Below are 288,358 nucleotides of genomic sequence, written 5' to 3' on the forward strand. Positions count from 1 at the left end.
CACCATCCAACGCCGGTCAACTGCTGTTTGTGTAAGAGAAATCGGTTGGAAACTTTTCTCATGTCAGCACGTTGTAGGTGTCGCCACCGGCGCCAACCTTGTGTGAATGCTCTGAAAAGCTCATCATTTGCGTATGACAGCATCTTCTTCCTGTCGGTTAAATTTCGCGTCGGTAGCACGTCATCTTTGTGGTGTAGCAATTTTAATAGCCAGTAGTGTAGTAATTAGCTGGGATACGGACTACGTCTCGACAGGTGGTGTATAACGCCCTTGATCGAAAGCAAATATGTCATTTCTGTTCTTTCTTTTGTGCTAGGAAAGGGCGTGGTAGGTTCTCCTCCCTGTTTCTTCAGTGTCCCGGATTTCCTGCCATTCCTTGTCAATGCACGCTTTTATTTCTTTATTCAATACGGCTCTTATACCCAGTATCTCCTTTACCTCAGCATATTCGCGCTGTCAGAGACAATATTGATACCGGTGCCAGCTGTCATACCGGCGGCCACCGGGGGAATCGTTCTCGGCGTCAGATGAGGTGTGTGACGTCAGCAACTACTTATACGTGAGTACCAACACAGCAAGGTTGGTTGGTTGTTTTGGGGGAAGAGACCAAACAGCGAGGTCATCGGTCTCATCGGATTAGGGAAGGATGGGGAAGGAAGTCGGCCGTGCCCTTTGAAAGGAACCATCCCAGCATTGGCCTGGAGCGATTTAGGGAAATCACGGAAAACCTAGATCAGGATGGCCGGACGCGGGATTGAACCGTCGTCCTCCCGAATCAACACAGCAAGGAATAGCTACCTCATCCACACATTATGAAACATGGATGAGGCAAAAAGCGACACATAGAGTGCAGCAAAGCCCTCCATAATAACGTCTGAGCACTCAAAAACAAGTAATGTATAGTCGAGTGAATTTGAAGGCTTAATATAACATATCGGAGAGGAATTCAGTGTAACAGCAAAGGTTACTGGCGGAAAAATACTAGAGTTGAAATACAAAGTCAATCATTGGGCAATATCATACACAAAACTGACTGGGCGTAAAGAACAATTAGGAAAAAAATGCCAGGCTTAGAGAGAAAACGAAAACAAGACGCTCCCTTCGTTCGCAGTGTAGCAGCCACTGCTCCATTCGTTTAGATGGTCGCCACGAAATCAAAGATTGAGACGGCACAAGCCAAGCGAGGTCGCACACTATTCATCAGATCCAAGGACAAGAAAGACGCAAAGGAAATACAGACTTGTGTGACAGAGCTAATTAAATCGAAGAAAGAAAAGATAGGAACCAAGAAAATGAAAACAGCAAACGATGTAGACATAACTCAAAAAGAACCAGAAGAGGAAATCAGGAAGCTGAAACAAAATTCGGGAATGCGACCGTCGTAATGAAGACCGAAGATTATGAGCAAAAGATCCGAGACCTATTAGATCCGACGACGTACCGAAAACTAAGCGCAGATCCGACGCAGCGTATCACACGGAATACGAATCGATTAATCAAGGCGTCTTCTCTGCCGGCGGACATACAGAGAAACCTGCGCAACACAGAAGCCCTACCACCTCGGCTGTATGGATTGCCCAAGATCCATAAGAACAACGTTCCACTGAGACCGATCGTTAGCGCTCCTGGCTCACCGACATATAAACTGGCAAAACACTTGGCCTCTCTGCTCCAGCCACATGTGGGGAAGACCGACACATACATTAAGGACTCAGGACATTTCATTGAGAAGCTGAAGAAACTGAAAGTTGCACCAAACGACATCCTGGTCAGCTTTGATGTTGTTTCGTTATTTACGAAAGTGCCACTCAGTGACGCTCTGGGGCACATCGGCTCCATTTTCCCGCAAGACATCAGAAAGCTCTTCCATGCATGTCTCACCACGAGCTATTTCACGTGGAATGGCGATTTCTACGAACAGCTGGAAGGCGTCGCCATGGGTAGTCCTCTCAGTCCATGGAACAATTCGAAGCACAGGCACTGGACTCGGCGACTTGCAAACCTAAGGTGTGGTACAGGTACGTCGATGATACTTTCGTGGTGTGGAGCCATGGTGAAGAACAGCTCGGTGACTTCCTAAGACACTTGAACAGCCACCATGCCAACATAACATTTACCATGGAAGTAGAAAAGGACAAGAAACTGCCATTTCTAGATGTGCTGGTCACAAGGATACACAGCGTGTATCGAAAACAGACACACACGGACCGATACCTGCACAGACTGTCAAACCACCACCCGAGCCAGAAAAGAGGCATGATTAGTACGCTCGTAACGAGAGCAGGACGAATATGTGAGCTGCAACACCTCAAACGAGAAATGCAACACCTGGAAACTGTCCTGAGGAGCAATGGGTACTCCACAAATTATATTAGAAGTGTAACAGAGCCAAACACTCGGCGAAGTAAGGAACCAGAAAAAGAAATGTCGGGTACGGCCTTTCTGCCATACATTCCCAGAGTGACGGACAGAATTGGCCGTATATTGCGCAAACATGGCGTAAAGACGATTTTCAAATCGACAAGGAAGATCAACGAGTGTCTTAGATCGGCGAAGGAGAAAAGAGACCCACTTGCAATGTCGGGAATATACCGTATATCATGCACATACGGAAAAGTTTGTGTCGGAATGACTGGACGATCTATTAACACCAGGATCAAAGAGCATAAGCGAGATTGCAGGTTGGGGCAGGTGGAGAAATCGGCCGTGGCAGAGCACGCATTGAATGAGACCGACCACGTAATAAAATTCGCCGACACGGAAGTTCTGGCTGTAGAGAAGCACTATCACACGCGCTTGCTCAGAGAAGCTGTAGAAATACAAAAACACGCGAACAGTTTGAACAAGAAAGAGGAAAGCCTTAAGGTAAACGTATCCTGGCTTCCCGTACTGCAGCGAACGACCGTCGCAGGCAGCAAGAGGAGGACCGCACCGGAAATAACCGCCGAGAAGCCCTCGGACGTTGGCGCGCCAGGTACATATAGTCTGCGGCCGCGAGCTCGGCTCCATTTTACCACCGGCAATGGAGGGTGAAGCTTTGACAATGCCAGCCACTCGTGCTGGCGAAACGTCAGAAAAAATCATTAGATGAACGTCGGCAGAAGAACCCGAGACTGAAGCCAATAGGCAGTTTGTCAAATTATGTATTGGAGGTAAAGCCGGAAGTCAGGGCACAGCTGGTTACACAGAAAAGTATATACTCGATTTCGATCAACCATTGTGAAGGACTACGTTGTAGTCACCAAATGGCGTAAGTGCCACGACTGTGGGCACATTGCAGATTACAGTAAGGAAAACAAATCTATATGTTCCCACTGTGGAGAGTGTGACCGTCTAAAGAAGAACTGTAAATATACCAAACGAGCTTCTGCGTACATTCTATTTGCGAAAAGGAAGAAATCATGCAGCCGTCGAGGGGAAGACTGTGCGACGTACCATCTGTTCTTGGAGCGGAAAATTGAGAGGACCGAATATGGATTCCGATCCACTGTGATATCCGCTGGCTAGTAACACAGGAATCCACAGAGTAAATACAAACGCAGCAAATATCACGTCGACAGTCAAAGATGATTAAAATTGTTATAAAATTACATGTCATAGTTGTAAGAAACGGAAACCTCAGTCGAACAAAAAGCGAGATATGAAAGAGCTAAAATATTCTGGTTCAACCTGAAGGGCAGAACTAGAAGAGACACGCCACAAACCGAAAACCTGATTGACCACATACACCAGGGCGATAATGAGATGGACAATAAAATGATCAATAGTAAGAATAATGGAGAGGAGTGCAGTTACTGGAAGTGATTAAAAAGAAAGGAAAACAGGGAAAGGATAGCGTGCCCACCTCCAAACAAGAAAGATTCAAAGAAGGACATAATTTTAAATTCAGAAAAAGTTGAAAGTGCAACAAGTGCTAGGTATGACGGTGAAACAGGTCTCTTGGGAATTTCTTATTTTCATTGCTGGAATTTGTACATACTTTGGATGTCTCAAACGCTAAGCGACAATTTTAAATCGCTTATATTTCGCGCGCAGTCTTTGGTCAGAGTAGCTCTGTCGCTGGAGAAAGTGTTTGCTTTGTCATCGCTGCTTGGCAGCGAGGAGCGCGGGAGTTCTGTGGTTTGGGCAGTAGTGGGACAGACGCCAGCAGAGGACTCGTGGCAATGTAGACGTAAAGTTAAGTGCATCTGCGTTTAAGTAAAATGATTTGTGTTTGGACAGTGGTGGAATAGAGGAGAAGGATTTGATTGGTCATTTAGAATGAAAAGAGTATGAAGAAGAATGAAGTTAATACATTTTTTTATTGGCACTACAGTCGCAAGTAATTTTAATCACTGTTGAATGAGACATCCATATCAGGGACGTTTAGATTTCTCATTAAAGATTGAGTATTTCTCACTGTATGGTATTTTTCATGTTTATCAATGATTTGTCTAACATTTGTAAGATTTTGGTATCAATGTTGCCCTTTTTCAACATTAATAAGTGTTGTAAAATGAATCTCGTACAAGTAATAATATATAAGATAATTTAAGAACATCTTCAACTTTTGTAGTCCTGTCTTCCTCAGTTGCGTGTAATATTACGGTATATTGATAATTTTTACTTATGGACCGTCTGACAGCAACTGCTGTCCATGAGTAAAAATTATCAGTATACCGTAAAATTTAAGAACAGTTTGTTAAATAAATATTTCACCTAAGAGCGTTGTCCACATCCTCAATCCAAGTCAGTTTTATTTAAAATGTGTCTCACTCAATGATGGGTATAAAATAGTCTCCTTATTGTATGGAGCACTGCACTAAGCTCTGAGCAACTGTAGTTAGAAATATGCAATTGACGCACAGAGAGCAGCAAGCACCACATTGCCAAGCAAGTACATTACAAGGTAAGATACGTTCATTTCAATCAGTTATCAATGCACAGGGTCCTTTCATGAACAGCATTATTAGGCGGATCATTAACGCACAGGGACCACTTTGTTTAATTAAAGAGATTAATAGTAAAGTTCAGGATTTAATCAGTTTGCACATTTTTTAGAAAGATTATAAAACAGGGCCAAATTCATGTTGTACTCTCGCAAACAGATATATTTGTTTTCTCTCGCAGTTGGAAATGCACGAAATCACTCAAAACTAAACAACAGCAAAGTTACAACCTAGCAACCAAGCCACTACGGGGTCAAAAGAAAAGCAATCCAACATCAGCAATATGCAATAGGTTGCACTAACGGAGCGTGATAGCATGTAACAGCTAACAGAGGAGAACTCTAAAGCAAAACAATCCAAAGCAATTCTTTAAGGCAAACCATCAACAGCATGCAACACACTGCACTAACGGTTGCACTAACGGAGTTTGATAGCATGCAACAGCTAAATAGAGGAAGATTATGAAAAGAGACATGTCATAGAACGTACAGACGATAACGGTAATCAAGGAAAGGATACAAACAGTGATGAACATAGCATGAAAAATGGAAGACGTTTACGGCCGGACCTATGACCTGTTCACGAAACGTGTGAAAATGGAAATGCACGAAGTCACTCAAAACTAAACAACAGCAAAGTTGCAACCTGACAACCAAGCCAGTACGAGTTCAAAAGCAAAGAAATCCAACATTAACAGTATGCAAAACTTTGCACTAACGGAGCGTGATAGCATGCAACAGCTAACAGAGGAGAACTCTAAAGCAAAGCTATCCAAAGCAATTCTTTAAGGCAAATCATCAACAGTATGCAACACGCTGCACTAGCGGTTGCACTAACTGAGTTTGATAGCATGAAACAGCTAATAGAGGAAGATTGTTATGACTGCCATAGGGAAATTTTACATAACTAATCAATATTTTCAATACAGTCAGGACATACAACCACACGTAAGAAACATAAAAACAGCAGCAATACGACGCGACAGACACATTTTCGTCATTGACGCAAACGTGAAATCAATACAGTAAAGAAGAACTTGACCTTCATGACATGAATAGACCACTCAACCCACCCACTTTCCAAAATAGCGCAGGTGCGGCAGCAAATATATATATCACCATCGCAAACTCGAAAGTCATTAATCACATTGTCAAATGGAAGGTCTGTGATGTACTTGCAACAAGTGACTATAATCTTATTTACTTCATTATTACAAACGCAGATAATGACTTAGGCACTGACATCAGGTCCAAGGGACAATACAAAACACGCAGAGAGTATTGGAAACTTTTAGAGGTAGAGTTCAAGATACAACCACTGCAAGGAAGCGGATTTGATGTTGACGCCAAAGCAGACGAATTGGTGTGAGCGCTGCAGATGGCGCAAGACAAGGCGATCCCAACATTTGTTCAAAACGGCTTAAAATTCCCTGGACGTCCTTAAGACGTGAAGCAAGACAGGCGAGTAGATATTACCAAAGACCTTTATGGGGAACAGAACGACAAAGAAGGCTGATTTTCTATCGAACAGTGAAAAAGAACTACTTCACCAAACAAGAGTAGAATAATGGGAGAAGTACATAAAAGACCAAATGGTAACAGATGTTCTGTGTTTTCCAAACAGGCTTGCAACAAACGAGATCCGATCACCCACTGTATTATCAACCCTGAGGTCCGCCTAGATAGCTGAGTTGTCAGCGCGACGGATTGCCGTCCTACGGGCCCGGGTTCGATTCCTGGCTGCGTCAGGGATTTTCTCCGCTCAGGGACTGGGTGTTGTGTTGTGTTCATCATAATTTCATCGCCATCCGGTGCGCAGGTCGCCCACTGTGGCGTCGAATGTAATACGACCTGCACCAAGGTGGCCGGACCTGCCCCTAAGGGGCCTCCCGGCCAATGACACCAAATGCTCATTTACATAAACCCTGAGAAGATCCGACGGCACCATGACGACAGACTGGGAAACATCAGTGCAGCATCTAGTCGTAACTTGTTGCCGGACGATACAACGATGGAAGATACAGAGTTCCATCAGCATCTTCGCTCTGAATTACTAGTGCAGCATGTGAATAACAGTGTTGTGATTCCATTTGCCCAGGAGCAAGTGAGGCTGGCAATAACGAAGTTAAAGAAGAAGAAAGCACCAGGGCCTGATAGAGTACTGGCAGAAGGGTTGCATCAGCTAGTGGACCAAAGTGTGCCATATAAAACAGTGTTATTAACCGAAGGTCTTTTCCATAATATGGAAAATCTCGAATGCCTTTACTCTAAAAAAAAAAAAAAGAAAAAAAAGGGGGGAAAGACTAAGACACATGAGAACCGAAATCTTACAGGCCGACGTGCTAGGTAAATGCTCTAGCCAAAGTACTGGAGAAGCTTCTGTGCCGCCGCCTGAGGGACGACAGACAGTAAGTAGGCATGAGTCCCTGCAGTACGGCTTCAGAAAAGGGAAATCCGCCAGGGATGCCATAAATGACGCAATGAATATTGTGAACACCTCAGGCCACTAGTATGTTCTAGGCATAACGATTGATATTCCTGATAACTTGTGGTCGCTGCCCTGTTTAAAAAACTGAAACAGATGGACTGTCCAAGGCTTCTCTATAACTGTACAGACAGACAGGTGTAATTGGAACGTCCTGGAAAGAAAATTGTGGAAGACATCATCGAAGGCTGCCACAGGGATTTTTTTGTGGTCCAGATTTGTGGGATGTTGGCCATTACTGAACCAGCTTCAGAGTATAACAGACACTAGAGGCTGTATCGCCTACGCAGACGATCTGCTGATTATAGTATCTGCTAACACAAGGGCTAAATTAGAGGAAAAGAGTAGGGTAGTTCTTGAAAGACTAAGCAACTAGTGCGTAGAAAACAAACTAACGATAGCAGCGCACAAAATGTTCTGTATGTTACTAAAAGGAACATTATAGAGAACGAGAAATCCTACAATCAGAATAAATGATCAACCTGCGAAAATAAAAATAAAAAGTATACAGGTACCTTGGAATTAACATTGATGAAAAGCTAAATTCCCGCGCACATGTAGAAATTGTCTGCCATAAAGGCATTAAAATCCTAAATAAAATAGCAACGATTGACCAAAGCAGTTTTCAGCTGCACTAAGTGCAGTGAGACCGTACCACAACGCAGTCTTACTCGCTATTGTGGGCTAATGCTCGAGTGTTTGGGCTCATAGAGCCAGAAAGGGAAATCCGCCAGGGATGCCATAAATGACGCAATGAATATTGTGAACACCTCAGGCGACTAGTATGTTATAGGCATAATGGTTGATATTCCTGATAATTTGTGGTCGCTACCCTGTTTAAAAACTGAGAGAGATAGACTGTCCAAGGCGTCTCTATAACTGTCTATGAAATTGGTGTACAGACAGACAGGTGTAAATGGAAAGTCCTGGAAAGAAAACTGCGAAAGACATCACCGAAGACTGTCACTGGTATCTGTTTGTGGTCCAGATTTCTGTACCACAGAGGATTGTATTTCTGCGCCTGGCAGACGTGTATAGAACAATACGGACGGAGGCGTTGCTAGGGATATTAGGCTTGCTACCTCTAGACTTATAGACTTGGCAGCAAGAAAGAGGTGCACAATATTGGCTCAGAAAGCTTGGTTGGGTTCGCGGTCGGGAAGCAACGTGAAATAAAAGTCCAAAGTGTGATGGTGCCACGCAGTGATGTCATTTCCATGTTGTATTAGCATCCACCGGAACGCTGGTTTTGCACAATCCATCCACGATACCAACGTCGAAGGACATCGTGGAAGACGTGTTCCGCAGTCGGCGGCGATAATCTGACGGCATTCATCTTCCACATGCCACTTTCATCTTCCACAAACCACGGTTGCGCCATCCACGTTGTTGCTGGAGGTTGACTGTATGCAGGCAGTATGATCTGAGAAGGCAACAGACCACCGTTCGGCGTTCAACACTCCCTGCGCAGGATTATGTAAGACGTAGATGCGATCAAGACGACTGATCGAATGACTATAAGCTATGTGTGTCCGAGGTGGTCACCTTGTACCTTCTCCCAAGTATCGATGAGATGCAGGTCTCACACCTGTATGCGAAGTTCATGACAGGTCGAAAAGTGTAGGACCTGATCATCGGGAATTGGGAATCTGTGGTATGTTCCTATGGGACCAAACTGCTGAGGTCATCGGTTCATAGGCTTACACACTGATTAATCTAACTTAAACTAACTTACGCTAAGGACAACACACATGCCCGAGAAAAGACTCGAATCTCCGACGGGGGGAGCCGCGCGAACAGTGACAGGGCGCGTCAAACCGAGAGGCTATCCCGCGTGGCTGGTTTTTGGAGTGGAGTACACAAAATCGCCGCCGAAGATATATTGATCGTAGCGATCAGGAAAGAGGAGGGTGGTATCCTCCGAGTAGAACTATGATCTCTCACGGCGTTTGTCGATTCCCAGTGGAGAACACACGTTAATAATACGTGTACCCAGCGCCGTGATCACCAGCCGTCTGGCGGAGGGAAGGTCAGCCACCACATCTTCAGCGGCAATACCGTCACGTACTAGTATCGCCGTACTGCTGTCAAACTGATCACCATGCGTCATATACGTCGCATAACCATAGAAGTCGGGGAGGGACGCGAGACGCACTTCTTGCAAAGAAAGTTCGGTTACTGCTGCTACAATGCCACGTTATCGAGATTTAAGTGAGTTTCACCATGGTGTTATAACCGGCGCACGACCGATGGAACACAGCAACTCCGAGGTAGCAATGAATTGGGTATTCTCCCGTACGGCCATTTTGGAGTACATAAAATCGCCGCCGAAGATATATTGATCGCAGCGATCAGGAAAGAGGAGGGCGGTATCCTCCGAGTAGAACTATGATCTCTCGCAGCGTTTGTCGATTCCTAATGGAGAACACACGTTAATAATCTGTGTACCCAGCGCCGTGATCACCAGCCGTCTGGCGGAGGGAAGGTCAGGCACCACATCTTCAGCGGCAATACCGCCACGTACTAGTATCGCCGTACTGCTGTCAAACTGATCACCATGCGTCATATACGTCGCATAACCATAGAAGTCGGGGAGGGACGCGAGACGCACTTCTTGCAAAGAAAGTTCGGTTACTGCTGCTACAATGCCACGTTATCGAGATTTAAGTGAGTTTCACCATGGTGTTATAACCGGCGCACGACCGATGGAACACAGCAACTCCGAGGTAGCAATGAATTGGGTATTCTCCCGTACGGCCATTTTGGAGTACATAAAATCGCCGCCGAAGATATATTGATCGCAGCGATCAGGAAAGAGGAGGGCGGTATCCTCCGAGTAGAACTATGATCTCTCGCAGCGTTTGTCGATTCCTAATGGAGAACACACGTTAATAATCTGTGTACCCAGCGCCGTGATCACCAGCCGTCTGGCGGAGGGAAGGTCAGCCACCACATCTTCAGCGGCAATACCGTCACGTACTAGTATCGCCGTACTGCTGTCAAACTGATCACCATGCGTCATATACGTCGCATAACCATAGAAGTCGGGGAGGGACGCGAGACGCACTTCTTGCAAAGAAAGTTCGGTTACTGCTGCTACAATGCCACGTTATCGAGATTTAAGTGAGTTTCACCATGGTGTTATAACCGGCGCACGACCGATGGAACACAGCAACTCCGAGGTAGCAATGAATTGGGTATTCTCCCGTACGGCCATTTTGGAGTACATAAAATCGCCGCCGAAGATATATTGATCGCAGCGATCAGGAAAGAGGAGGGCGGTATCCTCCGAGTAGAACTATGATCTCTCGCAGCGTTTGTCGATTCCTAATGGAGAACACACGTTAATAATCTGTGTACCCAGCGCCGTGATCACCAGCCGTCTGGCGGAGGGAAGGTCAGGCACCACATCTTCAGCGGCAATACCGCCACGTACTAGTATCGCCGTACTGCTGTCAAACTGATCACCATGCGTCATATACGTCGCATAACCATAGAAGTCGGGGAGGGACGCGAGACGCACTTCTTGCAAAGAAAGTTCGGTTACTGCTGCTACAATGCCACGTTATCGAGATTTAAGTGAGTTTCACCATGGTGTTATAACCGGCGCACGACCGATGGGACACAGCATCTCCGAGGTAGCAATGAATTGGGTATTCTCCCGTACGGCCATTTCACGAGTCTACGTGAATATCATGAATTTGATAAAACATCAAACCTCCGAAATCGCTGCGGCCCGAAAAGGATCCTGCAGGAACGGGACGAACGATGACTGAAGAGAATCGTTCAACATTATAGAAGTGCAAACTTCACCAAATTGCTTCAAATTTCAATGCTGGACTATCCACAAGTGTCAGCGTGCGAACCATTCAAAGAAACATAATCGATATTGGTTTTCGTAATCGAAGACCCACTCGTGTACCTTTGATGACTGCACAACACAAAGCTTTACGACTCACCTGGACCCGTCAGCACCAACATTACAGTGTTGACGACTTAAACGGGTTGCCTGGTCGGAAGAGTCTCGTTTAAAATTGTATCGAGCGGATGGATGTGTACTGGTATGGAGACAATCTCAAGATTCCAAGGACCCTGCATGTTAACAGCGGACTGTTCAAGCTGGTGGAGGCCCTGTAATGGTGTGGGGCGTGAGCAGTTGGAGTGATATGGGACTCATGACACGTCTAGATACGACTCTGACACGTATGTAAGCATCCTATCTGACCACCTGCATCCATTCATGTCCATTGTGCATTCTGGTGGATTTGGGCAATACGAGCAGGACAATCGACACCCCACGCGTTCAGAATTGCAACAGAGTGGCTCCAGGAATACTCTTCTGAGTTAAACACTTCCGCTAGCCACAAAACTCCCCATAAATGATCATTAGTGATCATATCTGGGATGCTTCGCAAGTGCTATTCGGAAGAGATCTCCATCCACTCGTACTTTTACGGATTTATGGACAGCACTGAAGGATTCATGGTGTCAATTACCTCCAGCATTACATTAGCCGCGCCCATGCCACGTCGTGTTGCGGCAGTTCTGCATGCTCGCGGGGCCCTACACGATATTCGGTAGGTGTACCTGTTTCTTTGGCTCTTCGGTGAATATCTCACAGCAGATGGATTTTCACTGTCGTTCCAATCGTATTGAGGTTTTGGCGATAGGTTAAGCCTGCTTCGAACAGTGGGTGCCAAGTTATTCATTAGGAGGGAAGTGGCTATTGTGTTTCAATGTGTAAGTCACCAATGGCCACCCCCAAAACCTCGGCCGGAATCGTTCCTAAAGTGTCGTCGCCACCGGTGCGGACCCCGTCGGTCTATCTTGTGTGGCATCATCGTCCTCACCCCATGCCGTTGAATGCAGAGCAAAATCATCTCACATCGTCTCCTCAGAGCATGGGATGGGTGCCTGCACTTTGGCATGTGGAGGGCAGGGCCTGACTTGCGTATCGGTGTCTGGTCGCTGAGCTGAGGGTACGGACTAAACTCCCTCAGTCCCATTCTGTGTTCCTATGCTCCGCAGCCGGCAGCAGTTGCCTCTGAGGAAGCATCGTTTTGGCAGATGTAGTCCTCGTCCTCCGGCAGTTGGGTGTCCACGTGTTCTGATGCTGCTCTGCAACTCCACTTACGACGATTTGGTGATCGTTGCTTTCTCGTGTGTCGTTCTGTGTCAGACGATGGCAGCCTCATGAAGCTCCGGCACTAAGGCCGCAGTTGGCACGATCAACAAGTCTATCACAATTTTATCGTCATGAAGATCGTCATCTGTCCACGAAGACACCGCTGTCGGAGTGGAAACCGCGACACGTAGAACGGACTTCCACCTTCCCGCCTCATTGGAGGAAGCTGCGGTGGATCATTAGGGAGCGTCGGATGCCGTGATGAAGCAGCAGCAGTCGTGATGGCGGCAACGTAAGGCAGGGGATGTAGTGTCGGCTGCGATGTCGGCTGCGACGGTGGCGCCATGTCCGCAGACGATAGTTCCAGGATCCGGCGTTGGACGCATGCGGATCGGAGATGCCCCTCCTTCCTGCATCCAGAACAGGTCCTCGGTTGTCCGTCGTAAACGACGATGGCACGGCAGCCACCGATATAGAGATATGAGGGGACGTGTTCAGTTCTGACATGGCGGACTCCGTTCAGGATAGGATACGTTCAGAATACGTCCGTCTTTTCGTTACACGGCCATATACCCTGCCGTAGGGTGAAGAGACGGTTCGAATTCTTCTGCTGAGACTTCAGGTGGAATTTCAAATACTCTGATCACCCGGAGTCCCAAGCCAGTGTGACTAACGTCTACAGTAGCCAGATTGCCATATGTGTGGCAGAAGCGGAGGCCCTCTTTTGTTTCCTGAAGGATACCTTCACATGTGACAGCGTTGATGATCTTTACATAGACTATACTGCTGACAAAGGATAAATGTATGTCAGTGATGTCGGCCGGAGGGATTTTCACCTCGTCTCGAAAAAATCGTTCCACTTAGAGTGATTTTGCAAGATCGTTTTGGAGCGTAAATTTCAGCGTCGATTTTCTGTATCGTTTCGCTATGCTGATATACAGGGTGGTCCATTGATAGTGACCGGGCCAAATATCTCACGAAATAAGCATCAAACGAAAAAACTACAAAGAACGAAACACATCTAGTTTGAAGGGGGAAACCAGATGGCGCTATGGTTTGCCCGCTAGATGGCGCTGCCATAGGTCAATCGGATATCAACTCCGTTTTTTAAGTAGGAACCCCCATTTTTTATTACCTATTCGTGTAATATATAAAGAAGTATGAATGTTTTAGTTGGACCACTTCTTTCGCTTTGTGGTAGATGACGCTTAATAGTCACAAACGTATAAGTGCGTGGTATCAAGCAACATTCCGCCAGTGCGGACGGTATTTGCTTCGTAATACATCACCCGTGTTAAAACGGACCGTTTGCCAATTACGGAAGAGGTCGATCTCATGTTGATGTATGGCTATATTGATCAAAATGCCCAACGGGCGTGTGCTATGTATGCTGCTCGGTATCCTGGTCGATTATTCAAGTGTCCGGAGCGTTTGCCGGAAAGTTACGTTATTTACGGAAACAGGAAGTGTTCAGTCACATGTGAAACGTCAACCACAATCTGCAACAAATAAGTATGCCCATGTAGGTGTTTTAGCTGCTGTCGCGGCTAATCCACACAGCAGTAGTAGACAAATTATGTGAGAATCGGGAATCTAAAAAACGTCGGTGTTGAGAATGCTATATCAACATCGATTGCACCCATACCATATTTCTATGCACCAGGAATTGCATGGCGAGGACATTGAACGTCGCGTACAGCTCTGCCCCTTGGCACAAGAGAAATTACGAGACGATGACAGATTTTTTGCACGCGTTCTATTTAGCGTCATTCACCAACAGCAGTAACGTAAACTGCCATAATATGCACTATTGGGCATCCACGATGGCTGCGACAAGTGGAACATCAGCGACCTTGGCGGGTTAATGTATGGTGCGGCATTATGGGAGGAAGGATAATTGGCCCCCATTTTATCGATGGCAATCTAAATGGTGCAATGTATGCTGATTTCCTACGTAATGTTCTACCGATGTTACTACAAGATGTTTCACTGCATGACAGAATGGCGATGCACTTCCAACATGATGGATGTCCGGCACATAGCTCGCGTGCGGTTGAAGCGGTATTGAATAGCATATTTCATGACAGGTGGATTGGTCGTCGAAACACCATACCATGTCCCGTACGTTCACCGGATCATACGTACCCAGATTTCATTCTGTGGGGAAAGTTGAAGGATATTTGCTATCGTGATCCTCCGACAACGTCTGACAACATGCGTCAGTGCATTGTCAATGCATGTGAGAACATTACGGAAGGCGAACTACTCGCTGTTGAGAGGAAAGTCGTTATACGTATTGCCAAATGCATTGAGGTTGACGGACATCATTTTGAGCTTTATTGCATTAATGTGGTATTTACAGGTAAGCACGCTGTAACAGCATGCGTTATCAGAAATGACAAGTTCACAAAGGTACATGTATCACATTGGAACAACCGAAATAAAATGTTCAAACGTACCTACGTTCTGTATTTTAACTTAAAAAACCTGCCTGTTACCAACTGTTCGTCTAAAATTGCGACCCATATGTTTCTATTACAGCGCCATCTATCACAAAAAGAAAAAAGTGGTCCAACTAAAATATTCATATTTCTTTACGTACTACACAAATATGTAATAAAAATGGGGGTTCCTATTTAAAAAAAACGCAGTTGATATCCGTTTGACCTTTGGCAGCGCCATCTAGCGGGCCAACCGTAGCGGCTTATGGTTTCCCCCTTCAAGCTAGACTAGTTTCTTCCTTTGTATCTTTTTCGTTTGACGCTTATTTCGTGAGATATTTGGCCCGGTCACGATCAGTGGATTACCCTGTATATGCTTAAGCAGGCATGCACGAAACGGCCATGTGAGCAAACCGACACGAGTACCCAATCCGCGGCGAGGACACAAACAGCAAGTCCGCACTGCTGACCTGCTAATGGCAAACTACCACTTGGGCTATCAGGGCGCGAATCATGGCCAGAGTCAAACTTCCACAAGTTGTCGTCCATCTGTGGCGACCTGCACACGCACGTTACGCACATTCCCGTCCAGAAGAATTATATTTATTGAGAGTTGAGGGCCTGGTATCGGAGAATAAATACGCAATGGCAGCGCCTTTATTATTAAAAAGCAAGATGCAAATTTCGTAAGCACATGCATGGATGTCCGAAGGTTCAAATTCAAATGGCTCTGAGTACTATGGGACTTAACATCTGAGGTCATCAGTCCACTAGAACTTAGAACTACTTAAACCTAACTAACCCAAGGACGTCACACACATCCATGCCCGAGGCAGGATTCGAACCTGCGACCGTAGCGGTCGCGATTCCAGACTGAAGCGCCTAGAACGGCTCGATCACACCGGCTGGCGGTGTCCGAAGGACCAGGCACTGCAGTGGCTACTGCTGTCAATAAATACAGGATATGTATTGGCAATTGTGAATATTAACCACCATCAGCTGTTCATGGGAAAGACTACAATGAAAATTTGTGCCGGACCGGGGCATGAACCCGTATTAACCAACCTTACCCGATCAGTCGCCTTAACCGCTTTGGTATGCACGCACATCCGAAGAAACATTGCAGCGTACTTCATAATAGCAGAGGACTGCTATTTCGTATTTATTCACCCGTACCAAGTCCTTGACTCTCAATGGATGTGTTGTTCCCGGAAGGGAATACACGTAATGTACGAGTGCATGTTGTGACACATGGACGACGACATATGGAAGTGTGGGTCTCCCTCTGATTCGTACTCGGGTAACCGAATTGTTGATGCGACCGCTGGTGTAAAACGGGAAATCCGGTTTCGAGTGCCGACTGACTCAAATTTTCATTGTCCTCATTCTAATACATAGCCAATGGTCGGTCATATTCACAATAGCGAGTATATTTCCTGTAGTATCTTTGAGCGAAAGTGTCATCATCTCTTCGTCTAACTGCGTAATTCTTTCAGTTACCGTCTGTATTATACAGTAGCAGTTGTTCCTATATTTCACCGAGCTGTGTTAAGTGGCTGTGATGTGTCGCATGAAAGGTACTTTCGTCCTTACGTTTAGCACATCAGTGTAGTTATGTCACCGAATTTGTTTCAATGGGATCTGCTATTCTGGCAGCATAAAAACATAGCACTATTTAAGAAATTAATTTATGCTTGTATACCGAATATTAATGAAGTTGCGAGAAGGCGTTACTGTTTGTCTCATGGGCCCACGCACTGTCTTTCCGTGTGGAAACAAGTTACAGATATTTTTGTCGGGTCAAAAGTGATTTGACGTGAGGAGGTTAGACACCCTAGAAAGTATATGAAATGAATAACCTGACCTCGAATGGCGCGGTATGCATGTTTCAAGTGATAACAGGCAAGTGGCAGTACGAGATCGCACCGCATTGTCTCATACTCTACATCGATACTGTGGCTCGGCGTTGAATCCAAATCACTGTCGGGAATGACATGTTATTGTATAGCAGTTTCAGTAAATTTGGAATTATTATTTTTTGACAGTGAGAGTATTATATTTACAGTAGAGGCGTGCCATTAATGGTAACTGGTATTGTTCTGCTTTCTGCTGAATTATCTTAGCGATGTCTATATGTATTTTGAGACGTTCTGTTGATTCAAGAATATCGCTTCTACGAACATCGCTTCTACGAATATCGCTATTTTCATTATTATTACAAGGCTCTGTTGTGCTATTTTGTGTGGAGACTGACTCTTCCTAATACATGCGTCCACTTCATAACCGGCTATGAGACGTTCCATCGAAAGAAAACTCTAACGTGTGTGGGCGAATGGAGTTTATTTCTTTAGACTGAAACTTTCCTCTATGGGGTCACAGAACTGTGAACCAGGTTCAGCAACCGGCTGCCAGTAGTTATTCATTCACGTTGTGTATTTGTACTCTTAGGTTGTAGCGCACCACTTACCACTCTGGCTACGGAGCCATCACCTATATCTCTCTCTGAATCAGTTGTCTGATTTCAAACGTTCAGGGAATCTAAATCTGCGTCGGAGGTTCTAGCCAAATTAATGTTGTTGAAATGCGTTCATATTGTCGCAGAAGAAGCTGAAAAAAAAAAAGTTCAAATATGTGTGAAATCTTACGGGACTTAACTGCTAAGGTCATCAGTCCCAAGGCTTACACACTACTTAACCTAAATTATCCTAAGGACAAACACACACACCCATGCCCGAAGGAGGACTCGAACCTCCGCCGGGACCAGCCGCACAGTCCATGCCTGCAGCGCCTGAGACCGCTCGGCTAATCCCGCGCGGCGAAGAAGCTGAGTAGCGCCGAGCTGTGGTCGTGATAATACTAAACTGTTATGTTAAGGGTCGTGAGTTCAAACCTCACCTGGACTGTACAACTTTAATTTCTATATTCGGTTCGAGTACATTCTAGAAGTATCCACAAATGTCAAAAATCATTGTACTGGTATGTTCTGTGGCTGTATATATATTCTGTACGTGTTCTGGCTGGAGGCTGCTCGCTCCGCGCTCTTGTATGTGCAAGAGCTGAATAAACCTTCGTTAAGTGAAGTTAATGTTCGTCATTCAGCTAATTACACCTTCGTCTACGTGACATTATTCTGGTGGAGGCGCTGGGTATTGGAACTTGTGATAGTGCACATTATCGACGACACAGTAGCTCCCATCAGGCGACGACAGACTTTTACGTGGAGAGAAACCAGAGTTCGAGCCATATCCAACAGATCGCAATCTATCGGAGACAGAAGAATAAGAGGACGTTACGATGACAGCGACTGTGTGCCACCACCTGAGACATCCTTCCGGGTTCTCTGGTGACGATGGCCAAGATCCAAACAAGTGGCTGAAGGTATATGAGCGTATAGACAAATTTAACAAATGGGATGACACCGTGTGTTCGGCTAACGTATTTTTATACTTGGAGGGCACTGCCAAGCAATGGTATGAGAACAACGAGGAGAAGTATTCATGGCGGAACTGCGCAAGTATTTCGTCGACACATAACGACAGAAGTACAAGGCTGAAGATAAATTAAAGTGCTGGGCACAGCGTCTAGTAGAAACTACAGCATCCTACACTCAAGACGTCTTGGAGCTGTGTAAAATAGTGGATCCTAGAATGAAGGAGGAAGACAAGGTTGCACATCTCATGAAGGGTGTTGCTGACAACATGTACCAAGCCCTACTCCTGAAGGAGGTTTCGACAGCAGACGACTTCATAAAATGGTGCCAGAATATCGAGACAATGTATCAAAAACTAATTACACGCAAGAAGTTTGAACGGCTTCCAAACGTCGCATCGATGTCTGTGATGGAGTAAGCAACTGATATCACAAGTGTTCTCGTCAGATAGTGAGAGAGAAAGTTCAGAAGGCACTTGGATTGCACGGCGAGCAAAAAACCGAGACGCTTCAAGAGGTCATAAGGGAGGAAGTGGAACAGACATTGAACCTTTCGTTCTTCACTTCACTTTAAAACGGTGAAAAAGTCGAGACCCAGGCGGAGTTACGATCCAACAATGCCGCATGAGGAACCTGTTTGAGCACCAAGGAAGACTGACATATGGAGGGCCCGGGATAACCAACCACTGCGGACTACCGGGACATGTGGTGCGCTATTGTCGAGAAGGGCGGCGGATATTTGATGACGCCCGCGCCAGAACACAGCAGACCGATCTTAGCCGACGCCAACTCCGAGACGACGAAGATGGAAAAGAACATGTGGGCGCAGGACGACGTAGATCACCATCGCCGCAAGCTAGCCGCTGTAGAGGGGGCTCCCCAACACGCCGATCAAGCTCTCCATCGCCGTTTAGAAGCTCCAGCCGATCACCTAGCCGCCGCAACCTGGAAAACTGGAGGGTGTGACCTGCCTTGGAGGTGAGGCCGCCGAAGATAAAAATCCTCCGCCGTCGATCACTAAAAAAATGATAGGAAACTACGTCGATATCCTCATGGATGGCCGACCAGCCCAATCTCTTGTGGACTCTGGAGCATCATATTCAGTCATTTCGGAGAAGTACCGTCGCTAGTTGCGGCAAACCGTATTCGTCGACAGCAAAACTTCTCTGCTGAGGGTGGCTAATGGGAAAAATGTAAAACCTATGGAAGGTGTACCATTCGTGTGGGTATAAGTGGCCATACACAGCCCTTAGAATTCATCGTCTTACAAGATTGTAGTCATGACGTCGGTCTCGGATGAGACTTTTTGAAAGCTTCTTAGGCAATTATAGATTGTGGTCGCTCAAAGATTATGCTAGACGAGATGAGATACTGTGGACAGGAAGATACGCATCCGAGTGTAGGGAGACTATGTCTGCTGGATGAAGTGATCATTCCTGCGGTTGGCGCTAGAAAGGTAACTGCCATGTGTCATGCCATGCATCAACCCATGGATCTTGTAGTGGAATGTAAGAGAAGCATACCACTGGTGAATAGCTTGATCATCCCAGCCTTTGTCGTCTCGTTTAAGAACAGATTCGGTGAATTGTGGGTAGTTAACTGTCGCCGAGAACCGCAGATCCTTCCAGGAGACATGTGCATCGCAAAAGCCGTTAATTGCAGAGCAGCTGAGCGTCATGGAAACCTCCCATGCCGAGTCTGCGGGCGAAATCAGCGCTACCACTGCGAGACAAGATCTTCTAGCTCGATTATCACCAAATCTCACTAAGGAACAACAGAAGAAGCTATTTGCCATTATTCAAGAGTTTTCTGGATGCTTCAATTCACAGGTGAAGAGCAAATTAGACAAATCGACAGTGAAGCACCGGATTACCACTGGAGACCATCAACCAATAAGCTAGAGATCATACTGTGTGTCAGCAACGGAACGTCGAATAATTCACGACGAGGTAGAGAAAATGATGAGGAATGACATCATTCAGCCTTCGCAGAGCTCATGGTCGTCACCAGTGGTCCTCGTCAGGAAGAAGGATGGCAGTTGACGCTTTCGTGTTGATTACAGGAATCTTAATGAGATAACTAAAAATGACGTTTACCCTCTTCCACGAATTGACGATACACTAGATTGTCTGAAGGGGGATAAGTTTTTCTCAACCGTGGACATGTATTCGGGATATTGGCAAATCGAAGTAGATGAGGCTGGTCGTGAGAAAACTACATTCATCACCCCTGAGGGCCTGTATGAGTTTAAGGTAATGCCGTTTGGTTTGTGTAGTGCACCAGCAACTTTTGAACGGATGATGGATAATCTTCTACGTCACCTGAAGAGGACGATGTGTCTTTGTTATTTAGATGACATTATAGGGTTCTCAGAGACATTTGATGAACATATAAAAAGACTGAGGGCCGTTCTTCAGTGTCTCCAACAAGGCGGACTGAAACTTAATTCAAGAAAGTGTCTCTTAGGAGCACAATAAATTTAAATACTTGAACACCTTGTGTCAAACGAAGGTGTGCGACCAGACCCAGAAAAAGTGAGAGCTATAACGGAATTTCCTATTCCTAAAATTATTAGAGATGTGAGAAGCTTCCTCGGATTATGTTCTTACTACCATCGTTTTATCAAAGACTTTTGTATCAAAGCCAGGCCACTCCAAGAGTTGTTAAAAGCTGATGCTAAATTTAGCTGGGGTGATGCTCAACAAGATTCGTTTGATATGCTGCCAAAGTTCTGACGACTGGCCCTGTACTTGGACTGTATGACGAAAGAGCACCTACATAACTACACAAAGAGTACCAGAGGAGAAAGGCAGTTCCTTAGAAACCACCAGACCGACTCATACCAATTCCACCAGCCAAAACGCCTTTCCAGCGTGTTGGGATTGACCTGCTGGGACGATTTCCAACGTCTGTTAGTGGCAATAGACGAATTATTGTTTGCACTGATTATCTGACACGCTATGCCATTACAAAAGCCGTGAAACCAGCCGTAGCATTCGAGTTAGTCAAACTCATCGTGGAAGACATTGTATTAAAACACGGTGCCCCAAGGTCGTTAATTACGGATCCAAGGAAAGTTTTTCAATCGAGTCTTCGCCGACATGCTATCAATGTTCGTCAGTGTTGATCAGACCACATAGGATGAGTTGCTACCTTTCGTGACGTTTGCCTACAACACCGCCAAACAAGACACCACAGGATTTAAGCCATTTTTCCTGGTGCATGGGCGTGGGGCGATTACGACGGTGGACACTGTGTTTCCGTTACATCTTGATGACGTGGATGACGACTACATCGGCCACGTGTTAACCAGAGCTGAGAAAGCTCGGCAGTTAGCTCAACTCCGCACGTTGCAGGCTCAAGAAAACGATCGCCTAAGGTACGACGCAAGCCACTGTCCTGTTGTCTACCAGCCTGGTGACCTCGTCTGGATCTTCACTCCTGTTCGGAAGGCTGGTCTCTATGAGAAGCTCAGGTGCTACTTTGGACCTTAGAAGGTTGTAAGACACTTGTCTGATGTCACGTATGAAGTTGAAGATTTCGACCCCGCACAAGGTGACGAAAGATCAGATACGATCCACGTCCTTCGAATGAAGCCCTACAAGGATCCTGCAACCCGTGGTAAATTCGAAGCTCCAGCGACAGGCAACAAACGGAAAGATGACGAAGAGCGTAGCGGCAAAAGAAGTTCTAAGAAGATTCGGAGTATGCAGGACCGATGACTCGTCCCCGGACTGGGACGACGCAACACCGAGACGCTGCTCCCTTAAGGAGGGAGCAATGTCGCAGAAGAAGCTGAGTATCGCTGTGGTGCGATGGTGATGATACGAAACTGTTATGTGGAGGGTCGTGAGTTCAAAACTCACCTGGACTGTACAATTCCAATTTCTGTATTGGGTTCGAGTGCATTCTAGAAGTATCCACAAATGTCAAGATTCATTGTACTGGAATGTTCTGTGGCTGTATATATACTGTATTTCTTCTGGCCGGAGGCAGTTCGCTCCGCGCTCTTGTATGTGCAAGTACTGAATAAACCTTCGTTAAGTGAAGTTAGTGTTCGTCATTCAGCTAATTACACCTGCTTCTACGTGACAATATGAAATCAGATCGTGATATATGCATGTGTGGTTCTGATTCACTCGACCTTGAATATATAATTGTAAACTCATTTTCATTAAGTCAAAAATAATTTTTTGAATTTAAATTCATTGAGCTTTGTTGGATGGAGGTTGTGAGGTGAGGGGTACAGGCGTAGGTGGAAAGATTATCTTTTCCAAACGTGTTGTTGAGTGTATTTGTTAATGTTGTTAATGTTGTGTTTCTGCTTTTCATGCCCAAGAAGAAAAACGAAGGGGAGGGGGTAGTATTGCTGAAAAATACCCGTGGGCTCACCAAACTTAATAAATTAACCCCACAAACTATTTATTTAGTAGATAGGCAAAAAACTCGATAAGGCGGGGGACCTGTGGCCCTGGATAGGACAGTGTTTGATCAGCAGAGGAACCCTTGAGAAACTTCTAACTTCTACGTCTACATACATACTCCACAGGCCACCGCACCGTGCATGGCTGAGATTACCTTGTACCACTGCTTTCCATTCCTTTCCCTTTCCCACTCGCAAATGGAGCCACGTGAAGACGTCTTCCCTCAAGGGATTCATATTTTAGTTCACGAAGCATCTCCGTAATACAAATCTAGCAGCACATCTCGCAGTTGCTTCGATGTCTTCCTTTAATTCAAACTGGCAGAGATCCCTGACACCCAGGTAGTCAACAACGAGTCACACTAGTGTTCTACACCCAGTCACCTTTATAGATGAGCAACACTTTCCAAAAATTTTCCCCGTAAACCGAAGTTGATCATCGACCTTCCCTGCAACCGTTCCTGGTATTCTCGTTCCATTTCATATCGGTTTTCGACGTTGTACATGCAAAGAAAGCTGCCATTCGTCACATCATCCAGAAATTTTGTCTATGTCGTCTCGTATCCTCCTACAGCCACTCTACGACGGCACTTTCCCATACATCACATCCTCATCAACAAACAGATTCAGACTGTTCACCCAATCTGTCAGATCATTTGTGTGTATATATAACAACAGCCGTCCTATCATACTTGCCTGGGCTACATCTGATGAACACTCACCGTAGTGGTCAAAATCCTGTGATCTGTAATTTAACAAGTCTTCGTGGCACTCACATATCTAGGAACATAACCCGTGTGCTAGGACAATCGTTAGCAGTCTGTAGTGGATCACTCTTGGCTGCCGTTATTGTTTTTGTTGTTGTTGTTGTTGTGCTCCTCAGTCTGAAGACTGGTTTGATACATTTGTCCATGCCATATCCTGCGCAAGCCTCTTCATCTCTGACTAACTACCGCAACCAACATCCATTTGAACCTGTTTACTTTACCCGTCTCTTCGTCTCCTCCTCAATTTTTACGCCCATAGTTCCCTCCAACACTAAACTAAAGATTCCTTAACGTCTCATCTATTCTATCAACCAGTTCCTTCTTTTAGTCAAATTTCTTTTCTCCCCAATTCGATTCAGTACCTCCTCATTAGTTACGTGGTCGACCCATCTAAAGTTCAGCATTCTCCTGTAGCACCATATTTCAAAAGCTTCTGTTCTCTTATTGTCTGACTGTTTAACGTCTATGTTTCGTTTCTGTATAAGTCACGCTCCAGAAAATGCCTTCAGAAAAAAAGCTTTCTAACGTTTTCATTTATCCAGAACGAAATTTTCACTCTGCAGCGGAGTGTGCGCTGATGTGAAACTTCCTGGCAGATTAAAACTGTGTGCCGGACGGAGACTCGAACTCGGGACCTTTGCCTTTATCGCGCAACTGCTCTACCAGCTGAACTACCCTAGCACGACTCATGGTGACTCCTCGCAGCGGACCAGGTACTGGCCGAATTAAAGCTCTGAGGTCATGGAGTGAGCCGCGCTTGGGTAGTTCAGTTGGTTCAGCACTTGCCCACGAAAGGCAAAGATCCCGAGTTCGAGGCACGGTCCGGCACACAGTTTTAATTTGCCAGGAAGTTTATCACTTTAATTTATAATAGATGTTCGTAAATTTCTCTTCCTCAGAAACGCTTTTCTTGCCATCGCCAGTTTACATTTTATATCCTCTCTATTTCGGGCGTAATCATTTATTTAGTTGCCCAGACAACAAAACTCATCTACTACTTTAAATGCCTCGTTTCCTAGCATAATTTCCTCAGGATCATCTGATTTAATTCGACTACATTCTGTTATCCTCTTTTGCTTTTGTTGATGTTCATCTCATATCCTCCATTCAAAACACGGTTCATTCCATTTAATTACGCTTCCAAGTATTATGCTGTCTCTGACAGAATTACGCTGTCACCAGCAAACCTCAAAGTTTTTTTTTATTTCTTCTTCCTGAACATTAATTCCCTCCACAAATTTATCTTTGGCTTTCTCCGTTGCTTGCTCATTGTATAGATTGAACAATATAGAGGATGGCCTACAACCCTGCCTCATTCAATTCTCAACCACTACTTCAATTTCATGCTCTTTGACTGTTGTAAGTGCCGTCTGGTTTCTGTACAAGTTATATATAATCTTTTACTCCATATATTTTACCCTCGCTACCTATATAATTGCAAAGAGTGGGTTCCAGTCAACATTCTCAAAAGCTATCTATAAGACTTTTTTGAGTCGGCAGTGTTCTAACTGGTTTGGTGCTGTCCTCCACGAATTCCTCTGCTGTGCCAAGTTCTTCATCTCACAGTAGCACTTGCAACTTACGTCCTCAATTATTTGCTGGATGTAGTCCAATCTCTGTCTTCCTCTACAGTTTTTGCCCTCTGCAGTTCCCTCTAGTACCAAGGAAGTCATTCCCTAACGCCTTCACTGTTGTCCTATCATCCTGTCCCTTTTTCTTGTCAGTGTTTTCCACATTTGCTTTCCTCTCCGATTCTGCACAGAACCTCCTCATTCCTTATCTTATCAGTCCACCTAATTTTCGACATTAGTCTGTAGCATCACATCTCAAATGTTTCGATTCTGTACTGTTGCGGTTTTCACACAGTCCATGTTTCACTACCATACAATGCTGTGGTCCAAACGTACATTCTCAAATATTTCCTCCTCAAATTAAGGCCTATGTTTGATACTAGCACACTTCTCTTGGCCAGGAGCACCCTTTTCGCCAGTGCTAGTCTGCTTTTGATGCACTCCTAAGTCCGTCCGTCCTTGGTTATTTTAATGCCTAGGTAGTAGAATTCCTTAACTTCATCTACTTCATTACCATCAGTCTCAATGTTAAGTTTCTCGCTGTTCTCATTTCTGCTACTTCTCATTTCTTTCGTCTTCCTTCGATTTACTCTCAGTCCATATTCTGTACTCATTAGACTGTCCATTCCATTCAACAGATCATGTATTTCTTCTTCACTTTCACTCAGGATAGCAGCGTCATCAGCGAATCGTACCGTTGTTATCCTTTCACCTTCAATTTTAATTACACTCCTGAACCTATGTTTTATTTCTATCATTACTTCTAAGCTGTACAGATTGAAAACTGGAGGCGAAAGATTACATCCCTGTCTCACATCCTGTTTCATCCGAGCACTTCGTTCTTGGTGCTCCACTCCTATTATTCCCTCTTGACTCTTGTACATATTGTACATTTCCCGTCTCTTCCTACAGCTATCTCCTATTTTTCTCCGAATTTCGAACATCTTGCACCAGTTTACACTGTCGAACGCTTTTTCCACATAGATAAATCCTATGAAAGTGTCTTGCTTTTTTTAGCCTTGCTTCCATTATCAACCGCAACGTCAGAATTACCTCTCTGGTGCTTTTACCTTTTCTAAAGACAAACAGATTCTCATCTAACACATCCTCAATTTTCTTTTCCATTCTGATTATTATTCTTGGTAGCAATTGGATGCATAAACGTTAAGCTGACTGTGGGATAATTCTCGAGTTTGTCAGCTCTTGCAATCTTCGGAATTGAGTGGATAATATTTTTCAGAAAGTCAGATGGTATGTTGCCAGACTCATACATTCTACGCACCAGTGTGAATGGTGGTTTTTTTGCCACTTCCCCTAGCGATTCTGGAAATTCTGGCGGGATATTATCGATCCCTTCTCTATTATTTGATGATATGTCCTCGAAAGCTCTCTCAAATTCTAAATTCTGATTCTAATACTGGATCTCCTATCTCTTCTAAATCGACACCTTTTTTTTTTGTATCACATCAGACATATCTTCCCACTCACTGAGGCCTTCAATGTACTCTTTCCATTCATCCGCTCTCTCCTGTGCATTTAACAATGGAATTCCCATTCCATCTCTCTATTTTTTAATTTCACCGAAGTTTGTTTTGACTTTCCTATATGCTGAGGCAGTCCTTCCCACAATCATTTTTTTTCTATTTCTTCACATTACATTTTGTCTTAGCTTCTCTGCACTTCCTATTTATTTCATTTCTAACCGACTTTTATTTCTGCATTCCTGAATGTCTCTGATCATTTTTACACCTCCTTCTTACTTTGAACAACTGAAGCATCTCTTCTGTTACCCATGGTTCTTTCTATGTACCTACATTCTACTTTCCAAGTTCTGTGACTGCACTTTTCAGAGATGTCCATTCCTCTTCAACTGTACCGCCTACTGAGCTATTCCGTATTACTGTACCTATAGAGCCATAGAGAACTTCAAGCGTATCTCGTCAGTCCTTATTACTTCCGTCTCCCACTTATTTGCGTATTGATTCTTCCTGACTAACCTCTTAAGCTTCAGCCTGCTCTTCATCACTATAACATTGTTATCTGAGTCTACATCTGCTCCTGGGTACGCCTTACAATCTAGTATCTGATTTCGGAATCCCTGTCTTACCATGATATAACTTGACTGAAATCTTCTCGTATCACCCGGCCCTATCGAAGTATATCTCATCCTCTCGTGATTCTTGAACAGAGTATTCGCTATTAATAGCTGAAATTTATTACAGAATTCAATTAGTCTTTCTCCTCTCTCGTTCCTTGTGCTAAGTTCATATTCTCCTGTAACCTTTTCTTTTCTTCCTTCCCCTACAATATTCCATTCCCTCATGACTATTACTTTTTCGTATCCCTTTAAGTACAGTATTAGTCTTTCAGATCTTCATATATTTTCCCTACCTCTTCATCTTCAGCTTGCGATGTCGGCATGTATACCTGAACTATCGTTGGCGGTGTCGTTTTGCTGTCGATTCTGATAAGAACAACCCTATCACTGAAATTTTCACAGTAACACACTCTCTGCCCTACCTTCCTATTCCCGTTATACCATTTTCTGTTGTTGTTGATATTACCCTACACTCATCTGACCATAAATCCGTGTCTTCTATCCATTTCACTCACTGACCCCTACTTTATCTAGGTTGAGCCTTTACATTTTCCTTTTCAGATTTTCTAGTTTCCCTAACACGTTCAAGCTTCTGAAATTCCATGCCCCGAGTCATAGAGTGTTATTCTTTCGTTGGTTATTCAATCTTTTTCTCGTGGTGACCTCTCCCTTTGGCAGTCCCCTCCAGAGATCCTAGTTGGGGACTGTTGCGGAATCTTTTGCCAATGAGAGATCATCATGCCACTTTTTCTATTACAGGCCACATGTCTTGTGGATACACGTCATATGTCTTTAATGTAGTGGTTTCCATTGCCTTCTGCGTCCTCATGCCGTTGATCATTGTTGATTCTTCCCGCCTTTAGGTGCAGTTTCCCATCCCATGAACAAGAGAGTGCCCTGAACCTCAGTCCAGCCTTCCGCCCTCTTTGACAAAGCCGTTGGCAGAATGAGGGTGACTTCTTACGCCGGAAGTCTTCGGCCGCCAATGCTGATTATTAATCAAAATGTAAGCGGTGGTGGGTTTCGAACCCGGGATCGAGGACTAGTCAGAGACACTGCCCCTAGACCACGGGTGCTACTCTAAGACTACAAAAGCTATAAACGTAGGTTTGTCTTTCTTTAACCTATACCCTAATATAAATTGTATGGTCAGTGTTGCCTCGAATGTTTTAATATTCCTGCGGGACCCAGGAGGTCGGCTTCTACCAGTTTTCCATTCTTCTGTAAATATTCTGTAAATATTTTCCAACCATGACTTAAATAAACTGATAGCTCGGTATATCCAGACCCGTCAGCATCTGCTTATTTTGGAGTTGGAATTCATACATTCATATTGAACTCTGAGGGTATTTCCCTCTGTCTCATACATCTTACATACCAGGTGTAGTAGTCTCGTCATGGCTGGCCCTTACAAGGGTATCAGCAGTTTTGAGGGAATGTCGTTTACTCCACGGACCTTGCTTCGGCTTAGATCGCTCAGTGCTCTCTCAAATTTTTCGCGCAGTATCATATGTCGCATCTCATCTTCTTGGCCTTCGTAATTTTTCTATAATCTTGCCTTGATTTCCCTTGTGTAGCCCAGCTACATTTTTATTCCACCAATTTCACTTTCCCTTCTTTCCTTAGTACTACTTTTCTAAATGAGCTCTTGATATTCATATAGCCGCATTTATTTCACCCAAAGGCCTCGTTATTTTTCTGTAGGCCATACCTACCTTCCTCTAGTTACACATGGTTCTACAGCCTTACAGTTGTGCTTATGCCATTTTGTACTTACTGTCAATCTAACTGTATTTCTTTGCGCCTGGTTAATTTGCTGTATTTCTATATTTCCTTCTTTTATCAATTAAATTCAATACCTCCTGTGATATCCATAGATTTCTACTAGGCCTAGTCTTTTTATCTGTTTGATCCTCTGCTGCCTTCACTATGTCATCTCTAAAAGCTACTAATCCGTCTTCTACTATAACCCTTTCCCCTGTTTCAGTCAATTGTTGCTTAAAGCTCCCTTCGAAACTCTGAACAACCTCTCGTTTTCTTTTAACATTCCAGGTTCCTTCAGTCTAATTTCCTGCCTTTGTGGAAACTCTTGGAAACTCTTCAGTTTTAATCTACAGTTCATAAGCAATTAATTTTGGTCGGATTCCACATGTGCCCCGGTAACTGTTTTAGAGATAAAATCGGGTTCAGAAAGCTCTTTATTACCGTTATACAACACATAATGAGTCTGAAACCTTCCAGTATGTCCCGCAGTCTTCCATGTATACTCTTTCCTTTCATGATTCTTAAACCTAAGTGTTAGCAGCGATTAAATTATGCCCTGTGCAAAATTCTACCAGGTGGCTTTCCCTTTCGTTCCTTTCCTCCATTCCATATGCTCACACTCGATATATTCCTAACCGTATTCCTGTAGTCCGACCCAATTAAATATTCCTTTTCCCTAACTATCTGCGTAATTTCTCATATCTCATCAAACGCTTCATCTGACACATAAACTTGTACTACTGTGGTGGATTTTGGATTTGTGTCTATCTTGTGTGTGATAATGCGCTCACTAAGCTGCTCATGGTAGCTTATCCGCATTCCTCTTTTCTAATTTATTATTAGACCTGCTCTTGCATTACCTCTGTTCAATCTTGAGTTTATAACAATGTACTCTGCTGACCAGAAGTCTTGCTCATCCAGCCACCAAGCTTCACTAATACTCACTACAGCTTACGTCAACCTTGTGGTGGTTAATCCACCCTAATCAGCCAATTGCTGTTGAGCGGGAGGGCCGGGCCACATAAGCAACATTCACAGTTAACAACACAATTTTATTAACTTTTCTTTGGCCAAATAAAATTTTATCTTTAAAATTCAAAATCCTTACAAGCACGGGCAACCGCCCTATTCAAACAACAACATTAATCTGTAACCAAGCATTAAGTGACTTGTAAGTTAATTAAATTCTATAGACAGTAAAGTTCCCAAAAGGAGACTACAATAATGAGATAAAGTTTAACCAATAATGGATTTCACAATTTTTTAACACAAAATAAAATACAAACAGATACGCCCCTTCGTGACACATTTTCAAAACAGGTGACGTCACATAGGCACGGGCTAATTCAAGTAGTAGAAGGGGGGAGGGGGCACTGGACCCAGACCAGAGGCGGCTACACCCAAAACCCACAGCAAGCGGGCGGGCTGGACAGGGTGCCGCACACAGTACTCTATAACACACTGGAAAGAAAGGTCTTAGAGCCCGTGCTACTATGCAATTTCAGGGAAGGATGGGGGGGGGGGGGGGGGGGGGACGGCAAACATTAATTCCTCAAACATAAAATAACTACGATGTATAAACTGATAGCCTATTTCACGAACATTAAAATAAAATAGTCAAGGGTTAATCAATAACTGATGCCCTTGACGTAACCTTAAAGGACGAGGGCGAAGAGCATAATACCAAGTCAGCTTAGAAATTTAAACTTCACTAGTAGGTTAACATATGCTCACTGAAACTGGAGAGCTTATTTAAATTACCCCTTAACAGGATACTGATAAACTTAAACAGTCAAGTAAGGATACCATTTCACTGTTTACGAGTGAACAAGTAATGCAATTAGGTAACACAGAACGTACAGATTCAATATTAAGCCTGAGCTTCGAACCAACTGTACCAACGTCCACACAGCTCACTGTAGCTCACTGTACCAGGAAAAATATTACAGTTTCACCATACTGGCTCGGACTGTATCAGATCACCAAAACCCAGATAGACCTTCAACCAAACACAGTAACACGTGTTTACTTAAACAGCACTAAATAGAGGGGACCTTTTGGTTGGCAAAACAACAGTTTCCGGTCATGGTGCCGATACTTGGAAAGCAAGGATCAGTATAATATGCGCACCAAAAACATGACAAGCAATTCTCACCAAATGTTTTATGAAATCCTTTACAGATCCAAATCAGGGCCGCACGACTCGATTCGGGTAATGTGGCCGAGTCCAGTTCCCACACCAGAAGCCAGGTTCGGTCCTGCAAACGTGTCCAACACACCACAACCTCTTCGTCGTGCCCCGGCCTGCTCAACCACGCTCGCCTCCGATTCTCCCGCACCGCGCGGCTCTCCGGCCGTCCTGCCCCTCTCTAGCGCTACACGCCCGTCGCGGCCAAAAGCCACCTCAAACGGCCAAGCCCAAAGATCACACCATGCCGACCCGATCGATCAATCGATACGAGCCGGCACGGCTCAGATCTGTCCATTTTCCTTTTTTTCCCTTCGTTGTACAGGGTGCCAGTTTTGTTTTTCCTGAATACGCCGTCCTTCTGAGTTGTCTCCACCCCAAGGTCCAAATGACGGACTACTTTACCCCCGAATATTGTACTCAAGAGGATGCGACCATCATTTAACCTCGGGGAAAGTTACAGCTGTACCGAGCGGAGAAGCTCATTGGTTAGCTCGCTGGACCCACAATCCGGAGGATCACGTCTGAAAGCGCATTCTGGCTACCCTGATTTAGATTCTCCGAGATTTCCCTAATTCGCTAATCGCTAATGGTGAATGCCGAAATCGTTCCTTCGAAAGGGCACGGCTGATTTCCTTCTCCATCCATTCCTAATCCGAACTTGTGCTCTGCCTTTAGTACCTCGTTACCGAGGGGACGTTAAATGCTAATCTCCTCCTCGTTCTCCTCCTCCTCCTCCTCCTCCTCCTCCTCCTCCCCCTCTAGTAACGGCTGTAGTTCATCCTTGCTTTCGGCCGTTCATAGCATCACCACAGGAAGGCTGTGTTGGCTGATGTTACAAGGCCATATCAGTCAATCATCCAGACTGATGCCTTTGCAACTATCGGAAAGGCTGCTGCCCCTCTTCTGGAACCACACGTTTGACCTACAGTAAAGCTATCTGTTTCGTTGAGGTACACGAGGCAACACCAACGGCGATATCTGCGGTTCATGGCTGTGGTTAATGGCTACCGTTAGCGAAGAGTAAAGACGTGTTTCCGGTGGAGCTCGAGTTTCAATGAGTTCTGTCTAACGATTTGTACTACTGATAGTTAAGTGAAGAGAAGGCGCTCTCTTAGTAATCCCAGAGCGTATAACACTAGCTTAGAGGTATTTCTTGTCACTATCGCTAGTTTTAGAAGATCACAAGACAATTTCTTTTTCAGCCTTCCGTACGGTTTGGACTGGGACCTGAAAACTACATTACTATTAAGTGCTACTGGCCATGAATAACTTATTATTTCCTTGCAGATCAGCACATTCTTATTCTCAGTATACATGAGTAAATATGCAACATAATAATGTGTCCTTCACTTTGCATAAACTTCCTCACCTACTTCGTTGTACACATGGTGGTTAGAAACAGTCAGAAAACTTGTAAAGGCATAACAAGGTAGATTAAGCTGATATGTAAGTATTAAGAAAAAAATTCGATATTTTAACCCATCCCCGAGTTAATTAGAATAGAAGTTAGGCAATCAGACAGTTGCGCGCTCAAGTTCAAGTGGTCTGCCGGATACAATTAGTGTCAGTTGCTCTCATGGATAGATGATAGCGCACGAGGCTGCCCAGCCTTTCGCTCGGGTTCGGTGCTTAATGCTGTCCCATGTCCTATTTTTGTATCGCTCTCTTCTACGGTTTTAGTGACCAAACTAAGAACAAGTCCGGTGACACCGTCTCTAGTTGGCCGCCTGAATTTGCGCGTGCAGTTGCTTCAATGGCTAACTTCAATATTGATTAGCTGGGGCGCGGTGAAACGTATCAAGTTTTCTCTTAACAATTATTTCTCAGGACAATCTAACGTGCAACACCGTTGCAAGCTTTTCAGACTGTTTCTGACCACCTTGTATGCAGGCCTATCTCTGACACTCCGTGTCGCTGTCTACATTGCATATTCTTTCTTTTTCCAATTACCACTACAGTTCTTTTCAATATTACAGTACATAGACTTATATTAACTGAAGCTTCACTCTAAGCCTTCTTTCGGTTTCTTGTAGAACCCACAATCTCTTGCAAAGTTGTACAAATAATGATAACAATTTCGTGTTGCTCAATGGCGTCATGCAGGTCTTCAAATTGGACGCCAGTGAGGTGAGCTGCGCATCCCTAACCCATCCCTGTTATCCAGACGGTGGAAGGGAACCTACAGGTTAAAGTGCTATCTAAAACACATGTTTCTGGCGAGTCTCCACACCATTGAGAAGTGAATGCTATGTTAAAAAGCTGAGAAATCCATGGTCTGACCAATATTCGATCCCGCGACCTGTCGGTATCCAGGCTCGAGTTTTATTGCTAAACTACCAGGCAAAAATAATTTGAACAAACGCTTGTCTCACAAGTGTAAAGATCGTTTCAGTTTCCATTTGTGTTGGCATCGAAGAGAAATTGTTAACTCAAGGCCCAGTCTCAGCATTGAATTACACAATTTGACAATGTATGAATCGTTAGAAACAGCGACTACTTTCGGCATTGTAACTTTTCTGAGCCATTAAACATTGTCATTACAACAAAGTACTTTAGAATTATTCATTGCAACTTCTGTACTAGCACTTAGGCTGAACCAAAACGTAAACGGTTTCCGTGACATTCAACTAAATGCTTGAAATATCCTGTAATAAATATCCTCTCTCCCGAATAAGATGTATGCTGCAGCTTTTAATCGTAATGAGCGATTCAATCTGTACCAAGAAACTAATTGGACGTTGATACAGATAAAAGACGACGAGTTGTTCACATAGAAAGGATGCAGGATCTGTTTAAAGTTAGGACTCGGGTCATCATTTTGCAAGTTACAGTAAAACAGAGCACAACTGTTGGCACCGTGTACTACTACCCGACCACGACATTACTGCACTTGGCCTCCTGTGGCCGTTGTCGGAAACATGCTGTGACATTACAGTAAACAAGAACAGTGGTGACGAAGGAAAACGCATCACACTGAGAATTCCTTCAGGACAGTTGCGCATATACTAACTATCAAATGACTCAGCGCGTCATCTGAAACACCACAATAAAAACACACGATAAGCCGATCGAAGATCCCACACTCGGGGGTGATGCACTAATACTGTGGCCGACTAAGATGACCTAACAAGTAAAACCATCAATAATACAATTTACAGCTGACAAGCGGAAGAGTTGTGCCGAACAGTATCCCTTCCAAAACATTCCATCCACAAACTTAGAGAAAATTCCGTTGATTTTATAAACAAGAATGCAGCAACAATCCTCGCTGTTACTATCATCTTTGAGATATGTGAAGGTAGAAGTCTGGTATCTATGGAGATACTTTTTATTTCTTCTAGACGCAGTCAAGGAATAATTTTGTCATTGTACCATTTGTAATTGTAGCTTTTGGTCACATTTTCAGAAAACACAAATCTTGTTGTTGTTGTTGTTGTGGTATCCAGTTCTGAGACTGGTTCGATGCAGCTCTCCATGCTACTATATCCTGTGCAAGCTTCTTCATCTCCCAGTAACTACTGCAACCTACATCATTCTGAATCTGCTTAGTGTATTCATCTCTTGGTCTCCCTCTACGATTTTTACCCTCCAGGATGCCCTCCAGTACTAAATTGGTGATCCCTTGAGGCCTCAGAACGTGTCCTACCAACCTATCCCTTCTTCTAGTCAACTTGTGCCACAAATTTCTCTTCTCCCCAATCCTATTCAATACCTCCTCATTAGTTATGTGATATACCTACCTAATCTTCAGGATTCTTCTGTAGCACCACATTTCAAAAGTTTCTATTCTCTTCATGTCCAAACTGTTTATCGTCCATGTTTCACTTCCATACATGGCTACACTCCATACAAATACTTTCACAAACGACTTCCTGACACTTAAATCTATACTCGATGTTAACAAATTTCTCTTCGTCAGAAACGCTTTCCTTGCCATTGCCAGTCTACATTTTATATCCTCTCTACTTCGACCATCATCAGTTATTTTGCTCCCCAAATAGCAAAACTCCTCTACTACTTTAAGTGTCTGATCTCCTAATCTAATTCCCTCAGCATCACCTGACTTAATTCGACTACATTCCATTATCCTCGTTTTGCTTTTGTTGATTTTCATCTTATATCCTCCTTTCAAGACACTATCCATTCCGTTCAACTGCTCTTCCAAGTCCTTTGCTGTCTCTGACAGAATTACAATGTCATCGGCGAACCTCAAAGTTTTTATTTCTTCTCCATGGATTTTAATACCTACTCCGAATTTTTCTTTTGAATCCTTCACTGCTTGCTCAATATACAGATTGAACGACATCGGGGAGAGGCTACAACCCTGTCTTACTCCCTTCCCAACCACTGCTTCCCTTTCGTGTCCCTCGACTCTTATAACTGCCATCTGGTTTCTGTACAAATTGTAAATAGCCTTTCGATCCCTGTATTTTACCCCTGACACCTTCAGAATTTGAAAGAGAGTATTCCAGTCAACATTGTCAAAATCTTTCTCTAAATCTGCAAATGCTAGAAACGTAGGTTTCCTTTCCTTAATCCGGCTTCTAAGATAAGTCGTAGTGTCAGTATTGCCTCACGTGTTCCAATACTTCTACGGAATCCAAACTGATCGTCCCCGAGGTCGGCTTCTACTAGTTTTTCCATTCGTCTGTAAAGAATTCGCGTTACTATTTTGCAGCCGTGACTTATTAAACTGATAGTTCCGTAATTTTCGCACCTGTCAACACCTGCTTTCTTTGGGATTGGAATTATTATATTCTTCTTGAAGTCTGAGGGTACTTCGCCTGTCTCATATACCTTGCTCACCAGATGGTAGAGTTTTGTCAGGACTGGCTCTCCCAAGGGTGTCAGTAGTTCTAATGGAATGTTGTCTACTCCCGGGGCCTTGTTCCGACTCAGGTCTTTCAGTGCTCTGTCAAACTCTTCACGCAGTATCATATCTCCCATTTCATCTTCATCTACATCCTCTTCCATTTCCATAATATTGTCCTCAAGTACATCGCCCTTGTATAGACCCTCTATATACTCCTTCCACATTTCTGCTTTCCCTTCTTTGCTTAGAACTGGGTTTCCATCTGAGCTCTTGATATTCATACGTGTGGTTCTCGTTTCTCCAAAGGTCTCTTTAATTTTCCTGTAGGCAGTATCTATCTTACCCCTGGAGAGACAAGCCTCTACATCCTTATATTTGTCCTCTAGCCATCCCTGCTTAGCCATTTTGCACTTCCTGTCGATCTCTTTTTTGAGAAATTTTTATTCCTTTTTGCCTGCTTCATTTACTGCATTTTTATATTTTCTCCTTTCATCAATTAAGTTCAATATGTCTTCTGTTACCCAAAGATTTCTAGCAGCCCTCGTCTTGTTATCTACATTATCCTCTGCTGCCTTCACTACTTCATCCCTCAAAGCTACCCATTCTTCTTCTACAGTATTTCTTTCCCCGATTCCTGTCAATTGTTCCCTTATGCTCTCCTTGAAATTCTGTACAACCTCTGGTTCTTTCAGTTTATCCAGGTCCCATCTTAAATTTCCACCCTTTTGCAGTTTCTTCAGTTTTAATCTGCAGTCATAACCAATAGATTGTGGTCAGAGTCCACATCTGCCCCTGGAAATATCTTACAATTTAAAATCTGGTTCCAAAATCTCTGTATTACAAGTATATAATCTATCTGAAACCTGTCAGTATCTCCAGGCTTCTTCCATGTGTACGACCAAGTGCTAGCTATGATTAAGTTGTGCTCTGTGCAAAATTCTACCAGGCGGCTTCGTCTTCCATTTCTTCCCCCCAATCCATATTCACCTACTACGTTTCCTTCTCTCCCTTTTCCCACTACCGAATTCCAGTCACCCATGACTATTAAATTTTCGTCTTCCTTCACTATCTGAATAATTTCTTTTATTTCATCACACATTTCTTCAATACGTAATGCATTGAGAAAATTGTGTACTCGATGTACGTTGTCGTGAAAATGTTTGCACGTATGGAGAGAAGCTTCTCAGGTCTTACACACGGTACTGAGAGTTGATGAGAAATAACACTTCCTACGAAATCTAACAGGATGTAGAAATTATAACTGTCTGTTTGTAGTAAACAATCATTTATAGAAAACACAAACACAACACAACACAACATGGTAAATCTTGTCAGGTTAAAGAAGTACCTCATCTCAATCTTATTTGCTATTATTAGATGCCATTACAGGAAAAATCTTCTAGGGGGTTATTATTCACGTCCCGACAGCGAAAAGCTAGTTGAAAACATTCTCAGAAGAAGGTTCCCGCGACAGTGCTAAACTGGGATGGAAACCCAAAGATGACACTTTAACACACTCTCTGTAACAGCGGTCACCATGTGCATGTCCCACCCTAAACTGCTAGTTTCTACAAAGGTGACTACCAACGCAGTCTCACTAAAATCAACATATTTTTAAAGTGACAGTTCATCCAGTTTAACTCGTTTGAAGAGTTTGAATGTGAAGTACACATGTCTCATTAATTATCACAAAGACGCAAGATCCAAACAACAGATTCAAATGATCAGTTTTGACATAAAGCCAAAGAGAAGTAAATGATCACTTAGACGTAAAGTCAAAACTAACAGAGTTAAGGATTACTGAGATGCAATGTCTAAGCTTACATAATTAAATGATCACGTAGATGCAAAGCCGGAAACAACACTTGGCCAGTCGATGGCTTTCTGATGACTGTGGCTTGGCCATTCGCTGAACGTGGAGGTAAAAATCTGAAGTGGAGCTGTAACCGGTACACTCTCCACAACCAGAACTGCAGGCTACAAACAGTATTGACTCCTTAAAACTGCCTGTTGTGGGGCTGTTCTCTCTCGGCTCGATCATGATGGGTGTCCAAGTCGAGATGGCGTGGAACGGCTTCAAATGGTTCAAATGGCTCTGAGCACTATGCGACTTAACTTCTGAGGTCATCAGTCGCCTAGAACTTAGAACTAATTAAACCTAACTAACCTAAGGACATCACACACATTCATGCCCGAGGCAGGATTCGAACCTGCGTAGCGCCTAGAACCGCACGGCCACTTCGGCCGGCCGTGGAACGTCGTCCGTCGATCAGGCCAACGCCAATATGTAACTATTAAAAAAAAACTCCTCGGGTGGTTTGGCTATTTTCGGATACTGTATCTCGAAAATGATATCCCTGTCTCGATGGAGCAGCAAGCAGGAGTGTGTGTGCCGCCCTTGTTTGTAATGAAAGCAATTGTGTTCGTTGCCTGTCGATTTCTTCACTTATAAACGTAGCGAGTGCACCACTCGATAACGCGATGCCTCCATTGATCTGAAATAACCAAACGTCCCTTGCGTGTTCCCGACAGACCCTTCAGTTTACGCGAACTTGCTGGCTATAGTTCTTATGGCCGATTTGTGAATTGTTACTCAAACGTTGACAAATATTGTGTTGAATTATCATTCCATCACCCAATCCGAGGCCACGTTATGAATTTTGCGTTTTAAGTTGTTAATCATTATTCCGTCGTTAGGACGTCACTACGTCGTGTATTCAACAACTGCATGACGTAACTCCAGAGATAACATACCCTTGAGCAATGTTCAAAATGCGTCGTTAGTTTGATGTAAAGTTATTGCTATTCACGTTTAAATTATCGCTAATTCACTTGGTACTTTTATGTTATCCGAAGACTCAATCAGTTTTACAAATATACTTTAAATGTCCATTAAATGATGTAGGCGACAGGGAGAATTAAAGTTGAATTAAGGTTTATTGTCTTTCGTAATTATTGTTTGTCCCTACGCTAAGCACACACACCGATATGGCATTCAGGGAATTATGTCCGTTAACATCAGTAATCCTGACTCTGACGATAACTTCTGACAGTACGGCGAAACTGTAATCTCTTCGTGATTGCGTTTAGTTGTACCCTACTCAAGTCTAATAATCGAGTTTATGTCGGCGATCAGTCTCTTTCTGTGTCCTTTGATGTTCGTGACTATTAAGTACCACGAAGGCTAAGTCCCATCACAGATCGGTAATCACACGATTTACTTTTCTGTCACATACATCAAAATCCCTTTATTTGTCCAGACGGTAAAGAAGATCCTACTTTAATCCGACTTTTTACTGACTCTTCCAGTGTATATCGTAAAACTTTAACTTCAGATCGGTTTTAAAACAGTCTAGTAGCGCTTAACATGCCTAATGCTGTTGCAGAATACAAGAGAGATGTGAAGTTAATATCTCCATTGCCGAGTTACATTGTAGTCACAGCGAACTTACAGCTCGATGCGGCTGCAGCTCTCTTCTAGGATAAATTTTATCTTTGGTCGATTTGTGGTCTGGGCTATAACCTTCGTAAATAATACTTTTTGAATTCTTTCTTTAAAGTTTCTGTTTTGTATTACATGGTATTCTTTCATTCAGTCCTTTATTTGTGATAATCATTAGTATTTATATATCATCTCTGTTAATGAAACTGACAAGAGTGTAAATTGTGTTGTCATCAGCTGCCGTCACTGTCAGGATGACTAATTTTGCTTTTTCTTTTACAACAAAAAGGGTGGTCATTATGGGTTATATATTTTTGGTGTTACACTGTGCAGAAGTTTATACATCCCTCTCACTTCCTGCACACGTGATCAGTGTAGGGAGGTAGAGCAGTGACTTTGCCACTGCCTGTGGCGACGTTGGTGCTACCAGTCCGTGGACGCTCCCACAGGCCAGACTATAAACATGTTATTTTGATGCTGGGAGCAGGCAACCCAGCCGACCTGCCTGTCTTGCGGAAGAGCATATGCCCCAGGATTCAACAACAACAGTGTCCTGAAGTAATTATAACTTAGAAAGAAACAGCTGATGAAAGTTAAATAATAACTGTAAATGATGACTATGATTTCTCAAAAGACCAGTGTTGATCTACTCTGTCCAGGCGTATCAACTGTCAAACACCTTAATATCCACCTTTTGCAGCACGAGACATGCAGGACAAGAGTCAGCAAGGCTCTGAAAGGTAGTGAAATGGGTTTGGGGCAATGCCGACTCTAGTGACATGACCAGCTGCGCTAGGTTTCTAGGTTGAAGATCCATGGTGTGAACAGCTCGATCTATGTGGTCCTACATATTCCCTATTGGGTTTAAATCCTGGGAGCTTGGAGACCGGGGTAGTATGGTGAACCCATCCTGATGCTCTTCGAACCATGCAAGTATACTTTGAGCTGTGTGATGTGTTGCATTGTTTTCTTAGTAGATGCCATCGTGCCGAAGAAAAACAAGCTGCATTTAGGGTTGAACATGACCCCCAAAGATAAAAGCTTAGGTGAGTTGATCCAGTGTGCCTTCCAGAATGACAGCGTCAGCCAGGGAATCCCACCGAAACATTCTCCAGATCAGCAATTGCCATAATGCTCCCTTCTTTGACCTGTAATTTTCCGATGATTGTTGCAAGGCCGAGTACGCCAACAGCCATTTGTCTAATGGAGCATAAAACATGATTCATCTGAAGGGGCACCTGACCCACTCAATGGACGTCCAGTTGCGTTACTGGCGTCCAGATACCAGCCTTCGTCACCGACGGGCAATATTCAGCATGGGTGCATGAACCTGGTACATGCTGCAGAGGCCATTGGTACTTCCTTCGTTCATGTAGGTGGTCAGTTGCTCAGTTCTCACACGAATATTCGGCCGTACTTATCTGCGCTGCCGGCATTCTTCCCTGTCATCTATGGCTCGTGGAGCACCACTGTTGACTCGGCACCAGTATTTTACCATGCACGGTATAACTTACCCTCAGCAGCACGCGAACAATTTACAGATTTAGATGTTGCAGAAATGCCTCCACCCTTGTCCTGAAAGCCAATGATCATGCCCTTTTGGACGTCAAATAAATCGCATCATATCTGCATTAGGACAACGAATGCACTGAATGCTCTGTTTTCCGTGTGTGTCCGTCCTCCTCCCCCTCCCACGCTGACACACTTTATATAGTCTCCACTGCTAGTGCTGCTATCTGCAATCTGTGAGTGACTATCATGTATGTGTTCACGGGAGCTAGACATGATACACAGATAACGAAAAGCAATGTGTTAGACTCTTTCGGTCTAAGACGCTGCAGTCATGGACTGTGCGGCTGGTCCCGGCGGAGGTTCAAGTCCTCCCTCGGGCATGGATGTGAGTGTGTTTGTCCTTAGGATAATTTAGGTTAAGCAGTGTGTAAGCTTAGGGACTGGTGACTTTAGCAGTTAAGTCCAATAAGATTTCACACACATTGGAACATTTTTTTGTTACACTCTTCATTCGTGTCTGCAATTTCCTTGTGAAGCTTAAAATGTAATATCTATTTTCCGGCCTTGAGTCCCAGGGCAACACGCTAGTTTGACATGTTAGGACGGTTCGCTCTGCTTCCCACATATGAAAAAAGAAACACAAGGAATGAGAAGATTTCTAGGGGAAGCAGTACAAAAGGATTGTTAATAACACAAAGCACTAATATAGCTGACTTAACAGAGGACTACGAATGCGAGACTAATGTGAGAAGTACTCTACCTGCCTCAGAGCCGTCATTGAGGTGAATGATATCAGGTATTTCTTTTATCTGTAAATGTTTCGTAATAAAGAAAGCCAAATGTCAGCTTGACCTGCAAAACACTTTTGCCTACAAAGCCTTTTAAACTAATTGTGTTGTTTTTTGTGTGTCTGACTTGATAAACAGGAAGATTTTGACATCATAATCTTTTTTTTTAAAGTTTATGAGAGATTGCAGGGCACTCTCACTTCTGATTCGGTGTTATGATGTTTATTGCAATTTTGACTTCATACATCATGATGATGGTGGGCAGTAGTTAATGCTGTTGCTTGCGTGCTCCAGGGAAGGAATAACAGTAAGCTTTACCTGCATTCAAAGGAATAGGGCGCCGATTTAAATGACTGCAGTAAAAGTGGACGGTAACGGTGGGCCGAGGGAAGCGCGTTTTTTCTGTGAAGCCTGGGAGAAAACATTTCCAGACAGTCGAGTTTCGCGGTCTAACTGTGCAGGCACGTTGGTTGGCGCCTCCGCCTCCAGTCTTCTTTCATCTTCCTTCCTCAATGTCCAGGTCTCCGCACCATGTAGTGCAACGCTCCAGATGCATTTGTCAAGTCTTTTCCTCAGATCTTTGTTTAGTGGTCCAGAAAGTAATATATGTTTCCTCTTGTATCCTTCTTTTGCCATTGCAATTTTTTTCCTAATTTCTGTTGAGCAGTACATATCATCCATTATTACACTTCCAAAGTAATTGAAGTTATTCACTTCCTCTATTTCCTTTCCCCCTATTTTCATATGTCATTTTTTCCCCTTTCCTCCAATTACCATGTTTTTCGTTTCCTTCTTGTTAATCTTCATTCCATATTCTTCTAATTTTGTGTTTAGATCATCTAACTTTTGTTCCATCTCTCCTGCACTGTCTGCCGTCACAACCATGTCGTCTGCAAATCTTATACAATCCACTCTCCGACCCCCACCTCTGCTGTGAGAAGAACACCGTAATTGCCTGCTGCACGTTCTCGTCCAACAGGAGTCGTCTACCCTTCAAGGTCATTTTTAAAGGACCGAAGGCGTGATAATCGCATGGGGAAAGGTCATAACTATAGGACGGGTGCTCGAGTGTCTCTCACTTTAGTTGGCATTCTGTGTTGCGATATTTTCGATATGGGGACGTGCGTTATTACGAAGCAGCAGCGTTGAACTTGGCGCACAATATCACAGCGTTAGTCTCCGACACACATGCTGTCCCCAACCCACTGTTCATTCTCTGACGGATGTCCTCCGGTGTTTCTCTTCGGCATCCAAGAAAAAAATAACAACTCGTTGATCCTGTTTGGACGCATTTGGTGATAATGTCACCATGTTATGTTATGTTATGTTATGTTAACCGGGGATCTAGAAACGACGGAGAGGCTCCGTCCCCGCCGCAGCCGCAGTGGTCCACAACCCCACGGCGACTACCGCAGTCCACTTCACCCCTCCGCCGCCCCACACCGAACCCAGGGTTATTGTGCGGTTCGGCCCCCGGTGGACCCCCCAGGGAACGTCTCACACCAGACGAGTGTAACCCCTATGTTTGCGTGGTAGAGTAATGGTGGTGTAGCGTACGTGGAGAACTTGTTTGCGCAGCATTCGCCGACATAGTGTAGCTGGGGCGGAATAAGGGGAACCAGCCCGCATTCGCTGAGGCAGATGGAAAACCGCCTAAAAACCATCCACAGACTGGCGGGCTCACCGGTCCTCGACACAAATCCGCCGGGCGGATTCGTGCCGGGGACCAGGCGCTCCTTCCCGCCCGGAAAGCCCTGCGTTACACCGAACGACTAACAGGGCGGGCAACGTCACCATAGTTCACGTTTCCGCATTTTCTGCACGCACGTATGAAAGACGTGAAAGTCACACTGATCCCACGCCTACATGTCGGTGCTTATATACACGCATCAAAACAGCGATCCCACGCCTACATGTCGGTGCTTATATACAAGCATCGAAGCAGCAACTCCTTCAGACTATAACTTTTTGATCGTACCTTGTACACTGCCGAAAAAAAATTAGCACACTGCTTTAGAGATTTCCAGTTCACTCAAGATCTATTGTTTCAACAGTGCATATGGAGTATATGAAATGTTTACGTTTACAGGTCAATATCACAAGCTATTTTTTGGGTACCAGGTATCGGCCTATGCTGCAACACCCATATTATTAAGTGGTGTAGCACTCATGGGTGGTAATGCAGGCGCTGACTATGGCATCCAGTCGATCGTACACATGGCGAATACTGTTCTGAGATACGTCACGCCGCGCCTACTCGACCTGTTCACGTAGTTCTGTAAGAGTTGTTGGATGACGAATCGCACGAGTCACTACTGGTCCCATCGAATCCCACACGTACTCGATTGGAGATAAGTCCAGAGATTGTGCTGCCCAGGGAAGTTGCTGCACGCTTTGCAGAGCACGATGAGTTTCACGGGCAGTGTGTGAGCCAGCATTATCCTATTGGAACAATACATCACCTTACTGTTGCGAGATCGACAAAACAACGGGTCTAACAACATGCTGCACGTAGCGAGCGCTGGTCAGCATCCCCTCCAGAAATACTAAATGTGAACTAGAGTTGTAGTTTACCACACTCCATACCATGAGTACTGGGGTGGGACCACTGCGTGTTGGACGAATGCTCTCTATGAGACAGCACTCAACAGATTTACGCTGTACGTTCAAACAGTCATCACTTGCGTGCAGTCAGAATTTACTTTCATCGCTGAAGACCACAGCGCGCCATTCCATCTTCCAAGCGATCCTCTGACGGAATCAGTCGTGTCGTGCACCTTGATGCTGTGGCGTGAGTGGAAGACAGCCTAGAAGTGTGCATTCCCGTAGTCCAGTTGCTAATATCCGGTTCTCAACAGTTCGTGTCGCCACGTCTGGGCTCACAAGCCTTCTTATCTGTGCTGTGGTAGCTGTATGATCTGCCACTGCTGTCCTTACAATACGACGATCCTTACGGGCGTCTGCGCTGCGTGGGCGACCAGAAACTCGTCTCCGGGTGTGAGAATGTTCACGTGACCACTGATACCAGTATCGTTGCACGGCTGACGCAGCACATCCAGGCTGCGTGGCAATTCTCCGAAAGGACCATCCCGTCATTCAGAAGGCCACAATTTGACGCCTTTCAAACTTGCGTCTGCGTGACACGGGTGACTGCTTGCTTTACACGTTTGCATCACACTGAGCCTTATGGCTGTGAGTATTCCCTATTAACCGGTAGTCACAAATGGTGCCCTGGAAGCTACGCCGAAAGTTATGTGGCGGCGGACGACGTTGAAACCACTATCGGTACATCCACTATACACCAGGTGGAATATGTCGTCATTGGATCAAAATCAGCGTCGTCTTTCCGGGTTTAGTAATTCCATTTTCCCGGAATTGTAGCTAAATTCAATATTTGTTCATATAAATAACACTAAAAACGAAATAAAAGATTGGATTAGTTCAGGAAGGGTGTAATGACCAATAGTTGGCCATTTCGATGTTAATTGGTGACTGCCACCGATTAAGCAATTGTCGACATGGACGTTTGTCGCTAAGTAACCACTCTTTCGACAGAATTACGAGGGTAATCTCAAAAGTAAGGTCTCCTATTTTTTATAAGTACATAGACCTGTTTATTTCTACAATGGTTTACATCAGATTACAGCTTGAACATTTAGCTATTTTTAGACGCAATCACCATTTCTGTCGATGCATTTTTGTAGAAGCTGTGGCAGTTTTTGTATGCCCATGTCATACCAGCTCGCCGCCATGCTGTTCAGAAAGCTATGAACCTCTTCTTTCACCTCGTCATCGGTGCTGAATCTCTGGGACCACAATTAACAATGACAAGTACTCTGAGTCTCTGAAAAAACTCAAACGGGCAATTCAGAACCGGAGAACAGGAATGTTGAGCAAGAGCGTACACATTCTCCATGACAAGGCTCGCCCATACATCGCTCGGCAAACAGCTGCTCTCCTGCAACAGTTTCAGTGGAACGTAATCACCCACCCACCCTATAGTCTTGACTTGGCGCCCAGTTCCCTAGGTTAAAAGAACATTTGGCCGGAAAGCTATTCAGCTCCGACGACGAGGTGAAAGAAGCGGTTCATAACTTTCTGAACAGCATGGCGGCGAGCTGGTATGACATGGGCATACAAAAACTGCCACTGAGTCTACAAAAATGCATCGACAGGAAAGGTGATTACGTCAAAAAATAGCTAAATGTTCAAACTGTAAACTGATGTAAACCATTGTAGAAATAAACAGTTCTATGTACTTATAAAACAAAATAAAAGACCTTACTTTTGGGATTACCCTCATATATTAGAAACACTTAACTTACTACGCAAATTTGTAATAATTACGTGAAGTGAGAACCTACCTTAGCTAAGAGGGTTTCAAAACTACGGACAACATACTACGAGATGATACGATACTCTGGCCCCTTCCGATGACTGTTTAACTGAAGAAGTTTCAAGTGACACCTTTATGTATCTGACATGGACAACACTGCACGGACCCACAAATTAAAAGGGCCGTTATATCCGCACTTGCCGCTACGCTTAACGCCAGTATGACTTTGAGTGCACGCCCCCTACATTATGTTGCAATTTTAATGGCCAGCTGAGTATTTTCAAAAGACTTACCTCTTAACGAAATGAGGTTGAGAAGTACATGTGTCTCGACAGTTACATCTGGAAGGGACAAGTAAGCTTGTTTCAGGGTAGATTGATTTTGACGTGATAGATTTTTCAAAACTGAGTGGACGTGCTGTGTAGCGGCATCGTCGAGGCAGCTCCTGTGGCGTTTGTGCGCCCCCTCAGCGGGAGCCTCTGCTTTATTTACTGCGCAGGCTGGCTTTTAAGGTGACACTTTTGTTGCCAGGGAGGAGGGAAGGGCTTCCACTGTGGGCAGCAACACGAGCGCGCTGGGGGCGTGGCCCTTAGCTCCAGCGTGGCACTAGCGGCGCTGCCTAGGAGCCTTTGTTTGTCCTCGCACGTGTCAGCTGCACGCCCGCACCGCAAAACACCCCGCGCGGCCTGCAGCCTCCCTGATTACACCACAGTCGAGCAGCTGCTTGGTGAGACTTGCAATTGTCTCCGTTCAAGCGGTTATCAAGTTAATTGAAACAACTGATCCACCATGTTGAATACGGCGTTGCATCATATTTAGCGTATCGCGCAGCTGTGGCTCATCGTGGAAAAGATTAGTACAGCTCGCGATCATTTTCGACAGTAAATGCGCACCGCAGTGCCGCCCGATCAACGATGGGCCAAATACTACGAATAGGGGTAAAATTCGTGTATTTTCAAATTTTTGTAACATGGTGGTGGCAGGGAGGTATGAGCGTTGGGATCACTTTTTCACGTTTTGCTTGAATACATTGAAAACCGTGGCCTCTAGGGAGAATGTTTCCCCGTACAAAATTGAACTACGTCAAGTTTCCTTCAAGAAAGATAATTTTAGTTTCTTCTCTTGGATTAACTGTTCCTGCGCTGCGAGGTATGGAAAAATCCCAGACTATTAATAATAGTGTCTTAATAATATAAAATTAATTTTTTATTGTAGAATGAAATGGCTTAGGAACAAATGTTAAATGTATGTACCACGTCCGAGTACAGCAGAGCCGTATCAGGAGAAAAACTGTGGCCGGCCACTGTGGCCGAGCGGTTCTAGGCGCTTCAGTCAGGAACCACGTGACTGCTACGGTCGCAGATTCGAATCCTGCCTCGGGAATGGATGTGTGTGATGTCCTTAGGCTGGTAAGGTTTAAGTAGATCTAAGTCTAGGGGACTGATGACCTCAGATGTTAAGTCCCATAGTGCTCAGAGCCATTTGAACCATTTTGAAAACTTTGTTCGGGGTGGAGGAGGAGGGCGTGGGCTTGGAGCGTAGAAGCACATTTCTGTACAGTAGAGTTAAAATTTTATTTACTAATGATTACTTATGTTGCAATTGTTAACTGAGCTATTACATAATAAAGCTCAACAGCTGGAGCCGTCAGGTGTCTACAACGCTGAAGATATCGTCCCGAGTGTAACACGCTGTCAATATGTATTCGACAGTGGTCATTTAATTGTCTCCGCTATCACTGCCTAGAATACTTTTGATAGCATGAGGGGTATCAAATGCATTACTCCAGCCTCAGCTATCCCTGCCTCAGCTCTCCCAACATGTGAGGAGACCCAGAGGCCTAAATTGTCTCTCTCTGCGACAGAAGTAGGTCAGCTAGGAGTTGTGGAACTTCAGATGTATCAATGTAGGTCAAGCAACGCCTATTTGTTTGCTTTAGACGCTGCCCGCCTTGCGGGAGTGTTGTACATAGGAAGCAGAGATTGGCGTTTACATTTGCTCCCAGCCAAGTTTTATTTGTCGTAAAGGTTCTATCCGGTATCACCTTCGGTGCATTAGATTACGTAGGAAGGTACTCAATAAACACAATATTAACGCACGATTCTAATTGTTGTAGAAATACAGAACGGGATATGTTTGTCTGCAATATGTGTGAGATGCTAGTGATACATTTTCCAGTCGAGCATTGTTTCTTGTATCTGTTCCGACTTCTTTAAGAGAACATTTACTCTCTGCATTAACGTAGCTGGTGTAAAATATATCTGTCTGAATGACTGAAACTATTTGAAAACTTGGTCAAATGAAGTCTTAAAAGAATTTAAATCTTAAGGGCAATAAGTGAACCATGTCTACAGTATCAACAGTCATTTGGAACTTATGAAGCAAAAAATATCCCGAAAACGTGAACACTTTGCACCTTTTAATTTATGGCTCCAGCGGAAAAAAATCACCATTCCTTTCTCGGACATGTTATGACTTGCAAGATCAATCAACGTCCACATGAGAGCACGATGTCTTGAAGTTACATAAATAATTGAAAAACTGCTGACCCAAAACTTCCGTTTCAAGAAGTGCTATCGAACGAAGTATCAATAAACATCTACTATTAATTATAAAGATTAATTTTATTGTTCAAAATATTCCTAAAAAAAGGAAGTTCATAGAAATGTGGAACCGAAACGCAATAGTTGCAGAAATTTTCAGATAACAAACAACATTTCGAAAGTACTAGTCTTTATTTTAAATCTGTACTCTGTTTTTTAAATATAGTTTCACGCATAATAATGTGCAGCGTAATGTGCAATGTACAACGAAAATATAAGTAGCGATGTAACTGCAAAGTAGACTTTCACCTTAGCGCCCTGCAACGATGTCAGCATTGTTCAGCTCTGAGCCGTGCATTGGACAAGCCGAAATCAATACAATCACACGACAGCCATTTCACGGCGTGTGACCTGAATCTTTGCCACGAAGCGCTGGTACCCTTGTTGACAACTATTCACATGTGTGAATGTCAAATACTAGTACAACTTTGCGAGAAATCTTCAGTATATATGAGTTTATGAACGTAAAAAGAAACTTCACGTCTATTGGTTTGCCCAATTTGTGAACAAATTACGAGGCTTACGTATTCATTTCCACACCAACTTTGCTTAAAGATTACGATTTCAAAGGATTTACTACCTGAAAATTCTGGTAACTGCTGACAACTAAGCAATAACCGTACAAAGAGAACACACAGTTTTTATTTTTTTATTTCTTTACTGGCAAAGAAATCAGCAGATATCAGTTATAAAAGTTCACTTATTATTTGTGAACTGATTTCATTGTCTTTATTTATTTACTAAATTCTTCATGTCCTGGTAGTGAATAAGTTATAAATGATCTCAGAATGCATTAGCATTTTTAATATTTTTTTAACTGTCGGAGAACATCTTAGTAAAAAAATTTCGTGTGTTGTGTGCAACCAGATTCACAAGACTTCAATGCAATAAATTAATTTCAAAATGCACCCGAATGGAAGGGAAAACTCCTAGGCACATATAGTTGACCAATAACACGTTAATACCATGAACGTATGAGTGTCCTGCGCATTAAGTGCTATGATTATTAAAAGAGACGAATGTTTTTATAGCACATTTACAGGCGTGAAAGAAGGTATATGGTCATAAGATACCACTTGCCGAAAGCTTCTTTTCCTGGCGGGTGATGGTTTTTTTTATTTTACTGAGTGATTTTGAAACCCAAAGGGGGACATCTCAGGGAGACCAATAATTGTGGCTTACAAGATTTCCTTACTTCACGCACTGCTAAATTGGGAACATAGTTTCGGTTTTGTATGACAACGCTCACAAGAAAACGGAAAGGGGGGGGGGGGCAACGTTTGCCCACTCCTGGAATCTGGGGGTATACACACTTCTTATTTATTACTAAATTCTCAAGCACTTCTCAAAATTATTCTCTGTGATGCTACTCATACTAAACTTACAATGAAGAGCCTAATATCGTGTAGGAACCCTCCGAGTACGCAGCAGTCCCGCAACAGGACGTGGCATGGACTCGCCCAATGTCTGAAGTAGTGCTGCAGGCAACTGACGCCATGAATCCTGCAGGGCTGTTCATAAATCCGCAAGAGTATGAGGGGGTGGAGATCTCTTCTGAACACCACGTTGCAAGGCATACCAGACATGCTCAATGATTTTCATGTCTGGGGAGTTTAGTATCCAGTGGAAGTGGTCAAACTCAGAAGAGTTTTCCGGGAGCCACTCTGTAGCAATTTTGAACGTGTGGGGTTTCGCATTGTCCTGTTGGAATTGCCTACGTTTGTAGGAAAGCACAATGGTCAAGAACCAAGCAGGTGATCAGACTGGTTGCTTACGTTTGTGTCACCTGTCAGAATCGTATCTAGACGTATCAGGGATCCCACATCACTCCACCTCTACACGACCCACACCATTACAGAGCGTCCACCAGCTTGAACAGTCCCCTGCTGACATGCAGGGTTCATGGATTTATGAGGTTGTCTCCATACCAGTACACATCCACCCGCTCGATACAATTTGAAACGAGACTCGTCCGACCAGGCATGTTTGCACTCAGCAACAGTCCAATGTCGGTGTTGACGGGCCCAGACGAGGCGTAAAGCTATGTGTCACGCAGTCATCAAGGGTACACGAGTGGGCCTTCGGCTCCGAAAGCACATATCAATGATGTTTCGTTGAATGGTTCGCATGCTGACACTTGTTAATGGCCCAGCACTGAAATCTGCAGCAGTTTGCGGAACGATTGCACTTCCGTCACGCTGAGCGATTCTCTTCAGTTCTCATTAGTCTCGTTCTTGAAGGATCTTTTTCCGGCCGCAGCGATGTTGGAGATTTGATGTTTTACCGGATTCCTGATATTCACGGTACCCTCTTGAAATGGTCGTACAGGAAATTCCCCATTTCGTCGCTACCTCGTAGATGCTGTGTCCCATCGGTCGTGTGCCGACTATAACACCAAGTTGAAACGCACTGAAATCTTAATAACCTGCCATTGTAACAGCAGTAGCCGGCCGGAGTGGCCGAGCGGTTAAAGGCGCTACAGTCTGGAACCGCACGACCGCTACGGTCGCAGGTTCGAATCCTGCATCGGGCATGGATGTGTGTGATGTCCTTAGGTTAGTTAGGTTTAAGTAGCTCTAAGTTCTAGGGAACTTATGACCACAGCAGTTGAGTCCCATAGTGCTCAGAGCCATTTGAACCATTTTAACAGCAGTAACCGATCTAATAACTACGCCAGACACTTGTTGTCTTATATAGGCGTTGCCGACCGCAGTGCCGTACTCTGCCTCTTTACATATCTCCGTATTTGAACACGTATGCATGTACCAGTTTCTTTAGGGTTTCAGTATAGTATTGCCAAGTGCAACGGGAAATACTTTGACTTTAGCAAACACCAAATAACAAGGGTATATTTCAATATCAAGCTGTTCATGGCAAATCATAACATTTACTTAGTAGCCTACTCCGGCAGATTCGATGCTATTTTGCAGGATTTGTGGATGCGTACCTTAACAGAGTATCGCCGAAATGGAGTCTCCAACCTTTCCTCGTACAGCCCTTTTTCAGTTGCAAGAAGACTGATCGAACAGCGACCGTAATTTAAAAATTTCTGCTGCCTGCCTGCCCGACATCCATCCCCAATTTTCCAAAAGCGCACAACTTCTTCCCTAACTTCATAATAGTAGTTAACTATTTGTCAGTAGACAATGAAAATCCTCTCAAGCTTCCTGAAACTACATTCAGTTTCATACGGCAGAGAGATTCTAGTATACGCTTAAAAACACGGCTGTATTATATAGTAGGTGTGTCCAACTATATCTATGGACAAAAATGCACCAATCAAAAAGACGAAGTAACATTTTTTGCGGTAGAAGAGACGAAAATCGGTAAGATGTTGTCTCCAGACGTTTGGATCTTCTCAAACTGTTATAGGGTGCAACATATTGCAATATGCAGAAAGGAGGAGGAGGAGGAGATTAGTGTTTAACGTCCCGTCGACTACGAGGTCATTAGAGACGGAGCGCAAGCTCGGGTGAGGGAAGGATGGGGAAGGAAATCGGCCGTGCCCTTTTCAAAGGAACCATCCCGGCATTTGCCTGAAGCGATTTAGGGAAATCACGGAAAACCTAAATCAGGATGGCCGGAGACGGGATTGAACCGTCGTCCTCCCGAATGCGAGTCCAGTGTGCTAACCACTGCGCCACCTCGCTCGGTAAGATGCAGAAAGAGTATCAGTCCAATCGGTAGGGTTGCACAGTAGTTTCTGGAACTGGGGAGGGTTGTCTTTGTTCATTTCTACGCTTTTAAGAGAGAGTTTTACCGGCCAGTCTGAGTGCTGTTTCTGAGGGTCCTCTTTTACACATCGCTCCTGAATTACACTTCATGCGAAACAAACCAAAAACATAGCTTTCAAAACACGTTTCGTCCAACTTTTATTATGTTAATCAACATTAAAAAGTGTAGAGAAGGTATGAAATAATAAAGAAAGTAATTAATTAACCAGTCATCATCATCATTTAAGACTGATTATACCTTTCAGCGTTCAGTCTGGAGTCCCCCTTATAAAATTGCTCCATGATCCCCTATTCAGTGCTAACATTGGTGCCTCTTCTGATGTTAAGCCTATTACTTCAAAATCATTCTTAATCGAATCCGGGTGTTTTCTCCTTGGTCTACCCCGACTCCTCCTGCCCTCTGCTGCTGAACCCATGAGTCTCTTGGGTAACCTTGCTTCTCCCATGCGTGTAACATGACCCCACCATCTAAGCCTATTAGCCCTGACTGCTACATCTATAGAGTTCATCCCAGTTTTTCTTTGATTTCCTCATTGTGGACACCCTCCTGCCATTGTTCCCATCTACTAGTACCTGCAATCATAGTAGCTACTTTCATATCCATAACCTCAACCTTATTGATAAGGTAACCTGAATCCACCCAGCTTTCGTTCCCATACAACAAAGTTGGTCGAAAGATTGAACGGTGCACAGATAACTTAGTCTTGGTACTGACTTCCTTCTTGCAGAAGAGAGTAGATCGTAGCTGAGCGCTCACTGCATTAGCTTTGCTACACCTCGCTTCCAGTTCTTTCACTAAGTTGCCATCCTGTGAGAATATGCATCCTAAGTACTTGAAGCCGTCCACCTGTTTTAACTTTGTTCCTCCTATTTGGCACTCAATCCGTTTATATTTCTTTCCCACTGACATTACTTTCGTTTTGGAGATGCTAATCTTCTTACCATAGTCCTTACATTTCTGATCTAGCTCTGAAATATTACTTTGCAACCTTTCAATCGAATCTCCCATCACAACTAAGTCATCTGCATATGCGAAACCGCTAATTTTGTGTTCACATATCTTATCTCACCCAGCCAGTCTATTGTTTTCAACATATGATCCATAAATAATATGAACAACAGTGGAGACAGGTTGCAGCCTTGTCTTACCCCTGAAACTACTCTGAACCATGAACTCAATTTACCATCAACTCTAACTGCTGCCTGACTATCTACGTAAAGACCTTTAACTGCTTGCAAAAGTTTGCCTCCTGTTCCATAATCTCGTAGCACAGACAATAACTTCCTCCTAGGAACCCGGTCATATGACTTTTCTAGATCTATAAAGCATAGATACAATTCCCTGTTCCACTCGTAACACTTCTCCATTATTTGCCGTAAGCTAAAGATCTGGTCCTGACAACCTCTAAGAGGCCTAAACCCACACTGATTTTCATCCAATTTGTCCTCAACTAATACTCGCACTTTCCTTTCAACAATACCTGAGAAGATTTTACCCACAACGCTGATTAAAGAGATACCTCTGTAGTTGTTACAATCTTTTCTGTTTCCATGTTTAAAGATTGGTGTGATTACTGCTTTGGTCCAGTCTTCTTGCACTTAAGGCGGCATTGTGCCATTTGTATTTAATTCCGATGCAATTTTTGTGTTCCAACGTCTATATGAAGGTCCAAGGGATACAGTAAACCTGAAGTGAAGCATCGGAATCTAAAACTGGTCTCACAGGAAAGGTTCCAAACATAGACAGTAAGTAGAGTCAGTCTTCTTGTACTTAAGTCGGCATTGTGCCTTTTTTATTTAATTCCGATGCAATTTCTGTGTTTCATCGTCAATAAGAAGGTCCAAGAGATACAGTAAACTTGAAGTGAAGCATCGGAATCTAAAACTGGTTTCACAGGAATGGTTCAAAGCATAGACAGTAAGTAGAGCCAGTTTTCTTGTATATAAGTCGGCATTATGCCTTTTGTATTTAATTCCGATGCAATTTCTGTGTTTCATCGTCAATAAGAATGTCCAAGGGGTACAGTAAACCTGTCGTGAAGCATCGCATTTTAAAACTGGTCTCACAGGAAAGTTTCAAAACATAGACAGTAAGAAGAGTCAGTCATCTTGTACTTAAGTCGGCATTGTGCCCTTTGTATTTAATTCCGATGCAATTTCTCTGTTTTATCGTCAATAAGAAGGTCCAAGAGATACAGTAAACTTGAAGTGAAGCATCGGAATCTAAAACTGGTTTCACAGGAATGGTTCAAAGCATAGACAGTAAGTAGAGTCAGTTTTCTTGTATATAAGTCGGCATTATGCCTTTTGTATTTAATTCCGATGCAATTTCTGTGTTTCATCGTCAATAAGAATGTCCAAGGGGTACAGTAAACCTGTCGTGAAGCATCGCATTTTAAAACTGGTCTCACAGGAAAGTTTCAAAACATAGACAGTAAGAAGAGTCAGTCTTCTTGTACTTAAGTCGGCATTGTGCCCTTTGTGTTTAATTCCGATGCAATTTCTCTGTTTTATCGTCAATAAGAAGGTTTGTTGCCCTGCAATCGATTGATCATTTTCTCCACTTCCTCAAATGTGATCCTATTTCCATCATCATTCCTATCCCATTGTACATCGAAATCTGAGACATTACTGATCGTATTTTCACCTACATTGAGCAACTCTTCAAAATATTCTCTCCATCTGCCCAGGGCATCAACAGGATTCACCAGCAGTTTTCCTGACCTGTCCAAAATACTTGTCATTTCCTTCTTACCTCCCTTTCGAAGACTGCTAATTACACTCCAGAATGGTTTTCCAGCAGCTTGACCCAAAGTCTCCAACCTGTTTCCAAAGTCTTCCCAAGATTTCTTCTTGGATGCTGCAATTATCTGTTTGGCTTTGTTTCTATCTTCAACATAACTTTCTCTGTCTACCTAAGTTCTAGTATGTAGCCATTTTTGATACGCCTTCTTTTTCCTTTTACAGGCTGCCTTGACTGTGTCATTCCACCAAGCTGTTTGCTTCATCCTACCTTTACACACTACTGTTCCAAGACATTCTTTAGCCACTTCTAGTACTGTGTCCCTGTACCTTGTCCATTCCTTTTCCAATGACTGTAATTGGCTACATTCAACTAACTGGTACATTTCTGAGATCGCTGTTATGTACTTGTGCCTGATTTCCTTATCCTGAAGTTTCTCCACTCTTATCCTCCTACATATGGACCAGACCTCCTGCCGTTTCGGCCTCACAATACCAATTTCACTGCAGATTAAATAGTGATCAGTGTCATCAAAGAATCCCCTGAATACACGTGTGTCCCTCACAGCCTTCCTGAATTCCTGATCTGTTATTATATAGTCAATGACAGATCTGATTCCCCGGCCTTCCCAAGTACACCGGTGAATGTTCTTATGTTTAAAAAAGGAGTTTGTGATTACTAAGCCCATACTGGCACAGAAACCCAAGAGTTGTTTCCCGTTCCTGTTGGCCTCCATATCCTCTCCAAAATTACCCATAACCTTTCCATACCCTTCTGATCGATTTCCAATCCTGGCATTAAAATCACCCATGAGCAGAACACTGTCCTTGTCCTGTACTCTAACAACTACATCACTGAGTGCGTCATAAAAACTATCCATTTTATCTTGATCTGTCCCTTCACAATGCGAATACACTGACACAATCCTAATTTTCTTGCTAGACACTGTCAGATCTGTCCACATCATTCGTTCGTTTACATACCTTGTTGCAACTACGCTGGGTTCCATTTCTTTCCTGATGTAAAGCCCTACACCACATTGTGCTATTCCTGCTTTGACTCCTGACAGGTAGACCTTGTATTCTCCCACTTCCTCTTCTTTCTCACCCCTTACCCGAATGTCACTAACAGCTAAAACGTCCAACCCCATCTTACTTGCAGCCTCTGCCAGCTCTACCTTCTTCCCAGAGTAGCCGCCATTGATATTAATAGCTCCCCATCTCGTTGCCATTCGTTTGCCGAGTCGTATCTTAGGAGTCCCTGGTTTGTCAATTAGAGGTGGGACTCCGTCACCTCCAAAAGTCCGAGGCATTTTGCTCTGATTGTTGCCAACATCATATTTAAAGTACCAGGGAAGCAGGTTGCTAGCCTTACTTGCCCCGGGTCCCATTGAGTTTTACCCCTAACGGTTGAGGGACTAACCGGTGGATTTGGTAGTCTTTGCCGTCTGAGCACAAAGGTGACCACGACTCAGAATATGTCTGAGATGCCCAGCCTTATTCCAAAGTAACTGGTATCCCGACTGTCAGGACCACTTACTTGGCCACTCATACGTTGCCCGTGGTTCATAAACTAGGACATGACAACAGGAACCCACACCATGAACCACCAATCGCGTAAGAAAAAATGTTTTACAGCATCATAGATGAATAAGTGGCTTTTAAAGTTTGCTTCCTAGTTCCCCGCTTTGAGGGGTATTTTTTGGCTATTTTTATATTCAGTTGTATTTTTTCAGTGAATCTCTTCTATTTCAGATTTGTTATTTATAGTATCAAAACAACTTTATTAGCTTATCAATAAATAAAGTTTTTGTTCAAAAAATTGTAATTTTATTCCGTTGTGTAGCAAACGGAAGGAGCGTCGTTATAGAACATGGAGAACGAGTGACGTGCGTGTTTAAGTGGTTCTGGTAACTGGCGTCAGAATCCGCGCACCAGGGAATCTACAGATCGACAAGAGATATGACAGGAATTGACAGAGAAAAGACTGAGGACACTGTTTCGGCACAGTATTGTGAACTGTCGCATTCATCTTCGCTGCGCAACAGCTCTGAAATCGGCGCCTCATGTACAAATGGGCATAAATCCCTGTGAAGAGTGTATCAACCAAAAAATCCATAGTATTCCAAATCAAATAATCAAATAATGGCAGCTAATGCAACAGTATCTCCCGTTTGTCTCAGCAGTGTTACATCTGCAGTTCACTAGAGTCGCCCCTCCCCCTCCCCCCCCCCCTTCCCACGCCCTGCCCCACCCATGCGGATGCGTATGTACGTGAAAGATAAACTCTCAAAGCTGTGTTTGATCTTGGTACCGGCAAGTTAGTTTGGGAAAACCACCAACAAGGCTACCATATACCATAGTTACCGAAAATAGCAGCAAGCCAGGGAGTGAAAGCATTTATTATGTTTCACTTTGCCCATTGGCAATGGGAAGTGAGTTTGCCTCGAGATTTCACTGGCAAGTTTCACGAAAAACAACCAGTTTACAACAGCACGGTGAAATAACAAGAAATTCGAGGAGGGTGATTGCTTGTGCGATGTTGCAATTGTGGCTCGTGCCGCATCTTGAAAATGATAGCAGGGATTTCACCTTTCAAAAACGCGTTGCTCCTCCACATTATCCCAATGAGACGTCGCCATACCGCTCCGATTCCGTTTTGCGGCCTCTAACCTGCCGTCACTCGAATGGCCACCACCCACTACAGATTTCGCCTGTGATTTTTTCTTGTCTTCTTACATCAAGGATAGCGACAATATTCCACCACTACCACATAACCTCAAAGTCTTCAGAAGCCACATCGCAGCACCTGCTCTTACCATCAAACCTCATACACTGGATTGGGTGTGGGCAGAACTGCATTATCTGCTAACTGTGTGCCATGCGACGAACGGAGTACAGTAGGGGAACAAGAGGGGGGGGGGGGGGGTGTCAGGTCACTCTGCATTGTTGCCAAATTTATTCAATATGGCGGATATGACGTCATCCAAGACGGCGGCGTGTAGACTTGGCAACAGCTCATGAAGTCTTCCAAGATGGCGGATTTTGGCGGGAAAATAGGCCAATTGTGCTGCATCCACTAACCTAACCTCAAGCAAAAATGGCGGCAATTTTGAATTTTGGCGAGAAATAGCCCAATTGTGCGATGTCCACTAAACTAAGCCTCCAGAAGAAAAATGGCGGGAAGCTTGAATTCCAACAGGATAATGCATGCAAAAACCGTACTTATCTTTATTATTATTTATTATCATTTATTATTATTTATTATTATTGACCTGCCTCCACTAGGAAATTCCCTCCAAATTCAAATTACAACACAACAATGGCTGCAAAACCTTACTTTTGTTTATTATCATTATTCATTATTATTCATTATCATTTATTAACATCATTCATTGTCATTTATTATCATTCATTATCATTTATTATCATTCATTATCATTTATTATTATTATTATTATTATTATTATTATTATTTATTATTATTGCACCAAACTCAAATTCCAATACAATAATGTCTCGAAAACTGTACTTCTATTTATTATTATCATTTTTTATTTGTTCAAGATGGCCGATTTTCTCGGCGAGAAAGCCATTTTCCTTACATCCATAACAAAAATCTATCACAAGCTCAAATCCAAACACCATAATTGATCACACGTACGAACTTTCTCTGTCACTTGTCTTTTCTCACTGGTAGCCTATCATAATCGCGTCAAATAATAAACTGCACTTATAGCAACGTAAGTCACGTCCTTTGATTTTGCAGGGGGGAAAGGACTGAAGACTTTATTTCAAGCAGTATGGTCATCACTTTTTCTCCAACACAGTCAGCACACACATCTTTGATATCGCAGTGCAGTCGCCACTACGTCCTCGCTCCAACTGTATTAGTTCAAATCCTCGCCACCCCCGGGCCAGCGCGTGGAGACATTGCCGACGCCTGTCACATGAGGCGGCCGGCCACTCGCGCTGGACTGGCGGTACGCTGGGGGCGAGCCTAGCGATCCCTCCCTCGTCGTAAACATGTTTTCGCTGGACACGCTGGAACTTGTTGAGTTTGATGTCACAGCAGACCCTTGTCCGCTCACCACGTGTATTCGTCGCCTCCGCACGTTTCCCGCCAAAATTGTTTGCCTCGGAGCTGAATCACACAGCGGTCGACCGTTCCCTGCCACACTTTTGGCGCAAAAGCTGTTTTCCTGGGCACGTTCAAACCTGTCGATGCTGACAGCTCACCGTCCACCACGTGTCCTTGTGCAAGCGAGAACGCAGTGCTACACTTTTGGCGGCAAAGTCTGCTCGACAGTGGAATCTGCCATGACTATATAACAGCAAGTTTGGTCCGCACTAGAACGCTCGCTAATTGACTCTCTCTCGTGCGAGCATAATAACTGTTCAATCGCTGCGCCGTAATATTATCCATCACAGCTGACATCGTGAAAAATTTTACAGTAAGTCCAACACTGGCCAATCATGTGACAGCTTGTTTTCTTAATTTCAGCATCACAGCTAAACCATACATCCTCTACTTTGCAAGTATCATTGCGAACATTCATAGATGACTCCTCAGCACGTCCATTCACACTTAATTCTCGAACACATAAAGACGATCAAATTATACCAGACAACGCCATACATATTTCTAAGACCTCCCGCATAGTACTAGGTCAATCTCTCTTCGTATTGCTTTCACAGAGCTATCTAGTCCTCTTACGTTAAAAGATCATCCTCACCTCGGCGTTGACCAAGCAGATGCCAGACTGAGATTCATTGGAAGAATCCTAAGGAAATGCAACCCGAAAACAAAGGAAGTAGGTTACAGTGCGCTTGTTCGCCCAATACTGCTCAGCAGTGTGGGATCCGTACTAGGTAGGGTTGATAGAAGAGATGGAGAAGATCCAACGGAGAGCAGCGCGCTTCGTTACAGGGTCATTTAGTAATCGCGAAAGCGTTAAGGAGATGATAGATAAACTCCAGTGGAAGACTCTGCAGGAGAGACGCTCAGTAGCTCGGTACGGGCTTTTGTGGAAGTTTCGAGAACATATCTTCACCGAGGAGTCAAGCAGTATATGCTCTCTCCTACGTATATCTCGCGAAGAGACCATGAGGATAAAATCAGAGAGATTAGAGCCCACACAGAGGCATACCGACAATCCTTCTTTCCACGAACAGTACGAGACTGGAATAGGAGGGAGAACCGATAGAGGTACTCAAAGTACCCTCCGCCACACACAGTCAGGTGGCTTGCGGAGTATGGATATAGATCTAGATGTAGACCAACCTACCCCGCAACATCGCTAACCAATTATTCCTCAACCGAGCAGACGAATACAGCTACACTCCACCTCTCTTGACTGAATAGAGCTTTCCTAGTCCTAACCCCTCCAAGTGCACCACATTTCTCGAAATGTAACCAAGTCTTGAAGCTCAGCACACCATATCGATCTATAGTAACAGATCTCAAAGATCCTAACAATAACCCATTCATTTCATAACTCACCTCACAGAAAATCTTCATTAAACGAACTACAGCGATACAGCAAGCACCAATACAGGCAACTAAATAAAAACTATTGTAGGCTCTAATAGCCAGGTGGTTAGTAAAGGAAAGATTCTGTTGCAGAGCAAACAATGTATTTAACACATTTTCCTTAATCATGTGACATCCAGTTCAAAAATTATATAATCGTCAAGAATATTACATCTCCATGACGGACACAAGTCCAGACCGTCCGCTCGCGCTAACACTTCAGGTCTCCTCCTTCACTGCTAACTATAAACTTTTAACCTCTATCCTTGCTGACTATTAACTTCCAACTGTCATCACTACTGGCTGTTCATTTCCAACTTCTATCACTGCTGATTCACTGAACTTCCAACTGCGAGTCCGACCAGCCACAGAGTCTCTTACAGAGGGCGCACAGCGCTGTCAGAGTTATTAATGCAGTCTATAGCGCTGCCAACATACAAACATATAAACGGGCTACTTACAGTATGACCGTGCTTCTGTTGAGGTCCTGACTTCCACATTGTGATATCAGACGCCAACAGAACTCTTAGTTGGCTTGCACAGGTAGCTTCCAGGGAACCCAAAGAGGGAAATAGCACCAGAGCTATCATGCGAAACCACGCAAAATTCCATGCAGGGAACCAGCCTAGCAGTGAATGGGTCCTGCTTGGGAGCCGTCGCACGAGCCAGCAAGTAAGCTCACAGCGAATCTTACTGCGCCTGAGAAAGGCTTTCGTGTATGCCCCGAGTACATGCTTGTATAGAATTGCTCATCGTGTGATTGTCCGTGACTACTCATCTGATGTGAAGGGAAGAACTGATTGATAGTAAGTTTTTGTATGTCCATCCTTTTGGCAGGAGGTCTCTCGGACGACGGCCGTTTACTATTCTGACAAAATAAAACACCTACAGTCGTCCTTATGATTTTATTTTATGTTGTAGTAACCAGTTTCAACGCTTCAGTGCGTCATCTTCAGGCTTGTTGATGCGGTACGGGTTGATATCATATCTATATAAATCACATCAGTTGCCAGCATTACTGAATACCTAGATAGAGTTCCAACACAGTGTCCGCGGCTAACCGACCGCTTTCTATAAAGTTCCTCAGCTAAGTAACGTAACTTGACATGGTATCAGGGTACTTTAGCTTTTTATGTTTGACAGTGCCTTACTCTGCCATGTATTCGTTTATTTTATGCTTCTGAAGAAGGCTAGATTACTCTAGATGAAACCTGGGTAAAAACCAGTAACTTCTCGCACCTGAGGCGGATCTTTGACGTATTAATGTATCACAGTTGCTGACAGGGCTGCAACATGTTAAAAATTCTTATTATGTGTCAGCACTCCAAGTTGACAGTTGATGTTTGCAGTGCTGACACATTAACTTCGCATCCAGTAATGCTGACGACTGATGTGATACACATAGGGATCATATCAACCCGTACCGCATCAACAAACCTGAAGATGACGCATTGAACCTTTGAAACTGGTAGCAACAAAATAAAATAAGAACGGCTGTAGGTGTTTTATTTTGTGAGGATTGCTAGTAAGTCTCCATGCGAGTTCGATTCTCTCTCTCATTATCAGCTGCACCACCTATCCGCAAGATACACAGAGTGTTTTGAAAATTCACGCTACAAACTTCTAGGGCCTGTAGAGGGGAGAAAGTAAATAATATTTTGAGTTGGAACCCATGTCGGAAACGTACCGTTTCCATGCTACAACCATTTGAAAACATGTTGGTAATGCGACCACTTTTACAAGTAACTGACTAGGTGTGACCCTGTACATCACTTGTTTTACAATTTTACTCATTATACAGCCAAATAAATTGCTCGTGTACTCATCGACGAGTTCTCTTCAACATCACATAGTGCGGCCTCTTCCAACTCTAACGTGCAGTGTCTCGTTAGAGCACCACAGTCACGTCTACTGACGCTGAAGGTGCCCTTTATCGAAGCCGTTGCATAATTGTGGCGGAAAGATTATGCGACGCAGTCGGACATTGTGGATAACGATCTTCATAAATGCGACAAGCAGCTCTTCTATTACTGTGAGCTTCACCATTCAGAAGGGATTGTCGTTGTATTCTGCCAATGTGTACTCAACCACGTTGCTCTAACACTCACAGACAGGCTCGAACCAGGTCAAATAGATAGGACCGACGTCAGATGACATCAGCAGATCCAACATAACCATCCCCAACCATGACTGACGTGTTGCTTACCTACCCAGCAAACATGTTTTCAAACGGCTGTACATTTCCAGAAGTGGGTTCTTATTCAAAATGTTATGTACTCACTCCCCTTTACAAGTCCTAGAAATTTGTAATGCGAGTTACCGAACATCCTGAACTTAGCGGGTAGAAACGTAGTGGTTGACTCAGTGAAGAGGAACTGAAATAATCTTGATCGTGCTGAGCCCATAGCTGACACCAACGTTAAAGGTTAATAAAAACAACATCAGCTGTATTATTACACATTTAATTGTTATGACCGGTTTCGTTCTTTGAATATCTTCGGGGTGCCGAGCTGAGTTTATGTCATGACTTTAAGAACACTAGGCAATCTGAACGTGTTCAAAGAACGAAACCGGTCATAACACATTAAATTTAGAATAATGCAGATGAGGCGGTTTTTATTGAGCATTAAAACGTAAATAAACCTGGAATCTACTACATGCTTCAGCTGCAATCTTATCAAAATGTTTGAAATCGATTTAAAAATTTCACAAACACACACAAGAATAAAAGGCATAAAATAATTATTTAAACAAAAAAAACTTTGTAAGCCCCACAATGATTCCCAACCCCATACAGGTAGTTCTGAAAATTAGTGCTTGTGAATTATTGATAGTTAAGACAATGCTTGTGACATTTGAAACAAAAGACTAGGAAGCACTGTAAGGAATGTAGAAAGTAGGTGTCAATGAGAAGAATCACACAACAGATAGTATATTGTTTCCAGTGAAATAAAGTGATTTAGATGAACAATTCATCCATCAATTATCTACGCCATGCTCCTCACACTCTTCGTTTTAAATTTTACAACTATTGTAATAGTCATTAAAAATTCAAAGCACAGGGTTTCAAGATTATCTGTATGTGGATAGAAACCTGTATGTGGCTAGAAGAAATTATTTTATACCTTTTACTCTACTTTAAAAACGTCTTATATTAAAAAATTGTTTTATTTAAATAATTATGTAGTCTTCCTTCTTTAGGAAATAGTGGCTAGTAGTCACCTCTGCGTGTACGCCCCGATAGCTGAGCGATCAGCGTGGCGGATTGCCGTCCTACGGGCCCGTGTTCGATTCTCGGCTGGGTCGGGGATTTTCTCCGCTCAGAGACTGGGTGTTGTGTTGTCTTCACCATCATTTCATCCCCATCCGACGCGCAGGTAGCCCAATGTGGCGCTTAATGTAATAAGACCTGCACCAAGGCGGCCGGACGTGCCCTGTAAGGGGCGTGCCGGCCAGTGATGCCAAACGTTCGTTTCCATCTCTGTGTCTTTTGTTCAACAACCACTGTTCTGCGCCTCTGCTGCATCTGCGTTGGTCTTCCAGGTGCTCTATGTCCCACTCCCTCTCCTCCTGGGGTTATGATACGCTGCTCCTACATTCTTTCCATGCAGAAGATTTTCACAAAGTGATGAGAAGTGGGAAACCATTCAGTTCATCTATTTTCATTTATTTGTGATCAGTTACATAACTGGAGGGTAGCTGAATTAGTTTAGATGGAGTAATGAGATTAAAGTGCTTGTGTGTGCAGATTTCATTTCCTTATTTGAATACTGTTTAATCTAATATGGTGCTGGCTATGTCCATTACTTTTGTATGTGAGCTATGGAAATGAGGAGCACTGCGGATATGAATCGGGTAACATTTGGAAAGGCTCGATGAAGTGTGCCCCAATAAGCCGAGGGAACGTGGCCTTTCACAGGAGTGCGGGCAGGGGACTGGCAGCTGTAGCTGCCCTTGCGTTATCTTGGGTAAACTCTTCCTAACGCCAGCCTGTTGTGTGGTTTATTGCCCTTATCCACTGCACACAGCCGAGCTGAAAGCATCGTTCCAGGAGACAGGATTCTGCCAGCATGAGGAAGGCTCTCTGATCATGTTAAGAAAAATGCTTCAGAGATAAATATATTCTGGATATCCAGAAAAGATGCCAAAAGAACGCTGATGTATTACAGGTTCAGCCGGCACGGTAGCTCAGCGTGTTCGGTCAGAGAGCTGGTTGGCCTCTGTAATAAAAAAAACTGAGTGAAAGGATCAACAACGAACCTAAACGGATGTCATGTGACGTCCGCAACGACCAAACACAACGATCAACAACGAACAAAATGCAACAAAAAAAAAAAAAGTGGTCAGCGCGACGGACTGTCAATCCTATGGGCCCCAGTTCGATTCCCTGCTGGGATCGGAGATTTTCTACGCTCAAGGACTCGGTGTTGTGTTGTCCTAATCATCATTATTTCATCCTCATCGACGCGCAAGTCGCCGAAGTGGCGTCAAATCAAAATAATTGCACCAGGCGAGCGGTCTACCCGACGGGAGGCCCTCGTCACACGCCATTTTTGTTATTATTACAGGTTCATAAGATACCGCAAAGTTGGCAGCTAACCTCGGACACAGTTTTTTAGCTTCTTCCAGAAACTGTAATGCGAAGATATCTGTTGGTTGAGAGGGCAGCAACTGGTGAGATAGAAGTGACGTCAGCAGGTCGTAACACGTTGTGGGAAGTCTTTTAGGAAAGACGGGACGAAACTGAGATAATTGTTTTTCTGATGTTTCGCCTCTTGTTGGTAGGATATTTCTTTGTAAAGAAATTATTACGCCATTGGCAGATCGATGTAACTTTAGAGAGGATTATTGGTTGAGTTTTTCCTGGTGGGAAGAAGGGACCAGTCACTTCCTAACTGACTTGGACAGAAGGGCTTCGTCTCTGGGCTTGGTGCTGAACACATTGGTAATCCGCATGCTGCACTCCCAACCGGAGGGTCAGAGCTATCCTAACATCACGGCAGTAACACATGGTGTCACCACTCTGCACAAATTACATTGAAGATTATGGTGAGCATTGCTGCCAGCGCTGGCATGTTAGGACAATCAAGAGTTTGAAGTTCAGTTTCATGGTAGGTTTCGCTGTCTCATGTTCATCAGTGCATCGTCAGATTTATGGGCATCTAAGGTTCTTTGTTCAGATAATCAGTTACTATAATCATTATATAGTCAGGTTGAGACAAGTTTCACAAAGTCAGATTCGAGATTATTAAGTAATCGCAGCGCCACTGAATAAATTTGCCAACCAATAGTTACAGTTTTCTGATTCTCATGGTTAATTCAGTGATTATAACTTTAGCAATGTCATGATTGTTTTGGATGCTTTACGATTCTAATCCATTTTGTAATAAACCTGTGTCTATTTTTACATTCGATGTATTTCAGTGTCAAAATGCAAATTCCCCACCTTAAGATCCACTGTTAGGGCCACAGTATTTCGAACTGTTAATCAATTCTTTGCGTACATTAATTCCAGCACTGGATTCAAGGCTTCGTCTACATCATGATTAATTGTGATTCAGTTAAATTCTCTTACGTATACACGGGATTTTGCAATGGTTAATAAAAAAGCCTTCTTTCAACACTCATCAAACGTTTGTAAAACGTAATCCTTGTTTTGCATTTTGAATTTACGCTAAGGGAAAGGAAGAATAAAAACACGAATGCTAGAAAGTGACAGATGCTGTAAATGAAAATAATTATGCGCTTAACGTCAAGGAACCTTCCCTTAATCTTAAGTAATTGTGTCCGTGACTTGAACATGGTCGCTTACTGAAAAAATAAATACACGTTACATATTAACACTATGCCATTTCTTTATACCAGTTCCCAGACACTTTTTACTTTTCCGTTACAAATACGCACAGTTTGCCTTTCATCACTCTATTATTTTTAATGAAATTTGCGTTACTTCATTACACCCCTAAAAAATAAAGAAACGCATGACGGGTTGCAAGATCCACCTATAACTTTCGTCACAGCCGTACGATACATTAAATTTCGTTTCATAAACATGTAATTCGGTTAAAATTAGGGGGCGTTTCGCGACGTGATTAGGCGCATTCAGGGAAACGCGGGCCTGCAAACAGAGAGGGTAGTTGCGGAAAGCAGGAGCACGGCAGAAAATTAACGCGAGTAAAATAATTAACTTAGGGTTATGCTGATTTACGGGCGCCAACACACACTGCAAGAAATTGCGCTTATAAATGCATGTGCTTCTGTGTGGTACTGTGGAACACGTACTGCAGAATATCTCACGTTACGCTACAAACGCGAGGAAAGTAAATGAAATATCACGGTAATTGCGCGACAACGGAGAAAAGAGCAAAGTACCCCGGCTTCCGTGCGTGTATAGAATTTTTTATCACAACTAACAACCACACAGGATATTGTTGGGCGCCATTTACGTCATTCAGAGTATTATCTATCCATCATCTGGAAACAACGTGTACAATATTATTACTCCAAAAGCGAGAATAATATTACAATATACGTAACACCCGTGTGAGTCTTTGGTCGTCGGCAAATACTTTTGTTTTCAATGCCGACGGCAAAAATATCTCTAGCAATAATTTTTTGTTACACAATGCTTAAAATATAGGTCAAGTGTTAACTTTCTCTGCGGAATACTATTGTTTATAGAACTTATTAAAGTAGTCGCGTATGGGCAACAGGGCAAACCGGAATCATGTACATCCATATCTTCGTTACAGGTGGTTATTGCTTTCAGAAATTCATACAAAATTTGTGTAACTTAACAAAATATACTCAGAAGCGTACAAAAGAGCTAACAGGATCGGTATATCAGAACAAGGATAATGGTGTATTTTACAAGAAGAGTGAACAAGCTTCTTTTCAGTGCTGACCAAAAGCAAAAGCAAATTTCTCAGCAACATTTGACCCAACGATTTGGAGCGACTGTTTGTTACAGTGAATAAGTCGCACGTACACTTCATGCCTGAAACGCAACAGTAATCAAAACAGGAGGTGGAAACCTTAGAATCTGGCAAAAAAGGCGAAATTAATCTGTTTTAAAGACTGTAGTGAGTTTTTTTAGGATACAAACGTCTCTTTTCTGAATAGTTCCCTTTGAAACGTCCCCTTAGAGAAATTATACAAGACTGTGCTTAAACTGACATACAATATTTTTAGCGCAACGCAATCTGACTTTTAATAACCCTACAAAAGAATGGCCCTGACTAACATTAACCTATGCGTTTCACAAATCGCTTATCTCACAAAAATCTTGGTTACTCGAACTACTGCAATACAGCCGGCGCCACTACTGCCAGCTAAATAAAAGATTCAAACTATGGAAGGCACTAACTACTGATAGGGATAGTTAGCAAATGAAAGATTTTAATAGAGAACAAACACTGTATTTGTCTTAATAGTCATATTATATATAGCAGTTCATGACAGTCTTACATATTTCAAAACTCCGCCATCTCTCTCCCCACATCCATCACTGCCGGCGGCTCACCTCCAACTGCGCAACGCTACGCGCTGTTCACAGCCAGCTGCCTAACACTACAATGGCGAGTATTACAACAATGCAAAGCAGCCACAGACTGCACACAGCACAGCCAGTGATTTTCATACAGAGGTGGCGTTACCAATAAAAAAACCTAAACAGCCTACTTACATAGCCCCCATGCTCCCCACAAAAAATTTTACAAAATGGTTTGGGCAGTGGCCAATACAGATTTGAAAAAATTTTTCATAATTACAATAACAAAGAAATCAAATGCACACACTTATTGATACAATGTTGGTCAAAAGCTCAAATTTTCTCACAGTCCATAAAGACAGTCCTGATCGTTCATCACGGTAAAATAGTAGTGTTTTTCTCAAAGTCTGAGCAGTAGAAGAAAATGCACATGGAAGTAGTGGATTTCCATGCAATCTTGAAGAAGTTGTGTTGTCCTTCCAACGGAAAGACAGTGCTGACTCTTGACATGCAGACAGGTAATGGGCCACAACAGAGCAAACCCACAGCAGAGTCAGTCGAAATTTTGAAGAGTATTGGTAGGTAGGTCGTCACAGAGCAGACCCACTGTAGTCCTGGTAGAGATTACGGTATTGGTGGGCCACCAGAGGTGCAGACCCACTGCAGTCCTTGTAGAAATAATGGTATTGGTGGGCCATCAAAGATGCAGACCCACTGTAGTCCTTGTAGAGATGGCCAGCAGCCATCTGTTGTGACTGTGCAGGTGCACAATCACCATTGAAGATAATATAGCAAGTCCATAACCACCGCTTGTGCACTCACAAAGTTTTTTTTTTTTTTCTAATTGTCCTTAGAACCAGCAATGCTGTTAACCAGTCCCTTGCTGAATTATTAACACACGTGCAAACACTAACAGTCCCCACTTCTCACATATTGTCCATATACTATGACCAACAGAAACGTGTGCAGTGAAATGGAACTTACAAGTTACTTAATTTGATGAACTGGTGTCAATTACAATTTTATAACATAAGAATACAATTACAAAGGTACAAAATACATCATTAAAGAACATAATAGTACAGATAACATTTGTAGTAATATGGGCTTTACAAAAGAATCGAAATAAAATATACATCAGTGTTACAGGAATTATGACATAAGTACAGTACGTACATAAAAGATCAGAATAACTTTGAAATATCAACTTCACACATGAGCATTAAAACAAAACAGAAGAAATAATGTCTAAACATCTTTACAAAGAAAATAACATATTATTAGACAAATTCTACAACATAACTCTTATTAGCTAAACACATAAAGACAGGAAAAACCGCAAATATACAAGAGTACACAAACACATAGGGGGATAACACAATGGAAAGGACAGGGTTTGTTTTACTGCAGTATTTTGCATGGAGATCTCCCTTGGTTCATCATTATTCCCAAAAGTCTTATCTATACCTGCTTTCTGTACTTTTTTTCGTATAACTTCTCAATGCATTTCTTCCAATTCATTGCAACTCATTCTCTTATATAGTCTACCCCCTCTTAAGCTAACTTAAATCTACTGAGCTCTGATGCTAAACTAAGGGACGAGGCAATGCAGCAGCACAAAACAATTAACGCAAACAGCAATGAAAAAAATGCAGATTTGCGAAGCAAGCATCATTATAGAAAATAGCAAAGCAATTGCAATATTACAACTAATATAAGGCAATGTGCAGCAAACAATAAAAATAAATCGTTAGTAAAACTGGCTTAACAGAATAATACAAAGTCAATTTTAGTAACACTATGCCTGGCAAACAGCAGATATCTAAACATGACATAGCTCAAGCAGAAAAAATAGTACACTAAAGATAACAATGCAGATAAGGGAAATGTATAATCACATCTTAATATCTATGGAATTAAAGTGGTGCACCACAAGAAGTTATTCTACCAAAAAAGTTACCAAGTACTTGAAAAGAAAATTATGAATGCAGTTCCTGTGAAGGTAAATGTCTTTTTGTGCTCCCTCATTTTTTTGAAAAAATTATTATTTACTCGACAGAAAATATTTATATTAGTACATCTATAAAATTTTATTTTAACCAATGCTGCAGTGCAGCGAGAAACTAGATATTAAAGAAAATGAGTAAATATGTATAAAGGAAGGCATGAAACATCATTCATTAGCCATATGGCATTTCATAAGGTAGTAAAAAAATTCTCTCAATTCTCGAGAAAGACGCTTGTCATAATCAGGTGTGCAGATGTAAGTATCTTTCCAAGTAATGAGCGTGTCGTATTTGCGGTGCTTTCTACAAAGGAATGTCGATAGCGAGGATAATGGCCTCCCCTTTTTTTTTTTCTTCCTGTGCTCTGAAAGGCACACGCTAATGGCTTTTTTTTTTTTTTCAGGCTACTGTCGCCCAGCTGGGTGCCCACGACGCATTACGTGCAGGTGGCCACTTAACTTTCTTACCGAAATATTTACGACAGCAGTTTTCGCTACAGTGACAGTCTCATATAAAAATTTCACAGGTCGAAAATTTGCGTTACAAATGTGTAGAAACAAAATCCTGTAAATATAACAGCGTCCAAAAAATTTTCGACAGCATTGTGATACATTCACGCATATACACACATTTCATAACTGTTAAAGTACGATTCTTGGTTTCCAACAACCTTTTCCACAAATCAGAGTCCCTAATCACTACTCATTATTCCTTACCTTATTCGTCGACACTTCTTCAGTATTTCATCATAAGAAATACGTAGCATAATCAAACTCCTCATATACGGTATGATCATCTTATTGATCATAAACATACCTCAACAGCATAATACACATCGTCGTCGTAATAATAACATCATAACACCTCAGTCAACTCTCAAAATCGTTGTAGCTTCCTCCAACAATTTCAAAACCTAAAAAAAATTCTCTGGCACTTCAATAGTGTCATCTACCTCAAACGTACTTTAAAAATCATGATCCCATACCAAATATCTCAAAGCTCTCATAGTATCACAATGATTACGAAAAAATATGAACATTTCACAAAGTACAGACAAAATACAGTTTCATAAGTGTGAAGTTATCCAACTGTGTAATTGCGTAAACATCTGTCACTGACGTAGTAAAAAGAATGTTTGTTTCTCTGTCAAATAATCAGATAGCTGTGTAATTCTGTGTTAGAGAAATATGGTACCGATGTGTAAAGTTGTATAAGCAAATACCATGTTAGCTAGGGCTCCTTGTGCTTGCCAAACACATGGTACACAAAGTAAGCGTCTACCCCCCTGAGGATTAATGTAATTATACCCTCAGGTGTTACAGATTACAGCAATGGAATGAAATATATCATGGAAAACTTTCTTTGTAATTCAAAAATCTTGAAAAATAAATGGCTTAAGTAGAAAATCTCTCAAATGCGTGTCCTGTAGCGCTAAATGTGCGTCTTGCTGTAAGATAATTCTGTGGAAGTGTCGTAGTTATCGTCCTCTGTAAGCAAAGTTCTGCTGAAGTCAATATACTTACCTCATCATAAACGAAAGTAAATGCTTTGCGTATGGATATCGTAGTTATTACGTACCTTACCGTGATCAAGAAAGTACTATAATGTAACGTATTGTTGTGCTAAGAAAAAGGCTGTCTCATTGTAGCTATACCACAAAAGTTACTACTAAAACATGTTTTACTTTCCAGAATAATACAGAAAAACTGTGCAGAAATAAAACAGAAACACTGCAAAAGCAACATTGTATATTGTCACTCATTAGTAGCATCGTGATAAAATCGTGTAGCTGTCACATAAACTAACCACTGTGTCATCTGTTATCTCACAGAAAGTACTTTAAATCCAGAATATATTTTCAAGTAAACCAAAATGTTGCATTAAAATCTCATTAGCAGTACTGGTAAATGTTCTAATTATGTGAGCCTTATAGTCGTTCCATAATCGTGCAACTAACAAGCAAGAATGTACAAATAACAACACTGTGTCGTCTGTTCACTATAACAATGCATTCGTAATTTCTGTTTAAATAAGTTCTCTTGGTTCTTGACCAAATATTTAACTTCAAACATTGTTGCATGTTAACAGATTCTAAGTCGGACAAAGCATACTAGTAATGTAAAGTGAAAAATTTTATAGTAAAGACTAAGTTAAAAAGCAGATTATCTTTCAATAAACGGTTTTACATGTGAAGTGTGGTGAAATCCTTTACTCTTCATAGTACTCAGAGTTTGAACTTGAATGCAATTGTGATTTGGTATACGTCGGTAAAAAATACTGGAATTTTTTTACTCAAAATTAGCATCTATGTTATTTTTCGCTGAGCCAGCCGGCGCACGCGGCTACCTGCGGTGCGAGTCATTGTCTGTTCCTTTGTTGGTGTGCGCCGTTATTGGGATTAGAAGACACGGGTGGTGTCTATTTTGGTCACGACTTGCGTTGTAAGAATAGACCTGTCGTGTCCAGTTATTGTTTCTGTCGTCACGGAATTGTGACGGATGTGACCTGTAGTGATTGTTTTCCTGTTTTCGCATCCCGCGACTGTCTGTGTCAATTTCTAATTCTTGTAAGAGTCCCTGAAAAGCTTCAATGTCGTCTTTGCAACGTCCTGCTAAAATAATATGTCGTAAATGTTCAGGTAATTTGATTAAGCAAATGCGGATGAGTTCTGAGGGGCTGTATGGGTCTGAAAGATACTGATTCTTATGCAACATGTCTTCAAAATATTTCACAAGACTGGAAAATTCAGATTGTTCAAAGTGTTACATCATCATGATGCTATGTTTTACTCGGTCTTGTGTACCTTGAGACCAATATGCTGAGAGGAAGGCATGGTAAAACTCTCCTTCACTGTGGCAATCGTGAATGACCGATCGCATTCTTACAGCTGGTTCATTCTCTAAGTAGCCACACATAAATTCTAATCTGTGCTCTAATGACCAGTTGGGAGGAAAACAATGAGAGAATTGATGGAGCCACGCTTGTGGATGAATGTCGTTGCCAGAATTCTTAAATGTTTTGAATTTACGTGTAGTAATGAACAGCTTATAGTCAAAGTCATCATGTCGGCGAGTCGCACATCGCTCATTGTTACTTCGCTTCGGCGGTTCCATCTCAAAATCCAATGCGCCTTGCCAATTTCTTTCATAATTTCCGAAATGTGCTGTGTTATTATTTTGTGGCTGTTCCGTATTTGTATGTCCCTCTTCCCATATTGGGGCGCGAGTGTCCTCTGAAATACGTAATTCTTGTATTACCTGTGTCAGCTGATCTTGTACTTCCCGGATTTCTCTTTGGTGTTGCATATTAATTTGATTCTGATTTTGTTTGAATTTCCTAATTTGTTTGCACTCTTCTGTGTCATTCAGATTATCATCTACCTTCGTAGATAAATTAGTGACCTGATCCGAAAGTTCGGCGACTTTCTCCGATAGTGTACTTATTTCCTCAGTGTGTTTTTCTGAACCAAGTTTCAGAGTGTCCATTCGTGTTGAAATCGTATCTACTGTGTCCTTTAAGTTTTCTTGAGTTTTTGCAAGTTGCGTAACCGAATCGGTAGATGCAACTGAGTCAGTTTTAGCTTGCAAGGTCTCATGATTTTCATGAACAATAGTTTGCAGTTCTTTTATGGCTGCTTCGTGATTCTGTAATGCATTTTCATGCCGCGAAAAAATAGGTTCAAAATGCTCACAAATTTGAGTTTTTACGTCATTACAGACTTTTTGACATTTCGATTCAATGTTATGTAACTCAGTAGTTAAATCTTCACGTGTTTGTTCAAGAGTTTGTTCCAATGAGTCTAACTTTTGAAGCTGTTGCTGTGTTTGTCTCTGATATTGTTCCATCGTGTCTAACTTTTGAAGATTTTGTTCCATTGTGTCTAACTGTTGCTGTGTTTGTCTCTGATTTTGTTTCATTTGCTGCATTAATTGCAATAATAATGTGTTAGTATCTGGAATCGGTTCCTCTATGCTTTTCGGCACTGCATTTGCACCGGCAACATTTACATTTTGAGAAGCGGAAAATGTGTCTTGACTCATTTGAGAAAACGGTGAGGACGCAAAACCTGAATCTACAGTATTTGCAAAATTGTTTCCTGTCATTTCGGATTCCTGAGGCGAGCTGTTGCCGAGCGATCGATCGATAATGCTTCCCTGTTCACTACCTGTTTCACTGTCTACGCCATTGTTTGCAGCCCGCTCCATTTCCCTATGCACAGTTACCAAATTACTACTTTGAACGTCTGTTAATTCATTACACAGTGGTGCTGGCAAGCTACGCTCATCGTCACTATTATTTCTCAGTTTACTTTGGAGCCTAGTGTTACGTTTTTCACACGCCATTATTGTCACAATATTTCACACGATAACACAGAAAAGCACAATTTGAAGAGCAAAAATAAGAGAACACATTAACATAGCACTGAAAATAATATGTAGTTAATTGCAAGCGCAGCTGCGAAATACTTGGTGCAAATCTACATGCATGCCACAACTATTTTACTGTACAACAATGGAAGACTGCAACTACAAAGGAGATTCGCTCTACAATTACGCGCTAGCAATAAACAAAAGCTACACTAATTACACAAACTACAAGAGAAAAATCAGAAGATTCCAGTGAGGTATCCTCGGCTAAGGGTCGACATATGAAACGTCCCCTTAGAGAAATTATACAAGACTGTGCTTAAACTGACATACAATATTTTTAGCGCAACGCAATCTGACTTTCAATAACCCTACAAAAGAATGGGCCTGACTAACATTAACCTATGCGTTTCACAAATCGCTTACCTCACAAAAATCTTGGTTAGTCGAACTACTGCAATACAGCTGGCACCACTACTGCCAGCTAAATAAAAGATTCAAACTATGGAAGGCACTAACTACTGATAGGGATAGTTAGTAAATGAAAGATTTTAATAGAGAACAAACACTGTATTTACCTTAATAGTCGTATTATATATAGCAGTTCATGACAGTCTTACAAATTTCAAAACTCCGCCATCTCTCTCCCCACATCCATCACTGCCGGCGGCTCACCTCCAACTGCGCACCGCTACGCGCTGTTCACAGCCAGCTGCCTAACACTACAATGGCGAGTATTACAACAATGCAAAGCAGCCACAGACTGCACACAGCACAGCCAGTGATTTTCATACAGAGGTGGCGTTACCAATAAAAAACCTAAACAGCCTACTTACACCTTGATATGGATAGAACCACAAAAGAATCGAATACAGAGCAAGAGATTCATTTCATTCATTCATAATTCACCCCATTAATTCATTTAAACGTCGTGTTCTACATAGTGTCCCGGGAGGAATGGTCAGTATTCACCGGTATGAAAGGAATCATCATTCGAGGCAAAAACATTATTAAACACGGATGCTACAATGTATCAGGTTAAGAGCTATGAGCACTCCTTCATCTCCGCTTCTGTGAAACAAATCACTTCCAATGTCAGCACTTTGCTTTCCATATTTGGTGAGGGGGTACCATGCACCAAAACCGGAAATGCATACCTTCAGAGCTATGAACATTTGCCCGTCTTCGATACTGATAAACCCATCTCTTCTACCGAACAAGTGCTCATAGCTCGTAAGGCAAGCATTTTAGAGCCCGTGTTTACTACACTTTTTTGCTTCGGATAATCGTTCCTGTCAAATTCCTGGGTATTGACAGTATTCTTGGGACCCTCTGCATATTCTTATCATGAACTAGATTCTTCAAAGCTTTACATGGAGTCAAGCTATACACCGACATAGGCAAACCACCGGTATACAAATAATGACTCATGTAAGAAGAGTGTCAGAACCCTCCATTGCACTGAAAACAATACAGCCAACTTAAGGGGAGTTGGAACGCCCTATCCGGACAATGTTAAATTTAGTGACTTGGCTTCCCCGCCGGCCAGTGTGGCCGAGCGGTTCTAGGCGTTTCAGTCTGGAACCGCGCGACCGCTACGGTCGCAGGTTCCAATCCTGCCTCGGGCATGGATGTGTGTGACGTCCTTAGGTTAGTTAGGTTTAAGTAGTTCTAAGTTCTAGGGGACTGATGACCTCAGATGGTAAGTCCCATAGTCCTCAGAGCCATTTGAGCTTCCCTGTATTTCAGGAACCACTGTAGCCATTGACATGAAACTTTTACAGGTCATTAATCTGTATGTTCTGAGTCTACTGAACAACAATAATTGCATTTAAGGCACTGCTTTCGGAAATACAATTTTTTAACTACACAGTTAAAATTTTGTGTGCTTTTCTGTATGTTATCGTAAATAATTTTAATTATACATAACATCACGTCTTATTTTAGTTCAGTAGACTCAGGATATGTATGTTATCACTCCTGGAAAATTTGAATACTCTACTCAAAGTAGTTTCTGATATTTAGGGCAAAATGCAACAGAAAATGTAAATTTTCAGGAACGGCTTCTAAAGTTTCAACAGTCTGTAACTCACTTAATATATGCATCATACCGTATATCACCCTCTTCATCTTTTTCCAAGTTTTATCTTCTTTTCTTCTTTCTGGACTCCTTAGTAGCCAACTGTGCTACATAATCTGCTTTATCAATGCGAACTTTGTCCATCCGTTCAAGTTCTCCATTGCAGTTTGCTCCAGGATTAATTCCCATATGCTGTAGCACTTTCACCCCACCGATGTTGTCATCGTTAAAAGCAATAGCAGCTTCACTGACCCCCCCCCCCCCCCCCCCGCTTTAGTGTCTTCATTCCAACAAAAACATTTTTTGGTAAGCGAGTCCATACAAGATTATTAAAAGACTCACTGGGATTTTGAGTCTGACCACGCAGAAACTTCTTCAGTAACTCAGGATTTGTCAGGTCTCTGTAAATAGGTTTTCTGATTCCATGACTTCTGCTGGGATGGAATATTTATGGCTGTATGAGCCGTTTGAGTACTGGGCATTGCGGTAATTGCACCATGAATCAGGTCCAGGAGGGCAAAGGTGATGTACTGGGTTTTCATCAGTTGACAGTCTGTGGAAGAGGGTAGCCCATACTGTCTGCTTCATTTTCAACAAACCCTTAGTATTATTTCTAATGGACATCCCATAACACTGCTGTAGTTCATCAATCATTTAGTCTGTCAGCCTGCCTCTTTTGGTTTTGCCATCAGAAAGTTTCTTGTCTCTCAAACTTTATTTCAACATCCTCAACGCCCATCCTCTTCTGGACATGACCTTCACAACACAGCAATCCACAGCCTTCTGTATAAAAAAATCACAGATGTTATTAGATCTTGAAGTAATGCACGTAAAAATTTTAACATTTTCAACTATTGTAGATTATATTTAAGAGAATAAAATAAAATACTTCCCATGTGAGTTTACAAGTGATAAGCATATATCATTTTATTCGGAAAATTGCAAATTTTATAACAAGAAAAAAATCGAAAAATGTGAAAAAATTTTCCGTTCTAATTCCCCTTAACGCTATTCTTTACACTGTGTAAGCACTCAGGTATCGACAGTAACAATCTGAGAGCGAAACATGGGAGCACGATTCTAAGCATTGTTGTGAGACGAGGTCTGTCTGCTAGAGTGGAAGTAGTTGTGTCGGTCGAGAGCTCAGAGACAAAAGACGTGTCACGCTGCCCTCAGGTCGGTAATGGCAGATCCTACCACACTCAAGGCCTGATTACATTTATATAGTCAGGAGAGGTTTAGATGGCTTAGCTGCGCTTGAAGATTCAAGGTAAAATTCGCAAGCATAACGCAAAAGCAATCCCAGAGTTAGGCTCGTGATTGTTAGTCCGAGTTTGAAATAATCCTATGTTTTGCTTGTCAGTTAAAGAACCCTCCTTATTTTACAAATAATAATAATTCTTCTCCACGTCTAATATATAAATAAATGCTGTGGTTATTAAATGTCAATGCAACTTTGAAATTGAAATACTTTGTTAATCTGGCACTCAGCCATTACTGATACCTTTGACACTGTAATTGTCATTGTCTATTATTGGTTATGGGTTACGATCTTTCTGAAGTTTTTAAGTAGACTTAATCTATGAAATCCCTTATCACTAATTATTTAGTATTTAACGGGACCAAAACAAACTCCTTTTTATTAAATTCATTCTTAGTAACAATACGGTTTTACTGCTGCTGATGCATGCTGCTGCAAATTGCTGTAAACCACATGGAAAAAGGCAGTCATCTAAAGAGGGGAGTGCAAAACTTAGATCCAAAACAGAGACACTGACACACCACAACATGTCATGTATTCTAGTCCAGTAAATTCCGTTGCACAGGCCTGATGCTGTATCACTTATAAATTCTTATTCAAATATGCAGTCAGATAGCTTAGGTATTCATTGTTGCAGGTTCATTTGTTCCTGTAGTTTTTCATATTCAAGTACGCGGTCAAATACCTTATTCAAATGTTAGTTTTAAGTTTTTCATGTAACGATCTGTCGAGGGCTTATATGACAGTAAAACTGGCACTCATACAACACCCACACAGTATTATGCAGGATAGATGCCGTTTACTAATAGCTCAGGTTGCTTATCGAGTCTATTTTCACAGAAGAACATAGGCTATATTGGCTGTAGTTACGTTACATATCTGTTGCAGTTACATTACATATTGGTTGCAAATAAGTTACACCTGTATTAATCTACTCTCGCTGGTAAATGTGGGAATTAATTTATACATGTATATTTATATCAGATGAAAGTAGGTTACTTTGAGAGGACCTTATCTCTTCCTCTGATACAACGCAGCTGCTGTTTTTATCTAGTGTTTCATTCTAAGCATTTATGTAACTGTACTGATTTCAGTGGTCATTATCAGACATTTAATATAAATGTCATTTTTGAGCGTAATTTACGTGCCTAATTTAATTTTGATGTATTATTGAAGAAGTTCCTCACACGATAATCTTTTTACTTTGTATTTAAATACCAGCGATTTCTAAAATCCTGACTGATATCTACCGCCAACTAACAGACTTTTGGCTCAGAATTAAAATTGCACTCTAATTCAAGATTGTACGCGTAGTCGACGCGGAAATTAGTTTTACTTTCAGTACAGCATTGTGTATGTGACTTTCGCATGGAGAAACGCCTTCTTTCTAACTTCATTCTATTGTTAATACAAAAGACAATCAAAGAGTTAGAGGATGATGAAAATTAAGTGCAACCGTAAGAAATTAGATGGTTCTCTACTGAATCAGTAGGTAAGGAGAACGTGGAAACAACTAACGTGAGGAAGGAACGGGATAGGCATAAATTAAGAAGCCAGGAAATAATTTCTACTTTATCACTTGGAGTCCTAAAGGGCAAAAATACCAGCGAAGCTTCTACAAGATGTTCGGTTATCAACATTACATTTCTTGATCGTAGCTAAGCTGCCGCAATAGATCTACCATAGGACAGTATTGAGTAAAAAGATATTATGTGCGATAGCAATTTCGTCTGGAGGTCAACACAATGAGAGCCATATCTAACACAGCCAGGACTGAGCTCTTTTATTTAATTAACCATGTCAGTTAGTCCATCTACTGGTGTATGAATTTCACACATGCAATTTCATGTATTATTGATCCCACTTCTGATACCTGTAAGCTCCAAACCCACGATAATTTATTTACACAAGTTAAGAAAAAGAGTCTAATATTGAACACTGCGCGATACCATAAAGTGAGAGTCTAAAATATCAACCCTGTGCATAATATTGCCCTCACCTGTTCTGAAGACAATATACAGGGTGAGTCACCTAACATTACCGCTGGATGTATTTCGTAAACCACATCAAATACTGACGAATCGATTCGACAGACCGAACGTGAGGAGAGGGGCTGTGTAATTGGTTAATACAGACCATAAAAAAATGCACGGAAGTATGTTTTTTAACACAAACCTACGTTTTTTTTAAATGGAACCCCTTTAGTTTTGAAACTTCCTGGCAGATTAAAACTGTGTGCCCGACCGAGACTCGAACTCGGGACCTTTGCCTTTCGCGGGCAAGTGCTCTACCAACTGAGCTACCCAAGCACGACTCACGACCAGTACTCACAGCTTTACTTCTGCCAGTACCTCGTCTCCTACCTTCCAAACTTTACAGGAGCTCTCCTGCGAAACTTGCAGAACTAGCACTCCTGAAAGAAAGGATATAGCGGAGACATGGCTTAGCCACAGCCTGGGGGATGTTTCCAGAATGAGATTTTCACTCTGCAGCGGAGTGTGCGCTGATATGAAACTTCCTGGCAGATTAAAACTGTGTGCCCGACCGAGACTCGAACTCGGGACCTTTGCCTTTCGCGGGCAAGTGCTCTACCACCACATCTGAACATATAAACAAATACGTAATCAGTGCCGTTTGTTGCATTGTAAAATGTTAATTACATCCGGAGATATTGTAACCTAAAGTTGACGCTTGAGTACCACTCCTCTGCTTTTCGATCGTGTGTATCGGAGAGCACCGAATTACGTAGGGATCCAAAGGGAACGGTGATGGACCTTAGGTACAGAAGAGACTGGAACAGCACATTACATCCACATGCTAACACCTTTTTATTGGTCTTTTTCACTCACGCACATGTACATTACCATGAGGGGTGAGGTACACGTACACACGTGGTCTCCGTTTTCAATTACGGAGTGGAATAGAGTGTGTCCCGACATGTCAGGCCAATAGATGTTCAATGTGGTGGCCATCATTTGCTGCACACAATTGCAATCTCTGGCGTAATGAATGTCGTACACGCCGCAGTACATCTGGTGTAATGTCGCCACAGGCTGCCACAATACGTTGTTTCATATCCTCTGGGGTTGTAGGCACATCACGGTACACATTCTCCTTTAACGTACCCCACAGAAAGAAGTCCAGAGGTGTAAGATCAGGAGAACGGGCTGGCCAATTTATGCGTCCTCCACGTCCTATGAAACGCCCGTCGAACATCCTGTCAAGGGTCAGCCTAATGTTAATTGCGGAATGTGCAGGTGCACCATCATGCTGGTAGCACATACGTCGACGTGTTTCCAGTGGGACATTTTCGAGCAACGTTGGCAGATCATTCTGTAGAAACGCGACGTTCGTTGCAGCTGTTTGGGCCCCTGCAATGAAGGGAGGACCAATGAGGTGGTCGCCAATGATTCCGCACCATACATTTACAGTCCACGGCCGCTGTCGCTCTACCTGTCTGAGCCAGCGAGGATTGTCCACGGAGATGCATGATATTCACTGCCCCGTGGTTTGTGAAACCCGCTTCATCGGTAAACAGGTAGAACTGCAACGCATTCTCTTTTAATGCCCATTGACAGAATTGCACTCGATGATTATAGTCATCACCATGTAAATGCTGATGTAGCGACACATGAAACGGGCGAAAGTGGTGACGATGCAGTATGCGCATGACACTACTTTGACTCAGTCCACCGGCTCTCGCAATGTCCCGTGTACTCATGTGTGGGTTCATGGCAACAGCAGCTAACACACCAACTGCACCCGCTTCTCCTGTGACGGGCCTGTTACGGACCCGTTTGCGTGCTACGACCATACCTGTTGCATACAGTTGGCGGTAGATGTTTTGCAATGTGCGGCACGTTGGATGCTCTCTGTCCGGGTACCGTTCTGCATACACCCTGCAGGCTTCAGCTGCATTTCGTCGACACTCGCCATAGATGAGTATCATCTCCGCCATTTCAGAGTTCGAATACACCATGGCCACAGTTCCTACAACACTACACTATCACAGACGTCTGGTAACACGGTGTACTACAGTTGGTCTGCGTTCGGAGAGGAATGCAGAATAACAATAGCAGCAAGCGCTAAATGCGGACACTGCGACAGCTGGACCAAACCACAACAGTGCACTACAGCCACACTCGTAAACACGGACGTCATCGTAAACATGTCCCTGCAGATGCTGCTCGCCGACCGTGGCCCGTGTTTGTTACAACACGCAACTGAACGCCGGAGGTTTCAAGCGTCAACTTTAGGTTACAATATCTCCGGACGTAATTAACATTTTACAATGCAACAAACGGCACTGATTACGCATTTGTTTATATGTTCAGATGTGCTAACAAAACTAACGGGGTTCCATTTAAAAAAACGTAGTTTGAGTCAAAAATCATACTTCCTTACTTTTTTTTTTTTTTTGTATTAACCAATTACACTAGCCCCTCTCCTCACGTTCGGTCTGTGGAATCGGTTCGTCAGTATTTGATGTGGTTTACAAAATATATCCAGCGGTAACGTTAGGTGACTCACCCCGTATACTGTGCCTCAGATACCACGCCGTGAACTTCGAACTTTGCGAAGCCATTTTTTATCAGTGAGCTACCAGATAGTGAAACATCTCATAGTTTTCATTTTTCGCTCTATCATCATTGTTTCGACCTCCATTCCAGCAGGGGAACGACTAGGTAAGTGTGAACAAATCATCTTTCTGGTTGTATCATTAGAAAGTGCATTGCATGGGAAATCTAGTAATATAATATTTTGCAAAAAAGACAGTTTTTAATCTCAGTTTTAGGAGGAATGTTCTAACTTGGCTGTGTCCCCACCAACATGTGATCAACATCGGCTGTAGGTGATACTGGGAACATTCATAGCCGGCCGGGGTGGCCGAGCGGTTCTAGGCGCTATAGTCTGGAACCACGCGACCGCTACGGTCGCAGGTTCGAATCCTGCCTCGGGCATGGATGTGTGTGATGTCCTTAGGTTAAGTTAGGTTTGAGTAGTTCTAAGTTCTAGGGGACTGATGACCTCAGCAGCTAAGTCCCATAGTGCTCAGAGCCATTTGAAGCATTTTTTTGAACATTCATATTGGTGGCCATGTGCTGCCTCACCCTTCAGTTTCCATTGTTTTATTTCGATGTGTTCAAAGTAATACATCGTCCTTGACTTCTTTTAATAGGTAAGCCTTCTAAAATGTTAAATGATACGAAGAAAAGGCAGACGTCGTTGACAGCAAGTCTTCAGGTTGCATATAGTGCTTTACAGAAAAGACAAAAGGTAACACAAAACGGTTAAGTTTGGAGTACCAAAGTCAACTGTTTGTAACTACATCAAAAAACGCACAGAAGCGGGAAAAAATGAAGTAACTGCAACAGAAAAGCAAGAAGCTCGAGAGAAAAGCAATGCTGACAGTAAATTTACACAATAGTCTTGTTAATTACTCATTAATACGGAAAAACTTAGCCTTACTTCACGAACAGTTGTTGCACAGCAAAATAGAGATAAACGGGGGCATAAAATTTTGCCGAGACTGATTGTGGCGAGTGGCGAACCTGACTGGAGGACACGACTGTCGGGTACACAACTATGGCATAATCAATGTCATCACTCGGAAGAGCCAAAGTATAAAGAAACACCGAGCTCATTGCTTTAGACTGCCCAAGAGAAAACCTCAGGAACACCTGATTCAGCTGACTGATGACTCAAAGGAAAAGCTGTGGACATATTGTATGCCACCTGCGTGTTTCATCAAGAAAAAACTCTCACGAGTTAAATCATCTGTGTTCTCTCTCTGGTGTCTCTGGTTTATCTCGGAAGTTTTGCAGCAACATCTGCAGGGTACAGGTTAAATTTAGCTACAACAGTGACAGCGCGTTGCTTGTTACTCCGTTTTTTGTGTTTTGCTTATAGTTTACTGTGGTGAATTCTCGGCTGCAATCGTCCTTCTGTGAAGGTTGTCCTTGGAAATATGTAAGTTAATATTTTTAGTATGTGAATATTTTAACGATAACATTTTTCTTTGTGTGTTGTAGTCACAGTTCATCTCCCCACTTTCTTTGATTATTCAATTTAGGATCCCTGCAAGTTGGAACGAATTTGGTTCCCTTATGCGGTCAAGACTGAAACCGGACATCATAATTAACTTCCCCACGGAGTGGGCACAACATGGAGACACTTCCATCTCTCTATTTAACTTGAGTGACTCACTACCAAGCATAAACCTATCAAATAGTTACAATCAGCCCTCGCAGATTATTGTCCGTTAAGGTTAGAGGTTTTTGTAGTTGTATTAGTACCGTTATATATTATTACCATTATATAAATATATTTTCAGCCCATTAGCGTGAGTTTGGTCCTAACTTCAAGCTTAAGATAGCTAAGATAATAGAGATATAGGATTATGTCATTTTTATGAAGTAGAATAACAAGGTAAACGTTTCTGAAAGAAAAATACATCCTTAAATATAAGATCGGAGAGAAAATGTGTCTTCCTAACACCAAGATGTAATAGACGCGATTGTTTCCAGACGCAATTGGCTACATCTACCTATATACTCCTCACCAATTTTAGCTATTCTCTGTTCTAACCCATTCGCTTACTGAGTATGCTCTGTACCCACCCTAATGTGTCTTTTATTTTTCTCGCGATCCCTATGCGAAATATACGGTGATAGCAACAGAACAGTCACATGATCTTAGTCGAAATTCGGTTATCAACGTTTGCCAGTCGGTGTTCCTAAGTGCATTACGTGTTGTCACCTCTAGTCATATGACAGCACGTCTAGCATTGTCGAAAATGATCGTGTTGTGGTCCAGATGTTATGGCGTTTGATGCTGTATGGGCGTACTGATCACCAAATATCTCAACATTGTACACTCATCGGTCATCGTTATTGTAACACTGCACTCCCTCTCCACGTGCGTCTTTTCAGGGTTACATTCGGCCCCTATTTCATTTTTATGGATGACAACGCGCGACCGCGTTTAACTGCTCAGGTGGATGAGCTCTTTGAACAAGAGGATAACGAGCGGTTCTAGGCGCTTCAGTCCGGAACCGCGCTGCTACTACGGGCGCAGCTTCGAATACTGCCTCGGGCATGGATGTGTGTGATGTCCTTAGATTAGTTAGGTTAAGTAGTTCTAAGTCTAGGGGTCCCATAGTAAAGAGCCATTTGAACCATTTGAACAAGAGGATATTCGGCGAATGAAATGGCCTGACCGTTCCCCCAACTTAGGCTTAAATCCTATCGAGAACTTGTAAGATACGTTAGGAAGACATAGGCAGCTACGCGGGTAGCAGGGGCTCTGTGGCGTGAACCGGGCCGGTTTTTAGGTTAGAGGGTCTCGGGGAAACACCTAAAGGGCCTCAGTCTCGAAGGATGCAGGCAGAACACTTGAAGAAGGTTGATCTAGGAAGCATCAGCATAACAGTTGTAAACTGTCGTAGCTGTACCGGGAAAGTACCAGAGCTCCAAGCGCTAACAGAAAGCGCTGATGCTCAAATCATTATAAGCACTGATAGCCGACTAAGGCCGGAGATAAGTTCAGCTGAAATTTTTGCGAAGGGCCGAACAGGTGGTGGTGGCGTGTTTGTTGTAGTTGGAAGTAGTTTATCTTGTAGCGAAATTGGAGTAGATAGTTCCTGTGAGTTGGTATGAGCAGAGGTCATTCTTGGCAACCAGAATAAAATAATTATTAGCTGTTTTTACCGATTTCCCAACTCAGATGACACACTTGCTGAAAGGTTCAAAGAAAAGTTGAAACTAATTTCAAACATGTACCTGACTCATGAAATTATACGTTGGCGAAAATTCATGTTCAGATCAGGAGGTATGCATAAAACATCATTCAAAATTGTGCTAAACGCATTCTCTGAAAATTATTTCGAGCAATTAGTTCATTAGCCCACTCGAATAGTAAACAGTTGTTCAAACACATTTGACCTCTTAGCAACAAGCAATCCTGAGCTAATAACGAGCATCAAAACGGATGCAGGGATTAGTGAACACAGGGTTGTCGTAGCGAGACTGAACTTCCAGATACTCCAGCAGTAAAATAAAAATAAACCTATTCAAAAACGCAGATAAAAATTCGCTTGACGCGTTACTGAGAGACAATCTCCACTCCTTCCAAATTAACAATGTAAGTGTAGACCATGTGTGTCTTGAATTCAGTGAAATAGCGTCGACATCAATAACTGAGAGATTTACACCAAATAAATAAGGAAACAACGTAACTGATCCCCGTTGGTGCACAAAACAGTTCAGAACACTGTTGTAGGAACAACAAAAACGCGTACCAAATTCAAATGAACGCAAAATCCCCAGGCCTGGCGATCTTTTACAGAAGTTCAAAACTTAGCGCTGACTTCAAGGCGAGATGCTTATAATAGTTTCCATAACAAAACTTTGTCTCGAAACCTGGCGGAAAATCTAAAGAGATTCTGTTTGTATGTAAAGTATGCTAGCGGCAAGACACAATCAATGCCTTCTCTGCACGATAGCGATGGAAATACTATCGATGACAGTGCCGCTAAAGCAGAGTTACTAAACACAGCGTTCCGAAATACCTTCAACAAAGAAGACGAAGTAAATATTCCAGAATTCGAATCAAAAACAGGTGGCAAGATGAGTAACTTAGAAGCCGATATCCTCGGAGTAATGAAGTAACTTAAATCACTTAACAAAATCAAGTCCTCCGGTCCAGACACTATACCAGTTAGGTTCCTTTCAGAGAATGCAACAGCTCCATACTTAAGAATCATATACAACCGCTCGCTCAACGAAAGATCCTTACCCAAAGACTCGAAAGCTGAACAGGTCACACCAATATTCAAGAAAGGCAATGAGAGTAATCCACTAAATTACGCGCCCATATCATTAAAGTTGATATGCAAGATTTTGGAAAATATATTGTATTCAAACATCATGAATTACCGAGAACAGAACGGTCTATTGACACACAGTCAACACGGATTTAGGAAACATCGTTCTTGTGAAACACTTGTGAAGTATTGAGTGCTACGGACAAGGGATTTCAAGTTTATTCCGTATTTCTAGTCTTCAAGAACGCTTTTGACACTGTACCTCACAATCGGCTTGTAATCAAATAGCGTACTTATGTAATATCGTCTCAGTTATGCGGCTAGATTCGTGATTTCCTGTCAGAGAGGTCACAGTTCGTAGTAACTGACGGAAAGTCATCGAGTAAAACAGAAGTGATATCTGGCGTTCCCCTAGGTAGTGTTACAGGCCCTCTGCTGTTCCTTATCGATATAAACGCTTTATAATACAATCTGAGCAGCCGTTTTAGGTTGTTTGCAGATGATACTGTCGTTTATAGTCTAGTAAACTCATCAGAAGATCAAAATAAATTGCAAAACGGCTTAAAACAGATAGCTGTACGGTGCGAAAATTAGCAGTTGACTCTAAATAAACAACTTATGTGCGTCCGGTAAATGTGGAAATGTAGACTGTGGCGACGTTTTTAGTAAATTTGTCTGCAAGGGACCAATGTCCTGTTATTTTTTCTTGGCTGCCGAAGGACATACACTGGTAGACATTCATTGGAGAATGAAGAACGTGTGTGGGGCAGCATGTCTGTCAAAACCACAGTTTTGCAAAGGTGAGCCAGGTTCCATGCGATTTGACGGAAGATGACGATCGATCTGGGAGGCCAGTCTCATCCATCAACCGGAAGACACACGACCACCCACCCTAGAGTCCTGATCCCTCCCCTCGCGAATATCACGCCTTCAGTCACTTAATACGTCGGACGAGGATGTGAGCAGGCAGTTAAGGACTACTTCACGCAGCAGGACAAGGTGTTTAACCAAACCGGTATCTTCAACCTGGTGGTATGATTGCCTCAATGCTCATGGCGATTTTGCCTGACTGGCGTACCGATTCTGAACTTGCGGTATTTGAACCGAAACTTTTTGATCACCTCTTATATTGTCTTTGAATAAAAGTGTAATTTCTGTTCTTATCGCTGTGTATTTCCATCAGTTAATTTCCACACTATACTGCATCAGTTCTTTTTACGTACGAGCCAGTTTCATCGAGCTACGTTGCTTCAAGCAACTTGCTTGGCAGTGAAACGTAGTGAGAAAGTTTCTTTCGTCCATACGTTTTGCACACCAATGTATTTACGAAGGTAACTCCAAAATAAATGCACACTATTTTTGTAAAAATGCAGTTTTCATTCTGCATTTGTGAAATTTTTACAGTGTGTAGATACATCATTCCCGCTTGTTTTCAAACTTAGTTCATCCTGTTCCCGTGAGTGGCGCCGCCACAGCATGTCTTCAAGATGGCTGCTACACTTGACGTTCGTCATAGAATTCCTGTGCTGTGAAAACGAGACAGTGGGAAACATCCACAAGAGGTTGAAAAAGGTGTATGGAGATGCTGCTGTCGATCGCTGTACAGTTAGTCGGTGGGCAAGTAGGTTACGTGATGAAAGCGGACTCGGCAATATTGAGGATTGTCCTCGCAGTGGCAGGCCTCGTACTGCACACAATCCTGACAAAGTGCAGAGAGTTAACGAATTGGTGACTGCTGACAGACGCATCACAGTGAACGAATTGTCACGCTGCGTTGGGATGGGCGAAGGAAGTGTTTGCAGAATACTGAAAGTGTTGGCGTTAAAAAAGGTTTGTGCCAGGGGGGTTCCCAGGATGTTGACAGTGGCTCACAAAGAAACAAGAAATACGGTATGCAGCGAACTTTTGGAACAGTACGAGAATGGTGGAGATGAATTTCTTGGAAGAATTGTGGCAAGTGATGAAACATGGATCCATAATTTTTCACCAGAGACGAAGAGGCAATCAATGGTGAGACATCATGCAAATTCACCCAAGAAAAGAAAATTCAAAACCATACCTTCTGGTGGAAAAGCTATGGCTACAGTGTTTTTCGATTCCGAAGGGTTTTGCTTGTGGACATAATGCCAAGTGGAACCACCATAAATTCTGATGCATATGACGACACCGAAGAAACTTCAAGCTCGACTGAGTCGTGTTCAACCATATCGGCAAATGAAGGATGTTTTGCTGTTGCACGACAATGCACGGCCACATGTCAGTCAAAAATGCATGGAAGCGATCACAAAACTCGGATGGACAACACTGAAACACCCGCCTTACAGTCCTGACCTGGCTCCATGTGACCATCATCTCTTTGGGAAACTGAAAGACTCTCTTCGTGGAACAAGGTTTGAAGATGATGACTCCCTTGTGCACGCTGCCAAACAGTGGCTCCAACAGGTTGGTCCAGAATTTTACAGTGCGGGTATACAGGCGCTGGTTCCAAGATGGCGCAAGGCAGTTGAGAGGGATGGAAATCATGTGGAGAAATGAAAATATTGTTCCTAAAGGATGTATCTACACACTGTAAAACTTTCAAACATGTAGAATAAAAGATGGAGTTTTAAAAAAATAGTGTGCATTTCTTTTGGAGTGACCCTCGTATACGATGTGACACGCTCAACATGTTCGTCACTATGCTCATAATCGTACATTGTTGAGTACGCATTATGTTGCATCTATCCCCACTGAAAAAGAACTGTTATTTGTTACGTCATTCGGAAATTTTTTCCCCGGTCTTTCTATACTGGGTGATACAGCTGCCCGTAGCAATGTCGCTTTATGCAACCCGCAATGTTCATCTGGCATTCAAAAACTACACACGAGATTTACATATTGTCTCTCTCGGTATGCGCGAACTAGTAATACTATAGATAAAATGAATATGACGTATTTTATAGGAAATTTAATGTAGTTACATTTTGTGAACGGAAATAAGCTGTCGATAGAGGCCGTAGCTCTCGAGTTATTCAAGAAAAACGTTCAAAAATAACCTTAAAACCCATCCCCACTACCACTATCAGCCCCCAACGGTCACGATTTCTAGTATTTTGATCGTGGCACTCCCTCCTGTCATTGTACAAAAATATGACACTGCACGAATTCTTTCCCGCATTCGGAGTAGGAATTAAAATCCATGGAGAAGAAATAAAAACTTTGAGGTTCGCCGATGACATTGTAATTCTGTCAGAGACAGCAAAGGACTTCGAAGAGCAACTGAAAGCAATGGACAGTGTCTTGAAAGGAGGATATAAGATGAACATCAACAAAAGCAAAACGAGGATAATGGAATGTAGTCGAATAAAATCGAGTGATGCTGCGGGAATTAGACTAGGAAATGAGACGCTTAAAATAGTAAATGAGTCTTGCTATTTGGGGAGCAAAATAACTGATGATGGTCGAAGTAGAGAGGATATAAAATGTAGACTGGCAATGGCAAGGAAAGCGTTTCTGAAGAATAGAAATTTGTTAACATCGAGTATAGATTTAAGTGTCAGGAAGTCGTTTCTGAAAGTATTTGTATGGAGTGTAGTCATGTATGGAAGTGAAACATGGACGATAAATAGTTTGTACAAGAAGAGAATAGAAGCTTTCTAAATGTGGTGCTACAGAAGAATGCTGAAGATTAGATGGGTAGATCACATAACTAATGAGGAGGTATTGAACAGAATTGGAGAGAAGAGAAATTTGTGACACAACTTGACTAGAAGAAGGGTTCGATGGTAGGGCATATTCTGAGGCATCAAGGAATCACCAATTTAGTATTGGAGGGCAGCGTGGAGGGTAAAAATTTTAGAGGGAGACCAAGAGATGAATACAGATTTGCACAAGGACGCAGGATGTCCGTGATGGCCCACTGTGTCGTAAGAGTTCCCTCAATCACTATCAGTTGGGACCTGACCTCACACCCAATGGCTTCCCAAACCACGACGACTGGAGGCACACCGCTGCACCTCCTCAAAACATAAGAAGGATGAGACCTGTGCCCAAGTCGCCAGTCCATGGTTCTCAGTCATGGCACCATGCCAAATGCTGCCCTCTCTGTCGTGGTGCTAATGGCAACCTACGTGTGGGACAGTAACTCCCTGCTCCAGCTGCTGATAGTCTCCAGCGAATGGTGTGGGGTGACACGGAATGTTAGACGGAGTCCAGTACTTATTCTCGGATGGCAGGAGCAGAAACGAAGGTGTTATGATGTCCTTGATGCACATTATGGCGATCTTCCCTTGTGGTCGTCAGATATGGTTGACTGGCGTTGAGTATGCCTGCCCTCATGTTCCCAAGCAGTTCAACAGCGGGCCACTATCATATCTGAATGCCCTGCAAATGTAAATATTGTGCTATTCGACCAGCTGGCCAAAGTGAGGCTCCTTCCAAGCTCCGCCCTGTGCCAGTAATGCTGTTCCACACGAGTACATAGTGACCACTCAACACACGATGCCGTTCAAGCCCCTTATATACCCTCTCAGGCCTGGTAGCAATACTACACACGAGAAACGTCAGGTCACCACGGTGGCCATTAGACCTGCCACAGATAATTACAACTATTAATCATTTGCATGCCGACTGACGGTGTGCCACTGACATGTAACTGTTCCGGCGTAACCTCAAGCGCCGGCACGCTGGTCAAGATCATCAGAGCAGAGACGGCTGTGAGACGGCGTCAGCCAATAGTACACTGAGTAGCCCCTCGCAGAGGACGACACCCAGACAGCAGCAGCCTCTAGGTGAAGAGAACATAAGCGCCGCTCCGCCTAGCCCCAGCCGAGTTGAAGACGAGCCGTTCTACGAATGCTACAGCAGTGACGTAGGAACTATATTGCTTCGCTTGTATTACGAATTGTATACATTGAAGAGAATTCTTATTTGTCTGTCGCCCGTTGCTTGCGGCACTTCTGTATTTCACAAAGTTAAGTATTGTAATCATTTCCTTTTGTAATAAACTTTATTAATACGATTTGCTTGAATTGTTGTGTAGCGATCCGAGACAGCTGGTTTGCTAGGCACTATATCAGACAAGTCGGCAGCACACAACATTGGCGATGAGGAGATCAACGGATTCCATAGTGACAACACAGAGCATAGCTGCCAGAAATTATCTTGTGTGTTTCGCTGGCGCCTTAATTCTACTTTGTCTTTTCCTTCCAGGGGTGTATTTACTTGCTTTAACAGTCTGTTATAGTGTTTTCAGGTGCGTGTTGCAGCAATTTCTTTGCTTTGTACCTACTTTTCTTGCTTGCCTTGTCTGTTTATTGCCTTTCTATCTTCCGATATGAACAACCCACCTATTCCACCCTTGCACAGGCGCCACAGCTACAAGCGATAGATGCAACGCAGCTAACACAGATGTTTTAGTTTCAGACGTAAAAGATTGCATGTCTACTCATTATGGTACAACAACTCCTGGCGAATCAAACAAATGCAGTACAGCAGCCACCTACAGCAGCTCCGAATGCTATACTGCCTTATCGCCAGTTTCATGAACAAGAAGAGGAATGGCTCGAACGGTTGCAACAGTTTGAAGCCCACTTAATTCCTCACAATGTACCAGGTACTGTGAAAAACCATTACTTTTCCTCAACAGTAGGAAGTGCAGTGTTCAGACTCATTCAGAAGTTATTTCCTACCACTACTCCGAATGAAATTTCGTATGATCAAGTTGTAGATTCGCTTACTAACTACTATGACCAACAAGTGGATGTGGTAGCAGCTAGGTACCAATTCTTTAATTCCAAGAAATAGTCAGAACAAACTTATCGCGAGTGGGTAACAGATTTGCAGGGTTCGGCGAGGAAATGCGAATTTATATGTGCTTGTGGTGCTTTATATTAAGATGTAATGTTGCATGGTGCGATCCTGTATGATGTAACTGATGTCAAACTTAGAGAACAGATTTTGGAACTGTCCGATCCATCAATTCAACATGTCATGCAAATACTAGGTCAGTACGATTCAGGTGCCTTGTCGGCTGATGAATCTGAGCAGCCAGCAATTTGTCGGGTTGAGTCCCCTGCTCGCAACCTCCCCATTAGGCAGCGGTAGCTTGCATGCACCACACCACATAAACAAGTCTCCACACTTCGTAAACAGCTCTCTAAACAGGCAAACAGAAGTAAGTCACGCCCTCGGTGCTATTCACGGCACAAATTCCAAGACTGCCCGTGGAGACAAGCACAGTGTTACGCTTGTGGCAAGGAAGGACATGTACAATCCATATGTTTGCAGTGGAACAACCATAAGAATTCTGCCCACTTACAAAACTCCAGCCACAAGGCCCATGTCATAAATGCAGTGTACTCAAAGCCTGCTGCAGGCATTAGCCAAAATAGCAAGTGAACACTTTCTTCAGTGCTACGCCAGTCCAACAAACCTTTTGTCCATTTACTTCTTTGTGGAAAAGCGTGAAATTTCAGTTGGACACGGGTGCTTCTGTTACACTGCTGAATCGTAACACATATGAACTGTTAGGCTCCCCAAGGCTGCCTAAAACTAGCACGCACCTGACGGCTTATATTAGACAAGACATTCCTGTTCTAGGAAAATGTACTTTGCCTGCCATATACTGCTCGCATACATGAACGATAGCTTTCACTGTGCTACAATCACGTGATTGTGAGAATATATTTGGCCTTGATTCTTTTGATTTGTTTGGCTTTAACATTCAGGACAATGTGTTGTCAGTGTCTGCATCCAAAAGACAGTGTAGCTAACTTGCTAAAGGAATTCCCAGAACTCTTTCCTGAAGGTTTAGGCAAGACTAACAATTTTTTTGCACATATTACTCTGAAAGACAATGCACAGCCGAAATTTTGCCGGGACAGACCTGCTCCCATTTCATTATGGGACAAAGTCATTGCTGAACTTAAAGAATTGCAAGACAGCGGAGCTATTGCGTCCATACAAGGTAGTCAGTGGGCAAGTCCACGGGTTTTGCTGCCAAACTCTTCAGGTCGCATTCGTCTCTATATTGACTTTAAGTCTACAGTCAACCCAATTGATACTTATCCATTGCCACGCCCACATCTTATGGACAGATTAGTTGCTAGTCGCTACTTTTCAAAAATTGATTTGCGCGATGCATTTCTTCAAATACCACTAGATGAAGAATCTCAAAAAGTGTGTGTGGTTAACATTCAGTTAGGGTTGTTTAAATATTTGCGTTTTCCTCTTGGCAGTGCTTCCGCACCCGATATTTCCCAACGGTATTTCGAACAGCTGACTGCTGAAGTACCAAACTGTTCTAACTATGAGAAGGATATTGTCGTAGCAGGTCATACACCTGAAGAACACATCGCAAATTTGTGGGCTCTGTTTCGTGTGTTATCTGACGTGTGACTAAAGTATAAACTGGACAAATGTGACTTTTTTGAACCTGAGTTGCAGTATCTTGGTCATGTCATCAACATCAAGGTGTACATCCTCTTCAGTCGCATTTGTTAGCCATACGAGACCTGCGAGTTCCTCGCACTGTCACAGAACTACTGTCAGTTTTAAGGAAAATGACCTATTAAATTCGGTTCACACCGAATGCTGCACAAATCGCAGCTCCATTGCACCGCTTGCGTCGCAAGAATGTCCCTTTTGTTTGGACAGATGAGTGCCAAGTTGCTTTTCAAAAACTTACAGATGCACTGCTCAGTGATCGATGCTTAGTTCACTTTGATCGTTACAAACCAGTTATGTTGCAAGTTGACACTTCCTCATACGGAATCAGTGCAGTGCTTTCGCACAGAATTGGTGATAAAGACAGGCCTATTGCTTTCGCATCAAAAGTGTTGTCTAAAGATCAGTGTAACTATTCACAACTAGAGAAAGACGCATTGGTTATTGCACTCCGACGAAGCCGGTTTCTGTACGAACTGCCCAAAAATTGTAAAGATGGGCTTTGTTGTTGTCTCAATACCAGTACAAGATTGTGTATCGTCGACGGCTAAACATGGTAATGCGGACAAACTTTTTAACGTCTTCCAATTGGTCCACCGGCCGGAGTGGCCGAGCGGTTCTAGGCGCTACAGTCTGGAACCGCGCGACCGCTACGGTCGCAGGTTCGAATCCTGCCTCGGGCATGGATGTGTGTGGTGTCCTTAGGTTAGTGAGGTTTAAGTAGTTCTAAGTTCTAGGGGACTGATGACTTCAGAATTTAAGTCCCATAGTGCTCAGAGCCATTTGAACTTTTGAACCAATTGGTCCTGATGCGGAATTTTGACGTTACTGCTGCATGTTGTTCTCACATGCTCACGATTCTGAATTGCTTCAATCCTTTCCTGTGAACTATAGGAAAATGGCACAGGCCACGGATGCTTATTCACATTTGAACATTTTGCTAAAACACATTCGCACATCTTGACCTCGCTCTTAGCATAGCATAAAGAATTCTTCAAAATGTGTGTGTAATCTTATGGGACTTAACTGCTAAGGTCATCAGTCACTAAGCTTACACACTACTTAACCGAAATGATCCTAAGGACAAACACACACACCCATGCCCGAGGGAGGACTCGAACCTCCGCCGGGACCAGCCGATAAAGAATTCTGTAGTGCGCCGATACTTTGCACATCGGCATAGCCTCGCTATACAGAAAGCTGTGATTTTCGTTCAGAATGACAGTGGACAGTCACATGTGTTGATCCCCAAAGCTTTGCAAAAAGAAGTTGTAATGGTACTGGAATTACGTAACCATTACGGCACCTCATCTGAACCTCTCGATACCAGCAATAGTTTACTGTGTTTCTGTTAACTACTTAACATATTTCTGAGACAACATTCAGATTTGATTTCAGTTTTGATACATCGATATATTTATATTGCAATGATATTATTCTTATGTCTATTCTTCCTTTTGGGCACTGTGATCTTTGACGTACTTGTAACTCTGATTTTTGGGCGCGTAAGCGATTGTTACTTAGTTGTTAACTTGTTAGAGAGTCGGACGTTGAGAAAGTCAAGTGTTGGACGTCATGTTGGAAAGACGAGTATTGTCGTCAGCTTGTAAAATGTGAACTTTAACAGTGACTGTGAGAGAGATGTTTTCAAGTATGTTTTGTATTGTGAAGTGATGTTTTGTGTGATACGTGATATTGCAATAAAAGCAGTTAAAAGGAAGTGTAACTTAAATTCGGAGTGCTGATTATTTTTTTTTTTACATCACCATTGTGCTAACTTTGAAAGGTTTAATCTCCAAGAATGGTTTGGGAAGCGCATCTACAAAACTTTTGAATATAGCAGAATAAAACCCTGGCCTCTTTGCATCCGAGCTTGGAATCATAACCACCTAGATTTTCAACGATTGAGCCATGATTTTACGACGAGACCAGCGTGGGAAACACAAAAAGATGAGTGCCTAGTTTTTTCATTATTACATTAAATGACTATTAACTGTGCTCTAATGACACCTGCCACATAATATGACTGTTGCTGCCCGAAAATGCAGTATTTAGCAGCGTGAGCAACACCACAATCGTTATTAAATGCTGACCTTTGTTGTGGTAGGGTTGTTAGAAAGTGTTGCAGTTACTTCACGAAGGACACTGGGGTATTGTTCGTACGAAACTGTACTTAGCAGAGTATGGACACCCAAATAGAACAGATGCCGCCACAGTGTCACGCATATGTGGAAAATAAGTCCACTCCGCTTGACCTAAGTCGCAATCACCATAGCAACGTGTGCGTATAGACTTATCGGAACATTTCTGGAACACGCGTTGGTTGATTGTGGTTGACTCGTATAGTAAGTTTCCTTTTGCTGTGGTAATGAACTCGACAATGTCACGTAGCACAAGTCGGGTGTTGTCGTCTGTGTTTTGTCAGGAACGTTTCCCTTACGTCATATTGGCCGACAACGGCTCTCAGTTAACGTCAAATGAATTTGAAACATTCTGTGAAGGAAATGGCATTCAGTATCTAGCTAGTGCACCATTCCATTCACAGTCAAATGGCGAAGCGGAACGTTTCATCAGAACCTTCATGCAACAGATGGCCAAACGTCGCTTCGCGCTGACCAGGGATCAAGCATTGCAACTATTTGTCGCCTTCTACCATTCGCGTGCACGAGATGGACCATCGCCTGCGGAGTTGTTCCAAGGCTGCCGCCATCGGACACTGCTCCAACTGCTCCACCCTCCTCAGCATACGGAGCTGGAGGAAGGCCGCAAGTATCGCTTCCCGCCTCATGATATCGCGTTTTTCAGGGTTTTTAGCAGGAGGTGAGATCGTTCGTCGTCTTGGCGCATGCATGTATCTCATTTCAGGCACAGACGGATTGCAGCGTCGACATCACAATCAGCTTCGCCACGGTCCTGTGCACGGTGATCCTTCTCTGTCTCTTCTCCAAGATTCACAGATCCCGAGGACACAGCGACCACAGCAGCCGCCAGCGGGTATCATCACGAAACTGCAGGACGACTCCATGGAGACAGAGTATTCGTCTCCTCCGCCTCCTCTCGTCCTACCTATGGACCTGGACCCACCCACGCCGCAGCAGCCGACATCTCGTTATGGGCGTCAGGAGGTGACTCGTACCCTTCTGGTCTTTCTCCGGGGGACGTTTCCCCCAGAGCGAAGGCCAGATGGCGGGGTACGACCGGAAGCCTGACGTCCCCTGCAGCCACAGCTTCCGGTCCAGCGCAGCATTCACACTCCTGCGTTCCCCGCCGTTGTTGAGGTCCCATTACGACGACGGTCCGTCGCTTTGGGAAAGGGGGGGAGAGGGGGAGGGGGGCGGAGGGGGGAGGAGGGCCGGTTCGTCGGGGAAGAATATCAAAGCACAGGGGGCTGTGAGACGGCGTCAGCCTATAGTACGCTGACCGACCCCTATCTAGGATGACACCGAGACAGCAGCGGCCTCCAGGCGAAGATCACATAATCACCACTCCGCCTGGCCACAGCCGTGTTGAAGACGAGCCGTTCTACGAATGCCGCAGCGGTGACTTTGGAACTATATTGTTTCGCTTGTATTACGAATGGTATATATGGAAGAGACTTCTTATTTGTCTGTCGCCCATTGCTCGCGACACTTCTCTATTTCACAGAGTTAAGTATTGTAATCATTTCCCTTTGTAATAAACTTTATCAATACGATTTGCTTGAATTGTTGCCTAGCGATCCGAGAAAGCAGGTTTCCTAGGCACCGTATCAGGCGAGTGGGCAGGACACACAGGGACCATGTCTATTGGTCGCTTCCCTTTGTACGTGAACACATACTTAGGTTCATAAGATAATTCTTTGAGTACTGCAGACACATATCATCAAACAGAAAGAGGATTACAGCAACTATTTACGTTGATCACACATAAGCAAAAGTCACATTCTGCGTAACCCTAACGTTATTAGCTATTGTAATAATGATTACGCCGTCATTCTGGCCACAGAAGGGCCAATCTAGACAGACTGAAACAGAACCGTCCTCTCCCAAAGGGGTCGTGTGGACGCCGAATGGAAGGGTGGGGGTCAGTACACCGCTCACTGGGTCGTTCCGGCTTCGCAGAGCTGCTCGGTCATGCAGCTCCTCAGCTGGCATCACGAGACTGAGTGCACCCCGTTGCAGTCCTACCACCAAGGAAATGATCTCTGGCAGTACATGGAATCGGGCCCGGGTCCTCCATAGCCAAGCTGAGCACTTTTTTTTTCACCTACAAATGCGTACATTATTTGGTGCTGATAGCATGCAAATTAATTGGTTTTACTAAGAAATTTGTCAGTGAAGAAGACGTTTACCGTCGAGAAATTCTTCAGACTCGTCTTAAACCAAATTTTGTTAGTAGCTTAACTTTTTAAGGCTTTTGGTAAGTTACTGAAAATTGTGTGTTCTCGAATAATGGACACTTCCTTGGATCTTTCTGTTAGCTTAGAAAAAAAAGAGTTAGAGTATTTATGGTCCATTTCATTAAGGAATAAAAACACTGGGAAGCAACAGTTACTGTCCCCTGCTCCTTCTCAAACCTCTGGAAGGTATTTTGACTTAACATCAAAAATAATTTTTAATATGCGCGTTTGGATTCAGAAAGGTTGTTTGACAAGTTACTCCAAAAAATGATCCCTTATGACACAGTTGATTTAAAGTATGCAAAGCATGCTACATTTTCCAGTTTTCTATCATTTCATAGTACAATGACTACATTGAAAATAGAGATTTGTTTATGTCCTTAAGCAGCTCTCTTTTACTCCTTTCAATTGAATTTGTCATCAACTTGTACATTACTGGCCATTAAAATTGCTACACCACGAAGATATGTGCCACAGACGCGAAATTTAACCGACAGGAAGAAGATGCTGTGATATGCAAATGATTAGCTTTTCAGAGCATTCACACAAGGTTGGCGCCGGTGGCGAGACCTACAACGTGCTGACATGAGGAAAGTTTACAACCGATATCTCATACACAAACAGCAGTTGACCGGCGTTGCCTGGTGAAACGTTGTTGTGATGCCTCGTTTAAGGAGGAGAAATGCGTACCACCACGTTTCCGACTTTGATAAAGGTCGGATTGTAGCCGATTGCGGTTTATCGTATCGCGACATTGCTGCTCGCGTTGGTCGAGATTCAATGACTGTTAGCAGAATATGGAATCGGTAGCTTCAGGAGGGTAATACGGAACGCCGTGCTGGATCCCAACGGTCTCGTATCACTAGCAGTCGAGATGACAGGCATCTTATCCGCATGGCTGTAACGGATCGTGCAGCCACATCTCGATCCCTGAGTCAACATATGGGGACGTTTGCAAGACAACAATCATCTGCACGAACAGTTCGACGAAGTTTGCAGCAGCATGGACTATCAGCTCGGAGACCATGGCTGCGGTTACCCTTGACGCTGCATCACAGACAGGAGCGCCTGCGATGGTGTGCTCAACGACGAACATGGGTGCACGAATGGTAAAACGTCATTTTTTCGTATGAATCCAGGTTCTGTTTACAGCATCATGATGGTCGCATCCGTGTTTGGCGACATCGCGGTGAACGCACATTGGAAGCGTCTTTTCGTCATCGCCATACTGGCGTGTCACGCGGCGTGATGGTATGGAGTGCCATTGGTTACACGTCTCGGTCACCTCTTGTTCGCAATGACGGCACTTTTAACAGTGGACGTTACATTTCATATTTGTTACGACCCGTGGCTCTACCCTTCATTCGATCCACGCGAAACCCTACATTTCAGCAGGATAATGCACGACCGCATGTTGCAGGTCCCATGCGGGCCTTTCTGGATACAGAAAATGTTCGACTGCTGCCCTGGCCAGCACATTCTCCAGATCTCTCACCAATTGAAAACGTCTGGTCAATGGTGGCCGAGCAACTGGCTCGTCACAATGGGCCAGTCACTACTCTTGATGAACTGTGGTATCGTGTTGAAGCTGCATGGGCAGCTGTACCTGTACACGCCATCTCTGTTTGACTCAATGCCCAGGCGTATCAAGGCCGTCAATACGGCCAGAGGTGGTTGTTCTTGGTACTGATTTCTCAGGATCTATGCACCCAAATTGCGTGAAAATGTAATCACATGTCAGTTGCAGAATAATATATTTGTCCAATGAATACCCGTTTATCATCTGCATTTCTTTTGGTGTAGCAATTTTAATGGCCAGTAGTGTATTTTAGACATATACCAGAAATAAACCTCTTGCAAGTCTTGACCTTTGTATAACGTTTCTTTTCCAATTTTTGTAATGAGTTAACCTGGCACAATTCATTAATGTTCGCGAAGATTTCATGAATCACTCTTTTCCAAACTATACTTAAGTTCCTACAAACAAAAATTACGTTGCGTCTGACGATGTTGCTAATGAAAAGTCTTTAGTATACAAAGAAAAAGTAAGCGCTCATAGATGTAAATTTAATGTTCCCAGTTGGAGTGACAGCTTAATATAGTACCCTTACCTATTGACACTCTCCGTTTCTTGTCACAGAGATACGATTTCAACATTATTGTATTATATCGTGTCTCTCCATAGTGTTCTAATTGCGGTACTTAAAAGAACATTGTGATTTACACCTTCAAACGCCTCTGACAGCTCACAGAATATACCACTAGGCTCGATGTATTGTAAACATGGGCGTATTTAAATGATAAGGAAGCGGATAACCACTCTATGAAATAGCATCACACCTGTCTCTGAAGACTGATACTTAAAAGGCGGAAATAAGCACAGAAAGTGATGGAGAGTGTTTTCTTAGTGACAAGGACATCCTCATCCTGTTATCCATTAAGTGAAATATACTATACATCTGGGAAAGTAAGAACAAACGACCCAAGAATCCGAAAGCGATCCACACTGACCATGACTGCACTCCGCCACACAGTATCTTAGACACGAATCTCGTGATCAGAAAATCATACCTCTGACTTGACCCATTTCGGCACGACGCATGAGGACAATGACTTAGTGACACAGAAGAGGTGAAAATGACAGTAAATAATTGGATATTACAGTACACATCCAACTTTTATCGAAGAAGGTACAAGTGTAATACTCGGTGATAACGAAAGAAAATCACTTATAGCACTGTGCTGCATAACAGAGTTGTAATCGTAAAAAATCACATCACTTGCATGTTTAGTTGGAACGATTTTCACCAGATGATAAAGAAGTTATTACTTACTACCTTTGTATTACGTCCGAAACATGCCTTACACATTGTTGAGTCAGCTGAACAGTGAGTCTGCTACTGCTATCTGACGCTGCAGAGCCGAAGAGGGGGATGGAATAGAGAGCGCTGACCAACGCTGCCCTACAACAGTGATACAACGGCCGCACCAGCGATAAATTGTGCCGGGAGTAGCCCTCGTCGGCTGTCAGGGGGCGTGTGTCGCAGGAGATGTTAGCAAGGTCCCGAGTGCTGCTGCAACACGAGCCAGAGTGAATGAAACTGCTGCAGTCGGCTGACCCGGTCCCTCAGTGAGGCCTCCCGTCTGGAGCTGTTTAGCGACACAAAACCATCAGTTCCTTTATTAACATTGCCACAGATTGCTTTTTAATTTTTGTTATAACTCCCACTTCTCCATTTTCTAATTCACACCAATTACTTATTTCAGATGTTTCAAACGCCACAAAGTAAGATTTACTGGACTCTCCATCACAAAAACACTGACTCGTGCCCGCATCTCGTGGTCGTGCGGTAGCGTTCTCGCTTCCCACGCCCGGGTTCCCGGGTTCGATTCCCGGCGGGGTCAGGGATTTTCTCTACCTCGTGATGGCTGGGTGTTGTGTGCTGTCCTTAGGTTAGTTAGGTTTAAGTAGTTCTAAGTTCTAGGGGACTTATGACCACAGCAGTTGAGTCCCATAGTGCTCAGAGCCATTTGAACCACTGACTCGTGTTGAAACAATTTTTATGGTGATGCACTTCAATGCAACAACAGCAGTTACACAGGAAAAGACGACAGGTGAGGCAAATGCAAGGAATGGACACATGTGTGACAACCAATGTTTATTGTAAGATTTGTATTGTCCATATAGAGCTTAAAGGATAGAAATTATTGTTGTCAGTTCTAACAGTACACGACGTTTACGGCTACAAAATATTTTGAAAAGAAAAGGTCCAGACTAGCTGCAATAAGTTTAAGATTCTTTACGACAGCTGTTTCGGCTTTATTGCCATTCTCAAGTAACTTGCGAATCTAACCCTGGTGAGACTAAAAAACTCCTCCCTAACAGGCCACGAAGGCTCAACGGTACCGACCGGCCGCCGTGTCATCCTCAGCCCACAGACATCACCGGATGCGGATATGGAGGGCATGTGGTGAGCACATTGCTCTCCCGGCCGTATGTCAGTTTCAGGGACCGGGGCCGCTACTTCTCAATCAAGCAGCTCCTCAGTTTGCCTAACACGGGCAGAGCGCACCCCGCTGGCCAACAGCGCTCGGCAGACCGGATGGTCACCCTTCCAAGTGCTAGCCCAGCCCGACAGCGTTTAACTTTGGTAATCTGACGGGAACAGGTGTTACCACTGCGGCAAGGCCGTTGGCTGGTGAGACTATCTACATACTCGGATGTGGTGGTTCTCCATGTGAATAATTATGCATTACAGTTACACATTCATACTTATGTCTAGTTTGATTTCACGTCCATATTGCATCTATAGTAAATAGTGATTGTCTAATTCGTAGTTATTACGTGACATGTAGTAATTGTAACCTTAAAGAATACGTTTTGATACTTTTCTGGTAGTTCGTTTATTTTAAAGTACGACTTGACATTTATTTGACAGCTTCACGGGCACGTTTATAAAGTGTAGTTAGCTAAGCAAAGATCATGTATTTCACAATATCGTTTCCGAGTAATTCTCAGTCGTCTTTATAAATAGTCCCACACATATTTCTGTCTAATTACATGGCCGTTGCTCTTCACAACCGTCTTCAGTAGGAGTACATTGTAAGGGACATCTCAATATTATTTATTTATCTATACATGCAAATCTAAGTGGGAACATCTAAACAGGAACCATTACGGATACTCTTCACAACTGGCGTTGCAGAGTTCACAGTATACGAGTGACACGTAGTAATAACAATAATACGAGGGTCACTCCAAAAGAAATGCACACTATTTTTTAAGTCCATCTTTTATTCTACATGTTTGAAAGTTTTACAGTGTGTAGATACATCCTTTAGGAACAATATTTTCATTTCTTCACATAATTTCCCTCTCAACTGCCTTGCGCCATCTTGGAACCAGGGCCTGTATACCTGCACTGTAAAATTCTGGACCAACCTGTTGGAGCCACTGTTTGGCAGCGTGCACAAGGGAGTCATCATCTTCAAACCTTGTTCCACGAAGAGAGTCTTTCAGTTTCCCAAAGAGATGATGGTCACATGGAGCCAGGTCAGGACTGTAAGGCGGGTGTTTCAGTGTTGTCCATCCGAGTTTTATGATCGCTTCCATGCATTTTTGACTGACATGTGGCCGTGCATTGTCGTGCAACAGCAAAACATCCTGCTTTTGCCGATGTGGTCGAACACGACTCAGTCGAGCTTGAAGTTTCCTCGGTGTCGTCACATATGCATCAGAATTTATGGTGGTTCCACTTGGCATTATGTCCACAAGCAAAAGTCCTTCGGAATCGAAAAACACTGTAGCCATAACTTTTCCACCAGAAGGTATGGTTTTGAATTTTCTTTTCTTGGGTGAATTTGTATGATGCCTCACCATTGATTGCCTCTTCGTCTCTGGTGAAAAATGATGGATCCATGTTTCATCACTTGTCACAATTCTTCCAAGAAATTCATCTCCACCATTCTCGTACTGTTCCAAAAGTTCGCTACAAACCGTTTTTCTTGTTTCTTTGTGAGCCACTGTCAATATCCTGGCAACCCACCTGGCACAAACCTTTTTTAACGCCAACACTTTCAGTATTCTGCAAACACTTCTTTCCGCTATCCCAACGTAGCGTGACAATTTGTTCACTGTGATGCGTCTGTCAGCGGTCACCAGTTCGTTAACTCTCTGCACATTGCCTGGAGTTGTGCAGTACGAGGCCGGCCGCTGCGAGGACAATCCTCAATATCGCCGTGCCCGCTTTCATCACGTAACCTACTTGCCCACCGACTAACTGTACTGCGATCGACAGCAGCATCTCCATACACCTTTTTCAACCTCTTGTGGATGTTTCCGAATGTCTCGTTTTCACAGCACAGGAATTCTATGACAGCACTTGACGAACGTCAAGTGTAGCCGCCATCTTGAAGACATGCTGTTACGGCGCCACTCACAGGAACAGGTTGAACTATGTTTGAAAACAAGCGGGAAGAATGTATCTACACACTGTAAGACTTTCACACATGCAGAATGAAAACTGAATTTTTACAAAAATAGTGTGCATTTCTTTTGGGGTGACCGTCATAATGAAGGTAGTATTATTTACAGCAATCAACATAAACATTTTAACAATTCTGAGCTTATTAACATTATGTGAAGTACATGTTTCACAATGTAAGTTGTCTATCAAATCGAAGTAGTGAGATGGTAACGGAAAGGCGTGGTAGACATGCTGAAAGAACCATATCTAGAGGAGCAGCTAACTGGAACGAGGAAAATTCTGACTCTGATTGGGTGTGTAAGAGGACCAAACAGCTAATGTCATCAGTCTCCTGTTCACTCTCCAGAACAGAAGCAGTTTATCCATTCTGTTTGTGTGTGGCGCAAATTACGTGTACAAGTGTGAGAAAGTGTGCCTAGAGTTTGCGTAGCGCGTATCTGAGGCGTAATATAGGAACCGGCCCGGTATACATCTATCGGGATGTGGGAAACCGCATAAAAACCACATCCACGTTGGTCGGCACACCGACGTCGGCCCAAGATCCCGAGAGAAAAGTCAACAGGCAATACGTCAACCAATTACCATGAAGTCCTTAACAGTTTCTACTGAAGAACTGGTTTCAAGACCATGACACGACATAACCACCCAGTAGACTTTACCTTAAGTAACGAAGAACACAGCAAACTTACATGTATACTAGTTCGATGTTGTAACCTAGGCCAATAGGAACTTGGGAGAGCTTTTGTCTTCAAATGAATGCCAAGGTTTTGGACCAGTTGCAGGCTACTGGTTATTTTGGTCCACAGACGTAAGGCTTGCATGCAGAAGCAAATGGAGAAAGAGTTAGAATTTTGTATAGTTACAGCTAAGACGCTGGACGTTTCTTTCTCAAAGCCGTCTCACAGCCACAATAAAATATTTTGATAAACACGAGGTACAAACAAATTCGTAATACAAAGCTAAAAAAGTTACTCATATCACTGTGAACCGCAGTTCAAAACAAGGCACCAGTCACTAAATAATTTCAAGTCAACAGTTTCTATAAAAGCTGCAGAATCAAAGTTCAATCCTGTCTAGTCCAAGAGAGATGTCGAACTGTAATCCACGCAGACGAGACGAGAGTGACCAGAAGGGTTTTCGTCTTTTTCCTTTCTCTTTTTATTCCCAATCAAGAACACAATGCTGTGGAATCAGTGTACGTTTTGAACGAAACCAAAAGCAGTGTAGAAGACTTTAAATCAACCAGTAAGAAACAGAGATGATCGACTGACAAACTTGCAGCTCTCCATGTCACCTGGCAACGAGCTAAGGTCGTGTTACCATAAGTCGCCCTGTGGTACGTTGTTATTGCTACCCCTCTCGGTTTGTAGAGCGTAAAGGCGACGTTGCTGCCACCCTGGACAGGCCTTGTAATATTATTGGGCTTTCCGTCGTATGAAAGCTGTGAGCACCCTTGGAAAGCCAGCCCGGTTAGCCAAGCGGTCTAACGCACGGCTTTCCGGAGTGGGAAGGCGCGCCTGGTCCCCGGCACGAATCCGCCTGGCGGATTTGTGTCGAGGTCCGGTGAGCCGCCCAGTCTGTGGATGGTTTTTAGGCGGTTTTCCATCTGCCTCGGCAAATGCGGGCTGGTTCCCCTTATTCCGCCTCAGCTACACTATTCGGCGATTGCTGCGCAAACAAGTTCTCCACGTACGCGTACACCACCGTTACTCTACCACGCAAACATAGGGGTTACACTCGTCTGGTGTGAGACGTTCCCTGGGGGGTCCACCAGGGGCCGAACCGTACAATAACCATGGATTCGGTGTGGGGCGGCGGAGGGGTGAAGTAGACTGCGGTAGTCGTCGTGGGGTTGTGGACCACTGCGATTGCGGCGGGGACGAAGCCTCTCCGTTGTTTCTAGGTCCCCCGTTAACATAACATAACCCTTGGAAAGCCATTCACCTAGCTGTGTATTAAATGCTCAACTTATGAGATGAGACATATTCTTTGAAAGATATTTGTTTTATATAATTTACGTAACTGTAAAGATGGGCATCTAGCGCGAACGCTAATACATCGATTGGGCAGTCAAAGAAACATTTTAACATAAGCTGAACTGAGCACTCCGCTTCGATCTAAATAAAAAATATGATGGTAAAAACCTTTGTAGATCTTCAGATTTTATCGTACTTCTTCTTATAACATGAAAGCGTAAAGAAGGTCGTCTTTAAGCCATAAAAGTAAGCGGTCTTACCTGGGTGCAGACAACAGTAATTAATTAATAAAATTCAAGTAATTTATGTTCGATACTGTAAATCGGCAAGTTATGTTGTGAAGGTGTTGAACGGTGCAAGAATTGTCTAGAAAAATGGTTCGAATGGATCTGAACACTATGGGACTTAATTTCTGAGGTCATCAGTCCCCTAGAACTTAGAACTACTTAAACCTAACTAACCTAAGGCCATCACACACATCCATGCCCGAGGCAGGATTCGAACTAGCGACCGTAGCGGTCGCGGTTCCAGACTGTAGCGCCTAGAACCACTCGGCCACTCCGGCCGGCAATTGTCTAGAAGGAAGGAGAAAAGTAGTGAGTGTAATTTGTGATAAACACATGAACCAAGAAGCAAGCACAGGACAGGCCAAAATCTGATCGCAGCAACACAATCAGAAAATTATTTATGTAAGTTATACTGTTTATAAATAAGCCCTAACTGCTTGTGAGAATTATTTGGATACATTTAAAGTTTACCAGATTTCTTATTGTGGTTTTTTTCCCTCCATGTCATATAATTTTTATAAATGTCAAACAGCCTTTACTACAGCTGAGAATACTGCAGCATCCCGGTCGTAGACAGAAGGTCGCTCCTTATTTTCTAGACAACTCATAGCCGCCCCAATTATTAATGATTTCATTTGCAAATGCAATTATTTTTATTGTTCATTGTAAAGGTCCCTTAGGTAATTACGATATTCGTACTAATTACTTAAAGGAATCCGGGTTGTTCTTTTCCAAATAATAGAAGCCTTTGCTTAACCCTTTCTGCGTCTGCGATTCCAATTGGCGTCATTAAGTATTCCTGGCTTTTTTTAGCTTCCCAATGCTTCAATGATACCGTTTGGCATCGCTTCACGTAGTTCCAAGTTTGGCCAACAGGTCACAGTGGCGTTTGCTTTCCTGACTCGCCGTTTGTTTGAAGTGCAGAACAGAGAAGTGTGGTGAGTTGTGCTACTGCATTTGTGAGTGAACAATAACTAAAAAAAAAGTGGTTCAAATGGCTCTGAGCACTATGCGACCTAACTTCTGAGGTCATCAGGCGCCTAGAACTTAGAACTAATTAAACATAACTAACGTAAGGACATCACACACATCCATGCCCGAGGCAGGATTCGAACCTGCGACCGTAGCGATCGCTCGGTTCCAGACTGTAGCGCCTAGAACCGCACGGCCACTCCGGCCGGCGAACAATAACTGTTGTGTTTAGTTTTATTCTGTGTATACTGAAATTCTTGGTTATGGAACCAACTTTACGTAGTCCCTCAAGGGCAAGGGAAGGTAAGTTTACAATACACTTATGTATGCATATTTTTGGGTAATTATTATGTAATTTCTAATGATGTCATTTGGAATCATTATTTTATTTATTAACGAACAGCTTCAAAAAACTTTTGCAATGGATATGCCATATGTGCAACATATACAGTAAATATTCATCACAAAAATATTTTCCCCAATTTTTTTTCTAAATGTGGCGCACAAAGGGTTAATCAAAAAGTAGCCTGGCTCTGACAACGATCAGGAGCCGACCAGAAGACGGACGTCTTCGACCTCTTTCGTGTTTCCTGTGGCAAAGCTGTGCCAAACTGGGAACACGACATTCTAGTATGAAACACAATACATATATGATCATCAGATTAAAATTGGAAAAATTAAAATACATTTAATTTAATTTTTTTTTCTTTTATCATATTAGTGCCTGCAGTTCACTTTGAGGGGTAATAAAACTTCATTAACCCTTATATTATTACTTATTCCATCACAAACATTTTCACAACAAACCGTGGGTACTGCCCATAACTACATATGTTCCTGGTCGGTGTGATGGGGCGTGGAGTGGCTACTACAGCAGTAGACGCAGCTGCCAGAGCGCTCCGTGTGGTGCTGCTAGATGAAACAGAGCCGCCAGGGCGAGCTGAGCGTAGCTCTGTTCCGTACCCCAGAGCCAGGCCAGGCCGGGCTGTGTTCCCGTTTAGACGTCGAGGCGCCCCGTCCTGCCGCTTTTATTAACGGCCTCCCTCACACACACACACACACACACACACACACACACACACAAACACTACTGCTCTGCTGTAAAATTTATCACAGTGTCCAGTTGCAGTAACATCGGCCGCGTCGCTGGTAGGGTGGGTTTTTCATTTAGCACAGCTTACAGCCCGCACTAACCCTTCCTAACACGGAATGCATTGCTGCTTGCTTACAGCAACGGAGGCATACTGTTCGTTTGCACCTGTTGTTACTGAACTGTCCCACAAGAGCACGCTGTAGGACGTCCATTCTATCCAAATACACGTTGCCGTTAAAGTTCTGCTACCATTACAAAAAAATCGTAAATCAGGGAGTATTAGAGTGAGGTTCAAAAAATGGCTCTGAGCACTATGGGACTTAACATCTGAGGTCATCACTCCCCTAGAATGGCTCTGAACACTATGGGACCGGCCGGTGTGGCCGAGCGGTTCTAGGCTCTACAGTCCGGAACCGCACGACCTCTACGGTCGCAGGTTCGAATCCTGCCTCGGGCATGGATGTGTGTGATGTCCTTAGGTTAGTTAGGTTTAAGTAGTTCTAAGTTCTAGGGGACTGATGACCTCAGAAGTTAAGTCCCATAGTGCTCCGAGCCACTATGGGACTTAATTGCTGAGGTCATCAGTCCACTAGAACTTAGAACTACTTAAACCTAACTAACCTAAGGACATCACATACATCCATGCCCGAGGCAGGATTCGAACCTGCGACCGTAGCAGTCGCCTGGTTCCGGACTGAAGCCCCTAGAACCGCTCGGCCACCGTGGCCGGCTATTAGAGAGAGGAAAGTGTGACCTGTTCTAAAACTTTTAGCAACTCTCAAAGGTTTTTTTATCCTTCGTTATTTGTTGCAGATTTGACATGGAGTACACAAAAATAGCGACAGATCATGAGAAGACTCAGTGTGACATTTGGAATGCAGAATCTGAATTTGTGACGACGGTAATGTGGAATAATCGACACCGGAGTGGAAAGGCACCACCGACAAAACCAAGCATATTAGGGTGGTTCAAAAATTGAAAGAGACAGGCAATGTCAAAGGCCTTCTTCGAAGAGCAGTCCCCTTCTGCCTCAAGCAAGTGTTGACGGAATGCAAGCTACTTTTCAACATCAATTCGTCTTGCGTAACGCGGATTGCAGGAAGCAAGAAAGTGCTTCACACGCCTTCTTCCGAACAAAGTGCAAATTGTCCAAGCATTGCAGCCAAACCGTAGTCCCCTGTTGTATGCATTCGCCTGTTCCATGCTGGCCTCCTCAATTGCTGCCCTGGATTCCGAGTTTGTGGATGTATGAATCGCCACAATATTAGCTCCTAAAATTCAAACAACACAGTGAAGCCATCTTTGACAGCTCGATGCTTAATGTTTGGTGTGGCCTGATGCATGATGGGTTGATGTGCCCACTTCTTTCGTTGAGAAAACCATAACGGGAAATGTTTACCTAGATATGCTCGAACATTTCCTGCCACCACAGATCGAGGAGATGCAGCTATCCATCGTCTTCCAGCACGGTGGTGCACCACTACAGAGGTGTTTGAACGTGTGCTGAATTGACAAATTTTCTCAGAGGCGGTAGGTGGTGATGGTCGTATTGCAAGGCCTCCATGTTCTCCCTCTTTCACGCCAACAGATTTCTGTTTGTGTTATGGTATGTCAAGGATCGTATGAACATAACACGAGTCAATGACATTGTTATCCTTCGTTCACGAATCAGTGAATAATTCAGAACTGTTGATGCTGCTCTGTTGACCTGTACATTGTTACTCAAACACTGCCTTGATCTTCTATGAACGATCAGTGGGGCACGCATTGAAATTCTGGCATAACAGAAAATTTTAGGGTTTCTGAACGTTTTACAACAAATCACGTTGGTCATGATTTTCAGCTTATGATTTTTTTAATGATAGTGGAGTTTTATGAACAATCGGTTCCTTTGCTCATATTCTCGACCCGTGGTCCAGCAGTAGCGTCTTTGACTAGTAATGTAAACGTCCTCGGTCGTGGATTCGATCACCGCCACTCCTTAAATTTTGAATAAAAACCAACAGCTATGACGGTCGGAGAATTCTGGCATAAGAAGTCACACTCATTCTGCCAAAGGCGTTGTGAAAGGGGGGGAGAAGAGCGGAAGAGGTTCTGGGCACTCTCTTGCTCTTGGGATGGGAAACTGTCCCTAAAACCGGAAGAACCAGCAATAATCAACGGCATGAGGATGCATAAGGCTACGGAAGCTAGTGCAGTGAAGACATATAATGTGTATTCATAGGACATGTTGCCTCTAATTGAAAAGAAGTGTCATCATGATCTCTCCATTAGCAAAAGATTCCTGGTTGGTCCCCCATTCGGTTCTCTGGGAAAGGTCTGCCAAGGGAGAGGTGATCGTAAGGAAAAAATCCAATAAAAAATTCAAATGGCTCTGAGCACTATGGGACTCAACTGCTGTGGTCATCAGTCCCCTAGAACTTAGAACTACTTAAACCTAACTAACCTAAGGACAACACACACACCCATGCCCGAGGCAGGATTCGAACCTGCGACCGTAGCAGCAGCGCGGCTCCGGACTGGAGCGCCTAGAACCGCACGGCCACCGCGGCCGGCAAAATCCAATAAACAACGAAAGGATAACATTCTGCGAGTCGGGACGTCGAATGTCAGAAGTTCGAACGTGGTAGGGAATCTAGAAAATCTGAAAAGGAAAATGCTAAGGTTCAATCTAGAGATAGCGGGGGGTCACTGAACTGAAATGAAAAGAAAACAAAGATTTCTGGCGAGAAGAGTATAGGGTCATATTAACTACAGCAGAAATTGATATAACGGGGGTAGGATTCGTTATGAATAGGAAGGTAGGACAGAGAATGAGTTACTACGAACAGTTCAGTGACAGGGTTGTTCAAACCAGAATCGACATCAAATCGACAACCATAGTTCAGGTACACATGCACATGTCGTAAGCAGAAAATGAAAATGTAGAGAAAGTATATGAGGATATTACATAAAAGGAGATGAAAATCGAATAGTCGTGGGGGTTGTAGGGTTTCGTGAGAATATGGGTTGGGTAGTAGGAATGAGAAAGGAGAAACACTAATTGAGTTTTGCAATAAATTTCAGCTTTCGCAGCGAATATTCTGCACAAGAATCACAAGAGGATGAGGCATACATGGAAAACGCCAGCCAATAAATTCCATAAGGCAAGATTCAGAAATCAGATATTGTAAGGAGTACACAGAGGCAGAGATAGACTCAGATGACAGTTTAATGGTGATCAAAACTAGGCTGAGAAGAAAGTGGGATATCGAAGTACTAGGGAATAAAGAGGCTCTATTGAAATTGTCTCAGCCGACAGATGCTGGGATAATGAACAGCTCAGTGGGTACTTCAGCCGGGGTAGCCGCGCGATCTCGGGCGGCTTGTCTCGATCCACACGGCTCCCCCTTCGGAAGTTCGATTCCTCCCTCTGGCATGGGTGTGTGTGTTGTACTTATTGTAAGTTAGCTTAAGTTAGATTAAGTTGTGTGTAAGCTTAGGGACAGATGACCTCAGCAGTTTGGTCCCGTAAGACCTTACCACAAATTTCCTAATTTCCTAGGTACTTCATTTGAAGAGAAGTCAGCATCTCTAAAGCGGCCAATCACAGAAACTGGAATGAAAAACACAGATTCAAGGAAGATAACTGCGAAGAAATTATTGGTAACAGAATACTCTAGTCAATTGACGAAAGAAGGAAGTACAAAAATGTTCAAAAAAAATTCAAGAATACAGAAATAGGAGTTACTTAGAAATGAAATAAATAGGAAGTGCTGGGAAGTGGGTGCATGAAAAATGAGAAGAAATCGAAAAGAAATGATTGTCGGAAGGACTGACCCAGCATATAGAAATTAAAAGCAAGGGCCATAACATCGAGAGTGCAATGGAAATTCCACTGTTAAATACTGAGGAGAGAGCGGATATGTGGAAAGAGTACATTGAAGGCCTGTATGATGGTGAGAACTTGCCTGATGACGGAACAGAATAAGAAGGCAAAAGATAGAATATCTAGTGCATAACAATCAGAATTTAAAAGCATAAAGAAGAAAGATCCAATAAGGCAGAAGGAGTAGATAACATTCCATCGGAATTTTTAAAATCAATGTGGGAAGTGGCAGCAAAATTACTATTCAGGTTGGTGTGCAGAACGTATGAGATTGGCGATATACCATCAGACTTTCGGAGAAACATCGTCCACCCAATTCCGAAGTCTGCAAGAGCCGACAAGTGAGGTTATTATTGCACAATCAGCTTAACAGCTCATGCAACCAAATTTTTGACAAGGATAATATGGAGGAAAATAAAAAAGGAAATTGAGGGTGTGTCAGATGGTTTTAGGAAAGGTTTTGACGTTGCGGGTGATAATGGAAATCAAACTGAAGAAAAATCACGAGACATTCTAAGATTTGTTGACCTGGAAAAAGCGTTCGGAAATGTAAAATGGTGTACGAAGTTCGAAAGTCTGAGAAAATTGGGTAGGGAAAGGTGGGTAATGTATATGTACAAGAACCAAAAGGGAACAAGAAGAGTGAAAGACCAAGAACGAAGTTCTCGGATGGAGACGGGTGTAAGACAGAGATGTAGTCTTTCGCAGCTACTGTTCAATATATACATCGAAGAAGCCACGATGGAAATAAAAGAAAGGTTCAAGAGCGGGGTTAACATTCAAGGTGAAAGGATATCAGTGATAAGATTCGCTGATGACCATGCTGTGCTGAGTGAAAGAGATGTATTACAGAAACTATTGAAAGGAATGAATAGTCTAACGAGTACAGAATACGGACTGAAAATAAAGTGTAGGAAAACGACAGTAAGACATTTAACATCTGAATTGGTAATCACTAAGTAGATGAAGATAATGAATTCTGCTATCTAGGAAGGAAAATAATCCTTGACGGACGGATCAAAGAGGTCATAAAAGGCAGACAGTCACTGATAAAAAGGATATTACTGGCCAAGAGAAATCAACTAGTATCTAACATAGGCCTTAATTTGAAGAAGAAATTTCTGAGAGTGTACGTTTGGAGCATAGCATTGTATGGTAGTTATTTGTCGATTGTGGGTAAACCGGAACGGAAGGGAATAGAAACATTTAAGATAGGTGCTACAGAAGAATGTTGAAAATTAGGTAGACTGAGGAGGTTCCTCGCAGAATCGGCGAGGGAAGGAATATATGGAGAACACTGACGAGAAGAAGGACAGGATGATAGGACATCAGTTAAGACATCAGGCAACAACCTTCATGGTACTATAGAGGGGTGCAGAGGGTAAGTAGAGGAAGGCAGAGACGAGAAAGAGCCATCAAAATCGAGGACGTAAGTCGCAAGTGCTACTCTGAGATGAAAAGGTCGGCCAGTACAGAATTTCGTGACGAGCCGCGTCAAACCAGTCAGAAGACTGATGACTTTAAAAAGCCCTGCTGCATATCAAGCAACCTACATGGAGGATGTCGCCTAGAATGACAAATAATGGTCGAAATATATAGTCATCATTTTTTAAATGCGTCTAGTGACAGGATGGCTATCTTTGCTTTACTTGAATGCTTGTGATGGCTTAACTTCACCTTCCAGTCTTTTACCTGCTCCTCTGGGAGCAGTGACAAAAGCGAAAGCTTTTCCAAAGACAATGAAATTTGTATATGCCTGTTCAGAAACATTTGAAACTGTACAGTTGGTTTTTTTTTTCTGTATGATTTAATATTAGGAGGAGATCCTATGATCCTATAAATGTAAATAAATAAATCTATTTCCAGCACTTGCTTGACCGTTGGTATGCTAGTTTTCGAGGTTATGAAAAATATTATTATCGTGTTGCAGAGAATAAAATGTCCTGTTCTATCACACGTCTCATAGATTGTCAAGTACAATATTTTCGCTTGTAAAAATTATAACAAACAACTGCATAAAATATTTATGTGTTTTTAAAATACTTGTTGGAGTCAGTGGTTAATAAATACATAAGGACTTCAAGCAGAATGAAAGCGACATGAGGCGTGCTACTGTTATCGTCAGAAAGCTTAAGAGGGGGTGGCTTCTAACTTCTGACGCATAAAGTCCCGCAGGTGACACTAGCATTTGTAAGTGTCCAGCAGAGTAACAAGTGAACCACCTCCCTTAACACACCACTCTACACATCGAGACTTGAAGCTTATGAAAATTCTAACGACAACTGCCTGCTCCAAATTCTTACTGTTCAAAAGTGACATAGAAATATAGAGTTGCAAGGCAGTGAGAAGCTTGTTTCAACATCAAATCTGCAGGGACTGAAGGGGAAAAAAGTTACATTTCGTCATAGTTTCACCATAGGATTAAGACGAAGGAGCGAACGTAAATACCTTTACTGGTAATTAAGAGATTTATACAGCCGATCAGAGGGAACTTCATACGCAAATTGCGCCTAATCTGGTATAACCTTACATCATCAACGTAAATTCGGGGAAGGGAAGTTTGCAGATAAAAAGAAAGTGCAGGTAGAAATCTTAACTCTGCAGTCGTTTCGATTTCGGTTGGCAGTAACTGCTAGGCCCATCCGCCGCCTCCTCTCGAACCGGGATACAAGCCCGCATTTACATTCTGCGTTACGATCCTATCTGGAGAATCGCTTTCCGATTACACGGGCGTGGCGCCTAACGAAGACCATTCTGAACACAAGAAGCGACAGCCGCCGCACTCACTGCGTGGGCAGGATCGCACTGCTGTTTCTGCTGCTGCTGCTGCTGCCGCGGCCGGGGTAAGAAAAAGCAGCCCACTACGGGCCGGGAAATTGGCGCCGCGGCCCGCCGTGACGATCCGATCAGGAAGTTAAATTGGCGACGCGTTCGGGGAATGCCTGCAGTAACTTCCAGCAGCCCCCGGGGTGTTGTCCCCATCATAAAACACGCCGCGCAACGCGATACTTCTTCACGCATACACTCTGCAGGAACCGCCGGTAGGGTTCTTCATTAACTTCTTCGTTCTCATTCCCTGCGGCGGTTAAGCACCTAGAGTTTTAAGAGTAAATTGTAGGAGTTGCCACCTTCTGCGAAATGAAGGTTGAAATGAAGGTAATAGTTCTGCTAGGTAGAAAAAAAGTCCGCGCAGGAGAAACGTCGCCTTAGAACAATTATACATGACTGTGCTTAAACTGACACACAATATTTTTTAGCGCAACCCAATCTGATTTTCAATAATCCCTACAAAAGAATGGCCCTGACTAACATTAACCTATACCTTTCACAAATCACTTACCTCACAAAAATCTTCGTTACTCGCGTCTGTAGCACGTCGTCTTCGTAGTGCAGCAATTTTAATGGCCAGTAGTGTAGTTATTGTGAAACTTATGTGGAAGTAAGATACTGCGCAAAATTCTAAAAAGTTTGCAATGAAAAATAGGCGTACCTATGATTTTGCGTTTGATGCGTATTACATAATATGTTGCTGCATATGAAATTTAGCTAACATACTGCATTTTTCTTAGAGGTCACTACCTGTAACCAGTCTTGAAAAAAGTGATCTGACGTAGCAAATTCATTTGCGGTCGAGTCGCACCAGCGATAAATCTAGGCTGAAACATTCACAACATTCCTCATATTTCATAAACGGTTTGAGATTTCGAAATGATGTTTTTGGAAAATGATAGCATGCAAAGAGGAGATTGTTTTGCCGTATGGTTACTATGCAAAACTCCATTGCCTACCGTGTTATTCCAAAAACTACAGAATTTTACGATGAAATAATGTATTTTTAAGGGCCATCGATATCTGGTGAAATGAGAAATGCTATGGGCTTTGTAATAACATAATTAAAGAAATTACACGTTTATTTTGTACTGGGAATGTTCTTTGTCATAAGATACTGATCTTACTTTTTCTCAATTCCTCACTTAATAAACTATCAAGACCCATTTCAGAATTCTCTCGCTGTTGCGACCGCACATCATGTTAGTGAGGTGAGACTGTAAACTCTGCTGTGTTTTGACAAAAGAAGAGAATTTTAACACTGCAACAAGACAAATGTGTAGGTTCTACTCAAAATTCGCCACTCGTGACACATCTCTGAATGTTACAAATGGTTGAGAAGCCAGGCGAAAACAAATCGCTGCATTTATAGCGAAATTCTTTCTAGATACGTACTAACCAAAGCAGAGGAATAGACCTTCTCGAATGGTCATCATCCAAATCTGGGTGTGGAAGGCCCCGCTTAATATATACAAATACGTGAGTGTAGGCTCAGTTTATAACGGTACTTCCATTCCAGCGCTCGGCATTTTCCCTACAGCGCTTACCCACAGCCCCTACCACTAAGGTTCTCCTCAGTTGTCCCCTACCGTCTGGGCAGCTACCGACCAAGGGATTCCGCAAGAGGTGGTTTTTAGGGTTCCGCACCTCAGCAGGTAAAAACGGTACCATTACGGGACCACGACGTTCTCTGCCTGTCTGTCTGTTTGTGTGACAGACCAAATGTTAAGACTTCTTTTTCTCAGAAATGGGTAGAGGTATCAAGCTGAAATTTACATCACATACTGAGGCCTATAGTACCTTGGCACTATAACCAACTTAAACTTTAAAGTCAACGCAGTCAAAAGATAGAGCCATATGCGCGTTAAATGTCTAGATACATGCAAACTTACTCATCAGAGCCCCTCCCGGTTGGCAGTGTGGTCTAACGTACGGCTTTCCGGGCGGGAAGGAGCACCTGGTCCCCGGCACGATCCGCCCGGCCGACTTGTGTCGAGGCCCGGTGAGCCGGCCAGTCTGTGGATGGTTTTTAGGCGGTTTTCCATCTGCCACGGCGAATGCGGGCTGGTTCCCCTTACTCCGCCACAGCTACGCTATGTCGGCGATTGCTGCGCAAACAAGTTCTCCACGTACGCGTACACCACCATTACTCTACCAAGCAAACAAAGGGGTTACACTCGGCTGGTGTGAAACGTTCCTTGGGGGGATCCACCGGGGGCCGAACCGCACAGTAACCCTGGGTTCGGTGTGGGGCGGCGGAGGGGTGAAATGGACTGCGGTAATCGTCGTGCGGTTGTGGACCACTGCGGCTGCGGCGGGGACAGAACTTACAGATGAACTACAGCTGTAAACGTCAGGCATCGTGGTGTAGTGGCCAACGGTACGGTAGCTCAACGTGTTCGGTCAGAGGGCTGGGTGATTTCTGTAATACAAAAATGTGATTGAAGTATTCAACGATGAACCTGAAAGGGTGTCATGTGACGTCCACCCAGACCAAATGCCGAGAACAATGATGAAAAAAGTGATAAAGCGCGTGAGTGGAACTCAAGAGATTGTGTGACCGAATCTTATGGAAAAAAGTAAAACAGTTTCTATTGACACACGACGGTATTTAATGCTTAGTTGAATAACTCATATCGGCCAAGAATGTGTCTGTCAGGGTCTTGATAGTGAATCAGCCTTCGTTGTAGTTAAGGTGCGTTGCACAGAACAGGATCGTATCTGTAATAGTATTACATTCTCATAGTATTTAGTCAGTTCAGCGAAGATTCACTTCTCAATCATGTGAGGAGTCGCCGAAAACAATATGTGAGTAGTAGGAAGATGGGGTTCTCAGCGCAATTTTGATATGGAATTGATACTCAAATTAATTAAATTGATCAATTAATTACCCTCCTGACCATGCCCACCCCCCAACCCTATATGACGTCATATGTTTTCCTCAGTGTGCGTGTGGGTTTCAGCCCCCTCCCTCCTCCCCACCCTTTCACCTCCCCCACCTACCCTATTGGCTGGAATTTAGAATTTTAACGGGAATTTCGAATTTTGGTGGGAATTACTTTCTCCCAGAGCTGTGATGACGTGCTACCCACCCCTCCACCCTGGAATTGACAGGAAATTAAAAATGGTGGTGCCCTTTCTGAGACTTGAATCCTGATCCTCCTGAACGGAAAGAACAAGTGCACCCCCAGCACTTAGAGATAGTACTGAAGCAGGAGATGAAACTTGAGTTAAGGTACATAATTTGTTTTGTCAGGGAAATGCAAGTAAAGATCAGTCCTAATTATGTAATGAATCACATAGATCATTCCTAATTACACAACTACATGCATAGGGCTACACAAGGATTGCCTAAAATCGCAATACAGCTCAAACATAAACGTGCCATACAACTGGTAATATCCTGCTGGGAAAAAATTTCACAATACCACTCAAACTGGTGACAGTTGTACTCAAACTATATCCTTCACCTACATGCTGGCGGGAAAAAGGCTGTTTTTTTTTTTTTTTTTTTTTTTTTTTTTTTTTTTTTTTTTTTTTTTTTTTTGCAGGAAATATGTTCAACTGACGAATTGCTGGTGTTGGACACAGAGAAGTTCAATAAATGTGTTATGTATTACCTGTAAATATACAGCTGAGGACTGTATCCATCGCTGTTTGACGTCAGAGTTCGCTACAGTTGCCTGCTCAACAATCACCCTGCGTCCCAAGTAATCGAGGCCAATACATGCTACCACAACTGACGGGAAATGTGTCACTGTTCTTATTACACATCGAAATTGTCGTGAAAAAAAAAAGAAAAACCAGCACTCGTAGTGAACAAGTCATAATGCAACACATGTTCTGGGGAAAGTCGTCACCCTAAAAGATTGCAAAGGGTGCAGTAGCTGAATGTGCGTTTTCCTTAATGTACTATAACAAATTGCAGAAAACAAGAGGCTCCTCTTACCTCCCCTCATCCTTCCCTTCCCCCCTCCCCCATCTACAGGAGAACAAAGGCTTTTTCAAATGGTCAACTGGTACCGCCAAGCGCCAACAGCCACCCCTTCGCAGTCGCTAGCCGCACCCAGCTGTCCACCATACCCCCATGGAAGCTAACCGCCTTGTGGGGTTGGTCCTTCGCAGCAAAAAAGCATATACAATCAACTAAACAATAGGAGATAAATGGACGGCCGCAACTTGTTCGTCTAAATTATAGTGACACTGCCTAGTCCCCACACGCCACTCCCTCCTCAAGGAGCACAGCTGCATCAGCGACCTCATGCAGTCTATATGTGCTCCCCAACGCGTCCAATAGGCCTGTCACTATTATCTAACGTCAACGCAACTCTTTCTTGCCATCCGTTAAACGCTATTCTCGGAAAGACTGAACTCTGTAACAACAACGAAATTCCCGAGAACGGTCCAGATCGCTTTTTCAAGTGGCCAACTTCTCCGCCGAGCGCTTCACGGTTTTTCTGCGGCCCACTGCCTCCCCTCTGCGGTCGCTGGCCTCACCAGGCCTTACGCCATCCTCCGTGGTCACTTGCGGTACTCGGTCTGCCTAGACGTGGCGGCCTTTCGCCAACACAAAAGGGAAATTTAGCTGCACCGCCCGCCCCTGGTTGGAGCGTGGTTGTGTCGAGCGACCACCCACAGCAAACTGGCCCCCAACGCTCCCAGCAGCCCGCCGTTCTGCGATGGATTACAACTGTAATTAACATCAATGCATCTCTTATAATCGAGCATCTATTAAAAAAGGTGAATATAATCTCGACGATAATAAATGTCCTCTTTCACGAAAATAGCCGCAGTTGGTTTTCTTTCAATTTTATGAGCAAAATCAGTATACTTTTTATGTTCGACAGCAGGATGCAATTCACATCTAATTATTTTGCGACGTCTAACGAAGTGCACCGCCACAATTGATCAGCAGAGACATGTCCACCCTGCATAAAATCAGGTAAAAGACTTCGACTATTTTGCCGTGAAAATTACTGTTCACTGCAGAATGTCCTGCAGTATTTGAGCTGTATTGCGATTTTAGGTAGTCCTTGCACACTACTATGCACATAGTTGTGTAATTAGTGCCAATCTGTATTATTAATTACATTATTAGAACCGATCTTTACTTGCATTTCCCGGCCAATATAAATAATGTACACTAACCTAACCTTCCTCTCCTGCATCTGAACAGTTACCATGTGCTGGGGGGTGCACTTGGGATTTCCATCCAGGAAGACCATGGTTTGAGTCACGGAAAGGGCACCACCATTTTTAGTTTCCCGCCAATTCCAAGCGCCTCTGGTGGTAGAATTGTGTTAGGGTGGTATACTTGGGCTTTTCATCCAGGAAGACCAGGGTTCGAGTCCTGGAAAGGGCAATGCTATTTTTAATTACCCGCCAATTGTCAGTAGGGAGGTGGGGTGGCACGCCAGCACAGACCTGGGACAAAGAAATTCCCTCCAAATTTCGAAATTCCCACCAACAGGGTAGGTGGGGGGGGGGGGGGGGGGGGGAATTGGGAGGGGTGGGGTGCCTGTTGACCCACTTGCGGGATGATGAAAACACATGATGTAATCCAGGGGTGGATATTGTGTGTGGTTGGGTGGGGTGATTAATTGATCAATTTAATTTATTTTCATAGCAATTTGGTTTCAAAATTGCGCTGATACACCTAACTCCCTACTACTTATGTGGTTCGGATTCCATGACGAACTTTGGATCCCCTTTTCTTAGTTTGATAATTAAGGTACATTAGGACACGCAAATCTTCAAAGTGGCATCCAATAAAAAAACTTGTACAAGGCCAATGGGCCATCCCAAATTATTATTATTATTTATATACATAATTAGGTTAGTATGGAACCCTCAGACTGCGAGTCCTACTCACATTTTTATGGATTTTTCTTTAAGAAACCACACTATCTCCGTCCATGTTTGATCCACCACTAAATATGCTTTGAAGACTCATGCTTTTATCTCAGATACACATGTTTCGGCAATGTAACAACATCATAAGTGGGTTATCCTTCATTTTACTGAAGGTGGTGTCTCTTTGGAGTATTAATCTCTTGTTAAGTTTGATTTCACTGGCAAATGCTGAGTTGTCAACTTGCACGATTGACTAGAAGCTAGAAGGCGGGATTGCAAACCACCTCTGGAAGTTCTGCAATCAATAGAGGGTATTGATACTGTAAAATCAATTCCCAGATTAGGTAAATACATCGTAATGTTTATTTCCTCATAATCTCCAAATGGTTTCATGCAGCTTAACAGTATTACATAAAACATAAAATATGGTTGACTTTTTAAGTGTACTTTAGGAAAACGTACCTCTACCGTGGTCCAGGGGTAGCGACTTTAAACAGTAATATAACGCCCTGGGTTCCGGGTTTAAACGTCGAAACTGTTTAAATTATAAATAAAAATCATCAGCAACAGCGGACGAAGACATCCTGCAGAAGAAGTTACTGTCGTTCTGCCAACCGTCCTTTCAAAGGGAGCGGAGGAAGGAACACTCTTCTAGCCTTGGGGTGGGCACTTCTCGAAAAGGTGGAAGAATTAGCAAGGATTTCTGGTCAGATGAGTATAGGGTAATATCAACAACAGCAGAAAATGGTATAACCGGAGTAGGATCCATTATGAGTAGGAAGGTAGGGCAGAGAGCAAGTTACTGAGAACAATTCAGTGATGGAGTCGATCTCATCACAATAGATAGTAAAGCAACACCGATAACTAAAGTTGAGGTTAACATGCCGAGGTCGCAAGAAGACGAACAGACAAAGAACATGAGAATGTTGAAAGGATAATTCAGTATGTAAAGGAAAATGAAAATCTAATAGCCATTCGAGATTGGTGTGTGTCTGGGGGGAGGAATTGGGGGGGGGGGGGGGGGAGGGGGCGGAAAGAGTCGAATAAAGATTACAGGAGAATATGGGCTTGGTAGCAGAAGGGACAGAGGAGGAAGACTAATTGAGTTCTACAATAAATTTCAACTAGTAATAGTGAATACTGTGTTCAAGAAGCACAAGAGGAAGAGGTATACTTGGAAAACGACAGGAGATACGGGAAGATTCCAGTTGGATTACGCTAAAGATTCCGAAATCTGATATTAGTTTGTAAGGCTGACCCAAGAGTAGATATAGATTCACATCACAAATAAGTGGCGATCAATAGTAGGCTGCAAATTAAGAGACTTGTCAGAGAGAATCAGTGCCCAAAGTAGTGAGGTACGGAAGTATTAAGGAATAAAGAGATATACTTGAAGTTCTCTGAGGCTATACATATTGCGATACTGAATAATTCAATTTAAGAGGAATGGACATGTCTAAAAAGTGCAATCACAGATGCTGAAATGAAAAGCATAGGTAGAAGGAAGGCAACTGCGAAGAAACCACAGGTAACAAAAGAAATATTTCAGCTCACCGGCAAAGAAGGAAGCACAAAGATATCCAGGGAAATTCAGGTATACAGAAATACAAGTCGCAGAGGAATGAAATAATTAGCAAGTGCAGGGCAGCTAAGGCTAAACAGTTGCATGAAAAGTGAAGAAATCCAAAAAGAAATGATTGTCGGAAGGACTGAATGAACATATGGAAAAGTCAAAACAAACTTTGGTTAAGTTAAAGGCAAGGGCGGTAGCTCTAAGAGTGCAATGGGAATTCCACTGCCAAATGCAGAGGAGAGATAGGTGGAAAGAGTACATTGAGAGCCTCTATGAGGGGAAGATTTGTCTGATGTTACAGAAGAAGAAACGGGAAGGAAGAGCAAGGGGGATTCAGTATTACAATCAGAATTTGAAACAGCTTTTTATGACATTAAATCAAATAAGACAGAAGGGATTCATAACATTCCATCGGAATTCCTAAAAGCATTAGGAGAAGTGGTAACAAAAGGACTACTTAGGTTGGTGTGTAAAATGTATGAATCTGGCGATATACCGTCAGACTTTCGGAAAAACACCATCCACACAATTCCGAAGGTAGCAAGAGCAAACAAGTGCGAGAATTATCGCACAGCCAGCTTAACAACTCATGCATCCAAGTTGGTTAGTTGATTGGTTTAGGGGAGGGGACCAAACAGCGAGGTCAGCGGTCCCATCGGATTAGGATCTAACATACCTCCACTTCTTCTACTGGCTGTTGATGGCGGAGACTTGCCGTGAGTATGCACAACTGATAATTTGCGCAATGGATGCTTTAGCGCTATTGAAGTCGCCCTGACACTTATACGTCCCCCTGTACGAGTACGTTATTCACTTTAATTATGTAAATTGTCAGTGATAACCTACCCGTTTCCTAATCTTATCCTGTAGATAGGATGGAGTGTCAAGATAAGCCGACAAAATTCAGTCTTCCTTTTAATGAATAAGTTATAAAATGTACACAAGAGACAAGATTAATTGCTACAGAAAAATACTATCTATTAAAGTATAAATGCCGTGAATTTAACACATTTGGATCAAATGGTTCAAATGGCTCTGAGCACTATGGGTCTTAACATGTGAGGTAATCAGTCCCCTAGAACTTAGAACTACTTAAACCTAACTAACCTAAAGACATCACGCACATCCATGCCCGAGGCAGGATTCGAACCATGCGACCATAGCGGTCGCGCGGTTAGTCATCTTTAAAACAATTTAAAGAAACTAAATAATGATTACAAATCTCAGGTTCTCCCTGTGTTAACATTGGTCCTTAAACCGTCTGGCTCTGCCCTATAGTGTACTCGCGATCTGTGATCAGGCGCGGAGCAACTGATACCCCATGTTGTACTAAATAACAAGAAGGAACTACTACCTCAATGAGTACTATGAAACTTCAGGGCAGAACAGAGTGGAACTCGCTATTCACCAATGTAAATTCACTTTCCTACACGCTGGTGAATAAGCAAGATCACCGTAATGACCAGAAGCTATAATCGCAGAACTTCTCGCCTCAGCGGGATAACAGCTAAATTGTATTTCACCAAAATTCCAGCCGAAGACGTCCGTCGACTGCCGTGGTCCTCTCCTGCTCCACGACCCCGCAACAACTCCCTTTTTACTTCTATCTTCTTTTCGCTGCTCAAAAGTCTTTTCTCTCCCTTAAATTTGGTTGGCGAATCATCTTTCAGGAAGGCGCTCGTTTCTGAACGCCGCACAGTCGCATTTAAATCCAGATCGAAGTTTCTGGAAGTCCTTTCTATGTCCGTGGGAAAGTACGAGAATACCTGCTGCCATTTGTTTTTAGCTGACCAGGCCGTTTTCTCACGCCTGCATGCCGGCCACGTGTTCCCGTTTTGCAGGTGGTCAAGCTCACGGGAGGGTCCCGGGATTAGCGCTGGAGGTGACTGTGCCGTCCTACTGTCCGAAGGAATGTGTGAGCTTCCTGTGTCCTTCCATCCTACCAGGAGTTTCACAGCGCTGCTTATTCCCCAGTCACCCAACATGCAGACATTGTACAATAAATTAAGTGTGCTGGATGCCACCTTATAAGGGAAGGATGGGGAAGGAAATTGGCCTTGACCTTTCAAAGGAACCATCCCAGCATTTGCCTGAAGAGAGTTAGGGAAATCATGGAAAACCTAAATCAGGATGGCCGGACGTGATTTTGAACCGTCGTCCTCCAAGTTGTCGACACGAATAGTATACAGAAGAAACAAAAAGAAACTTTAAGATCGGTAAGACGACGATCATTTTGGCTTTAGGAAAGGTAAAGGCAGCAAGAGGGGCAGTTCTAACGTTGCGGTAGATAATGGAAGCCAGACTAAAAATAATATAGAGTCACGATCATAGGAGTCGTCGACATTGACAAAGCATTCGACAGTGTAAAATGGGGCAACATGTTGGAAATAATGAGAAAAATACTAGCCGGCCGATGTGGCCGAGCGGTTCTAGGCACTTCTGAACCGCGCGACCGCTACGGTCGCAGGTTCGAATCCTGCCTCGGGCATAGATCTATGTGATGTCAGGTTAGTTAGGTTTATGTAGTTCTACGTTCTAGGGGACTGATGACCTCACATGTTAAGTCCCATAGTGCTCAGAGCCATTTGAACTATTTGAACTAAAAAAAATAGGGATAAACTACAGGGAAAGTCGGGTAAAAATGGTTCAAATGGCTCTGAGCACTATGGGACTTAACTTCTGAGGTCATCAGTCCCCTAGACCTTAGAACTAATTAAACCTAACCAACCTAAGGACATCACACACACCCATGCCCGAGGTAGGATTCGAACCTGCGACCGTAGCGGTCGCGCGGTTCCAGACTATAGCGCCTAGAATCGCTCGTCCACCCCGGCCGGCAAAGTCGGGTAACATACAATGGAAACACAACTGGAAGACGAAGAGCGAAGTGCTCGGATTAAAAAGGATGTATGACACGGATGTAGTCGTTCGCCTCAACTGTTCAATCTGCTCGTATACATCGAAGAAGCAAGGAATGAAATAAAAGAAAGTTTCAAGAGTTGAGATTAAAATTCGTGGTGGAAGGATATCAATGATAAGATTCGATGATGAAATTGTTGTTATCAGTGAAAGTGAAGAATTACAGAATGTATACAATGGAATAAACAGTCTAATGAGTACAGAATATGGATTATATAATAAGGAGAAGTAGCAGAAATAGAAGAACAAGAAACTTGACATCTGGATAGGGGATCACGAAGTGTACGAAGCTTAGGAATTTTGTTACCTTGAAAGCATATTAATCCGTGATGGACGGAGTGAGGAGTACAAAAAAGCAGACTACCACAGGTAAATATATCATTCCCGGCAATGAGAAGTCTAGGTGCTACAGAACAAAGTTGAAGTTTAAGTGAACTGATAAGGTAAACGAGGAAACGAATATACGGGAAACACTGACCGGAAGAAGAGACAGGATGATAGGGCCTAATAACTTCCCAGGTGCTAGAGGGAGCTATTGAGGGTAAAAACTGTAGAGGAAAACAGAGAATGGAATAAAACCAGCTAATACAAAATGTAGGACGTAGGCTGCAAGTGCAAGTGCAACTCTGAAACCAGAAGTTTGGCCCAGGACAGGCATTCATGGCAAGCCACATCAAACCAGTCAGAAGGCTGAAGACTTGAAAAACAATGCCCCGAATACCAAATATTTTGTACCTATCTTTCCGTATGGTATGTGAAAACTGAAACACCATTTTTTACTGATTGTCTTGACATTCATTTACATTCCAAAAAATTTTTCTAAAAACGTCACAGAATATATTAATCGTAAACACGATACAATGATTACATGATGCAGACAAATGAAGTACAGATTCAGCGTCTAAAAGCTGAGTAACAACTGACATACGCTAGTTGTGCACTTAGAGTTTTTACTTAACTTATTATTTGGTGCGCAAAGTTTGTACAACATTGTAGTTTCCAAATTAAAATATTTTCTAATTAAAAAATTTAACAAAACTATACAAATTTTGTAATTTACAATTTTAGTGTTTATTCTTTAAATTAATTTGAAATTAAAATAGAAATTTCTGGAAGAACAAACTTATGATTCCTTGTTAACTTTGTGATTTCTGTAATTTTTCTGAAATAAACTGTTTTTAGAAAACTAAAAACGTTTTCGCAATCAGGAAGTAAATGTTTAACTACTAAATAACAAATTCTCATTCTAATCAGTCTGAATAAAAATCTTAAAATTTCGTAACTTTGCATCTCATTCATTACGGCTTGAATATGTTAAATAACAAAAACTTACAGTGCTTAAACGAATAGTAGCCTGCAAGATCATACCCTCCTTTATCCTTCTCGAATGCAAAATGAAATAATAATGAGATGACGAAATTTTGTGGAATACAATGTAAAGTGTAAAACAATAACTAAAAGGAATGCACACTTAACTGCAGTAAAATTTTAAATTGTACGTAGGCTCTTTAGGTATTTATGCTGGTAACGCCACGTAGTGCTCTGTATGAAAATCGCTGACTGTGCTGTGTGCAGTCTGTGACTGGTTGGACTCATTGTTGGAACATTTGCTTGTGTAGTGTTGGGCAGTTGGATGTGAACAGCGCGTGGCGTTTGGCAGTTGGAGGTGAGGCGCCAGAAGTGGTGTATGTGGGGAGAGAGATGCCAGAGTTTTGAGAGCGGACGATCTGAACGTGTGTCCGTCAGAGAAAGGAAATTTGTAAGACTGGATATCATGAACTGATATATATATTATGACTTTTGAATACTATTAAGGTAAATACTTTGTTCTCTATCAAAATCTTTCATTTGCTAACTATGCCTATCAGTAGTTACAAGGTAAATAAGGTAAATACTTCGTTTGATCTCTAGCAAAATCTTTCATTTGCTAACTATGTCTATCAGTAGTTAGTGCCATCAGTAGTTAGAGTCCTTTATTTAGCAGGCAGTATTGGCGCTCGCTATATTGCAGTAGTTCGAGTAGCGAAGATTTTTGTGAGGTGAGTGATTCATGAAAGGTATAGGTTATTCTTAGTCAGGGCGATTCTTTTGTAGGGATTATTGAAAGTCAGATTGCGTTGCGCTAAAAAATATTGTGTGTCAGTTTAATGATGATCAGAATAGATAAAGAGAAAACTGTCTGAGTACGTTCAGTTTTGCTCAGCTGTTTGAAAATCAAATAACGCAGAAGTATACCAGCACAGTCATTTTTAATTTTTGAAGGGGAAGTTTCAAAATGAAGCTCTTACTTCGTCTACCGAAATGTATCACACAAATCCAACGTATACACATACTTTAAAATATACATTAAAACCACTATCGAACAAATGGAGTTTAGCCTGCGCCCTGATGCTTCACAGTATCCAAATGACGACGCCCGACGTCGTGGCCAAAAAGGTACTAAAAATTCAAATTAACGATAAAGCAAGGAGAAATTTCTGTTGTCTTTCACGAATCATCAGATCAGTAATTAATTCACCCAAGTCTCAACCTAGGGGACAACAAAACTGGGAGTAGAATATCGTCGACGTACGTCTGTGCTCTAAGGGCGCTGCGCGCGACAGTCAATCTCAGCACGGAGCGACAGAGTTGAGTTAAAAAATAATTTTGACCGCAAATTTGTGACACTCATGCTACACCATGCGAATTCAGACTAGCCAGTACGTAAAACAATTCGCCTGCGAGAGAGCAATCCGTTTTCAGTGAAATTCGCATATGCTATTTGACTGCAAAACAAATGACTCAGATTAAAATTTTGCCCCTGAATATTGTTAATCTTTGTCTTTAGTCTTGCAAATGATGACTCTACCAGAACTGTTAACTTAATTACACACCAAATGAACACAAAATTTAATGCATCTAACGTTCTGAAAAAACTGCTTGAAAACTTACACGGTAACATTTTTCTGAAATCCTTAACTGATTTGAAACCTCTGAAATGACATGATATTTTTAGAGACGCATTCCGACAATCACTATATCTTAAAGCGGACATGAATTTTGATGATAATGTGGAATGCTCGACTGCATTGCAGCCTGTTACAATTATGATTATTGAACTGACTGTCCAAAACAAAATTTCTTTTGTCGCATTTGCGACGCGCAGTGAAAGACGGTATCTTACGAATTTTCACGAAATTGTTCTGCAGTACACAACTTGTGATGTGCAATGCGAGTATATAAACACATTCATACAAGAAAGAATGAATGAAGAACTAGACTTAAAGAGTGATAAAGGAGAACAAAGAATGCAAGTGTAATTATGCTTCATTAAACCATAACAACAATACACCCTTTCATAAACTTGTCACAACTAGACAAGTTAGCAAAATATTTCTTAATAATTTTCCTGTGCACGATTACTTTCCTTGGCACTTGTTTCAATTATAAGGCAAATGCATGCACTTCACTATAAAATTTCTACAGTAAACTTTCAGCAAACACATGGTTCTAACAGTAAGAAACTACACAATTACGAATATCCCTTAGAAGGTACCTTAGAAAACTTCCCGTGTTACAGTCTTGGACTCATGTCTCTCAGTTCCACCAAATTTTTCCTCAGAAAATATTATTATAAATTCTTTTTAAAAAATGCTGCCTCCACTACATGGCACTCCAGCTTCTATCCTTCTCAAACCAAGTACACTGACAGACTGTCCAACATAAACCGCCTGCTACTCTCTTCAAAATAAGTAACCTAGCCGACCGACGTCTGTGGTCTCAGAAACGGTCTTACAAAGAGTATGGTTATATCGATACTGCTGAGGTTGAGTACATTTATCAAATTCACAACTTCATTCACATTTATGAGCAAAACTTCTTCAGAATCATCATGGCAAATCAGAAAATCCTCCAGAATGAAATTTTCGTTCTGCAGCGGAGTGTGCGCTGATATGGAACTTCCTGGAAGATTAAAACTGCGTGTAGAACCGAGACTCGAACCCGGGACCTTTGCCTTTCGCAGGTAGGCAGGCAGTAGCCTTTCTTCCAGGAGTGCTGGTTCTGCAAGGTCTGCAGGAGAGCTTCTGTGAAGTTTGGAAGGTAGGAAACGAGATATTGTCGGAAGTAAAGCTATGAGAACCTATCGTGAGTCGTGCTTGGGTAGCTCAGATGGTAGAGCACTTGCCCGCGGAAGGCAAAGGTCCCGAGTTCGAGTCTAGGTCCAGCACTCTGTTTTAGTCTGCGAGGAAGTCTCAGACACTCCCCCTTCAGGTTTAACAATTACAAAATGAAATTTCACGTGACTGACTTCAACGGGATCAACATCATTATTCAGTTCCATAAACTGAATTTGTATAACAGCTTTTGGTACAATTGAAATTTGGTTTTTTCATTGTGCACTACGCGATATGAACTTCATTACGTGTCCTGTCGTTGCTTTAACGTGTTAATTTCTTGTTTTCCTCTTGTATATACAAATATGTAGCTAGAATACACTAAAAAAATTCAGTTACGTGGAAGAAAACTTACAAAGAATGCCTGAAGTAAAAGCCGAGTGAGGCAGTGATGTGGTTAGGGCACCGCACTAGTATTCTGTGCGGATAGGATTTCGTGTCGTTCCGGACACCAGATGCACATTTCGCTAAACCTGTTAGGGCCAGGATGGTTCCTTTGAAAAGAGATTATCCTTTCCATCTTCGTCCATACAGATCTTGTGCTTCATCTCCAACGACCTTGTCATCGATAGGACATTAAATCATAATATTCTTTTTTCCTGAAGTGAAGAGTGCCAGGTATAAATAAGAATACAAGCGATTAAAGCTCGTTTGTTAATTGAGTTGCACACTACGACGTTTCCTTTATAACTATTTACAGTTTATAAAAACTTTCCCCCCACAAATGTCATCACTGTGTCCACAATAAAGCAAAATAACTGCGAAGCTCCACTGTTCTGGCCTCAGACATGTCAATCGGGACCTACGACCACCGTATCGTCCTCTACCAACAGCGTCGTTTGGATGCGGTTTGAAAAGGTGTGAGGCCGGTAAAGCGCTCTCCCGGCCACTGTCGGTTTTTTAGATATTGGAACCAGTACTTCCTGTTCATGTAGCTCCTCAGTTGGCATCACGAGGCTGAGGGGACCCCCTTCTCCCCCATCTAGTCCTCCCACCTAGGAAGTACTAATGTCAGCACCGGGAACTGGACGCAGGCCTCAGCATGGCAGTCAGCCACGCCAACCACTCACCTACGGAGGTGGAAGTGTACACGCAACTGTCTTCATTTACACTGAGACTGCAACCCATGTTGGGGTCACTGTTGTTTCTTAAGGCTTCGGAAGAGATCGCAAAATTCTGTGAATTGTTCTGTCTTCACTTCAAGCAGGTGTCCCAGCGCATTGAAAGACGAGACGTCCGAACTCGTTCAGGCACTACTGGCTAAAAGGCATTGCTAGTATGTGTGACTATGAAATGCAGGCTTAGGCAGGCTGTTTAGCAACGTGGTCGAAATTTCGCAGTGGGTCCCAGTTATATTATTCACGACGTTGGCATTGGTCAAATGGTTCAAATGGCTCTGAGCACTATGGGACTTAATAGCTATGGTCATCAGTCCCCTAGAACTTAGAACTACTTAAACCTAACTAACCTAAGGACAGCACACAACACCCAGCCATCACGAGGCAGAGAAAATCCCTGACCCCGCCGGGAATCGAACCCGGGAACCTGGGCGTGGGAAGCGAGAGCGCTACCGCACGACCACGAGATGCGGGCTGGCATTGGTCAAAACAACAAAACCACAGTTATCACAAAAATCATGTACTCACACTGATTAACGAGATACTCTTACGTAACAAATACACTTTTCATGCACTGATGAACAATGAATAACTTTCCTAGCATGTAAATGGCATTCATTGCTTGTACACCCGTGCCAACGCGCAAACTGGCTGCCGGCAGGGCTCTTTCTCTGCGAATGCCACCAGCGGGGATCACATCCTAGCGGCTTTGCTCGTGACAATCCGATAACGCGCAAAGCGATTCGGGCTGTTAATAACGTTTCTAATTTTTGAAGTGTTATAATTGTAAATAGGCTGTTTAGGTTTTTATGTTGGTAGCGCCACGTAATGCTGTGTATGAAAATCGCTGATAGTGCTGTGTGCAGTCTGTGGCTGGTTGGACTCATTGTCGGAATATTCGCTAGTGTAGCGTTGGGCAGTTGGAGGTGAGCCGCCAGCAGTGGTGGATGTGGGGAGAGAGATACCAGAGTTTTGAGAGGTCACTATGAGCGGACGATCTGTACGTGTGTCCGTCAGAAAAAGGAAATTTTGTAAGACTGGATGTCATGAACTGATATATATATTTTACGACTTTTGAACACTATTTAGGTAAATACATTGTTTGTTCTCTAACAAAATCTTTCATTTGCTAACTATGCCTATCAGTAGTTAGTGCCTTCAGTAGTTAGAATCTTTCATTTAGCTGGCAGTATTGGCCCTCGCTGTATTGCAGTACTTCGAGTAACGAAGATTTTTGTGAGGCAAGTGATTCATGAAAGGTATAGGTTATTGTTAGTCAGGGCCATTCTTTTGTAGGGATTGTTGAAAGTCAGATTGCGTTGCGCTAAAAATATTGTGTGTCAGTTTAGTGATGATCAAATGGTTCAAATGGCTCTGAGCACTATGGGACTTAACATCTATGGTCATCAGTCCCCTAGAACTTAGAACTACTTAAACCTAACTAACCTAAGGACATCACACAACACCCAGCCATCACGAGGCAGAGAAAATCCCTGACCCCGCCGGGAATCGAACCCGGGAACCCGGGCGTGGGAAGCGAGAACGCTACCGCACGACCACGAGATGCGGGCCGAATAAGTAAAGAGAGAACTGTCTGAGTACATTCAGTTCTGCTCAGCTGTTTGAAAATCAAACAACGTAAGAGTTTTTCCAACACGGTCGTTCTTTACATACAAAGAGGAAGTTTCATAATCTATTTTTAAATGCTCATTAGCTGACTACCCTGTGTTGTCTGGGAATGTACATATTCCATTCTTCTATTAGTCCATACCCTTCTTCCCCTCTCTCTGTCTATCTCCTCCCACCTCCCTCCCCCCCACCCTCTGTCCACTTCCTCTTTCCCCTAGTCTCTGTTCATTTCCTTCTTGCCCCCTCCCCCCCCTGTCCAGCTCCTCAACCCCCTCTCTCTGTCCACACCCTCTATCCATCACTCTTTCTGTTCATCTCCTCCTGCCCCTCTCTCTGTCTACCTCCTGCTACCCCCCTATCTGCTCTTCTCCCTTTTATGTCCACCTGCCTCCGCCTCCTCTGTCCATATGCTGCTTCCCCTGATCTAATGCTATCCCCTCCTCCTATATCTCTATCTCCTCTCCCCCTCACTCTGTTCATTACCACCCACCCCTCTCCACGTCCACATCCTCCTCCCCTCCTATCTGAGTCCATCTCCTCCTTACCCCTCTTAATCTCTATCCCCCACCTTCTCGCTCCACATTATCACCCCTACCCCAACAGGAGGCTGGTGGTTCTTACTCCATAGTATTTCTTCCCAGATTGTAACTAATACGTGTATTAGATTTGCTTGATATTATTCCAGATGTTTAGGATGAGATTTTACCAGTGATTTTGCCAGCGTACGCATATGTCATAGATATTTCACACACATTTTACAAATTTCGCACTTTTTTTTATATACCTCTAGAGAATTTTCATTTTCACGCAGCTCAGTGCTTGTGAGTCTTATCTTCTGAACTCCGAGTCATACAATGATATAATTTTGCAGGTAGATCCAGTGGTACACTTGGTTACTGTGTGCAGAATGTGTTGTGAATAGAGTTTGTAGTAAAGAAGTAATAAATGAAAACATCATGCATGGTACGGTAGTTTTTCACGCATCTCGGTAAATAACGTCATATCTCCTGAACTATATGTTACACAGTGATATATTTTTCCTGGTATATTCAGTGGTATATGTGAATACTGTCTGCAAAGTGCGTCGCGAATACAGTTAGCAGTAAAGAAGTAATAAATTAAAAAGTCATGTACCATGAGACAGTTTCACTGCATGATCAGCGAACTTGTAGTAAGAGAGAAACTTCTTTCCTTTCATCATTTTGTGGGGTTGCAAACGAAAATACGTTTCGTAAAGATTTGTAATTATGTATAAAGTTTGCTGCAAGTCATTAAGCGCTCTCATCCTGGAATGCTGGATGAATAGATATTCGTTCGTCGTGGTGTGGTGTACTGCTACCGCTCAGGTCCGAGCTCCGTTTCAAGTATACTTACGGTGTCCTCAACGAATGTTACGAAAACAATATAAGGAAATCCTAGTGCCTAACTTTATTGGTATTTACGCCCGGCAAGAGCGTGAACAGAGCACCTATTTGGCGGAGCGGATACAAGAAAGAATGATGATAATACGGAGACTGGAATCTATAATCTGATTATTTTACAGTACGCGACTCACTGCCTTGTTAATATAGGATTGCGCGAGGCGCTTTTAGAAACTGTTTCAAAATTAATGTCTACGTGAAGCGTTCATAGAGACAAATACGTAGACGTAATCTCAGGGATTATATTTCGTATTATCACATTAAAATGTTGCTGCAGGATATCGTTACTGTAGCGACTTTAATTAAAAGAAACCTTTGAATTAAAGAAAGTATTTCCTTTTTAAACGAAATAATCTTTGTTTTTCCGAGAAGCAGCCAAAGTCTACGCTTAAAAGAAAGTTTTTAATTTTTACTTTAATATGAAATAAATTAATTTGTGCACTTTCTTTTCTTTACTAATTATGACTGCGTGTCTTTTAAAGCGACCGTTGACGACGGAACGCAATGGAATTGTAATGAAATTATTCCTGCGCAAGATGTCTGCCAAGAATGGTCGATTGTACGGCCGTTCTTGTTGTTTATCCAGTGCACTGAAAACCTTGAAAAATAAACTTTATTTTTACTTCTGCACTAAAGGTTACTGCATATATATGAAAGAAAAATGCAGAATTAGCGTAAATTAAATATATTCTTTAAAATTCACAACTTACAATGCGAAATGGCCGCCGTAGCGTGGAACAGAGTGTGTGTGTAACAACACTGGTCCTCTTTGTTTCGTGCACCAGCGAGTAAAAAAACAATTACACTGCTACATAGATTCTATACAGTTATCGTATAGGGTCTTTTGCTTTTTTTATTTCGTTTCATTAGAAATTACCGTTCTGACAGTTAATTACACGCGCTTTTTCAGAACCCCGCGTGATATTTTCAATAATTTAAAGTTTTACAATTTTCATTTTAGTTCCTTTTGTGTCCGACTTGTCGTCGCACAATTTAATATTTTGTACCGCGTATCGGTACAGTAGCTCCACTGGGCCACTGGGGGCCGAACCGCACAATAATCCTGGGTTCGGTGTGGGGCGGCGGTGGGGTTAGTGGGCTGCTGTAACCCGTTGTGGGGTTGTGTACCACTGAGGGCTACGGCGGTGATGAAGCCTCTCCGTCGTTTCTAGGTCTCCAGTTCAGTAAATACATACATAGATTCAAATTAACATTTCTGCCTATTTCCATGACACTGTAATCTTCAGCTACCCCTGATATCATTGTATACGAGGCATCTAGCGTTTCCTGATCAGTTAGGAACTTCATGTATTTATTTATTTACATTTGTTTACATGTATAGTTCCGTAGGACCAAATTGAGGAGCAAATCTCCAAGCTCATGGAACGTGTCAGTACATGAAATTACAACATAAAAGTAATAGCGGGTAAAATAAAATGTTTATGAACCCAAAAAAGTCAAGTCATAAGTTTAAGTAAACACAATCAACAACGTAACATAAGAATGAGCTTAATTTTTCAAGGAACTCCTCAACAGAATAGAAGAAGTGACTCATGAGGAAACTCCTCAGTTTCGATTTGAAAGCGCGTGCTGATATTGTTAACAAGAAACGACCGTAAAGAATATATATATATTGAGAGGCCGTTGTCAGAATACCCAGGCTCGTGAACAGGGGTCGACAAGAGGTTCGTGAACTTACACCACTTGTTGCCCGAACTGCCCGTTTCAGAGCCACAAATATCGTTTTAGAATGAGAAGAGTTACCCCAAAATACAATACCATACGACATAAGCGAATGAAAATAAGCAAAGTAGACTAATTTTCACGTCGAACGATCACTTACTTCAGATCCCGTTCGAACAGTAAAAATGGCAGCATTAAGTTTCTGAACAAGATCCTGAAAGTGGGTTTTCGTTGAAAGATTACTATCTATCTGAACACCTAGAAAATTGAACTGTTCAGTTTCACTAATCACATGACTCTTCTGTGAAATTAAAACGTTGAGTTTTGTTGAATTGTGTATTAGAAACTGTAAAATCTGAGTCTTTGTGATCTGGCGTTAGTTTATTTTCTACTAGCCATGAACGTATGTCCTAAACTGCACTATTTGAAACCGAGCCAATGTTGCACACAACATCCTTTGCTACCAAGCCAGTGTCATCAGTAAACAGAAATATTTTAGAATTACCCGTAACACTTGAGGGCATATCATTTACAGGAGCACATGATGCTGACATATACAGGGTGAGTCACCTAACATTACCGCTGGATATATTCCGTAAACCACATAAAATATTGACGAATCGATTCCACAGACCGAACGTGAGGAGAGGGGCTAGTGTAATTGGTTAATACAAACCATAAAAAAAATGCACGTAAGTATGTTTTTTAACACAAACCTACGTTTTTTTAAATGGAACCCCATTAGTTTTGTTAGCACATCTGAACATATAAACAAATATGTAATCAGTGTCGTTTGTTGCATTGTAAAATGTTAATTACATCCGGAGATATTGTAACCTAAGGTTGACGCTTGAGTACCACTCCTCCGCTGTTCGATCGTGTGTATCGGAGAGCACCGAATTACGTAGGGATCCAAAGGGAACGCTGATGGACCTTAGGTACAGAAGAGACTGGAACAGCACATTACATCCACATGCTAACACCTTTTTATTGGTCTTTTTCACTGACGCACACGTACATTACCATGAGGGGTGAGGTACACGTACACACGTGGTTTCCGTTTTCAATTACGGAGCGGAATAGAGTGTGTCCCGACATGTCAGGCCAATAGATGTTCAATGTGGTGGCCATCATTTGCTGCACACAATTGCAATCTCTGGCGTAATGAACGTCGTACACGCCGCAGTACATCTGGTGTAATGTCGCCACAGGCTGCCACAATACGTTGTTTCATATCCTCTGGGGTTGTAGGCACATCACGGTACACATTCTCCTTTAACGTACCCCACAGAAAGGAGTCCAGAGGTGTAAGATCAGGAGAACGTGCTGGCCAATTTATGCGTCCTCCACGTCCTATGAAACGCCCGTCGAACATCCTGTCAAGGGTCAGCCTAGTGTTAATTGCGGAATGTGCAGGTGCACCATCATGCTGATAGCACATACGTCGACGCGTTTCCAGTGGGACACACTCTACTCCACTTCATAATTGAAAACGGACACCACGTGTGTACGTTTACCTCACCCCTCATGGTAATGAACATGTACGTCAGTGAAAAAGGCCAATAAAAAGGCGTTAGCATGTGGACGTTGTAGTGTTGGCAGAAGAGCCAACACTGTGTTTCTAGAGGAGGCCGAAATGCACGCGTTTAATTACACGCTGACTGGCGTGAGGTCTGGAACAGGACAATATCTTGAGAATTGCAAATAAAGTACGTAGATGATGTAATACTTAACTTTAATCTACTATTGTAGAACACCTCTCTTGACGGTACATGTTATATAGCAAAGGATTATGGCACCTTGCTAGGTCGTAGCAATTGACGTAGCTGAAGGCTATGCTAACTGTCGTCTCGGCAAATGAGAGCGTATCGGTCAGTGTAGCTTCGCTAGCAAAGTCGGCTGTACAACTGGGGCGAGTGCTAGTACGTCTCTTTAGACCTGCCGTGTGGTGGCGCTCGGTCTGCTATCACTGACAGTGGTGACACGCGGGTCCGACGTATACTAACGGACCGCGGCCGATTTAAACGCTACCACCTAGCAAGTGTGGTGTCTGGCGGTGACACCACAGACGTAATGTGGTGTTTCAGTCTCTTCTGTACCTAAGGTCCATCACCGTTCCCTTTGGATCCCTACGTAATTCGGTGCTCTCCGATACACACGATCGAACAGCGGAGGAGTGGTACTCAAGCGTCAACCTTAGGTTACAATATCTCGGATTTAATTAACACTTTACATTGCAACAAACGGCACTGATTACATATTTGTTTATATGTTCAGATGTGCTAACAAAACTAACGGGGTTCCATTTAAAAAAACGTAGGTTTGTGTTAAAAAACGTACTTCCGTGCATTTTTTTATGGTTTGTATTAACCAATTACACTAGCCCCTCTCCTCACGTTCGGTCTGTGCAATCGATTCGTCAGTATTTGATGTGGTTTACGAAATATATCCAGCGGTAACGTTAGGTGACTCACCCTGTATATCTTCCAGCCCACTTTCTTATCTATTGTCAGTGCTTTTTTCAGTAATTTTCCGAAATTTCTTACGAGCAAACTTAACTTCTCAAGGTCTTGGAACGGACTGATGTACTCTGGCCGGCGTAGTGGAGCAGTTCGATGTGGCATGGAGTCAACAAATCGTTGGAATTCCTCTGAAGAAATATTGAGCCATGCTGCCTCTATAGCCAACCATAATTGTGGAAGGGGTGCATGTGCAGGGTTTTGTGCACAAACTGATCTCTCGATTATGCCCTATAAATGTTCGATGGCATTCACGTCGGGCGATCTGGGTGACCAAATCATTCGCCCAAACTGTCCAGAATGTTCTTCAAAGCGATCGCGAACGACTGTGGTCCAGTGACATTGCGCATCAGCACCCATAAAAATTCCGTCGTTGTTTGGGAAGAGGAAGTTCTGAATGCAGATGGTCTCCATGTAGTCGAACATAATCGTTTCCAGTCAACGATCGATTCACTTGGACCAGTGTACCCAGTCCATTCCATGTAAACATAACCAACATCATTATGGGGCCACAACCAGCTTGGACAGTTCCTTGTTGACAACTTGGGTCCATGGCTTCACGGGGTCTATGTTACACTTGAATCCTACCACCATCTCTTACCAAATACAACTGGGACTCATCTGACCAGGCCACGGCTTTCCAGTCACCTAGGGTCCAACTCATAACAGCCTCGACCACAGGGGAGCAGCAGCAGGCGATGTCGTGCTGTTAGCAAAGGCACTCGCGTTGGTCGTCTGCTACCATAGCTCATCAACGTCACAATTCGCCGCGCTGTCCTAACGGATACGCCCATTGTACGTCTCAGATTGATTTATGCGTCTACTTCACGCAGTGTTGCTTGTCTTTAGCACTGACAGCTCTACGCATACGCCTCTGCTCTCGGTCGTTAAGTGAAGGGCGTTGGCCACTGCGTTGTCCATGTTGCCTGTAATGCTTGAAATATGGTATTGTCGACATACTCTTGACAGTGTGCATCTCAGAATACTGAATTCCCTAACGATTTCCAAAATGGAATGTCTCACGCGTCTAGGGTTCATTCCTGTCGTGCGACCATAATCATGTCGGAAACCATTTCACATGAGTCACCTGTGTTCAAATGATAACTCCACCAATGTTCTTCACTTTCATACGTTGTTTTCGCGATACTATCGCCTTGTTGCTGTCTCATGACTTTTGTCACTTCAGTGTATTACTGCGCGGTATTTATTCCTTGTACTCATCAGTTAAAACTCTGCATTCGTAGTGCTCGTTAATGTGGAACTCGCGCGTATTGCGATTGAAGTGTTTGCCTTGAAAGGCACAAGCAGGATTATGCAAAACAGGTGAAACATGTCAGAAAAGCTTTCTGTGAATATTTCAACAGATAACAGAGCAAAGCAGTACAGATTCGTAAACCAGAAGAACTAATTATAAAATTAATCATGGGCAGTGTATAATTTATCGTATATGATTTCTGTTTCCCGTGTACTGTCTACTATAACTTTTGCAGCAAACAAAATAAAAACATTATGTTGATTGAAAAGTTACATAACCCTCTGTATGTACTACGAGAGCTGTTGCTAGACATTAGACGAGTTTACTCACTGAACAGCTGATGTGACCTTATCTGTCAATTCTGAGAACTATTACACGTAACAGAAATATTTCTGCTTAGTGTCGTGACTTCATGATCTTCAGCTGCTCCTCATACTATGGACAACGAGGAAAACAGTGTTTGCTGATCAATCAGAAAATACACCTTCCAGCACACTTCCTGGTCTGATGCCATTTACTTTTTTCAGTTATTTGCGGAAATTCGTTATGAGCAAACTTAACTTCTCACGGTCTTGCAGGCACTGACGTATATTGCGCCGTACCACCCTTACACGGCTCAGTATTATTGCACAATATATAGAACGAGGGTCAATATTTTTAAAGCTCTCTAGTATTCATGAATATGTTACGCATACCGTCAATACTGATCTCAGACGATCGATATTATTGTGCAATACCCATTATTGTCCAATAAATACGCAGCGCGTGAGGGGTCCTTAGCCTCATACGCCGATCAATGTTTTCTTGTGACGTTAGTTGCTTGTTCCAACACCCGAAACGCTTTGAATGACAATAAAGTAACCATGGCTGCTGGAGCCAGCAATGTTGCAACAGGCGTCAGGTAATGACTTGATAGTAGGAAAAGTCGTTGGTGATGACTTAGAAACCAGAGTACTACTACATCTGCATCTACAATACATGACTGCTCTGCGGTTGACACTCAAGTTCATGTCAGAGGGTTCGCCGACCCGCTTTCAGACTGTTTCTATACCGTTCCACTCTCGAATAACGGGCAGGAAAAACGAACACCTCAGTCTTTCCCCATTTGGAGGAGAAAGTTGTTACAGAAATTTCGTGAAAAAATGTCGCCGCAGTAGAAACACCCTTGTTTTACTGCTGCTCCATCTAGCGTATCACATCTCTGACAATCTCTCCCCATCTGATAAAACTCAGGTGAGCCAACACAACAGTACCTCAGTCGTCCCATGATGCCAGGTAGACTCCCCTCCAGCTCTCTCACAGATGAAAAACCATTTTTGACAGTTCAGCATGTTGACTACTCTGCTGTGAAGGCACAACAGCATTGCAATTATATGAATGAGATACTCTTCACGTGTGATAAAGAGAATGGAGACGCACAATGTCTGTGGTCTTTATTCATCTACACTGTTCTTACACTGATACGTGATTTATGTTTTCTGGTACAAAGAAGTCTGGAGCCCTCCAAATAATAAAAAAAAAAAGATACGTCATTAGCTACTCCTAGAAATCACTTGATTATCTAGATTCAAGTAATGAAAATTCAAACGTCATAAGTTGAATGGCAAAAATAATTCTAATTGTAAAGCTGCATCAGAAGTAGTTGTATATTATAAAGAGGCCTCTGTTGTCACAAAAATTGATAACTTATTTTCTTTAATATCGATGAATTTCTGTAAATAATAAGGTTTCAGAAAATGAACACCAGCTACTGTGAATTGTGTGGTAGAAGGTACTTAGCACTGTACCAAATATTACGGTTTCTCAACATTCCAAACATGTATGGAGCACGAGGAGAATCTGCATCTACGTGAGTACTCTGCAGTTCACCCTTAAATGCCCGGCAGAGGGTACTTCGAGACAAAATGGTTCAAATGGCTCTGAGCACTATGGGACTTAACATCTGTGGTCATCAGTCCCCTAGAACTTAGAACTACTTAAACCTAACTAACTTAAGGTCATCACACACATCCATGCCCGAGGCAGGATTCGAACCTGCGACCGTTGCGGTCACGCGGTTCCAGACTGAAGCGCCTAGAACCGCACGGCCACTCCGGCCGGCTACTTCGAGACACCTAGAGGCAATTTCTCTATCGTTCCACTCTCTAAGGGCACGTGGAAAAATGAATAATTATATTTTTCTATATGAGCTCTGATTTCTCTTATTTTATTAAGATGTTGATTTCTCCCTATGTAGGCTGGCAACAATAAAATATTTTCACATCCAGAGGAGAAAGTTTCTGGCTGAAATTTCGTGAAAATGTGTTTCCCAAACAAAAAAATCCTTCCAGAATGAGATTTTCACTGTGCGCTGATATGAAAAATCCTGGCAGTTCGAGTCTCGGTCCGGCACACAGTTTTAATCTGCCAGGAAGTTTCATATCAGCGCACACTGCGCTGCAGAGCGAAAATCTCATTCTGGAAACATCCCCCAGGGTGTGGCTAAGCCATGTCTCAGCAATATCCTTTCTTTCAGGAGTGCTAGTTCTGCAGGGTTCGCAGGAGAGCTTCTGTAAAGTTTGGAAGGTAGGAGACGAGATACTGGCAGACGTAAAGCTGTGAGGACGGGATGTGAGTCGTGCTTGGGTAGCTCAGTTGGTAGAGCACTTGCCCGCGAAAGACAAAGGTCCCGAGTTCGAGTCTCGGTCCGGCACACAGTTTTAATCTGCCAGAAAGTTTCAAAAAAATCCTTTTTTATAATTATTGGCATCCCAACTGACTTATCATATCCGTGACACACTTTCCCCTATTTCGTGATAACACAAAACGAGCTGCCTTCTCGGAACATTTTCTATGTCCTCCATCAATCCTGTCTGGTAAGGATCCCCTGTGGCACAGCAATACTCTAGCAGAGGACGGACAAGCATAGCGTAGGCAGCCTCTTTAGCAGGTTTGCTGCACTCTCTAAATCTTCTGCCAATAAAACGAAGTCTTTGTTTCACCTTACCCCTAATATTTTCTATGAAAGTAAACGAACACAACATGTTATTAAAACTCATGTGGAAAGGTTGAGCTCAGATTGAAGAGTTTTTGATAGATAAAGATGACAGCGAAATGTGCGGGAGTAGTTCCAGAGGAGCAAGCGAGTCCCAGCATGATGAAGATGATGGTGATTTTCGGTTTGTGGGGCGCTCTACGGTGCGATTATCAGCGCCCGTACAAATTGCCACCCTTTTCAAGGTCCAATCTCGCCATATTCCTGAATAATGGTGATATGATGAGCACAACACACACCCAGTCTCCTGGTGGAGAAAATCCCCGATCCGGCCTGGAATCGAAACCGGGACCCCGTGATCAAGAGGCAGCAGAGTTCCAGGAGTCCCTGGATTACTCAATCAGGCAAGGTATGGAGCAAGAGAGCCGGTGGCTAGGGACTACAGTGCGTTCCTGCGGACGTTTAGTGCCGTGTGTATACAGTGCTAAGGATACTATGAAAGGACAGACACATGTTGTGTACAACAGCAAACGTATTAGGTTGGTGCATAAGTTCGTAGCGTTTTTGTTTTGCATGTTGATATTTCGGTTGCTATGGGTTTATTTATCGACTGTCATTTTTTATTTATAATTCACTGTTGCTATCTGAGTTTACATGTTATCATCTGGAGATAGTGAGTGTAGCTGTGGGTGTACTTAATAACTTTTCCGGCCACCTTACACGTTTCAACATTCCTTCATTTTCAAAGGCAATGGTTATGTCAGTCATATAAAATTATTCATTAAATACATCGTATCTCGTCAGAATTCCCAATCACGGGACAATACTTTGAAAATGTCGGAATATCGAAACGCTTAAGGTGATTTTGGAAATAACGAAAAGCGCGGTCAGGATATCAAAAAAGTTATTAAAGTGCATGCAAATGGCCTCTTCGTGTCGTAACATTTTCACGCAAATTGCAGAAGATAGTTCAAAAACATGAACCCCCAATGATCCTCGTCAATGTACTCGAGAACTGAAATATGTTATGGAATGTGATAGTGCTCCATTGTGCGACATTTGCATGCAATGGATAAGGTTCAAAAATCGGGTGTATGGGTGCTGCATGATCTAAACCAAAACCACAAAAAACAGCAGGTGATCGTATGTGCATCTCTAGTTGCTCGCCATCAACTAGCTCGTGAACAACACTGACCATTCCCATCCTGTTTCGTAACTGGTGACGAAAAATGGTGTATTTATGTTAAAATAAGGAAAAGAAAGGAGTAGTTGAGGCCAAACAAAGCAGCAACTCCCCGTACGGAGACCTAAGCGCGTCAACAAAAGATGACGTTGTGCATGTGGTGGAAGAGCGACGAGATGATGATGTTGGATTTGTGGGGCGCTCAACTTCGCAGTTATCAGCGCCCGTACAATTTTCCAATCTTTGCTCAGCCCGATTTCGCCATTTTCCTGGATGATGATGATGATGATGAAAACATCACAAACACCCAGTCATCCTGAAGCAGGTGAAAATCCCTGACCCCGCCGGGAATCGAACGCGGGACCCCATGCTTGGGAAGCGAGAACGCAACCGCGAGACCACGAGCTGTGGACAAAGAAGACCGACGGTGTGGTGTAGTACGAATTGCTTCCCTGACATGTAACCATCATTGCTGACATTTACTGTCATTAACTGAGACGTCTTGCAGTCGCAGTCCAAGAACAACGATCAGGAACACTGTGTGAAGTGATGCTATTCCACGATAACGCCCGACAGCATTCTGCTAAACTGGCAAAAACCACTATACAGGAGTTGGGCTGGAGGAGGAGGAGCAGGAGAAGACTAGTGTTTAACATCCCGTCGACATCGAGGTCATTACAGATGGAGCACAAGCTCGGATTAGGTATGCATCGGGAAGGAAATCAGCCGTGCTCTTTCAAAGGAACCATCCCAGCATTTGCCCAAAGTGATTTAGAGAAATCACGGAAAACCTAAATCAGGATGGTCTGATGTGGGTTTGAACTCTCGTTCTTCCGAACGGCGAGTCCAGTATAGTAAACACTGCGCCACCTCGCTCGGTGATTTGGGTTGGGAAATCATTCCGCACCATCGTTATTCATCTGATCACGTGACCTCAGATTTTCACCTTTTCCGCTCTCTGTCGATCACCCTACAAGTGACTTGCTTTCCGGGTAAAAATGCACTCCGAACATGGCTTGACGAGTTCTTCGCCTCAAAACCACGTGATTTCTACAGGCGCTGAATCGGAAAGTTCAAAAAATGGTTCAAATGGCTCTCAGCACTATGGAACTTAACTTCTGAGGTCATCAGTCCCCTAGAGTTAGACCTACTTAAACCTAACTAACCTAAGAACATCACACACATCCGTGCCCGAGGCAGGATTCGAACCTGCGACCGTCGCAACAGCGCGATTCCAGACTGAAGCGCCTAGAACCGCTCGGCCACAGCGACCGGTTCGGGAAGTTACACTAACGTTGGCTGACTGTTGTAAACAGGGAAGGAGAATATATTATTGGTGATTAAGGTGTGTGTGTTTGGTACTTATAAAAAAAACGCTACGAACTTATGCACCAACCTAATAGAATGCTTAATGTGAGCAATCATAGCTATTGTATGGAAGGAGACTTTTAAATGCGCATTTGTTGTATGTACATCAGAATAAAAGAAATGAAGCAGCCTTTGTTTCAGTGCTTGCGTTACGTGGCAGCTGTCACATTAAACGAGCAAGTCCTTAAGATAATCGAACACCTGCGGGAAGCCACACCACAGTACGGAGCCAACACTCTATTTGCATGACGGCAGAGTTCCCACCATGACGGTCTCTAGAAACGCTGCGACTGAGCGGAAGAATGAATAATCACAAAGCCTATATAGAGTTAAATGTGCCTTTCACCTATTCGCTGCTGACATTATTTTTAATAATCTTACCTTGTCTATTTTTTAATAGAATATGGCTCCTGCTGAAGTTCATTCACCAGGTTCAAAAAATGGTTCAAATGGCTCTGAGCACTATGGGACTTAACATCTGAGGTCATCAGTCCCCTAGAACTTAGAACTACTTAAACCTAACTAACCTAAGGACATCACACCATCCATGCCCAAGGCAGGATTCGAACCTGCGACCGTAGCGGTCTCGCGGTTCCAGACTGAAGCGCCTAGAACCACTCGGCCACACCGGCCGGCTCATTCACCAGGTGATGGCATTGTAAGTGAAAGTGCAAATACTAAGACGCACTAGAAACCGTCCTTGCCACAAATCTCAGTCTCCCTTAATCTCAACTGTCCCTCCACTTCCAACAAGATAACTTCAGTTCCTGATATAATCAGTGCTAACTCACCACAAACTTTCAAAAATCGAGGCAATAACTACGGGAAAACGCAGCCGAACAAACCGTCCTCGTGACCTGTACCTTACAATCTTCAACCGGCCGATCCACCTAATTAAACATAACATAACATAACATCACGAGGTCTACAGCGACCAGTACTGATATCGCTATTGTTCTTAACCTATATAAAATACATTCCAATAATTTTAAAGGGAAGTGCAAAAAGTGGATTGTTCGCTGATAACGCCGGAACAGGTCTAAAAAGGGTTCACAAAGACTCATATTATGTAATTCCAAAGAAAAAAAATGATCTACCAGCAACAGATGTAGACATTTTATCCAGTGAGCTTCTTTTTAAACAAGAGCCGAAGTGACAAATAACATTCCTTTACTCTTCAGGTGGTTCACTGACACTGGCAACCATGAATAGAGGTTGGCGAGAGCGGGATGTCTGTTTAAAACTGTCAGTATACAGACAGCGACAAGGGAGATACTCATGACGATGCAGATCTTATTAGGGCTGTGAGGTAATAATGGGGCCATTGTGAAACCAAGTTTGTTTCGGCTGACACGGGGTAATTAGGCCGTTGCTGCCCGGCTGTCATCGCTAATGTGGTGAGGGAGGCGCCCAGCGCCAGGTGACAATATTGCCCCAGCGCGGCCACACGTGGTGCAGCCTTTGGTGCCCGCCTAGCGACAACACGGGTCGCAACACAGTGTAGGCGCTGCCCAAACACCGGCGGTGATTCTGCGCGCGCAGCGAACATCGGCGGCATCTAAAACTGTGTACTCGCGGGACCGGCGACGCACATCGCTTGCATTGCGCAAGTACACCGGAGAGTATCGTTTGGCAGACGTTTTACGTCAAAGGATCGTCTGAAATTTTATTTATTTATATTTTAATGGCTCCCTTATTCCGTTCAGAAAATGATTTTTAGGTGACCTACTACATTACAGGAAGACAACTGGATAATTAATTATACTTGATATATTAAATGTTACTTACCAGGAATGTCATTTTCTTCCCAACAATTGAACAACAGGTAAATTTTGTCTTTGGGCGGATTACACCTTGAGTGACCACAACTTTTTCTTCTTTTGTACCCAGACACGTTTCGCTGAAGTTGCTGCATCGTGAGTGGCTTTTTATTTGTTTTCTATTAAGTCACTGGAGAAATTGCTTTTTAGTATCCGCACACATAGAACTTCAATGTTTAACTACACATAGATTTGCAAATAGGAAAAAATTACGTTCAAATTTGTGAATACTTAAACTCAAATTCTTTATGTACAGATACTAAAACAGCAAATTTTTCCTGTTATTTAATAGAAGGCAAATAAAAGCCAGTGATGATGCTGTAACTTCAGCGAAAGCAAAAATTGTGTTTGCTCAGAGCGGAAATTATCCAAAGAGAAACTTTTTGTAAGCACACAGGGACACAAGAATGAGCTTCAACCCGAGGTAGAACGGCAGTTGTTGCCGAAAATATTCCGACCCATGGTCCGCGAGTGAAAATTTTATTGCATGACAGAACGGTATACTTTCATTGCCTGAGAAAAACAGTTAAATTTTAAAGACACGCAACACGATTAACCACGAAAGTTTTCAGTGGCACAAATGAGACCTGAAAAATCAAAGTGAGTTGTCTAGTCGATGCCAAAAAGGAAGTGTTTAACCACTGGAAACTACACAAACGACTTAAAGGCAGAAGGTTGACTACTTTTAAGTTCACGTAAAAACAACTAGCAGGAATGAAGATGAAACTAAAAACCGTGTGGGCACTAGTGCTTGAAAGGTCACAGTGACAGGAAGAAGACGATTTGAGAAGATAAGACCTACTAAACTAAAGTTAATTAGTGCTTCTACATGCTGTTTACATGACCAAACGAAACAATAATAAAGTATTACTTACAAAGGCAGTGTCAAAGAAATTATGTTCGAAGCTCGTACAGAATTCTGCTTGGTCGGAACTTAACGAGCCATAACACAAAATACAAATAGTGTATCTAGCGATAATATTTGTAGAACGTGCACAGATGACCTTGAGTGTAGTTTAACACAGAACTCTAAGACACACCGAGATAGCCACAAACTGAAAGACATCAAATGAAATCCACTTAGTCAAGTCGTTAGGAGCAACTTAAAACATCAATTTATATTTTCGTTTGGTAAGTTATTTTCATGTCAAATTCTTCCGAATCAACTAGACTTTCTTTTATACGGTTCTTTATATTGCATAAACCTTTATACGGTTCTTTATATTGCGTAAACTACTTTCTTTAGCCTTACATTATTAGGACTAAGAATTACGTACACTGGATTAATTGTACGATCTAGTGCAGACACAATAGAGGGAAGGTTTTCAGGAAACAAATACATAATTCAGATCGGGCAACTTACATCTCGAAGTACAGACACATTTCCTTGTGCGTGACAATAGAAAACAATACATGGAAGCAAGTTAAGTGGTTTATGTAATAATATCTCACTTGTAATTTAACAAATATAATGAAGTAAGCAAAGACAGAATAATAAAAAGTGCAGAAAGGATAAAGATAAACATACAAGGGATTCGATTTGTCAGCTGAGATGATAGATTAATTCTCTACATCGTTTATGTGAGAGCTAAAGTTAGAGCTATAATTATTACAAGAGATAAGTAGTTAGTGTATATTTGGAAATAGGGTAATTCGTAACTTTTCTTGTAGTTTAATCCAAAGTCAAGCCCTTGCAACATATGTTTTCCCAGTCATAATTGTGCAGTGAGGGTAAGATGTCAAGACCTGATTCCCTGCTAATCGTTTTGATGCAGGTAAGCTTTGAGGACAGATATTAGGGTTCTGTTTAAAAAGTACGGTGAAGCAAGTCAGAGGTTAGTAATCATCCTTTAACATTGAGTTTGCCGGATTATTTCTCTATATAAGGTAGAGTGTTCATATAATAGTGTTTCGGTCACGTAAATTACAGAGGAGTATTGGGCGAAGTCGAGGAGCTGGGAGCTGTCAGCATTTAGCTTTTGTTTTTATTCCATTTTTATTATGTGAGAATCCAACAATGACTTTTTTAGAATACTTTATTTTCCCATAGCTAATTAAGAACTATTTAATTCAGTCATTCACTCTTCATATTCCACAGATCCCTTCAAAAAGGACAAATGTGGGATATCGAACGACTCAAGGTATAGATCAGTGGAAGACAAATCATAGAAATGTAATCTATACACAGCATTTACAATCCACAACAACTAGCCTGCTTAGTGTAACATTAGACTGCTTAGTATATCAATAGACTGCTTAATCTATCACCGCACTGATTAGGCTATCACTACAGTGCTAATTTTAATCAAATAAATAGAATGCAGCTACTTTGAAAACTGCTACTGGACTTCAGTTATATTAAATATCTGCAGTTTATCTTATATTGGTAGCTCAATATCTGTTTTAGTACACTGGTATTTTTCGAAGCAAATACAGTACTTAAATTCGTAACTGAGGCCTACCTAAGGGATACTACAGCTTGTCGTGCAGCTGTACAGTTAATACTGCAATTTGCTATGCAGCTAACATGATGTTCAATAATTTAATGTAAGTGTAAATAATCAGGCGATTTGTAGTAGGGAATCCCAATATTTTGCAATATATAAGAATACCTTTGTGCCAGAGTATATAACGCCATTCTGAAACCTTGGCAACAAGGCAAAGCCTACATGAAAATTATTTTAGGGTTTCGTATTGTGATCGTGCAAACCACAGTCCAGTAGAAACTGATTTCTACTGTCGGCAACAAAAACCATGAAGGTGCAAATGTACTGGGAAGTGAGTGAAAGATGTTCAAGATCCTTAAAAAAAGACTCTACAAGCTGTCAATTATCCCCTTCACTCAACATCCTTACTGTTTACTTCTGGTGAATAAATACTTGATTTACTAGAAAATATTCGAATGATTTCGCGTTCTTTGGCCATATGACAAAGTCATACGGCGAAAGGGAGTGAAAAAACGCAAGTAAGGGAAAATGTTTGTGTTCAGGTATACACAATAAAAGATGTTACTAAAACCATAACACACTGTATTCACCTTTTGCTCAGTTTAAGTATGTGAAAACCTCCATTTTAATTCGTTATCCAGTGAGCGGGTGGATGGATGGAATGAGTACACAGAAGGGCGCTATGAAGAGGAGGATTTGTTCAGTGATAGAATAAGAAATTAGCGTCTTTATGGAAGGTGTAGGACATCCAGTATTGGAGTCAGAATTTAAAAATCTTTGGAAGGTTTGACGTTAAATAATGCAGAAGGGGTAGTTAGCATTCGCCGAGATTTCTAAAGCATTGGGGGAAGTGGCAACCAAGCGCCTATCCACCTTGGCGTTTAGAATATGCCAGACTGGCGACACAGCACCAGACCTTCGGAAAAATATCATCCATTCAATTCCAAAGACAGCAAGAGCAAAAATGTGCAAGAAACAGAGCAGAATCGTCTTAACAGCTCATGCATCCAAGGTGCTGACAGGAATAATACAAAGTAGAATGGAAAAGAAAATTGGTAACGGAAGCAAGATTGAAGTAAAATCAAGACACTTTCATTGGATTTATCGGCAATGGGAAAAGCGGTCCACATTGTAAAAAGGTGCAAGATGTTTGGAATTCTGAGAAAAATGGGCATCAGGTATAGGGAAAGCTGAGTAATATGCAATATGAACAAGAACGAAGAGGGGACAATAAGACTGGAGGACCAAGAACAAAGTGTTCGGATTAAAAATGGGTTCAGACTCAGATGCCGTCTTTCTCTCGTACTGTTCAATCTACATATTGAAGAAGTAATGACAGAAATAAAAGAAAGCTTCAAGTGTGGGGTTAAAATTCAGGACGAATGGATATCGATGATAAGATTCGCTGATGACATTGCTATCCTCAGTGAAGGTGAAGAAGATTTACAAGACCTGTTGAATGGAATGAACAAGCTTATGAATACAGAATATGGATTGAGAGCAAACAGAATAAAGACTGAAGAAGTGAGAAGTACCAAAAATGAGAATAGTAGCAAAATTAACATCAAAGTTGGTGATCATAAAGTAGACAAAGTCAAGGAATTCTGCTAATCCATCATGGACGAAGTAAGGGGGCATAAAAAAAAATGACTTGACACTGGCAATGAGGGAATACCTGGCCAAGAGAAGTATACTAGTATCAAACATAGGCCTTAATGAGAGGAAGAAATTTTTTTGAAAAAGCACGTTTGAGCACAGCATTGTATGGTATTGAAACATGGACCGTCGGGAATCCGGAACAGAAGAGAAGTGATGCATTCGAGAAATGTTACAGAAGAATGTTGAAAAGTAGGTGGACTGATAAGGTAAGAAATGAGGGGGTTCTCCTCAGAATCGTCGAAGAAAGGAACATGTGGGAAACACTGACAAGACGAAGGAACATGTTGATAGGAGATTTGTTAAGACATCAGGGAATACCTTCCATGGTACTAGAGGGAACTGTAAAAAGTAAAATCTGTAGAGTTAGGCAGAGACCGGAATACACCTGCGAAATAATCGACGACGAAGGGTGCAAGTACTACTCTGAGACGAAAAATTCAGCACAAGAGAGAATTCGTGGTAGACCGGATCAAACAAGTCAGAAGACCGATAATTTAAAATACGGAAAAGAAAAGAAAAAGAACCTACGAACCGTAATTTGTAGACAGATGACGTTCTTCCTCGCAGGTGTAACAGCGAGGCAGATCTTCTATGATTTGTGTTTCAGTGCGTATCTGTTGAATGATCGAATGATATCATTTTGTGTACGCCGATTCCGCGGATAACTTCTCATGATGACAACCCTTCTTGTCATAAAATGACAATACACGCATAGTTTAAGCTGCATATGACTCTTCGAGGCATGTTGACAGACAGCGCAGAATACACGAGCCGCGTTGCTCTATACACAATTGAAAAGGAAGATTAGGGTTTTTACGCTCTACGATGACAGAGTTATTACGGACGGAGCGGAAGTTCCGGCTCTGGAAGGATTAGGAGGGAAGTTCGCAGGAGAGCTTCTGTAAAGTTTGGAAGGTAGGAGACGATACACTGGCAGAAGTAAAGCTGTGAGTACCGGGCGTGAGTCGTGCTTCAGTAGCTCAGATGGTAGAGCACTTGCCCGCGAAGGCAAAGGTCCCGAGGTCGAGTCTTGGTCAGGCACACAGTTTTAATCTGCCAGGAAGTTTCATATCAGCGCACACTCCGGTGCAGAGTGAAAATCTCATTCTGGAAACATCCCCCAGGCTGTGGCTAAGCCATGTCTCCGCAGTATCCTTTCTTCCAGGAGTGCTAGTTCTGCAAGGTTCGCAGGAGAGCTTCTGTAAAGTTTGGAAGGTAGGAGACGAGATACTGGCAGAAGTAAAGCTGTGAGTATCGGGCGTGAGTCGTGCTTCGGTAGCTCAGATGGTAAAGCACTTGCCCGCGAAAGGCTAAAGTCCCGAGGTCGAGTCTCGGTCAGGCACACAGTTTTAAACAGCCAGGAAGTTTCATATCAGCGCACACTCCGCTGCAGAGTGAAAATCTCATTCTAGAAACATCCCCCTGGCAGTGGCTAAGCCATGTCTCCGCAGTATCCTTTCTTTCAGGAGTGCTAGTTCTGCAAGGTTCACAGGAGAGCTTCTGTAAAGTTTGGAAGGTAGGAGACGAGATACTGGCAGAAGTAAAGCTGTGAGTACAGGGCGTGAGTCGTGCTTCGGTAGCTCAGATGGTAGAGCACTTGCCTGCGAAAGGCAAAGGTCCCGAGTTCGAGTCTCGGTCAGGCACACAGTTTTAATCTGCCAGGAAGTTTCAATACTTTTTTTTAGTCTGTAGAATACGTCATTTACGTGATGCTTATTTCGACGAGTGTGTTTGACTTGATATATGGAATACAACTGCACATGTTTTGGAGGTTGCTAGTATATTTTAAGTATGTGTTTGTTGTCCACTACCCTTACATTAGCGTGAAAGACATTTAACTGCCTGAGACTTGGAAATATTATTAATTGAAGGTTGCCCAGTGGTCAATACAAAAATGAAAATATTCTTTGGAAATAATTTTTAAAAATGGGCAGAATAACGTGCTATTTATTATGACAACTAATATGGTAATTTCCTATAATTCTCGAATTTATATTTATTGTTGTGACATTAAATGTTTAGATCAAGATTATTAATTTCATATTGTCTGTAGCGTTCAAATGTAAATTGTATTTTACATATTTGTTGTTAATTTTCACACCTAAGCCATGTACTTCAGTGGTTGTTACATTGTATAGCATCAAGGTGTCTTCACTGTAATATTTATAATAAATTATTTTTGTCTTTTGCATTTTATTTGCTTTAAAAAGATACATTTCAGCAAATAGGGCAGGTGCCTTGTTATTAATTGCTAAACCACCATTCTGGTCATAGATTTTGCCATTAAAGATAAGTTAATTGTGGAATAGTACCAGTTTAAGTAAATTCATTAGTTTGCAGATGTCTATATAATTTTATTACACACTAAGTTCTGTTTCTATTATAAGTACGTTAGTATACAGATTAACTATACTGAGGTATGCAAATCTTGATGATCCAGCTATAGTGATGTCTTTGATACTGTCAATCAGTTCATAACTGTTCTCTACAGAGTATATGGTAGTAAATGTATAAGATGTACTGAGAATTTCATGAAGTCCTTTTAGTGATTTTATTCCAGGACTACATACTAAATTGAAAATTGGGTACATTCGATAACCAGGATTATTAATTTTAGTGTGTAATCTGAAATTTTTGATAGCATTGTTGATGATTACGCTCCTTTTGACTTCAGTGGGCGTTAGGAGGACGATGCAGTTGTTTAACAGGCTACCTATTTTAGGTTGGTATTTACGGATGGGATCAGATTCCAATTCAGTCATATTGTTATTTTTTTGAATTTTGAAGTTTTGTTCATGTGCTCTGATTTATACACTGCCACAACTGTACCATTTCTGTCAGGTTTAACAAGGGCATTAGCGTTAGTTGGCTTTTTTATTGATTTGCTACAAGTGGTAGTAGTTTTATCTTTCTGGCATAGTTTTGCTGATATACAGGCTATTTTGACGTTAGTAATTAGGTCTTTAACATCGTTTTTTGTCAAGTGATGGTGATATTATGTTAAAGACCTTTATTAAGCAAATTACATATACTTAAAATTAATGTTTGTAGTGTTCACAACTGTGTCAAAGAACTTACGTTGTTCAGCAGATGAATTATACTGGGAAGTGGTTGTTTTTTCTTTTTTAACAATCAGGAATGAGTGCTTTTTCTTTTGTTTTTATGAATAGCTTCTCCTCATACACAGATTATTTTACTATGTCTATGAATTTTAAAAAATTGGTGTAGAAGGGAGCAGCTGTTTAGTTACAGCCTGTAGATATTTTTATGGGAAGAAAACACACTTTAGAATGAAACCAAATTTCACATATGACCCATATAGTTTCACATTTACGTTTGGCTGCTTGTGCTGATTTACGCTGGGATTTAATTACAACTCTGAAGTAATTAGTTGTAACATTCTCTGTCTTCTGAGATATACTGCTTATTGAATTTCATGACGAGAATAATTTAATTAACTTCAGTTTTCATTGCCTGCACATATTCATTGACCTTTTTGCCTGACTAGGTAGAGAAATAAAACGTTTATCTCTTGTCTATGTGGGGACTGTGGCTGTGATGAGTAAATACACAAAATGTATTCGCAGTTGCGAATAGGGACAACCATCAGCTGCACAGTGGAATGACGACAGTGAAAATTTGTGTCGGACGGGACTTGAACCAGGATTTCCTGCTTACCGCAAGTGGTTGCCTCACCAATAGGCTATCCGAGAATGACTCACGGCCAGACTCAGACCTCCATATGTCGTCATCCAAGTGCCTACAACCTACACTCTCAATTCACTATGAGTGTTCCTGTAAAGGGGAGACATTGAATTGAAAGTCGCTTGTATGTCCGAAGGTACATTGCACTATAAGTCAGAATAACACAGACACAGCAATATTGTACAGTGGCGAACAAAAGTTTTCAGAAATTATTACAACTAGTCACCTTCTGCAATGTTTCATTTCTTATTGCACCTTGACCAGTTTTCTGGTTAGAATCACGATGATCATGACACCGTATGCATGCTATACTACGAAGATCATATAACACTAAGTAGCACTCAGTCGCCAGGTTCCATGTAGGTGGTACTCCTGCTGAAGAGGAATTTTTAGGGATGCCATTTGTTAATTGTCAACAACGTTTGTAGTATACTTGTTTTAATACCAAAATTACTCTGTCACACACGTCACATAATCAGAATGTGCAATACGGCGGCTCTGGACTACACCGTTATTCGACCCTTCACACACATTAACACCGTTTTCTGACTTTACATAATGAGAGACACTGCCCATGACACGTGGCTTTCTTATAACTAATAACTTCACTTTATATCTTGCTTAACATCTGAAATATGCACTCGCGCCCTTTTTTTTAGAGCCGCCCCGGTTACTCGACCGTGCGTTTTGCGTGGCTCCTCGCGACTGACTCGCCCTGTCTTCCCGAAGGACAAGAGAGACCACCCCACCTTTCTCCATCAGCCAATAAGGACCCTTCTCTCGTTCCCTACATATATATGTATCCAAACTTTCAGCCAATGGGCTTTCAGACCGCTGTTGCTAGGCGGATCTGACGTCACGTTTGCGGACATTGTGACGGAAGTTTGTCTCGGAACACTGTCTCATATTGTAAGGTCCTACTCCCATATAGTCGGATCTTGTCCCTACTAAGGTTGCACAACATTGCCTCCTATGATTTCATCACTGATACTCCTTGCTGACGCTTAATTGTTAAATGTACATGTAGCCTGGCTGCTACTGAGCATTCTCGATCGCATAAATGTGCGTAATACTCGGCTTAAACACGTGAAGGGAATGCATATATGCATTACAACCCTAAGAATGCTATACTACGAAGATCATAAAACACTATTGTTGGTTACCCCATCATCGAGAAAACAGAAAAACTATACAGTGTACACACCTGCAGGATTAAGGGATCTCCTTCACAGTATAACTTTTATACATGACACTGTAACAACTGACTGTGAAAAATATGTGTAGGTTATCCAGATATTTTGAAAACAAAATCGATCTTAAAACCAACACCGGCAAAATCAGAATCACGACGATGAGTACATATGGAATACTTGACTATAAAACGGCAGAAATGACCATAATGCAATCACAGATATTAAAAGGAACTGCAGCAGCAAATAGTTTTTTTTTTCCAAAAGATGCCAGTCGCCAGTAAACAGGTCAGGAAACACAGGAAACAAAAACAGTTTATCAAGTTGAACACGTGGAGTGAAAGGTGGTAACTGCTGTATTAGATAGGACGAATTTAAAGGCTATGGAGAGGGGTCAATTAAAAAATGAACTACAGCAGCTAATGTACTTTAAAAATACTGGAAGGACAATAAGCGCCGGGCGGCTATCGTTCAGAAGAAGAGAAAATGAAAACAGAAGGTACTGCAAAAAATGACAGGTCATACTCTGAAGAATGAAGAGTAAAATTATCCAGAAAACAGGAGAAGGGCAGAGAAAAAAAATAGAAGGACCGTGGCAGTGACATGCCGTAATCTTTAGATAGTATTGCTGTTATTGATGGTGATGGGGGTTGGTTCTTTATTTACGTTACCATTACAGCACTCCAACCCCAGTTCTCGATACCAGTCATATCGTACTAGTTTTCTGCGAAGTAACAGACATATTTTTGTGACAATATTCACATTTGGTTTTATTAATGTATAGGTACTCCGAAGTATCGATATATTACAGTGACATGGTTCTTGTGTGTATTCATTTCTGTGAGACTGTCATAATCTTTGACTTACCTGTAACAGTTTTGGCACGAATGCGCACAGAGCAGTCTTTGTTTCACTTTGCAGAAGTTAAGTTGTTATTTCGCTTTGTAAAAAAAAACAGTCAAGTCTTGTGTTTGGTTAAAGTGGAAATTAAATATATGAAGATTGATACAAAACCGTTTTCTTGATGATGTGACAATTAAGAAGAAGTATATGTGAATTTACAAGAAGTTTAATAAAAATGTGGATCGTAACACCAAGTCAAAAATTATTTCTACCATGCTATTGTTCTGATCTGGGATTGATTGATCATTAAGAATTTCCTGAAAAACGCATTTTTTAGGTCTTCAAATATTGCTAAAATACAGATCTGGACCTTCTAGCAGTCAATGTGGAATCATCCTAGAATCAACAAGATGAGCCATAACAACTTCGACGAAATCTACGTGGGAATCCATTCAAGATAAGTGCCAAAATTAATGACTTTTTTTACAGTGACTTCATTATTTCCATTCTGACGATACCATCCACAGTCAATAACTTTTTTGCCGCCCGATAAAGCGAACATATGCTTCGTGAGCAACATTATTAATCTGATTTCTAACCTACTTTGCAAGTGGTGGTATTGTTAGAGGGTGATAATCACCTGTATCTAACAGTAGGAATGAGTATGACTTACACGGCATCGCTGCAGAGCTGCCCCGCAGCGACGAGTCCGCTTTGCCACCGGATTGCTCACCACTCGCGATTCGCAGTGCGCTATTTATTCGCCAATTTCGGCACCGTCGCGCCGGCGGGACTCCTGCCCCGACGTTTAAGCCGCTTCCCCGCCATTTCCATCGGAACGCGGCTTTCAGCGCCACATTAGCCCCTGCGCGGCCCCGGTTCGCAGGGAATCCAATGACGCCGCGCTGCGTGGCTGCGTGCACTGCTCTGGCCGCCCATCACGTTTGCGTTAACGCTGTTACGCAAGATGCGTTTAAAAAAAGCAACGGCTCGCCATTATGCGTCAGTAATCGAATAGCTGACGTCAAGCTATCGACGCCAGTATCCAGCGCTATGCGCTGCTGTTGCCAGTGACGATCTGCCCGAAAGTGAAAAAAACAAATATCAGACACAGTTGTTTAACCGCTAGAGAAAGCCACACAAACTAAATTTAATAACGTCGTAACTCTATTTCAGGGAAATGGTACTGACAGTATGCTTCATATATCGACAACACGCGGTTATCACGAAACTTATACAAGTATGGAACCAAATAAACAGCCGGAAAAGAAACTTCTAGTCATATCAAAAATGATAGTCAGACCAGGGCTCGAAACCTGATCAATTTCACTCTCAGGAAGGTTCGTAATAGCGTGCCCTCTTGCACCATAGTAAATGCATTTTTTTTCGCACATAGCTGCACGTTCAGAGACAGTGAACAGTTACAACTGAAAGAAAAACAGCCCTCGGTCACTATATTTAAACGAATTAACCGGGTTTCAACACTGCTAGGAGTGTCTTCCTCAGAATTTAAATCAAAGAATGGTCTATATTCTATATTCTATATTCAGTCTCTGAACGTGCAGCCATGTACCAAAAAAAAAATTGCATTTACTATGGTGCAAGAGTGCACGCTGTTACGAACAGAATATAGAATATAGACCATTCTTTGATTTAAATTCTGAGAAAGGCACACCTAGCAGTGTTGAAACCCGTTTAATTCGATTAAATATGGTGACCGAGGGCTGTTTTTCTTTCAATTACCATAGTAAATGATTTATTTTGAGGAGACTTTTATCCACACATTTGCAGCAACACTTAAAAAAAGTACGAGTTTGGCTTAAGCTCTGACGGTTCTGTACTAACTTAATTATGTATACTGAGGTGAAAAATGTCATAGGATACCACCTGATATAGTGTCGCACCTCATTTTGCCTGGTATAGTGCAATATAGTGCCTAGTATTGTGCAATAATTCGACGTGGCATGGACTCAATAACCCGTTGGAAGAATCCTGCAGAAATATTGAGTCATGATATCTCTATAGCCATCCATAATTGCGAAAATGTTGCCGGTGCAGGATTGTGTGCAAGAACTGACCTCTCCACTATGTTTCACAAATGTTCGATGGGATTCATGTCAGCCGGCCGCTGTGGCCGAGCGGTTCTAGGTCCTTCAGTCCGGAACCGCGCTGCTACTACGGTCGCAGGTTCGAATCCTGCCTCGGGCATGGATGTGTGAGATCTCCTTGGGTTTCATTAGGTTTAAGTAGTTCTAAGTTCTAGGGGACTGATGACCTCAGATGTTAAGTCCCATAGTGCTTAGAGCCATTTGAAACATTTGACTCATGTCGAGCGATCTGGTTGGCCAGTTCATTCGCTCAAATTATCCAGAATTTTCTTCAAGTTAATCGCCAACAATTGTGCCCCGGCGACATGGCGCATTGTCATCTATAAAAGTTCTGTCGTTGCTTGGCGACATAAAGTTCTTGATTGTCTGCAGATGGTCTCCAAGTAACCGAACATAGCCATTTCTAGTCAGTGATCGGTTCACTTGGGCCAGAGGACCCAGCCCATTCCATGTAAATACGGCTCACACCATTATGGGGCCATCACCAGCTCGGACACATCTCGGACAGTGCCTTGTTGGCAATGTGGGTCCATGGCTTCTTGGGGTTTGCTCTACACTCGAACCCTATCATCATCTCTTACCACCTGAAATCGGCGACGGTTTTCCAGTCGTCTAGATTCCAACTGGTATGGTCAAGAGCCAAGGAGAAGTGCACCAGGTGATGTCACGCTGCTAGCAAAGGCACTCGCCTTAGTCGTCTGTTCAAATGGTTAAAATGGCTCTGAGCACTATGGGACTCAACATCTGAGGTCATAAGTCCCCTAGAACTTAGAACTACTTAAACCTAACTAACCTAAGGACATCACACACATCCATGCCCCAGGCAGGATTCGAGCTTGCGACCGTAGCGGTCACGCGGTTCCAGACTGAAGCGCCTAGAACCGCACGGCCACACCGGCCGGCCAGTCGTCTGTTGCCACGGCCTATTAACACCAAATTTCGCCGCTGTGTCCAAACAGATACGTTCGTCGTACGTCCCACAATGATTTCTGCGGTAATTTCATGCAGTGATGCTTGTCGGTTAGCACTGATAGCTCTACACAAACGCCGCTGCTCTCGGTCGTTAAGAGAAGGTCGTCGGCCACGGCGTTGTCTCAAATTTGGTACTCTCGGCAAACTCCTGTCACTTTGAACCTCCGAATATTGAATTCCCTAACGATATCCGAAGTGGAATGTGCCACTCGTCTAGCTCTAGCCACCATTCTGCATTCAAAATATGTTAATTCCCGTCGTGCGACCATAATTGTGTCAAATGAATCACCTGAGTACAAGTAGCTCCGCCAATTCATTGCCCTTTTATACCCGTGTACGCTACTACCTCTATCTTTATACGTGCAAGTCGCTATCCCATGACTTTTGTCACCTCAGTGTATATAGATAACTAGTCAAGTATCCGCGATTTCGCCCCGTGTGTGCGATAGCCAAATATCAGCCTACCATCCCTTTCTATCGACCTCGTCTTCACGAACTGTGGTATATGCAGGCCAACGACAGGGCTTCATTATTCTGCTAAACATTTCGTTAGAACATCATATTACCTGTGTTCCCTGTGTTGCATCCACTGGAATGTAGACTGCAGTGCAGATATTGGGACTTCATAAAAGATTTAATGCTATAGAAATAGGATGTAGTGGTTACATCATCAATAATGTGGGCAGTAAAACGCAGTGCAAAAGATTGTAACGATTTATTTATTTACTGTAATACTTATTTATATGTAATATTCTTCGTTACACATCCTGGTGCAAAGATGAGTAAACTGTAGGTGAGCTGACTATAGAGCACATGCCCTACAACTAACTGTACATATCAGAAACACTGACGTGACGTAACACTGATGTGCCGTGAATTGCATGCTTGTCTGACAGTCCCTCATGGCCTGCAATTGCGCTTCATGTTTTTGTGCAGTCTCAGAGGCTCTGGATGAAGTTGCGTATTGTCTGTTGTACTGTTAGCGGACGTCACGCTGTTGGACCGTCTCGGAGGTTGTACTTGAGGAAGCTGTAGCACTGACCAAAGACAGCCGTGATTCTCTTTGCTTGTGACTATCCCGTCTGTGAAAGTCTTTGCTTCAGTTTGTATTTGGGTCTCTTGCTCGATTGCCATTAGTTTTCATTTCGACGTTCTCCTGCTTGCAAGCGACGTGAAGTTCCAAAACAAGGCATGTGGCTTTACCGCCTGTGTATATCTGCAGGAGTGTGGCATCGTTATATGCTGAGGAGTTGTGTTTGTGTTCCATGCACTTAAGTGACACAATGTCATGCATATATGTGGAGGACAACTCTATGGTATTGCAGGTATAGGACTGTATGTAATAACTGAAAGGAACACCGTAGTTTTTACCTTGGTTGCAACTGTGTCTCACAGAGACGTGGAATCACTGTGGAGTGAGCAGCACAGCACAATCATACATGACATACACTGCCAGATGTGATGGTTTACTGAACATATCCATGGAAATGCTTCTTTGTTGGTGATGTGAAGCAGGTGATTACTAATGTCACACTACCCATCTGCCTTACTGGACAACATATACAACAGAGGCTGGGTACACCACACATTTACATATATGACTCCACAGCGCAGGTGGTGAGGTAGGGGACAAAAGTCAATGGACAGAGAGAGGGGAGGGCCTCTCACGTGGATTCATTCGACACATACACTCCTGGAAATGGAAAAAAGAACACATTGACACCGGTGTGTCAGACCCACCATACTTGCTCCGGACACTGCGAGAGGGCTGTACAAGCAATGATCACACGCACGGCACAGCGGACACACCAGGAACCGCGGTGTTGGCCGTCGAATGGCGCTAGCTGCGCAGCATTTGTGCACCGCCGCCGTCAGTGTCAGCCAGTTTGCCGTGGCATACGAAGCTCCATCGCAGTCTTTAACACTGGTAGCATGCCGCGACAGCGTGGACGTGAACCGTATGTGCAGTTGACGGACTTTGAGCGAGGGCGTATAGTGGGCATGCGGGAGGCCGGGTGGACGTACCGCCGAATTGCTCAACACGTGGGGCGTGAGGTCTCCACAGTACATCGATGTTGTCGCCAGTGGTCGGCGGAAGGTGCACGTGCCCGTCGACCTGGGACCGGACCGCAGCGACGCACGGATGCACGCCAAGACCGTAGGATCCTACGCAGTGCCGTAGGGGACAGCACCGCCACTTCCCAGCAAATTAGGGACACTGTTGCTCCTGGGGTATCGGCGAGGACCATTCGCAACCGTCTCCATGACGCTGGGCTACGGTCCCGCACACCGTTAGGCCGTCTTCCGCTCACGCCCCAACATCGTGCAGCCCGCCTCCAGTGGTGTCGCGACAGGTGTGAATGGAGGGACGAATGGAGACGTGTCGTCTTCAGCGATGAGAGTCGCTTCTGCCTTGGTGCCAATGATGGTCGTATGCGTGTTTGGCGCCGTGCAGGTGAGCGCCACAATCAGGACTGCATACGACCGAGGCACACAGGGCCAACACCCAGCATCATGGTGTGGGGAGCGATCTCCTACACTGGCCGTACACTACCGGTGATCGTCGAGGGGACACTGAATAGTGCACGGTACATCCAAACCGTCATCGAACCCATCGTTCTACCATTCCTAGACCAGCAAGGGAACTTGCTGTTCCAACAGGACAATGCACGTCCGCATGTATCCCGTGCCACCCAACGTGCTCTAGAAGGTGTAAGTCAACTACCCTGGCCAGCAAGATCTCCGGATCTGTCCCCCATTGAGCATGTTTGGGACTGGATGAAGCGTCGTCTCACGCGGTCTGCACGTCCAGCACGAACGCTGGTCCAACTGAGGCGCCAGGTGGAAATGGCATGGCAAGCCGTTCCACAGGACTACATCCAGCATCTCTACGATCGTCTCCATGGGAGAATAGCAGCCTGCATTGCTGCGAAAGGTGGATATACACTGTACTAGTGCCGATATTGTGCATGCTCTATTGCCTGTGTCTATGTGCCTGTGGTTCTGTCAGTGTGATCATGTGATGTATCTGACCCCAGGAATGTGTCAATAAAGTTTCCCCTTCCTGGGACAATGAATTCACGGTGTTCTTATTTCAATTTCCAGGAGTGTATGTTAGACAAATCTCCTCCTTCCCCTCTGTGTCCTCCTTCTCTCCTCACCCTCAATGTGCAGCACTGCTTTCACTTCTCAGTCCAACTCTTCAGTCCCATTCTCTCTACCCATCCCCTCTTCACCCCAGCAGCTCTCCACCTCCTTCTGCCCTTCTACCTGTGCATCTCCTCCTCCAACTCCCTCAGTTCCTTCCCCAGTCTTTGCCCTGCAACTGTTGTGTGCCACTAACATACAGGCTACACTGCAAAGCAGGTCATTAAGGCAGGCCGATTCAATTCCCACACTGTACACCTGTCGTCATTATGCAAGCCGATACTATTCCTCCACTGTACACCTGTCGTAAGGGGCAGCCTATACTCCAGAGGCTGAAAAAATACTATTTTGCACATACCTTCCCTCCTACTGAAGGTTGGAGTTTATAAGCCTCGCAGTTCTCACATAGCTGAGAGATCAAAGCTACGTTAATATGCAAACGGAAAAAAAGCGAGATACGATTCGACGGCCTCTCTGTTTCCAGGCACATGCTTTAACTGTGGATAAACATGCCTGACGTGGATACAATTAGTTCATCTTTGATGATTGAGTGTAGCAGTATCAAAATATGTGACATAAATGAGGAGCTTAAATTTGTTACACTGTTAAGGAACCATAGATCTTAGTATTTGACATATTTCAACTTGACACTTGTACCCACTCCTGAGAAAAAGGAGTCTTAACAGAATGACGGATGGACAACAAACTGCTCCTACAAGGTTCTGGTTTTACATATTGAACCATGGAACCCCAAAAGCACACCAACATGGGTTTCAGGTGTTTTTATGCTCTCTCAAATCTTTTGTCTTGTACTAATCTTTTCAACTTTGTATAACTATTAACTCTTCGCCGTCTATACCGCGCCAATTCTAGTCATGGTCTGCCGCTACATGTTCACTGTTCACAGATACCACTTCAGTTGCCCAACTGGCCCGTCCATTCTTTTGGTAAGGATCTTACATGGGCACTTCAAGATGTAAGTTACATATGCTGTCCCACATTAAGACGACTGCGCAACAAGAGTGGTGTCTTTTCTGAAAAGAGTACATGTTCTGGGTTTCCTGCAGATACAGTTCTACTGCGATATGGATAATAGGTGCGTCAGAGAAGGGGGGAGGGGGGAGTGAAATGGGGTGGCTACTGAAAACGTACTCGAAAGCCAATGTACGAGGGACTGTACGATTCTTGTCGGCAAAACGTCTGAGTTGCACACAGATTCACGGTGAAATTCTGGTGGCTTTGTATGAACCAAATGCAACGTCGTGTCCAGCCGTAGTGAAATAATGCCAACAATTCGACTGAGGCAGCAGGGAATGGGTGGTGCAGACCGGAAGCCACATCTGATACCATGTGATTTACATCTTTTCGGAAAGCTGAAAGAACATCTGGGGGAGGGGGAGAAAGAGATTTTCCAAGATACGAACACTGAAGGGTGCACATATTGGGAGAAATGTTTATGCAAGATGTACTTATCACGCGAAATGGCAGTTTGTTTGCTGTATTTGACAGTTTATTATGAATGTTTACCACTACGAGCATCTTTGCAGGTTTGAAAACATGAGTGATACATATTCTTTGGTTACCAAACGTTATATTGGATAGAGCTCGTGAGAGCAAGGGAGTTGGAAGTAGTTGCGGCCATTTTCTCATGGCAGAATGAGGAACTTGGTTGGTGGATTACCGCACAGAGATTAAGATGCTCCCTAATGTGTAGTTGATGATATAGGATTATTTAAGAGGATTTTGTAGAGAGTCGATTTATTTGGAAAAAAGGTAGTTTCCATTGAGTTTATTTTGCTGCAAGATTTACTCGCGTAATTATTGTAATGTAAAGATCTCAATGTGTCTAGCACTATCAACATGTTGGCACCCCTCCCTCCACTGTTAGTTAAAGCATTTCATTTTAAAAAAGTAAATTTTACGTAATTTTAATATTGTGTAAAAGTAATTTTTGTGGTATATGACAGTGTTACGGGAAGGGTTATAGTTCCTGTTAGTTCCAGTCTTTTCTGCCACATTAAAAGGATTCAATATGGTTGCAGTATATTTTCCTCTTTATTTATAAATAATGGACTGCAGTTTATCCTCACTGTTAGAGGAAAAGTACATCTGATAATAACTGCACTGTCACGCCTTGCACTGCTGCGTAGAGAGTGAAACATATTTGCGGAAACAAAACAATAATTTAATTTGTGAAAATAAAATAAACCGAAGTTGTTTGCTGCGCAGTTATTTGTTAAAGGTCATACAGTTCAGTACTTCATATTTTAGCACTGTGCAGACAGAGAAGATCCGAGCTATCTGTTGCACAGATAACAAAAAGTAGTAGAGCCTAAAAGAACCGTTTCAGATGAAATTAAGAATATTTATTTATAACATTTCAAATAAATTTAGTTGATGTGTTTCTCTAAGAGGGCATATTTTCGTTACGTAACAGTTGGGAATTGTGTGTGATTGCTACATGACAAAGTCACTTTCAGTATTAGTGACAAAAATTCTTTATATTTGTTTCTAGGACTCATATGCAATTTAGATTAATGCCACATTCAGCAAAATTAATTTGCACAGCTATATTCGTATTTAAAAGTAGAGTAGCAAAGGCGTTCCTACCTCAGATTCAGTAATCGGAATTTAGAAAAGTATTTGCTTTCACATTACTTGCCAGAAGTTCCGTCGTACACAGTCTCCAGTTAACAAGTTCAAAAACGTAAAAATTTCAACCCTCACACAGCTGTCATCAGAGGACTTCCATCTCATATGTGATGAAATACGTACATCTTGTTTCGACACATCCCTTTAGACGAACGAAGATTGATGCGACGTACTACATTCCCCTGCCGAATCTTGGGTACGAAATCGAGACTTCAGTGTCATAGCTACACTGATTCTAAGTTAGCGACAGGTTGTTTGTGAGGTGTATACATCTGCTTGACAGATGTCCTGTTACAGAGTAAGTGGCGGCATGACTTGTAATTTCACATGTCAAATACCGCTGCTATGCGTTTGTCTGTTTCTTTGTACGAGGCATTCTCCGTTACTAACGATTATTTTATATAGGAATGATGTGCGCATAATATAGTTTCTGAACTGTGATCAGATGTGAACAGTGGGCGCTATACACCTCTGGAAAGCAATATTATGCATGTATGACGAAGAACCGATGTTTTAAGGAGGCAGATTTTTTTTTTTTTTCATTTTAGATTCTGTCACCATAGTTAATCGTAGAGAAACTGCAAGAAGAATATATGTCATGCGCTGGAAATATATTTCTTTCATTGGAATAGTAACCGCGTTGCATTCCACACGACTAATAGATCGGAAGCCGCAACGATCTAACATTATAGCGTGTTTTAATTGCAGAACCGTGTAACCTTTGGGGTGCATGTGTTCATGTTCTCTCTTACCAATACCTTCTTGGTACTGACCCCAGACGCTAGAACAATACTTTGGAATCGACAGCGCATTTATTTACATAAAATGCTTCAAACTCCGTCCGCCTGGTGCTCCATCATGAACAAAACCACTCATTTCTTGTTCTTAACCGTCTATTATACCATCACAACTCTTTCATATCTACTATACACCGAAAAGGGGTGCTAACTTCCTCGACATTCGCGCATCTGGAGAAATCTTGTGCTCTTGGATGGTTGCGTGACATTAGTTACAGACTCAGTTCGTTCTGTTTCTTCATGAAATGTGAAGTGTGGTGGTCTACTTCTGGTCAGCTGCAGATTAAATCTGTGACAGTGTTGCAGGGAGCGTTGGTAAAACACAATGCAAGAAGACCTCCCAGTCTCTAACTTTATCCGATGTTGTTGTTGTGGTCTTCAGTTCTGAGACTGGTTTGATGCAGCTCTCCATGCTACTCTATCCTGTGCAAGCTTCTTCATCTCCCAGTACCTACTGCAACCTACATCCTTCTGAATCTGCTTAGTGTATTCATCTCTTGGTCTCCCTCTACGATTTTTATCCTCCACGCTGCCCTCCTATACTAAACTGGTGATCCCTTGATGCCTCAGAACATGTCCTACCAACCGATCCCTTCTTCTAGTCAAGTTGTGCCACAAACTTCTCTTCTCCCCAATCCTATTCAATACTTCCTCATTAGTTATATGATCTCCCCATGTAATCTCCATCATTCTTCTGTAGCACCACATTTCGAAAGCTTCTATTCTCTTCTTGTCCAAACTATTTATCGTCCATGTTTCACTTCCATACATGGCTACACTCCATACAAATACTTTCAGAAACGACTTCCTGACACTTAAACCTATACTCGATGTTAACAAATTTCTTTTCTTCAGAAATGCTTTCCTTGCTATTGCCAGTCTACATTTTATATCCTCTCTACTTCGACCATCATCAGTTATTTTGCTCCCCAAATAGCAGAACTCCTTTACTACATTAAGTGTCTCATTTCCTAATTTAATTCCCTCAGCATCACCCGAATTAATTCGACTACATTCCATTATCCTCGTTTTGCTTTTGTTGGTGTTCATCTTATATCCTCCTTTCAAGACACTATCCATTCCGTTCAACTGCTCTTCCAAGTCCTTTGCTGTCTCTGACAGAATTACAATGTCATCGGCGAACCTCAATGTTTTTATTTCTTCTCCATGGATTTTAATACCTACTCCGAATTTTTCTTTTGTTTCCTTTACTGCTTGCTCCATATACAGATTGAATAACATCGGGGAGAGACTACAACCCTGTCTCACTCCCTTCCCAACCACTGCTTCCCTTTCATGCCCCTCCACTCTTATAACTGCCATCTGGTTTCTGTACAAATTGTAAATAGCTTTTCGCTCCCTGTATTTTACCCCTGCCACATTCAGAATTTGAAAGAGAGTATTCCAGTCAACATTGTCAAAAGCTTTCTCTAAGTCTACAAATGCTAGTAATGTAGGTTTGCCTTTCCTTAATCTAGCTTCTAAGATAAGTCGTAGGGTCAGTATTGCCTCAGGTGTTCCAATATTTCTACGGAATCCAAACTGATCTTCCCCGAGGTCGGCTTCTGCCAGTTTTTCCATTCGTCTGTAAATAATTCGTGTTAGTATTTTGCAGCTGTGACTTATTAAACTGATAGTTCGGTAGTTTTCACATCTGTCAGCACCTGCCTTCTTTGGGATTGGAATTATTATATTCTTCTTGAAGTCTGAGGGTATTTCGCCTGCTCACCAGATGGTAGAGTTTTTTCAGGACTAGCTCTCCCAAGGCTGTCAGTAGTTCTAATGGAATGTTGTCTACTCCCGGAGCTTTGTTGCGAATCAGGTCTTTCAGTGCTCTGTCAAACTCTTCAAGCAGTGTCATATCTCCCATTTCGTCTTCATCTACATCCTCCTCCATTTCCATAATATTATCCTCAAGAACATCGCCCTTGTATAGACCCTCTATATACTCCTTCCGCCTTTCTGCTTTCCCTTCATTGCTTAGAACTGGGTTTCCATCTGAGCTCTTGATATTCATACAAGTGGCTCTCCTTTCTCCAAAGGCCTCTTTAATTTTCCTGTAGGCAGTGTCTATCTTACCCCTAGTGAGATAAGCCTCTACATCCTTACATTTGTCCTCTAGCCATCCCTGCTTAGCCATTTTGCACTTCCTGTCGATCTCATTTTTGAGGCGTTTGTATTCCTTTTTGCCTGTTTCATTTACTGCATTTTTATATTTTCTCCTTTGATCACTTCAATATTTCTTCTGTTACCTAAGGATTTCTACCAGCCCTCGTCTTTTTACCTACTTGCTCCTCTGCTGCCTTCACCACTTCATCCCTCAAAACTACCCATTATTCTTTTACTGTATTTCTTGCCCCCATTCCTGTCAATTGTTCCCTTATGTTCTCCCTGAAACTTTGTACAACCTCTGGTTCTTTCAGTTTATCCAGGTCCCATCTCCGTAAATTCCCGCCTTTTTGCAGTGTCTTCCGTTTTAATCTACAGTTCATAACCAATAGATTGTGGTCAGAGTCCACATCTGCCCCTGGAAATGTCTTACAATTTAACACCTGGTTCCTAAATCTCTGTCTGACCATTATATAATCTATCTGAAACCTGTCAGTATCTCCAGGCTTCTTCCATGTATACAACCTTCTTTTATGATTCTTGAACCAAGTGTTAGCTATGATTAGGTTGTGCTCTGTGCAAAATTCTACCAGGCGGCTTCTTCTCTCGTTTTTTATCCCCAATCCATATTCACCTACTATGTCTCCTTCTCTCCCTTTTCCTACTCTCGAATTCCAGTCACCCATGACTATTAAATTTTCGTCTCCCTTCACTATCTGAATAATTTCTTTTATTTCATCATACACTTCTTCAATTTCTTCGTCATCTGCGCAGCTAGGCATATAAACTTGTACTACTGTGGTAGGCGTGTGCTTCGTATCTATCTCGGCCACAATAATGCGTTCACTATGCTGTTTTTAGTTGCTTACCCTCATTCCTATTTGTCTATTCATTATTAAACCTACTCCTGCATTACCTGTATTTGAATTTTTTATAACCCTGTATTCACTTGACCAGAAGTCTTGTTCTTCCTGCCACCGAACTTCACTAATTCCCACTACATCTAACTTTAACCTATCCATTTCCCTTTTTAAATTTTCTAACCTACCTGCCCAATTAAGGGAAATGACATTCCACGCTCCGATCCGTAGAACGCCAGTTTTCTTTCTCCTGCCAACGACGTCCTCTTGTGTAGTCCCCGCCCGGAGATCCGAATGGGGGACTATTTTACCTCCAGAATGTTTTTCCCAAGAGGATGCCATCATCATTTAACCATACAGTAAAGCTGCATGCCCTCGGGAAAAATTACGGCCGTAGTTTCTCCTTACTTTCAGCCGTTCGCAGTACCAGCACAGTAAGGCCGTTTTGGTTAGTGTTACAAGGCCAGATCACTCAATCATCTAGACTATTGCCCTGCAACTACTGAAAAGGCTGCTGCCCCTCTTCAGGAACCACACGTTTGTCTGGCCTCTCAACAATACCCCTCCGTTGTGGTTGCACCTACGGTACAGCTATCTGTATCGCTGAGACACGCAAGCCTCCCCACCAACGGCAAGGTCCATGGTTCATTGGGGTAGGGCTTTATCCTAAGAATGCGAGAATGTTCTGTGACTCCCATCCACATAGGGAACGATGGGCAATCGTAATCGTAAATTACGCACTATGATCGAAGAGCTAGAAATATGTAGATCGCTGTCTGGTATAAATTGGTGTAAATGTTTCAGAATTAACAATGAATTGACGTACTGCACGGTCGTCTATCTACATTTGTAATGGTACTTGCAAAGTAGAGGAGAGGCGGTTTAGCGATGATACAGAAACTGGGAAGCGTGCTGCCGTGGCACTGGTCAGCGTTGTGAAAATCTGGTAAAACTGCTAAAATTGATCCCACTATCAACTGTGATGCTTATTACAGTATATCAGTGGTGTCTTTTCAGTCCCATCTGTCCACTGGTATACTGTTGATTACCACATAGTGATTGACTGGCATAGCTTGATTTGAGATGGAGAAAGAGTCTTGGTGGAGGAGCAACATCGTCCGGAGATGGCTAGCACCGAAACAGTGACCGTGTACAAGACTGCAATGTGAGGGATCAGTTGAAACAGAACACCGATCCATCAGCTATCCCATTACTGTGAAGGATAAACTGTTTCGAAAAGCTCCATAATGCCGTAAAAATCTATCACTTCAAGCATTTATATCTAATATGTATCTTTCTGCAGCTTGCTTACTACTCTTTGTTCATTTCTTAGACTAAGTCAAGTTTATGCATTACGCATTTGGGTATTAATTATCATTTGTATATATAAGCCTCTCACTAGAGTGTTGTTGTTTGCTACTGTCGCGACCTGTGAAGCTTGGGCGAGATTCTTATTCTATTTGCTGCTAGCTTGTGAATTTGCAGTATCGCTAATGCTCAATAGTACCGTGAAGTTGCCATAATAAACCATGTTACTCATATGTTTTTTTACTCAACTTGTTTATAGTCTGGACTCATCTTACTTTGCGTTATATAATAAACTTCCATTTTATTCCATCACGCTTTTACTTAAGGTTAACGTCAGGCTGTTCATGCTTAATCCTAGGTACCTGTTTACTTCAAACAGATGTTATTTTATCGCTGGCACAGCACTGTACTGGAACTTACAAGTTAAATCTACCGACTGTTTTGCGCTTATTTACGTCACATTTGAAAATAGGCAATAACCTCATGGAATCGAATCTTTTCACACAACTTTCCTCTTTTGTCTGGACGTTTAAGTATTTCCTTTTAAAACAGGTCATTAATTTGTCCTCGATTAAATTTCACTTACTAATACTAAGCACATATAATCATCATTTTTATATTACTATTTAGCGAGAGAAGTGCATTATTCGCTCCTTCCTCTTTCCTCATTTTAGTACCTCGGGGCTAATTAATACCTCTCGAGTACATCATTTTTCTTACATACTAACTTATAACTAAAATTGAAAATCGCCTCTAGGACATGTCCTCCTGTTTACATAAAGATTATTCATGTAAATACTTGCCTACAACTTTAAAATGAGTCCTGACTAATACCTTTTCTCCTTCTTTGAAATCTATTTTACCTTCTTATCAAATGCCTTTTTTCGGAGGTTAGCATACGTTGTCAATGATATGAGAGCTTGCCTGATTTTTGCGTCTGGGTCCAATTCGTTGTCTTGTAACTTTGGAAGGGGGTCTATCCATTCATTCCTTTCTTTTGATCTTGACATTAACTCATGTGGCGTGAATCCGGTCGACAGATGAGGGCCGACCGCGGTGGTCTCGCGGTTCTAGGCGCGCAGTCCGGAACCGCGCGACTGCTACGGTCGCAGGTTCGAATCCTGCCTCGTGCATGGATGTGTGTGAAGTCCTTAGGTTAGTTAGGTTTAAGTAGTTCTAAGTTCTAGGGGACTGATGACCACAGCTGTTAAGTCCCATAGTGCTCAGAGCCATTTGAACCATTGACAGATGAGGAAGGTGGTTTACAATCTGTTCGAAAGGTGTTACGAAGTCTACCCACTTAGATTGCTTATTCGGAATGTACGTCCTTATAAATCTGTTAAATTCTTTGAAGATTCTTACTGTCGGATTCGATTGCGGTCGAAACAGGGATGTCAAAATTTGTTTGATTCCATGGCGTGCAAGAAATGCACGCCACGGGCGTGATGTGAAATTTGAAGCATTGTCGGACAAGATTGATTCTGGAGCCCCGAATCGTGGGAAATAATCATTTTCAATGCGACGAATTATCGGATTTGCACAAGAAGATTTCACTGCGTACAGTCTTATGTGCTTAGAAAAATTGTCCAGGATTGCTACAAAGTATTTAGCGCCTCCCCTACCGGTGGGTAGTGGACCTGCCAGATCAATACTAAGAAGCTGGTTTGGCCTTTCAACAATTATTGGATTTAGTGGGATTGAAGTGGAAATGTTTAAGGATTTTGCCTTTTGACAAATGACACGGTTTCTCAATAATTGATGGATTCTCTGATGTAGATTCGGAACATGACAGTAAGTCGAGATTTTCCTTTTACATTTTTCTGGTCCGTAGTGACCCCATGAAATGTGAGTGTACCACAGAAGATGTTCAATGAAATTTCGAGGGATGCAAACACACCACCTCTCAGATGACTCAGACGTCTTATGAAATAGCACTTGGTTATGAACTTTATAAAACTTGGACAGCTTATGGGCTGGATTTTCGTGAAGAATTTGTCTAACCTTTTTCCATTTTGAATCTGTAGTTTGAAGAATCTGAATCTGCCTACATAACTGAAGAAAATATTTTCTGTGAATTGGATCTTTCATTAACAAAACTTTATAATTAGTCATTTGTTCCATCAGTTCGCTGGTTTCTGGTAAGATCTCAGGTGAGCGAGAAAGTGCGTCTGCTATAACATTATCTTTACCTTTTAAGTATACAATGTCAAAGTCATATTACTGCAGGAATAAGCACCATCGAGTAAGACGGGGATGTTGCAACTTGCATGAAAGGAGGAATGATAAGGCTTGATGGTCTGAATAGACTTTAATTTTTCTTCCATAGATTAATAGTTAAATCGCCTAAAAGCCCATACTACGGCGAGTGCCTCCAATTCCGTAACCGAATAAGACTTTTCACACTCAGATAACATTCGACTCGCAAAGCTGATCACTTGGATTTGCTCGTGTCCATTTACTAATTGAATCTGGAAAAGAAAAGCGCCGATACCCACAAAGGAAGCGTCTGCAGTAATGCAAAATTCCTTATCCATCTATGATGGAGAATGTTACTGTTAACTAGACTGTCTTTATTTTTCTGAAATCCGTCTTGGCATTCCGGCGTCCAATTCCAATGTGAATTCTTTTTTAAAAGGTTGGGCAGAGCGGGATTGTTCAATACCTGATTGGGAACAAAACGTCTCAAAAATGACGTAAGACCGATAAAACCTTTCAGTTGCTTTTTGTAACAGGGGTTGGAAAGTTGTTTATAGCAGTCAATCTTTTAGGGTCAGGTTTAATTCCTTCAGGGGTGACGATGTGTCCTAAAAATTTAATTTCACTTTTTCCAAACTTGGATTTCTTAAGATTTGCTGTAACACCATACTCTCTGAAGCGTTGAAATACCTTTTGCAGAAGGGCCACATGATCTTCCCAATTTTTCGATGCTACAAGAACGTCATCCACATAGACTGTTACCTCACCCAAAAGTTCACGACCTAGTACATAGTCAAGGTCAGAAATAAAAATTCCGGAACTCACATTTAGTCCAAACGGTACAACTTTGAAATGGTAAGATTTACCAGCAAATATAAACGCAGTGTACTTCCTAAACTCCTGTGCAAGTTTTACTTGCCAGTAACTGCTTTTCAAATCAAGGGTGCTCAAATACTTAACTCCATGAAACTTCTGCAGATGCTCTTCAAGAGCCTCTGGCCTCGTTCTTATGGGTACTATAATTTTATTGATTAATCTTGCATCTAGGACTAGCCTTACGCTACCATCTGATTTTGGTACAGACAATAAAGGACTCGAATAAGGTGAATGGGATATTTCTATCAAATTCCAGCGTAACATTTTCCTGATCTCGCACTTAACAGCTTCGCGTCTCGCATATGGAATGGAATAGCTTGTTCTACAGTAGGTTGAATGGGACAGGACATCCATTCGATATTCAAAGCCTTTTATTAGTCCAGGTTTCTTAGAAAATACTTGAACGTAATATGTTAACAAATTGTAAAGCTCATTCTTCTGTTGTTTGGATAATTCAGTGGACTCACTAGCTTTACCGTATAATTCATTCTGACCGGGAATTAGGTCTTTGTACTCACCGTCATTAACACTTTCAAGATCTGTCATGTCTTCTGTCTGACTGTACTGTTGCCTTTTAGTCCATGGCCGTACTGCTATTTGAAGCACCCCAAAGTTTGTCTTCACCTTACTTCTTAACAAATTTTCAGTTACTTGTTGCTGGCTCGCTACTGGAGTACAGATTCCACACTCGATGTCAATTTTAGCTTTCGTCTGCCTCAAGAATTCCATACTCAAGATACATGGCACTGATAGGTTTTTAACAATAAGAAAAATGCACGTTACTGAAATAGACTCTATCTGGATTTGAAGCTGAGTCTGAAGATTTACACGTTGTGTTAGTGCACCAATTGCTCCCGAAACGGTGCAACCTTGAATTGGAAGTGACAAAACTGCATACAGAGGATATTTGCTTAAATAAACATAAAGATAAGACATTTATATTAGCTCCTGTATCTACAATGGCTGTTACTGGTATGTTGGCAATTGATACTGTTATGGAAGCTTGAACTTGTTCGTCCCATACGTCATCATTGTCTTTCGTCTCAGTGTCTGCTACTAAATCATCCCGTAAGTTTGTCTCTTTGTCATACCTAATTGCTTTAATTTCGTGTGGACTAAGGGACAGGGTGCCCCCACTCAAACCTGCAGCATCCTCTAGGAGGCTCAGAGGTGCTGCTTTTAATTTTCCGATCGACGCTTACTTTCCTGCTGATTTATATTTCTTAAGGTTTCTTCCGTCTGGAACTGGTGTTGGTTTTGTGGTACGAACTCGGTTGGAAATGGATCTTGTTCTCCTGGCGTATTCGCTTGCGCATAATAAATTTGCGTATTATGCGGGCGTTTAGGCTTCAGACTTCCCGTAGGTCCGTTCGCTTGTTGCGTGAAGTGTATATTTAGTGGCTGAAAGGTATTTTGCTGTGGCTTGTGTTGATTGTAACCGTTACTGAAAGGTGTACGTTGGTCTCCACCTTGATTATGCCATTTATTTCCTTTCCACTGACGATTTGAATCGTAAGACTGATCGTTTTGATAATTACCGTTGATCGGTTGCGTGTTTCCATATTGCTGGGGCTGTGTATTATAAAATGCATTTCCGTACTGAGGTGGTGACGAATTATATATTGGATTGTATCTCTGGCCGTTATTGTACTTATTTTTGTATTTACTGTTGGAGTACGTAGTGTGTTTATTTTTGAAACCGTTGTGGGGTTGGTAATGGCCGTCGCTGTGACGCGCTTTCGCTCGGCCACCATTGTTGCCTGCGTATTCTGTATTGTGCTGGCCGCCTGCACTGAAGTGGGCGTTGCCAACATCAACTCTAGCGTCCTCGTAAATCATATCTAAGGAGTCTAATATAGATAGGAAAGTGTCCGTATCGTCCTCAGACACGTTTACTAACTTTTCTCTGATCGCAATCGGTAGCTTAGTTTTTAGAATCATAATAACGTCTTTGGCAGTGATCGGCGAATCCCAGAACTTGATTTTCTCTAAATACTTTTCGAAATATCTTCTCAAACTACCGCGCTTACTGTTAAACACTTCGGCGTTGTAAACCTCTTTTCTCAGGCGCTGCTGCACACCAGAACTCCAGAATTTACCTAAAAACATCTGTTCAAACTCTTTGTAACTTTTACAAGAGTCGACCATTTCGGTTCCCCATAAGGCAGCATCGCCTACGATAAATCCAGTAACGAATTGAATTCGCTGGCGGTCACTCCAGCTATTCGGGAAAATTCCTGAAAAATTTCGGAGGAACACTATAGGATGAATTTCTCTTTTCTGTGGGTGAAAGGTCGGAAAAACACGATGTTTGATTACGCTTTCCTCCTGCATCAAACTGACAAAAGTGGGTCGGCTGGTACTCTGGTTAAATTGTGCTTCTATAGAACTATGAGTTTGAGCGTTATCAAATGGTGAACGGTAATGTACCTGCTGTTGTTCATTACATCGTGGTGAATTATTCCACTCTCCTGACACGGGAGGTGAGGAATTCTTAACTTGACATTTTAGTGTACGAACTTCATCAACTATCTGTTGACGCCATTCAGGTAAATCTTGAGCTAACGTTCGTCTTATCTGGCCTAATTCCGACGTCACCGTGTCTCCTGTTTTTCCAGGGGCTGCCAATATTTCAAAGGTCACGTTTTTGACAGTTTCCCTGAGTTCGTTCTTGACCTTGTTTTCTATGAATCCGTCTTTGTTTTTAATCCACTCTTGGTAGTGGTCGGACAATGCTTATATGTGCCTTAACAGTATTCTTTATTTGATCCTCTACATTAAGCGTCTCAATCTGTTTGGAAAGATCATCAACAACATTCTCGATCGTGTCTACTGCGGTTTTAACTCCTTTGACCTCATCAGAGATTGCAGTATAATCTTCTTTCAAGGTCGCAGCTTGTTTTTGATATTCCATCACTTTTGAATTTATCTCTCCCTTGACAGCTTCGATTTTTTCATCTAACCGTTTTGAAATATCCTCTATTTTTGACTCTACTTGTGTGTCAATTTCTAGCCACATGGTCGTGATCTGACTACTGATTTGGCTTTGGACATTACCCAACAGGGTATTAAAATTAGCTGTTATGTCTGCCTTTAACCGTGTATTTAGGTCATTTATCTCCGTTTGCTGATCTGTTTTTACTGAATTTATGTCTGCTTTTACTGAATTGCACAGATTTGTAAGGACCTGATTTTTATTATGCCGTCTTTCGGCCTTCTCTTTTTCTTCGCGGTCCTTTTGATCTAATTTTTCCTGCTTTTCACGGTCCTGTCTTTGCGCTTCTCTCTGTCTTTGACTGTCGAACTTGCGTTCCATCATTGCTTCGATCATTGCGGCCAAGTCATTTTTTTCAAAAGCGGGAATAGTTTGCACACTAGGACCGGCTTCTAAAACTTCGGTCGAGGCTGCTTCTGCCTCCGCTCGTGTACCTATCGCGCGTGATAGTAATGGATAGTGAGGTCCATTCGGATCACCGCTGTCGTCTGCTTTTGTTTGTGTCCGCTGTTTACCGTCAGCCATGTTCATGAATTATTTGTCAAACGTCAAAATGCTACAGATATTGTTTGTCACTGCCGTCAGTCGTTTGTCTGTGACGTAGTACTATGGCTTACTGGGACCTAATATGAAATTTTAACTCTGGGTAAAAACTAACGTTCATGTACGCCAAGAAGACAAGATGGTTCCTACTAATTACAAACAAATGAAATGTCACACGTTTTACCAGTTTTGAGCGTAATTATCCGCCATATCGTAATTTTTTTGTGCACTGACAACAATGGTACACTTTCACTGAATTTAACTACATAAGAATGGACTATGGACAAATTGAAATAAAGCTGTTTCAAGGCAAGGAAAGACAGGTTTACGTTCTGATCAACTCGAAAGATGCAACGTCACTTCGAAAGCTTGGCTACTGCGTACTATGGTTGTCGTGATGGTGATACGGCTGGATACTCGCGTTTTTTGGTAATTTTATCAATCGTTCTTCTGAATTAATTAAAAGGTTTTCCCACTTCTCTTTCTCGGTTGAATTGCATCCACATGAGAAAATGAAACAATTATTAGAACAAGCAGTGAAAAATTTTTAAACACATACATGAAATGATTTTTGATCAAGTCCCTGTTCGGGCGCCAAGTGTAGCGTTGCTCTTGGGGGACGAAAATATAAAGAATTGTAACTCTTTTTTAATGTCGAAAAAGTGAATATTTTGGTGGGCCACTTGGCAACAGAATCAGGGATTGATTACACTACTACAATAACATACGTTGAGCATTAAATACCTGAATAAGAGCATCATATTGATATATATTTGAGATCGTTCGGAAGAAACATTATCATTTCTGTGCATTTTTATAGTCGCGATGTAGTCATACCCGGATCAACACTAAGGGACCAGAAGATTTATAGACTTTAAAAGAAAGTTGGTTCAGAAGTAATAGGAAAACGATAATGTTCCTTCTGCCTCATGCTGCGTTCGGCCCATCAGCGTGATCGTAATTTCTGGTGATGAAGTAACACAAAATAATTATAATTCAAGTAAATGATGAGATGGAAATCACCAAGGTTAATTTACTAAAATAAGCACACTTATCTGTAACACACCTTTTTTTTAATGCTACGTACCTTTTCATATTAAATTACAATAGATGACCATTGTGGTTAAATAGTTTATACATAACAGTCAAAATGTCCTCTTGATGCTGTCTGTTCGTAATCAGTTACAAGAAACTACATGTTTTCTGATTGAAAAAAAAAATAACATTTAGCATATTCACTCAATATATTCACATAGAATATAAAATACTGTTGCGGAACGCAGCAAGTCCGCGGCCGCTTTTCATAGAATACAAACAGTAAAAGGTGAGGCGCCAAAAGCCTCATTTGTCTTGAAACAACAGAATTCTTTTTTTATACCATTAATCGATACATGTACATAGAGATTTACAGGCACCGCGCAAGAACGGCAAAGATAAAGAATAATAGACTCTGTCGCTGCTATGCGATGGTTCATTTCTTTTACTTTAGAATTGTTCGATAACTTTAGGCCATCAGGCATTTACTATTGAGCGTATATTGAGCGTCGAAAATTAATAATATTACAAGTTCTTCCAGTTTCCTTGTGTTGTGACTGTCTTTTATTTCAGTCATCCAATGTGTGTGTTGTGGGAGCAGCAGCAACATGATTTACCCCATGCAATGTCCAGTTTTCTGTGAGAGCCAATGAATCAAAAGTTGTTAATGTCAGTTTAGAACCTGACAAGACCTCAAATTCGTGGCGGAGAAAACAAAATCTATGGCGCTGTACAAAGCGTGTCCCACCAGAAAAAACAATATGTCAGGCAACAGGCTTGTGACCGATAATCTGTGGGATATGGTCCTCCTACAGTACAGGCGATGAAACTTTACTCTGGTCTGTGCAAGCGACTTGGATCGCTGGCCACCTGCTCCAATGAATCAATACCTGTATATTTAATAGGATCGCCATATATACTCAATGTCGGCACACAGACGGTATTTGTTTTCGATATATTGGAAGAGAGAGATGCGGTAAAAATCTTTTCGAGTTCTCTGTCGGATGAAATTAGCGGGCCTCTTGTAGTTCACAGTTTTTCTCTAATGGTCGGTACAAAATAACGATGATAGAATGTTTGGGTGACAGACATGAATGAACCCTGAGGGACACAGATCTACTTCAGGCGGTAGTACCTGTATGTATAATTGCTCTCCTTCCACCACAATAACCTATTAATATAAAGTTCGCTCTCATTCTTCCCTAAGTGACCAATGAAACAAACTATCTTTTTAAAATTATGACGCAATGGCATAAGCAGTGAACAACAGTAACAAAATTTAAGGGACACTTCGTAGCTAGAACGCACCAGTAGACCCAGAAGAAGGCTGCTGCAACCGTGGCCAAAACGTTGGTCGTTCTCCAGCAGTAGTTTTATACAATACGACGCAGTACCATACCCACAAAGCTTTAATTTCGTCTACCTGTGTGTAGTTGGAAACGCATTGCAATGCAATAGCAAAATCGTCGTCCTTCTTCCAGTCTCTGTATGATGTAGTTATACTACTTCGTGTTGCAGGAGAAAACTTCATTTGCACTGACCTTACACATTGGACACAGTTGGCGGAGCTACGGCAACATGTTCCCATTTCAACGAGTGGTCAAAAGACAGTCCTGTTGCATTAACATAGTTCAACCTGTTCCTACACAGGTTGCAGAAGGTAATGGATGTAGCGCTCTCCGACTTTTGTTCAGTTTCGACTTAAATTGGGACGATAGCATGGACGAAGCACCACGAAGGCCGGAGTAGCGACTGAGGAGCAGTTACAGGATGCAAAGGAATTGTCTAAAACCATGTTGGAGCTTAGCTGTAGCAGATAGGTTCGAAAAAGGTGACTCGTTTCGAGATATGAGAGTAGCACGAATATTATTCACCAGTGGCTGTAATCATTAAAATATGTCTCCATAGTACCCATTGCAAGTACGTGTTTGAGTGGAGAGACTTGATTCCAAATCGTAGACAGCATTTGTACCAGAATGCGTCACACTACCGGCGAATCTTGTGTTTGCCTTTAGAACCAAGATCGCTTTTTATGCAGTTTGACGGTAACACAGTAGTTGTGATCGTGTTTTTAGCAGCGCAGTCCTTACGTGTAATGTGTGTTGCCGGTGGTAGAATTCTTCCATGGTCAGCTTCAAATGTCGGTTCTCAATAGTGTTCCTCGGAAAGAACATCGTAGTCCCTCCAGGAATTTCTATTTGAACCACCTGGTGAGTGTAATCCGATTACTCCACAAGAAAAATTATTCATTATGCAAAGTGACTCGCATGATCGATTTAATTAATGAGCCTATCACTTTGATATCAGTGACATACCACCTGGCGGGTGTAAGCGATGTCTAGGCGATATCTTTTAACGGTGTTTGACTCGTCCACCTATACAGGGAGAGACAACCATCGTAATAAAATCAGATGTGATACCGAATTTATAAAGTGATATGTAGTATAAAACTTATATTTACAACTTCTCTTTGTGTTACCTTAAAATACCTTATGTGGCGAGACATTTGGTTACCTTAAGAGAGAGTTAGAAAGTGAGGGGGCGTTCTGAACAACGGTAGATCTTACCACTCTGTCATGAGCCAAAAGTGAGTTTAATATTCTAGTCCTATGATGCATAACGTGACAGATAGGAACAGATATTTTTCTACCTGATGAAAAACTACATAGTGTCAATGCAGCCTACGCTATAGTCCTGTACAGTATTTTCACAACGATACTTCAGCGACGTGAAAATGCGTGTATTGTCCGATTTCTTCTATGTTCGAAAAAAATTCGTATGAACGGAAGGAAACTACATTTCGAGGGAGAAATTCGAGTTGTATGGTCAACAACATCGCTGTCTCGAATAGGATAAAGCAGGTTTTTTAAACTGGTGGGTCTATGTCGGGGCGGAATTGTTTTCAGAACTACTGTATAGATCCAAGCTGCAGCTGCTTGTTTCGCAGTGCACCGCGGCTGCCTGCAAAGGCGGTCACGAGGAGTCGGCAACCGGAAGTAACAGATTAGGTCAGCCTGTGACGTATACAAGGAATGTACCTACCTATCTGATCTCGCCCACGGCAGCGAGGGCTGGTGAAGTGACCAGAGTGCCGGCCGGGTGAGCGCGACAGAAGCGGGCGTGTGTGTGTTGCGTGAGAGAAGATTCAAAAAGATGGACATTTGCACTGGACGTGTCGATAGCATCTGAATTCCTACCACTCTAACCATCCCCGGATGCCCTCCATGGCCGGGGGTGGTGCACTCTGGCGTACACGCACGTCCACGACTGTGGCGGCACTGACTTCATTACGTCGGAGATTCGAGTCCTACCTCGGACATGGGTGTGTGTGTTGTGCATAGCGTAAGTTAGGTTAAGTTAGATTAAGTAGTGTGGAGGCTCAGGGACCGATGACCTCAGCAGTTTCGTCCCATAAGACCATACCACAAATTTCCAATTTTGTCCTTACGGCAGCGCTGGCGGTGTACAAGGGGGACGGGCGCGCTGCATGTGGACCTCAGGACATGACCGCGCGGGATGTGCAAGTGTCTTCAGCCGTCTCTGACATCTAGCCATGACAGCTTATTGCTATTGACTGGATCACCGGTTTAAGTGTGTCGTGTTTACTGCTTCTCAATACGTCGGAGTGGAATCTGCCCTGTAGCGGTATTTACTGTTGTCTCTATCCTATCGCGTTGTAGAACAATCTTCCCTCCTTCCGAATGTAGCAGTGACAACCAATTTAGGAAGTCTATGGCACTTTTAAAAACCCAGTCGCGGCATCAAATTCTCGATTGATCAATTTATAGTTTCCGACAGTTGTATTGCGTGCACATTTGCGTTCGGTACAGGCGGGCATGGCCAGCGCGGGTGTGGGTCTCTCTCTCTCTCCCGGCCGGCGCGTGTGAGGCTACCCTGGAATCAGCAGACGGTGCACTTCGTGATTGCTGAATTTGTGTGATTGTCAGGATTTCTTTCACCAGACATGTTCAGTGGAAAAGTTGTGGTGGAGGAGGGCGCGTACAAGATCTCGAATATACACTACTGCCCATTAAAATTGCTATACCACGAAGATGACGTGCTACGGACGCGAAATTTAACCGATAGGAAGAAGATGCTGTGATATGCAAATGATTAGCTTTTCAGAACATTCACACAAGGTTGGAGCCGGTGGCGACACCTACAACATGCTGACATGAGGAAAGTTTCCAACCGATTTCTCATACACAAACACCAGTTGACCGGCGTTGCCTGGTGAAAAGTTGTTGTGATGCCTCGGGTAAGGAGGAGAAATGCGTACCATCACGTTTCCGACTTTGATTAAGGTCGGATTGTAGCCTATCGCGATTGCGGTTTATCGTATCGCGACATTGCTGCTCCCGTTGGTCGAGATCCCATGACTGTTAGCAGAATATGGAATCGGTGGGTTCAGGATAATACGGAACGCCGTGCTGGATCCCAACGGCCTTATATCACTAGCAGTCGAGATGACAGGCATCTTATCCGCATAGCTGTAACGGATCGTCAACATATGGGGACGTTTGCAAGACAACAACCATCTGCACGAACGGTTCGACGACGTTTGCGAGCAGCTTGGACTATCAGCTCGGAGACCATGGCTGCGGCTACCCTTGAAGCTGCACCACAGACAGGAGCGCCTACGATGGTGTACTCAACGACAAACCTGGGTGCACGAATGGCAAAACGTCATTTTTTCGGATGAATCAATGTTCTGTTTACAGCACCCGTGTTTGGCGACATCGCGGTGAAGGCACATTGGAAGCGTGTATTCGTCATCGCCATACTGGCGTATCACCCGGCGTGATGGTATGGGGTGGCATTGGTTACACGTCTCGGACACCTCTTGTTCGCATTGACGGCACTTTGAACAGTGGACGTTACATTTCAGATGTGTTACGACCCGTGGCTGTACCCTTCATTTGATTCCTGCGAAACCCTATATTTCAGCAGAATAATGCACGACCGCATGTTACAGGTCCTGTATGGTAGTTTCTGGATACAGGAAATGTTCGATTGCTGGCCTGGCCAGCACATTCTCCAGATCTCTCACCAATTGAAATCGTCTGGTCAATAATGGCCGAGCAACTGGCTCGTCACAATACGCCAGTAACTACTCCTGATGCATGTTGTATCGTGTTAAAGGTGCATGGGCAGCTGTACCTGTACACGCCATCCAAGATCTGTTTGACTCAATGGCCAGGCGTATCAAGGCCGTTATTATGGCCAGAGGTGGTTGTTCTGGGTAATGATTTCTCGGGATCTATGCAACCAAATTGCGTCAAAATGTAATGACATGTCAGTTCTAGTATAATATATTTGTCCAATGAATACCGGTTTATCATCTGCATTTCTTCTTGGTGTAGCAATTTTAATGGCCAGCAGTGTATTTAGCACTACGGTCTATTTGTGACGGAAATTTCATTATTTGATTTGCATAATGCTTGTGTGTTATAATCAAACGTTGAAAATATGTTTTATTATGAAGAAGGATCATCGAAGGTGGAAGTCAATGTTTGAAGCGATCTGTTTCACTCCTCTAAATTGTTAAACAGTTAATTTGACTGGGTAGTGCAAATGGATTATTTCATTCTATTTTTGATATCGAAATTGGGTCATCTTTCCTTTTGTCTCCAGCATTAGCCAAAAGGAATAGAGTAGTCTGAGGAGAGATGATAACCTCCATCCTCGTGTTTTGAGACATTAGTTCACACAGACAAGTTGCGAGTGGCCTCTTGAGAGCGACAGAGACAGGAAGCGAGTCTGGAATATGCCAGTCAACAGAAAGCCGCCACTTGATGCTTTGTTTGGGGCGCGAGATCAAAGGAGGTTGATATCTGCTCCGTGATTCGTGGTATTTAGTAACGTGATCTATAATTAGGAGTTTGGGCTGTTTTGACCTTTGTGGCGGGGCCCTGACAACAGACACACACTGGAGACCCCAAACGGTGGCTACTATAACGTACTTCATTCCATTCCCTGCAACTGGAATGCACTTATTATGTCATGGGGAGCAAGGGTGGAGGGTGCAGCTATCATGTCTATCCAAAAGGGGGTACCCCATCTCCTGCAAACTAATTAAAAAAAGAATACATATCACTATATTATTGACTTTGAATTGAATTTCGTGTCATTAGATCATTCCTCTCCAGCACAGAGTGAGTCTTTTTCCTACCAATTTTTTCTGGGAGGGGTGGAGAGGGGGTGGCCAGGGGTAGGGGGTGGGATATCCTCTGATGGTGGCACTGTCCACTAGCTCAGTCGATCTCTGCATGTCAAGGTGAGTGCACACATGAAAAGACACCTCCAATCCGCAGCAGAGTAATTACGTAATTAGGACATGTAGTTGCTGGATGTGAGCTTTTCCACCAACAGAGATCCAGCCCCTGCGAATTCAATTTTATAAATAGACAGTGTATCCTATGCTATATAATTGAATTTCCTGCCATGAGTTCCTTCCTCTCCAGCACAGATGGCAGCTTAGAGAGCTATGGCAGAATCCATTCTCAGTCAGGCATTTACCTTGGAAGGAGTTCTCCTGTGCATCGGTATTCTGCCTGGGTTTACTGGTAAACGCTGCTTTGTTTGTGGTTCCGTCCAACCGCGACCAAAGGAGCGTGCACAAACGGCAATGGAGTGTTATAACTCTTGAAGCACCTTGTATTTCCCACAAATTCAGTGAAGTGTCTCTGGGATGGTTTCATAAGTGTGTCATGATCTTTTCTTTTAGTGTCTGTGTTCAAGTGTGGCAGTGGTGGTATTCCTCAGAATTGTTTAAATATTCCCACATCATCTGCACATCTCTCTCTTTACACAGTGGTACATTTGCTTCCTGTGACAACTTCAAAATGTGATGTTACATTCCAGATTTATCTCAAAATTTTAAACATGCCTGGGGCAGCAGCTGTTGAAAATCTTCACGGTAAATGATAACAGCGAACCAGTTGCAGAATAAAGATTTATTGAAATCCTTGACCACGGCTTAGGTATATTTCAATCCACCTGAACAGTAAGACACCTTCATTAGCAAAAGACTTAGCAATATAACTGAGATAGAACACTTATAGCTCTAAGTAACCATGAAAAATACCAAAGTATTGCAATCACAAAAGCTTTTAGTCACTTACTAAAATCACGTCCTGCTGTGTAGATGCATAAAACAATCATGCCAAAGGCGTCGTCAGTAGTTAAAATTAAAATATCACCTCCATCTGTACAGCATAATTATAAATAGGCGGTCGATGTGAACACGGCATATTATCAGTACTTAGCCTGTGAACTAGCGTGAAGAGGGTGTGGGAACACTAGGGCAGACAATTTTACCGAGAGAGGGCACTTGCGGTATGCGCGAGACACTCGCGCACATTAAAGGACCGGGATGCATCCACATACGCATCAAAATTTTGAAGGTTTTGCTAATTTAAACCCTCTGTCTTAATAAATGAAACATATCAGAACCATTTAAAACACCCGCATACAATAGAAAATATGAACACCAATTTGCCTGTGTTCTACTGCCAAGCAGGTGAAGCTTGCGCTAAGGAACATATCCCACGAGAGAGGGCACTAGTGTTATACGCGAGAATCTCGCGCAAATTAAAGGCCAGGATACAAACTAGCGAAAATGACAAAATGTTGTAAATCGAAACCGACTGTCGTCATGAATAGAAAACATAACAGTATCACTTAAAGCACACATACACATCGAAAACCGTGAACAACATTCATCAAAAATACGTAAAATCCGAACAAGACAGGAAAGGAGCATCTCACCAGCATCAACAGACAAGAAAACTAGCCTCTAGACAGCACAGACTATATTACGTTCGAGCAAGAAGGGGTTTGAAACTATCCAAGAAATTTTTGTTTCTAAGCTGAACCTGTTCTTTAAGACATACTATCTTTTCGAGATAGGTGCTTGAAAATTTCTAATTCCTCGAACAGGTCCAGTTTGTAATCCTTACTCACTTCGTGTATCAATTCTACGTCATCCAGTTTACGTGGCGTATGTTGTAAAAGCAATAGATGTTCAGCAAACGTGGAATTGTACACGTTTTCCCCATTTTTACCTAGCATGTTTTCTTTAGATCTTACTTTAATGGGTCTACCTGTCTGTTCAAAAATGGCTCTGAGCACTATGGGACTTAACATCTGAGGTCATCAGTCCCCTAGAGCTTAGAACTACTTAAACCTAACTAACCTAAGGACATCACACACATCCATGCCCGAGGCAGGATTCGAACCTGCGACCGTAGCGGTCGCGCGGTTCCAGACTGAACTACCTGTCTGTACAACGTAATATTTGGGGCAGTCGTTACAAGTAATTTTGTAAACTCCGGATTTAGTGCCAAGTTCTTCCCGTGCCCCAGCATATGAATCACTCTTTTTTTTAAGCTATTGTTTACGGAAAAGGCAACTCTATACCGTATTGCTTCTGCAGACGTCTCCTTATCTTGTATGATACGTTCCCCAAAAATGGAATACAAGGATTGTTTTATGCATCTCCACTGCAGGATGTGATTTTAGTAAGTGATTCAAAGTGTTTGTGCTTGTAATACTTTGGTGTTTTTCATGGTTACTTAAAGGTATGAATGTAATAGCTCAGTTATGTTGCTAAGTTTTTGCTAATGAAGGTGTCTTCCTGTTCAGGTGGATTTTTGCTTCTGATGAAGGTATATTTAGCTATGCCGAAACCGTGGTCAAGGATTTCAATAAATCTTTATTCTGCAGCTGGTTGGCTGTTATCATTTACTGTGAAAATTCCAGATTTAATAACTCCTGAAGCAATTCATGAAATGCAACACAAGAAAGTTCGCACAGAAAGGCTGGGGCAGCTTAGAACCCATGATGGAATCTATTCTCAGGTGGCATGCCCCTTAAAAGGAGTTCTCACGTGCATTGGTATTCTGCAGGGCTTTACTGCGTAAATGCTGCTTTGTTTGCGGTTCGGTCCGACCACGACTGACGGCAGGCCTGGCAGGACATGAAGAGAAATAAAGAGAGAGCACATGTTGTGACACGAATTTCTCGGGTATCAAGTATCAAAGGGTTACTGTCACCCGATGCTTTTGTTCAGTGATGAGCGCGACATCCGGTCTGTCAGTCGCTGGGCCCGAACCACCACCTCTTGAACATGGGCACATGGAGCAGCCACTAACAGACATGTCACTCTGCGGGGACCGCCAGTGCACACTGACTCCGAGGATCCAGCACGGGTGACGTTCTGTGACGGCCACTGGACGGCGCATGTTTCGTGATCGAAAGACTTTTAACAGTGTCATTATACATGAGTGGTGTTTCATGATGGTATTCCTTGCACAATCAGAATAAAAAACCGATCGATTTAATTACTTCCTTTCGATGTATTTTACAAGACCTGCATCTTACCAAACAGCGGATAATGATGAGCAAGAGAGATCCAACCCCTGAAAAATGAATTTTTTATAAATAAACAATATTTCCTGTCATACGATCCTTCCTCTCCAGCACAGAGCTGCAAGTTTCCAGGTATGGGAGGGGGAGAGATGGGGTTGGGAGGTTTACCAGAGGGGGAGAGGTTAATTAATTGATCCATTTAATTAAGTAGTCAATGAAATTGATGGAGTGAGAGGGGGCTATTCGAATAAATCAGTCCTGAAAGTGTACCTGTATCAGTGAGGGGGAGGGTTGGAGGTTTCCTGAGAGGTTGGGGGAGGATTGGGAGGGGATGGGCTGGGGGAACAATAGGTTAAGAACCTTTCAATCAAAAAGAAAGATTGAAGGATTATCACTAGGGGCCATAATCCTCTTAGTAGAACAATAGGTTAAGGACCTGTCAATCAAAGGAGAACAATAGAGTTGCCCCTGAATGTATGCTTGCCAGTGAATGTAGGCAACCTGTACTAACAAATTGTCCTCATGGCGCTGTTGCCCCATTACTACTACTACTGCCTGCTCGCACCACAGCCTCTAGGTCATACCGATGACAATTCTGTAGTGTGCAGCATGTTCCCCTGTCCACACCATCTGATGGCCAGAAGCTCTTGCCATAGTCAAGTAGACATCACTGTGGAACACTGTTGCTGTCGCAACCAACATGCTGCCTACACCAAAGAACTCTTTATCTATGATGGTGTGGTTGAAGTGGAATTTTAACAGACTTCTGAACATACAAATCATCCTGATTTAATCGTTGCGAAATGGTTCTGGAGGAGACACGTGACCAGTTGTGGCTGCAAGGTCCCAGAGATCTGCCTAGGAGAGAGAAGTGTGTTTCTTTTGGCCACCAGGATTACGTATCGATCCTCTTGCAATGCGATGATCCATCTACGACCACCAGCACGCTTTCGCTTAGCATTTCCATCTTCAGAGGCTTTTTTTTTTATTTTAATGGCGAGTTGACACTTTTGGACACAACTGTTAATGTGCCAGAGTAGTAAGACTTTGGCTTTGTGCCGCCAAACTGCCCTTCCATAATCGTAAGCACTCAAATTACATTTTGCGGACATGTTGCTGTAAATGATGCACTACAACCAGTCCCTCGATAACATATGTCAAATAGTGTACTGCATGAACTGTCGAATGCATGCAGAGCGTTTCTGCACAGAGTCGCTGCAGTTACCACGTCCCGTCCTCTACATTTCATTTTACTATCACTGGTCTGGTGTTCCAACGTAACTGTCGGTTGTTCTGTAGCAAGTGGCAGCTCTTCTTTAGCAAGAGTCAGTTGTTCCTTAGCAGTTGTCAAGCAGTATATTTGTCTGGATTGTAGCCTTCTATGCAGGTAAAACGTGGACTACAAACAGTTCAGACAAGAAGAGAATAGAAGCCTTTGCAATGTGGTGGTACAGAAGAATGCTGAAGATTAGATGGGTAGATCATGCAACTAATGATGAGGTACTGAATATAACTGGGGAGAAAAGAGATCTATGGTGCAACTTGATTAAAAAAAGGGATTATTGATAGAATACGTTCTGTGACATCAAGGGATCACCAGTTTAATATTGGGGGAAGTGTGGGGGGTAAAAACCATAGAGAGAAAACAACAGACGAATACAGTGAGCAGGCTCGAAAGGATGTAGGTTGCACTAGTTATTCAGAGATGAAGATCCGTGCATAGAATATAGCAGCATAAAGAATTGCATCAAACCAGTCTTTTGGCCCAAGACTGCAACAACAATTATGACACACGAGTCACAAAATTTGATTATGAGTACAGAAGAGAACCGAAAATGGTCATATTAAATAAAACTGTCCCGTGTGATCAAGATAATGAAAATATTGTTGTAAATTAGGCCTGTGTGAAAAATGGAAAGAATTTGAATGCTTTAAATAGATAGCATATATTCAGCTGGTCTGGGAATGCCGCTGCCTAAACATGTTAACAAGTGAGTCTGTGGGTGTACGTATATGGTTATCGAAATACTCTAAGCAAATGTAATCGTTCACTTTGTAGTATCTGGAAACGGTTTGTACTGTCTATGTAAATAAACTAACTGTGTATGTTAACGAGATGAAAGTAGCAGCAGTTTGGTTCCTCTGTGAGCAAACTGCGAACGTTTCGGTTTACATTGAACGGCTACGCCCGATTTCTAATTAATAATATCTGATAAAACCTTGTGTGCTCATTTGACCTCCGAGGCCTATCTGCACACATCTGCCTAGGGCCACTCCGCACCGGCACTGATGACCAACGATATATTGACTGAGCTCGGTGTCGTTGTCTGCTACATCCAGCGAATTCGCATATCGATACGTGAGATCGGATTTGCGCTGTCCCACCGCCAGCGGCGACCAAAATCAACGCGTTTACACTCCGAGCGGCGTTAAAGCCAGGAGCACGCCTCCCACCGCCATGTAGGATCATGTAGGATCAGTCGCAAATCGTCTTCCTCTGAGTCGGAATAAAGCTGCCAACTCGCCTACTCGACACTCCCTAAATGTTGAGAAAACAAACTATTCTCAGCTCCGTACAACAAACAGAATCATACCAACAACCGATGTAGCACATGAACAAGACACAGTAAATAGGCTAGAATGCTTCATACACTACTGTTCATTAAAATTGCTACACAAAGAAGAAATGCAGATGATAAACGGGTATTCATTGGACAAATATATTATACTAGAACTGACATGTGATTACATTTTGCCGGCCGCGGTGGTCTAGCGGTTCTAGGCGCTCAGTCCGGAACCGCGCGACTGCTACGGTCGCAGGTTCGAATCCTGCCTCGGGCATGGATGTTTGTGATGTCCTTAGGTTAGTTAGGTTTAAGTAGTTCTAAGTTCTAGGGGACTGATGACCTCAAATGTTAAGTCCCATAGTGCTCAGAGCCATTTGAACCATTTTTTTATTATATTTTCACGCAATTTGAGTGCATAGATCCTGAGAAATCAATACCCAGAACAACCACCTCTGACCGAAATAACGGCCTTGATACGCCTGGGCATTGAGTCAAACAGAGCTTGGATGGCGTGTACAGGTACAGCTGCCCATGCACCTTCAACACGATACCACAGTTGATCACGAGTAGTGACTGGCATATTGTGACGTGCCAGTTGCTCGGCCACCAATGACCAGACGTTTTCAATTGGTGAGAGATCTGGAGAATGTGCTGACCAGGGCAGCAGTCGAACATTTTCTGTTTCCAGAAAGGCCCGTACAGGTCCTGCAACATGCGGCCGTGCATTATGCTGCTCAAATGTAGGGTTTCGCAGAGATAGAATGAAGGGTAGAGCCACGGGTAGTAACACATCTGAAATGTAACGTCCACTATTCAAAGTGCCGTCAATGCGAACAAGAGGTGACCGAGACGTGTAACAAATGGCACCCCATACCGTCACGCTCGGTGATACGCCAGTATGGCGATGCCGAATACACGCTTCCAATGTGCGTTCACCGCGATGTCGCCTAACACTGTTGCGACCATCATGATGCTGTAAACAGAACCTGGATTCATTCGAAAAAATGACATTTTGCCATTCGTACACCCAGGTTCGTCGTTGAGTACACCATCGCAGGCGCTCCGTCTGTGATGCAGCGTCAAGGGTAACCGCAGCCATGGTCTCCGAGCTGATAGTCCATGCTGCTGCAAACATCGTCGAACTGTTCGTGCAGATGGTTGTTGTCTTGCAAACGTCCCCATCTGTTGACTCAGGGATCGAGACTTGGCTGCACGATCCGTTACAGCCATGCGGATAAGATGCCTGTCATCTCCACTGCTAGTGATACGAGGCCGTTGGAATCCAGCACGGCGTTCCGTATTACCCTCCTGAACTCAGCGATTCCATATTCTGCTAACAATCATTGGTTCTCGATCAACGCGAGCAGCAATGTCGCGATACGATAAACCGCAATTGCGATAGGCTACAATCCGACCTTTATCAAAGTTGGAAACGTGATGGTATGCATTTCTCCTTCTTTCACGAGGCATCACAACAACGTTTCACCAGGCAACGCCGGCCAACTGCTGTTTGTGTATGAGAAATCGGTTGGAAACTTTCCTCATGTCAGCACGTTGTAGGTGTCGCCACCGGCCCCAACCTTGTGTGAATGCTCTGAAAAGTTAATCATTTGCATATCACAGCATCTTCTTCCTGTCGGTTAAATTTCGCGTCTGTAGCGCGTCATCTTTGTGGTGTAACAATGTTAATGGCCCGTAGTGTATTTTTGAAATGGAAAAGCATGTTACTGACCTTCTCAAACAATGAAGTTGACCTACTCTTACTCTTCGTACAAACGCTATTCCTTGAAACAAATGAATCAATCCCCTGACAAATTTTGCATATTTCCACTGAATGATATCTTATGGAACAACGGGACAATTTTCTGGAGTAACTCATCACTTAGAAAATAAGTACTGATTCCACAAAAGCGAGCAGTAAGAATAATATATGGTATTCACCCACAGTCATTTTAACTGCACTGTCCAAACACATACATTCACTAATGAAATTTTTAAATAATCCATCGTTCTTTGAGAAGAACAGTGTTGTCCGTACCTACAACACAAGAGGGACAAATCACCTTTGTTAAAGGTGTCGGTGGCTAAGATAGGAGCTCAACAGGCAGCAACAAAAATTTTTAGTCATTTGCCTGATAACGTAAAATTTCTGGCAAATAGTAAAGTAAGTTTTAAATCTAACTTAAAATCATTCTTTCCCAATTCCTTCTATTCCCGGACGAATTTCTATTTAAAACTAGTAACTTAAGAAAAGTCCTTGTTTTTAAGTGTAGTTGCATAAGTGTGACTAAAAAATGTGTTCCTTAATAGAAATTTAATTATGTGTACATGTCCGGTAAACTGACTCATTCCATATCACTTCGATTAAATAATTATCAAAACAGTCTACGGAACATGTAACTAACTAGCAAGCGGTAAATCTTTTACGCGGGAAAGAAACAATAATCCAATATCTAACCTTGTGGAACTCCCTGTGAAAGTTTTTATGTCTGAGGAGCAGTTGCTTGAATTTGAAGTTAGGATTCCCCTTTTTGTTTCCTATCTGTTTAGTACGAGTTGATCCATTATAAAGCAGGGTCGCTGATTCGGTACACCTGTAATGTGTTTCCAAGTAACGAGTGGTTTACTGAATAAAATTCTTTCTTCAGACCATAGAATATTCCTGTGATTTTTTCGCTCTTATCTAATGAGGATCATATTTTTGAGTAAGCTCAGTGATAGGATTTACAATTCTTTTTAATTGTTATAACACAGACTGGCTTTTAAATATTACGTCCTTTTGAAACGCCTCTGGCTGGAGTCAGTCCATCGTTATTTTTTCATCGATAACGTGATTGCCGAGAAAATAATACTGTTTTCCTTTTCCTTGCTCAAGTTGAAACGTCCCCATTCAACAATTGTACATGACTGTGCTTAAACTGACACACAATATTTTGTTAGCGCAACGCAATCTGACTTTCAAAATTCCCTACAAAAGAATGGCCCTGACTAACATTAAACTATACCTTTCACAAATCACTTACCTCACAAAAATCTTCGCTGCTCAAGCTACTGCAATACAGCGAGCGCCACTACTGCCAGCTAAATAAAAGATTCAAACTATGGAAGGCACTAACTACTGATAGGGATAGTTAGCAAATGAAAGATATTAATAAAGAACAAACAATGTATTTACCTTGATATCATCATATATAAATATAGCAGTTCATGACAAATTTCAAAACTCCGCCATCTCTCTCCCCACATCCACCACTGCTGAAGGCTCACCTCCAACTGCCAACGCTACGCGCTGTTCACAGCCAGCTGCCTAACACTACAATGGCGAGTATTACAACAATGCAAAGCAGACACAGACTGCCCACAGCACAGCCAGTGATTTTCATACAGAGGTGGCGTTACCAATAAAAAAACCTAAACAGCCTACTTACATAGCCCCCATGCTCCCCACAAAAAATTTTACAAATTGGATTGGGCAGTGGCCAATACGGATTTGAAAAAAATTTTTCATAATTACAATAACAAAGAAATCAAATGCACACACTTATTGATACAATGTTGATCAAAAGCTAAAATTTTCTCACAGTCCATAAAGACAGTCCTAATCGTACATAACAGTAGAATAGCAGTGTTTTTCTCAAAGTCTGAGCAGTAAAAGAAAATGCACACGGAAGTAGTGGATTTCCATGCAGTCTTGAAGAAGTAGCGTTGTCCTTCCAACGGAAAGACAGTGCTGACTCTTGACATGCTGACAGATAATGGGCCACAACAGAGCAAACCCACAGCAGAGTCAGTCGTAGTTTGGATGAATATTGGTAGGTAGGTCATCACAGAGCAGACCCACTGTAGTCCTGGTAGAGAGTATGGTATTGGTGGCCCACCAGAGGTGCAGACCCACTGCAGTCCTTGTAGAAATAATGGTATTGATGGATCATCAAAGATGTAGACCCACTGTAGTCCTTGTAGAGATAATGGTACTGGTGGGTCATCAAAGATGCAGACCCACTGTAGTCCTTGTAGAGATATTAAACGTATGCCAAAAATAGGCACAAAAACCAATAAAAAATGCTAAATTTTCCAATTGCCATGTCAGGATTAAGAGAAAATGCTTATGCAAAAAATCCATATAAAACGTCTAGCTACACGATACATATGCAAAAATCTTAAGAGAAATACTAAATACAATTGCAACTGTTCTACAATCCAGAAATATACCACATTATAAAAATTGCCGTGCGAAGACACTAACCAGTGACTAACCTGCATTATACACATACATAGAAAGGGAGTTTAAAACAAATATATTATTTAAGGGTCAGAGCAAACTGTATTCTTGATGTGGCTTTAATGTGCTGTGATTCCTGGCATACTATCACTGGCAGTTTTAAACCTTGACATTTTTACAACCGATTTCACCAACAATTTGGATACAAAATGGGAAGTATTTCCAGTGTTTCAAATAAAAGCAGATACAAGAACCATGAGTAATATTATCCTTGGTCAACACTAAACTGTCTAAACTACTATTGACATTAAATGAGACTTAAGCATATTGCATATGCTAAAAACATTAATCACAAAAGAACAAAACCAGTACTATGGTTCATTCAGTCAGCATTTACTACACACCAATTTTACAAACATATCTGTACAAGGGCTTGCTACAAATACCACAAAACATGGCAGTCAGTCATAATAATTATGACCATACTATGTACACAGTCTGACAAACACAGCTTTGTTCATACAACTACTGCACTTCAACTTTACTCAGTCTTACATTAGGAAGAAGATACATGTTTTCATTTCCTGTGCATGGCATCCAACTGTTTTATACACATTTCCATGTCTTCACTGTCGGCAGTAAATCCCGATAATCTGTTCACCATTGCATCACACTGCTGGGGCTTCCATTGTCCTCTGAAATACGTAATTCTTGTATTACCTGTGTCAGCTGATCTTGTACTTCCCGGATTTCTCTTTTGTACTGTGTATTGATTTGATTTTGATTCTGTTTGAATTTTCTAATTTGTTCATACTCTTCTGTGTCAGTGAAGGCTACAGGTCTAGTGTCATTCAGATCATCATCTACCTTTGTAGATAAGTTAGTAACCTGATCCGAAAGTTCGGCTACTTTCTCCGATAGTGAACACATTTCCTCAGTGTGTTTTTCTGAACCAAGTTTCAGAGTGTCCATTTGTGTTGAAATCGAATCTACTGTGTCCTTTAAGTTTTCCTGAGTTTTTGCAAGTTGCTTAACCGAATCGGTAGATGCAACTGAGTCAATTTTAGCCCACAAGGTCTCATGATTTTCATGAACAATGGTTTGCAGTTCTTTTACGGCTGCTTCGTGATTCTGTAATGCATTTTCATGCCGCGAAAAAATAGGTTGAAAATGCTCACAAATTTGTGTTTTTACGTCATTACAGACTTTTTGACATTTCGATTCAATGTTATGTAACTCAGTAGTTAAATCTTCACGTGTTTGTTCAAGTGTGGTGTCTAACTTTTGAAGATTTTGTTCCATTGTGTCTAACTGTTGCTGTGTTTGTCTCTGGTGTTGTTCCATTGTGTCTAACTTTTTAAGATTTTGTTCCATTGTGTCTAACTTTTGAAGCTTTTGCTGTGTTTGTCCCATTTGTTGTATTAATTGTTTGTTCTTTATTAATATCTTTCATTTGCTAACTATCCCTATCAGTAGTTAGTGCCTTCCATAGTTTGAATCTTTTATTTAGCTGGCAGTAGTGGCGCTCGCTGTATTGCAGTAGCTTGAGCAGCGAAGATTTTTGTGAGGTAAGTGATTTGTGAAAGGTATAGTTTAATGTTAGTCAGAGCCATTCTTTTGTAGGGAATTTTGAAAGTCAGATTGCGTTGCGCTAACAAAATATTGTGTGTCAGTTTAAGCACAGTCATGTATAATTGTTGAATGGGGACGTTTCAAAGTGACACAAAAGTTTAGATTCAAATGGGACGCTGATGATTGCAGACGTCATGACATACCTCTAATAATATAATTCCTTTTAATTGTTCACTGGGTCTGCATGTTTTACTAGGCTGGTTAATTATCAGAATCGTGGTGAGCCATCACAGCAACAGACGTCCCCCTAGTGACACACTATTTCGAGTCGTAAGAGCCATGTCGTGGCGACAGGGAGTTACTCCACCGACTGGCCTCAGCCCCAACAATCGCTCGCCATCTCGCTGACCATTGTGCATTGGGTGCCGAGTTGGCGAAGTGGAGTGACTTTTCCGCGAAAACTGGACAGGCGTCTGTCAGTCCTTCTGCACGAATTAGCTTCCCGCGTTGTGCAGTAAAGAAACAGCTCGAAATGCAGGAGACCTCTGCGTTTCTTTACGCTGTGTCCTACTCAATCAGATTACTCCCTTCCCCTGCAGTGCTTGCTTGCACTGGCCACAGGGCAAACGCTGGTCGTAAAAGAAGAGATTCGAGCGAACTGCATCGGCAGACAACGTAGTTCCACGCTCTGGGAATAAAACATGCAGTATATTTAACGCGCTTTCGAAAAAATTGGTGTGATTTTCCGTGACCAGGGCACGGGGTTTGTTGACCCGAGAACTGAGATAGAGAGTGGGAAACATGATGATTGGATAGTCCATAAAAAAGTAGACAGAATGGTAGACCTGGAGCAATTTTCCAAGAAAAGGAAGCGTGGGCGTGTTCACAATGGTCTGAGTCACAACTTTTCGGGAGAGTGAGTCTGCTACCAAACTGTGAGTAATTTATTAAACTTGGAAAATATAGAGTTTGACTAGTGGATGAATAAACTTTTCGGTGGAGACAGGGCAAGATTTGTTACATAGCATTGAAACATCCCCTTTGACTGTAAAGAATGACTGTGCTGGTAAAACTTCTACGTTACTTGATTTTCAAACTCCAGAGTGAAACTGAACGTACAGAGGCTGTTTTCTCTTTACTTATTCTGATCACTTCAAAATTGACACACAATATTTTAGCGCAACGGCTTTTAATAATCCTTACAAAAGAACAGCCCTTCACAAAAATCTTCGTTACTCGAACTACTGCAATACAGCGTGCGCCAATACTGCCAGTTAAATAAAAGATTATAACTACTGAAGGCACTAACTACTGATAGGCATATAGTTAGCAAATGAAGATTTTGATAGAGAACAAACAATGTATTTACCTTAATAATGTTCAAAAGTCGTAATATATATACGTGACATCCAGTTTAAAAAATTACCTTTCTCTGACGGACACACGTCCAGATCGTCCGCTCATATTAACATCTCAGATCTATGGAATTTCTCTCCACACATCCATCACTCCTGGCGGCTCACCTCCAACTGCCCAACGCTGCGGGCTGTTCACATCCAATTGCCTAACTGGCGAATAATTTCCACCAACGAGTCCAACCAGCCATAGACTGCACACAGCGCAGTCAGCGATTTTAATAGAGAGCGCTACGTGGCGTTATCAACATAAAAACCTAAACAGCCTACTTAGAGCATCTCATTGGCATTCCTAATTGGCAAGGCTATTTTTTCAGCTTCTCCTTGGAGAACTCTGGCGAGCATCACCTGTGGTGTTTCCTCTACTTCTTAGTGTTGTTTTAGAGACTCAGCCTGCGACTTCCATTGAGCCTTCTAAGCTAGACTTCTTCGCACTACTTCATGCGTCTTCGACTTCGGCTTTTGCTGCTCTTCATCTCTTCATAATGCAGTGTCAATGAAAGTTCATGCTGCCTAGGGGAGGCGGGACGAGAGTGACTAGGCGCTGGTAGGTGCCTTTCTTTCTGAAGTTAAGGAGACGTTGTGAGGACTTATGTTGTGTCCGATGGCTCGCACATGATTCAGGTATTTCAGGTTCCTCCATGTGTTTTCTTTTTTTCCTTCACCCCACAAGCATCTGTGTAATGTCTGACACGGAGCCGTGTGTTTGATTTATCGTGGTGGAGCGTGGATTAGTTCCAAATTCTTTCTCCAGCCCTTCTCCACGGACTTTGCCTCCCAATAGCTGTTTTTAATTGCATTTATTGTAACGATTTTTGTGTTCCAATTTTCTCTTATCCCTGCCGATTTGGAGAAGATACTGTTTCATTTACAAATCATGTTTTTGTTTCCCTTTCGCATTTTCGTAACAACAAACGACAGTCAAAGCAGACTTTTCTTTGATTTCCGTAGCTAAGTGAACCCCAAATATCCATTTAATACCACTGATTTTGGCAAGGAGCACACCCACGACTCAACTGTTCGAGCCATTGGTTCTCATATCGGTTCCGTTGCGCCGAGTTCGAGACATCACGTCAGAGTAGAGTAGGGGCAGATATCAAGAGGGTTCATTCGATACAGCTCACAGCCACTGTTTACGCTTAGTCATAGCTCAGTGGCCTCTTGAAATTAATAGGAACAAATTTTTGAGTTTGTATTGCTGCAGTTTTTTCAAACACTTTAGAGAAGAGCGGAATAAGAGAGGTAGAGTAGTAATTCCCCATATCTTCTGTCGACCCCTTTTGAATAATGGTTTTAGCTTGGCATATTACAGTTTATTTGGAAAATAAACCTGCTCAAAAAATTTGTTTTTTTTTTCTTTTTTAAGTTTGCTGTGGTAGTGAAATGACATCACACACACCCAGAAGATTTTTTTAAAAGATATTTCTTATCTACGTCTCTTCACGAGATTTTTTAAAAATTATTTAAAGTGTATGTTCTTTTTGTTTTCCAAGCTTGTGAAATTTGCTTTGTCTTGACAGGTCGCCATATCTACGTCTGATCTTGTTACATTTAAGAAGCGCTCTTTGAAGCATTGGACATCTCAACAGGGCTATCTAACAAACTGCCTGTTGGCTTCTGTCTCGGGTTCTTCTGCTGACGTTTATTTAATGATTTTACAGGCGCTGCGCCAGCACGAGTGGCTGGCATTGTCAGAGCTTCACCCTCCATTGCTGGTGGTGGATTGGGCCGCGAGCTCGACTGCAGTTCACCATCAACAATGGAGGGTGAAGCTTTGATAATGCCAGCCACTCGCGCTGGCGAAGCGTCAGAAAAATCATCAGACAAACGTCCTGCCACCTTCAAATCTAATTTTCAGAGTCTCTCGACTTTAAACGTCACCTCGTAATTCTGAATGAACAACTGACTGCACTGCTTTTGTGTTGTGTTTGTGTATCAAGATGAATGTATTATTTGGATATTTTAGCAGCCGGTACAACTTTCCTCAATACTGTTTTATAGTATTCATCGTATACAACATCAACAGGAATTCTGTTTCACTTTAGCTCATCATGGCGCTGTCGCTTTCTGGCACTAAAGATTTTAATTCCTGGTGTGATCGACGTAAGTTTGCTGTTTAGTTTCTTTCGCCAGTTTCTTGGAGGAAAAGATTCACACAATGCATCTAAGAAACAATTTAAGAAATTGTCAAGAGTTTTTTGACCTTGAATTGTGGTGGTCTACTGATCAGCTTAGTTTTTCAATACTAGAGACTCTCGTTTTCTGGTTTTGGGAGCTCAACAAACCGATCTGAATGATCTGAAATACCTAGGTCTAAGCAGTGCTTCTTGTCATTTACAAACTGATAGTCTGTAATAATATTCTTGATGCAGGTCACTGATCTACTGCTTTCTCCAGTGCCTTCACAAAAGGTTCAACATGAGGCCAGATTTTGAATGAAGTCATGGAATTTTGTAGTTTCGCTGTTTTGAAATCTGCTGCGATCACAACTTTGTTCATACTTCCTTCCTGAAGTCCTTTGGTAGGATGTATTGACATTTAGATAAGAACAGTTTTGTTACTGCACATCTAATAATTTTAGAGACTAGTATAATCACTGTATTCAAATCACTCGACTCTACAGAGTACTCTTAAACACACTCTTTATATAAATAACTAAAATTTTCCCTTATTTTATAACTGAATATCTTATAACTGAATACAGAATTTCGAAGAAAGCAAGAGCATACAGGAGATTTTCTATGGAAATGTGCTAGTCAGATAAAAGTATTAATGCTATTTAAAAATTTTATACAATCTTCTATTAATCAGTGTTCGTGTAGACAGATTCTTTTGATATTTACATTTCTAAAAGCAAAATTTTTTAAGTTCATCAATTTTATAATATTTAAGGTCTGGCAGTTCTGCTGTTAAGCAGTTGATACTCCAGTGCTTCAGTTGAGCATTTCTCTTACTTCCTATGATACGATATGAGTCCTTCCATTGATATTTACACTTTTTGTTTTCATTTTTTACCTTTGATTTGTCGCCCTCAATTTGCATGTATCAGTTTTCCTTGCTTTTAAGGATTTTACAAACGTCTTTAAACATTTTAATGAAGGATCTAGAACCTAAACAATTGACTTGTAGGCCATCTTTTCCGAGACAATTATTGTTCAAAGACTTATTTGGGTCAATGAATGATGCTCCAAACCTTTCGCATTGTACTCTAATGCCACTATTTACTCTGTCAATCTAAGCGTAACTTACCGATCTTCTATGAATAATACCACTAATTGTCTGCCAGACGGGAGGCCCTAGTCACACGACGACGACCACTAATTGCCAGCATGGAGGTTGTCTACACAGATTTCGCCGAACTAACCTGATTTCGTGTTTCCCTCACGGTTTCTTTCTCACTGGTGCTGTGGATTGAGTTTTTGCACATGTGGAGTAGAACGCCTGTGTAACTATCGGTACTTTCATCTACATCATCATTCATGGCTATGTCTCTTTTCACACAACACGTTATTAAAATGTTTGTTTAGCTGATGGGATCGAATTCAATGTCGAACATCGATCTTACAGATGGCACAATAACATTTTTCATCGTAAAATCACCTACCAACGGAAAATCATTATTTGTTGCCATTCTTTGTAGTACCTGCAGCTTCGTCCTTTTTGTTATGACGTTAAGTCGAGGCCAGTCTGGAACAGCAGGAAAGAGAAGACTGTGAGAAAAAGTCAGCCAATCGCGAGCTGAACAGACCTCTCTCCGGTACAACAACGCGACAGCAGCGGCCCCTATGTGAAGAGGAGGTAAGTGCCTCGACGGACGTGACGGCCCAGTTCAATAGCAGCTTCAAGATTAGCGACTTGGATAGCAGCGTCAACTCTAGTCACTTCGCCTGTACTCTCTATGTAGCACAGACTTGGGATTGTTCGCACTGAAGAAGATTGCTTATTCTGTATGTCGCCTTTTGCTTGCGACACACCTGTGTAATTGAAAAAGTTAATTATTGTAATTTTCTTATTGTGATAACTCATTCATACGACTTGTCTCATTGATTGTCTAGCGAACCGAGTATGCAGGCTTCCTAGACACCGCACTTTTTATCACAGGTAACTGTTTTCCACGGATTTCTTTGTGCTGTTTGGAAGGCCCTTCGCTCATGAATACGCCAGAGATGTGCCACAGTAGCTGTTCTGGCTGTTGTCAGTGTCTGACAACCGACCATAAGTAGGCAAAAGCAACTTCGTAAGTCAGTACAGCTAGATCGGCAATCCGGGATGTTACATAACACCCACAGGAGGAGCTATGCCTCACGTGGATCGAAGTTATTGCTGTCGTCAGGGTTCGTTCCGGTGGCTAGTGCTGTCAGTCTCCAGAGCAGTGTTTCCCAAACTGTGTTCAGCGGATCACTGATGTTCCGCGGGAAGTGAATAAGTACTTCGTGAAAAAATATTAATGACTAACGAGCCCGGTAATGCTCGCAACTGGTAAATATGTATTGGAATTGTATACATGTCCTACTCTCCTTCTTCCCCGTCTCTTTATTGGTCCATAACCTCCTCACCCCTCTCTCTGTCCATCTACTCCTCCTCCTCTTCCTACTCCCTATCTATCTTCTCCTCTCCCATTCTCTACCCATGTCCCTTTCCCCAACCCCCTCTCACTTTCAGTTTCCATTTTCTCACCCCCCCCCCTTTCACCATCTACTCGTCCCCCTCTCTCTGATCTTGAGCCTTCTTTATCGTTATTGCCAATTCAGATTCTGTAGTAGTGTTCTAGTCATAAGCTAATAAGACATAAATATAAGTTTTCTGTTTTTTGTGCAAACCAACTGGAAGGAAGAAAAAACACTACATTGTTGGATATACAATATTTGTTAAAAAAAATTATAATGAGGAACAATACGTATGGGGAAACATCGTAGTTAAGAAAACAAAACCTCACGTGTCCGCAGCATAGAAAAGCACAGGATTTTCTTTCTCGCAGTCTGTTTTAACAGAACTTCTGTACATTTGTGTAATAGTGATTATTGTAACAGCGTTCCCTCTTTGTATATTACATATCAGATTATGTATTATATGTGTTAAAAGTGCGTATGTCCTATGTCCATCCGAATGTCGGCTGAGTGTCAAGCAAATATATGGAACAAATCGGTCGACAACTTTTCGAGATTTTTACAATGTGTCAAAATTTCAAAGCAATCAGTGAAGAACTTTAGGATATTTAAGATTTTGAAAAAACGAACGTTTACATTTCATTTTCTAGATATGGCCTTTTCCAGATATTTTGACGATACCAGCTGGTTTTTTAAATTTTTGTTATGAATTCTGTGTTATCAGTTATGATTTAAAATTGAAGTATTCACTCAATGAAACAAACTTTTCTAATATTTTTTTAAATTTTACTAAGCTTCGTAAAAAAGGTGTTCCATCGAAGTACCAGGATTCTCAAAGTGTTCCGTTGAGAAACAGCTTCGGACACCCTGCTCCAGGCTACGCGATCCTACCGTTTAGCGCCTTGACGAGACATTTTAACTAAGCGCTACAAGCAGCAGAAGGGCCGGTAACAGATTGTCTAGTTAGTCGGTGAAACAGTAAATGGTCTGTTTGTTTGCTAGTTGCGACTATCAGATCATCCGGAATTATGATGGCAACTCGAAATCACTATCGCATCTCGAAGTTCGACGCCTCTACCCAGCCTATCTCTCGTCCCATCTCTCGTCCTAGTGGCACGTGCCATCGTTAGTATCTCTCTCGTTAGCCCCAACTAAGTGTTTATTTCCTTATTTTGTGAGCTCTGATTATTTATGTATGTAATTTTTCTGACTGACCGAGCCTTATCTACCAGTCCTCTAATAACTGTAATGAACTTTTGCCACTTACGAGAATGGTTTGATATATTAGGTAAATTTCCATGAAAAAATGGAACATACTTGTAGCGCCTTCACGGTTGGTAAGCTTCATTATTCCAAGGATCGTATAAAGAATTTCAACAATATACAGTGTACAGTGCATTGTTGACAACCTTCTGAATTGTTGTCGACTGTGATTGAAAATGGAGAAAATCGAGTTTGGCATTATTATTAACCATTTTCATTTGAAGGGTTGGACTGCGGCATTAGTCAAGCAGAAGTGTATGAAGTTCTCGCGGACTTCGCACCATCACTGCAGACCATTTAGTTTTGGATTAAGAAATTTAAAAGTGGTCGGATAATCACCGAAAACGAAGCGCGCTCCAGCCAGCCGATTGAAGTCACCACTAGGGAAACCACTGACAAATTCCATGATATGGTAATACAAGGCCGCAGTAGAAATTGGTGAGATTGCAGAGACTGAAGGTATCTCAATTGGGCGAGCACATAGCATTCTGCACAGAGAAATGGCTATGAAGAAGTTGTGTGCAAGGTGGGCGCCGTGACTGTTCAAAGTCGACCAAAAGCGCATCAGCACAACATTTCAATACAATGTCTGAAGATATTTAATCGCAATCTCCAAGACTTTTTTCGCCGATTTGTGAAAGCTGATGAAACCTGGATCCGTCATTACAGACCATAGTGAAATTGGCAGTCAAAATAGTGGACAAAGAATGGTGAAACTGCACCAAAGAAGGCAAAGTCCATTTTTTCAGCTGGTAAGTTGTTGGCCATGGTTTTTATGGATTCCCAAGGTATAACTATAGCTCGACGCTATTATGCTTCATTGTTAGATTGTTTGAAATTTGCATTGGCTGAAAAAAAGACGAAGATTGGCACCCAAAAAGTGCTCTTTCACCAGGATAATGCACCATCCCACACATCAACGATAACAATGGCGAAAGCTTAATACTGCAGTGTCGCGGAATAGTAAAGAGTTGGAAACGATGGAATATTGTCAAAGTTTCATTGCCTATGCTGAGAGCCAGAGGCAGTAGGTTAGCCAAGAGGTAAGAGGATTGCACGTGTATTGGAATGTGTCGTCACACAGGGGCAGTGGCCTGGTTACACACAACAGGCGAAAGAGAATTGCTTAGTACGTGAGTTTGTGTTAGACAGAGACTTTCGTAGAGTGTAAGACAGAGGTATAGCGTCAGCTGTACTGCATTTCATAACTTCGCCTAAGTCTGCCGTAACAACACGTAACTCTGTCACAAGAACACCTAAGGGGCGAGTACGACAGATGAATCAGCAGTATAAGTGGAACGAATGCATTCATTACAAACGAGCATGACGTCAGGACATCGCTCGTGCTTCCTTTAAATACGCCAGCTTTGATAGCAGCAGGGCACTCGCAGTTAGACTTGCAGTTAGATGTGTACTGGGTCGCTGCGTAGCGCTCAGCTCGGTGATCGACATGTTAATCTTTATTAAGGAGATGTTGCAGTAAGGGCGGCCCATCCAGCAGCAGACATGAGGGGACAGTACCAGCTCTGGTCCTCTCTGCTGCCACTGTCAATCATCAACCCAGGATTAGCAGACATCGCAGCAGACTCGCTCGCCGCCAATGCTGACCACATCAGTGAGCCGTCGTCGAGATCGTGCGGGGTCTAGGCCCAGTGCATCCGCCATCACAACCGGATGAGCCGACGACGCTGGGGGACTGCAGCCCATTCCGCCCGTCCACAGTGGATGAGCCACCAGGAGGAGCAGGAAAGAAGACGGGGTGGGATAAAGTACACTCCGCACTACGAGAACGCCTCTCATGCCGACAGCGCCGGGACTCCAACCCGGAGCCTCCTACGTGCACCGGCCTGCTGTCCACCTCCGAGCCGGCCGGCCATCCGGGCGCCGCCAGCCACGTGCGGCCGAAGTAAGGGCATCCCACTGGTATGCCACAGCACGCGGCGCTGAGCTAGCAAGACTGGTGCGGCCCGGAGCTGGTGACATCGCTCCGAGTGAGCGAGGACTCGGGGAAGGTCGTTGATATCACCAAGCTCAGCCAGCCTGTGTTAAGCGGGCCACATTGTACTCAGCAGGAATAAAGGTGTCATGAATTAATAATGTTTCTTTGGCGTTTCTGACGCGTCCACAGTCATTTCCTAGCATCCTGACAACTGGAGAGGTCACCGCTCGGCTTCCAGTCCACCGTAGGCGACCGGGCCTACAGTATTTAATCCATCCCCAGCAACTGTAGCTGTATGTATTGAAATAATTAGGGGAGAAGTGTCACGCTTAAATCTATATCATATGCCAAGGTTATGTTTCCTTGCTGGGATAAAAATGTAAGCTTCTAAGTCAATACAATCAAAAGCTGCGGCCATATGTGTCACATATTTTGATACGTGCAATCTCACTATCAAAATGTATAGGTTATAGGGACGCAGAATTTTGAAATTTCGCAACAAGCAAGGCTCCACAATATAAATAAAGGAAAAATCTGAAAACTGATAATTTGTAATTATGTCACATAAACAATACTTTTCTCCCATTTGTTGTCCATCTCTCTCTCTCTCTGTCCGTCTCAGGAACAGTTAGAGGTATCAAGTAGAAATTTATGTCTTGTGTCCATCAGCAGGATAAAAAATTTAAGCTTCTAAGTCAGTCCCACCAAAAGATATTACCATATATGTTACATATTTTGATACTCGCAAAGTCACTCAGCAAAACCTATACACGAACATACATCTCGGGCCTGGTGGTCTACCGGCATGGCGCGTGCCCGGAAACCGAGAGTTATCGAGAGTGAAGTCCTGTTGGACCAGGAATTTTTTCAGTCTTCATTTTAACCTAGCCTGATATCTCAACGGTGCGAGGAGTTACCAGGAACGGTACGTGGGTGGGATTCCACGTTAAACTGAAGGTCCTCTTTCCGTGGTTGGATTTCGAGTATCTACGCTGACATCACAAATAACTGATTAGTAAATAGGGTGTATGATAGCAGTGAACGATTAAAGCAATAATTAACAGAAATGAAAGTCTAATAACAATGGGGAATTGGAACACAATAATACAGGAAGAGACAGAACCCATAGTTACTGGGAAATATGAGCTCGGTAGTAGGAATAAGAGAGGCAAATGACATATAGTGAATATAGTGTTCAAAAACCACAAGAGGAGGAGGTATTAATAAAGACCCGGAGACATGGAAATATACCACCTGGATTACAACCTGCTGAGACAGAGATCCTTACATCAGAAACTGTCGTAGGCAGGAGAAATATAGACTCAGAACTCAATTTAGTAATATTGACGAGTGGGCTGAAGTTAGGGAAATCGCATGGAAGAATCAGTGGGGAAAGCAGTGAGATGCTGTATCACTGAGGAATGTTAACGTGTGTTTGAAGTTCTAAAAAGAACAGATGCAGTGATAATCGATACAAAAATAGGCAGTTCGGTTGAAGAGGAATGGACGTCTCATCAAAGGGAATCACAGGAGTTTGACAGTCAAAAAACGGGGTCAAGGAAAAGGGAAACAGCTCAGAGAAAATGCAAAGAAATCGAACCGAATTTTTCGCAGAACTATTTCAGCATGTAGAAAAGTTACAGCTAAGGAGTCAACATTAAGAGTGGAAGAAGTATTCCACTGTTAAACGCAGTAAAGCGTAACAGGTAATAAATTCAGGATAAGAGTAATATAGAGTATAATGGAAAAGAAGATTAAGGATGTGATAGACGAAGATCACCCTTGAATTAACAATGCTAAATGACACTAGAGCGGAAATTCTAACGTCGTGCCTGATAATGGAAGCAAGATACGCTCATGGGATTTGCGCACCTAGAAAAATCGTTCGATAATGTAAAATGGTGCAAGATGTTCGAAATTCTGCGTAAAATACGATTAAGCTGTACGGATAGAAGGGTACTGTACAATATGTGCAAGAACCAAGAGGGAACAATACGAATGGAAGACCAAGTACGAAGTGCTCCAATTAGGAACGTAATAAAACAGCTCTGTTGACTTTTTCCCCTAATATTCAGTCAGTATATCAAAGAAGCAATGACGGAAATAAAAAGATGTTTTAGGAGAGGGCGCAAACTTCACAGTTAAATGATGTCAGTGATAGGAATCACTGATGACATTGCTATTCTCAGTGAAAGTTGTTATGCATCAAGAAAGTAAGGGAACGGCAAGTGAAATTTTCGAAGTCCAAACAGAACGGCATTGCTCAAGCATAAGGAAGTATCAACACGAGCCAGCAACTGGTTGTAAACACTTCGATACCGTTAGTGGGTCACAATTCTGTGTGTTAGTGGCTGGCTCTGAGCACTATGGGACTCAACTGCTGTGGTCATCAGTCCCCTAGAACTTAGAACTACTTAAACCTAACTAACCTAAGGACATCACACACATCCATGCCCGAGGCAGGATTCGAACCTGCGACCGTAGCAGTCGCACGGTTCCGGACTGCGCGCCTAGAACCGCGAGACCACCGCGGCCGGCTCTGTGTGTTAGTGCCAGCGAGCTCAGTGGTAAAGGTTCAGGCGAATGCAGACCAACCTGCCTCCGTTGTCCTCGTAACATTGTGTAAGAAACGCTAAGGAGGACGCAAAAAACTCATCAGGGGTCTGAAAAAGCAGTTAAGGCATTGAAAAAAATTGGTTAAGCAAATGTAGCAGAACGTAAGACCACTGACGTAAAGGAAAGGATTGATTCGGTCATGACAGATGAGCAGAGCCTCTCCTCAACTCAATAAATACTCCACCCCACTAGGCTACATTCAATCTATCAGTAGGACCGAGGGCGTTCAGGTCGTTCGCACTCGATTCTCTGATTATGTGTTGTAGCATGTTGTGTACAAGATCGTTCTAGTACCAATCATAGTCCCGCCGCCTTACAAAATGGCCACTGATCCGTAGCGACGGATGACAGAAATCAGCCTACAACACAGCCACCACTAATGGGTAATCCAGGGGCCTACCAACACTGTTCCAGCCTGGGGCACGAACTGTTCTAAATACCGGAATCGCTTGATTCAGACAGTTTATCGAACCAGCGGGCCAGAATAAGCATTCAATACGACTGCCATGGCATCCGACACCACGTTTCATCTGATGGGACAACGTGGGCAGTGACCTGGGAGGGGCATAGTACTTCCAGAACGGAGTGTGAGACACAACACACGGCGCACTGTGGTGATCGCCATCTCCGAACAGAACTTCCGACGGGTCGGGCATTCCACACCACCGGTGGCTACCCGTTTTCTAGGAGTCACGGGACTGAGCATGGGGCTGACGCAGCGAGATTCAGCAACCTGAGCCAGCCACTGGGTTCAGCAGATTCCTCGCCAGCTTGCTATGTCCCCAGCCACCGCCGAAGATAATGGCAATAAGATGTATTCAGAGAAATAAATGCCCTAATAATCCCGTTTTATTGCGTCTGGCGACACCACATACGTTCCTTGGCCTTCATCGCGACAAACAGCAGAGATTCACTGTGGGCGACTCCTACAAAGTGAAGTGAGTACAGACTATGGACAGAGAATAAACGGAAGAGGATCAAAAATGATACTAGCGACAAACTTAACATCAAAAGCGGGGATTACGAAGTAGTAGAAATGGAGTCATTCTGCTACCGTGGAAGAAAAATACCACACAGCGAAAAGGTGAAACCACGTCCACAGCTAAGTGACTTGGAAACGGGCACACACTACGCTAATCCCTTCCGTGACTGTGGCTAAAGCATCGACTTCATCTACTGCTTCAGGCGTGATTCGGTCTTGTCTTCAGAATCACAGTCGATAGACTAAGAACAGAAGGGGATAACACAACTCTGAGTAAGACTCGACCACAGACTCAGTTATATATGCATATTTTCCTAAAGACCCGCAAACATCTAAACAGTTAAGCCCACATTTCGAACAGAGTAGAGAGGTACTGAAATAGGTAGGAGCAGTTTGGTAAAAAAGCAAGAAAAATGTTTGTTTCTTAAACAACGCACCTTACTTCTCAACATAGTCTCTCGTGAGGGATATAAACGATCCTCCAACTTTTTCATGCCATTCGAAAAATACGTTTTGTCAAATTCTGTAAAACACTCGTTGACTGCAACTATTATTTCCTCATTTGATGAAAATTTCTTCCGAGTTGAGGAACAGGTGGAAATCACTTGGGGCTAAGTCTGGTGAACAGGGTGGATGAGGAACCAATTCAGATTCCAGTTAATGTACTTTCGCCATTATATGGAAATAATCAGCAACCAGTTGCGTAAAAGAAATTTAACTTCTTAATCGGCTTCGGGCTCCTAGTGCCCTTCTTCAGAAGATTAAGCTGTCGCATTATTTTGCGAGTCAACAATAAGACGCATGTAGCAAAATGGAAACTAACAGTCGGTCAGACATGCAGCCAGACAGCGAAGTGACCCTGTAAAGGATTCAGTTTTTACCGACTGTGGTACTGAACCCTAAAAAGGACAAAGTTACCAACAGTTTAAGGAAGAGGCATAGGGGCACAGGAAATTGAAGGGTGTAGAGTCGATATCCGTAGTAATACTGATTTACCAAAGAAAAAGAAACATCTGCTTCACCAGTAACCTTTCTATCACACATGCATTAAGATACACATTTACATACATGTTATAAAAATGGATGTATGTACACTACACACACACACACACACACACACACACACATATATATATATATATATATATATATATATATATATATATATATATATATGTCTGTACCAAGTTGGGTTGAAATTGCTCCAGTGGTTTAGGAGACGATGTGTGTGTGTGTGTGTGTGTGTGTGTGTATTTCCACATCACCTCCTAAACCACTGGAGCAATTTCAACCCAACTTGGTACACATATCCTTTGTGAAGCTAAGAACCACCTACCTAACATAGGTCAGGAGATATGACGTCATAAAATGAGATGCGTGAAAAACTGCCGCATCGTGACATTAAATGTATTACTTCGGTGCTACTGACTGTATTAGCAGTACGTTTCGCATGCAGTATACACATATGTCACTAAATACACCTACAAAAGTATATTTTGGTACCAGACATAGTTCAGGAGATAAAACGTCATAAACATTGAGATGTGGAAATAACTGCAGCATTGTGCATGACGTTTAAATTTATTACTTCTTTTCTACTGACTCTCTTCTCAACACATTTTGCAGGCAGTACCCACATATTCCACTGAATGTACCTATAAAATTATATCGTTGTATGACACGTATATCAGGATATAAGACGAAATAAACGCTGAGGTCTCTAGAAGAGCGTAGCGTTCCAAAGGATTGAAAAAGGGCACAGGTCATCCCCCTTTTCAAGAAGGGACGTCGAACAGATGTGCAGAACTATAGACCTATATCTCTAACGTCGATCAGTTGTAGAATTTTGGAACACGTATTATGTTCGAGTATAATGACTTTTCTGGAGACCTGAAATTTACTCTGTAGGAATCAGCATGGGTTTCGAAAAAGACGATCGTGTGAAACCCAGCTCTCGCTATTCGTCCACGAGACTCAGAGGGCCATAGAATGGGTTCCCAAGCAGATGCCGTGTTTCTTGACTTCCGCAAGGCGTTTGATACAGTACCCCACACTCGTTTAATGAACAAAGTAAGAGCATATGGACTATCAGACCAATTGTGTGATTGGATTGAAGAGTTCCTAGATAACAGAACACAGCATGTCATTCTCAATGGAGAGAAGTCTTCCGAAGTAAGAGTGATTTCAGGTGTGCCGCAGTGGAGTGTCGTAGGACCGTTGCTATTCACAATATACATAAATGACCTTGTGGATAACATCGGAAGTTCACTGAGCCCTTTTGCGATGATGCTGTAGTACATCGAGAGGTTGTAACAATGGAAAATTGTACTGAAATGCAGGAGGATCTGCAACGAATTGACGCATGGTGCAGGGAATGGCAATTGAATCTCAATGTAGTCAAGTGTAATGTGCTGCGAATACGTAGAAAGAAAGATCCTTTATCATTTAGCTACAATATAGCAGGTCAGCAACTGGAAGCAGTTAATTCCATAAATTATCTGGGAGTACGCATTAGGAGTGATATAAAATGGAATGATCATATGAAGTTTGGCGTCGGTAAAGCAGATGCCAGACTGAGATTCATTGGAAGAATCCTAAGGAAATGCAATCCGAAAACAAAGGAAGTAGGTTACAGTACACTTGTTCGCCCACTGCTTGAGTACTGCTCAGCAGTGTGGGATCCGTACCAGACAGGGTTGATAGAAGAGATAGAGAAGATCCAACGGAGAGCAACGCGCTTCGTTACAGGATCATTTAGTAATCGCGAAAGCGTTACGGAGATGATAGATAAACTCCAGTGGAAGACTCTGCAAGAGAGACACTCAGTAGCTCGGTACGGGCTTTTGTTGAAGTTTCGAGAACATACCTTCACCGAGGAGTCAAGCAGTATATTGCTCCCTCCTACGTATATCTCGCGAAGACACCATGAGGATAAAATGAGAGAGATTAGAGCCCACACGGAGGCATACCGACAATCTTTCTTTCCACGAATAATACGAGACTGGAATAGAAGGGAGAACCGGTAGAGGTACTCAAAGTACCCTCCACCTCGCACCGTCGGGTGGCTTGCGGAGTATGGATGTAGATGTAGATGTAGATGTGTGAAAAGCTGCCGCATCACGATTGACGTTTAAATTACTCCTTTGCTACTACCTCTATTCACAACTAATTTTACAGACGATATCGACGTCTGGCGCTGAATGTCCCTACATAAGTACGTAATTGAACTACGCATAGTTCAAGAGATATGGCGTCACTAACATTGATATGCGTGAAAAATTGCCGCATCCTACACCAAGACTTTCGTATAGTGGAGTCGAATTAAGGAAATCCGTGACACCTGGCAGCGTTTCCGACAGCTTTCAACTGCGTAGCGCAAACGGCTGTAGGCGCAAACAGTAGCCGTCTTCAGTGCTATGAGCATGCGCTACCATAATTGTCTGGTAGGCACGCGAAGCAGCTGCATTTACACATTTCTAAGTTAGGCGTATTTGTTTGTACGACTGTTTCATGGTTTCAAAAGTGTTTTCACAAATGCATGGGAATTCAGTTTTTTCGATATTACAGTACAAACACAGTTCATTTTTTGTTTCTATTTCTAATAGAAAATTGGCAAAATGAATACCCGGGCGAAGACGGGTTTGTCAGCTAGTTGTTAATAAAATGACTCGACATTGTACATCCAACAGACGTCTATGCAACAATCGCGCATGCACGTCCACTTTGCTGATGAACATGGATTCGGCTGCAGAGCTCCCGCTGTTAGACGGCCTCCCTGTTCTGACTACAACGCATCTTCACCATTTCAGCGTGCAAACCACCAATCTCATAACGTGCTGCTGCTCCATATCCTGCGGACGTGTTCTTAACTCCGCGCTTCTCCCACCCCGTATCCGCTCTGCCTTATCCCCAAGATAAACTCTTCGTTTCAGCACGTGCCTGCAGTACGAAGGCTAATTACTTAGCCTCTATGTAATCTCAAACTTGGCACGGACCGAAACTCTTAGAGAGATAAACATTTAGAGCGTAATTAATATAAGTGAGCGTCTGTGAACTGAGACGGGGGAGCGGTGCGCGAAGGGGAAGGATGGTGTTGGGATGCGCTGTGCAAACAGGGAGCCGGCTTCCCGGCTGCGCTGGGCACACTGCTCCCTCCCCTTCTTTGCTCCCTGCGAGGAAGTGACGTTGTATGATGTTCTGCATCTCACGCGTCTGATCTGCAGCCTGCCAGACGAGACAACGCAGAGAAGAATGTCAGTGGTACCACTGTTGCCGCGAAACCAAAATCAGTAAATGTCAAGGAAACAGCCACCATCAAGCATCAGTATCAGTTAAACGAGGTTAAACGCCTAGGAAATTCTGATGCAAGAAAGTTTGCTGCGTCTAACTTGTGTACACAAATGTGAAACCCCACGAGGAAATGAAATCAACAACAAAGTACGAGGGGCGTTCAATACGTAAAACAACACTTTTTTTCCTCCACCACTTTCGGTTGAAATATGCGGAATTTGTTGTGGGACAGCCGGCCGCTGTGGCCGAGCGGTTCTAGGCACTTCAGTCTGGAACTGCAAGAGCGCGACTGTCGCAGGCTCGAATCCTGCTTCGGGTACGGATGTGTGTGATGTCGTTAGGTTAGTTAGGTTTAAGAACACTAAAGGGCCATTAAAATTGCTACACCACAAAGATGACATGCTACAGACGCGAAATTAACCGACAGGAAGAAGATGCTGTGATATGCAAATGACCAGCTTTTCAGAGCATTCACACAAGGTTGGAGCCGGTGGCGACACCTACAACGTGATGACATGAGGAAAGTTTCCAACCGATTTCTCATACACAAACAGCAGTTGACCGGCGTTGCCTGGTGAAACGTTGTTGTGATGCCTCGTGTAAGGAGGAGAAATGCGTACCATCACGTTTCCGACTTTAATAAAGGTCGGATTGTAGCCTATCGCGAATGCGGTTTCTCGTATCGCGACATTGCTGCTCGCGTTGGTCGATGATTGTTAGCAGAATATGGAAGCGGTGGGTTCAGGAGGGTAATATGGAACGCCGTGCCGGATCCCAACGGCCTCGTATCACTAGCACTCGAGATGATAGGCATCTTATCCGCATGGCTGTAACGGATCGTGCAGCCACGTCCCGATGCCTGAGTCAACAGTGGGGACGTTTGCAAGACAACAACCATCTGCGCGAATAGTTCGACGACGTTTGCAGCAGCATGGACTATCAGCTCCGAGACCACGGCCTCGGTTACCCTTGACGCTGCATCATAGACAGGAGCGCCTGCGGTGGTGTACTCAACGACGAACCTGGGTGTACGAATGGCAAAACGTCTTTTTTTTCGGATGAATCCAGGTTCTGTTTACAGCATCATGATGGTCGCATCCGTGTTTGACGATATCACGGTGAACTCACATTGGAAGCGTGTATTCGTTATCGTCATACTGGCGTATCACCCTGCGTGATGGTATGGGGTGCCATTGGTTACAAGTCTCGGTCACTTCTTGTTCGCTCTGACGGCACTTTGAACACTCGACATTACATTTCAGATGTGTTGCGACCCGTGGCTCTACCCTTCATTCGAACCCTGCGAAACCCTACATTGCAGCAATATAAGGCACGACCGCATGTTGCAGGTCCTGTACGGGCCTTTCTGGATACAGAAAATGTTCGACTGCTGCCCTGGCCAGCATATTCTCGAGATCTCTCACCATTTGAAACGTCTGGTCAATGGTGGCCGTGCAACTGGCTTGTCACAATACACCAGTCACTACTCTTGATGAACTGTGGTATCGTGTTGAAGCTGCATGGGCAGCTGTACCTGTATACGCCGTCCAGGCTCTGTTTCACTCAATGCCCAGGCGTATCGAGGCCGTTAATACGGCCAGAGGCGGTTGTTCTGGGTACTGATTTCTCAGGATCTATGTACCCAAATTGTTTGAAAATCTAATCATATGTCAGTTCCAGTATAACATATTTGTCCAATGAATACCCGTTTTTCATCTGCATTTCTTCTTGGTGTAGTAACTTTAATGACCAGTAGCGTAGTTCTATGTTCTAGGGGACTGATGACCTCAGATGTTAAGCCCCATAGTGCTCAGAGCCATTTGAACCATTTTGTTGTGAGACATAGTGGAATATTTCATCTCCAGCCCCTATAGTTTCATGAAGTTCCGATAGGTGGCGCCGCGATACGTAGCCTTAAAAATGACATCTGTAACGGAGATGCGTTCCAGGCAGGGAGTTGTCATTGAGTTCCTTTCGCGGGAAACCAGAGCACCGCAGATATTCATCGGGGCTTGCAGAGTCGACGGAGACCTGGCAGTGAACAAAAGCACCGTGAATGGTTGGGTGAGGCATCTGTCATCATCGCAGAAGGTCGCGTGCACTCCGATATCCCAGCCGTACGCAGCTGTGATTCCTGCAATGTTGGAACGTGTGGACACTCTCATTTGATGTGACCGACAGATCACAACCAAACACCTCGCTCCTCAGCTGGACGTCTCTGTTGGTGGTACTCACATACTTGTCCACCAGTTAGGTCACTCAAAGGTGTGTGCCATCTGGGTTCCTCGCCGCCTAACAGAAGACCATAAAGAGCAACGGAGGACCATCTGTGCGCAATTGCTTGTGCGTTACGAGGCTGATTGTTACAATTTTTGACGAATATCGTCACAGGCGACGAAAGATGGTTTCATCACTTCGAACCCGAAACAAAATGGCAATCCATGGGGTGGCCCCACACCACGTCTCCTCCGAGGAAAAGGTCGAAGCCACACCCTGAACTTGTAATGTCATGGCATCGGTCTTCTGGGAGTCTGAAGGCGTTTCTCTGTTTGATGTCCTCCCTCATGGTGCAACTATCAACACTGAAGTGTATTTTGCTACCCTAGAGAAACTAAAGAAATTACTTCACTGCATTCGTCACCACAAAATGCGAGAGAACCTCTCCTTCTCCATGGCAACTCAAGGCCCCATACTAGTCTGCTCACCCGAGTGGAGCATACAGAACTTCATTGGACTGTTATTTCTCATCCACCCTACAGCCCAGATCTCGAACCTTCCGACTTCCATCTCTTTGGCCCAATGAAGGATGCACTCGGCGGGAAGCAGTACGTGGATATGAGTTAGGTTATTGGTGCAGCAAGACGTTATCTCCTACGTCGACCAGCAGTGTGGTACCGTGCTGGCATACAGGTCCTCCGAATAAGGTGACATAAGACTGTCGTATTGAACGGAGATTATATTCAAAATTAAGAAAATTTTTGAAATTTGTGGTAAGGTCTTATGGGACCAAATTGCTGTGGTCATCGGTCCCTCAGCTTACACACTACTTAATCTAACTTTAACTAAATTACCTCCGACGGGGGCAGCCGCGCAGACTGACAAGACGCCTCAGACCGCGCAGCTACCCCGCGCGGCTGAAAATTAAGGTTTAGTATCCAAAAGAGTGGGAAATAATACGGTGCATTGGAATCATGAATAAAACCAACCCTCTTTCAGTAAAAAAAAAAAAAAAAAAAAAAATGTGTTGCATTACTTATTGAACGCTCCTCGTAAAAACATACACCCACTGCAGGTATTTTTTTTTTAATAAATATGTGTGACTCACCTGTAGACAGGGAAAACTAGTCTAAAATGATGTACTGGTGTAAAACCACAAACTTTCTGTATTCACTATTACACAACAGAATTCGTTGCAACAACAATGTTATTGCATTCACAATTTGACTCACGATGCGTCTGCCAACGGTCACATGTTTAAACTGCTGGTTCCCAGGCTGGTATAATGAGCCACATACTTGTCACGTTACAACTTATGCTGAGGGTGGAGTCTGGGATATATCAGACGGTTTATGACGTAACATTTTAATCTGTAAATACGCCGGAACATTCTTCAGTATTTCTAATTTTCACTAAATAGTTATTTTAATCTTTGTATTTATGTATGCTACCACCTGATGAGAAAAGGAGAGATACTAGCTTGGTTCTAGGTACTGCAGTACATGAATATCGAGTTTCAGATGAATAATCATTACCGTTTAACAGTATTTTATTTAATACGGCTGCCAGACTATACAACTGTTATTTCATTCAAAACGGCCTTCTCGTCCCTATTTCGTGGTCGGATACATCACGGGGAACCGTTTAGGTACGTTTAGCGGTACAGGATAGGACAGTTTAACAGAAAGTGTGCCGATCCTCTCAATCCATTGACTTCTCCTTGGGAAGTCTCATGGTACCTGTGAGAAGACTGACAAAGAATCATAGCGCTCACGTACTCTCTCATGACATCGCAGGGTCTCTAACTGAACTCGAATTAATTCGAATTTCAGTGTGTTGATTTTAATAATCTGACTATCAAATGGTAAACAAATTGTATTGTGCTTTTAACAAGTGTTCCCAATACTGTTATTTCTATTCTTGTAATACTGCTGGACTTCACTGTCCTAAGTGTTAAATTATTTATCTGGAATAATCACGTCTGCTACTAAGAAAGATATTCTAAAGCCACATCTATTATATATCCGCAGTGTCAATTAATTTCTCTGCGGCAGGCTTACTTTATTAGTGACACGTCGTCATACTAGTTTCCGTAAATATTAAAACTGCTGCCTACTGTAAGGCTAAAGAAAAAAATAACAAATAGCACAGAGTAATATTACCGAAGTAAGCTAACGCTCTGCTACATCAGTATCCTAAGACAGTTAACAGACGGGATCAGATAAAACCGCTTTAATAATAGACTCCACTTCTATGTTAGTTTATAAAAGTTATGTCCCTAAACGGTTTTTTTACGGTATTGCGCTTCATCCCATTGACGCAGATATGTTGAATGTGCATCTTGTGGTACCAAGCCAGACTACAAATCGACCAATAAATGCTTCCGAAACTGCACATAAAGGCGGAGGGAATTCAAATGCAGTCAGAAACATTGATCTTTCTGTTAACTGCAGCAGACTACCGCAATACGTTCATCTTAGTGATTGTTTTCTCGTTTTCAGTTGATAATTTCGAGAACACGATAACGAAAAGAAACAAATGTGGAATACATTCACCACATTTGAAAGCAGTCAGTGGGAAGATGCAGGAGAGAAACTGGAAGAAACATGAAAAACAAAAAGACAATTTCGCGTGACGTACTTAGTTCTCTCGTATAATTACGTATGAAGAGAAGCTTTCTAGCATGGGTCAAGCGGTGTTGCCATCACAAGCCGAGAGAGCCTCGTCTATTTACGGCGCGTGGTGATGCATTTAACATGTTGAAGAGACTATTCCAGAAGCCACTGAGGGAAGAGGGCGCAACCAACTGCAGATTGTGGCGCACACTGGAACAAACGAAGCCTGTCGTCTGGACTTCAAGGTCATACTTGGATCATTCCAGCGACCGTCAGGGAAGGTTGAGAAGACCAGCCTTGCACAATGGCTTTCAACGATGCTCCCAGTTTTCAGCACTGGCTTCAGAACTGGTCGTGGCCCACTGTTTTTGGGACAAGTGGAAGGATTGTACCAGAGGCTTCGAAGCTTCTGTAAAAAGCTAGACCGCGACTTTCTGGACTTGGGCCATATAGTTGAAAACTGTACGGTCCCCTTAAATGGGGCAAGTGTACACTACACCCCAGAGGCTGCTACCTGAGTAGTTGACTATATGCCGGGTGCACACAAGGTCTTTTTAGAATACGCAATTCTCCATCCAGTCTAGATAACGACAGCTGTAGGAGTTGCGAAAGTATTTGTGTAGGATCCAATGGGGTGTCCCCTACAGGCGAGAGTAGTAAAATCCTAAGAGTTAACTGCCATAGCATTCGTACCAATGTGCCGAGTTTGAGACACTCCTGAAAACCAATGAACCTCGCATAATTCTAGGTAGAGAGAGCCGGTTAAACCTGAAGTTGATAGCAGTGAGATTTTTGGCAAAAATTGATGCCTAAATCGAAAGGGTAGGGTAATGGGAAACTGAGCTGTTGTATGTGTCACAGCAGACAAGAAACTCAAATCCACCAAAAAAGAAATTGAAGCTGCGTCTGAGATTGTTTGGTTAAGATTCAGTGTCAGGGTTGGGCATAAAACTATAACTGGATCGTTCTGCTAACCACGAGACTCACCTCCTAATGTAACCGAAGACTTCAGGGAAAACCTCAGTCGTTAAAATTAATGTCGAAACCTTCACCTGTCACTTATTTTGCACAATTCGCTGCTAGTTTCGGTGAATGACCATTATCAAGCTTATCTGGCACAAACGGAACGAAAGTTATACTATAATTTGACCAAAAGTAATTTGCTCTTTTAAGCCCACCACAGTACATTCAAAATTTCTACAATAATAATTGTGTGCGGTAATTTTCGTCAAGAAGCATCTCCACAACTACAGTTAACTTCTTGACCACAATTATCGTACACAGCTATTATTTTGAGAAATTTTTGTGTACTATGTTGGGCTTAAAAGAGCAAATTACTTTTGGTCAAATTGCAGTACAGCTTCCCTGCCTATTATGCCAGCTACGCTTGATAATGGTCATTGGCCGAAACAAGTAGAGAACTGAGCAAAACAAATGACTACTGAAGGTTTCACCACGAATTTTCACAGTTATTTGGTTGCTGAATATGCCCACCTGCAAACACACGTACGAATCTCACTTCGCTAGTGCGTAAGTTTCCCAATCGTACTGTAATCATAAGTGGATATTTTAATCATCCAACACGCCCGCATCTCGTGGTCGTGCGGTAGCGTTCTCGCTTCCCACGCCCGGGTTCCCGGGTTCGATTCCCGGCGGGGTCAGGGATTTTCTCTGCCTCGTGATGGCTGGGTGTTGTGTGCTGTCCTTAGGTTAGTTAGGTTTAAGTCGTTCTAAGTTCTAGGGGACTGATGACCATAGATGTTAAGTCCCATAGTGCTCAGAGCCATTTGAACCATTTTTTTAATCATCCAACAATCAACTGGGAAAATTACAGTTTTGTTAGTGGTGGGCTTGACAAGACATCCTGTGAAACATTTACTAAATGTCTTTCCTGAAAACTGTTTAGAATAGATAGCTCGGAACCCCACTCGTGATGGAAATATATTAGGTCTAAAGGCAGCAAATAGATCTGACGTCATTGAGAATGGTCGCATCAAAACTGGTATCAATTATCACGAGGCAGTTGCGGCGGTAGTGATAATCGATGTACAAAGGACAACTGAAGGAGACAGGAAGACTTATATGTTCAGTAAACTAGAAAAAAAAGTAGTATTGTTATAGCTCAGTGAGGAACTTGACACTTTTAGCACGAGACAGGAGCATGTACAGGAACTATGGCTCAAGTTTCAAAGAATAGTTGACCATGCTTTGAACAGATATGTAGCAGCAGAATAGCCCACGATGGGAAAGGTGCTCCATGGTATGCAGTCCCTGCAGAGGAACGTTTAAAAACAGAAAAAAATGGCTCTGAGCACTATGGGACTTAACATCTATGGTCATCAGTCCCCTAGAGCTTAGAACTACTTAAACCTAACTAACCTAAGGACAACACACAACACCCAGTCACCACGAGGCAGAGAAAATCCCTGACCCCGCCGGGAATCGAACCCGGGAACCCGGGCGTGGGAAGCGAGAACGCTACCGCACGACCACGAGCTGCGGACGTTAAAAACAGAAACTATGCATAATACGCGAAAAACAAATCATAGGACTGTAGATATATAGATGCTGAATGAAGTGCCTTTGGCCGTCAAGAGAGCAATGCATATAGCCCTCAGTGACTACCATAGCAGAACACTCAGACAATCTTTCAGAAAACTCAAAGACATTCTGGTCATATATAAACATTGTTAGTTGCACCAGGGTTAGCACCCATTCACTTTGAATGAGACAGGAACTAAAACTGAGAGTTGGAAAACAAAATCACAAATGCTTAGTACTGATTTCAAGTGCCCCTCTACAAAGGGAAATCAGGAGTGTTCTCCTACCACACATACAAGATGAGTGATACAGATATCGCAGCCAGTGGTGTTGATAAACAGCTTAAATAGAACAAAGGTCCAGTGCCCGATGCAATCATATCAAACTCTATACTGAATTTGTGGCTGAGTAAGTCCCCCTTTTAACTACAATTAATCGTAGATCCCTCGAAAAAAACACCTGCCCAGTACACAGAAACTGTACTGTCTTTAAACACATTCTGAGCTCAAATATAATGAGGTATCACGTGCAGAATGACCTCCTCCATGTCAACCAACATGGATTCTGAAAATATCGATCCTGCGGCATCCATCCATACTTTTTCCACACGATTTACTGAAAGCGTTATACCATGCAGTCAGGTAGATGTACTACTTCTCGATCTCCGAAAAGCTCAGTGCCATATATACGCTTATTACCAAAAGTACGGTCGTATTGGGCATCAAGTGATATTTGTGACTGGACTGTGGATTTTTTGGTGTAGGGACGGAGAGTCATTGACAGATGTAAAAGTTACTTCGGGTGTGCCGTAGGGAAGTGTCTTTAAAACCTGCTGTTCATGTTGTATATTGGCACGCGATGCTGGTGCAAAGATTTGCAATTTTCTTTAAATGTTCAGAAACATTAAATTGTGCACTTCACAAAACGAAAAAACGAAGTATCCTATCACTGTAATCTAAATGAATCGCTGATGGAGTCGGCCAACACATACGAATACCTGAGCGTTAACACATTGTATGGATATTGAGTAGAATGATCACAGTTGTGGATAAAGCAGGAGACAGACTTAGGTTTATTCGTATAATATTGAAGAAATGCAAACACTAAGGAGATTGCTTACAAATCACTCGTGCGGCCCATAATAGAATATTGATCAAGTGTGCGTGACGCGTACCAACTAGGACTAATTGGGGAGATTGAACATACACACAAAAAGGGAGCACCAATGGCCTCGGGCTTGTTTGACCCGTGGGAGAATGTCACGGAGATACTGAAGAAACTGAACTGGCAGCCTCTTGAAAATAGAAGTAAACTGTCCCAAGAAAACCTACGTACCAGTCACTCTCCCACCACTTCATGCATGAATGAAACGGGAGAATACTATAACTGGTTCTCTGCCATGCATTGCACAGTTATTTGCAGAGCATGAACGTAGATGTATTATTCTTGTGCAATATTTATTAATTAACTAACCAGTTTCCGGCTGTTATTCGGATGTTAGGCCGTCTTCAGCCAACAGCTGGGTGTGAATTTTGTATGATCAAAGATATATAACTAGGTACATCCATTTAGTTTTATTCAGCAACTTTACTTCAGTTACTTTGGTTGCACTTGCCCTGTAATTTTATTTTGTATAATAACAGTTCTTTTATTTACCAGTTTAGTCACGTCATGTGTCTCATTTGTTATACCTGTTTAAGGCAGTATTATGTTGTTCAGTCATGCCCTTGTAACATCTCATCAAAGTTACATGCATTTTGGACAGTTTATTTTTCATCTCTCAACAACCGTTGTAGCTGTCATGTAGTTCATTAAGTCAATGTGTCACACATTAAATATCTTGCACTTCACATTTTTATCGAAAAAATTCTTCTCACTTTAGTCTCATATCGAGCCCTAATAATTGTCATCCTTGACAGACGATGGACATCTACATCTACATGAATACTCTGCAAATTACACTTAAGTGCCTGGCAGAGGGTTCATCGAACCACCTTCACAATAATTCTCTATTATTCCGATCTCGAACAGCGCGCAGAAAAAACCAACACCTATATCTTTCCGTGCGAGCTCTGATTTCCCTTATTTTATTACGATGATCGTTTCTCCCTATGTAGGTCGGCGTCAACAAAAAAATTTCGCATTCGGAGGAGAAATTTGGTGATCCAAATTTCGTGAGAAGGTTCCACCGCAACAAAAAACGCCTTTGTTTTAACGATTGAGACACTGGACGCACTTGGTTCAAAATCCCCGATCTCAAAAAATTCACAGCTACGCATATTTATTTTCTTTTTACCTTATGATGGTCTAACAGCCGAAACGTTGTAGAATACTACACAAATGTCGTGTATTTTTCGCTCCTAATGGGTAAAATATTCTACCATGAATCAACAGAGTAGTCAGTGAATGATATTTTGTTATACTTTAAACTGTAAATAATTATTTATTTTTGTTGAAATGTGTTGTGTACATAGTTCCACGTAGTCAGCGCGTACACTACTTTCCCAATAGAGCGCGCCCCGCTAAGCACAACAGCGCACCGAGCGAGGTGGCGCAGTAGTTAAGACACTGGACTCGCATTCGGGAGGACGACGGTTCAATCCCGCGTCCGGCCATCCTGATTTAGGTTTTCCATGATTTCCCTAAATCGCTCCAGGCAAATGCAAGGATGGTTCATTTCAAAGGGCACAGCCGACTTCCTTCCCCGTCCTTCCCTAATCCGATGAGACCGATGACCTCGCTGTCTGGTCTCCTTCCCCAAAACAACCCAACCCACAACAGCGCAGGCGCAGCGCTCATCCATCTCCGCACTACGAGATGGCGCTGTCTTAGAGACGGACCAAATTCTGCTTCCGACGATCCGTGTATTAATGTGTCTCGCAGCCAGTGAGATTGCTGCTAACGTAGAACCTTTTCTCCTCGCGGATCACACTCGCGCAATGATACCTGAACGAGTCTGCATTTATTTGCACCTGTTTGTACCAGTCTACATTAGTCTGTACCAGTCTATAGTCAAGTTTCAGTCTGCGCCTAATAAGATTATCATATTCCTGTACATAGCCATGAAGAGAAATGTATAGACACTTTGTCAAGTATCAGAGATATGTGAGAATAAGATTAACGTACCAAGACCAAAGGAACTTCAGATTGTCAATTGTAAATAGCATCCAGAATCAAGTTAAGTAAGGTTTATTATTGTTATTATTTTAATAAATGTGTGTAAAAATTAATCAAGTTCTGTTTAAAGTTGGTCACCGTCAATCTGCTACTCTAAGCGTGCAAGTGGCATTTCTATCGTCTGACCTAACGGCAGAAGATAAACACGCCACGATAAGACCACGAGACTTATTGCTGACACTCGCCTACTTCGTTAGAAAGACAAGTCAAATAATCTGATGGTGTGTGTACCGAAGGTCTTACAGTACGCACATCACAAAAATATAATAATCTCTCCACAGGAAACAAAGTCTTAATGGAGGAGTGCGTAGCTATCGGAATAGAAAATAAGCAGAAATCTGAATTTATATTAGTTAGAGGAAACCTTTCTGTGGTCTTGATAAAGAGAACCATAATTTTAATTTGCCTGCTTTATTTGTCGTGATGATTTCGCGAGATGTATATGAAAGTAATTAATTTGTCGCTCGAGCCTTCTTGAAACGTACATTCTCGGATTTCAGCAATATCCTCTCCGTGATGCACACCCTCTCTTGTAGTGTCTGCCACTTGAATTACGCTCTAGTGATTACTGAACGATTCCGTGACGAAACGCGTTGCCCCTCGTTGGATCTTTCATTTTCTACTATCAGCCCAACCTTATAAGGATCCGACACTGATCAGCAATACACAAGGATCGCTCGAAAGATTGTTTTGTACGCCGCTTCAACAGTGAATAAATCATGTACCGAAAGATGTTTTCTCGCCCTGTGACCTGCATCTCGTATAATTAATTTCATATGATATTTCCGCTTGACGTCCCACCAGACAATTGCTCCTACATGTTTCACAGTTGTTAGTCTTTCCAGTGACTTACCGCCAGTAGCGTAGTCGAAAGTAATGAACCTCTTCCACTGTATATACAGGGTGCGCGAAAATTTCCGTTACAAACTTCCAGGACTTGTAGAGGGGAGTGAGTAGATAATTCTTGAACTGGAGCCCATGTCCGGGAACGTACCATTTCCGTTCGTCCAGTCGTCTAGGCTCCAAAAGATATGCCCGGAACTGTCGTCCCATAACGTCACAGATGTGTTCCAATGGGTTCAGATCACGCAAATTTGGTGGCAGACACAACGTGAGTTCACCACCAACCTTCTCAAACCACCGTAGCAAGATTCCGGTATGGACAGTTATCCTGCTGGAAATTCCGTCATTATCGGGGAAGAAATCAAGGGATACAGGTGATCTGCAATAATGTTCATATAATCCACAACTGTCATGGTGCCTTCGATTACTAGAGCAGTTCTGTAGAAGGCCAAGTGGATGTCCCCGTTAGCGTTGTACTGCCCGCACAGGTCAGGGTCTGTGGTGCGGTCCATGTTTCAAGTAGTTGTTTGGACACTGTATCATAATCAGTTGGTTTCATGTCCACGAATAATTTGCACGATAAATCGAAGTTATGTGGAACGAGTCATTTTGTATTCACGTTACAAATTAATTTGTAAATATGACTACATACTCACCATTTACAAATATTTGTTTAATATACACACCTGAACTAATAACTCCTACCCACCACCTTTCACACATTAAAACGTCACAAATTCTTCTACGGAGCAGAAAATTCTTGTGTTTGTTTTCATACTTTTCTGTCTGTCAAACATTTTGTATCACTCGGTAAATGATCAAAATGTTGGGTTGGCTGAAGAGCCAACACCGTTTTACGTGAGGAGGCGGAAATGCACGCATTTTAGCTCACGCAGAGTGGCGTGAGGAGGGAAGAACTACACTGACGTGAGGTCTGGAACATGACAAGGAATTAGAATTCAGAAAGCGGACGTAATTAGTTAGATACTTAACTTTAATCCATTAATGATGAACGTCGCTCTTGACGGTACATGATTCACAATATTGTCTGTTCAGAATACATTCTTGAAGTTATTACTTATAGGAACTGAATATGGCGCCTTGCTAGGTCGTAGCCGGCCGGTGTGGCCTTGCGGTTCTAGGCGCTTCAATCTGAACCGCGTGACCGCTACGGTCGCAGGTTCGAATCCTGCCTCGGGCATGGATGTGTGTGATGTCCTTAGGTTAGTTAGGTTTAAGTAGTTCTAAGTTCTAGGGGACTGATGACCACAGATGTTAAGTCCCATAGTGCTCAGAGCCATTTGAACAATTTTTTTTTTTTTTGCTAGGTCGTAGCAAATGACGTAGCTGAAGGCTATGCTAAACTGTCGTCTCTGCAAATGAGAGCGTATGTAGACAGTGAACCATCGCTAACAAATCCCAGAGGTTTATTTATATAAACTTCCATGAGGGAATAAATGCATTGTGAAGCAGTAGTCAAAATATCTATCTCCTTAAATAGATGTCTACAAGATGATAGTGGGTAAAACTAAACTGAACTTAGTCCGAACAGGCCTTGAAGGCCCAACGGTACCCACCGACCGCCGTTTCATCCTCAACCCACACGCATCACTGGATGCGGATTGGAGGGGCATGTGCTCGCACACTACTCTCCCGGCCGTTGCCAGTTTTCGTGACCGGAGCCGCTACTTCCTCATCTCACAGGTCTTCAATTGACCTCACAATGGCTGCGTGGACCCCACTTGCGAACAGCCCTCGGCAGATCGGACGGTCACCCATACGAGTGCCAGCCAAGCCCAACAGCGCTTAACTTTGGTGATCTGGCGGGAACCGGTGTTACCACTGCGGCAACCCTGTTGGCCGACAGTGGATAAGCACCACATTTTTTTTTTCTCAGTACCTTTTTGGGCAAGGAACACTTTCTTTCTTAAAGATGAGTTAACCCATAACATCATTCCGTATGACATTATTGAATGGAAATACGCTAAATATGTCAGCTTACTGATTTGACTCCCCAGATTTGCAATGGTTCTAAGTGCGAGCATGGTTGAACTAAGTTTGAGTCCCAGCGACATGAAAAGAAGTATAATTTTAAATTTTTGTGGCGCAGGATTAGCCGAGCGGTCTGGGGCGCTGCAGTCATGGACTGTGCGGCTGATTCCGGCGGAGGTTCGAGTCCTCCCTCAGGCATGGGTGTATGTGTTTGTTCTTAGGATAATTTAGATTAAGTAGTGTGTAAGCTAAGGGACTGTTGACCTTAGCAGTTAAGCCCCATAAGATTTCGCACACATTTGAGCATTTAAATTTTTTTACCAAGCTAACCTTTACTATCATAGAAAGCAACGAATACAAGAAGAAATTGACAAAAACTATTAATTGTTTTAAGGAGATGGGTCTATTTGGGAACCATTACCCACACGCTTTTCAACCACCCATCATTTAGTGTAATATATTTGAAAGGAAATACGCATTTTTTCTAGGCGCAATTCCACATCTCGAAATTTCCATGTAATCATAACGCCTAAAACAATTTAAAGTCCTAAAAACCAACCAAAAATTCTCCTCAAATTTAATAAATTTTATATCGAAAGTACATACTGCTCAGTGTCTTCACTTTGAGATAACTCATTAAAGCAGTAGTACAAACTCAAACCTACCTTGTAATAACTGTCGATGTCTTGATATAAGACAGTCTTGGTTGCGACAAAGACTGTCTCATTTCGTGAAATTAGTAACTGGTTGCTGTACCAGGCGCCCAGTGTGGAGTGGAGCCAGTTTTAACTGTCGATGTACACGATGTTGCAGTGCTTGTATTGCTCTGAGGTACGTTGCAGTGTTTCTTCAGACATGCATACGTATCCGAAGGAACGGGCACTGTGGCGACTGCAAACATTATGAAATACATGAAATGCAATAGCAGTTGCCCATATGGGCAACTATCAGCTGTACAATGCAATGACGAGAATGAAAATTTGTGCCGGAACAGCACTCGAACCCAGATTTCTCACTTGCTGCGAGCGGTCGGCTTCCGACCACAGTCCACCACCAGACCCAAACTTCCACATTTCGTCAACCATATGTCTGCAACCTGCACTCGTAGGGGCATTATACTGTATATATTCACGTACAGAGGAGACATTTTAATTGAAAGTCGCTTGCTCCGAGTCGGAGATTAAATATGATATTGTAGTGCCTTCGTTGTTCAGAAATATGATGCAATGTCCCTTCGGACATGCTGTAGTCGCTGCAGTGCCTGTCCTTCAGACATGCGAGCATAATGGATGTATGAGTGCACGTTGTAGACATACAGTTGACGACATACGAAAGTTTGGGTCTGACCGTGAAGTGTGCTTGGGTAGCTCAATGGTAAGGCGTCCCCTCACGATAAGCGGGAAATCCAGGTTCGACTCCCTGTCTGGCAAAAATTTTCATTGTCGTCATGCCATTCACAACTGATGATTACCCATATTCGCAACTTTGAATACATTTCATGGACATCCGTTGAAGTACTTCAGTGTACCATCTAGTGGTTTCAGGCAGAAACCACTGGTACCTGACAATGCCGTTGGGTCACAATGGGAACTAGTCGGTGTCACCGGCTACGGATTCCATGTTGAACAACGTGCGCTAAACTGTGTTCTCCAAAACACTTGAACCTCCACGAGAACTGTACCCTGCCATCGTTGTGGAAGCACCATAACAGTTCACGCAAATAAAAACAAAACAATACTCCATAGCCTGACAGCACACGTAAGACCATCTCCCTTAGAAACTAGGTAAGCAAAATAATCATCTCGGACAGAAAGCCGCACAACCAAAGAATGGCGCCCAGTAAATCTCACAACTGAGACTGCTTATTAGCAGTTGGCAGCCGTGGGCTGTCGATCGCCAAGGTCCGCAGCTAGTTCGGCGACGAAGCGGGCCTCGGTTCGGCCGGGTTTTCTCGCTTCTATCGCTACTGTGCAGCGATACGGGGAGCCAGTTGCTCGCTGATGGGGTCGTCGCGCGTTGACGCTCGTGGCCAACGGCACCGAAGTGATAAATCACGCCCGCCCAGCGGGAAATGCTAATGATAATAGGTTTCGGTCTGCTGGCTATTGCGCACATGAGTATTAATGGCGGCAATCACAGACAAGGCCCAGTCCGACCACGGCGGCCCGTCTCTAATTGAGGGGTCATTCGTAATTAGCCATTCAGCTCATTAAGCGCAATCTGCCGTGGCGCGGAATGAAAGAGGCGGCCAAATTGTCGACAGCCGCTTTTCCAGGTAACCCTCGCTGTCATATGTCATCTGTGCGTGCACTAACAGCGCCCAAATCACATTGACGGCAGCGTCGGGCAGTCCTTCATTTGGCTTTGCACATGCTGGAGGTAGGAAAATTCAGTACACCACCGATGTGTTAAAAGGGGAGACGTACTGGCTATAGACGACCCACACAGAAACTAATGCCGAATTAAACTGATTATTTAATCTGTTCACAATGTGGGGATCCATTTTCGCTCAGACTTAATGCCGGTTTTTTTTTAATTATAATGTACAGTGTGGTTAGGAATGACGTGAAAAGCTTGGTTGTACCAAGAAATAACTGTTAAGGAAAAAATTCGATACTTTGCGCAGCTTCCACGTTGATCAGCATTCAATTTAGCCAATTAGACGCTAAAATTCAAGCGCCCGCCAGATACAACTGTCAGTGGTTCTTATAACGCAGATGAGAACGCGCGATACTGCTCAGACTTCGGATCGCTTTCGATCCTTACTGTTGTTGTTGCTGTTGTTGTTGTTGTTGTGGTCTTCAGTCCTGAGACTTGTTTGATGCAGTTCTCCATGCTACTCTATCCTGTGCAAGCTTCTTCATCTCCCAGTACCTACTGCAACCTACATCCTTCTGAATCTGCTTAGTGTATTCATCTCTTGGTCTCCCTCTACGATTTTTACCCACCACGCTCTTCATGTCCAAACTATTTATCGTCCACGTTTCACTTCCATACATGGATACACTCCATACAAATACTTTGAGAAACGACTTCCTGACACTTAAATTTATACTCAATGTTAACAAATTTCTGTTCTTCAGAAACGCTTTCCTTTCCATTGCCAGTCTACATTTTATATCCTCTCTGCTTCGAGCATCATCAGTTATTTTGCTCCCCAAATAGCAAAACTCGTCTACTACTTTAAGAGTCTCATAGAGTCTCATTTCCTAATCTAATTCCCTTAGCATCACCCGACTTAATTCGACTACATTCCAGTATCCTCATCGTGCTTTTGTTGATGTTCAGTCTTATATCCTTCTTTCAAGACACTGTCCATTCCGTTCAACTGCTCTTCCAGGTCCTTTGCTGTCTCTGATTGAATTACAATGTCATAAGTGAACCTCAAAGTTTTCAGTTCTTCTCCATGGATTCTCATTCCTACTCCAAGTTTTTCTTTTGTTTCTTTTAGTGCTTGCTCAATATACAGATTGAATAACATCGGGGAGAGGCTACAACCCTATCTCACTCCCTTGCCAACCACTGTTTCTGTTATATCCTAGCCAGTAATGCCACCCGAGCCCGCTGCCAAAAGGTTGGCAGCATCAAAGTCCGGACGCCGTCCGCATAGGCAGCGCCAGCGAGACAGGAAATCGCCGCAAGTCTGCACGCGCCACCGCTGGCTTCTGGGTTCTTAAGCGCTGGAGTCGCGAGCGCTAGGACAGTTCTGTATTCGCCGCTCAGTTGTATACTCGCCACCGAATTGTGTACTTGCTAGTCAGTTGTGTGTTCATCGCAGCAGAGCTGTTGTTTGTCGTCAGCCGACGCTGACCTAGCCGCTCCGACTCGAACTAGACAGATCTCTGTAGACACAGAGTTCACTACTGTGTTTCTGTATCTTCGTTAATAAAGATAAGTACCGACTTTTATTTAATCAGAGTGTTTGGGTTTTCATCTTTCTGTTCACTGTTCCAGCGGACCGGTCGGCCCGCTATTAAAAGTGTGGCGGTGACTTCGTAAGCCGTTTCTACAGCGAATTGTTTGTCCCTACGAACGCCGCCACAAAAGCTTCCCTTTCATGTCCCTCGACTCTTATAACTGCCATCTGGTTTCTGTACAAATTGTAAATAGCCTTTCGCTCCCTGTATTTTACCCCTGCCACCTTCAGAATTTAAAAGAGATAATTCCAGTCAACATTGTCAAAAGCTTCCTCTAAGTCTACAAATGCTAGAAACGTAGGTTTGCCTTTCCTTAATCTGGCTTCTAAGATAAGCCGTAGGGTCAATATTGCCTCACGTGTTCCGATATTTCTACGGAATCCAAACTGATCTTCCCCGAGGTCGGCTTCTACTAGTTTTTCCATTCGTCTGTAAAGAATTCGCGTTAGTATTTTGCAGCAGTGACTTATTAAACTGATAGTTCAGTAATTTTCACATCTGTATTTTCACATCTGTCAACACTTGCTTTCTTTGAGATTGGAATTATTATATTCTTCTTGGAGTCTGAGGGTATTTCGCCTGCCGCATACATCTTGCTCCCTAGATGGTAGAGTTTTGTTAGGCCTGTCTCTCCCAAGGCTGTCAGTAGTTCTAATGGAATGTTGTCTACTCCCGGGGCCTTGTTTCGACTCAGGTTGTAACCTTCCCCTCACTTATCGACCTTAATGACAGTGAAAAATTAAACCGCGTGTACCTAATGGAAATTTGGAAAAAGCAATCGTCACCGAAGTCAATTTGTCGGTAAAGAAAGAGGAAAGGGTTACATCTAAATGAAAGGAAAAATGCAATTGAAACTGGTGGAAATTAATTGTGAAAAGGGGTAAAGTTAATAAAGAAAGTAAATGTGCGGCCGTTACGTTAACAATTAACTAGCGGTAATTAGATATTTGAGATTTGGGGGAAATTACGGTCGCCAGTCCTAAGGACAATTACTATAGTAACTGAAAAAGAAGGGTTATTACACATATAATTAGCACTAGAAGCGTGGCAACTGAAAGTTGACACGTGTAGTGTGAAAACTGAAAGTTTGTCAGAAGTAATAAATTTCGCTACATTCTGACTTAATTTAGCAAAAGAATTAATAAAACCGGAAAATCGAAAGTTAATTTAGTGACTAAAGTTAATAGTGAGCTTTCTTTCTGAAGCACATCGAAATTCAGTAAGATACGGTTAGTCTTGGACTACCTCAACAATCATTTCAAAAGCTACTTGAATCTACGCAATTTAGAAATAAGAGATTTAACTTTGAACTTGAATTAAATGATTCTGAACAATTAACAATAGTAAAATTTAGTACGTACCAAGCTGAGCAGCAGTCACAGGTAAGCTAAAATACGGTAACAAAACTCGCACTCTTAATTTGTGCTTGTGTAATCTAAATATTGTAGCCAGCTATGAATACCTTAACTGAACTTTGAAATTAAAGCAGTGAAATCGAATGATGCTGGCGTTTGAATTTCAACGACACTCGGGTTCATTCCGGAAAAGGAAGGGACCCTGCTTGGTAATGCAATTGGGACGATGAGCAACAAAGGTTCATGCTACGTTGCTGTAATTTTGTGATTTGAACAGTTTGAAAAGCTGAGGTCTGCCATACAGTTCTAGAACTTTACGCGCTTCCAGTCTTCCTTGTTGGTTGATTGAAGGTTTGAAGCCGTCGATCGAGGAGGTGGCGACAGTCACTCATTGTCGGCCGTCGCTGTTGCAGAAGCTGGATGTTGGCGCGCCTTCGTCTCGACACGGTCACCAGGCGAAACGGGCTCTTGATGTGCGCCAGCTAATGCTTCCCGTCCTCGACACCGTGTCAGAAACTATCATAGCAAGTCGAGCGCAATTACATGCTGCCCAACCCCGGAAGCGCGGCAACTCGCAGGAGCGTCACACAACACACCTGCTCCACTGCACTACCCCAGCCAGACTCCCTCTGCTCTGCCCGCGCTCCACGCGGCAGAGTTAACACTACCAAAGATCCTAAACACTTTGGTTCTCCACACGACCTATCGATGTAATGGTTCGATAGCATAGTTTCCCTAGGCCAGACCCAGCGTAAAAATACAAATAATCTTTACACAACAAACCAATTATACATCGACATAAATGCATATATATATATATATATATATATATATATATATATTCAAATAGTAAAACAATTACAATATACAAAGACACAGAAACGTCATATATTCAGGTAACAAAATAAGGAAAAAAAATTATAGTACAATAGATGGAAATACGAGGATATGCATTTCCGGCGTTACAAGGTCCTTACTACCGTCTGATATTCAGTTTGTGCATCTTTCACTTGTTTGGTTTCAGGAAACCAAACGAAGAACACATGAAATGTATTCGCAGTTGCAAATATGAATCACCATCAGCTGTAGAATGGAATGACGACAACGAAAATATGTGACACACTGGGTCTCGAACACGGATTTCCCAATAATCACGAGCGGTCGCCTTACCATTTGGCTGTCCGAGCACAACTCACGGCCAAACTTTCATCTGTAGTCTACAATCTGTCTACAGCCTGTAGTCGCACATCCATTATGTGTATTCCCGTACATGGGAGACATTTTACTTGGAAGTCGCTTGCCCTGTCTCAGCAGATAATCGATATTGCAGTGCCTTGGTTACTCCGAATTACGATGTAATGATCCTTCGGACATGCATGATGAATGTGAGAGTACATGTTGTAGACACATGGCTGACGACTTATGGAAATTACTATCTGACCGCGAGTCGCCTTTGGAGAGCCAAATGTTAAGGCTACCGCTCGCGATAAGTGGAAAACCCGGGTTCGAATCACGGTTCCGCACAAATTTTCATTCTCGTCATTCCATTACACAACTGATGGTAGTCCATATTTGCAATTGCGAATACATTTCATGTATTATATGACGGCTGTAGTCACCGTAGTACCTGTTCCTTCGGACACGCAAGCAGGCTATAGCTTATATGAAATACTGTTTGCGATTGCTTTTTGTTCGTTATTTCTGTCTTGTGCACGGGCATTTGTTTTAAACAGTAAATATGGCAGAGTTTATCCTAATAACATAATGTCAGGAAGGCATTTTCAAACAATTTTCTGGCCTTAAATGCTTATTTGATCCAGTAATACGACGCATTTGCCGTCGTAAACACGCTGATGCTCATAAATTAAGGATAATTGCAGAATGTGGTGCCACACAATGTGGCACTACACAAAACTGGCGTTAATAGCATAGGCACATAGGGAACACACACGACACAGATCTGTAAGTCCACGGTATTGGTGATAAGTTGAGAATACCGTCCCGAAACACATGTGCTACAAAACGCCGCTGTTTCCTGCGCATGTACCCCGACATCAATATGGGATATGATCACCATGCACACGTATACAGGCCGCTCAACGGGTTCGCATTCTCTGGATCAGGTGGTACAGCAGCTGCTGGGGTATAGCCTCCCATTCTTGCACCAGTGCCTGTCGGAGCTCCTGAAGTGTCCTAGGGGTTTAAAGACGTGCAGCGATACGTCGACCGAGAGCATCCCAGACGTGCTCGATAGGGTTTTAGGTCTGGAGGACAGGCAGGCCACTTCATTCGCCTGATATCTTCTGTTTAAAGGAACTCCTCCACGATCGCAACTCGGTGGGACCGTGCGTCATCATCCATCACGAGGAAGGTGGGACCCACTGCACCCCTGAAAAGGCGGTCATACTGGTGCAAAATGACGTCTCGATACACCTGACCTGTTACAGTTCCTCTGTCAAAGACATGCAGGGGTGTACGTGCACCAAACATAATCCCACATAATCCTGGTGAACTACAGGAAATGAAACACCTACAGCCGTCCTTATGATATCATTTATTGTATGGCTACCACTTTCGGTGCTGCAGTGCATCTTCAGACCTTAGCTGATGTAGACGGGGTTAACACCAACCGTATAGACGATGCATCAGTGGCCAACATCTACAACTGGTTTACGCAGACTACCTGTAACCACGATGCTATCTCTCTAACTATCAACTATCAATTCGAAATGTCGAAGGAACAAAACTGCATTGACAGGTACCTCCATGCACAAATGAGTTCTTGTTTTATTAGACTGTCAGTGCGTTGACGCCGTTGTAGTGTACACTTCTTCTCCGTTTATAGCGATCAAGGTCCATCAAAATTTAAAATTGTTCATAATATCGATTTATAGAGGAATGGAAGAACTATAAATTGGCAAGATTTGTTTTAGGAAAAAAGATCAACATGATCCTAAATATGGGCTAATGTTTTGATATACTTGGGAAAAATGATCAAGGTCCAATCGGTGCTGAGGAAGAATGATCAAGATTCATTTTCTACTTCAATGCTACATCTTATAATGCTATAGATTCATGTTACTGGCTTTCCAACAATACTTGCCAGTTACTCATATAAAGTAAACGAAGCTAGAACCGTTACATTGTTTAATAATAAAGCAAAGGCCGATATAAAATTTCACCACACTGTGTGTTCCAGCGTAAAAGTCAAGCATGGGCACGGCGGTCGGGAACGTTAGCGCAGAGAGAGCTGCAAAGTAGTCAGCCAATAGTACGCTGGCCGAGCCCTCTCTAGGACGACACCGAGACAACAGCGCCATCTACACGCAGAGGACGCCGCCTGGCCGCGACCCAATTGAAGACTAGCCGTCCTACGAGCTCTACAGCAGCGACTTAGGACCTGTACTATTTCACTTGTATTAGGAATTGTATGTACTGAAGACATTCTTTATTTGTCTGTCGCCCATTACTTACGACACATTCTGTGTTTCACAAAGTTCAGTATTGTAATCATTTCCTTTCGTAAAAAACTTCATTAATAAGGTTTGCTCGAAATTTTGTCTAGCGACCCATGAAAGCAGGCTTCCTAGGCACCCAATATTCGATGAGTAGGCAGATCACAACATTGACGATGAGGAGGTCGACGGATCCCATAGCGACAGCCACCACAGATTCTCTGTTTTCTTTTTGTGTGCTCTTGTGTTTTGCTGGCACCTTAATTCTCTTTTGTCTTTTCTTTGCAGGGATGTATTTTCCTGCTTTAACAGCAACTCTTATCGTGTATCTCCTAACTAGTGTTTTCAGGTGGGCGTTGCAGAAATTTTCTTTGCTTTTGTACAAGGTGTTTATAAATGAACATCAGGGTTTTAACGCATTATAATATTTATTATATTAAACTTACAGTTATAAATTATTTGTCAAATGAAAGAGCAACTCAAACAGTTTTACCAAGAAGGTTATAAATGTTCAATGTGAGCACTACTTCTCACACGACTTACATCAAGTCTGTAGCCGAGTTCTTCCCAAACGTTGGTAACTGTGTCTTCAGTGATTGTAGCAACAGCAGCTTCAATTCGGTTTCTTAATTCAGGGAGGTCTGCTGGTGCAAGAGGCACGTACACACGATTCTTGATGAAGCCCCAAAGGAAAAAAATCGCATGGCGTTAGGTCGGGTGAACTTGGGGGCCATGCAAAGCAAGCCCCTTGCGGCTTATCCAGTGCTTGGGCACAGTAGAGTTCAACCAATCGCGTACTTCTCTACGCCAGTGAGTTGGCGCACCATATTGCTGGAAAATGAAGTTCACTGGCTCATCTTCTTCCATCTGAAGGAAGAACCATTGCGCCGGCCGGTGTGGCCTGGCGGTTCTAGGCGCTTCAGTCTGCAACCGCGTGACCGCTACGGTCGCAGGTTCGAATCCTGCCTCGGGCATGGATGTGTGTGATGTCCTTAGATTAGGTAGGTTTAAGTAGTTCTAAGTTCTAGGGGACTGATGACCTCAGATGTTAAGTCCCATAGTGCTCAGAGCCATTTGAACCAAGAGCCATTGTCTAGTGTATCAAGGTAAGAAATGCCATTTACAGCAGGTTCAACAAAAAAGGCCCATTAACTTTCCGCCGGGATACGGCACAAAAATAGTCACTTTAGGGGAATCTCGTTGCATTTGTACCACCTCGTGAGGATTTTATGAGCCCCAGAAGCGCGCTTGGTGAGTGTTAACATGACCAATAAGGTGAAAGGTCGATTCATCACTGAAGACGACATGATCTAGAAAATCTTCATCATCATGAAACAACATTTCGTTTGCGAAGTTGGCACATAATCCATGGTCTGCGAGCTTTAGAGCCTGTAATAACTGTAAACGTAAGGACGTAGTTGTACGTGTTTGCTTAAAACTTTCCAAAAATTTGACAAGGGAACTTGTAATTCACGAATAGCATTCTGGACTGATTTCTTTGGTCTACAAGTGAACGACTCTCTCACTCGCTCAACAGTCTCTTCACTAACTCTTGGTCGTCCTGTGCTCTTCCCTTTACAAAGGCAGCCGGTATCTTCAAATTGATGATACCATCTATGAATGTTATTATCACTTGGAGGATCACAACCGAACTTCAGCTGGAACGCACGTTGTACAGCAACTACAAATTCGCTCTTTGTAAACTGCTAAACAAAAAACGCTTTCTGTTCACTAGTCGCCATCTTCGCTACTACCACTGTCTAGCGCATTGAAGCGGAAACATTGCACGATGTGCATGCGCACTGATGCCAAACACAACTGTTTGAGTTACTCTTTCGTTTGACATATCATTTATAACTTTAAGTTTAATGTAGTAAATATTATAAAGCGTTAAAACCCTGATATTCATTTATAAATACCCTGTACTTGTTTCTATTGCTTGCCTTGTCTGAATTTGTTTCTTCCAACATGCCCACCCCATCTATGCCAATCCCTGCTCAGCACCATAGCTGCAAGCGTTAGATGCAACTCAGCTAACTCAGATGTTTCAGTTTCAGTGCCAACAATTTTCCTCGCTACTATTCATGGAATAACAGCTCCTGGTAAACCATACTACACCTACAGCAGCTCCAAGTGCTATGCCGCCTTTTCGCCAGCTTCATGAACAAGAAGCGGAATGGCTCGAATGGTTGCAAAAGTTTGAATCCCACGTAATTGCTCACAAGGTACTGTGAAACTCCCCTTACTATCCTAGGAAGTGAAGTGTTTACACTCATTCAAAAGTTATTTCCTAACGCAACTCCAAGTGAACTTGCGTATGATCAGGTTGTAGAACCGCTAACTAACTATTATGGCCAACAAGTGAATGTGCTAGCAGCTGGGTACCAATTCTTTAATTGCAAGAAATGGTCAGGACACACTTATTGCAAGTAGGCAACAGATTTGCATGGTATGACGAGGAAATGCAAATTCAAATATGCTTGTGATGCTTTGTATTCAGATGTAATGTTGCGTGATGCAATCACTGTACAAGTTAACTGATGTCAGACTCAGGGAAAGATTTTGAAACAGTACGATCCATCATTTCAGCACATAGTGCAACTACTAGATCAGTAAAATTCAGGTGTCATGTCAGCTGGTAGGTTTGAGCAGCCGGCAACTTGTAGGGTTGAGTTGACCCTTGCTCGCAAAAATGGCTCAAATGGCTCTGAGCAGTATGGGACTTAACTTCTGAGGTCATCAGTCCCCTAGAACTTAGAACTACTTAAACCTAACTAACCTGAGGACATCACACACATCCATGCTCGAGGCAGGATTCGAACTTGCGACAATAGCAGCCGCACGGTTCCGGACTGAAGCGCCTACAACCGCTCGGCCACCACGGCCGGCCCTTGCTCGCAACCAGCCCGTCAGGAGGCAGCAGCTTGCACACGACACGCCGCGTATACACTTCTCCATTCTGCATAAGCAGCACTCTAAAAGCGTGAATGGCATTAACTCATGCCCTCAGTGCTATTCACGGCACAAACGCCAAGGCTGCCCGTCCCGACAGCATAGTGTTACGCTCGTGGCAAGAAAGGCCACTTACAATCCGTATGTTTGCAGTGGAAAAACACATAAGAATTGTGCCCCTCAGAAAAACTACTTTGCCTGCCATGTGTCGCTCGCATACACGAACTGTAACTTTCACTGTGCTAAAATCACGCGATTGTGAGAGCATATTTGCTCTTCATTCATTTGATTTGTTTGGCTTTAAAATTCAGGGCACTGTGTTGTTAGTGACTGCATTCAATGCCAAAGACAGTGTAGCTAGCTGAAAGAATTCCCTGAACTTTTTTCTGAAGGTTTAGGCAAGGCTAACAATTTTGTTGCACATATTACTAAGAAAGACAATGCTGAATCGCAATTTTGCAGACCAGACCTGTTCCCATTGCACTATGGGACAAAGTCGTTGCTGAACTTAAAGAACTGCAAGATAGCGAAGCTATTGCGTCCATATAAGCTAGTCAGTGGGCAAGTCCACTGGTTTTGCTCCCCAAGCCTTCAGGTTGCATTCGCCTCTGTGTTGACTTTAAGTCTGCAGTCAACACACAAAGTGTGATTGCTACACCCGGAGGATCACACGGACAGAACAGGCGCTGCTCGCTACTTTTCAAAAATTGATTTGCGCGATGCATATCTTCAAATACTACTAGATGAAGAATCTCAAAGTATGTGTAGTTAACACTCATTTAGGCTTGTTTAAATATTTGCGTTTGCATTTTGGCAATGCTTCTGCGCCCATAGTTTTCCAACAGCATTTGGAACAGCTGACTGCTCAAGTACCCAACTGTTCAAACTATTTGGACGATATTGTCGGTGCAGGTTGTACACCTGAAGAACACATTGCAAAGTTGCGTGCTTTGTTTCGTGTGTAATGTGATGCAGGACTAAAGTATAGACTGGACAAGAGTGATTTTTTAAAACCTGAGTTGCAGTATCTTGGTCATGTAATAAAGTCAACGTGTGTATCCTCTTCAGTCAAATTTGTTAGCCGTACGGAATTTGCCAGTTACTCGCAGTGTCACGGAATTGCAGTCGGTTTTAGGGAAAATAAACTATTATATTCGGTTCATACCGAACGCTGCAAAAATAGCAGCTTCTTTGCATCGCTTGCATCGCAAGAATGTACCCTTTGTTTGGACAGACGAGTGCCGAGAAACTTTTCAAAAACTTAAAGGTGTAGTGCTCAGTGATTGATGCTTGGTTCACTTTGATCCTGACAAACCCCTTGTGTTGCAAGTTGAGGCTTCCGCTTACGGAATCGGTACAGTGTTTTCGCACAAGATTGATGATAAAGACAGACCTATTACTTTCACGTCAAAAGTGTTGTTCAAAGCTCAATGTAACTATTCACGGATAGAGAAAGAGGTATTGGTTATTGTGTATGTTGTCACCAAATTCCATCACTATTTGTATGGCAGAGAATTCTACTTAGTGATGGATCACAAGTCTTTGCAGTCTTTGTTTCATCCGATGAAGCCGGTTGCTGTACGAACTTCCCAAAAATTGCAAAGATAGGCTCAGTAGGAGATTGTGTATTGTCCGACAGCTCAACATGATAATGCGGACGCACTTTCACGTCTTCCGATTGGTCCAGATACAGACTTTGACGCTTCTGCTCATCTTGTAATTACATCGATGCTCAGGATTCGGAATTGCTTCAATCCTTTCCTCTGAACTCTCAGCTAATTGCACAGGACACAGAAGCTGATTCAGATTTGAACATTTTACTAAAATACATTCGCACATTTTGGCCTCGCTCTTTGCATAGCTTAAAGAACTCTGTAGTGTGCCGATACTTCGTACATCGGCATAACCAAGCTGTACAAAAAGATGTGATTCTTATTCAAAATAACAGTGGACAGTCACGTGTATTGATCCCCAAAGCTTTGCAAAAAGTTGTGTTGCAGTTACTTCACCAAGGACACTGCGGGGTTGTTCGTACGAAACAGTTAGCTCGTCGACAATGAACTTGGCAGGGTATGGACACCCATTAAGAACAGATGACGTCAGTGTCACACTTGTGCGGAAAATCAGGCCGCTCCGCCACAAAAAAAATTTCTGCTCGGCCTAAGTCGCAATCTCTATGGCAACGTGTGCACGCAGACTTTGCAGGACCTTTTTGGAACACTCATTGGTGGACTGTAGTAGACTCTTAACAGCAAGTTTCCTTTTGTTGTGCCAATGATCTCGACAACGTCCCGTAGCACAATTCAGGTGTTGTCCTCTAATTTTTGTCTCGAAGGATCACCTGAGGTCATAGTGTCGGACAAAGGATCTGAGTTCACGTCAAATGAACTTGAAACATTCTGTGAATGCAACGGCATACAGCATCTAACTAGTGAACCGTTCCAGCTACAGTCAAACGGCGAAGCGGAACGTTTAGTCAGAACCTTCGTACAGCAGATGGCCAAACTTCGATTCGCATACGCAAGGCATCAAGCATTGCAATTGTTTCTCGCCTCCTATCGTTCGTATCCACGAAATGGAATATCGCCGACGGAACTGCTTCACGGCTGCCGCCATCGGACACTGCTCCTCCTGCTCCACCCTCCTCAGCATCCGGCGCCGAAGGTAGCCCGCAAACATCGCTTCGCTCCGCATGATATTGTTTTATAGGTTTTTTAGCGGCGGCGGAGGACGGTGGGTGCGAGGCTAGGTCGTTCGTCGACTTGGCGCATGCATATATCTCATTTCAGGCACAGACCGATTGCAGCACCGACATCACAATCAAATGCGCCACTGTTATTGTTACGTCTGCCACAGACGGCCCCTGCCAGGCAGACTACACTCCAGACACCCCTGTGTACCATATAACATACACAACCACTTGCAGGAGCAAGAGGAAAACAATTCTTCAAAACAAACAGAACTTCTAAAGACTAATGCGAACCTTTTTCTGCAGAGGTCGCCTCACAGATACAGGGAAAGTTGGAGTACTCCGCCGGCCTCCGCCGGCTTTATAAGGCCAGTGCAGCAGCAGTACAACCAGTTCCTCACCGAGCTAGGACCAGCTCCGACAGACCTCACCGATGCTCTTGATAAATGGTCGTCTACAAGTTATTTGTTTTTGTGTGTATATAGTGATTGTTTGAGAAGTGTAGTTCAGTTTCAATAAACGACATTATACTGACTGTTCTAAAATAATGAGTATTCTCCAGTGTATCCCATCCTTGTCGCCACTGGAGAATACTCAGTATTGTAGAACACTCAGTATAATGTCGTTTATTGAAACTGAACTACACTTCTCAAACAAACACTATATACACACAGAAACAAATAACTTGTAGACGACCATTCATCAAGAGCGTCGGTGAGGTCTGACGGAGCTCGTCCTAGCTCGGCGAGAAACTGGCTGTACTGTTGCTGCGCCGGCCTTATGAAGGCGGCGGAGGCCGGCGGAGTACTCCAATTTTCCATGTATCTGTGAGGCAACCTCTGCAGAAATAGGTTCGCATTAGTCTCTAGAAGTTCTGTTTGTTTTGAAGAATTGTTTTCCACTTGGTTGCGCCTGCAAGTGCTTGTGTATGTTATATGGTACACAGGGGTGTCTTGAGTGTAGTCTGCCTGGCAGGGGCCGTCTGTGGCAGACGTAACAGTTATGTGCATGGTGATCCTTCTGTGTCCCTTCCTCCAGATTCACGGATCTCGCGGACAACGTGGCCGCAGCAGCCGCCAGAGGGTGTCATCATGACACCACAGGACGACCCCATGGAGACGGAGCCTTTGTCCCCTCCGCCTCCTGTTGTCCTGCCAGTGGAGCTGTACCCGCCCACGTCGCAGCAGCCAACACTTTCTACATCTGAATTTGGGCCTCAGAAGGTGGATGCGCACCCTTCTGGTCGTTTTCCGGGGGACGCTTCGGCGAGAACGCAGGTTGGATGGCGGGGTACGACCGGAAGCCGATGTCCCCTGCAGCCACAGCTTCTGGTCCAGCGCAGAGTCCACAAACTTGCATCCCCCGCCGCTATCGAGCTCCTTAGACGACGACGGTCCGTCGCTTTGGGGTAGGGCTGGCGGGGGTGGGGGGGTGGGGGGGGGGGGAGGGAATGTTCCGGCATTAATAGTCAAGCAGCAGCACGACAGTCAGGAACGATAGAACAGAGCTCTGCGAGACGACGTCAGCCAATAGTACGCTCACCGTAGCCTCTCTAGGACGACACCGAGACAACAGCGTCATCTACACGCAGAGAACATAAGCACCCCTCCGCCTGGCCACGGCCCAGTTGAAGACTAGCCGTTCTACGAGCTCTATAGCAGTGGCTTAGGAACTGTATTATTTCACTTGTATTAGGTATTGTGTATATTGACGATTTGCTCGAATCGTTGTCCAGCCATCCGAGAAATCAAGTTTCCTAGGCACGCCATATTCGACGAGTAGGCAGGACACAACACCGTGCACCCAAAGTAGGCTGAAAACAAACGACTAGTACACACATAAACAACGCAAGCAGGCATTTTTCATCAAACAATAATCACAACTCATAACAGTCGTAACACTTCGGGGAAACTAAGATGCAGAGTCAGTTTAAAGTTTTTGACGTCATGACAACCACTATTATTCTTACCTCCACAATAGCGATGCTCAGTGCTGTGTTTCACCACTGACAGATGAAAGGACGCTAGCGCCGCTAGCGGGGAGAAAGTAAGCTGCAAAATTAATGTTTGTTTTTGTTTTTCTATGTAATTAAAGAAATACTTATTATATTTTTGCATTCCAACCAGCCGTAAATTTTCACTATACTTGAATGATCGTGAAGTAAATGAAAAAAAAAAAAGAACAGCCTAATCTCACTGAATCATTGACATAAACTGCAACTTATTCATGAAGAAATACTTTAGAATATGTGAATACTTGCAGCTTGCTCCAATGAAAGTAAAACAACATAAGCGTATATTTCACGCGTGGCAAGCACACATTTCTTATTGCGATAGACACTTTCCTTGACGCGTAACAGTTTTGTGTGAAGCCTAATGATTCGAACATTCTTACACCTCACTAGACTTTTTAATACAAGAATACCTTTGTAAATGTAATTACTCTCGCTTCAAAATCGAATGTGTTGAACATTTTTGCCGTTTGCAGCTCAGATCTCGCAACAGTATGTATGAAATTGGTTTCTTCTGTGTTGGGAAAGAGTTTTATTGATTTTGACATTTCATTGTCACGTTTATGTGCTTTGCCTTCAGCTAGTTGTGGTTGCTTATTTGGTACGTTAAGTAATGTAGATATCGCATTCCATATATATTTCCTGTGTTCAACATTCATTCACTGAATGGAAGTTTAGTGAACTAAACTTCACCTTACTGATTAGATACGAACTACCCAGTGAATAGATTTACAAAACAGGCATTTTCGTAATAAAATTGTGAAAGCTTTTTTGTCAACGGTACTATGTTTTTGGGGTGTTGAAGCCGAATTTTATGTTTGTTGCCTCGCAGGAGGTCGGTTTCACGACGAAAAACGAAAGAAACATCACAATCAATTTTCGCACTATTTTCAGTTTTTCGTTCATATTTCGAAAAACTGCGCATTTTTCGAAGCTGGCCATTCAGTGTAAAATTAGACAAAATTTCCAAAAAAAATGCATTAGTCAGTCTACCGATCCCTCCGGATATTGGGTCACCATAAGGCAGAGAGGAGATTTTTGGTTTCGGCTTCAGGTTTGATTTTATGACGTGCGGTATCGGTGCTAGAGCGCGCTGAAAAGCAGCTGTTATTTGGCCCTTCTGCGGAAACGTCGGAAACGGCCACACCCACCCCTTACAAGTCGAAAAATATATATTTTATCGTAAAACCGACTACACTTCATGAAAGTACATTAAATTTCGTAGAAGAAACGTTTGAAACACTCAGTTTTGTCGGAAGGAGGGAGGGAGCGAAGAGGAATTTACGAATGCCTTCTGCGCCCTATAGCCAAACGATCCCTTGTTTCTTGGGCATTATAGGACCCACGCGAAGCATCTGGAGCAAAGGAATGTCAGGTAAAGCGACAGAGGCTGTGGAAGGTCTAGGCTGAACAATGCGTTGTTGCTGTTCTTCAACTGCAAAAATTCGCAATTAAATGATTACTGTTACGATAGATAAGACTGATTAGCAAAGATGAATAATAATGCAGAATATTACACGAATTAATGCCTTCTGCGTCTCAGCTGCTTCAGACAGTGGTACTGCAAGGGGATCGTCCAGGTCGTCTTCACCTTCTATACCAAAATTGCCGTCCGTGCTGGAACACGAATCTCCACATTGTTTTCACAGCTGCTTGAAGAACAGACCTGCTCACCTACACCGTCTTTGTCAATTTTTCTTGTATCTGCGAGAGATAAGCTGAAGAATCCTTTAGGGGACCGGGGGTTCCAGTGTGGTTTTGAGAGTCAATACAGTTTTTGTCAAATTCCATTCTCACTGCTTTGCATCCAAGCAGTTTCCGATCCACTGCTGCAACTGATGGAAAAACCTGAAGGTGTGCTGTTGAGCTGCAGCTTCAGTGGAGGTATGGAAACCGTATCCGCTCATGCTTTGTAGGCTAGTGTCGGCTGCTGCTTCTACTTCGGCCTGTTGAGTGTTGTAGTTGGATGGTTACCACCATAAAGGGAACTCATAAAATGTTCACAAGTCGTTTTTATTTCCTCTAGACGAGCTGTGAATTTAGTAAGGTATGACTCAAGATCTGAATTTTTGGAAAGGGCCTTGAGAAATATACATCTGCAAGATCTGAGCTGTAATTAGATTATCTCTCATGGAGGTACGCCTACTTTGTGTATCATGTGAGTGGCAAGCGCAAGGAGCCCTAGCTAATATGGTATTTGCTTATACAGTTTCATATACGGTACCATATTTCTCAGTAGCACAAAATTACACAGCTATCTGGTCATTTCACAGAGAGAAATAAACATTTTTTACTACGTCTCTGACATATGTCTAGGTAATTACACAGTGGTATTTCTTCGCATTTAGAAAATTGAACTTTGTCTGCATTTTGTGAACTGTTCACATTTACTTTGGAACCGTTGTGATGCTGTGAGAGCTTCGAGTGGTGTGTATTGTATGTGACTTTGACGAAATGCGCTTCTGGGCTGGGCTGTGTGCTAGCCAGCAGGAAATACCCATTGTTGTGTTGTCTGACAATTTTAATGGTGTCATTTCAGCCGCTTTTAAGCTCACTGCACTCCTGCAAGCGCTCACACACCTTTATAAAAGAGAGGGCATTGACCTCGCTATTAATATTCCTTTGGAGAACACATCACAAACACGACACACTATTACTTGCAAACATATGATTACACTTTTGAGTTTGTACTTTGTGTTACTTACTGAAATACTTATGAATTGATGAGAAATATTCTTATGTTTACACATCTGATTATGACAAGTGTATCTCTACGAGAGTTGAGAGAATTCCTACTGACTTATTTTATGCCACATGGCTGTTGAATGACTTTTTTATGTTTTGCTTTGTACATATTTGCTTATTTTATTTTATCTCTGGTTTCTAGCTGCGCTGTTGTATTGCTTTTATAAAATAAAATTCAATAAATGTGCTAATGTGAACTCTTTCTGTCAACAGATCCATTAAATAATAATTTTATGATCCATATACTTAAAAAACACTTGGAAAGGGAAGAACAATAAGACGGAGAAGGGTGTAGTGACAGGAACTGCATACACGATTTTCTTTTCAAGGATTTGGTAATTTATTGGTAGAATAAGCTGTTGTGGTGCACCACTTTAGTGTTAACATGTGACATAAAATCATTGCATTTCACATGGGAGATAGAATAGGTCTTGTTCCTTGTGCTGGTGCTTTGCATAGTTTTGATGATCACAGATGCACACATGTTACTGTAAGATTACACTTACATTTCCTACTGAATGTTACTTTGTATTACTGTGATAAGCCAGTTTACTAGGGATTTATTCTTCTTGTTTTCTGCATATTACCTTATATTAGTTGTAATGTTGCAATTGTTTTGCTAATTTAGATGTGCTGCTGCTTGCTTAGCCAATTTGCATTTATGTCGTTGTTGTTTGTATTAATTTTTGTGCTGCTGAATCGCCTCATTCTCTAGTTCATGTATCTGAGCTCAGTAGACTTAAGTTAGTTTAAGAGGGGGTATGCCATATAAGAAAATGAGCTATGATGAGTTGGGAAGAAATGCATTGAGAAGCTATAAGAAAAAGGCTTGGCCAAAAAGTATTGTATAACGAGGAATAATTATTGAGAAAGAGTAAATCAAGTAGTTTTGGTTAAATATGGAAAATAGGATTTTTTGTGTAAACAAATGTTGAAGCAAGAGAGGCTGGCGAGAATTACATAAAGTTTTAGTTGGAAATGGAGTAGTTTTGGTTGAAAGTAAAACAGGTATGAGCATAAATTAGGTATAAAATGCTCACCACGAGTACTGCAGTACCAAATGTTACAGTTACACTTCGATACATTTACACATGATAACAGATCCTGTCCTTTTCTTTTGTGTTATTCCTCTATGTTTTTGTGTACCCTATTGTGTCTGTGTTCTTTCTATTTCAGTGTCTTTACCTGATAAAATAAATTTGCTAGAATTTTTTTTTTCGCTTCTAATACTAAGCTGCATTCATTATGATGAGGAATATTGCTATCCTCAAATCTGACCTCTGCTTTTGTACCATGTACTCTATGTTAGGTAGATGTTTAAACATTATTTATTCTGTTATGCTTCGACTGATATTCTCATTTTTCATTTATTAACTTATGACATAATTCCTGCAATACTTGTATATACGCTTATTTTTATCCTTTTTAAAAGTCTGTATTACTACAAATGTTATTTGTATTATCGTGTTCTTTACTATAATGATGTTTTCTTTACATTTTGAAAAGGAACTAAAAAATGTTGTAATTTAATCTCAAAGATACAAGAAGAAAATTTGTTCGACTGTCATACCAGAGGAATACTCTAAAAACCTTTTTTATCATTGAGAGACAAAGTACTAACTTCGAGATCCTTTTATTACTTCGAATATTAACTACCTTTTTGTTCTGATGTGCTGGCGTAAAGACGTACTGTATAGTTTCATGTCTGTGTGTGTGTTAGATGAATGTGTTAAATGATGAAAAATGTGTTTTATAATTTCTGTCAAGATCAAGCCTAAATCCCATACCAATGGAGTACAAATTATTCTGTTAATTCGAGAAGGCGAATTTTAGATGGAGGCGACGATCTTTACGACGGCGCTGCTCAACAATAGAGGTACGTGATTGGTCTCACTACTTTCCTTTGGTGGCCGCTAAGATTAATTTCGATGTGTTTTTGCCGAGACATTCAGAACCTGCAATCTTCCTTTTCGTATAAAAATAGGAGTCCAGTTGAAAAAGAAATATTCTTAAATTTAAATAACTGCAATTCTTTTACTCAGGCCACGGGTAATGATAGAAATTACGTGCCTCTACCCCGATTGTACGTTCGCTATCTCCGAGTGTGTTACGACGTAATTATTTCACACACAAAAAAATTAAGATGAATCTTTCTCATCAGATCGCAACTACTCGTACGTGAATGTACGTACCCTCTGAATGTGTCTAGTCAGTCGTGCGCATTGTTCTAAAGCTTTTCTTTTAATACTCTGTGGATTGCATCTCCGCAATTAATTTTTGTTTATGCCGCAAATCGCACTTCACGCGAAGTATTTATTACGCAAGTTCCAGGCTCCATTCAATGTCAAAAAATTCCGAAGTACGGCTGACTAAGAAAACCGCTACAATAATTTCATATCTCTACAACTACAATAACAAAAAAAACAATAACAAAAAACAATGAAAGAGAGGGTACGTTACAATTTGTAATTGAATCTATATGCTGTTAAATTGTAATTGTATAGACACCAGTTCTTCAAATTAGGTAAATAGTAGGGATTCATTTTATTGTACACATTTGTCTGTTTGTCATACTATATGTATAAAATCACAGAGATTTTATGACTGTGTTAGTGCTTGCACGTGTGTTGATAATTCAGCAAAGGACTAGTTAACAGCATTGCTGGTTCTAAGGATATTGCAAAAAAAAGTTTGTGAGTCCACAAGTGGTGGTTCATATACGTACTACATTATCCTCAAGACTCTTCAGTTGTGATTGTGCACCTGCACAGTCACAACGGATGGCTGCTGGCCATTTTTACTACAGAGGGTCTGTACTTCTGGTGGCCCATTACTATCACAATCTCTACAAGGAATATTGTGGGTCTGGTCTGTGGCGACCCACCAATTCTACCAATATTCTTCAAGACTCCGACTGACTCTACTGTGGGTCTGCTCTGTTGTGGACCATTACCAGTCTCTTCAACTGAAATATTCATATCGAGATTCAGCACTGTGTTTCCGTGGGGAGGACCACACTACATATTCAAGGCTGCATGATGGTCCACTGCTTACGTGTGCATTTTCTTTTACTGCTCAGCCTTTGTGTATAAAATTGGTGTACACTTCTCTTCTGCTGAATTAGAACTGCCTTTAGGGAGTGTGAGGAGAATTTTTACTTTATTGACCAACAGCATATTACTTAACCTTTGTGTGCATCTGATCTATTTGATATTGTTAATATAAAAAAATTTAACATCTGTGGCGTTCGCTGTGTTATTCAGTGGTTTGGTATTTAACTAATTTGTAAATGAAAATGATAATCTTATTTTATTACAGTGAGTAATTACTAAATAATTTTTCCCCGGCTAAAGATTTGGTCAAGTTGCTAAAGAACTCCAAGTTAACGTTGTGTTAAAGTGTTGTCTGTAAGTTGTGTAAGTGTCACTAAATCACAGTTCATACAACAGATGCTGTACAACTATTGATTATGATGGAAACAGTTATCTGCAGCAAAATGATCATTAAAACCACCGAATATCAGCCGCGCACAACACTGACGTATGTTACCTGAAACAATATTCTTCGCAACTCGTGCGTAATTAATTTCGGCTAAATACATCAGCTAGAAAAGTTTGTTATATCGATCGTGCTATGAGCACTGTTTCTAAAGAACCAATCTGATTCGAATTATTTTCATTAAAATGAGTTCAGGACCACCGGTGCACATTTATTTTTACACATTTTTATTACCTTCGGCATTTATGTCTGCAGAGTTGCGTAATTTGAATTTTCCGCTGAGATAATTGTTAAGATGGCGGCAGACAATTGATAAAGACTTTCTATTGTTAGAGGAAATTTTCTTTTTAACAGGATAAGTATTTGAAATGCTTATTAAACTTTACTTTCATATTGTGCACTATTTAGGCTAATTTTCATCAAGCAAACCTTTGATTTTTTCTAAGAAACACAGATAAAAACGCAGTACAAATCGCTATCATCAATGGCTGCGATCCTTGCAGCGGAAAGAAATAATTAACACAGATAATGCTTATTGAGAGAGGAATTAAAAGTTACAAATAATTATTCACTCATATTTATAATAATAATGAACTCTATTCTCAAGTAATAATTAAAAAATAATTACAATTTCTTAACAGACCTCAGTTTGATATGCGTCTTGCGTCCGCAATCTACAAAAGCCAACCAACAAAAGGTAAAAACAAAGCAAGACAAACGCAGATCATAAAGGAATTTACAATTATCATTGTCTTTGTATGATACACATCGATATGTTCAATTACATCATAAAATATTACATAAATAATTAATATTTATTTCACTGTTTTTTCATATGTCTGATAGATAATGTTTATAACTGTTAGAGGCATAATTACCTCTCGTCGCACTGTAGCTAGAATTTATCTCGTGGATGTTACACAACTTAGTCTTGGCCGCTGCCCAAAACACCTTGTAAAATTTTTTGAAGGGAGTCGGGGGTAGCCTGTTTATATGTTGACAGCGCTATAGACCGTAATCAACGTAAGTAAGAGACTCTGTCGTTGGACGGGCTAGCAGTTAGCAGTTAGCGAGCGGACGGCTTGAACATGTGTCCTTCAGGGAGCCTCAGTGTTGGTAAGACATGGATTGTAAAATGAAAATGGATGTACTTGGTACTGTTTGGGTAGTGTACTTATTGACGATTACATAATTTTTGGAACTGTATGTCACATGACAAAGATAAAATCTTCTTAATACACTGCTCTTCAACGAAATCTCTGTTTTGCTAATCATGTGCCTCTTAGTAGTTAGAGCCTACAGTAGTTAAAATCTTTTTATTTAGTTGGCTGTAGTTACTGCTTGCAGTAACTGCTGTGGTTCGTGTTACGAAGGTTTTCTGTGAGATAAGCGACTTGTGAAAAAGTATGGGTTTTTGTTAGGATTTCTTCCAATTCAGGATCATTTTTTTGTGTTAATTATTTGAAGTCATGTTGTTTTAGAGTAGTCAGATTGCTTTGCGCTTGTATATTGTGGGTAATAAATGAACAGGTTAAGTTTGAGTTGTCTTTGTCGGAGAAATTTCTGTAGGTCGGTGTAGAAATGATAAAAATAAGTAACGAGACAGTAGATTCAGTTGTATTCAATAGTTTTTCACACAAAGGAGTTCCACCTACTCAATTATTTCAGTTGACTAAAACAAAGAACTTTCAAATTAAATTCCAGGGACCACGAGCCACTATGAGAATTGAAGTGGAAGCCAGGGTTGGCATTTGTATTAAGACGTAGCATAAAATACACCCTCCGATTTTACAGTATTAGCATTCTAAAATTTGTGCTACAGAAGTAGAACTGATATGATGTTCATAGTAATATCCGCGTTTACAATGGGCTCCATCTTATGTTTTTAAGTTATTTATGAAATTTATACGCATTTAGCTGCTATACCTAATGACATACGTAGGCCTATCTACTGTAATGTTAATAGGACATTTTAATTTAAATGTCCAGGACAAATCTATTGTAGTTATTCTCAAGTTCCAAGTCATTTCATACAATTTAATTCTTCTTCATATAATTTATAGCAAGTGTTGCGGTAATCAGTAGTGCTGATATTGACAACGTCTCTATAGACATATCAAGTAAATTGTGTAAATACTTGCAGTTAAACTATAAGACTAACGAATAAAATAATGAAATATAAAGAAACTAAGGACTAATAAACGTAAAACGAATTGTATTGGCACACTAGCAATTCGTATACAGCGCATTCGGCGTCAGTGAAAAATGTAAATATATACTGTAAAGTGACCTACATTTCCTAAGACAGGCGTTTCAAAGCAGGTTTAATAACTTTCAGCTATCGTTTATTTTCATTCTGTGTTTTGCAAGTATTCGTGCGGTACGGAAATAGATTGTAGTTGCTGCTAAACATAGCAATTCATTTTCCATCGCGGAACTTTCCAACGCAGTGACTTTCATTATACTGACTGAAATTGCTTGGAAAAATCACTCGTGTGGGGGATATCGATGCGAACGACTGTTTGCAGGCGACCTCGCATGCGACGGATCGCTGCGATACGTCGCTCATGTGTGGATCCCTTTTGACTGGGCTACGAACACAGTCTATTAAATACAGTCACGGCACTCTCTGGTGTGGAAACCGTTGCGGTTAAAAAGCTGGAGCAACACTGGCGCTGCAAATGGTGAGCAAGAGACGGTCACATGCGTCGTATGGGTAATGTTCATTTTTAGTTAAATTAACGAAATAGTTGTCATTCTGCGTTCCATGCGTTATTAAATTACCAAGAGAAATTAATTATCGTGAAACAAATATTAAACCAGCCGAATCACACTGATTGAATGACATAAGCTATTATTTATTCATGGAAAAAATACTTTCGAATATGTGTATATTTGTAGCTTATTCCGCTGCATGTGAAGCGTACATTTCTGTTGTCGGCAGTTGTTTATTATCACAGACAATCTCCTAGACACTTCACTCGGCTTTCTAATACACGAATAATATTGTAAATGTAATTATTTTCGATTCAAAAGTGAAGGTGTTGAAGATTCTTGCTGCTGCGACTTTAATTTAGCAACAATTGTGGAACTGGTATCTTCTGTGTTGGGAAGCAGTTTTACTGCTATTGACGGTTCACTATTACGTCTGCGTCGCTTCCTCTTAAGCTGCAACTGAGGCGGCTTATTTCTTACATTAAATAATGTAGGTACTACATTACATGGCAGGATTCCTACGCTCCAAATTCTCTCATTTGGCTGAAAGTGTAACGAACAAAACTCCATTTTTTGGTTAGATATACAGCGTCTTTCTGCAATAGGTCAGGACTTCTGGCGTTTACTAGCAATTTTTTGCTGTTACAGGAAAACTACGTTATTCGGTAAATAATTATACGTTACAAGAGAATCGTAAATCAATTATTCTATAATGTACCATTCCGTACCTTCCAAGGTCCTTAGGAAACTAAAGTATGAAATGTGATATCATTTTGTAGTTATCGTCGTTTTTTGTGACATTACATAGATTCCCCATCGTAAAACCTATATCTCAGACGAATATAAACGTTACGATTCGTACTCATCCGATATCATATTCCGAAGTGTCCCTTGTTGGCCGCTGTGGGTAACATAAACGAGACGGAGTGTCGTGGCTGTTATGTTAGAGTGTTGCTATGAATCTGTTATGTATATTCCTTGGCTATAAAATATTGTACAAAAAATGTAGCTTCTTTGGTACACAATCACAACAATGTGTCCAGCGAGACGCATATGAATTTCTTACACAGAATGCAGCACGCTTATAGATTTTCTTGCACTGTAAGTACCTTTAATGTCTTTAAACTATTTGCTACGCCACATGTACAGGTTCTAATGTAATTAATGATTAACAGTGCAAATCTCAACCTAACTTTCGGGCACCCCACATACCGCTGCAAGAAATCGCCAATCGTTACACTAAGGATAGCTATGTACAAAATGCGCATGTTCAACAAATAAAAAATGATCATCTATATGCCTCTGCACACGCCCTTATGTCTTATTCTCGTTATCTCTACGCGAGAGTGTCGCACACTCTTCATCGAATAAAGAGTTTCTAAATTTACGAAACAGGATTTAGCGAGAACTACAGTACTTTTCATCCCCTGACTCCAGTTTTACATCTCCCAAGCATCTCAGTTCCTGTTTCATATGGGCTATGCCGACCTGTTACGATCCATGCGACGTGTCTACGAATCCGATCGTTGACTGTTGTCATACCTACTAGAGTAAGACTCCAAACTGTGGAGTAATACTCGAAAAATGGTCGCGTTTGCATCATACTTTATAGATGCATTGCACTTATCTAGAACACTGACAACAAATACGAGTCTTCCATCCGCCTTTCCTAATCCTGATTTTAAATGTTCGTTCGTCACGTGTTATAAGGTGTTGGCCCACCCCATTTAGTACGGCTTATTATCATTATCCCTAAATGTTTTGTCGATATGTATTTCTTAATATCTTCACCAATAATCTTGTAAACAGATAATATTGTTCTTTTTCACTTTGTGATAGGCAGTATGGTGCGTATTTCTACATCTAAAAAGAACTGTTATTCAATTACACCGTATGTAGATATTTTTCACGGTGTGAATTCTTCCGATGCTCACCCTTATTTCCACATTCAGAAAGAGCTCTCATGCATTACACCATGAGTGGAAATTTTGTCTTGTAAATAACGTCATCCTCAGTGAACAATCTGACAGTGTTATTCACCCTGTATGAGGATGGAGTGCAGTTACGATATCCGCGGCTCTCGCTATTCACTGACGTTGATCGTAGTCGTTGTTTTCGGTGGTGTTAAGCCACAGTCATGCAATACTTTTTAAAAGAGTAAACCGTGATTTGTCTGTGTATTATTATATTTACATTTTGCACTATCCACATTTCGGCTTTTATGCCATTATGTAATGCTTTTTTTTCGGTGGAAGATACGGATTGATTACATTCGTTTTCGATATGGAGAGCGCCAGAATAGCTACTACTGTTCAGGTTATTATGAATTTTAAGGTTGGTACGTTGGTGACTGATTTCCGTATTTATTTAGTTCAAAATGGTTCAAATGGTTCTGAGCATTATGGGACTTAACTTCTGACGTCATCAGTCCCCTAGAACTTAAAAATACTTAAACCTAACTAACCTAAGGACATCACACACACCCATGCCCGAGGCAGGATTCGAACCTGTGACCGTAGCGGTCGAAGGTTCCAGACTGTAGCGCCTAGAACCGCTCGGCCAACCCGGCCGGCTATTTATTTAGTGAACTGAAAAAAAGAAACCCAGTTGTGCTGATGGGCTGACTTATAGCGAAGCCCGAGGCTTAGGCTAGGTTGGAATGTTATAATTCGTTTGTTAGCTGGCATAGTCAACGATTCTCAACAGGGAACCACGATTTCTACAATCGACTGATGCGTGGAGTAGCCCGAGATACACACATTCATCATGGCAACAACCAAGTTATATGTCTTATTACCGATTTCGCGGAAATTCCGACGATGTGGTTAAATTCTAGTTTAATAAAACAAAATACTTGCTTACTTTTTCACGAACTATAGAAAATTATGAACGAACCTTGAGACAAGCTAGCGACATCAGATTCACGATTCGCGGTATTCAGTTCCCATTGCACGAGAGTTTACCAACATTAGAATGCAACGCAACAGCCGAGGGCATCGTATATGCACCTTCACTCTTCCTCGATGTGAAATTCTCAAGACGTTCTTTAACACCATAGGGGAATACTAAAATACTACCCCTTCGACAGGATTTCAGATGACCGTGATCGTATAACTAATGGAAAGGTGGTCGGACTTTATTTCCCATTCTTTGTGAGCTATGAACTGAAAGGATGGGAAGTAATTACACCGGAAATATAACCAACAGTCTGTAGCAAGAAGTACAAATAGTTGGTCATGAAAACCAAATACGGTCGCCAGTCCAGAATGGCAGTGGATGTGCCACTTGAGTGGCAACAGCATCACATGGATATTTCCACTCTGCATGCCCTCGCCCATGGAGGATTCATTATACAATGTGTCCCACATAAAACCGGTACATTTCACGTACCGGTTAATAGTCTCTAGTCTAATTGCTTTTGAAGTGGAACCACCGGCTCGAAAGTTGGCTACGCTGCATTTTATCGGAGCTCAGTGCAGCTGTGTGTTTGCACGTTTATTGTTGTGAGAAGCTCGTATTCTCGAGTTGTAACAGATATAGGACAGTTTGCATCAGAACAGCGAATTTTTACTGTAGAGTGTTAGGCTCCCTGAAGGAGCCTAAACAAATGTTTCTAAGGGAAGTATCCTCGTAAGAAACTCCCCACGACCAGCACTATTCAGGCTAAGTACAAGAAATGGAGGGCTGTACGATATGTTCCGAATGTGCAGAGGAATAGGGGACCGACAGTGAGGACCCCGGAAAACTACAGACAGAATTCGCATGGACATTGCTAGATGTCCCCACAAGTCGTTAAGGAGGTTATCGCAGTAGGTTGAAGTACCTCGTACATCGCGTCATCGTGTACTAAAAGATATAGAATTGACAATCCATCGTGTGAATGTGGTGCAAGAGTTGAAATTTGAGGTTCAAGGTAAAATTTAAGACGATCAACGTAAAGAGTTGGAATTTCAGGATCAAGGAAAAAGAGTTCATTACTTTAACTGGCTGTTAACATCAATTGCCAACGGTTACTTGGACTCCTTGCTTTACGACATGACATATGACGTCTGGTTTCGTTTGTCGCAGGACAATCCACATATTCTGCATGAAGAACCCTCCACTCTGATGTGCGTTGCCAGGTGTGCAGGTAATCGGCCCCATATGTTTCAATTACATCTTATACAGCGCCAGATGTCTAGATCTTTAACTCTTTCTAGGCACAGTTAACAGATTCGGAAAAGCTGTATACAGTATGCCTACAAGATGGAGCAACCGCTCATACATCCAACAAAAGTATGGCCCACATCACCAACATGTTCCCTGGAGACAGACTTCTCCACGGTCCTCTGACTTAACATCGTGTGATTTTTACTTATGAGACATACTAACAAGTAAAGTGTTTGCTGACAGTCCTCGCACAACAGACGATCTGAAACGGAACGTTATTAGAGAAATTAACATCATCACGCCTGCAGAATTACAGCGTCTTGCTGGTAACCTAATCACACGAAGCCAGCGATGCCTGGAAGCCCATGGCAACCATCTCCAACATCTCTTATGAACGTGTTTTTTAACGTTACTATTATCTATTGTTTTTTGGTTAGTTCATCGTCACTTGAATCTCGGGCGTGAAGCGATTAGGTTTTATGTACGATATTCAGAAATTATACTGGAGAAACTAAACTGTTTTCTGTTTTCAAAAACATTCGATGTTATATAGACTACATATGATGTGGTGATTTGCAAAAAATCGTTTAAAAACGATAATTATAAAATTATGATAATGTGATGTTTTGCTTTGTTTCTTGCGGCCAGTTTTAAACACAAAACCCGTAAAAGGCAACGACACAAATTTAGAGACGTTTTCTGACCTTTGTGAAATTGCTCTTTTCACCTCAAATGCCAGTACTTGCTCAAACGCGAATGGTTACTGGTTCTGTCGTAAGTAAGCGCAAAATCAGCAATTAGGGCGATGCATACCTTGTCCCCAGAACTCGCATACAACTGCTTCTATCTGCCTCTTGTTGCCTGTATGGTACAGGCAATCTTGACAGTGCAGAATGAAATATTTTACTCATAATTGCTGAAAGTGCTTGCAAGGAGAAGTTGTAGATGCGATGGTGCCCTTCAGTTCAATCCGAAATAATAGTTCCAAGTGTCTTTTAACGATTTGTCGGTCAAATGATTAATCTTCGACTCAAGATGGATAACGCACTCTATCGTCTGTCAGAACCGTCTGACAAAAAAACAGCGACAAAAAAATCCTGTATATGCTAAAGAGTGTTGACGCGTTCAAACCTAACACGTGTGCACCTGAAAGGTAGTACAGACACAAAAACACACATCATACCCAAATCGCAAATTATTTGGGATGATAAAGGGTCAAAAGGTGACAAAGCTAGCATTGTTGCGCAAAAGTAAATTTTGCTGCGTTTCATGAACTGTGGTGTAATCAGTACTAATTAAACATTACTCAACTTAGTACGGAAAGTTTCCACACGTGTTGTTATTAAGACAGGATATGCGAACGGAGACAACGCCGATATGTCGCTGTTAAGCAATTATTGCACGACTGCATACTACAGTTACCTACCACCTCTCCACATATTATACGTATTGTTAAGTGTTTGAAGTTTGGTTCATTCCGTAAAAAAAATCACCGGTTGTGCTTTGCATATTAGCTGTGAAAATGACGTTACATGTATAAGTGTGCAGATCATTCGTAAAAAGTGTTATTGACTTTAGATATTGTAATGGGAATTTTGTAATGGGACCATTTCGTATGATAGGTTTTCTCTTCTTTTGAATACCACGTAAAAACGAGTACCGCGAAATTGGGTTACTTGAACAGCGGGGTAACTCGAAACGATTCGCAACTACCATGTTTTTAATGTTGGCATCATGGTGTGCGTAATATAATCGCTGGTTTTCTGTGATACTGAACAACCACACGGCGAGCAGTAATTTTAGTAAGAAACTGAAGTAAATGAATGAAATTACTATCATCTACATCACAGGTTCTCGAGCTTTTCCTCGGGCGTAACACTTTGAGAACCCTGGTACTTTGCTGCATGTTTTAATGTTAACAACATTTTAAGAAACGAGACTATCTTATTTTATTCAGTCATTACTTCAATTTAAAATCATACCCAACAGCACAGAATCATAATAAGATTATTTTAAAAAATTAATATCGTAAAAATGTCGGAAAAACAAACGCCATACTATTAATAGTTTTTTACGGAGCACTTTTTCACATCCATGTTGACGGTGATTTTAGAAGTGAAAATTTACCTCGAAAACTTATTTTCTACAAGCCAACATATGAAATCCAGGTAATTTGATGAAAAAATAAGCATAGCCTATCCTGTTGCTGATTATGCCACATTAAGAATTCTTTGTTATCTCACCAGACTTGTTTAAATTTCTTTTTTTTTATAATACCATGTATAAAGTGGGGTAATTTGGAAAAACAATGAATATTTTTTCACTCAAAAATAATGAGACCAGCAATAATGATGATGACCATTGTTGCGTTGATAGCTACAGTACAGTAATTGTCTAGAATTGAGTTTAAAGGTCCCTGAAGGATAATATAACTTTCAAGAATTTAGCAATTTAATGTGAATGCATTTACTATAGTGTCCCTAAACTGTGTTGAAGGCTTAAGGAATGAATCGTCAAAGACATTTGTTCCTCAAATAAAAAAATTAATAAATAAAAGAAAATTCCGGACGCTAGTTGCTTCCTTTAATCTTCAATGGTATGAAGCAATTTATAGCTGCCGTCACATGTGACAGAATTACTGAAGTGTCCAGTCACTGTATTCTTAGATTCCTCAAAATTTCTAGGAGAGCAGTTAATAATTTTACAGCTAAATTATTTTTCTAGGTCTTTAAAAACGTTTCTGCGATGCTACTACTTACACCTCACGTTTTTACCATGTCATTTAATGTCAGAAACCCAAGTGTTTCAAGAAACCCGCTATAAAAGTGTAACTTGAAAGACCCATATTTTCCTATTTTTGTAATAGTAAATATTGACCTATAACTTTGTTAACTGTTGGGGAAAACTCGATTGGGAGCATCTCTCAAAGATTGGAATACATGTTGTTGTGTGTCCACACATTCTTGCGATGAAAGATCGCTTCAAAATTCGAAAGTGTTTCAAGTAACCCTAAGGTTAAATATGCACTGAGTGTATGATATGCATGCACAATCACACATGCTCACAGGTATACGCGGGGTATCACCTTAATACCATTGATAATTTTTATTTCGACTGGAGCAACAGTCACGGTAATTTTTCTTAGTGATACTGCCGCCATTTGATTTTTATACGGGGTTAAACACACACTGAGCCTATGATACGTATTCACGACCATACATGCTCACGGGTGTGTAAGGAATATCCTACCATCATCACCTTCATGCCATCGATAATTTTTATCTTGGCTGGAGACACAGTCATGGTGAACTTGATGAATGATGCTGCCGCTTTTGACACCAATAATTTTTATTTTATTGTTATACAATCCAAATTTCTGCCTAAGGCCATTTTCAAGTACAGAAATTTATTTATAAGTCAAAAGACATCAGGCTGGTATGGAATACAAGTCCTTTTCGAAAATGGCTTCCCTCAAGTATCACTAGCTTCTTGTAGTAATAGTAAATCTCTTTGCCTTATGTCAGTGTCAGGAGGCAGAGGGTGTGAAATCTGTAATTTCGTGATCAGTATGGAACTTATTTGGAAAATGTTTAAATGCCCTGTAGTCCTGGATCTGATCGGTAGGTCTCGTAAAATCAAAAAGTCTCTAAATTAGTGCCACTGTCGTTTACAGGTTTTCCTTTAAAAATGACTGCAAGAAACAAAGCAAAACATAACATTTTCGCACTTTTATAGTTATCGTTTTTTTAACGATTTTTTAAATCACCACACCATATATGGACTATGTAATACCGAGAGTTTCTGAATGCACAAAATAGTTTAGTTTCTGCACGATTATTTTTTAATTATTAAATATAAGGAACCCACATCCGTTGCTGAGGACGCGCACAGAGTGGAAATATCAGTGTGAAGTTATTGCTACTCAAATGACAACATCCACTGCCATCAAGAATGGACAAAAGTAAATTCAACAAAATTTATTGTAATGGTTTCCTGGTGTTAAACAGTTGCTAGATTATACTGCACTTCAGTAAGAAAAATCCTAGAAATCAGATAGGATCACAATATCAGGTTCTTGAAACAGACAGTAATAAATTCACTAGCTGCCTGACGCAGTAAATGCAACAAAATGTGTTATACTAACGTACACTAATCATTTCAGTAAGGAATGATAGGCCTAATGTTATTTGCAGGATGCCACTTAACTAGGGCACAACAAACTTTTCACAGTTAATTTACTAATTACAGTTATCCTAGCGTAAGGGGACACTTTAATGTTCTGTCTTGTAACTTTCTCACCAATCACCACATTCAAGAATAAACACTAGCAGCATATGTAAATCAACATAAATAAACAAATTTCCCTGATTACAAAGCTGTTGCACTTATGAAGTTGATGTCGGACTTCAATTTGTTATGGCTGATAATCTACATTGCAACCACTGTTTATATCATATGAAGTACTTTAACATTACATCATTTTATAGAACTTTAAATAACTCCACTTTTACTACTAAGTAAATTAATAACTTTTAACTAATACATGGATACCATTGAGCTAACGCCTACTTTCAAACTCACTAAAATGATGACAAATAATCTAACACTTTCTTTTAAATAATTTTTAAATAATTATTTCATCACATTCGCTTAGTTCATGGCTCAGACTGTTCATGGAATCGGAATAGGATGCTAATAAGGTTATTGACTCACTACAAAGTAAGGCATATAACGCACTGCTCCACTTAAACAATTACATTGCAGTCAACACTGATTCATGTGTACATGTACAGAACTAAAGCATTCCTGACGATGTATGGGGCCGATCTTCTGTGCTGATGATATAACGCAGTATGGCACAATAATGGCTCTTGATGTAATGTACTCTATGTATCCTTTTTGGCGTCGTAATTATAAATTTAGAGCGTACCATTAAATGCCATTTTGCTGCCCCTAGTAGCCATTTCCATCCAAGGCGTTTTAATCATCAGTTATAATCACTTTGACCTCACTATAGCACTTGAAATGTTCACACTTCAAAGAATAACCACAGACTACTGCCAGCAGAACCACTTTGCACGCTATCTTCACGCCTCTCCGCATATTCCTTTCTCGCCTTAACCTTTCCATAATGGAGGGTTTTCCTCAGTCTTTTCCAACTTTTAGGGTTGTAACTTAAATAGTGGCAACTATTTATTCACAACCGATACAAGAGAGTTACATGTTCCCATCTGTTACTGTCCTTCAAAGAAGTCACCTGCTTTGTGTAGAACCCGTTGCCACTGTGGGGGTCCGGACGGGGTTTGTCGGGGACGGCCAGCTCGTCCCACGCATTCCCCGATCGGACAACGGCTGTGGCTGCCAGGGACACTGCCCACATAGAGGCTGAGCCTTCACCTGTGATAGAGTGGGAGGTCGTCTCGAGGTGTGGCAGGGGGCGAAAGACATTCCGGAGGCCTTTCCAGTTTGTCTCCGGCTGATACTGATCTTCGGCCGGACATGACTGCTTGTCCTGTTCCAGAGGTTGCCCCTCAGTCTGCAAGATCCGGGCGGCCGCAGAGGGTAGGCTTACTGGTAGTTGGGAGCTCCAACGTCAGGCGCTTAATGGGGCCCCTTAGGGATATGTCTGCAAGAGAGGGGATGAAAACCAATGTGCACTCCCTGTGCGTACCGGGGGGAGTCATTCCAGATGTGTAAAGGGTCCTTCCGGATGCCATGAAGGGTACAGGGTGCACCCATCTGCAGGTGGTCGCTCATGTCGGCACCAACGATGTGTGTCGCTATGGATCGGAGGAAATCCTCTCTGGCTTCTGGCGGCTATCTGATTTGTTGAAGACTGCCAGTCTCGCTAGTGGGATGAAAGCAGAGCTCACCATCTGCAGCATCGTCGACAGGATTGACTGTGGGCCTTTGGTACAGAGCCGAGTGGAGGGTCTGAATCAGAGGCTGAGACGGTTCTGCGACCAGGTAGGCTGAAGATTCCTCGACTTGCTCCAATAGGGTGGTGGGGTTTCGGGTTCCGCTGGATAGGTCAGGAGTCCACTGCACACAGCAGGCGGCTACACGGGTAGCAGGGGTTGTGTGGCATGGACTGGGCGTTAGATGGCCTCGGGCAAGTACAGGACGGGCAACAGCCTCAAAGGGTGTGGGACAAAAACAGGATATGCAGGGACCAAGCAGCAATCGGTATTGTAATTGTAAACTGTCGAAGCTGCGTTGGTAAAGTACCGGAACTTCAAGCGCCGATAGAAAGCACCGAAGCTGAAATCGTTTTAGGTAAGGAAAGCTGGCTGAAGCCAGAGATAAATTCTGCCGAAATTTTTACAATGGTACAGACGGTGTTTAGAAAGGATAGATTGCATGCAACCGGTGGTGGCGTGTTTGTCGCTGTTAGTAGTAGTTTATCCTGTAGTGAAATAGAAGTGAATAGTTCCTGTGAATTATTATGGGTGCAGGTTATACTCAACAACCGAGCTACGTTAATAGTTGGCTCCTTTTACCGACCTCCCGACTCAACAGCATTAGTGGCAGAACAACTGAGAGAAAAACTGGAATTCATTTCACATAAATTTTCACAGCATGTTATAGTCTTAGGTGGAGATTTCAATTTACCAGATATAGACTGGGACATTCAGATGTTTAGGACGGGTGGTAGGGACAGAGCATCGAGTGACATTATACTGAGTGCACTATCCGAAAATTACCTCGAGCAATTAAACAGAGAACCGACTCGTGGAGATAGCATCTTGGACCTACTGATAACAATAGACCCGAACTTTTCGACTCTGTAAGTGCAGAACAGGGAATCAGTGATCATAAGGCCGTTGCAGCATCCCTGAATATGGAATTTAATAGGAATATAAAAAAAGGGGAGGAAGGTTTATCTGTTTAGCAAGAGTAATAGGAGGCAGATTTTAGGCTACCTAACAGATCAAAACGAAAATTTCTGTTCCGACACTGACAATGTTGAGTGTCTATGGAAAAAGTTCAAGGCAATCGTAAAATGCGTTTTAGACATGTACGTGCCGAGTATAACTGTGAGGGACGGGAAAAACCGACCGTGGTTCAACAACAAAGTTAGGAAACTACTGCGAAAGCAAAGAGAGCTTCGCGCGAAATTTAAACGCACCCAAAACCTCTCAGACAAACAGAAGCTAAGCGATGTCAAAGTTAGCGTAAGGAGGGCTATGCGTGAAGCGTTCAGTGAATTCGAAAGTAAAATTCTGTGTACCGACTTGACAGAAAATGCTAGGAAGTTCTGGTCTTACGATAAATCAGTAAGTGGATCTAAATAACATATCCAGACACTCTGGAATGATAATGGCATTGAAACAGAGGATGACACGCGTAAAGCTGAAATACTAAACACCTTTTTCCAAAGCTGTTTCACAGAGGAAGACCGCACTGCAGTTCCTTCTCTAAATCTTCGCACGAACAAAAAAATGGTTGACATCGAAATAAGTGTCCAAGGAATAGAAAAGCAACTGGAATCACTCAACAGAGGAAAGTCCACTGGACCTGACGGGATACCATTTCGATTCTACATAGAGTACGCGAAAGAACTTGCCCCCTTCTAACAGAAGTGTACCGCAAGTTTCCAAATGATTGGAAAAGATCATAGGTAGTTCTAGCTTTCAAGAAGGGCCGTCGAACAGATGCGCAAAACTATACGCCTATATCTCTGCCATCGATCTGTTGTAGAATTTTAGAACATATTTTTTGCTCGCGTATCATGTCATTCCTGGAAACCCAGAATCTACTCTGTAGGAATCAACATGGATTCCGGAAACGGCGATCGTGTGAGACCTAACTCGCTTTATTTGTTCATGAGACCCAGAAAATATTAGATACAGGCTCCCAGGTAGATGTCACTTTCCTTGACTTCCCGAAGGCGTTCGATAGAGTTCCGCACTGTCGCCTGATAAACAAAGTAAGAGCCTACGGAATATCAGACCAGCTGTGTGGCTGGATTGAAGAGTTTTTAGCAAACAGAACACAGCATGTTGTTCTCAATGGAGAAACGTCTACAGACGTTAAAGTAACCTCTGGCGTGCCACAGGGGAGTGTTATGAGACCATTGCTTTTCGCAATATATATAAATGACCTAGTAGATAGTGTCGGAAGTTCCATGCGGCTTTTCGCGGATGGTGCTGTAGTATACAGAGAAGTTGCAGCATTAGAAAATTGCAGCAAATTGCAGGAAGATCTGCAGCGGATAGGCACTTGGTGCAGGGAGTGACAACTGACCCTTAACATAGGCAAATGTAATGTATTGGAAATACATAGAAAGAAGGATCCTTTATTGTATGATTATATGATAGCGGAACAAACACTGGTAGCAGTTACTTCTGTAAAATATCTGGGAGTATGCGTACGGAACGATTTGAAGTGGAATAATCATATAAAATTAATTGTTGGTAAGGCGGGTGCCAGATTGAGATTCATTGAGAGAGTCCTTAGAAAATGTAGTCCATCAACAAAGGAGGTGGCTTACAAAACACTCGTTCGACCTATACTTGAGTATTGCTCATCAGTGTGGGATCCGTACCAGGTCGGGTTGACGGAGGAGATAGAGAAGATCCAAAGAAGAGTGGCGCGTTTCGTCACAGGGCTATTTGGTAAGCGTGATGGCCTTACGGAGATGTTTAGCAAACTCAAGTGGCAAATTCTGCAAGACAGGCGCTCTGCAACGCGGTGTAGCTTGCTGTCCAGGTTTCGAGAGGGTGCGTTTCTGGATGACTTATCGAATATATTGCTTCCCCTTACTTATACCTCCCGAGGAGATCACGAATGAAAAATTATAGATATTCGAGCGCGCACGGAGGCTTTCCGGCAGTCGTTCTTCCCGCGAACCACACGCGACTGGAACAGAAAAGGGAGGTAATGACAGTGGCACATAAAGAGCCCTCCGCCACACATCGTTGGGAGGCTTGTGGAGTATAAATGTAAACGTAGATGTGCAAGGTGTAGTATACCTTTAGCAGAACCTGTTCTGTTGATGGGCCGGCCGGTGTAGTCGTGCGGTTCTAGGCGCTTCAGTCTGGAACCGCGTGACCGCTACGGTCGCAGGTTAGAATCCTGCCTCGGGCATGGATGTGTGCGATGTCCTTAGGTTAGTTAGGTTTAAGTAGTTCTAAGTTCTAGGGGAATGTTTAGTCCCATAGTACCGAGAGCCGTTTGAACCATTTGAATCTGTTGATGGTGCGAATGGAGCGGTCTACCGCCTGTCGAATCTCTTTGAACAGTACTGAAGCGAATGCCACGAAGCCAAAACTGAAACGCCAGTCCAACGAATGGCATCATTATGAGTCGCTGCGAAAGTGCGTCAGAGCCCCAGTATGGTGAAAGTTACGGTGATTCTCGTGTACGACTGTGATGGTGTTATCCTAACGCATTACGTTCCTCCAAGGCAGACCGTCAATGTACAGTACTAGTGTTCGTTTTTGGAACATCACCTGCGACCAGCTTTGCGAAAGAAGCGGCGACACTTTCTGCGCAACCCATCCATCATTTTGCAAGACAATGCGCGGGAGCATACAGCGGTTTTAAGTTCCAGCCCTCGTATTTACAATATTATATTCCAGGGGTTCCCAACTTGGTCTAATTACCCCCTAAGGGGTAACATTTAATTTTCTGAGGAGTAAAAACAAAACTGTGCTGTGTTTCAAATACAAAATTATTTTTAAAATACCATTGCTGTTGTCACTATTTCGTAAGACTGTAATACCGATTACATAAGTTAGCACCAACTACATTTTTCTCAAATACTAGCATTAACATGTGACATAATGTGGCGGACTTTAAACTTTGTAAAACGAAGGTATAGACAAAATATTTCTCATTAGTCCACACGTTGTACATATACTTTGTACTTGCCATCTATGACAGCAAAATAGAGACGTGTGTTCTTAACTGTCTTTTGAAAAAGACTTCTCCGAATTCTGGGTAATTTCTGGAAAAAACCAAACAATGTTTCTATATTCACATAACAATAGATGAGTCGTCTAATTGATTGCACAACACAACAGTAACTATGTATTGACTACTACTCTGCTGTGAGGTTTACATAGTATTTTATTATTACTATTATTATTGTTATTATTAGTTATTACTATTGTTAGTAGCAGCAGTAGTAGTACTAGTGGTAGTAATAGTATCATTATTAGTGACAGTGGTTAGACACAAAGAGCTGGTAGCCTGAAGTCTTCCAGTTTCCGCCAGTTCAGATGTGAGAAGGTCAGCAGTCAAGTGAATTACAGACAATAAATGTAGCACATGCATTTCGTCTTGGTTGATTTGAAATGGCAGTACAGGTGTGGGTGACGCAAGTATTGCTTGGAAGAAGTGCGGTGCAGAGTAAACATGTTTTGTAACAAGAGTTTGTCCTCATTGAAGATCGTTACCAGGACCCGTGGTCTAGGGGTAGCGTCTTTGATTCATAGTCAAAACGTCTTTGGTCCCGGGTTCGATCCCCGTCACTGCCTAAAGTTTGATAAATAATCGGCATTGGCGGCCGAAGACTTCCGGCATAAGAAGTCAGCCTCATTCTGCCAACGGTCTTGTCAAAGAGGGCGGAGGAGCGGATAGAGGTTCAGGGCACTCTCTTGTCCTAGGGGAGGGAAATTGCCCCTAAAGGCGGAAGAATCAGCAATGATCAACGACATGAGGATGCAGAAGGCAATGGAAACCACTGCATTAAAGACACGTAACGTGTATCCACAGGACATGTGGCCTGTAATTGAAGAAGCGTCATGATGATCTCTCCATTAGCAAAAGATTCCGGAATAGTCCCCCATTCGGATCTCCGGGAGGGGACTGCCAAGGGGGAGGTTACCATGAGAAAAAGATTGAATAATCAACGAAAGGATAACGTTCTGCGAGTCGGGGCGTGAAATGTCAGAAGCTTGAACGTGGTAGGGAAACTAGAAAATCTGAAAAGGGAAATGCAAAGGCTCAATCTAGATATAGTAGGGGTCAGTGAAGTGAAGTGGAACGAAGACAAGGATTTCTGGTCAGATGAGTATCGGGTAATATCAACAGCAGCAGGAAATGGTATAACAGGTGTAGGATTCTTTATGAATAGGAAGGTAGGGCAGAGGGTGTGTTACTGTGAACAGTTCAGTGACCGGGTTGTTCTAATCAGAATCGACATCAGACCAACACCGACAACGATAGTTCAGGTATACATGCCGACGTCGCAAGCTGAAGATGAACAGATAGAGAAAGTGTATGAGGATATTGAAAGGGTAATGCAGTATGTAAAGGGGGACGAAAATCTAATAGTCATGGGCGACTGGAATGCAGTTGTAGGGGAAGGAGTAGAAGAAAAAGTTACAGGAGAATATGGGCTTGGGACAAGGAATGAAAGAGGAGAAAGACTAATTGAGTTCTGTAACAAGTTTCAGCTAGTAATAGCGAATACCCTGTTCAAGAATCACAAGAGGAGGAGGTATACTTGGAAAAGGCCGGGAGATACGGGAAGATTTCAATTAGATTACATCATGCTCAGACAGAGATTCCGAAATCAGATACTGGATTGTAAGGCGTACCCAGGAGCAGATATAGACTCAGATCACAATATAGTAGTGATGAAGAGTAGGCTGAAGTTCAAGACATTAGTCAGGAAGAATCACTACGCAAAGAAGTGGGATACGGAGGTACTAAGGAATGACGAGATACGGTTGAAGTTCTCTAACGCTATAGATACAGCAATAAGGAATAGCGCAGTAGGCAGTACAGTTGAAGAGGAATGGACATCTCTAAAAAGGGCCATCACAGAAGTTGGGAAGGAAAACATAGGTACAAAGAAGGTAGCTGCGAAGAAACCAGGGGCAACAGAAGAAATACTTCAGTTGATCGATGAAAGGAGGAAGCACAAACATGTTCCTGGAAAATCAGGAATACAGAAATACAAGTCGCTGAGGAATGAAATAAATGGGAAGTGCAGGGAAGCTAAGACGAAATGGCTGCAGGAAAAATGTGAAGACATCGAAAAAGGTATGATTGTCGGAAGGACAGACTCAGCATACAGGAAAGTCAAAACAACCTTTGGTGACATTAAAAGCAACGGTGGTACCATTAAGAGTGCAACGGGAATTCCACTGTTAAATGCAGAGGAGAGAGCAGATAGGTGGAAAGAATACATTGAAAGCCTCTATGAGGGTGAAGATTTGTCTGATGTGATAAAAGAAGAAACAGGAGTCGATTTAGAAGAAATAGGGGATCTAGTATTAGAATCGGAATTTAAAAGAGCTTTGGAGGACTTACGGCCAAATAAGGCAGAAGGGATAGATAACATTCCATCAGAACTTCTAAAATCATTGGGGGAAGTGGCAACAAAACGACTATTCACGTTGGTGTGTAGAATATATGAGTCTGGCGACATACCATCAGACTTTCGGAAAAGCATCATCCACACAATTCCGAAGACGGCAAGAGCTGACAAGTGCGAGAATTATCGCACAATCAGCTTAACAGCTCATGCATCGAAGCTGCTTACAAGAATAATATACAGAAGAATGGAAAAGAAAATTGAGAATGCGCTAGGTGACGATCAGTTTGGCTTTAGGAAAAGTAAAGGGACGAGAGAGGCAATTCAGACGTTACGGCTAATAATGGAAGCAAGGCTAAAGAAAAATCAAGACACTTTCATAGGATTTGTCGACCTGGAAAAAGCGTTCGACGATATAAAATGGTGCAAGCTGTTCGAGATTCTGAAAAATGTAGGGGTAAGCTATAGGGAGAGACGGGTCATATACAATATGTACAACAACCAAGAGGGAATAATAAGAGTGGACGATCAAGAACGAAGTGCTCGTATTAAGAAGGGTGTAAGACAAGGCTGTAGCCCTTCGCCCCTACTCTTCAATCTGTACATCGAGGAAGCAATGATGGAAATAAAAGAAAGGTTCAGGAGTGGAATTAAAATACAAGGTGAAAGGATATCAATGATACGATTTGCAGATGACATCGCTATCCTGAGTGAAAGTGAAGAAGAATTAAATGATCTGCTGAACGGAATGAACAGTCTAATGAGTACACAGTATGGTTTGAGAGTAAATCGGAGAAAGACGAAGGTAATGAGAAGTAGTAGAAACGAGAACAGCGAGAAACTTAACATCAGGATTGATGGTCACGAAGTCAATGAAGTTAAGGAATTCTGCCACCTAGGCAGTAAAATAACCAATGACGGACGGAGCAAGGAGGACATCAAAAGCAGACTCGCTATGGCAAAAAAGGCATTTCTGGCCAAGAGAAGTCTACTAATATTAAATACCGGCCTTAATTTGAGGAAGAAATTTCTGAGGATGTACGTCTGGAGTACAGCATTGTATGGTAGTGAAACATGGACTGTGTGAAAACCGGAACAGAAGAGAATCGAAGCATTTGAGATGTGCTGCTATAGACGAATGTTGAAAATTAGGTGGACTGATAAGGTAAGGAATGAGGAGGTTCTACGCAGAATCGGAGAGGAAAGGAATATGTGGAAAACACTGATAAGGAGAAGGGACAGGATGATAGGACATCTGCTAAGACATGAGGGAATGACTTCCATGGTACTAGAGGGAGCTGTAGAGGGCAAAAACTGTAGAGGAAGACAGAGATTGGAATACGTCAAGCAAATAATTGAGGACGTAGGTTGCAAGTGCTACTCTGAGATGAAGAGGTTAGCACAGGAAAGGAATTCGTGACGGGCCGCATCAAACCAGTCAGTAGATTGATGACCAAAAAAAAAAAAAAAAAAAAAAAAAAACCTTTGCTTCCTGAGAATGAATTGTAGACAGCACTTGCGATGGACTGAGAATTTCTTCACCATTATATAAGAAAAAGGTTGTAAGAAATGAACAGTGCTCTGGGGTAACGGTCTTAGAAAGTTTGGGAACCAGTGCTATAGTCAGTATGCACGAAGCAGCTACATTAATTAACAATTAGCACATATGTTATACTGAAGGGCAGATTTTAAAATGACATCTACCGAAAAAAAATTGTAGAAATCTGCAAATTTCAGAAAATTTTAAATATTCATCTGTAAGTCAATGAAGTTAATGATTACGTATATTACATAATTGGTACATTACGTAAATATTGCAGATCACCCATAGTCTTGTAATCAGATACTTGCGGTTTTTTTAACTTTGTGGTTTTGTGCATTTATCCATATTTAAAAAGACCTATCATTCATTATACCATTTGTGTAAATTTTCCAAACGTTTCTGTATATACAAAGGATCGTCCAACGACATTCATGTAGGTAACAGCATCGTCAGTGAACGATCCGATAGTGCTGTTAATCTTCCCTGGTAAATCGTCCTTGTGTTCTGCGAACATGTTAAGCTCCACGTAATTATCATTTATGTTGAATATGCGCCATCCAGGCCGTTATATTTGAGCATTCTACCGCGTTTCAGGCGCGAGAAACTACGATTGACTGATTTCTTTGTGTTCTGTTTGTGTTTCCATAATGGGTGAAACACCTAGAAGGCGCCAAAGTGTTTCACAAACAAGCGAGGGAGTCTGCAGTGTTACCAAAATGCAGGAATGCACTGCAATGGCCTGTGGCGATACTGGTGCAATTTCAGTCGAGTTGACAACGCAGCATTCCTTGCGAGCTGCAGGGCCAGAGGCCATTAACTCTCTCGCCGACTATAGTCGGCAATGTCGTACACTGTCGAACGCCTTCTGGAAACATCAGAAGATGAAATCTATCTCTTCTTCTTCATCTCTTTTTTGCAGGATACTGAATATGAAGAAAGCGAGTTGCGTTTCACACGAATGTGCTGAGAAAAGCTACTTTTATTTCCAGGCACGTGATAATGTTTGAATGTAGAATATGCTCTACAATCATGTATCAGTGATAGTAGTATGTGATTCCATACGCAATATGATCTTCTTCCCTTTTGCAAAAAGGAGGCATCTACGCCATTTTCCGGTCATGGAGGACTATTCTCTGCTCAAGACATTCTCGGTAAACATAAGCTAAGGAAGGGGCTAACTCTGCAGTGTCTCAAATGTAACATCTAATTGAAAATCCTGCAGGACCTTGTGCATTAGTAGCATTTACTTGTCAGAACTGTTTTCCAGTACAGGTTGTGCTAATATCAATATCTGTTATCTGTTAGTCTGTCGGGTGATCAGATATTGGTACGGTTAGATTCTCGTGTGTACCTACATACATTTTTAAACGCAGGATTTAATATTTATGATTCAGTCTGCTGTCTTCGGCGTCAATAGCAGACTGATGTCGTTACGAGAAACTGAATGAAATATTTGGATCCGTTCATTGAATTTACGTACGATAAGAGCTATCTTTGTCTGAAAGCTCTTTAGCCATGATCTGACTGTGAAAGGTATAGCAGTCTTCATGCAAAGTCTTTCTTACGGATGCACACGTTTGTACCAGGTTTTCTCTACCGGTTTCCCTTGCACCCTGTATTATAGCGAAAGAGCAGTAGTCTGTTTTCGCTACAGTTTTCGAATAACAGCATTAACCCAAGGTCAATATTTGCCGCCTTTTAGTACGTATTTACCTTGAACAGATCTTTCCAAACTTTTCTTCGTGACACCACCCTTATAGCTCATACAGGATCACGAGACACACTTTCCCAGTATTAATGAAACAGCTCCAATTGTAAGAAATGAAATTTTAATGAAATAATTATTATTTTATATTAGTCATAATAAAGAATGTACTTTCACACGAATATGTTGTAGAAAACTGGAGCCAAACAATGAGTGCTCTTTTATTTAGGAGAGGGTAATCTTGTTGAATAGAAATCCAGAAGTTGTGTAATCTGCTTCTAGGTACTTTATGGTAGTTTTATAGTGTAGTTGTTGTTCATGTCTCCTAGTTCCTCCTCTTTCACAAGTTGAAGTTGACAAGTACCGGAAAGTGTGAAAGGATTTTTTATCCAGCCACATTTGTTTATACTGGGTGTTGTGTAATAGCCATCCGACCACTCTTTCAAATGCGCTAAATGGTCATTACTTAATGGCTGTAATTTGTTACTAATTGCCCATTTAGATGTCAATGAAAATATTTCAGAAGTGCTTCCTTTTTTTTCTCAAGCATATCTTTGCTTTGTTTCGTGAGGATGCATTTTTGTCTGTGGTGGTGGGGATATTTGCACTCATACCTTGTAACTAGTATTTGTCTTGATGAATATCCGAAACAAATCAGAAAGGCAAGCTAGTTTTGTGCTCCAGAGATCGTCTTTTAATGCATCCCTTATCAAATACAGCATACCTATCACTCCTTTAAGGCGTGGTCTTTGGTTAAACTGAACGAAAAGAAGGATATTTTGAACTATTTTGTCGCAAGGTTTTCATTTGTTTTACATTGTGGATTTACTTCTTTCTCGATACCCTTGATGCTACTGCTCGACACCACGAGGAGTTGGGACATCCAGTTTGGAAAGCAGTGCTCTAGATCTTAGTTTATAATCTCAGTTTCGCCTAAATTTTTTCTACGTTTGTCTTGTCTGGTCTAAACTACTCAGCTCTTCTTTTAAGTAGTTTGTTAGTAACTGTCTATCAGCTGGATCAAACATAAAATCTTTCCCAGTTATCGTGATAACCTTTCTGCCTTTGGTGGCATCCATCCTGTAATATCAGCATGGTCGCTATTCCCTCTCTCGCTGGATGACACTCTCGAAATGATCGTGTCTGTTTCTAGTCAGTAAATCTAAAATAATTATGTCTTTTGTGGGGAGTCGGATAGTTGTTCTAGGCAGTTGTCAAACAATGTTTTCAGTATTACTTAGCAATATTTCTTGTCCTTACCGCCGATATTCGTGCTTTCTCAGACTATACTAGGTAGGTTATAGTGACAATTATTACTACCATATGTTTCGGGTATTTTCGTACTATCGCGTTTAAGCTAGCTTTGAATGAGTCTACGACCGATGTGTCTGACATTAGTGGCCGTCAGAAACATTCTGCACACATCAAAAAAGGTTTTGCATCACTTCGGTCCCTAGAGTTTCGGAACCTGTACATAAAATTGGAAAAGAGATCAACATGAACATCATTTCCGCCCTTTTAGTACTCATGAAAACCACACATTGTATGTTGTACCACAGTACAGCGAGACCTGAGGTGGGTGTCCAGATTGCTGTACACACCGGTACCTCTAATACCCAGTAGCATGTCCTCTTGCATTGATGCATGCCTGTATACGTCGTGGCATACTATCCGCAAGTTCATCAAGGCACTGTTGGTCCAGATTGTCCTACTCCTCAACGGCGATTCGGCGTAGATCCCTCAGAGTGGTTCGTGGGTCCCGTCGTCCATAAACAACGATTTATCAATCCATCCCAGGCTTGCTCGATAGGATTCATGTCTGGAGAACATGCTAGCCACTCTAGTCGAGCGATGTCGTTGTCATGAAGGAAATCATTCAGAAGCTGTGCACGATGAGGGCGCGAACTGTCGTCCATGAAGACGAATGCCTCGTCAATATGCTGCCGATATGTTGCACTATCAACCGGCCGGAGGGTCCGTGCGGTTCTAGGCGCTACAGTCTGGAGCCGAGCGACCGCTACGGTCGCAGGTTCGAATCCTGCCTCGGGCATGGATGTGTGTGATGTCCTTAGGTTAGTTAGGTTTAATTAGTTCTAAGTTCTAGGCGACTGATGACCTCAGAAGTTAAGTCGCATAGTGCTCAGAGCCATTTGAACCATTTGTTGCACTATCGCACAACCGTTACGGCGCCTTCCATGGCCACCAGCGGCGTATGTCGGCCCCACATAATGCCACCCCAAAACAGAAGGGAACATCCACCTTACTGCACTCGCTGGACAGTGTGTCTAAGGCGCTCAGCCTGACTGGGTTGCCTCCAAACACGTCTCCAACGATTGTCTAGTTGAAGGCATATGCGACACTCATCAGTGAAGAGAACGTGATGCCACCTGAGCGGTCCATTCGGCATGTTGTTGGGCCCATCTGTAGCGCTCTGTATGGTGTCGTGTTTGAAAAGATGGACCTCGCCATGGACGTCGGGAGTGAAGTGGCGCATCATGCAGCCTGTCGCGCATAGTTTGAGTCGTAACACGACGTCCTATGGCTCCACGAAAAGCATTAGTCAATATGGTGGCTTTGCTGACAGAGTTCCTCCGAGCCATAATCCGTAGATAGCAGTCATCCACTGCAGTAGTAGTCCTTGGGCGGCCTGATCGAGGCATGTCATCGACAGTTCATATCGATCTGTATCTCTTCCATGCCCGAACAACATCGCTTTGGTTCACTCCGAGACGCCTGGACGCTTCCCTTGTTGCCGGCTGCTGTGGCCAAGCGGTTCTAAGCGCTTCAGTCCGGAACCACACGGCTGCTACGGTCTCAGGTTCGAATCCTGCCGCAGGCATGGATGTGTGTGATGTCTTTAAGTTAGTAAGGTTGACGTAGTTCTAAGTCTAGGGGACTGATGACCTCAGATGTTAAGTCCCATAGTGCTCACCATTTGAACCATTTGAACTTCCCTTGTTGAGGGCCCTTCCCGTCACAAAGTAACAATGCGGTTGCGATCGAACAGCGTTATTGACCGTCTAGGCATGGTTTAACTACAGACAACACGAGGCGTGTATATCCTTCCTGGCGGAATGACTGGAACTGATCGGCTGTCGGACCCCATCCGTCTAAAAGGCGCTGCTCATGCATGGTTCTTTACATCTTTGGGTGGGTGTAATGACATCTCTGAATAGTCAAAGGGACTGTGTTTGTGATACAATATCCACAGTCAACGTCTATCTTCGGGAGGTCTGGGAACTGGGGTGATGCAAAACTTTTTTTGTTGTGTGTAAAGTTTTGCTGTGTGTATTATAATCTGAGTTATGAACACATTATATATTAGTCCGTAGTCGGACGTTTAGCACACAGCACGTTAAAGTCATGTGTAGAAGAATCAACTCACAGAGATGCACAGGAACTCATTTGAAATGAAACCTTTCAAATTAACTGTAGTGCATCAACAGACGAGCTCAGATACCGTTGTCTGACGTCGGTATTGCAATTGGCTGTAGCGCCCTAGACACGATGGAAATATGACTCTGAAATGTTTGTTTAGAAATGGGAATTTTAAGGCCATCGTCCTATCGCTTTCTCGGACGTCCGCCACGAGTCGGTTGTACAGCAGGTTAATGGAAGTGGCAGTGAACTCTTTCAAGAAAGCTCCCAACTTCCTTCTGCACCGATCTAGGATGGCTGGATAGGATTTAAACTCCAGTCCCTTCGAATAAGTTTCTATCGTCGTGATCACTTAGTCACCTTGCTCAGTTTCTACAACAAAACTTGTCATTGGTGGTAAGATAAAGTTTCTAATTGTTAACAGATACTCAGTTCTGTCAGACATATCACACCACATGCAGTATTGTGGTACTGACCCTTCATTGCTATCGCGGATGACAGTTGTTATCCACATGATTTTTCCCGCTCCGTTTTGTCTGACTGGACTGGATTTAGTCCGTGCTCTTTTCAGTACCTTTCCGTTAACTCACCATCACTTAGCTTTAGCCATTACTGGCTTACAGTTATGCAGGTTGAACTGTTGATAAAAGAGTATTATAGCTTGGTCGACGCTGGTCATAATGCGAGCTCTACTGCTACAACCTGAAACAAAGTAAGTCTATGTTACTTTATTGCCTTCTTAGATCAATCCAACTTTCATGTATATACTTGTAGGGGTATCGAAACTAATTACAGTTATTTTGCTCTTTACCTAGAATACGTACCTAAGAAAAGTAAATATTCTCTTTATTTTTAGTTTGTGGAATAAGTGTCAAAGGTTAAAGAAAACCGGGACAGTGTTCAGCAGACTTCCTGATGTACGGCTGGAACGGTGTTATGAGCTGAGTTATGAAGATCCTGACACTGACATTGCTGACTCAGAGAACCTGGATTGTGTACATGAAATCGGTTATGCTTCAGGAACAGAACAGGAGGCGTCAGAAAATTATGAATTTGAATCACACGAACGACTAATTCTTGTATGAAAATATGGAATAAATAAATGGCAGTAAAACAAAAGTCCTAACAATGTTAGAAAAAGAGGTTGTAATTTTATTACGCTTTCACCTGGACTCAAAAATGAAACTCGTATAACAAAGACAAAAATAGATTCAGAAACATTCTTCGATGAAAATATAATACATATTATTAAAATATGTACTAATAATTACATCAATGAAGCATATCTAAACTTTTCTAGGAAAAGGGATGCTAAAGAAATGTTATAGATACCAGAGATTTCATTGGTTTATAATATAAGCCTATGTGTGGATCTCTGCAACGCTCTACAAAGAATTTATCGAAGTTGTGTGATAACTAAAAGGGCAACAGACTTAAATCATGTTACTTATGCATGAGTGAAAATTGATTGCGTTTGCTCTTGTCTGATGTTAGGTAGTATCGTTGATAGAGGGGTTCACAGAGAGATTGTCAGGTTGGTTGCTATCAGAGCGGTACTGGAGCTATTTACGAACAACTGAAAAAGATATATCTCACTTAGTGCATTAAACTTGTTATCTTATATTTAAATGAGACATCCCTAAAATCACTCATATACGCCGTTCAAAGTTTTCAAATACGCCGTTTACGTTTTGGATGACTCCTGTTATCCGCGCGAGTGACCGTGTCAGATATCATCTCGTGCCTAACGGAGGGTTAATAGACGACCATCTGTAACGCTTTCCGGGAGTTTAAAATCAAGTCTCATGTCTGTGAATGTCAAGAAATTGTGCGCTTTCGTATATGGATAGTGTGAGCTATATTATATGACCGACTTCATTTCCAATAAATACTTGTTGTGTTTCATATAGCTTCGTTCCATTTCAAAACAGAATCAAATTTAGGCTTTTGCAACAGAGCTGCCAGTGGTTTATCTTCATAACTTTTAATGCTATATCCTGCTGCCGAAGTGTTTCTGATTTCAAAAGAAGAAAAAACGTAAACACCATCAACTAAGAATAGCCTACATACCGTTCAACTAAATATTTTGAAAAACTCTTCATATCTTTATACTGTTCAATGAATCGGATACTAGCATTTTCATCAACGATGGCCGAATTTTCTCGTGCATGCTCTGAATAGCATTGTCATAACGACAGGCTCATTAACACAAATCATTACCAAACTGTGCACGTCATTAGTGTGTCGTTAGACAAATTTTACTAATTGTCCTTCAGCAGGAGATAGATAATTGCTCCAACACGCTAGCGCCACAAAAACGTGCATTTGTCACCACGGAACTAATATTTCTCTCTCTCTCTCTCTCTTTCTCTTTCTCTCTCCCTCTCTCTCAACGAAGAAAGTCAAGTGTTTTCACACCTTTTTAAACAACAAATTTGCAAAGATGAGGCCGAACGTCGCATAACAGCAGGTATTACTCTTCTAATTTCATACGTAGGCCAGTGCTTTCTAAAGAGGCCTAATGAACAATCTGCAATGCCTACTTAATCTTTCCTACTGTCATAGCCGTAACAATATTCCTGTCCGGTTTTATTTTTTCGTAGGTGGCATTTGCGCCTTGGGACGTCTCACAAATGATGTATTTGCGGCTAGATAATGTCACCATCAATCTACAGTTGCTGGACTACCATCCAACGTCATCTTACCGTCCTGTGACCAAATCATCAAACCTCCAGCCAATGCAACGTGTTTTCCTCTTCAACGCAATTCAATGCCCAGTACGTTCTGATCATGAAAGATATCTTACCAGATATGCATCAGAGCTTTCATTATCTTTTCCGTAACGCTACCAGTCATTCAGCCTCAGCTACAGTAATACACCATTGCAGATTGAAAAATGATCTAAAGACGAAACAGAAAAAAAACACTTGTGTACTGGCTACTGATAGATGGGAGCGAAGGTAGTGGTTGAAAATGAAGTGCTGTGGACGTGGTATGAACCGCGAACTGAACATGAAAATGGTGACCCAGTAAGAATTTTATTTGAATTTCTGAAAGGGTCGTCATTTGTTTCGACTATCGCACTGGGTTAGTAAGTAAAGTAAACATGTCAGGATTCCGTTGACGATCAGAATTCAAACAATTAACTGAATTTTAAGGAAGCTGTGAATAACAGGAGAGCGAGTCATCTTCTGAAAAATAGCCCAACACATTGTATGTGGTATGTCAGTTGTGTAACTACAAGGGTGCAGGTGATTCATAAAAGGAGCTATGCTAATTGGCCTGATTTTAGATGGCAATTCCTAGAACACTTTATGAGACTAGAAGCCGTAGCGGATAACGTAAAGAGGTGAGTCGTATTCTAAGGTGTAGGTATGTAAATTGGCCCTGCGATCTGAAATAAATTAACTAGATAGCCTCCAAAATAATGAACTAGTAATTCGATGGTTACGAAATGAAACAAGAATTACAATTAATTCTGTTTATTCCGTTAAACTGATTAGTAAAACGCTTAACAAACAATAATAATATCAAAGTAAAACCGTGACACATGTTATAAAAGGGATTCTGATAATCGTGCAAATGAAACAGTTTCAGTTACGAAGTGTTACTGTGACTGTCGTTATGTTAGTATAAAAGACAGATAATGCTAAAGAAGGGAATGTGTTGCATCTGTGGTCGTAGCTGAAAGCAAACTGGTCGTCTTAATCTGAATGCAAGTTTTCAAAGTATAGCTTGAAGTTACTGGAATCCTAAAAAAATAACTTTCCTATCCCTAAGCATCATCTCGCAGTCGCGGCTCCATCTCAACATAGTAAGCTGTAGGTGGACACTGAAGCGGCTGCAGAATCAATCATTGCCGGTACACCAATGACCCTCGCTAGCGGGTAAGTCAAATCATCCCGAAATCTTTGTAAGTGCCTCAGCTCATCTATTATGGCGGCGTTGCAGCCCGGCGGAGGAGAAGTCTGGCGGCGGAGTCTCCCTGCGAAGAAGTAATTTTATACCGAATGCTTTTGCGCTGTTTACTCTGTTTGGATTGGCTGGGCTATGGCGCTTCCAAGCACCGAGCTGTAAACTTATTCCTTAGAAAATGCTGGTCCCCCGAATTTCACTTCAGGCGGTTAACCAGTAACGCACGTCCTACCATTTAATGCTATAATAAATCTAGTCACTTCGAAACTTTCGTGTGTCAACTGAAATGTCTGTTTCTGTACAAATTTTGGCAGACGTGGGTCGCGGTCATCAAGATGCTCCTCTAATACTGTGATGGATAGCATTGACCGGAGGGCGGGAAAGGCACTCCATAAGCAGTGATTTGGCCATCGAATATTTGTGGGAGGTGGGCGGTGAGGGGAGCTAGTTGCTGATGAGGTCCGTATGTGGGTGGAGATGGCTCACCAGGCAGGCAAAACGGGCGCTGTCGTCGGAAATGCCATGGATGTCCAGGAAGTGGTCCACTAAGGCAAACCAAGTTTCTAGGTTGTCTTTTTGCAATGCAGGTAGCTAAATGAAACTGCCTGGCAACACATATTGAGGCAGCACCGGCAGATGAAAATCGGTGCGGGCAGAGCAGGACGCCCCCGATGCCGAAAGTGCGGTAGCGGTAAGTGGTGCGTCGCCCGAGGCCTGGGTGGGGCGGTGGCCGCAAGTAGCACACAATACCGAGTGGGCGGAGGAGGCGGCGTGCGTATAAGCCGGCGAGTTTTGTCCAATCGGCAAGCCTGATGAGGAGCGCGACACGGGTGTAACGGAGGAATCGTTAGCGCTAGGATTTCACCCGGAACAAGTCCCGCCCACTCACCCCCGGTTTTCCCAGTCTTTGTTCGGCGCCTGGGCATCGTTTGTTGACCGACGTGGTTTACCACGTTCGGCTGCACTTGGAGTGAATGTTATATTAATATCTTTCTAGGTCTTAAATTTTGCCAGGTAGTTAAAAGACACGTTACAAAAAACGTGCAAATTGGCCTCAGCTGTGCCAGGTACTTCCACAGCAAACATAAGAGAAAACAATTTAGCACTGAATTCTTTAAATACGAGAACTCAGTATTCAGATGAATAGCCTATGAAGAAACATACTTCCATGTGAGAAAAAGCACCCAAAGAGAAAACAGAAAAAATCCACCCTCAAAGAATAATTTGCTTGGAGAAGAGGAACCACAGTATACTTGCCACTTAACTTTCAGAACTCAGTATATGTGAAACAAGCACCAATATTCATTATACTTCCAGAGGGCGTCAAAATTACTTTGTTCTCGCTAGATCAATCCAAGCGTGTTATTCACTGAATAGTTTTGGTGAAAAGTTTTAGAGGTGGAAGAAGAACTAGCGCAGCATGAAGGTCGTTTTACAGCCGTGAAGCACTGCAGCATTTATTTCCTCCATAACTGCTCTGTGACAAACACACACATCATCATTATTATTTTTAAAAAATGGTTTGAATGACATTTACGAAATTAATAACTCTTGTGGTGATAAACAGACAGGACAAAGAATAACGACAGATTATTTTCCTGGGACGTTTGCAACAGCATATAGGACACTAATCACACGGAAACAGTCACAATTCTTTATAACCTCGTTTGTAATGCGCAGAAATGGGTAGGAAGATTTTACAAGTTAAAATTCACACATTACCCATGCAAATACTAACGAAATATGTCCAATACCGCTTTCATTAGGCATTTCTGCTTTATGGCATTCTTATATTCTTTAATTTTCGTGAGCTACTATGAGTGCCTACGACTTTGACTTATTTCTATATAACATTGGTTCTACTGCATCCGTGGCTTTACTACCGACATGACAGATTCAAGACCATTGTTTTCGCATTGTATGTTTGCTCTGCTGTTTCCCTCAAATAAACGTATTATAATAAGTGAATTAGCTAATGAAAATTTGTCCTTATTGCCCGTAAATAACATCACGTTATTTTTTCTTTTCTGCTGGTGGCGATGCTTGCAATTCTCTGTAAATATTTTTATTTCTTTTATAATGCACATACACATTATATTACTATGCAGAAAACTTAAATTTCTTACTAACATTACTGAATTTCATCACTGTGTAACATGTGTTGGACTGTGACGATAACAACTTTGATGTAGCTTCCAGTTTGCGGAACTGGCGGCTGTTTAGGGGGGGGAGGGGGGCCTTACACTATGGATAGGCATGGAGGGGGCTGAATGGGCGGGACTTGGTCCGGGTGAAATCCTAGCGTTAAGGACACGTGTGTAACGGCCGGAGCCGTAGCAATAGCGGGCGGGGGCAGTTGTGGCGGAGCCGCGGGGCGGCGGACCCGGTAACTGGCGCAAGTGGAACAGATGGCGCCCTTACGAAAGCGAACGGAAGGCGGTCGTGGTGCAACCACGGTGCGACGGTCGCGAAATCTGGCGCGGTTGAGGCGACCGGCGTAGCCGAAATGGCCTGCGGAGAGAGGGGTTGGGGGGGGGGGGGGGGTGCAGCGACAGTATGTAAACAATAATGTGCTACCCCGTGCATACAAGTGTTCGATTCACTGTTCTGGAAATTTGCTGACTCGTCAAGCCATCCCGGAGGTAACGACGAACATGAAGGATAAAGCACAATGTCTTTAACTGGAAGATCCTCCATGTTATGGTTAGGTAGCGTGGAATGTCCATGTTGTCAATGTTGTTGTGCTGCCACGCTAGGCGGCGGTCTTGTTGAACCGGATAAGGTTAGGTGGCCGCCGGCGTGGCCAGGCGTAAATAACTGTTCACTTTTAACCAGGTTCGAAGGAGGTGCACTTGGCCACTCATAGTAGCAAGCGGCAGAGTTGATGGGCCTGTTACACTTGCACTGAAATACACTGATAGTTCCATTGTGGCAGAAACAATACAGTCTGGCACACAATGTGGATGAATGACGAAAAGAAGCACAAAAAACGCTGGATGAGACGACGACGGTGTCGGGGTCACCACTACGGTTATCCTAGAAGATTAGTTGAGAGATAACGCACTTAATATTGAATACACATTTATTGGTCACTCGTACATATAACAAAGAATGGCAGGTACACATCTGCGTGCCGAAAGTTCACACAAGAACTATCTAAACCAAAGAATGGCACTCTGCGCCAGAGACGCCACAAACATAAGAACATTTTTTAATTTTTGTATCTATGTATTCGAATCAAAATCCTATTATTCAACTTTTTCTTCATTAGCTACGGTGACTGTTCAGATAGCTGAAATCCCTCCTTTATCCCATAATATATACCAGAATAATCTTAAAAATAATTTACCCTTTTTAATAATATTTCCCATATCATTCCCAATCCCTTTTTCCACAAATAATACCCTACAAATAGCGACCGAACAGTAACCGAGATCTCCAAAACTTTTAAGTGTAAATACAACAAAATTAGAATCCATTATTGGAGAACGACATTGTACTAATAATTATTTTTTGTTGCATATGATACAGGGGGGAGAAAAACGGAAAATACAACTGAAGACCTGCGTGGAAAAACGAGCGAACCCTGAAATGTAAAAGCTTAGAGATAAGTGTTGCCATCTGTTGCTAGGTGCAGGAACTAACCGAATTACATAGTTCCCACCCAAAATATCACATTAGGATTCTTAGCGGTGAGACCAATGTCAATTTTGATAGTTCCCGTACCCAGAAGCAGATGGCAACACTTATCTCTAAGCTTTTACATTTCAGGGTTAGCCCGTTTTCCGCGCATGACTTCAGTTAATAATTACTGAAACAAGAAACATCCATCCAAATATATTGGAAATTACAAAAATCCGTATTACGAGGAAACCTGAACAAGACAACTTTCAAGGTAGAATCAAGAGCATTATCGAATTTTATGCTTACGAAAGCAATTCCACCACGACCCTAAACTATGTGCTCAAAAGTATCCGGACACCTGGCTGAAAATGACACAAAAGTTCGTGGCGCCTTCCATCGATAATGCTGGGATTTAGTATGGTGTTGGCTCATCCTTAGCCTTGATGACAGCTTCCACTCTCGCAGGCATACATTCAATTAGGTGCTGGAAGGGTTCTTATAGGGGAATGGCAGCCCATTTTTAACGGAGTGCTGCACTGAGGAGAGGTATCGATGTCGGTCGGCGAGGCCTGGCACGAAGTCGGCGTTCCAAAACATCCCAGGTGTGTTCTATAAGATTCAGGTCAGGACTCTGTGTAGGCCAGTCCATTACATGGATGTTATAGTCGTGTAACCTTCCGCCACAGACCGTGCATTATGAGCAGGTGCTCGATAGCGTTGAAAGTGCTTAGAAGATCAATGTAGGCCTGTGCCGTGATAGTGGCACACGAAAAAACACCCACTCAACGAAAAGGAATTAGTGGAGCGCATTCAACATGACGCCAATCACATCAGGGCAATGCCAGGAATCTTTGAAAGAGTTTGGCAAAACACCCTTCGACGTTACCAAGCTTGTGTCGCGTTAGAGGGTCGCCACTTTGATCACCTGCTTTAAGTGAACTATGTCCTAGGTACAAAGAAGGGTCCTTTTCAGGGCCGACACAATTTGTAAAAGAGTTTCTGTACGCGAACTAACAGCTGTTGACGGGTTTGTTCCCGGTACATCTTATCATGAATCTACAATGGCTGTGTCGGGACCCGGCGGCTTCGCCTGCAGGCCCCCAGAGTGGAAAGCTGACGCGCTACCACCGAGCGTGCGGGCCGCCTCCGGCAGGCAAAGCATTCGCGGTCATGTTGTCCAGTGCATCCGACTACAGGGCAATTCACGGCCTATCGGAGCATGTGGCGCCAAATTTCCGTATTTTAAAAATTGTGCGTTGTCGACCCACACAACATTTGTAATTTTGGTTCCTACTGGCATCAGCTATCTGGGGTTAAAATTTCGTGACACAGTTTTTCTCCACCCTGTACAGCGGAGATGCTGAGTCGCAGATACGCACAACAAAAAGACTCTCACAATTATAACTTTTGGCCATTAAGGCCTTCGTCAACAATAGACACATACGCACAAGCACACACACTCACGCAAACGCAACTCACACACAAGACTGCAGTCTCAGGCAACTGAAACCACACCTTTTTGTTGAGGGTATCTGCGAGTCAGCATCTCCGCTATATGGTGAGTAGCAACTATCCCCATAATATTGTTACTTCCCATCCTGGATTTTCCAACTCGTTGTAGGACGGATTCAGGGTGACTCCCGTTTAGGGATAGCGGAAGAAGCTGACAGTTGTCGCGCATATGAAGAATTCGAACAAGCCTTCTTAGAGAAACTCTGGTCGCAGCGAATACAATAGAGACTTCGAATGGAGGTCTTTGACCCGCAACCTTTCAATGCAAAACACCGTGGGTTGCGAAAATATTTCGAAAAATGTTTCAGCAAGACAACATATTGGAATAACCCGATGTCACATGTTGACGTGCTAAGAATATTAAAAGGACGGTTATCCACACATATACGTGAAAAACTGGTCGCAGTTCCGACTTACAACTTCGAATTTTTTCGTCCATAGTCGATTCCATTCATCTCATATATGAAAGCAGCCATAAGACAAACCATTACAATCGTAATCAGTCAGCAGCGCCCGGAAATGGAAATCTTAACAATTACAACAATTATAGCAATAATGACAATAGGATAGCTAGCAAACCCCAGCAACCAATATGGTAACGAGAAATAAGCTATCATCCACACGCACCACCTCAGGGGTATAGTAAGAACCATAATTTCGGAAGCAACCGAAGAAGCGATAACAGAGACCATAACGGCAGGGGCTTCAAATCAACGTAATCGGGGTTCTCAACATTCTAATAACCAGAATGGATGGAATAACGCGTATGGCTCCAACGGCAACGCACAACAAAATTTTGGTAATCGTAATAATCAAGCAATGAGTAACTACAATAATATCACTGGTTACAGGAGCGGGAGAAATCCAGAACAGGGTCATGCCGGCGTAAGTATAATATTTCTGAATCCACGATATACGTAGTTGGTGTGACGGTTGGAGGGATTAGCCTCCCACATACGCCACAAGCAAACAGCGATCGGTCGGGCCAAGCCCCCGGGCGCGACAGTGAACGGAAGCGGGGGCATAAGGCTTTCGAATAGCTATTTTGTATAATATGATCAGTAAAATGAGGCACGATCTTTATACGGATGAAGACATGAGTAATATTAAAGGAATAGAGGACGAAGTACAGGCTATTATAAATGCCAAAATTGGCGACACATACGTACTGGTTGTGCAAGACACTGGCGCAGCGGCGAATTTAATTTCACAAGTCCGTTTGACAATCTGCAGAACGAACAGAATTTGCCTACTTTACCAGTACAAAATTGTCACATTATAATTGCACTGGGTGATAAATCAAAGGTTGTGAGGCTGATAACTTGTTTACCTGTTAACATAAATGAGAACATATTACAATGCACATTTTTAGTTGTCGAAAAATTAACAGTTCACTGTCTGTTAGGCATGAAATTTTTCAGGAAGTATCAGGTAAAGATTAATCTAGGTAGAGCTAAGTACCGTTTGTATGTTGATGAAAAACCTTTTTCAGTAGATTTGTTTTAAAAAAAAAAGGCAAATGTCCACAGTCATTTGACAAACAAGTTTAATATTAAGTTGACGTATCCTGACATCTTACACAGGGCGATTCACGAAGATATGTAAATATTTTAATGTGTTATTCTACAAGTAAACCTAAAGAAAAAAGTTGATATAAACGTAGGTCCGCAAATGTTTAATTACTTGGTTACGGCTAATAAATGATTTTGCCCGAAATTTAGCAACTTCGCTAATATGAAGCCATCGCAAAAGTGTATGAGGTTAAAGTAAAGCACGATTTCCATTTATTTAGTTGTTATTGGTGTGGTGAATCTAATAAAACAAGTCCCAGACGTGTATCTGCAGTAGTTTTCCAGAACATCCAGAGAAGCAAAGATTATTATACAAGTAAATTTGTTTACTTTACATTAAGAATGTAGACTGTGTTGTGAAATTCTGTGTACATTGTACAACTCAGCTTTGCTTTTCTTCCCGGTTTAACATGAACTCACGTGTGCTATGATATTAATAAAGGCAGATTATCTGACACATTCATACAATTTCAGTTAACGTTAGTACCATCATTTTAAAATTAAATTCTCTACAACTTCTCTTGAAAACTTTGTGAAATTGTCTGCAATTTAAAAAACAAATTGGGCCATGTAGTTAATAAATTAAAAAGTTTACGAAATTACTTCTTTACCACTCGTGATGTTCCGGAAAACTAGTCCAGATACAATTCTGGGACATGTTTTATTAGATTCACCAGATCAATAACAACAAAATAAATGGAAATCGTGCTTTACTTTAAACTCGTACTGTTTTGCGATGGCTTCATATTAGCGAAGTTGCTAAAGTTCAGGCAAAATCTTTTATTAGCCATAATTCCGTAACTAAACATTTGCGGACCTATGCTTATATGAACATTTTTCTTTAGTTTTACTTGTAGAATAACACATTAAAATATTTGCATACCTTCATGAATCACCCTGTATATACACGAAACATTTAACGATGTAAATTTGGAGAAGGTGACCACCCCATACGATATACACCAAAAAGCGAAAGGTTAAACCGCACTTACGAAGGAACAGAAGCATGATTTCCATGTCCTATTGCAGCAATTCTCACTCATTTTTGAATAACCCGGTGTGATAAGGAGTACATGTATCAGATGAAGGTATATCCACATGAAAGTTTCTGTCGCACGTCATATGCAATTTCATAGACGAAAAAGGAGGCTGTCAGGAAAGAGATCGAGCACATGATTAAGTGGAATATAATTGAACCATAGCAGTCAACATACTGCAATCCAATTTTAGCAATAGCCAAACCCGACAGCAATGTTTACCTCGTCCTGTCAAGTGGAGCAACAAGGACATCAGCGCAGTTCGTTAGTGCGGGTTACATATATTCAGGGGCAAACCTGTTATTCTCTTTTGATTCACAGGTCCTTAACCTATTGTTCAGCTAAGAGAATTATGATCTCCTGGGGATAATCCATCCTTCATCTATTGTTCACTTAAGTGGTTTCCCATGTCACCCCACCCCTTCCCCACCTTCTTGGAAACCCAGTAACACTTTTGATATCATATTACTTGAGCAATTAAATAAATTGATTAAAAACATTGGCAGCAGGTAGCTCAGTTGTGCCACTGTTAGTATTCATGTGGTTCTTCAGATTGTTCAAATAGCCTCCCCCCACCTACCACTGTAAGTGCAACAAAGAAAACGTGAAGGTCTGCTTTGGAGACCAGATGAGGGGATGTTCTGTCTATTTGTTTTTTGTTACAGCAGCCGTATTGCCCATAGTGTCTGTACACTAAAGCAGATCAAGTCAAACCCTCACATTGCTATCCTGTACAGCTGTTTACGAAATGAATCTGTCACACCTTAGATGCGGATACACTCCTCAATGCGTTGAAATCGCTATTCACCACGTCAAATCTATCCTCCCATTACGACTAGTAATACGTAATTTTTTATTACATGAATAGTAATCTGATTACTTCTCACAAATGTCAGGTGATATGCTGGGTCATAAGCCACAGTACCTTCATATTCCAACAGCAGCAATACATTTCTGACTACCATTTATAGCTGCATAAAAAATTAAGATACGTCCACATTTGCACCAGCTGGGTGTCGTTTTCGCAATACCCAGTGCAAAAACAGCCTCCCGCCATCGCGTATCTGTCGATGAATAAAGGATGTAATTCCAATTTAAAAATGCCCTAGTGTCTTTTATTATTTTATCGATTTCACCACATCCACGCAACCTTTTCGTATTTTCATACTTGTAAAGCCAGCAAACACAAAGTGGCGACTTTAATATAATCAGACCGCCAAGGTGGAGTTTTGTGTCAGTGCATTCCATGCACCTACCTACCGCCACCCAGATCATACAAACTTCCCCTGACCAAGAAATCACAGCGAATGCAATATATACTAAAGTACGTCCATTCAGAGGCAATTTTCAGGAACCAAGCAGATTGTTGGAGAAACCGCAAAAGTGTTCTAGTCCAAGCATATTTTTAAATTCCTATTGCTAAGCACCATACCTGTTTAACACTTTTGAGTACGAGGAGGATCAGCGCGAGACAAGTCTGCTGTTTCAGCTGGTAAAACTGAGTTTGTTACGTAAAAACGAAAGAACTTAGAACATCATACAAAGATTGTGTTTGTTGCTTGTGCGAGAACGGCGACTAAATGATACACACTTTTTTTAGATCCTATAA

This window comes from Schistocerca serialis, chromosome 9 (genome assembly GCF_023864345.2).
Source record: "Schistocerca serialis cubense isolate TAMUIC-IGC-003099 chromosome 9, iqSchSeri2.2, whole genome shotgun sequence".
Classification (NCBI taxonomy): Eukaryota; Metazoa; Arthropoda; class Insecta; order Orthoptera; family Acrididae; genus Schistocerca; species Schistocerca serialis.